General features: G+C 33.1%; 5 protein-coding genes and 2 long non-coding RNA genes across 15 annotated transcripts in view; 4 read left to right on the forward strand and 3 right to left on the reverse strand.

The window, feature by feature from the left end:
* Window positions 1-21683, reverse strand: part of Graf (GTPase regulator associated with FAK) — a 365913-nt gene extending 344230 nt beyond the window's left edge. For 2 of the 4 annotated variants that reach the window (XM_075302146.1, XM_075302143.1), the window contains exons 1-2: window positions 16992-17289; window positions 15477-16681 (exon numbers count right to left, since the gene is read on the reverse strand). In XM_075302146.1, coding sequence (XP_075158261.1) covers window positions 15477-15933 — 457 coding nt within the window. In that variant the 5' untranslated portion in view covers window positions 15934-16681; window positions 16992-17289. Of the gene's footprint in view, window positions 1-15476; window positions 16682-16991; window positions 17290-21562 lie in introns of those variants that run through there. The other 2 variants (XM_075302144.1, XM_075302145.1) reach the window with 2 other exon arrangements.
* Window positions 21684-38838: 17155 nt separating this feature from the next.
* LOC142229105 (acidic phospholipase A2 PA4-like) lies at window positions 38839-170168 on the reverse strand. The gene is made up of 6 exons (XM_075299647.1): window positions 169852-170168; window positions 44959-45120; window positions 44732-44901; window positions 44477-44671; window positions 44323-44410; window positions 38839-39459 (listed from the first exon to the last, which is right to left on the reverse strand). Exons 2-6 carry the CDS (start codon window positions 45117-45119, stop codon window positions 39363-39365), a joined length of 711 nt encoding a protein of 236 aa, XP_075155762.1. The 5' UTR covers window position 45120; window positions 169852-170168; the 3' UTR covers window positions 38839-39362.
* LOC142229640 (uncharacterized) lies at window positions 56112-57468 on the forward strand. 3 transcript variants are annotated; one of them, XM_075300221.1, is made up of 3 exons: window positions 56112-56231; window positions 56284-57084; window positions 57132-57468. In XM_075300221.1, the coding sequence occupies exons 1-3, from the start codon at window positions 56146-56148 to the stop codon at window positions 57187-57189; spliced, it is 945 nt and encodes a 314-aa protein (XP_075156336.1). In that variant the 5' UTR covers window positions 56112-56145; the 3' UTR covers window positions 57190-57468. The 3 variants fall into 3 exon arrangements, with proteins under 3 accessions (XP_075156336.1, XP_075156337.1, XP_075156338.1); XM_075300222.1 differs by having other exon boundaries at window positions 57140-57468; XM_075300223.1 differs by having other exon boundaries at window positions 57146-57468.
* On the forward strand, window positions 72734-73855 carry LOC142231837 (uncharacterized). Its single transcript, XR_012720937.1, has 4 exons — window positions 72734-72810; window positions 73178-73243; window positions 73372-73448; window positions 73543-73855. It is a non-coding gene; the product is annotated as an uncharacterized LOC142231837 (long non-coding RNA).
* LOC142229391 (uncharacterized) lies at window positions 166154-166503 on the forward strand. Its single transcript, XR_012720396.1, has 2 exons — window positions 166154-166225; window positions 166320-166503. It is a non-coding gene; the product is annotated as an uncharacterized LOC142229391 (long non-coding RNA).
* Window positions 170169-199767: 29599 nt separating the features above from the next.
* The window catches only part of Smr (nuclear receptor corepressor smrter), a 240298-nt gene continuing 151707 nt past the window's right edge, over window positions 199768-288358 (reverse strand). For 3 of the 4 annotated variants that reach the window (XM_075302317.1, XM_075302319.1, XM_075302318.1), the window contains 6 exons: window positions 254415-258278; window positions 253998-254350; window positions 204815-207635; window positions 203880-204755; window positions 203674-203827; window positions 199768-203585 (listed from right to left, as the gene is read on the reverse strand). In XM_075302317.1, coding sequence (XP_075158432.1) covers window positions 202152-203585; window positions 203674-203827; window positions 203880-204755; window positions 204815-207635; window positions 253998-254350; window positions 254415-258278 — 9502 coding nt within the window. In that variant the 3' untranslated portion in view covers window positions 199768-202151. The remainder of the gene's footprint in view (window positions 203586-203673; window positions 203828-203879; window positions 204756-204814; window positions 207636-253997; window positions 254351-254414; window positions 258279-288358) is intronic. The other variant, XM_075302321.1, reaches the window with a different exon arrangement.
* On the forward strand, window positions 235446-238378 carry LOC142231696 (uncharacterized). Its single transcript, XM_075302322.1, has 2 exons — window positions 235446-236011; window positions 236619-238378. Exons 1-2 carry the CDS (start codon window positions 235533-235535, stop codon window positions 238207-238209), a joined length of 2070 nt encoding a protein of 689 aa, XP_075158437.1. The 5' UTR covers window positions 235446-235532; the 3' UTR covers window positions 238210-238378.

The following is a 288358-nucleotide window of genomic DNA, read 5'->3' on the forward strand; positions in this document are numbered from 1 at the left end:
CAGGTTTTCTGTGTTCCTTTTCAAATGCGTATTCAGTGAAACGCCTTAAAAGTGTGCACCCACCGTCGGGTGGGATGTGTCCTCCGAAAAGAGGTTAATTTCCGGAGAAGCCTGAATTGCGCATACCAATTCACGTTTATTGTCTTTAATTGATATTCGGTACAGTTTCCCCGAAATCAAGCAATCGTTAATTTTTGACGAAAAACTCACAAAGAACCTAGAACCTACAAAAATCGCATTTTCGCCACAAAAATTTCTAATTAAGCACATCTCTTAAAAATTATTTAATAAAAAATACGACGCTTTTGAGATTTAAATCTGCGATATTTAACCTTTTTCCATAGTAATAACAACATCTCGAGAAGCTGTTAGAATGTTCGACCTTGTTACCAACGTATTCAGGTCCTGGTCGGAGCGAAAAAACTGCAAAACAGGAAAATAATTAATGAAATTTGCAGAGAAAAAGAAATAAAGAAAATCATGAAAATAAGAAGTAAAATAAAAAAGAAAATTACATATTACGACAAGTATGCGAAAATGGCATACTTCCTACCTATGACAGACCCTTGCACAATTTATTGGCGATCACCTCTTCATTGCAGCCAAATTTTTTCCCTGCGAGCATCCTTTTGAGGTCTGAGAACAAGAAAAAGGCCCTGGGGCCAGATCTGGAGAATACGGAGGGTGGGGAAGCAATTCGAAGCCCAATTCATGAATTTTTACCATCGTTCTCAATGACTTGTGGCACGGTGCGTTGTCTTGGTGGAACAACACTTTTTTCTTCTTCATATGGGGCCGGCTTGCCGCGATTTCGACCTTCAAACGCTCCAATAGCGCCATATAATAGTCACTGTTGATGGTTTTTGCCTTCTCAAGATAATCGATAAAAACTATTCCATGCGCATACCAAAAAACAGAGGCCATTACTTTGCCAGCGGACTTTTGAGTCGCTGTCCACTCAGCCGACTGTCGATTGGACTCAGGAGTGTAGTGATGGAGCCATGTTTCATCCATTGTCACATATCGACGAAAAAACTCGGGTTATTACGAGTTAAATGCTGCAAACACCGCTCAGAATCATCAACACGTTGTTGTTTTTGGTCAAATGTGAGCTCGCGCGGCACCCATTTTGCACAGAGCTTCCGCATATCCAAACATTGATGAATGATATGACCATCTTGATATCTTTAAGGCCTCTGCTATATCGATCAACTTCATTTTACGGTCATTGAAAATCATTTTGTGGATTTTTTTGATGTTTTCGTCGGTAACCACCTCTTTCGGGCGTCCACTGCGATCACCGTCCTCCGTGCTCATTTCACCACGCTTGAATTTTGCATACCAATCAATTATTGTTGATTTCCCTGGGCCAGAGTCCGGAAACTCATTATCAAGCAAAGTTTTTGCTTCCACCGTATTTTTATCAAAACACGAAATTCTCTTTTTTCCATTTTTTTCACAATAACAAAAGTTGCTTCACGAAAGACGCTCTATCTCACAAACTAATTGACTTACAGACGTCAAATTTTGACACGAATCATTTAAAGGTTGGTAATATATAAAAATAAAATGCATTTAATACTAGCGACGCCATCTATGTGTCAGACCGGGGACTTATCGGCCAACCTGTTATTTTGAAATTGTTTGCATGAAATGGCTTAGTACAACCTTCCTTAATAGAATTTCATGGCTGTAATTTAGTAATTATATTTTACATATGGTTGCCACAGCCGAATGTAAATTGAATATATATATTTTTTTTTTGAGCGACCGTGGTGCAATGGTTAGCATGCCCGCCTTGCATACACAAGGTCGTGGGTTCGATTCCTGCTTCGACCGAACACCAAAAATTTTTTCAGCGGTGGATTATCCCACCACAGTAATGCTGGTGAAATTTCTGAGGGTTTCGAAGCTTCTCTAAGTGGTTTCACTGCAATGTGGAACGCCGTTCGGACTCGGATATAAAAAGGAGGTCCCTTGTCATTGAGCATAACATGGAATCGGGCAGCACTCAGTGATAAGAGAGAAGTTCACAAATGTGCTATCACAATGGACTGAATAGTCTAAGTGAGCCTGATACATCGGGCTGCCACCTAACCTAACCTAAATTGAATATTTTCAAACGTCGATATTAAAATTTCTTAAGTCGAGAAAAGACATACATATGTTTATAAATAGAAAAATATAACGAGAATTTTCTGCCAGGCCTTATTTTTTCGGCATTTACTATGTATCTCATTAAAAAAATATTTCTAATAATCCCAGGAATTTGCTTATATTTTGTCAAAATGATTAATATAATGTAATACACAAAATTTCATGGATCCGGCGAAGAACACAAAAGTGAACTTCAGTATCTAATTTTATGAGGACCTAATGAAAAATCCACCCTAATGAATGTATAGAACAGAGCTTCCCAACCCAATTTGCTTGACTTTATGTATAAAAGTGACGATGTGTGAGTAAAATGTGTGAATACAAAAGTGTGTACTGGTTCTGATATTTTAGCAAGAAATTTAGCGGTTGCAAATAAAGTGAACGACTAATAATGGAAAACCTACAACAAATTATAGAATTGCATGTAACTTCTATTATTTTCTCACTGTGGTTATAAATGAACATTTCGAAATGTACGAATTGTATGCATTTTTGTAGTATATTATAGATGTTTTGTTGAACTTAACAATTAGTTTTTTTTAACAAATTTAATGATACAAAACCTGCTCAACCAAAAATGACGCTGCGCTCCCCCTGAAAACTCGTGGAGACCCCCAAAGTGGCGCGCCCCCTCTTTAGGGAAGCTCTGGTATAGAAGAACTTGCAAGGAATTAACAGTGGAAGAAAGTTGTTTAATTTGTTTTTATGTATTTGTACATTTTAATGCAATGCACCAGTTTTGGTCAGAGTATAAACACTTTTATTCTCAATAAAATCTGGCTACACGAAGTATCGTTTCTGACATGTTGAGATAGATTCTCTAGCGATCTAGCTCTTCCTACCATTTATTCCTTTGGGAAGATCCTGCTAATCTTGAATGGAAACTTTGGTTCCCACTTATGTATATCACACAGATTTCAGATTACGATTAATTTACTTATATCCCAGCAAAAAATACTTCAGCAGTAAGAGTTTAGTTTGGCATACAATAAAAGTAGTTTATGATCATTCGTTTACGTTATTACAACAAAGTCATGCAGTATAGATGCATGAAAGGTAGTGCTATTTTCCTTCACGCCATCAATGCTATACTCAATATTTTATATCATTTCTGACCAATATTTCTATTAAAATGAGCAATTATATCAGCGCTATGTAGAAGCTACTCTAAATCGGGACATTGCCCACAAAAATCAGCGCCGATTCAGTTGTTTTGTAATCCTGCTGAAATAGTGCTCCATTTTTTGCTGGGCTGGCATAATAATTGTCTAATATTTCACCATTTTATTCCAGATTAAAGTTTTTCCTCAATGTATACATACTACGTTTTTTTTTTTATTTTAGAAAAATTATCTGCGGAGATGCTGATGACTCCTATCTCTGATGGGTGGTATATATGGTACACTTTCTCAATAACAATTTTAATTTAGATTTTAACAGATGCAAAATATTACATAATAGTATAAAATATGTGTATATTTATTTATATTCTAAAATAAATATATTTAAACTAGGTGTAATAATTTAATAAAATAAAATATAATATTTAACTGGGACAAAATTGGTTTTTAATTTGGTAACGAGCACTATTAAAGTCGGGCAGCACAATCGAATGATGAAGGTTAGGTTAGGTTAAAGTGGCAGCCCGATTAAATTTCAGGCTCACTTAGACTATTCAGTCCATTGTGATACCACATTTAACTAAAAGTACCTATTACATATGGGCACTTCTAGTCTTAACCACTGAACCTTCTCTATTATTAACTTTTGTGGAACCAACCAGATTGCTCCAAAAACATTAACAAACGGTATGTTCCTATGACCAGGCACCCATATTAGGTGAATATTGTACTGCTCAGCCATCTCGTTGAGAGATTTGCGGCAGTCTATGGCCGTTTTTGAGTTAAGGAACACAGAGTCCAAGGATTTTATTGCAGGTTGACTGTCTGAGTATATATTAATGCCAATATTTGTTGGAACATTACTTCTCAGCCAATTCACCACCTCTCTTATTGCCAATATTTCAGCCTGAAAAACACTACAGTGATTAGGTAATCTTTTCGCTATTCGAATTTCCAGATCTTTAGAATATGCTCCGAACCCCACTTGTCCATTCAATTTGGAGCCATCAGTATAGAAATCTATATATCTTTTATTCCCCGGGGTCTGTGTACACCACGCCTCACTGTTGGGAATTAGAGTTTCAAACTTTTTGTCGAAAAGTGGTTTTGCCAGGGTGTAATCCACTACGTTAGGCACATCTGGCATTACTTTGAGGACCGAACTATGATCGTACATTTTTTCCGACCACAGCGATAGCTCGCGCAACCGCACAGCCGTTGTTGCAGCTGACTGTTTGGCCAAAATGTCTAAAGGCAATAGATGTAGCATGACATTAAGGGAGTCTGTTCCTGCCTTACTAAATGCGCCTGAGATACATAAGCTCGCCATACGCTGAACTTTATCTAAACAAGTCGGTTTCTGAAGTGCCGGCCACCAGACTACAACACCATATAGCATTATAGGTCTAACCACTGCCGTGTATAGCCAATGCACAATTTTTGGTCTTAGTCCCCACTTTTTCCCTATTGCCTTTTTGCACGAGTACAAAGCTACCGTGGCTTTTCTCGCCCTCTCTTCAATATTAAGCCTAAAATTCAGCTTCCTGTCCAAAATAACGCCAAGGTATTTTGCACACTCACCAAAGGGAATTTCAGTACCCCCTAAGGAAATGGGCCTAACCGTGGGAGTTTTGCGATCTTTGCAGTACATGACTATTTCTGTCTTTGCTGGATTTACACCAAGACCATTATCTTTCGCCCATTTCTCAGTCATCCGGAGAGCTCTCTGTATAATATCTCTGATTGTGGATGGGAATTTTCCCCTGACTGCTAGCGCCACATCATCTGCGTATACCACAACTTTTATCCTTTCTTTTTCTAGAGAAACCAGAAGGTTGTTTATAGCAACATTCCAAAGAAGAGGTGATAGAACTCCTCCTTGGGGAGTGCCTCTGTTCACATACCTTTGTATGTTTGCTTGCCCTAGTGTGGCTGAAATACGTCTCTTCATTAGAAGTTCGTCTAACAGCCTAAGAATACCTGGATCAACATTCAGAGTTGTCAGTCCATTTAATATCGAGCTCGGATGGATATTATTGAACGCCCCTTCGATGTCTAGAAACGCCACGATTGTGTATTCTTTGACAGATAGTGAGCTTTCAATAAAGCTGACCAGTTCATGCAATGCGGTCTCAGTAGACCTGCCTTTCGAGTATGCATGCTGTCATTTCGAGAGCAAACCTGAATCCACGGTAGTTCTAAGATACATGTCTATCATCCTCTCCAGGGTCTTAAGTAGGAATGAGGATATGCTGATTGGTCGGAAATCCTTCGCACTCGAGTGAGAGGCTTTTCCTGCTTTAGGTATGAAGACGACTTTTGTTTCCCTCCACTTTTCTGGAATATATGCTAAGTTTACACATTGTTTATATATCACCGTCAACCAGGGGATAATTCTTCCAGCCACTGCCTGTAACTCCGCCGGAGTAATTCCATCAGGTCCGGGGGATTTGAATGGTCCAAAGCTATTTAAAGCCCATTTTATTCTAGATTCCGACACAATTTCCTCGATAGGAAATGATCGCTGAGCCTCTGTTACACCGCCGGAACATGGTTCAACCGTCTGATTTCCAGGGAAGTGTGTGTCCAAAAGTACCTCCAACGTCTCCTCACTGGACGTTGTCCAATTTCTCTCCGATGTTTTAATGAAACCTGGAGCGGTGTTAGTGGATGCTAGTACCTTCCGTAGTCTGGAAGCCTCTGACGTATTCTCAATACTGCTACAGTAATCATCCCAAGAGTTTTGTTGAGACCTTCTCAGTTCTCGTTTATATTCTCTCAGATTCATCTTGTAAGTGTCCCAATCCTCCGAATGATGAAGGTAGCAACAACCGATATCGTCGGCATACCCAACCAAAACCATATGAGATATTGGTTGAGTCGACCGAATCAGTCGGGTGGCACAACTGCTAAGTGGTAGTTGCTACAACTGCCAACAGGAGGTTGGCAATAAATTCGATTGTCACAACCAATCTGTATTCTCTGTGCAATTTTTAAGCATCTATGCAATTTATAATCCATGATTCAATGTCTATCCCAATATGATTAAATATTGGGATATACTCTATATTTTCTTATGTGTGGATGAATCAGTCTCCAGGAAAATATGTAAGTACTTCGTCTTAATACGAACATTAGTCTCCGATCTCACAAAAGAAACACCAAAAAAATCTTGGCAATGATTATTCGATACTACTCTACGCAGTCTTATCAATTAATACCCCCTCTTTATCAAAACGAAATACACAAATATTACTCACGTCGGTTCCGATACTACAACCACTTTTACATGTCGACTCACAAATCCTATCAAAAAATGTACGTTCTCTTACTCCACATGCGTTTGCTTCGATTTATTCGTGTGACATTCGTGCATTCGACTTGTGTTTTGAGCGGGGCGATGTCTGTAGGCCCCATTCAGCTTTCGTATCTCAATGCCAACCACTTGTTGTTTGGTCGGGTGTGCGTTGCTTCGTCGCTACTGTCTGGCTCTCATTATTTTGCTGCTATTGGTGCGATGGTATTGCCCAGCAACTGCAATTGAACCATGCAAGTGCGTCATGAATGTATGTTTGTTGTTGTCGATGCTTATAAATATTACTTTAAAGAAAGAACTAATACATTTGATGTATTATAAAAAAGTTGTTTTAGCTGATGGCCTCTGTAGCCAATGCTACTATTGTAATATTATTCTTATATTATACTATAAGTCTAATTTTGTAAATAAATAAATAAATAAAAAAGTTGTCTAATTTATTCCGCCGTTGGTTATATTGTATAAGATTTTGTAAGCCACAGGCAATTTGTTTATCTTATATTTGTACAGCAAGTACCCTCATTAACTCAATTTAGATCAATATGAAATGGATATTATGTACTTTTATCTTTTATTGTCGTTTTTGTCGAATATCAAGCCAAAAATATAGAAGTCAATTCTTCTTTGGACAAAGCTATATAATTCTCTACAATCAGTTTTTCTTAAATGCAAAATGATTAATTTCTAGAATATTACCGCGGACAACTATTATAGTCATGTATAGTCATGCTGAAAATTTGAGCCATTACACCATTTTAATTTTAAAAATATATATATGTTTTCATTAAAAATAATATATTTGATTAACGTTTTCTTCCTCCATATCGGATCGACCGTTCGCGTGTAATATGCGCGAATATTTCGATGTAGTTATTGTGGCAAAAAGTCCGGCATAAGAGGTTGAAAAAACAACTTTTGCAATACCACATTTCAATATATTTTATTTATTTGTAGTAGAATATTGTTAAATCGATAGACTTTGACCTGTTATGCGTCTTCAATTTGATTATATATTAGTATTTTTTCTTTCTAATCTGTTACAAAAGCATAGAATTATTGAACTGATTTTATAAAAACTAAATACTACAATATATTAATAAATTTAATGTAAAAAGTTTTCCAAAGAAATTGATAGCAGAACCAGCAGAAATAAAGTATTTTTTAGTCTTAGAATATTCAAAAATATTAAAAAAATGAAAATTGAATAAACTCACTCAGTTTATACTTTAATTTTTTAAAGATATGCTGAGTTTCAATTGTAATTCATTAACTTTCTGAATTTAAAAGCTGATTCAATGTTGCAGATTTTATAGTCATTGTAATTTATTTTTTCTATGATGAGTATGTCTTTAACCGTATGAGTTATTTAACCCTTATACTACGTTGAGTATTAGGTCGTATTTTTCATCATCGAATTTCTTACTTTTGGATTATAATTAAAAGTTCTTACTACTCAGCATGAATTCAGCATATGTTACCAATTAATGCACTGAGTGATACAAATTGTTAATTATATTCGAACAGTAAGATATACGGTGTTGAAAAATACGATATGGGTCATCAAATGACCCCAACGTAGTATAAGGGTTAAATAAAATAAATAGTTTATTTCAGCAGCGATGTTTGCAAAAAAAATTAACAAACCCGTTTGCTAATTCAGCAGCCTTTGTTTGATGTTTCAGCAGGATGTTTTGCCGTGACATAAACAAATTTTATTATATTTGCAATGGGATTGTCTTCAAACTATTACAAGTTTATTTCTTATAAACTTATGTCGTACTACCAAAATAAAACACCAAAATGGCATAGTTTTTTAAGTTCCTTATATGCTATATCCTGAGCTTTTATTTTAGGGGAGGAATATACACCCATTATTTTTGGTACTTAATACTCACTTAGGCTACGTTTTAAAGCCTAAATTTATTGTACTATTTATTATTCGCTATGCTATGAACTAAACTAATTAATTTTAATCCATTTTTCGGCCATCATTAAAGTCGATTTTTGTCAATATCAAAAGTCGAATTTGAGGAATACAAAAAATTGTCTTCGATGCAGCGTTTTGTTTTTAAGTTAAAATGTCCTCAGAAGTTAAATTATAAATACTCCAATTTCCTAAAATATGAATTGTCATAACATTCGGAGAAAGTATCAATACGGGTCAATCCATCATATATTCTAAAAAGATCCACATTAATTCACACAAGTTTTAAAACGTTAATTAAATATGATTTCAAAAACATTATTTGTTTTAATTGAATGAATTAAAAAATTAATTGATTTCCTGACAATGGTCTAGTAAAGTTATGTAAATTTCGAACCTCGCTGTCAACAACTGAAAATTTAAGACTACCTTGTAAATTAATCGTGCCATGTACGAAAAGATTTTCAACTACCAGTAAAGTAGAGTTTTTGTTTTCCTTAGAAGATCTAACCTTGAACCAATAAATATGATTTTCAGTATACATTACGAATAAGTGAAATATAAAAAAACGTTTCTGATAAAAGATGTTTTATTCCTTCTGCTGGCTCTTGTAGCAAGTAATTCATCCTTTGATCATGTCCGTGAAGTTAAAGTTAACTTTATCTTAGCGGAGACAAAAACCGAGCTATGTTCAGTTGGTACAACAGTTCAGCTAAATAATGAACATAGCTCAATTACGTAGGAAGAAAAAATGAATATTAAATAAAATTATTAATTTTTAATGCGAAACATCCTGTAGGTAAACGAAGCTAAAGCAATTTAATAGAAATATGTATAAAGTGCTGGAAAAAATACAAAGATTTATTGAAAATCCCACATAGTCAGCGAAAATTGGACTATAAAACTGAAAGCTAAAATTTAGAATTTAGGTCACTGTGCCAAAAATCGGCATGGGGGGGATATACCAAGTAGGGGTGGAGACAGCTCTCCCCGAGTAGAATACGAATCTGAAATCAGATTATTCAATTGGTTAACAGTTTTTGAGAAATTTCGGTCTTAAGTTGAAATTCAGATTTTGGGCCGATTTTAGTATTTGGGCCACTGTGCCAAAAATCGGCATGGGGGGGATATACCAAGTAGTGATGGAGACAGCTCCCCCCGAGTAGAATACGAATCTGAAAACAGATTATTCAATTGGTTAACAGTTTTTGAGAAATTTCGGTCTTAAGTTGAAATTCAGATTTTGGGCCGATTTTAGTATTTGGGCCACTGTGCCAAAAATCGGCATGGGGGGATATACCAAGTAGTGGTGGAGACAGCTCTCGGCCCAAAAAATCGGCCCAAAATCTGAATTTCAACTTAAGACCGAAATTTCTCAAAAACTGTTAACCAATTGAATAATCTGATTTCAGATTCGTATTCTACTCGGGGAGAGCTGTCTCCACCACTACTTGGTATATCCCCCCCATGCCGATTTTTGGCACAGTGGCCCAAATACTAAAATCGGCGCAAAATCTGAATTTCAACTTAAGACCGAAATTTCTCAAAAACTGTTAACCAATTGAATAATCTGATTTCAGATTCGTATTCTACTCGGGGAGAGCTGTCTCCATCACTACTTGGTATATCCCCCCATGCCGATTTTTGGCACAGTGGCCCAAATACTAAAATCGGCCCAAAATCTGAATTTCAACTTAAGACCGAAATTTCTCAAAAACTGTTAACCAATTGAATAATCTGATTTCAGATTCGTATTCTACTCGGGGAGAGCTGTCTCCACCACTACTTGGTATACCCCCCCATGCCGATTTTTGGCACAGTGGCCCAAATACTAAAATCGGCCCAAAATCTGAATTTCAAATTAAGACCGAAATTTCTCAAAAACTGTTAACCAATTGAATAATCTGATTTCAGATTCGTATTCTACTCGGGGAGAGCTGTCTCCACCACTACTTGGTATATCCCCCCATGCCGATTTTTGGCACAGTGGCCCAAATACTAAAATCGGCCCAAAATTTAAATTTCAAATTAAGACCGAAATTTCTCAAAAACTGTTAACCAATTGAATAATCTGATTTCAGATTCGTATTCTACTCGGGGAGAGCTGTCTCCACCACTACTTGGTATATCCCCCCATGCCGATTTTTGGCACAGTGGCCCAAATACTAAAATCGGCCCAAAATCTGAATTTCAACTTAAGACCGAAATTTCTCAAAAACTGTTAACCAATTGAATAATCTGATTTCAGATTCGTATTCTACTCGGGGAGAGCTGTCTCCACCACTACTTGGTATATCCCCCCCATGTCGATTTTTGGCACAGTGGCCCAAATACTAAAATCGGCCCAAAATCTGAATTTCAACTTAAGACCGAAATTTCTCAAAAACTGTTAACCAATTGAATAATCTGATTTCAGATTCATATTCTACTCGAGGAGAGCTGTCTCCACCACTACTTGGTATATCCCCCCATGCCGATTTTTGGCACAGTGACCTAAATTCTAAATTTTAGCTTTCAGTTTTATAGTCCAATTTTCGCTGACTATGTGGGATTTTCAATAAATCTTTGTATTTTTTCCAGCACTTTATACATATTTCTATTAAATTGCTTTAGCTTCGTTTACCTACAGGATGCTTCGCATTAAAAATTAATAATTTTATTTAATATTCATTTTTTCTTCCTACGTAATTGAGCTATGTTCATTATTTAGCCGAACTTTTGTACAAAGTGAACATAGCTCGGTTTTTTTCTCCGCTAAGATAAAGTTAACTTTAACTTCACGGACATCCTTTGATCTCATTTACAAAAAAAGAACATAAATAAACAAACAAGACTTTTGAGTATATGTTGCGGTTGCGTGATATGATTTCTTAGACTATCAAGGTACCAAAAAGTGTTGGATAAATTAAAATATCACAATTAAATATTTTTATAGTAATTAAAACTTGTCTGAAAGTGTGTTAGCATTGATGATTCAGTGCAATCGTCGACTTTTAAATCAAATTTTACGTTTTAATTTAATCACATTTTTTCAGTGAGATAAACGCCTTGGATATTTCAAAATATCGTGTTTGTCCAGTGCAATCTAGTTAAGATGCAATTACTGCTTGCATTTTCTAGGGTTAATTATTATGTATGAAAAGAATAAAACAAGAGATTTGTAACTGCATGAAGTTATTGGCCTTGAATACATTTATGTCTATATAATATAGTTATAGTTAATGGACTGAATAGTCTAAGTGAGCCTGAATAAAATCGGGCTGCCACTTTAACTTAACCTAACCTAGGAATGTTAAGGAAGAATTATTATCTCATAATTTTATATGATTTTATTCTTGATTGTATTTTCTTTAACGAATCGATTTATTTACTACAAGAAAGTCTACCGGATTGATCTATAAATGCTGCTCGTCGGCTAGCGTCTGGAGCCATCAGGGAAACAACCCGTGACTTTCTTTTTTTACTAAACGATGTTCAGTTTTTGGTTATGTATAACATTTCTTAAGTTGAAAGTGTTTCCAGTTTGTTAGACTATGTCAGTGCAAAACTTTATCAGAAGCGAAATTACCATAAAAGTTCTAGTGACGTATCTGAACTTCCTTGAGTTGTACAAAGGAAAGAACGGAAGATCAATCATCGTTAAAATCAAAGCGTCCACATTATTTACATATAATGCTGATAAGACTACATACAGACACAATTACATTCAGTGCCGTTAACTCTCTGAACTGGCTATCGTAAATTTTTTCTCTATTTTTGCTGTTATTACAAACGAACGCCCACCCACCATCAATGGACACAGAAAAGAAACCCTTATCGGATATGTAATGTCTAGTAATATCATATTCAATCATTTTCACATATTAAAAAAATGTTTAAAATAAAACGTCCTACATGAAACGATCGCTAGTCAGGCAATGTTTAGAATTGTGTCTAATGCGCCGTTCATAATATGAGTTTATCCTGACTGAATATGTGTTTGTAAATAATCTTAGTGTGGCCGAACGCTATTAATTGTCCGAGATAAGAAAAAAATATCGATGTGTTATCGATCCCAGAAACAAGCTGCAGTATCAATGTCTTTGAACATAACTTATAGTGTGCCCAATATCTGGAATATGTTTGATACGAGCACTGTCGTCCTGATAAACTTATAGTCTGGACGGCGCATAAATTGAGTAATTTGAGAAATCCACTTGAATAAGGTATATCTAGATGCTGATTGAATGGTAATATGTGTTTGCAAGCAGTCACATGCTAATTAGACGCCTCGTACATAGTCATCGAATATGCGATATTTGGTATTCCATTGTTATTAGCAAATAACTCTATTAAAGGGAGAATGCAATAGGGAAAATAGTATATGGTATATTTCAATTTTTTCCAAACAATAAAAATACAAGAAACTTTAATACAAGTTTAGGCTTCCCTTCAAACATTTGCAATCACATTTGACTCACAAAAGATTCTTCCAACTGATTAAATCAATCATATAAGATATCACTTTGGAGTCAAATATGAGTATTTTGCATAAAGAAGGTGTACCCTCAAAACGATTTGTCTCAGTGAGTCTTTAAATAATCATTTTTATGATTGATTTAGCACTCTTTCCAAATATACGATTAGGAGTCAAATATGAGTATTCTGTATTAAGAAAGTGTGTCCTCGAAATGATTAGCTTCAATGACTCATTAAATAAAAATTTTTGTGATTGATTTTACAGTCCGCAGAAATATTCGCTTATGAGCATTTACATGTAATGTTTTCTTTTTTTAATTTTTTATATTATCTAATATTTTGTAGTATTGCATATAAAATATGAAAAAAAACTTATAGAAAAATATGGTAATTATTGTTTTGTTTCATGTCCGTAAAATGCACTATAAATTATATGGTCTTTTTGTGTTAGCATATTTTATTCAACTGAAAAAACCCTGTATGAATGTCTCGAACTCACTCAAAATCAAACTAACTTTTTACTAACTAATTTGAGGCGACTTTAAGCTAACTCATTATTTATGCAGTCTTGAGTCAGTTGAATTTTTCCCAAACTCACTTTTTCCCGATCAGCAATGAGTTACCTTTTTACTCACTCTAAGCTGATGCCTATTTAAGTGAAGTAAAGTCATGGAAACAATTCAAATAAACAAACATAAAATATGTATTGACGTCTATAACTGTCAATTTGGATTTGGCTTTTTATATTTGTTTCAATTTAGCTTTTATTTTCAGAGAACGTTTGTAATTTTTTGTCACGGTTAGCGGTAAGTAGCATAGAAATGCATAATTCAAACGCAATTTAATAATTAAACTTTCCTTATTTCCACTAGAACCCATCATTATCAGTGAAGGAATAAATGGAAACTTCGAATAAAAGTGTTAAATGGCTGTTTGAGGACGAAGATATTGGGAAATACACTTAAGCCTTTTGGACTTCCCTGACGAATGCCACTTCCATTCAGTGTGCGTCATTAAAAAAGTATTTAGGTACAACTCCCTCTGAGTTAAACGAGAAAATTAACACAACACTCAAACTCAAGACAAGATGAACTCAACTAATATTATCCGAATTTTTACTTACGTTATATTTTATTTATTGTAAAATAATTTAAAAAAAAATCTGAATTGTTATTATTTTTTAATTAATTCAAAATAAAATGAATCAAAAATAATAAAACAAAATATTTTATTATCCACAAAGAGCTCACCATAAACTAATCAGTTAAGAGCTAACTCATAGTATGCTCATATATTATCAGCCTAAAGCTAACTCTCTTTGAGCTAACTTTTGGTTAGCTGAAGCTTATGCAGGTTTGAGTGAGGACTGACTCGTTCCAATGACAACACGTGTTAAAACTGAATAGGATTTTACATGGGAAATGAGTTAGGATTTGAGTCACCTGTGACTCAGTTATGACTAACAATTTATTAACTTAAAGTCACCTCAATTTCCTACAGGGAATATGTATTCTATTTCTCAGACATTCAAATTGTCAAACCAAAGCAAACAACAAACGATGATTTATCAATTACATGTATGCTTGTTTGGTGAGCATTAGCTTTTTTCTACTGTCGTCGCGTATGTTAGTCATTAATGACTTCTATGTGTGATTGTTTGACGATCGCTTTTTATAAACTAACTCGGAAATAAAATCAATTATAAATATGACTTTTTAATATTTCTTTTATGCGTCGCATATATGAAAACCAGCAAATTGAAACAAAAATTATAAGAATATACTCTTTAACGAGTTTCATCACACAATCTTGAGTGATTAAGAAAATATTCTACAAAATGAGTTATAAAAGTGAGAACGTTAAATTTTAGAATAACTAAAGAGTAAAAAATTACTCATGATTATAATTAATCCATAATTGAACATCACTCGGAGTCATATAATAGTCATTCCAATGATCAATCATCCTAAGACTCTCAGAATGTTTGGAGGGTTAAGTACCATAAGCAGAGACAGGCGAATTGAAAGTTTGTATTGGTTGGTATCATTTGTATGACAATACATCGATGAAAATGAAAATGAGTAATTTCAAATTTTTGGCCTGAAAATTCATTCAAATGTTAACAGTGTTTTTACGTTTTTCTTGACACAAACAAAATATGAAGTGTCTTGCCTTTCGAAAAAGGAACCGAAATCAATTTTTTTCGTTTGGAATACGAAAGAAATCTTTTGTTCGATATAAAGGAACAGGGCATTAATATTTTAATTAGTTTGGTCATTGCCATTTTCGTGAGTGAGTCTGTTTTGCAACTAAAGGCAAATTTGTTTTTCTTCCATTATATGCGCCACCTGCATATTTCTCGAATGAATTAGAGAGTGTCCATACATGAAGAAATATTGCTCTGAATCGATTTCAAGAAATTTTTACTCGGGAAAATTTGTTGAAAATATTCTTTTGTATTCCTATTTGTAATTGAATTATACACTACTAGAAGACTTACCTTTTGCAGCACTCATTAGATCCTTGACTTCCTTAATGATACGTTTTATTTGATGACTAGTATGATCCAGCTCTTTTTCATGCCGATTTAGATTATCGCGAAATTCGGGACTATCCACAATGCATTCCTCGAACTCAAGAGGTTCTAAGCCGCGACGGGCATCTTTTGTGCCCCCGCCCATTTTGCCACCACGGTTGTTGTTGGTGTTTTTGCTGTTGTTATTGTTGTAGTTGTTGCCGTTACTGGAAGAGCGTCCAACTAAGCGATGTGATTTAGACTTTGATTTTAATCCACTTTTTTTATTCGTTATAGGTGGTGGGGGAGAAATGAGGTGGTTGGGCGATGAAGCGGATTTGGTTAGTTTGTAGCCGCCGTTGCTGTTGTTGTTAGTGTTTACGTTAAGAAATTTTAAGTTGTTGTTATTGTTGTTTGAATTTTTCGTTTGATTATTCTTCATAATTTTCAAATATTTTTATTTTGTATTGATTGGAGATGACGAGTTAAAGAATCACGTTGGGAGGAAAGAGAGTTCGAAGAAAGGAAACGAAAACGAGATATGAGAATGAACTTGGGCAAATGCGCTACTTTAATGAATATCCATAAAACTCAAAGATCGATCACATATTTTCCCAAAAAATAAACAACAAAATTTAAAAGAACCAAAGAAAATTAAAAACTTAAAACTCTTCTTTATATCACACAGTTTCATACACTGGTATTTAACTCATTTTGGTAAATACATTTTTGACGTAGAGCATTGGAGATTGGAGAAACATGACCTATTGCCGGTTAATCCAGGTACTATTTGTAATTTGTTAAATTATCGGTACTTTTGTTTTTTATATTTTTGGTACATTACATTTCAGGCATTCTTTAAGTTGCGAACAATCTGTATTTTTTGATGGTTCAACTGGAATTCCATTGCACCGAAAAGATTTCCTTTTTATCGTTTTTATGTTATGATTTGCACCTTTGTTATTGTTCACTCTTCCTTTTATTTTTCACGTTATACTTCGTTATTTCGATTCACATACACAACTCTTCCATATATGTAGATATGTTTCTCTCCTGAAATTATTTCTCTTCACTAATTTTATGGCATATTTTGCTCCCTTCTTCTTTTTCTTCGGGTAGGTGACATTTGTTTTATCAATAATAACCTTTTATTTATAATTTTTTTTTTGCACTGGTAGGCATATAATAAACTGAAAAAAAACAAACAAAATAATTACAAAAAAATAAAAATCTATGATAGACACAAACAAAGTGATCGTGGTTATGGATATTATAGATCTCAACTCTAATTGCCATGACAGAGTTAGCAAATCTGAGTTTTGTTTTCGCTTTATTGTTTACTTCGTTCATTATTCATCGGAAAGAGATAGCTATAGTATGGATATTTGCCTCTTTTTACATTCGCACGCACACACACACACTCAATCGAAATAAATTCCATTCTTTATCCGATAGAAACTGCAAAATACAATCGTATACACAATAAATCTTTTCCATTACCAAATCGTGTTTTTTTATTCATTAGCAAGCCACCTCACGATGGTTGCTCGAAGACATATATTGTAGTGGCAATACGATGTTACCCAACTTCGTTGCATTCTTTCGCTCATTGTTAACACCAAAATACGTAGCCATTCTATTAAATTTCGCGTCAGAGAAATCCACTCGATGATGTATGAAAAAAATAAATAAAAATAAGCAACAACAAACACAAAATGAACTTGGTGAGTTTTTGGCGTTTGCTTTTCTGTTCAAGTTCCCGTTTCGTTGATCGTCTTTCACCTTTCGATCTTAGTTTCGAACTGTTGGTTGGCTTAGTCATTAGAGTTGAAGTTGGATTCAGTTGGATTGCCAATGGCAGTGAATCAGGCATGGAAAATGCAGTGCTATAGTACTTTTTTCAATACTTTTCCACCATGGTCAGTACCGTAGTACCCCCGCGAATGATTTAGTACCTTTTGTGTAGACAATAGTTTTGACAAAATATTTTAATATTTTGAGAAACTCTTTAACAAACTTGTTAATTAATAATCTTTTACAAATTTGGCAAAACAGACAAGTTCATGCGGGAATAAAATCTCGATTTTGTAAAAGCCATAGTTAAAAACACCAATTTATTGAATTTCAAGAATGATTTAGGCGAAAAATTCACGCGTTTCCATATTACGCTTCCACACGAACATTTTCTAGATGATAAGTTATCGATCGCTTACTAAAATAATGCGAACCAAAAACTACCAAAAAATATTATTTTGCAAAAATGTACGAGGGCGGTTCGGAAACTTCTTAGCCTATCAATGAAAGAGAATAGTTAGTTTTTCAAAAATATTTTTGTTTTTCAATATAATCTCCTGAAACTTCAATACACTTAGTCCAACGCTTTTATAGCAATTCTATCCCTTGATTAAGATAGTTTTCCTCAAGGTCTTCAAAATAGTGGTTTACAACTTTAATTCGTTGAGCCATTGTTAAAACACTCTTGTGCGCTGGTGCGTTGTCTTGATGAAAAATTATTTTTTTGTGTTGTAGGCCAGGACGTTTTTCTCGAATTTGTACATTTAATTGATCCAAAAGGTTGCAATAGCACTCTGAATTTATTGTTTTACCCTTTTGCAGATAGTCCAGACGATTGAATTGTTTTTACCTTCTTTGGGGCACTTCCTCCAGCTTCAGTCTATTGGTTGGATTGTTCTTTTGTCTCTGGAGTATAGTGGTGGATCCATGTCTCATCAACAGTTATGAAACGACGCTTAATATCCATTTTATTTCGCTTAAAAGGATCCAAACAAGCTTGAGAAATGTTCATTCTTGTGCGTTTTTGATCGACTGTTAACAAATGCGGCACCCATCTTGCAGAAAGCTTTTTCATCTGTAGTTCTTCATGCAAAATTAAATGGATGCCCATGATATTAGCAATTTCACGCACTTTTATTCGTCGATCATTTAATACCATATCATGCACTTCGGCTACAATTTCTGTTGTTATTGCAGTTTTTGGGCGTCCACTACGTGGTTCATCTTCAATGCTTGTACGACCACGTTTAAATTCAGCAACCCAATTTTTTACTGTTGCATATGAAGGAGAACTTTCATCTAACACATTCACCATATCATTATGAATTTCTTGTCCCGATAAACCTTTTTTATGTAAATATTTAATGACAGCATTTCTAATTTTCCCATTGTAAAACAAGTAAGGAAAGTCTAAAGTCGGGCGGAGCCGACTATATTATACCCTGCACCACTTTGTAGATCTAAATTTTTGATACCTTTTCACATCCGTCAAATGTGTTGGGTGCTATATATACAGGTATGTCCCAAATACATACATTTAAATATGACTCGATCTGGACAGAATTTGATAGACTTCTACAAAATCTATAGACTCAAACTTTAAGTCGGCTAATGCACTAGGGTGGAACACAATGTAAGAAGAAAATATGGGAAACATTTCAATCTGAAGCAATTTTAAGGAAACTTCGCAAAAGTTTATTTATGATTTATCGCTCGATATATATGTATTAGAAATTTAGGAAAGTTAGTCATTTTTACAACTTTTCGACTAAGGAGTGGCGATTTTACAAGGAAAATGTTGGTATTTTGACCATTTTTGTCGAAATCAGAAAAACATATATATGGGAGCTATATCTAAATCTGAACCGATTTCAACCAAATTGGGCACGCATAGCTACAATGCTAATTCTACTTCCTGTGCAAAATTTCAACGAAATCGGAGTAAAAAATTGGCCTCTGTGGCCATATGAACCGATTTCAATAAAATTTGGCACACTTGACTACACTACTAATTGTACTCCTAGTGCAAAATTTCAACCAAACTGGGGTAAAACTGTGGCTTCTGGGACCATATTAGTTCATATCGGGCGAAAGAAATATATGGGAGCTATATCTAAATCGGAACCGATTTCAATAAAATTTGGCACACTTGACTATAGTACTAATTGTTCTTCTTGTGAAAAATTTTAAGCAAATTACATATATATGGGAGCTATATCTAAATCTGAACAATGCTAATTCTACTCCCTGTGCAAAATTTCAACGAAATCGGAGTAAAAAATTGGCCTCTGTGGTCATATGAGTGGAAATCGGGCGAACAATATATATGGGAGCTATATCTAAATCTGAACCGATTTCAATAAAATTTGGCACACTTGACTACACTACTAATTGTACTCCTAGTGCAATATTTCAACCAAACTGGGGTAAGTCCATATCGGGCGGAAGATATATATGGGAGCTATATCTATATCTGAACCGATTTCTTCCAAAATCAATAGGGTTCTATTCTGAGCCAAAACACATACTTGCGCCAAATTTGAAGTCGATTGGACTAAAACTGCGACCTAGACTTTGATTAAAAAAATGTGTTCACAGACAGACGGACATAGCTATATCGACTCAGGAGCCCACCCTGAGCATTTTTGCCAAAGACACCATGTGTATATCTCGTCTCCTTCTGGGTGTTGCAAACATATGCACTAATAATAATATGCACTAATAACATATGCACTAATAATATATATAAAAATATAAAAATTGCGGATGCGTCTTTTTTGAACACCTGTTTCTGTATGAAGGAGTTGCCAGATCGAAACAAAATTTAACATGTGTTCATAACAGAGATGGAAGTTTCCAAAACACTTAACTTTGTTCTGTTTATACCGCGCTTTTTGTGCTAGGCTAAGAAGTTTCCGAACTGCCCTCGTATGCAAAATCAAGCGAAAAAGAGAAAACAAAACTTGAAAATAAAACTGGATTTGCCTTTCCTTAAACTTTAGCACAACCAACAGGCATCACAACAAAGCTTAACTTTAGAACTCTCAGCTAAACTTGAATCTGAAGTAAACGTACACACACATCCAACTATATATTCAAATCCACTTTGCCCTGTACATTCGTTGTTGCTACTATTGGGTGCAAAGGAATTTTTCAGAGCACTGTTGCTTTAGGCTGAAGATATTTTTGCAGATTTTTTTTCACTTTACACAATACGCAAACACACTCAAATACACATATACATGCACTCTAGACACACAGCTGTACAAACTATATTGGACATTCATGAAAACATATCCTGTGTATTCTTATTGGCACTATATATCTTGTTGTTTTTTTTTTGGTGTACACCGGAAAAAATCATATATACACGTAAGGGCACATTCTCTTCAAATGAAATCTGAATCTTCATTGAGATGTTAATTACATTATTGCAGTGGATGTCGTATAAATGTTATGATATCGACGTAGCTGCTTCCCTGCTTCTCGTTTTTTTTTTGCTTTTTAATATTTTCACTTCATTAATTCATTTAATATTACATACTATTATTTTAATATTTTTTTCCTCAGTAAAAATACACTTCACTATACCCATAGCTTTGTTTTTTTTTTTTGTTTGCACTGCTTCCAATGTAACATTTACAGTGGTATGGGTGTTGCTAATTTAGATTCATTTCTTTAAATTCACAATAACTTGTTTTCTGGTTTTAGCTCCCCTTTTCACTTTTTTTGTTTTACAGCAAAATGGTTGAACTGAGGTTATTTTATGACCGCCTGTCTACATTACCCGGCAATGGCAAAATTAGTTGTCGTGGCTTTATTGTTTTTGTTATGTGTGGTATTTACTACGATTGTTTGTAACTAACTTTTGTTGTAGTGTTTTTTTTTTATTATTTTCTTGTGTATTTGTTGAATGTCACGAGAGGCAACGGTTGTAGGTTTGTTGTAGATACGAAAATACACATATTTCAACTATACAGGTCTGAAACGCACACACAAATGCAACCATTGACGACTTGTTGTAATCGGAGATATTGCACTTAATTAAAAAGTAAACAATTTTTGGTAATATAAATGCACGTAAGGAACTCTGATGCTATTTTTCTTTGGAGCTGAGTTAGAAATCTAAAGAGCTTTCGTTTAGTATTTGATGTTGTTCTGCACCACATCACTATATATGTACACAAGAATTTCAAATATTCACGTTTGTTTACTTTCAAAAAAAAATCGAATATGCAAAACATATTTATTTAAAAATAAAAAATATATTCAATTACATTTTCCCTTATAATTAATATTATTTTTTGTCGTGTTTTTGTTATTCCGTTTTATTGTTTTATTTAAACCCATCCGCAATAAACCAACCGCAACGAATATGTACGAATGAATGAAATTCTCTGGGGCTATCCGTTCTCTTCTTTCCTTTTTAGTTTCTCTTACTATCAAAATACGAGAGAATAGAGGGTAAAATTTCGATTCTGGAAATTATGATTGAAAACTATTATTATCGTGTAAAACGATTACGATTAGTTTAAAATATCGAAAAATGTATATACGTAACGTAAAGTGAGCTACTGTTTGGAAATGTCTTGAATTCTATTGTTAAGAGTTACATATCATTTACCCATTTGAAAATGATGTGAATATGACGGCATTCATATCCAATCCAATCCAATTGGGAATTGGATTGGATTGGATTCGTGAAAGTCAAACTTCCAGCCTTTAATCGGGGAATTATGTTCACTTTTCCCACTAAAATTTTGGTTTAAATCTACAAAAGGAGAAATGGTAATATTTTTATACCCTTCACCACTACTGTGGTACAGGTTATAATAAGTTTTTTTATTATTCAAAGCTCTTTCAAAACAAAACGAAAAAAGCAAGCCAATGAAGCAATAATAAATATTACCCTGCCAACATATTTGAATTTGACAGCACTTCTGAGAATCCCCACCACGCCGAAAACAGTCGTATACGATATCCAAAATTTATTGGAAAAGCGCCGTCACTATAGAGAATTTGTACCATAAGAAAAAAATGTATATAAGAAAGTTTTTTCGAAACAACATCCATGCCAACATTATTTGAATGTGGCGGCACTCCTGAGAATCCCGACCACCTCGAAAACAGTCGTATATGATATCCAAAACTCTTCGCAAAATGCATTCACTATTGAGAAGTTCTACCACGCCAATTGCATCGCATGAGTGCAATTATTAGGTGCCTTTTTAGATAAATTTAGAACGAAGCCAATAAGAGCCCAAACTGTCAGACAAAGTGAATTTTAAAAGAATTGTAAAAGCATCATTACCCTCAGAAAAAAGTGAGCGAATTTTTTAGTCGATTTATTTTTATTTTAGTCCATGAAATTAGTTGATTTTGGTGAAATTTTGCCAGATGTGAGAAAATTTTGCTTACTTTAATTATTTTTTGTTTACATGAACTAAAAGAGAGAAAAAATGTTGCATACAAATGAAGTACACAATTTTACGAATTTCGCAAATAGTTAATATTTTCCTAAAATGGGAGAAGTTTACTTAAATTGCGTTTCTGAAATGAGTAAATTTTCTTAAATTATGTTTGTTTTGAACTTCATATAGCGCTAAATACATTTTAACAATTCTTTTTTTTTTTTGTTATTGTTGGTTTCTCTTCAATCGTTATTGTTGTTTTTTGATATCAGCCTAAAACCATGGATTGACTAAACTACAAGTGTAGCTTAACCAACAGAGGAAAGTATGCTTGTCAAATTTATTTGGGCAAAGTCCTATAGACTGCAAGATGGTTGGATGTACAGCTGTTTCAGAATTACCACATTCCTCATCAGCATCCTCTACTTGCAGCAAAACTATCAACCAATTATCAGAATAAATTTGGGTAATTCACGCAACCCAAAGTGAACCACACTTAGGGATGCCAGACGTGCTCTTTTAAAGAGCACATGTGCTCTTTTTTACAAAATGTGCTTTTAAAACAAGACAGGCCAAAAGAGCACGCAAAAGTGCTCTATTTTTAGTTAGTTAAAAAATTTAAAAAAATAGCTAGAAAAAAAGCTAAATATTTTTGTATCAAAAGTCACGTTTTTGATTGAAATTTAACAAACTTAAATGCTTTATTTCATTTAAAATGCATATTATTTTAATTGTATTCATTTTAGTTCCATTTCTGTGAGACTGTAAGAAAATCTAAGTCATATAAGCTCTGTTGGCGTACTAGATACAGTAAACTTGCAGTTGTCATCTGGTTAATCATCAACAAGTCCAATGTGCGATATATTGCACAATGTCACATAGAGCTACATAAGAAAATATCAATATATTTCGTTTTAACTGAATTAATGATAAATTCGTGAACGTGTACACTTCTCCTAATTTAACCCAAGATACTAAAACCCATTCTAACTGTCTTGCAAGTTTATACTGAATAACTTTTATTCGAAAATTTCCCATACAAACCTATTGTTGTCCAATTTTCGTAAATGTAAATCCATTCCATTAATAAATAACAGATTTGTTTTGATCCTGTCACTGCTTTTTGTTGCATTTTTTTGATGTTAAAAAATAATACCACATTCAAAACTTTATTTCCTTAATTTTTTCTATGTTCGGTTCCAAAAATTTTGTACACTAATGATTTTGGTATTGATTCAGAGTCAAATTTGAATTTATTCGTTTTTTCAGCTTTTTCTTCATGAGCTATTACAGTGCTTTAAAAACGTGCTAACGACAACTTAAATTTCCAAATTCAGACTCGACTTTAAATAGAAATTATTTTATGTATACGTTTTTAAAATAAAATGTTGAAAAACCTCTTTTATTTTTGAACGCTATTTTGGTTTGTGGTCAAGATACAAAAACTACACAAATTTAAAGACGATTTCATTAATTTTAAGAATTTTTTTAGAATTGACCCTAGCCTTTTTTCATGAAAAGATACCCATTTTTAAGTAGAATCACTTAACAATAAGGACAAAACGACTTTATCGGTTTTGGACAAGGAAAACAGTTTATATAAGAGAAATTCACGAATGCTATTATAACCAAAATTCGGACATGAAATCTTTGGCCTCATGACAATATTTTTTCAATGTACAAAGCAATTCAAATCTACTATTTTAATTTAGTAATATCACAATAACTTTAGAATATTATAATAACATAAAAAGGATAAACGAGTCAAATGCTAATATTCCTAATAATTTACTGACAGTTTATATAAGGAATTTGTATGGTAATAGTAGATTTAAAGTTTAAGATAACTTTACAACAAGGTGTATTTGCTGCAAAAATGCCGGCATAATGACTGGAATAATTATTAATGTTTCAATTGAGCTTTGAAACATGTGGAAAACCTTATTCTGGCAGCAAGGTTTAGATAAAAATGAAGTTTTATCCATATTTCAATAGTAACTTGTCGAAAATAAAAAAGCCAAAAATAGCTAAAAGGGTCATGAAAAAAAGCCAGAAAAAAAGCTAAAAGCTAAATGCATTTTTTTCCCGCTAAACGTCTTCAAAAATAGCCAAATTTAGCGGGAAAATAGCTAAATTGGCAACGCTGCATCACAACAAATATTACTCCATATCGATTCAATAAATGGTAAAAGTAAACTGAAAATACGTAAATGTTACACTAAGAGATTTTCCTAGCCGTTATTTTCTAATTAAATAGTGTTTTCAAAGATTATCTGATTTAACAACATGTCTATATGCTTCCTCTTTTTTCCAATAGGCTCATGAGTTTAGCTCCATACATGTATGAGAGAGTTGGAAAAAAAACAGGTATGATCAAGAACAAGAGGCAATTTGGACATCTTGTTATAATTACAAAGTCTTTGAGTGTTTTACTTTATATATCAGAGCACGCCGATATTGCTTCTTCACTTTGTACTCTGTTCTAAATGTAAATGACTTTCAAAGTATTGTAAGAAAATAAGCTTGAGTTGAAAGTGGGTTATTTATGTTTATTGTATGAACCTTTTTGTTATATAATGAATTATATTTCAATAAATTGGAATTAAATGTTTTTCTTTTATTTGAAAAAGTGTGCTCTATTTTTTTCTTATGTGCTCTTTTTATAAGCTGAATGTGCTCTTTTTGCCTCTTCAAAATCTGGCATCCCTAACCACACTTGAATCTTCCGAAAAAAGGTTTGATAGTCGGTTACTGCCTAAACAAATTTGCAAGCATATCTCTTTTCATTTGCCAAACTCAAATCATCGATTTGAATTTATTTGGCTGGGTTTGTGGTTGAGCGTGCTTCCTCTGTTGGTTTATCTTATTGTTGTTTTCTCTTCAATCATTATTATTGTTTTTTTTTTATCTCGGCTTAAAACCATGCATTGACTAAACTAGTGTAGCTTAACCAACAGAGGAAAAGTATGCTTGTCAAATTTATTTGGGCAAAGCCCTATAGACTGCAAGCATAGACCAAGGAAGGTATAGACATCTGAAGTGAATTCACAGCGCTGTAGTTTGTCTGCACACCGTAGATGGCTCTTTTTCGTCTGCAATTGAGTGATTTTTTTAATTTGGCTTTAAATTGTTTTCATTCCTTTGTTCTTTTGATGAAACACCAAATATTGAAAAAGCTTATAAAATTCTATACATCCACATCTTTTTGTAATGCAAATTGACTGATTTGTACGGTAATTCTCGTTTTCCAAAAATAAATTGAGTCACTTGACTGCGCAATTGAGTGGAGTGACTGCGCACTGCAAATAAACAAAACCATGGTGAATTATCAAGGTATGTCTCTATTTTAATTGGTCTATGCTGCAAGATGGTTGGATGTTCAGCTGTTTCGGAATTACCACCATAGACCAATTAAAATAGAGACATACCTTGATAATTCACCATGGTTTTGTTTATTTGCAGTGCGCAGTCACTCCACTCAATTGCGCAGTCAAGTGACTCAATTTATTTTTGGAAAACGAGAATTACCGTACAAATCAGTCAATTTGCATTACAAAAAGATGTGGATGTATAGAATTTTATAAGCTTTTTCAATATTTGGTGTTTCATCAAAAGAACAAAGGAATGAAAACAATTTAAAGCCAAATTAAAAAAATCACTCAATTGCAGACGAAAAAGAGCCATCTACGGTGTGCAGACAAACTACAGCGCTGTGAATTCACTTCAGATGTCTATACCTTCCTTGGTCTATGATTACCACATTCCTCATCAGCATCCTCTACTACTCCACTTCTAACTTGTTTTTCGAATAAAGTGATTGAAATTGTAGCACTGCGCCTCCTTTGTTCATTTTGTACCATCTACATGTGAAAAAGTTCATAAGCAAATACTTACACCTACGAAAACATTTTGCTAAATCTGTGTTGTTATTTGGACGATTGCAAAGATTTTCATTGTAAAGACGAGGCAAATTCATTTTTCCCGTAGGGATATTTTTGGCCACATAGATGTCGCTCACAATTGGATGAACAATGTTCATTTCGTTCCAATATATACAATTGTGTGAAAGATGACTGTAGAGCAAAGACAATAAACTTGAGGAAGATAGGAAATTGGCTTGCGTCATACCAAATGTTGCATTTAACATATTAGTTCAATACATGTTTTTAATCTTTTAGTTGTTTTTCGTTTTTATTTTTTAAATGAAAAGTTTAATTTTCTTAATGAAACAATGTTAAATTTTAGGCAACAACAAAAAAATTACATGTTCCCCTTTATGGAAATTTATTTCGTGCACTTAATTTCTTTTTATTTGCATTTTAATGCTATGTCAATACTTGTCGTATACGCGTTTGGTTCGAGTATTAAACTAATCTGGTAAATGGTTCGATCTCCTCAGTAGCTAATTTCCTATCTTTCTACAATTTATAATCTTTGTGAAAGATGACTGTAGAGCAAAGACAATAAACTTGAGGAAGATAGGAAATTGGCTTGCGTCATACCAAATGTTGCATTTAACATGTTAGTTCAATACATGTTTGTAATTTTTTATTGCTTTTCGTTTTTATTTTTTAAATGAAAAATTTAATTTTCTTAATGAAACAATATTAAATTTTACGCAACAACAAAAAAATTACATTTTCCCCTTTATGGAAATTTATTTCGTTCACTTAATTTCTTTTTATTTGCATTTTAGTGCTATATCAATACTTGTCGTATACGCATTTGGTTCGAGTATTAAACTAATCTGGTAAATGGTTCGATCTCCTCAGTAGCTAGTTTCCTATCTTCCTGAATCTATAATCTTTGGTTTGATCAATGTGGTCTGGTAGTTTGTGTGTTGAAACCAAATACAATAGAGAGAAGAAAATGGGAGATTGGCTGCTAAGCACATCAAACCATTTACGGTGCTAGGTCCATACTTTTCGTTTACCGTGTCAAACTCGTATACGACAAGTATAGAGATAGCATTAAAATGCAAATATTTAAAAAGAAATTAAGTGCAGGAAATAAATTTCCATAAATTTTATTTTTTTGTTGTTGCTTAGACTTTAACATTGTTTCATTAAGAAAATTAAGTTTTTCATTTAAAAAATAAACGAAAACGAAAAACAAATAAAAAAATTACAAACATGTATGGAACTAGCATCGTCAATGCAACATTTGGTGTGACGTAGGCCAATTTCCCATCTTCTAAAGTGTATTATCTTTGGTGGAAACTACAAAAGTAATATAACATACACACAAAAAACAGTGTCTCGTAAATTTAAGCAGATTTTTACTATAATTTATTACAAGAATTTTCCAAAATTTTAGTTCAGTTTTCATATCTTCAACGAAAATTAACTACTCGAAACGAAATTTTATAAATTTTAAGAAGCAATTGTTTAGTTCATGGTCTACAAAATAAGATGGAAATTTTCTTAAAAATTTTCTTAATTGGTAGTTAAAAATTCTTTTGTCATACTATAAAAACAAAAATAAGTGCAATTTACTATAAGATTTTTGTTTGTGAGAAAATATTTTTTTTACGAAAATTTAACTTGAAAGCGGATAGCAATTTCTTACTGGCAATTCCCATAGTTAATAATAGTGGGTAGAAAATTTCTCAATGAAATATTTTTAGTTCACATTTGATTAAATTTATTGACATTTTCGTCAAAAATGGGTAGATAATATTTTCTGAAGATTTTGCTAATTTTAAGTTAAACATTTCATCGTTCATAAACTGATGTGCCTTCACGAATATTATTCTTAGAGTAAATTTTCAGTCGATGCGATGAACTAATGCATATTACAGAGATCTTTCTCGGCAAAGTGGAATGTGGTTAATGTAAAAATGATGTTACTTGAATTTTGTTTGAGAGTGAGACCATGCATTGAGAACAATGCAATAATGAGAAATGGTATCGAGTGCTGGACATGTATGGAAAATGAAGTACTATAGTATTTGTTTCAATACTTTTCCCCCTTGGTCAATACCGTAGTACATCACAATGGACTGAATAGTCTAAGTGAGCCTGAAACATAATCGGGGTGCCACTTTATACGTTCAGAGCAGGAGAGAAGTGAACTGGAACAATTCACGAGACTGACAATTTTTCCAAAGTTCGAGTAACAAAGACTTAGATAGAATTATAACAAAGTTTCATGGCAAACCTTAAAGTGGTGATCGATGCTGGGCGACGTGTAGCAAAACCCGTTTAACAGTATGTATGGGATCACACCCTCATAAAAAATCGCTTCTTTAACATATGTTTCAAACATATTTTGCAGGAAGCACATATATTATTGGATACTGCCGAAACATTAATATGTTTGTTTTATGTGAACATATTATATGTTTGGAAGCATTTTGAGCCCAAAAATATTATATGCTTGGAAGAATTTTTCCCAAAGACTATTGTGCTCATTGCCTAACATACTCGTAATTTTCACTTCCACGAAATATTTTAGTTCTTGGCACCTTTTTCTGTAATACAAATAATGTTGAAGAAATTATTCACTTTTATAATTTTTTTTAAATTTTACCTTTCGCCTGCACGGAGAATCGAACCGAGGACCATACAGTTTGTAAGCCAACACACTATCCACTGGACTACGTAGCTGTTATAGTCACCAGTATATAATTATCGTTATAAGTTACATTTATATAGCATAGTTTGCAGCGCCCACGAGCCCATGCAAACATAACATTATTTAACAGAAACATACATTTGTTTGCCACGTGGAGCAGTGGTTAGCATGTCTGCCTTGCATGCAAAGGGTCGTGGGTTCAATCCCTGCTCCGACCGAACACTTTTTTTTTTAATTTACACATTTACATTTATACTATATTAAATTTTTATAATGAAACTTCGAAATGTGGGTTATTAAAGATTTATGATATAAACGAAATTGACTGAATTTTGGATAAAATATTTTTTTTTATTGCAAAAATAACAATTTTGTAACAAAAAACTGTTTTTGGTACAAAACTTTATAATTTGGAAGGAATTCAAAAACTCTAACAAAAGAAGAACGTGGAGTCGAGTATAAACACACATAAATAATTTTATATTATAAACATAAATTTAGTTAGGCGTGAACAGTTTTTTACTAGGATTTTACAGCATCGCTCTAAAATGCCTTTTATTTTTCTTTAATAATTCATTTTAAAGAAAATAAACTTTTAAATTGTTTTAACAGCAAAGCTCGAACTTAATGCCCAATTTTATATTTGAAGGTGTCCGTCAACTCCTCGTGGACTACTTATTAATAAAGAGGAACTAAACTTTGTTTTTATACATTTTACTGTGTAATTTTTCACTATTTCCTCCTTATCTCATGTTACTGTCCCAACTCTAAATAGAGTATAGTGTCCTTTCGTTATTTTTATGAAGACCCCTGATTTCTTTTAACGAACCAAGAAAAAATTGTGCCCATAATGTCAAAATGATAAACAAAACACATGTCCACACATACATAAAATGCTGCTCTCAAGGCGAAAAAATACGCTGTTTGTTTTTCAAATGTCTATTCTCTTGGTTCCTGTTGGATAATAAATTGCTGACATACAATAATTGTTAACAAACTACCATTGAAATAATTTTCACTATATACCTTAGGTATTTGAATTGGATTCCCATAGTTACTTTGAATAATAAAGAACTATATTGAATTATCATACAAAAGCTTTTTAAGAAATTAATAAAATCATCATCTGGCGACGAGGATATAAGCAAATATGGATCTAAACGTACTTACGCAGATTTTGGGTCAGATGCATGAAGCCAATCAACGATCTACGAGGAGCAGCAAGGGAGTGCAGTTTTGTATGCGATAATGAAAATTGCAAACAGTCCTATGTCGATAGTAAAATAAGGGACATGATCGTGTTATACACTCCACATGAAAAAGTCCGATCAGCTTGCCTCCAAAAATCAAATCCAACGCTAGAAGAAGTTTTACAAATCTGCTCTATTTTTGAAGCAACGGTAAAAGCTTCCAGTGAGATTAACAATACCATGGATTCAGTAAACGAAGTCAATGCTATTCGGCGGTATTCAAATTCTCACTATAAAACACAGGGTAAGGTCCAGATAAATAGTTTCCAGTCTTGTCCAGACTGTGGTAAGTCACACAAAAGAACGGATTGCTATCATTTCAAGAACAAAACCAAATGCCACAAATGCTCAAAAGTCGGTCACATTGCAAAGGTATGTAACTTTCAAGTTAGTTCTGAAAAAGTTCGTCAAATTCAAGAAATATTATTAGAGGAATCAGACATAAGTCAAATACAAACAGTCGAAAATATTAATAATATCAGGTAAATAATGAAGAGTTGGATTTTCAATGTGACACAGGGGCTTCATGTTCTTTGATTGGTTTGGAGGTCTACAGAAAATTAAATCAACCTATGTGTATCGTAAGTAATAAAACTTTAAAATCGTATGGTGGAACTATATTACCCATAAAAGGTGTGGTGACGGTATGGGTCGAAATGGGCAAACAAAAGCGAAAATTAAGTATTTATGTAGTAAACATAGAACATGTTACTAATATATTTGGATTAGATTGGTTCAAGGAATTTGGATTTGAAATAAAAGGTCCCTGTAATGAAATTGTTGACAGTTGCCTAAAAATAGAAAGTGAGTCTGTAGAAGATTTAGAAATGGATACTAAGAACGTTTTGAAGGATTTTAATGGAGTATTTTCCGAGGGGTTGGGTCACTGTAGGACATTTAAAGCTAAAGTTAACTTGAAGTCTAAATCAATTCCAAAATTTATGAAACCATACAATATACCATTTGCCTTACACGACAAAGTAAAACAAGAAATTTAACGCCTCGTTCAAAATGAAGTCATAGAGCCGGTGAATTCAAGTGAATGGGCCTCACCAATTGTAATTGTTCAAAAACCTAATGGCGCCATAAGAATATGTGCCGATTTTAAAACAACACTCAATCCACAGATTGAGATTGACAAGTACCCAATACCTCGAATTGAGGACATTTTCCACAAACTTCAGGGGGGTCAGTATTTCTCCAAAATAGACCTAAGCGATGCCTATTTGCAGATCGAATTATGTGAAGAATCAAAAAGGATAATGGTTATTAATACACCATTTGGATTATATCGATACAAGCGTATGCCGTTCGGTATTGCAAGTGCACCTTCCAACGACTCATGGAGGGAATATTAAGGGTTATTGCGGGGTGCGCAGTCTACCTCGACGACGTGATTATAACAGGTAGAACAAATGAGGAACATATTAAAAACGTGTCAAATATATTTAAAATGCTGGAGACTCACGGGCTTAAATGTAAAGCAGAAAAATGCGTATTTGCCAAAAAATCGGTAGAATACGTTGGACACATGATCGATTGTGATGGAATCAAACCTTCTGAAAAGCGGTTAGTAGCGATTCAAAATATGCCAAGATCATCGAGCTAGAAGCATTTATAGGCAAAGTCAATTATTACAATAAATTTATTCCAAATTTTTCCAAGAAAGCAGCTCCGTTAAACGAACTTCGAAAGACTAATGTAAAATTTATCTGGGGTGATGAACAGGAATCAGCTTTTAAGGCGTTACAACAAGATATTATGAACGTTACAAAATTAGTACATTATGATGATAATTACCCTATTATTCTTGCAACAGACGCATCCAGCCGCGGAATTGGGGCTGTTTTGTCTCATAGACTACCCGATGGCACTGAAAAGCCAATATGCTTCGCAACAAAAACTCTGAATGATTCCCAAAAGAACTATTCTCAGGTAGAGAAGGAAGCCCTAGCTATTATCTTCGGGGTGACAAAATTTCACCAATACCTCTATGGAAGACATTTTGGACTCGTATCGGATCATCAAGCGCTAACCACAATATTTCACCCATTTAAGAAACTTCCAGTTATGACCCTCCATCGGCTTCAACGATGGGCAATTACACTACAAGCATATAACTATTCAATAAAATATAAAGCAACTGCTCACCATGCAAATGCTGACGCATTGTCGAGGTTACCATCAGGTAGTGACATTGAATTTGATCAAACTGAAGCAGATGTATTATATATTGATGAAGTATATAACACAGTACTGCAGGACTGTCCTTTGGACGCTGAAATGATTTCATCACACACAAAACAAGATACTTTATTAAAATTGGTGGAAAATATGTAATGAATGGCTGGCCAGAGAAGAACAAATCAAATGAATCACTGGCACCATATTTTACAAGAAAACATTCAATTTCAATTGAAAAGGGGGTAACCCTTCTGCATAGTGACTACACGCGAGTCATTGTCCCAAGTTCACTCTATTCAAAAGTTTTGAATATGCTCCATGAGGGGCATTGGGGGGCAGCCAGAATGAAACAACTTGCTAGAAGATATGTATGGTTTCCAGATATAGATAAAGAAATTGTGAGGGTTGCGAAATGTTGTCCTATATGTCAAGAAAACGGAGTAAGCCCAAAACAAGTATTTTCATCATGGCCCGAGGCAAAAATGCCATGGGAAAGGATACATATTGATTTTGCAGGACCCTTCCTTGGAAAAATATGGCTAGTTGTAGTCGACTCGTACTCCAAATTTCCATTCGTAAGACAAGTCTCGGCAGCGACCTCATCATCAACTATATTAGCCCTACAAAACATCTTTGCAATTGAAGGCTTACCTCGTACCATTGTAAGTGACAATGGTACACAATTTACATCATCCGAATTTAAAAGATTTTGTGAAGTAAACACAATTGAGCATTTGACAACTGCCCCTTTTCATCCAGCATCAAACAACAAGATAACAAAGGAACAAACTAATCAAGAGCAGGCCTTATACACATACTTGGTAACATACAGATCAACACCAGATCCCAAAACAGGAAAATCACCAGCGGAATTATTACACGGTCGACAGCCTCGCACTATTTTGTCAGCAATGTTTCCAGTTCGAAACAACACAACAAGTTCTCCTCCAAAATTCTCTATTGGCCAAAAAGTGAATGTAAAAAATTTCTCCGGGTATAGACAGTGGATGGAAGGTGAAGTGGTGGGAAAAATTGGTAACTTAATGTATTTAGTAAAAACAGTACAAGGGGTAATGAGAAGGCATCAAAATCAAATAAAGATCAGACACGAAAGAATTCCTGAAAGCCAAATTTACAAAGAGAGGCAACCAGTGAGAAAGGCAGATGATTTTGATATATCGATTCCTGATAACCAATTAAATCAGGAGCCTATACAAGAGGAGAATCCACAAAATTTAGCACATAATGTACCAAATATTACTACAAGGAGACAAACATCAGAAGCTATAGAAACAACCGGAGTACCAGAAACCAACAATTCAGGAATACCTTCACCAGCTAAACAGATACCAAAAACCCCCATATCTTTGGGTAGTAACAGCACTACCCTTGACACTGATGATCACATTGGAGGACAACGTAGAGGGAAACGTCGGCAACATTTTACACCAAGACGTTCAGAGAGAATTCAAAAAAAATTTAGAGGAAAAGAAAATTAAGTGTGGGGGAATGTTGGATAATAAATTGCTGACATACAATAATTGTTAACAAACTACCATTGAAATAATTTTCACTATATACCTTAGGTATTTGAATTGGATTCCCATAGTTACTTTGAATAATAAAGAACTATATTGAATTATCATACAAAAGCTTTTTAAGAAATTAATAAAATCAACACTTCCGAATGTTATTCTCTTTATTGAAATTAAATAATATTTAGACTTAAGCATATCAAATTTTTGGCCTTATCATAAAACAGTTTTCCGAAACAACATACAAGCGGTTTCACAGAAATTGTTCTCTTTTGATTCTTTCGCTGTGTTATGTTGATATCTTTCGTCAACTCTCCCGGTTTCCATCTCTATTTCTTTCTCTATACTCTCTCGCTTTGAACAAAAAATATCACAACATATGTATGTTTAGTCGAAATTTGTAAATTTATATATGTTTGCATTCACACATATGATTTTTATGAAACATTCATGCCCCAAACATAATATATTCTAACATATTAACATAGATGTCCCAAACATTTAGTGTTAGTTTAGGAACATTGCATGTTTGCACTTAAATATATTGTGTTTTAAAATTGTGCCCGAAACACATCGGAACATATGAAAAACATATTTTTCCAACAGTGCAGATAAATTAAATACGTTGCTAAATTTATTATAACGTTTACAGAGCCGATAAAAGGAACTGTGTTCCTGGTAATTATTTGTACAGACGGGTAGTCCTAATGGAAAATATTGTCGTGTGATACGTGAAGGCACTTAATGTCAAGTTTACTAATTAATTGGTGTGAGTTAGTTTCACCTTTCAAGAGTCTAATAATGAAAACCACATCAAACACTATACGTCTCTGCTCTAGTGTCCGTAAATCTATCAATTTCAAGCGATTGACATAAGGAGGGAGATCCAAAGGATGAGGTCAACCTAAACCACGTAACGGAAAAAGTAGAAATCTCCTCTGCACGGATTCTACTCTATCAACATAACATTGATAACTGGGAGACCAAACGACAGACGCATATTCCAGGATTGGACGGACAAGTGAAGTGTAGATACGTTTCGATAGGTTAGGTTATGTGGCAGCCCGATGTATCAGGCTCACTTAGACTATTCAGTCCATTGTGATACCACAGCAGGGATGGAAAATGCAGTACTATAGTACTTTTTACAATACTTTTTCACACTGGTCAGTACCGTAGTACCCCCGCGAATGATTTAGTACCTTTTGTGTAGCCATTTTTGAGCCGATATCAGATATATAGTACAACAGTTTTGACAAAATATTTTAATATTTTAAGAAAGTCTTTAACAAACTTATTTGCTAATAGTCTTTTACAAATTTTTGTCAAAATTTTATTTCTATAGGAAATTTTGTCAAAATTTTATTTCTATAGAAATTTTTGTCAAAATTTTATTTCTATAGAAAATTTTGTTAAAATTTTATTTCTATAAGAAATTTTGTCAAAATTTTATTTCTATAGGAAATTTTGTCAAAATTTTATTTCTATAGAAAATTTTGTTAAAATTTTATTTGTATAGGAAATTTTGTCAAAATTTTATTTCTATAGGAAATTTTGTTAAAATTTTCTTTCTATAGGAAATTTTGTCAAAATTTTATTTCTATATGAAATTTTGTCAAAATTTTATTTCTATAGGAAATTTTGTTAAAATTTTATTTCTATAGGAAATTTTGTCAAAATTTTATTTCTATATGAAATTTTGTCAAAATTTTATTTCTATAGGAAATTTTGTCAAAATTTTATTTCTATAGGAAATTTTGTCGACATTTTATTTCTATAGAAAATTTTGTCAACATTTTTTTCTATAGAAAATTTTGTCAAAATTTTATTTCTATAGGAAATTTTGTCAAAATTTTATTTCTATAGAAAATTTTGTCAAAATTTTATTTCTATAGAAAATTTTGTTAAAATTTTATTTCTATAAGAAATTTTGTCAAAATTTTATTTCTATAGGAAATTTTGTCAAAATTTTATTTCTATAGAAAATTTTGTTAAAATTTTATTTCTATAGGAAATTTTGTCAAAATTTTATTTCTATAGGAAATTTTGTCAAAATTTTCTTTCTATAGGAAATTTGGTCAAAATTTTATTTGTATAGGAAATTTTGTCGACATTTTATTTCTATAGAAAATTTTGTCAACATTTTTTTCTATAGAAAATTTTGTCAAAATTTTATTTCTATAGGAAATTTGTCAAAATTTTATTTCTATAGGAAATTTTGTCAACATTTTATTTCTATAGAAAAATTTTGTAAAAATTTTATTTCTATAGAAAATTTTGTTAAAATTTTATTTCTATAGAAAATTGTGTCAAAATTTTATTTCTATAGGAAATTTTGTCAAAATTTTATTTCTATAGGAAATTTTGTCAAAATTTTATTTCTATAGAAAATTTTGTCAAAAATTTATTTTTATTTATCCAGAGAAAATTTATGTAGTACCATAAAGTACAGCTGTGACAGTCGCGATTACAATACTACGGTAGTCTTTGTGAGCGAATATAAGACTAAAAAAAGAAAATATTTAAAATTTAGGAGTTGGCAAACAAAATTTTATTTTCTTTAAAATTCAATTTAAGGGAGCTCTTGACAATAATCTTCCAATGGAATTTTTATTAAAATTTAGTGAAAAATACTTTTTCGCTCAAAAAAGTACCTTTTTTGTACTTTCTTAAAAATTGTATTTTCCATCCCTGTACCACAGTGGTGAACTTCTCTCTTATCACTGAGCAGTGCTGCCGCTACTACTTCAATCGAAGTATTTTGCTTCATTTTCACAAAATTTACTTCTTCACTCCTTCTTCCAAAAATCTGCTTCACTTTTTGTTCTGTTTCAAATTTTAAAATTTTTCCCCACATTACCTAATTGTTTGTCCTATTCCTTTAATTACGATGAACATAGCGGTTTTAATCATTGAATTATTAACCAATGTGGACCAATTTTTGCATAGTTGTTAGAGACCATATACTTACACCATGTACCAAATTTCAGGATGAAATTTGGTTCTCTTAGAGGCTCCGCAAGCCAAATCGGGGGATCAGTTTATATGGGGGCTATATATAATTATGGACCGATGTGGACCAATTTTTGCATGGTTTTTAGAGATCATATGCTGAAACCATGTACCAAATTTCAGCTGGATCGGATGAAATTTGCTTCTCTTAGAGTCCCCGCAAGCCAAATTTGGGGGTCCGTTTATATGGGGGCTATACGTAAAAGTGGACCGATATGGCCCATTTGCAATACCATCCGACCTACATCAATAAAAAATACTTGTGCCAAGTTTCAAGTCGATAGCTTGTTTCGTTCGGAAGTTAGCGTGATTTCAACAGGCGGACGGACGTGCTCAGATCGACTCAGAATTTCACCACGACCCAGAATATATATACTTTATGGGGTCTTAGAGCAATATTTCGATGTGTTGCAAACGGAATGACAAAGTTAATATACCCCCTCCTATGGTGGAGGGTTTAATAAAATGAATTCTATTGTTTTGTTTTCAAAAATGTATGCTACTTCAATTTTATTCAATCTACTCCACTTTTTTCCAAAATCTACTTCACTCAATTTTTCACTTGCGGCAGCACTGTCACTGAGTGCTGCCCGCTTCCATGTTAAGCTCAATGACAAGAGACCTCCTTTTTATAGCCGAGTCCGAACGGCGGCCCACATTCCAGTGAAACCACTTATGTTATGTTAGAGAAGCTTTGAAACACTCAGAAATGTCCCAGCATTACTGAGGTGGGATAATCCACCGCTGAAAATCTTTTTGGTGTTCGGTCGTAGCAGGAATCGAACCCACGAACTTGTGTATGCAAGGCGGGCATGCTAACCCTTGCACCACGGTGACTCCCTTCGATAGGTAAGGATCATTAAATTCCTTCGACCATCTCTTAATGAAACCCAGTGTGGACATAGCCCTCGAAACACTTGACTCAACATGAGAATCGAACTTCAGTCTGCGATCAAATAACACACCTAAATCAATAAAGTGTTGACCGTCCTCTAATTTAACGTTGTCATTATAGTATTCCCTCAATAAAGCATTGGACCTGAAGAAGGCCATCTTCTTGCATTTGCGAAAGTTGAGACATATTCCATTAATGCCACACCAGCGGACAACCTCGTCTAAATCGCCCTGTAATCGACAAGAATCAACCGTCGCACCAATCGACGAAAATAATTGCACATCATCCGCATACATTAATATACTTGAGTGATGGATAACCGATGGCAAATCGTCGAGATAAAGAGCGAAGAGTACTGGTCCGATATGGCTTCCCTGGGGAACACCAGATGTAACCGATATCTTACGAGATGGTTGGCCCTTAAACATTATGCCATACACCTTATCTATCCTAAGTACACATATCGCAGATAATACATGTTTAGAAATCTAAATTCATACAATAATCTCCGTATTGGGACGTTGCTTTGTAATTGCAGCCAAATCATTTCATTATCGCTGAGGAATCGCAATTGCTTTATTTCACGACTTCGTAATTTGATTGAATTTAAATTTACGTAAATATTTCTTTTGTTGTATTCAAAAATATTAAATTTTGGTTTGCTCCGGAGTCGCTGTAATCTCACAAATATAACAATTGAAATTAGATTTTATTTGTACATTGCAAGAAATACATTGATTTTTTTATTAATATAATAATTTGATATTCGTTTTCAAGAATTCTTATATGATTATTGTGTAAGTTTTCTACGTTAATCTACTTGATTTCCAAGTGAAACCTTCTACTCCAACTCTGTAAGAGATCATTCTTCAATGGTTCGACCAGTGGGCATCTTCGTTTCATATTTTGAGTTGGCTATATGGAGTATAGACTAAAGAAGATCTGATTTCTTGTTTTCTACAACTAGAATGATATCACGTGGTCGGAGGTTATCATTATCAACGGATCGGAGTACTTGTTTTATCATTAGGTTTTAAAGCTCAATAAAACTAAATGCTATCATTGACGTAGGTTTGTGTGTCGGTAGATTATTTCCAGTATAAAGATATTGTAGTTCCATATGCAGGTATTCCGAATGAGATCCATGTATCATTGTACAACAGTTGTTTGCATTCTTTCACAATGGAAGCTTATGAGTTTGCTATTATATTGATTTAAGTACGTCCTGGAGCACTGGGTACGTACTTTTCGGAAGGTTGATATTGCCATTGAGCACAAATTTCCTCCTGTTCAGTTTCATTGTATCCAGCTCTGAAAGATTCAAATTTATATATGTCATAGCACATGCGATATTTGGAAATGTTCAATAATGGTTGCAAAGAAAAAGGCCAAATAAAACAAAAAAACGTGTATACATTTACATCTTTATTTAAAATATAAGAATACTGATAAAACTTAAAAATAATGAACTATGTCTAATAGAAAATATGACAATACTGACAAAACAATGGTAGTCATAGCTAAATGGAAATTTCAGAAAAGTATTAAAATTATTTTAATGGCACAACGTCCTTCCATGCAGGACTTCCAATCGTACATACTATAATAATAATAATAAAACTAAAACAATATTAGATGAATGGAAACAATATTGTCTGGTATGGTTTAATGAATTTTATATTTTTTTTAAATATAACTCCTTTCCTTTCATCGTATCTAAATTCAAGTGATTTGTTTTTGAAATTTCAGCGCTTCGAATAGTATGCAGTATATAATGATATATAGATTTTATATCGCTTGTGTAGCCGATTTATGGTTAGTAAGCAAGCCCAAATGGTATGATTTTTGTCTTTTTATCTATAAGGCCGGTATACACCTCTAGCGAAAAATTTCATTCCCATAAGAAATTCATTGCTATTTATGCTAACGAAATTTTCGGTACAGTTCAATTTCGTGAGCTGGTACGCACCTCTAATGAAAATAACAGGGTTGTCGAAAGCATATTTTGGCAGCAAACATTTAATTTATTACAATCATTGTGTGCGTAAAAATTTTTAAAAGGTCTGTAAATAATAAACAATTTATTTGAGGAATATTTGGAACATATATTAACAATTTTTAAAAGCGATTAGCTGGTTTAAAATTTGTGTACACAGCCCTGTTTTTTTGTTGTAGACTTAAATAAATTTTTGCTACCGAAAATTTCGCTAGAGGTGCATACCGGCCTATAAATGAAAAATGTTTATTACTTTCTGCTAAAACAGCAGAAATTCAGATGGACATTGTCTGCTATTTATACCCTGCGCCACACTGTGGACCAAGGTACTATAGGTTAGTACATATGTTTGCAACACCCAGAAGGAGACGAGATAGACATATTGTGTATTTGATGATAATGCTCAGGGTCGGCCCCTGAGTCTATCTAGACGTATATCTGTGAACATATTTTTGTGATTAAACTCGCGGGTTTGCAGGGTTGGTAAAAATCAGTTCCTATTTAGATATATGTGTATGGTAATCAGGGTTGTCAGAAGTAGTGGAAATTCCCTGCATGCGTAGCATTTTGCACACGCATTTTTGCATTTTAAAAGGGATTGTAGTAGAGTGATAAAAAACGGGTTTTTTTGAAAGTCGGTTCCTGTCGGTTCTAAAAAACCGAACCATTTCCATAACCGGCATAACCGGTTCAACCGGTTTTTTCTCCAAAAGTACAAAAACGCTTAATGATGGAAAAACGCCTCAATGTTTTAACATTGAGGCGTTTACAACGAGTACGAGTAGATAAACATTGAGGTGGTAACAACGAGTACGAGTAGATAAACATTAAAATATTGGATTTTTTATTTATTGGTTCCATTTTCTTTTTGTGAATATTTCTGAAATGTTATATTCAATACGGTTTTAAAGAGTCTCGACAACTAAAAATCGGTTTTATACAAAACCGACAATCGGTGCAAAACGAAAAACCGGTCCACCGGTTTTCACCGACCGGTCTTGATCACTCTAGATTGTAGGCGGTTGGTAAAATCAGAAGTAGGAGAAATTCTCTACATGTAGTTTTTATACCCTTCACCACTACTGTGGTACAGGTTATAATAAGTTTGTGCATTTGTATGTAACACCAAGTATACCGATCGGCTTAGAATTAAATTCAGAGTCGATTTAGCGATGTTCGTCCGTCCGTTGATGTATTTTTGTGTACAAAGTCCAGCTCGCAGTTTCAGTCCGATCGTCCTCAAATTTGTCATAGGGTCCGTTTTCGGCTCAAAGACGATCCCTATTGATTTTGGAATAAATCGGTTCAGATTGAGATATAGCTGTCATATATAATTATAACCGATCTGGTCCGAAATGACGTATTTATCAACCTATCTTCTTCAAATTTTGTATAATCGAATATTTTATGAGTTTCTTAAATTTTGCAAAATATCAGTCAAATCGGTTCAGATTCAGATATAGCTCTATAGCTTTCGCCCGATTTACTTTCCTATGGCCTCATAGGCCAATCTTTTGTTCCGATTTACGTGAAATTTTGCACCGGGAGTAGAATTAACATTATAAACATCCACACCGGATTTGGTTGAAATCGGTTCAGATTTAGATATAGCTCGCATATATAGCTTTCGTCCGATTTAAACTCCTACGTGCCCAGATGCCAATCTTTTGTTCCGATTTATGTGAAATTTTGCATTATAAATATGCACATCGAATTTCATTGTAATCGGTTCAGATTTAGATATAGCTCCCATATATAGCTTTCGCTATGGCTTATGGCATCAGAGGCCAAAGTTTTACCCCGAGTTACGTAAAATTTTGCATTATAAATATGCACACCGAATTTGGTTGAAATCGGCTCAGATTTAGATATAGCTCCCATATTTATCTGTCTTCCGATTTACAGATATGACCACCGTATATCAAAATTTTCCTCCGATTTACTTAAAATTGTGAACAGGGAGTGGAAATAACATTTTTACTATACATGCCAAATTTAGTTGAAATTGGTTCTGATTTAGATATATCTACCGTGCCACCGTGGTGCAATGGTTAGCATGCCCGCCTTGCATACACAAGGTCGTGGGATCGATTCCTGCTTCGACCGAACACCAAAAAGTTTTTCAGCGGTGGATTATCCCACCTCAGTAATGCTGGTGACATTTCTGAGGGTTTCAAAGCTTCTCTAAGTGGTTTCACTGCAATGTGGAACGCCGTTCGGACTCGGCTATAAAAAGGAGGTCCCTTATCATTGAGCTTAACATGGAATCGGGCAGCACTCAGTGATAAGAGAGAAGTTCACCAATGTGGTATCACAATGGACTGAATAGTCTAAGTGAGCCTGATACATCGGGCTGCCACATAACCTAACCTAACCTAACCGTGTATCTACCAGAGATCAAAATTTCACACCGATTTACTTTAAGTTTTGCACAGACAGTAGAACTAACATTCTTGCAATACATGCCAAATTTGGTTAAAATCGGTTCAGATTTAGATATAACTCTTATATATATCTTTCGCCCGATTTAGATTCATATGGCAACGGAGGCCCAAGTTTCATTTCGAAAATTTTGATGTTAAGCACTGAGATTTCAATTAAAATTTTAGCAATGTGTGCCAAATTTTATCAAAATCGGCTCAGAATTAGACAAAGCCCACATATATATGTTATGTTCTTCCGATTTTAACAAATATGGCCAAAATAACATACTCATATGTTCATTGTAAAATCGTCACTGTTAAGTCGAAAACTCGCAAAAGTAATTGAAATTTCCATATACTCTAATTCGTATATATCGACCTATAAATCATAAATGAAGATTTGCGAAATTTTATGTAATTTAAATATTTCCAATATTTTTTTACTAACATTGTGGTCCGTCCCCGTCATTAACCAATTTGAATTTTGAGTCTAGACATTTTGTAAAAGTTTAAAAAAATTCTCAAAATCGGTTCATATTAAAATATTTATATATAGGAAAATAAACCTTTATATAGCTCCTAACAAATTTGAAGGTGTTGAGATGTTGGTATACATAGTGGTGAAGGGTATAATATAGTCGGCCCGAAGAGTATAATATAGTCCGCCCGACTTTCTACCTTGGTAACTATGTCAACAAGTAAAATTGTCGCATCAGCGACAGAGAAAATGCAAATTTCTAGTACGATTCGTTTCGTAATAACATAAAAATATAATAAAAAACGCGGTGATATATATTATATTAACGAGGTTAAGTAATTAAATTTCTCTCTCTCCCTCTCTGGGAAATAAGTAACTCAGTAACATACTTTTAAAATTACTACCAGAGTTTCTGTAAACATTTCAATAAATTCATTAACTAGACCTCAACAATATTTCCATTCATACCAAAGATCATAGGGTAAAGAAAATGGAAAATCAAACGATTTACTTGTCGTTTATGCGTTTAGTCCGACAAATTAAAATACAAATAAAAATAAATTAAGAGCAGGAAATAACTTGGGACAAGCGGTTTTATAATTAAATTTATAATTACAAATAAACCCATCTTCTTTACTCTATAGCCTTTGATCCATAGGTTTACATTTGTGTTATGCCATTAAATAATACTGAAAACAATGAGGATGTTCCCCCTATTTCGATAAGTCAATATATGTAAATGAAAATATGAATCAAAATGGCAACGCCATATCTATGATATAAGATATCAGTCTTGAAGTACTCCAAATCCAACCCTGTTTTGGTACTCCTAGTACCAAAAATTGTTATTCGGAGTAAATTGTTGATATTTTGGTGTCGGCCGATTGTATGAGCCGTAGTAATAATTTGAATTGGCTGGTAAATCTCGGCTAACGGGCGAATACAAACTCTCCCATACAACCCTAGGCCTTCGGACAATTTCTCGAAACAAGTTTCGAGCTGCTAACCCCACTGAAGCCAATTTGACACCAACACGTCGTGAAACATTTTTCACATGCAGTTTCGCATTGTAAAAGGGATTGTAGGCAGGTGATGATTGACGAACGGAACGTCCCATTGCATAGGGATTCTCATTATAGGAAGGTATTTGGTTAATAAGCCCATAGGGTCGAGAAAGTATTCTTTGTATTAGATTGCCAGCTCTAGGCGGCACATACAAATCGGCCGAATGAAATTCAATATCACATTGATTCGTTCTGTAATGGAAATCGTCAAACCTTTGATGGATCGAACAAGGGCTACGTTCTTGGAAGCAAGTGACCTGGACAACATTGTAGAAGATTGCACCTAAGGTATTTGCTGTTTCTGAAGTGAAAACATCGAAAACAAGGAAAATTAGGCAATGGATTAACAAAATTTTGAATTGAATACCTGTGTTGAGAGATTGCAAGCATCGACGCAAACGAGCATCACAATCGCAATGAGATCGTGTAAATGTTCCAGTATTACATAATCCACGACGGCACTCGCCCACATTTAGGACATTGGGACAATGATCATGCTCACGACAACATCGATCCTCATCCTCATGTGCGCCTAAATCGTTGAAGTCCGTTGCTGTGTTACCTGTAAATAAAATCGAATTTCAGAGGGCAATTCATAGCATTGGAGGCTTGCTATACCTACCCGGTCCACACCATTTGGTCCCTGGATATATGAAACCTAAACCGCCACGAAATTCTCTACCATGGGATCCAGAGTCCTTGCACACGTCTTCCAATTCCATGACTGATTCCCTGGGAACTTGACGGATTCTCCTCTGGTCAGCTTGCAGTAACATTCGCTGAATGTCGCCTCTATAAAAATTGTATAAGTATTCGTTTTTTATAAACTCTTGGACGGGTTTAAATTACCGATCAGTATGCATTTTACAAAAGGGATAGCGTGACGATAACTCCACCATTACAGTCATTGTCATATCGGATATAAGAACTGCTGACCCAGCTACCGGGCTTAAGGGCATCGTCACAAATAAAGCCACCGTCAATACCAGAGGGAAAATTTTAATGGACATTCTGCAAAAAAAAGAAGAAGAATTTTTACTTATTTATTAGTAATCCTAGAATTACAAGAAATACTTCTTATAATTTAAAGAGCTAGTTATGTATGCTTGACAAAAACGTTTGGTAGTTAGGTAAGATTAGGTAAGTGGTAGCCGGATACTTCAGGCTCACTCAGACTATTCAGTCCATTGTGATACCACAGTCTTATCTCTTATCACCGAGTGCTGTCCGATTCGATGTTTATCTCAATGACAAGGGACCTCTGTTCTATAGCCGAGTCCGAACGGCGTTCCACATAGTTCCCAAGATTAATCATAAAACAATTTTTTTGTGAAGAGCCTGAGATGGAACTAAAGGTTCTATTAAACAGCAGCATACCAATCAATAATTTAATATACATGCCCGCAAAAATGAATGAATTTGCAAATAGCTACTGTCAAACAAAAGTCAAAAAATCAAACTGCGATCCGCGGAACGATCGAGCGCAAATTGAAAATATAGATGGAACTAATGACAATCGTTCCTTTTAGTGAACCGTTCATTGGATCTAGTTCGTTCCGAAACGATACAAGACTAGTGAGCATGAGACTTTAAAAGTAGTTCGTGCGTGAGTACTGGTTTTCATTTCGTGAATGTGCCTGAGTGTGAGTGGCTACGTTTTGATTCGTAAATGTGTGTAAGTGTGAGTGAAATTTCGCCCACGAGCACACCTCTATTAAATACCCTTCAGTTTTTTTGGTGCCAATTGAACCCTTTTTCCAAGCAATTGGAATTTTATACCGGTCATGGGACTGGTTGTATTTAGCCAATTGGTAGCCACTTCATGAATTTGTCTCTAGACCACAATGAACCTATCCCCTAACCGGTTCAAATGTCTCTATCACAGGGTTAATTAACACATTTCTGGCCCTTTTGCATCTATAACAGGGACAGTTCTATTTTTAGATTTTTTTCAGTTATATTTTCCCTACATTTGTTCATTTTCTACCAATATCACAAACATTTAAATTGACGTTTCAACGCTGGGTGTTCAATGGCGTTTGTGGCTGAATGCGTTAAGGCGTTTTGTTATGCTGCCAGTAAACCCAGGTTCAAAACCTGGCCGGAGCGAAAAAGTTTTTCAAATTGTAAAAATTAGATAAAATAACATAAGACAAATAAAAAAACATTGATAGAAATAAGAAGCAAAATTGGTGGAAAATTTTGTTTTTTTAGAACTGTCTCTCTAACATGTCTATTTGAACTGGTTAATTGGTGGGTTGAAAACAACCGGTTAAAGGATTGGTTTGTGGGGGTCAATTGACCCTTCCTATGACAACCCCATGTTAATTTCACCGGTCACCTAACCAGTTAAAGGACCTGTACCGGCTATAAAGGACAGGTGAATCGACCTGTTTGGGACCAGTCCCAAGAACTGAAGGGATACCCTTTAACATGGGGTTGTCAAAGGAAGGGTCAATTGACCCGGTTGTTTTCAACCCACCAATTAACCAGTTCAAATAGACATGTTAGAGAGACAGTTCTAAAAAACAAATTTTTCCACCAATTTTGCTTCTTATTTCTATCAATGTTTTTTTTTATTTGTCTTATGTTATTTTATCTAATTTTTACAATTTGAAAAACTTTTTCGCTCCGGCCAGGTTTTGAACCTGGGTTTACTGGCAGCATAACAGAACGCCTTAACGCATTCAGCCACATACGCCATTGAACGCCCAGCGTTGAAACGTCAATTTAAATGTTTGTGATATTGGTAGAAAATGAACAAATGTAGGGAAAATATAACTGAAAAAAAAATCTAAAAATAGAACTGTCCCTGTTATAGATGCAAAAGGGCCAGAAATGTGTTAATTAACCATGTGATAAAGACATTTGAACCGGTTAGGGGATGGGTTCATTGTGGTCTAGAGACAAATTCATGAAGTGGCTACCAATTGGCTAAATACAACCAGTCCCATGACCGGTATAAAATTCCAATTGCTTGGAAAAAGGGGTCAATTGGCACCAAAAAAACTGAAGGGATAACACCCAAGTTCTTCGATGTCTTAACTTGGTAAATATTGGTTTTGTTAATCCTTAGTACGATTTCATTTTCCAATACGAATTTTGACTTTGCTATAACAAGAAATTTCGATTTTTTGGGGTCGAGGATGAAAAACTTCATGAAGTACTTCTTTAGTCGATTCAACGGTAACCGAAGGAAGATTCTGAATATCACGAATAGTCGAAATTAAATTGAGCGATGAAATCAAAAGCAAAAGGTCGACTTTAAAAATTACTTTTTGAAGTTTGATGATTGAATTGTAATCCGAATCGACTTTCGACTTATACCAAGGCAATGATTGAAATTCGACATTTTGCCATTTTACTATACAGAAAAAAATTGTTTTCTGATTCAATCACGGTATTAATTGATCCAATTAATTTTTTAATTGAAATGTCTTCAAGAACGAAAATGATAATATCAATCACAGCTTTAATTGAGCATAAAAAAACTTGATTAAAAAATTAATAATTTCATTAGACCTTTATTGATAGGTCGAAAACCTTTGTTGTTAGTACCTATCTCATTTAATATCATAATTTATTATGGTTTTAAATTCTATAATAATTAACTAATTTGAATTAAGTTTTTAATTGTTGACGGCAAAACTCAGTTAACTTTTTAATTTAAAAAGTAACTATTTTCAATAACTTTCTTAACTGACTTAGGGTTTTTAGTTGGATTAAAAAATCATAGTTTCAAATAAATTTTTAATTAAAAACTAATAAAATTCTATTATTTTTTACGGTCACACTGGGCAAATATTTGTTAATAAATAACAGGGCTATGGAGTGGGAGTCGGAGTCATAAAAAGTTTGCTCGACCCCGAATCCGGAATCGTAACTTATGAAATATTTACACAAATTTGATTTCATTGAATCCTTTCATCTATCAATGATTTTAATTGCGCTACAATTTCAATGTTTCTAGAGGGTTAGACTAGAAGAAGGGCTGAATCGATCAACACCATAAAAAATATCGATTAAAATTGTCAATTAAATGTTTTCAATTTTAATTTATTTTCACTAACACCTTGGGTTATTTTATAATATTTAATTTAAATAAATTAAACTTAAATTTAATAAGTTATTTTCTTCTGCATTTGACTTCCCCAGTTTTCACGAAAAGAGTTTATCTATGTGTCGGTACCGCTATACTTAACGCTGATTAAGCATGCAAAACCTTTGGCAAAACACATCATAGGTTTATCGCGTAAAAAGAGATAAAAACAAGTAAGGAAAGTCTAAAGTCGGGCGGGGCCGACTATATTATACCCTGCACCACTTTGTAGATCTAAATTTTTGATACCATATCACATCCGTCAAATGTATACAAAATCTATAGACTCAAATTTAAGTTGACTAATGCACTAGGGTGGAACACAATTTTAGTAAAAAAATATTGGAAACATTTAACTCTGAAGCAATTTGAAGGAAACTTCGCAAAAGTTTATTTACGATTTATCGCTCGTATATATGTATTAGAAGTTTAGGAAAATTAGAGTCATTTTTACAACTTTTGGACTAAGCAGTGGCGATTTAACAAGGAAAATGTTGGTATTTTGGCCATTTTTGTCGAAATCAGAAAAAACATATATATGGGAGCTATATATAATCTGAACCGATTTCAATCAAATTTGGCACACATGACTATATTACTAATTGTACTCCTAGTGCAAAATTTCAACCAAATTGGGCCAAAACTCTGGCTTTTGGGGCCATAAAAGTCCATATCGGGCGAAAAATATGTATGGAAGCTATATCTAAATCTGAACCGATTTCAATCAAATTTGGCACACATGACTATACTACCAATTGTACTCCTTGTGCAAAATTTCAAGCTAATCGGGATAAAACTCTGGCTTCTGGGTCCATATAAGTGCATATCGGATAAAAGATATATATGAGAGCTATATCGAAATCTGAATCGATTTTAACCAAATTTGGCACGCATAGCTACAATGCTAAATCTACTCCCTGTGCAAAATTTCAACCAAATTGGGCCAAAACTCTGGCTTTTAGGACCATATTAGTCCATATCGGGCGAAAGATATATATGGGAGCTATATCTAAATCTGAACCGATTTCAATAAAATTTTGCACACTCGACTATACTACTAATTGTACTCCTAGTGCAAAATTTAAACCAAATTCGGCCAAAAATCTGGCTTCTGGGGCCATATAAGTCCATATCGGGCGAAAGATATATATGGGAGCTATATCTAAATCTGAACCGATTTCAATAAAATTTTGCACACTTGACTATACGACTAAGTGTTATGTTTGTACAAAATTTCAAGCAAATCGGTATAAAACTCTGGCTGCTGGGTCCATATTAGTGCATATCGGGCGAAAGATATATATGGGAGCTATATCTAAATCTGAACCGATTTCTTCCAAAATCAATAGGGTTCTATTCTGACCCAAATTAGGAGCATGCGCCAAATTTGAAGGCGATTGGACTTAAATTGCGACCTAGACTTTGATCACAAAAATGTATTCACAGACAGACGGACGGACGGACAGACGGAAATGGTTATATCGACTCAGGGACCCACTCTGATCGTTATTGCCAAAGACACCATGTGTCTATCTCATCTCCTTCTGGGTGTTACAAACATATGCACTAACTTATAATACCCTGTTCCACAGTGTGGCGCAGGGTATAATTAGAAATATTCATTTACTTTTTTAACTTTATTTTTTAAATAACTTGAGGCACGTTACTTGACATATTTGTAAACGATCAATCCAAAATTCTGTTATACGATCAACTTTCAGCTCCTTGTTTATCGAAACACGACCTGATTTTTATCACCTACAACGTTCAAGTAAACTCTCCTAAATCACAATATACATATCAGGACTTAAAAAACATAAACTACGAAAAATTTGAGGATGAGATTTTCAAAATTGAATTGGATTATATATACTATGACCTCAGTAGATGGACAAGCAATTTTCCTAGAGAATAATATTGAACAATTATATAAAAGTACTGTGAAGCTAAACATCAAAACTATTAAAAACTGCAATAGCCCGTGGTTCAGACCGTACAAAACAGTTGAATACAGAACAAGATCTTGCTTATCAACGATGAAAACGATTTAAACTGGATGACATGAAAGAACATTTTCGAAGTAAACGAAAAAAAGTGAATGAATCATTTCAACAATGCAGTCAGTGAAAAAAAAAAAAACAATACGAGAAATTGGTATTGGGAGGTCAGAAAACACTATTCAAGTGAACGTGGATGTAGATGAAATTAACATACCTATACCTATGACACAATTCATCCCAAGCCATTACAATTTTCTTTATGACAAGAATATGGATTCTTTTGATAAACATGAATTTAACCAAATTACAGAGCTGGAATAGCTGGAAAAATTTAAAAATAATTCCTATATCAAAACCCAATGGAGAACTACGACCTATAGCAATTCTATCCTTCTTATCAAATGTTTTAGAAATATTACTGCATCGCCAAATAAGTTCTTTTATACATAAACACAAATTATTGACACCAAGCAAATATGGATTTCGAGCTCAACGTAGCTGTACTAAAGCGCTACTAGATGTCAGCTAGATCATTCAAAGGCGTTCGATCCAATCTTATTTGACCAACAGATATCAATCAGCCTTTGTAATGAATTCCCGATCAGAACCACTTTGAGGTACTCGGGGTGTACCTCAAGGATTTGCAAAGAGTCCATCAATGGTCATGCGCAAATGACTTAAGCTTAAATCCATCGAAGTCAAAGTGCATTTTAATAAAAAAAGTCACCGAAAATCAGTGTTGACATAATTCGAACGAAAGAATCGACATTGTTGAAAATGCCAAAAACCTCGTTATATTTTTCAATTCGTCGCTTACATGGTCCACTCATATTGGGAATATAATTGAATCAGCTTACAATAACCTGCGCGTTCTTTGGAATACACAATATTATACACCACAAAAAACTCGAACCTTGATTGTGAAGTCTTACATAATGCCTACCATACTGTATGGATGCGAGCTTTTTATCAAACGCTGACGCAAACAACAAGCAAAAACTCAATCTTGTGTTTAATAACATAACGTGGTATGTCTATGACTTGAGGAAATGTGATCACATATCTGCTTTCAAAACTAAAATATATGGTGTGTCCTTAGAAACCCTTTAAAAAGTAAAGCCTTATGTTCAGGGCTGCCAATTTTGCCGATTTTTTACTCAAAAAATAGCAAATGCCGATTTTCCGATTTTTGCCCCAAAATGAAGATATTAACTCCGTTCAAGAACTTTTACTGTAAGTCTTCGAAATTGCAAGTTTTTGCTAGAAATGGAGCTATACAGGAGCTATACTTCATTTCACACCTAAATTATTACTGCTAAAATTAAGTCCATTATTAAAAAAAGGATACCGCTCAAATAGTGTAGGTAAATAGCCAAATTTGTAAAAATAAGACAATATTTATATATGTATGAGCTATATCTAAATTTTAGTTAGATCGAGTTATACTTTAAAATTAGAGTAAGGTTGGCTAATAATAAGGATATTATGGTCAAATTTGAGCAAACTGGGCTATACATATATATGGGAGTTATATCCAAATCTGAATCTATTTCGATAAAATGTTGCGTACTTTAGGGTGCTTAAAAATTACATTGTGTTCACTTTGAAAACCATCGGTTAGTAAATAAATTTCCAGAAATCGGGTGGTATATATACCCGGGGCTATATCTAAATTTGCACGCACAGAAAAAACATGTTTAGACATGGTTGCCGCATCCATTTATTGCTTATCTAGAGTATATAATTGTCGCGAAAACCATGTATTTTGTATTTTTAAAAATAATTTTTGAGTGAAGAAAAATATATGTTGGCAATAAGCATTTAAATGGTTCTCAAATGCCGCAAACATTTTCTATTATTTAAATGATAGAATTTGAGACCATTACATGGTCGGGAAAATCACGTACCTGACCATTCAATTTTTTTTACTTTTTTGCAGAGCAAAAAGTATGTCTAGAACCATAAAGACCATGTACATTGTTTTCGTGAACATTTAATTTTTTAATTTTTTTTTGCAGCGAAAAGAATTTTAGAAAAACACACGATTTTTATTTTGCGCATCAGTCGTGTGTTGATTGCTTGGAATAGACGGAGAATACGGAATTATTGTGTTTTGTGTTAATTTATTTATTCAGATGTGAACACAAAAAAGGGAAGTGTAATTGAAAAAATGTACCTGTTTTTGTTCTGCATTTTGCTATATGGTATAATTTATTTTTATTTGCAGTTACATGATGTCTGTGTTTGTACATTTGATGGGCACGAAGCAATTACAACTGTAATTGCATCTTCATTTGAGGTAAAACGCTTACCAGCAAGGATTTTTTTAGATTTGGGAACAAGTAAAAGTCACTGGGAGCTAAATCAGGAGAATAAGGTGGGTGGTCAAGCAACTCGTACTTTAATTCGTTGATTTTAGACATTGTTAAAACACTATTGTGCGCTGGTGCGTTGTATTGGTGAAAAATTATTTTTATACCCTCCATCATAGGATGGGGGTATATTAACTTTGTCATTCCGTTTGTAACACATCGAAATATTGCTCTAAGACCCCATAAAGTATATATATTCTGGGTCGTGGTGAAATTCTGAGTCGATCTGAGCCTGTCCGTCCGTCCGTCTGTTGAAATCACGCTAACTTCCGAACGAAACAAGCTATCGACTTGAAACTTGGCACAAGTAGTTGTTATCGATGTAGGTCGGATGGTATTGAAAATAGGCCATATCGGTCCACTTTTACGTATAACCCCCATATAAAGGGACCCTCAGATTTGGCTTGTGGAGCCTCTAACAGAAGCATATTTAATCCGATCCGGCTGAAATTTGGTATATGGTGTTGGTATATGGTATCTAACAACCGTGCAAAAATTGGTCCACATTGGTCCATAATTATATATAGTCCCCATATAAACCGATCTCCAGATTTGGCTTGCGGAGCCTAAAAGAGAAGCAAATTTCATCCGATCCGGCTGAAATTTGGTACATGGTCTTGGTATATGGTCTCTAATAGTCATGCAAAAATTGGTCCACATCGGTCCATAATTATATATAGACCCCATATAAACCGATCTCCAGATTTGGCTTGCGAAGCCTCAAAGAGGAGCAAATTGCATCCGATCCGGCTGAAATTTAGTACATGGTATTGGTATGTAGTCTCTAACAACCGTGCAAAAATTGGTCCACATCGGTCCATAATTATATATGGCGCCCATATAAACCGATCCCCAGATTTGGTTTGCGGAGCCTCAAAGAGAAGCAAATTTCATCCGATCCGGCTGAAATTTGGTACATGATGTTGGTATATGGTCTCTAACAACCATCCACATCGGTCCACATCGGTTCATAATTATATATAGCCCCCATATAAACCGATCCCCAGATTTGGCTTGCGAAGTCTCCAAGAGAAGCAAATTTCATCCAATCCGGTTGTAATTTGGAACATGGTGTTAGTATATGATCTTTAACAACCGTGCCAGAATTGGTCCATATCGGTCCATAATTATATATAGCCCCCATATAAAACATTCTCCAGATTTGACCTCCGGAGCCTCTTAGAGGAGCAAAATTCATCCGATCCGGTTCAAATTAGGCACGTGGTGTTAGTATATGGTCGCTAACAACCATACCAAAATTGGTCCAATCACACAAAAATTGGTCCATATCGGTTCATAATCATGGTTGCCACTAGAGCCAAAAATAATCTACCAAAATTTTATTTCTATAGAAAATTTTGTCAAAATTTTATTTCTATAGAAAATTTTGTCAAAATTTTATTTCTATAGAAAATTTTGTTCAAATTTTATTCGGTTCATAATCATGGTTGCCACTCGAGCCAAAAATAATCTACCAAGATTTTATTTCTATAGAAAATTTTGTCAAAAGTTTATTTCTATAGAAAATTTTGTTAAAATTTTATTTCTGTAGAAATTTTTGTCAAAATTTTCTTTCTATAGAAAATTTTGTCAAAATTTTTATTTCTATAAAAAATTTTGTGAAAATATTATTTCTATAGAAAATTTCGTTAAATTTTATTTCTGTAGAAAATTTTGTCAAAATTTTATGTCTACTTTGTCAAACTGAATTATATACGTTCTTTTTTGATTTAATATATACCACGTATGGACTTACATACAATTTAGAAGATGGTGTTAGGAGGTTTTAAGATACCTTGCCATCGGCAAGCGTTACCGCAACTTAAGTAATTCGATTGTGGATGGCAGTGTTTAGATGAAGTTTCTACGCAATCCATGATGGAGGGTACATAAGCTTCGGCCTGGCCGAACTTACGGCCGTATATACTTGTTTTGTGTTGTAAGCCAGGACGTTTTTCTCGAATTTAAACATTTAATTGATCCAAAAGATTGCAATAGTACTCTGAATTTATTGTTTTACCCTTTTGCAGATAGTCAATCAATAAAAGACCTTTGAAGTCCCAAAAAACCGTTGCCATTGGGGCACTTCCTCCAGCTTCAGTCCATTGTTTGGATTGTTCTTTTGCCTCTGGAGTATAGTGGTGGATCCATGTCTCATCAACAGTTATGAAACAACGCTTAAAATCTGTTTTATTTCGCTTAAAGCGATCCAAACAAGCTTGAGAAATGTTCATTCTTATGCGTTTTTGATCGACTGTTAACAAATGCGGCACCCATCTTGCAGAAAGTAGTTCTTCATGCAAAATTAAATGAACTCGATCATTTGAGATGTCCATGATATTAGCAATTTCACGCACTTTTATTCGTCGATCATTTAATACCATATCATGCAATTTGGCTACAATTTCTGTTGTTGTTGTTGCTGTTTTTGGACGTCCACCACGTGGCTCATCTTGTACGACCACGTTTAAATTCAGCAACCCAATTTTTTACTGTTGCATATGAAGGAGCACTTTCACCTAACACATTCACCATATCATTATGGTCCCGATAAACCTTTTTTATGTAAATATTTAATGACAGCACGCATTTATAATTTTTCCATTGAAAAAAAATTGCGGATGCGTCTGTTTTGAACACCTTTTTCTATATGAAGGAGTTGCCAGTTCGAAACAAAATTTAACATGTGTTCATAACAGTGATGGAAGTTTCCAAAACACTTAACTTTTTTCTGTTTATATCGCGCTTTTTGTGCTAGGCTAAGAAGTTTCCGAACTTCCCTCGTATGTTAGGTAGGATATGGTATCATATGCACTGAAAAAAATATTGTCGTGAGGTCAAAGATTTCATGTCTTTAAAATACGAATGCAAATTTTGCTTAGCATAGAAGACGCATTCCTCGGATACAAAGTTTTTTCCTTGTCCAAAAGTCGAAAAACTTTTCAATGCAGTCGTATTGTCCTTATAATTAAGTGATTTCACTTAAAAATGGGTATCATAACATGAAAGAAAAAATGTTTGGGCTTAGGTCAACTTGACTTTAGTCATTCAGAAAAATTCTTTAAATTTAATGAAATTGTCTTTAAATTTGTTGACTTTTTTCATCTTGACTACAAAGCAAAAAATCGTTCAAAAATAGGACATGTTTTCAACACTTTATTTTAAAGACGTTTTTACTTGAAACATAGCATTATTTATATTGGAAGTAGAGTCTGAACTTTTTTCATCTTGACTACAAAGCAAAAAAACGAAAAACGAAAAAATAAAATTTGCTTCCTAGGAGCAAGTACACAAAACCCAAATTTAAAAGAGAATTGTGTCTTAAAAGTATCCTTACTTGTATTCTCCGCTTCTTTCGCTCGGAATCAATATCAAAATTTTTAAAGTAAAGACAAAATCTTTGGAACCGGGCATGCGTAGTCGGATGCGCCCTAATTTAGTTCATCTTACTTGTTTTCTTTTATTTTTACGACAAAGAAGCCTAATATAAATATCTCAAATTGTAATAATAAATCAAAAAACACCATCCGGGTGTTATTTTCATAAATTTAATATACTTTTACAAATGAATATCAAAGATCTATTGCTGAAAGGAATTTCTTCCGCTAAACCTATAATTGGTTGTCAACGGTTTTATTGCGGAAATTGGTGGTAAGTTATGAAAAATTCGAATACAAGGCGAATTATGTGGAATTTTCGAAAGTTTCTCAATTCATTTTGAATTAAGAGGAAAGTTCTTGCGTGTTACAAGGATCAAGAAGAGGAGATCACATGGAAGAGTGATTCAAAAGCAACAGCGACGAATTAAAACGCCGCAACGTTTAATTAGAAGTCAAAGAGAAAATTTTCTGAAAGACTGTGATCCGGAGGAAAGCAATCTAAAAAAATCATTGGAGCAATTTATATTCAACTCAGGCGACCAGATACGAAAGATCTATTTGGAAAGAAGCCCGACTGAGGCAATGTTTACTGGAAAACGTACTGAGAAAATAGATCAAGAAGTGCAAACAATCGAGATGGCATCGAAGAAATCTAAATTGAAAAGTTCTCTTACACAAACAGAGTGTGCAACTCTTCAATCTGCCGGGAATCAAATATTGAAACCAAGTCCATGTCCGAGAAGTGCTAAACTAAGTATTGATTCTATTAACGTACTTCCATCTGCAGCTAAGAGTTGGTTATCCACATCATGTCAGACCGAAAATAATTCCCATTCAGTGACAACACAATGCATATACTTTTCGGACTCGAAATATAGCCAAACTAAAGGATTGATGATGACTTCAATTGGATTACAAGTTGAGAATGATATTCGTGGGAGTGGCCAATTCGAATGGGATACGAAACAAAATTTCGATGACGGTGCATTGATATTTATGTTGAATGAAATCGGAGAACTCGTTGTCAATCAAAATAGATTATTGACAGATAATGTCACGCGTTTGAATCAAATATATCATTTGACAAATTTACCTAAATCTGAGATTTCTAAAGGAATTGGGAGGTAAGAACAGATTAGGTATAGCGTGATTGAGAGTAATCCTTTGTCAGCCTTTCAGGATCAGATTTAAATGGGGAAGTACTAAAAAAAGACCAAAGTGTTGTATGATTATGTAATGGCCTGTGAAAGAAGTTGTGTTGTCTTATATTTTAAGACAATGATCATTTAAAGAATATCCGATAATGTTTGGTGTATTACGAGCTGACTATTCTATAAATTTTATCCCCATAATTCCATAATTTTCACAAAATTTCGAATGTCTTATTGGCTTCGAAGTAAATATGTGAAATTGTAACATATCTAGTTCGAAATCTCAAAATGCGCATTATTCATATCAGTGATTGATATAATGAAAACTACTGTGGTTTTGGAAATGTTTTTATAAAATAGGACAAAAATAACATATTTAAAAAATTTTAAAGATTATATTGTTTCATTTTCAATGGTATTATCATGATACTATGACCCTTGGTATGTATAGAATTTTCTAGATTTTCCAATGAACCTACGCTGAAAAAATATTGACTTAAAATGAAAGATTATGCAACCTAAATTTTAGGACATACAATTTGCACAATACTGCACAAATTTCTTTAAAACAAAGAAACTATAATTAAAAGAAAGAGCTTTAAACATTTTCTTCTATAATTTTAGGCCACGATCTTTGAAATTCGCGTCCGTTCGTCGTCAGTTTTGAAGAAAGGTAAACTTTTCTTAATGTAAAGAAAAACTTTTTAAAGAAATAATCTTAAATTAGCTGAGATATTGAATATTAGAATTAAAAATAAAACAGCTTCAAATATAGTCTAATAGTTGTTTTGAGAATTTTGCATCTTTGGTTAATTTGTTTTATGAAATTAAGAAATTATTTTTACTTTATCTGTCATAATTTGCATTTTTGCTGGCGTTTATTTATAAATGAATACCTTTGTTAATATATCGAAAAAAAAAAAACAAAAAAAAAAAACAAATGAAATCTGTATACCAGTTTTAATTTTATCAATACCAAAACCCTTAAGCTAAGGTGAACATCTTATCACAATGGGGGTTAGTATTTTTAGTTTTAGTATTATTATAGTTAAGTCGGTTACCATCTGTAATAGCTACATATGTTTTACTGTGATATTAGTTTAAGTTAATTATTTTTGCAATTACTAAGTATGTGTTTTATGTCGAATTATAGTAATTTCGTAATAATTGACGTATTTGTTTGCAAATGTATTTGACGATAAATTGAATGTAAGTGAAACTTATACGGAAATCAATAGAATGTATGTGAAAATGTACTGTATTTCCTTATTATATTGTTGCCAGATCCAATAAAAAAATCATCCCTGATGAAGCTGGAAGAAATCCCAGCGAAACGTTGGATGAAAATAATGGAATAATTCAATATTTGTTTTATTCGCATTCAAAAATGACCTTGAAAGCCCAGAGAAAATACATACAGAGAAAACAATAATTAGAAAAAGGTCGATAAACAAAATAATCTTGTAAAACAAATTAATTGTTTGAAATACTTTTTTTTTAATAGACATAGTCTTAGTCTTAATTTATCAATTAATTTTTAATTAAAATTTTTAAATTTTTCAATCATTGACTTACTTAATGTTTCTATCTTGATTAAAAAGTTAACTATGTCAATTAATTTATTAATTGAAAAATTTTCAACAATTTATTGAATTTTTGGTATATTCATAATGCCAAAGGTCTTATAAAATTATACCCAATTTTGAAGGAAACTTTTTAACAACAATTTGTAAGATTGAACCCCATGTATCCAAATAATAAAGGCGAAATGAAGCTAGCATATTTTAAACGAATAAAAATGTATTTAGACCTATATAAAGCAAAATTTCTTCTTTTTGATGTAAGCAAGTGTCCAGCAAAACAATTTGGAGTTTTCTCATGCCATTACTTTTAAAGTACATCCAAAAATGCTCTTCTGGAGATGGACTTAATTTACAATACACAAGAAGTTATTTTGATGTGATACATAAATTTTTTTGCTTTTGACAGTCTTAGGAAACTTCCAAAAATATTTGGAAGTTTACCGATCCCTCTCTCGCCAGACTTAGTATTTACGATAAAATATTGGATAGTATTATTCAAAAAAGCTTTACATAGAGATAAAAGTCGAAAATGTTAAAAAGAATTTTAACATTTTCAAGAAGTCCTTCCCAATTTTTTTAAATTAAATCCGAAATACTAAAATAGCACCACGTCTGAAGAACTAATTTGAAACCCATGCAGTGGATGCTTAAAAAGATTACTTAAAAAATTAATTGATACTATTATTTTTGTAATTGATTTCAATTTAAAAATTTGTTGAATTAAATTTGTTAAATTAAATTACTAATTGAATATTTTTTAAAACTTAATTCAAATTTTAATTGGAAAAAATTTCGTGAAAAATTTTTATGTGTAGTAGCAATCACAGTTCTAATTTGACATAAGAAAGGCTTTATTAAAAAATTAATTGATCGCATTAGCAAATTGATTAATTGATTCAATTAAAAATTTTATTGATGTTGATTGCAAAACAAAAAACTTTTTTTAAGCGTAACTATTTTCAATTACATTCTTAACTGACTTAGTGTTTTTAGTTTGATTAAAACATTGATTGTTTGAAATAAATTTTTAATTAAAAATTAAAAAAAAAAAATCCAACACTTTTTAACTTACTTAGTCTTCCGAGATTGATTGAGTTAATTGTATCAATTATTTTTTTAATTAAAGATTTAAAAATGTTCAATCATTGACTTAATTAAGATAATGTTTCTACCTTGATTAAAAAGACAATTGTATCAATAAATTTTTTAATTGATATTGTTGTTTTTGATCTCAGCTTAAAGCCATGCATTGACTAAACTACAAGTGTAGCTTAACCAACAGAGGAAAAGTATGCTTGTCAAATTTATTTGGGCAAAGCCCTATAGACTGCAATATGGTTGGATGTACAGCTGTTTCGGAATTACCACATTCCTCATCAGCATCCTCTACTTGCAGCAAAACTATCAACCAATTATCAGAATAAATTCGGGTAATTCACTCAACCCAAAGTGAACTACACTTGAACCTCCCGAAAAAAGGGTTTGATACACACAAAAATTTTTTTCTCTGATTCAATCACCAAATTAATTGATCCAATTAATTTTTTAATTGAAATGTCTTCAATCACGAAAATGATAGTATCAATCACAGTTTTAATTGGGCATAGAAAAAATTCTTGATTAAAAAATTAATTGATTTTTTTCAGCAAAATTCAATTAATTTTTTAATTGATTCAATTAAAAATTTAATTGATGTTGATTGCAAAATGCAATTAATTTATTAATTAAAAAAGGTAACTATTTTTAATTACTTAGTTAGATTGGCTTAGAGTTTCTATTTGGATTAACAAATGATTGTTTGAAATACATTTTTAATTAAAAAAGTAAAAAAAATCAGCACTTTTTTTAACTGAATTAGTCTTCCGAATTTGATTAAAAAGTTAATTGTATCAATTAATTTTTTAATTAAACATTTTAAAAATTTCAATCATTGACTTAATTAACTCAATGTTTCTATCATGATTAAAAAGTTTATTGTATCAATTAATTTATTAATTGAAAAAATTTTCAACTTCAATTAACTTTTTAATTGGAAATATTTTGGTGATATTTTTTTCTGTGTAGTCGGCTACTGCCTAAACAAATTTGCCAGCATATCTCTTTTCCTTTGCCAAACTCAAATCATCGATTTGAATGTATTTGGCTGGCTTTGTTTTTGAGCGTGCTTCCTCTATATTCGTTTTGTTTGTTATTGTTGGCTTCTCTTCAATCGTTATTGTTGTTTTTGATCTCAGCTTAAAGCCATGCATTGACTAAAAAAAAAATTTTTAATTGAAAAATATTCAGCTTTTTAATTGAAATATTTTGGTGGTACTTCTTTGTGTAGATCTATTTGTGTCTGTTTGGGCTGTAAATTAAGGATGTCCCCAAATTTCATGCATAAACATCTAAGAACATTGGATGAAGTTTTCTCGTGAGCATAGAAACTTTTGTCCCTATGAATGTATGGCTACCAGAGAATTGATTTCACAACTTCAGTCGGTCCATCCGTTTCCTGTTCGCGTAATAGAGTTCGAAAATATTGTCAGATTTGTACAAAGAAACTTAATATCGACCGACCGATATTAAGTTTCTTTGTGTATTCAAAATAACATAAAATTTCTAATTTCTTGCAAACCTTATGGAAATTGCAGCTTGTAAAGAGTGGGGTGTCTATATAGGTGCTATATTAAAACCTGAACTTATTTGAATGATATCCGATACACTGGTCGCTGTAGAGTCAAATCGTGAGGTCAAATAAACGGGAAATCCGTTTAGAGTGTAGGCACGTTATTACATGCTGCACTCTAAACGAATTGCTCATTTTCGCATGGAGGTAACTTAGATTATATGGTTATGTTAGGTTAAGTTAGGTTAGACTATTCAGTCCATTGTGATACCACATTAACTAAAAGTACCTATTACATATGGGCATTTTTAGTTTTAACCGCTGAACCTTCTCGATTATTTTCTTCTGGTGAACCAACCAGAGTTTTACTATTTGTTATAAGGAGTAGGCAATTTCAAATCAAGTAAAACATAAATGGTTCTATACTGTATAAATGGTTCTATACTATACTGTACAAAAAATACTTACATTACAAAAAAAAACGAAGGTTAGCATTTACTTTTAACGAAAAGGCACTCGTAAATACAAAAATTGTAAAAAAGAAATACGAAATAAACCGTTCTAAAACAAGTGTACAGTACAAATTCTATATTGTCAAAAACTAAGTATTTTCAGTAGGTTTACAACGTTTCTGACGTATGGTAAAATACGTCGTAAATGTATGTCACAGAAAAGAGAGTGGTTGGAATTATGTTGTAGTATGAACATTCTACATTTAGACATAAATATAGGTTGTTTACACCAATTTTCTGTATTCACATGTATTTGGTGGGATTTTCAACAGATTTTCAGTCGTGCCACAAGATAAATGGTTGTGACAATCAAATCTACCTCTTTCGAATAATTTTCAGTCAAATTGGTTGATACGACTAACCGTTGGGAAATTTCTTAATTATCATTTAGTAGCCACCATTATCACATAGAATTCACAGCCGAATGGCATTTGATTTTTAAATGTCATTTGTGTCAATAAAATTAATTGAATTAAAAAGTGTATTTTTTCGAACTTTTAAATCGAAGCAACAAATTGGGCCAACACTGTCGATTATTATCAACTATTCACCATGAATGGGACAGCAACACATTATAATTGATTTAAGAAGAGGATGTTTCATGCGAATAATGGTTGGATTCGAAATATTTCCGAATTTCTAGCATATAAACTTGAAGGTTGTGTTTCAGCTTGGATCCGAACGTTTGTAAGAATTAAAATCGCAGACAAGTTGAGATAAAAAGAAAGGCAAGTCAAGATATTTGATGAATTGTTGGTTTTTGAACAACATTTGGGTAAAATGTTTATTCTTTCTTGACATTTGACGTTTCCCCATCGAACCAACATATATATTGGGGCTATATTTAAATTTGGATCCAATTTGCCACACATTTCGAAACTATGGCATCTGTGACGATTCGTTTTAAAAATTGGCATGCATACCTATAACGCTAAGTCTACTCTTTGTGCAAAATTTCACGTAAACCGGAGTAAAACTTTGGCGTCTGTGTTCATATGGGTGTAAACCTGTCGAAAGGTATATTTGGGAGCTATATCTAGATCTGAACCGATTTCAGTGAGATCTTTTTACTAAGCTATGAGGTATAATTATCGTACGTGTCATTGTCACCTAATGGGAATGAATTTGTTATATGGGACTACCAATATCATATATCGATATTTTTCGTTTATATACATGTATTCTATAATTATAAGTTTTATTACATGTATGACATCATTTAACAAAATGGCATAACAATAAAATATTTGATCTATATAAAATCTGAACTTCTTTCATTAAAAGTTTGGATGTGATTAGCGTTATTTAAATAGCAGGACCATTTTTTCATAACTGCTAACTGATAGTAGCTGCAACTGCCATATGCAGGTTGGCAATGAATTCGATTCATTGCCAATCTGTATTCTTTGTGTGGCAATAAAATTTGCTGCGGCTAAAACTCGGACACTTGTGAGGTTTGATTTGAAAGAAAACATTTTTCTTCTTTGGGTAATAATAATAGATGTGACATTTGGGAAATATTTCAAATGACATTCGGTTGTGAATACTGTTACGAAAATTATTTAAGTTGGTCTTGTCAATAGAATTCAAACCAAATATTTTAGAATAGATATATTTTCTTGGTTCAACTAATTGTCTTGTATCACAAACGAAATTCTATTGAAATTGTCGCCAAATGATAATAAGCATGAAAACACGAATCCATTTAAAGGAAATAGATTGACACAACTATCAGAATCACAGCCGATTTCCAACTAATTTGTTCTCTGTGTGTAGTGAACGCAACTATAGTTATGATCTCACCAAAAATGTTATAATCTCGTACAAATCGAATCGAAAACTCCATAAATATACATTTCGCATGCAAAAAAAGCATGCATTACTAATGAGTAGCAACTATTTCGCCTGAGCTGCATATCGCGTTTAAAATCGAAATTTTACAGTTTAGTCAAATATGCGAAACACTCATCTACCCAGATAGCGTATCGTTGAATAAGAAAAACACCTCAATACGTCATCACATTATGGTCAAAAATTATTCGTAAAACCCGCTTACCGGCACGCACGCATTTCAAAATGAAAGCGAAATTAAAAACAAAATAAAAAACTATTCAAATTAATTCCACTCAATGCCAGATTGTGCTGATGCCGGTGGGGGAGAGGTTTAAAATAACAGTCTTTTGACGAATATATCGACAGATAACGCAGATCAATGGTACATTGACCATTTATGGAGATTTGTTTTGATTTTTTTTCATGCATATATTCGGAAGGTTTTGTTGTTGTATATATAGTTTTTTTTTTTTGATTATTTGTTTTGTTTTCGCATTCATTGAAATTTGCTTCAGTCATAGCGTAAGACGCCATGCTTAGGTCATTTGTAATGGGGTTAATGTATGGATTAAATTAAACTAAATAAATAATGGAAATAACGAAGAGATGCGGAATTGTTTATTAATACGATTATCAGTTATTGTTTATGGAACTCTGATGTTATTCATTTATTTCTCTTGACTTGCATTCCATAGATTTCATTTCCGGCAACCGAGTTTTGTACGAGGTAACTATATGGTCAGATGAAACAAAAATAAACCGCTTTCCATCCGATGCAAAAGAACATTACTGCACTGAAAAAACAGTGAACCCTTTTCCATTGCAAAATGAACTAAACTGTAGTAATATTGACCATGTTTTAGCCCTTAAGATTTTTTTCAACTTGTCTAGTTTATAATTCTCTTTAATTTTAGTTCATCTATAACATTGTATTTTAGTTCATTTTTACAACACCATAAGATTTATATACCCCTATCAAGTTAAAAAGTTAGTATTATTTTGGTTTACTTGCTTATTTTTTGGGAAACCCGATAATAAAAATTGGTTGACAGTCTCTTTAAAATGTCGACGACTAAACTATTTTTAAATCAATCATTCCACAGTACAGAGAAATTAAATAATTAAAGGAACAAACATACATTAAAATTAAACTTTCTTTAAGCAAAAGTACTTTATTATAAAAACTTATGATGAAAGTTCTTAATACAATGTTTTTTGTGAATAAATATTATGACCACGTGGAACAGAGAGTAGTTCATTTGTTTGGACATTTTGACTTATCCTTTTTTATTCATCGTAGGTATTTTTTTCACATATCTTGCTGGAAAAAAATGGAAGCAATGAAAATTGTTAAAAATTAACACCATGTATTGAAATATAATTTTTTAATTCTTTATTTTAGCTTGTAACTTACTTGGGGGCATTTTATCAAATGGTGTAAGGAATTCAACTTTTCTTTGGAAAACGTATCTCATAAAATGTGTACCTGAAACAATTAGAGAAATAATGAACTATTCTATATAAACTCATAAAACTGTGTTGTTATCGATGTGAAGGGTATAATAAAATAAATATTCTAGTTGAAAGAAAGCCAAAGTTTTAATATAAAACTTTCCAATTCTCTATTAAATTGTACGCTGAGGGGAAATATAAAAAGTTGTCCAAATTTATTTGGGTTACTCTGAAATTAAATATTTATTTTTTACATTAAATAAAATTATTAAATAGGTTTCCAAAAAATCTAATGAAAAACATGATAATATGCATAAAAAACCAAATATTCTGTTAAAAGAAAGTTAAAGAATCCTTACCAATTCACTATTAAATTACAAGCAAAGGAGTACTAAAAATTTTTCCAAATTTTGAAGGGGTTATTCTGAAATTAAATATATGTTTTTACATTCAAAATATTACATTGGTTTCCAAAAAAAAAAATAATTATAGAAATACTAAAATAAGGTATTAATAACCTGTAATTTTGATGATAAAAAGGTCATAAAAACGTAAATATTCTACTTGAAAGAAAGCCAATTTTTAAAAGAAAACTTACCAATTCTCTATTTTTTTAAATTTGTTCGAGTCAATCTGGAGTTGCTCTGAAATTAAATATTGCTTTTACAATAAAGAAAAACATTAAACTGGTTTCCAAAAAAAAAAAATTAATTAACAAATAATAATAATATACATAAAAAATATTATTTTTAAAAGAACGCCATATTAAAAATATACTTACCAATTTATGACTAAACTATACGCTGAGATATAACAAAAATTTTCAAAATTCATCTGGAATTGAATATTAATTTTTTACATTGAATAATAAAAATTTCAACACACATTCAATTTCAACATATTTTCATAAATATTCTTAATAACTTTTTTCTAAACTACTCTCCAAACATTCTGCGAGTGTTAGGATGATTGATCATTGGAATGATTATTTTATGACTCCGTCTGATGTTCAGTTATGGATTAATTATAACCATGAGTAATTATTGACTCTTTTGTTATGCCAAAATATGATGTTCTGATTTTTATTACTCATTTTGGAGAATAATTTCTTAATCATTAATGATTGCGTGATGAGACTCATTAAATGATATATTCTTAATCATTTTTGTTTAAATTTGCTGATTTTCATATGAACGATGCCTAAAAGAATTATTAAAAAGTCATACATATGATTGTTTCTTTTTTCCAGTTAGTTTGAAAAAGCGATCGTCAAACAATCACCCACAGAACTCTTTAATGATTAACATATGCGACAACAACAGAGAAAGGGCTAACACTCATCAAACAAGCACACTTGTAATTAAAAAATGATTGTTTGTTGTTTGATTTTGTTGTAAAAAGAATGTAAGAAACGTGAATTTGAATCAACGCAGTACGTTATAGATTGTCAATTTTTAGGTTTGAGAAATAAAATACATATTTTTCAGTTGAATAAAATATTTTCACACTATAAGACCAACGCAAATTAATTAATTTTTTTGAGTTACAATATCGGTTGTATTATCGGAGTGCCATTTTCAACCTCAACCGCCTTAAAAGAATTCAACGTTGAGTTACAGACTAACCCTGATTTGAATGACGAGCTGGTAAGTTACAGTAGGTCACATTTCGCAAATATTTGACCAAGTGTCACGCCAAAAGACATTTCTGAGACATTTTGGTTACATACTAGGTATATATCGAAAACTTTCATAATTCGTTAATTCGAAAATGTTTCAAGAAAAATATTTGGTCAAAATTTTGTATAGTGTGACAATGTCCTTAGATTAAAATTTGTTTGATACTCAAATCGGTATACCGATAAAATATTAATAACTTTCATTTAAAAGGTTTAATAAACAAACACCAATATATGTCTCAAAAATCCAAAATATTCCATGCCTTTATATTCCCAACTATACAACTGAAGCATGCCAAACAAAACCAAGCAAAGCCAAAACATTCCTACAACAAAAACACATGTGCCTTTATTGAAAACAACACCTCATCCAGCCAAATAAACCATCCGCGAATAACAAACACACACAAAAACCACTAAATGAACAAAAATAAAAACAACCCCACGCTCATGTATACACAACATACCCAGCCCTCATTAATGCATTACTCTCACTCAAACAAACCCAGCAAAAAATATTGGAAGTTGTTCCACAAACATTTCTTTTAAAGCCCATCCCAGAATCCCCCATCGTATTTTTTTCAACTTCTGATGCAGTCCTTTTGGACAAGTCCACAAACATTTCTTCTAAAGCGCATCGTGGGATCCCCCAATGATTTTTTCCGATGCAGTCCTTTTGGACAAGTGCACAAACACTTCTCCCAAAGCGCATCTTGGGATCCCCCCAATGATTTTTTCTACTTCCGATGCAGTCCTTGTGGACAAGTTTTAGAAAGAACGAAATCAGGCTATTTTAAGTGCAAATGTTGGACAATTAAATTAAAAAAAAAATAAATAGGAAACTAATAAAAAAATTGAAAATTAACAAAAAAGTAAAAAAAAATTAAAAAAATCTTCCCTGCTGGGATTTGAAAGGATTTCCAAGGAAGTTCTATTGAGAAGGTTTTGCACATTACTAGAATTTTTAATTTTTTTTGTTGATTTTTAATGGAAAAAAATATATTTATACGAAAATATATGCCGAAAATAAAAAATAAAAAGATGCATAACATAAAAAAATATTTTTTTTGAAAAACATTTGATAAAAAAATTGCCGTTGGTGAAATTTGAACCTGCGTTTTTTATTTTTTCGTTCATACTAATAAAGAACACATCGAGAAGCAATTATAAAGTTATTCCTTGGTGTCGTATTACGATCATATCACAAACATTTGAATTAACCTTTCGACGCTTTATCTTCAATGGCGTTTGTGGCTGAGTGTGCTAAGGTGTTCCGTTATGGTGCCAGCAAACCCAGGTTCAACCCCTGGTCGGAACGAAAAAGTTTTTCAAATTGAAAAAAATAGATAATAAGAAAATAATAGTGTAATAAAACATACGGATGAAAAAAAAGTGAAACTGGTTGAAATTTTTTTTTCTCTTTTTAAATTTCTTCATTCAAATTAACTTCCATGGCACAACTTCTAAAGCAATACAAAGGATCTAAAAAGGGAGTACTTCCGTCCTATGACAAGCCCATGTAAAACTCATTGGAGATGATCCAAGTTTGCACCACTTCCGGATCACAGATTGGGGATCCAAACTACTTTTTTGGAAGCTCTTTTTTTGCTGGGAAACTCAAGTAACATCATCTTTACATTAATCACATCTCACTATGCCAATAAAGATCTCTGTACTATGCATTAGTTCATCGCATCTGCTGACAATTTACTCCAGTGCTGCCGCTAGTGAAAAATTGAGTGAAGTAGATTTTGGAAAAAAGTGGAGTAGATTGAATAAAATTGAAGTAGCATACATTTTTGAAAACAAAACAATAGAATTCATTTTATTATACCCTCCACCATAGGATGGGGGGTATATTAACTTTGTCATTCCGTTTGTAACACATCGAAATATTGCTCTAAGACCCCATAAAGTATATATATTCTGGGTCGTGGTGAAATTCTGAGCATGTCCGTCCGTCTGTTGAAATCACGCTAACTTCCGAACGACAGAAGCTATCGACTTGAAACTTGGCACAAGTAGTTGCTATTGATGTAGGTCGGATGGTATTGCAAATGAGCCATATCGGTCCACTTTTACGTATAGCCCCCATATAAACGGACCCCCAAATTTGGCTTGCGGTACTTTACATTTCACAATTTTTTTAAGGAAATTTCCATCGTATTTTGTAGGCCATTAACTAAACGATTGCTACTTAGAATTTGTAAAATTTCTTTTCGAGTAGTTAATTTTCGTTGAAGATACGAAAAATGAACAAAAATTCTGGAAAATTCTTGTAATACATTATTGTAAAACTCTTCTTAAATTTATGAGACATTTTTTTCTGTGTGGTAACCATTGGCTTTCCAAACAAAAAGTCGCTTATCCCAGCCGAAAGTACTCGATGAGAGGAGAAAATATAATATACGTGGGTTGTGAGTCGATATATGCGAATATGCTCAAAAAATAAAATTTATATGATGTCGTCATTTGAACCATACAAGAACGGACTGAAATATACTATCGAAACATGTATCTTTCAGACTCAAAAACAAAAAAAAATTGGATGATAATAGCAACCTATAGAACGGAAGTAATGGAAAAAATATTACAACGGCTAAATTTATATGTGTATTTCTGTTCTAGACTTAAGGCCTGTATTAAGTATGTATCGGGCGAACATAGTAATTTGTTTTGTTAATATTACAAGAAACCAATTTTTTGAATTGATACATCATTTCCCTTTCAAGTTATAATAAAATATGCCAAATATATTTATTCTGTTTTTACTGATTCATTTTTTTAGTTTAGCTGCCAGGGAGGATGAAATCGGCGTTTTCTTTTAATGGCCGAAAACTCCAGGTTAAGTAAGTTCATTTAGACTATTTAGTTCGTTGCGGTACCACAGGAGGTGAGCTTCGCTCTTATCTATAAGTGCTACAAGATTTATGTTCAATGACAAGGGAATCCTTTTTATAGTGGAGTCTGATCGACTTTGGTATTTGGCCGTAAGTGGGATTAAACTCATGGACCATTGTACGTATGGCGGGTATGCTAACTACAAAACAACTACATTCTGAAAATTATTAAAAATATTATTTAACATTATTATTGTTTTAATTTCACACAGAAAAAAATTTCAGGAAAATTTTTCCAATTAAAATCTTAATTGAGTTTTAAAAAATATTCAATTAAAAATTTAATTGAAACAACAAATTTTTTAATTGAAATAAAAATCAATCACACAAATTAATAGTACCAATTAATTTTTTAATTGGATCAATTAATTTTTTAATTGACTGTCAATTAATTTTTTAATTGATACTATCATTTCTGTGATTGAAGACATTTCAATTAAAAAATTAATTGGATCAATTAATTTCGTGATTGAATCAGAAAGATTTTTTTTTGTGTGCAACTTAAAACCACTAAACTACAAGAGCAGCTGAACTTTTTTTTTGGGAGATTCAGGTGTAATTCACGTTGGGTTTAGTGAATTATCCGAATTTATTGTGATGCAAATAGAGGATGCTGATGAGGAATGTGGTAATTCCGAAAAAGTTGTCCATTCAACCATATTGCAGTCTAAAGTCTAAATAAATTTGACAAAAATACTTTTCCTCTGTTGGTTAAGCTGCACTTGTAGATTAGTGAAGGCATGGTTTTAAACTGAAATTAAAAAAAAAAAAATATTTAAAATTTTAAAATTCCATACTAAAGTAAAGAGCTGACACTATGCCTAACATACATATCAAATAAAACAGAAAAAATCGAGAAAACTATATTTTCTCGATTGTTCACCAATAAACCTCTAAAAATAAATTTCTACAGTAAAAACACGAAATAAATATAAGAGTAACGGATTTGTAGTTATATGAAGAGATGAAGCACAGTGCGAGTACAGATGACTCGATTTCTAAGGGGATAATTCCAATATGTTTTACCCGTTACGGTATACGGTCCAAATTGAGTTGTTTATTACAATTACAATTGAGTCCTACTCATCTAGTAATTTTTTGATAACATATATGTTGTAATCTTATACTAGAAATGGTAACCTAGTAGCTATATTTGTTGAGTACAGTACAATTACTAAGCTCAAGTTATGAATTTTAATTTATATTTGAAAGAACTACGTCGGGCACAATTTTTAAATACGATATATTTAAGTGCAAACATGTAATATTCCTAAACTAACACTAAATGTTTGGGACACACATGAATATATTATGTTTGGGGCATGAATGTTTCATAAAAATAATATGTGTGAACAGTGTTGCCAGTATTTTCCGAGCTCTTGTCCCCAAAATGGATCGCTTTTATCCCCAAAAATCTTCAATTTAATTTAAAATTCCCCAAGAAATTTTTGGCAAGTTTTTTGAAAAAAAAAGTAAACGAATAGACTCTGCTGTAGAAAATCCGTACAAAATTAAAAAAAAAAAAAAAAACATTTTAAATAAAATAAAAATGTGCTATTTTTCTTATACCAGTTTGCGAGTTACAAAAAGATGAAGATTTCAAAACACAAAACCAGGAGACGGGTGCTCAAAATATCATCCGATACCAACCCCCTATGAGAGTTAATTATTGGTATAAAGAGTCATCTTATGCAAATCCTCGCTCGAGAAATAAAAATGGGAGTTCGGTCAACATATAGTCCACTCTCTGTATGTGAGGGATATGGGATACATTTTCAAAATCAGTGATGTACGCATATGAGTCCTTACGAAATAATTTCACAATAGTAAAAAATTTCTTACACAGAAAAAAAAGTGTCTCGTAAATTTAAGAAGATTTTTACAATAATTTATTACACGAATTTTCCAGAATTTTAGTTCATATTTCGTATCTTCAACGAAAATTAACTACTCGAAAGGAAATTTTACAAATTCTAAGTAGCAATCGTTTAGTTCATGGCCTACAAAATACGATGGAAATTTCCTTAAAAAATTTCTTAACTGGTAGTTAAAAATTCGTTTGTTATGCTATAAAACTACTTGTGAAATGTAAAGTATTTTCTAAATAAGTGCAATTTACTATAAGATTTTTTTGTATGAGAAAATACTTTTTTAAGAAAAATGAACTTGAAAGTGGATAGCAATTTCTTACTGACAATTCCTATAGTTAATAATTGTTGGTAAAAAATTACCCAATGAAATATTTTTAGTTCACATGTAATTAAATTTATAGACATTTTCGTCAAAAATGGTGGATAACATTTCATGAAAATTTTGCAAATTTTAAGTTAAACGTTTCATCGTTCATAAACTGGTGTGCCTTTACGAATATTATTCTCAGAGTAAATTGTCAGCAGATACGATGAACTAATGCATAGTACAGAGATCTTTATCGGCATAGTGGAATGTGATTAATGTAAAGATGATGTTACTTGAGTTTTGTTGTGTATACATGAGCGTGGGGTTGTTTTTATTTTGGTTCATTTAGTGGTTTGTGTGTGTGTTTGTTATTCTTGGATGGTTTATTGGCTGGATGAGGTGTTGTTTTCAATAAAGGCACATGTGTTTTTGTTGTTGTAGGAATGCTTTGGCTTTGCTTGGTTTTGTTTGGCATGCTTCAGTTGTATAGTTGGCGTTGGCGTGGGCTGTTGCATCTTTTAATATGCAACAAGGGAATATAAAGGCATGGAATATTTTGGAATTTTGAGACATATATTGGTGTTTGTTTATTAAACATTTTAAATGAAAGTTATTAATATTTTATCGGTAGTTTCGAGAAAAGTTATTAAGAATATTTTGGAAAATATGTTGAAATTGAAAGTGTATTGAAATTTTTATTATTCAATGTAAAAAATTAATATTCAATTCCATGATAAATTTGGACAATTTTTGTTATATCTCAGCGTATAGTTTAGCCATAAATTGGTAAGTATTGTTTTTTTAATATGGCTTTCTTTTAAAAATAATATTTTGTATGTATATTATTATTTGTTAATTATTTTTTTTTTTGGAAACCAGTTTAATGTTTTTCTTTGTTGTAAAAGCAATATTTAATTTCAGAGCAACTCCAGATGGGTTCGAAAATAGAGAATTGGTAAGTTTTCTTTTAAAATTTGGCTTTCTTTCAACTAGAATATTTACATTTTTATGACCTTTTTATCATCAAAATTATAGGTTTTTAATACCTTATTTTAGTATTTCTTTAATCAATTTTTTGGAAACCAATGTAATATTTCAATGTAAAAAAACAAATATTTAATTTCAGAATAACCCCTTAAAAATTTGAAAAAATTTTGGTACTCCTTTGCTTGTAATTTAATAGTGAATTGGTAAGGATTTTTTAACTTTCTTTTAACCAGAATATTTGTGTTTTTTATGCATAATATTATTTTTTTTATTCGATTTTTTGGAAACCTATTTAATAATTTTATTTAATGTAAAAAATAAATATTTAATTTCAGAATAGCCCAAATAAATTTGGACAACTTTTTATATTTCCCCTCAGCGTACAATTTAATAGAGAATTGGTAAGTTTTATATTAAAACTCTGGCTTTCTTTCAACTAGAATATTTATTTTATTATATCCTTCACATCGATAACAACACAGTTTTATGAGTTTATATAGAATACTTCATTATTTCCTAATTGTTTCAGGTACCAATTTTATGAGATACGTTTTCCAAAGAAAAGTTGAATTCCTTACACCATTCGATAAAATGCCCCCAAATATGGTAAGTTACAAGCTAAAATGAAGAATTAAAATTATATTTCATTACATGGTGTTAATTTTTAACAATTTTCATTATTGTTTCCATTTTTTTCCAGCAAGATATGTGAAAAAATTACCTACGATGAATAAAAAAAGGATAAGTCAAAATGTCCAAACAGCGGGTTCAAATGAACTACTCTCTGTTCCACGTGGTCATAATTTTTATTCACAAAAACATTGTATTAAGAACTTTCATCATAAGTTTTTATAATAAAATACTTTTGCTTAAAGAAAGTTTAATTTTAATGTATGAAAATTTTCATAATAGTAAAACGGTTTGTTGTTCCTTTAATTATTTAATTTCTCTGTACTGTGGAATGATTGATTTAAAAATAGTTTAGTCGTCGACATTTTAAAGAGACTGTTAACCAATTTTTATTATCGGGTTTCCCACAAAATAAGCAAGTAAAACAAAATAATACTGACTTTTTAACTTGGTAGGGGTATATAAATCTCATGGTGTTGTAAAAATGAACTAAACTACAATGTTATAGATGAACTAAAATTTAAGAAAATTATAAACTAGACAAGTTGAAAAAAATCTTAAGGGCTAAATCATGGTCAATATTACTACAGTTTAGTTCATTTTGCAATGGAAAAGGGTTCACTGTTTTTTCAGTGTGATAAGGCAAAAAATTTGATATAGTTAAGTCTAAATATTATTTAATTTGAATATTAGAATGAGTATTCGGAGTAAAGAGAATACACATTCGGAACTAAGAGAATATACATTTGAAAAAAAAAAACAGCATATGTTTTCGCCTTCAGAGCAGCATTTGATGTATGTGTGGATATGTGTTTTGTTTATCATTTTGGCATTATGGGTACAATCTTTTTTTTGGTTCGTTAAAAGAAATCGGAACGTACGAGGAGTAAGTCAAAATTCAGGCAAAGGAAATTAAAAAAACGGTGGAAAAAAAGGGCACTATAATCTTTTTAGAGTTGGAACAGTAAAATGAAAAATGGGAAATAGTGAAAAATTCAACAGTAAAATGTATAAAAACAAATTTTAGCTCCTATTTATTAATAAGTAGTCCAAGAGGAGTTGACGGCTACCTTCAAATATAAAAGCGGGCACTAAGTTCGAGTTTTGCAGCTAAGACAATTTATAAAGTTTATTTTCTTTAAAATGAATTATTAAAGAAAAGTAAAAGGCAAAACAGGATTATTTTAGAGCGATAATGCCAACTTAATCCGGCCTTAAAGGTAAAAATTAAATTAAGTACAAAACACGATAAGTTTTAAATGCATTTAAAATGGTGTTAAATGCTAGTAAAAAACTGTTCACGCCTAAATAAATTTATGTGTGTATTATAAAATTATTTATGTATGTTTATTCTTCATTTTTTTCACGTTCTTCTTAGAGTTTTTGAATCCCTTCCAAAATATCAAACTTTTATACCAAAAACAGTTTTTTGTAACAAAATTAAAAAAATAATATTTTATCCAAAAGCTCAGTCCATTTCGTTTATATCAAGCACTTTTTCAGACTGTAAATTGAATAACCCACATTTCGAAGTTGCATTATAAAAATTTAATATAGTATAAATATAAATATGTAAATTAAAAATAAAAATAAAAAAATAGGTGTTCGGTCGGAGCAGGGATCGAACCCACGACCCTTTGCATGCAAGGCAGACATGCTAACCACTGTTCCACGTGGCTAAAAAATGTATGCTTCTGTTAAATAATGTTATGTTTGCATGGGCTCGTGGGCGCTGCAAACTATGCTATATAAATGTAACTTATAACGATAATTTTCTACTGGTGACTATAACAGCTACGTAGCCAGTGGATAGTATGTTGGCTTACAAACTGGGTGATCCTCGGTTCAATTCTCTGTCCGGACGAAAGGTAAAATTTAAAAAATTTATAAAATTGAATTTCTTCAACATTAATTGCATTACAGAAAAAGGTACCACGAACTAAAAAATTTCGTGGAAGTGAAAATTATGTGAGGGAATGAGCACAATCTTTTTTGGGGAAACTTCTTCCAAGCATATATTTTTGGGCTCAAAATGCTTCCAAACATATAATATGTTCACATAAAACAAACATAATAATGTTTCGGCAGTATCCAATAATGTATGTGCTTCCTGCAAAATATGTTTGGAACATATGTTAGAGTGCGATTTTTTTGAGGGTGTGCATAAGCAGGCGTGTATAGATTTGTATCTGGTGTTTTCTTCAATTCCTCAAGCTCCTTAATCTTCCTTCTCCATACACCCAAAGAAAATATACTTTTCTCTGGAAAGAAATTCGTACACTGTTAGAAAAATATGTTTTTCATATGTTCCGATATAAACAAAATGTGTTTCGGGCACAATTTTTAAACACAATATATTTAAGTGCAAACATGTAATGTTCCTAAACTAACACAAAATGTTTGGGACACATATGTTAATATGTTAGAATATATTATGTTTGGGGCATGAATGTTTCATAAAAATAATATGCGTGAATGTAAACATATATAAATTTACAAATTTCGAGTAAACATATATATGTTGTGGTACTTTATTCAGAGAGCGACATAGAGAGAGAGAGAGAGAGAGAGAGAGTTAGTATAGAGAAAGAAATAGAGATGGAAACCGGGAGGGTTAAATAAAAAGATATCAACATAACATATCGAGAGAAGGAACTGAGAGCAACGTCTGTGAAACCGCTTGTATTTGGTATGCTTAAGTCTAAATATTATTTAATTTGAATAGTAGATTGAGTATTCGGAATAAAGAGAATAGACATTCGGAACCAAGAAAATAGACATTTGAAAAAAAAACAACATATTTGTATTACAGAAAAAGATGCGAAGAACTCAAAAATTTCGTGGAAGTTAAAAATATGTGGGGGAATGAACACAATCTTCTTTGGGGAATTCTTCCAAGCATATACTATTTTTCGACTCAAAATGCTTCCAAACATATAATATGCTCACATAAAACAAACATATTAATGTTTCGGCGGTATCCAATAATATAGGTGCTTCCTGCAAAATATGTTTGGAACATATGTTAGAGAAACGATTTTTTTGAGGGTGTATAAAGTATGTTCGTTTAGAGCAAATTAAACTGAATTTATTATAAGCTATTCAACGATTGTCTTTAAAACTTTTAATTTAATTGAAAGAAAAATATTTAGCGCCAAAAGAAAACTTTGCTTATCTAAAATTTCGTTCATCAGAAATGAAAACTTTCTTTCAGTGTATAGCTAGTATAATAATTCTATATAGCAAAAAATTCAATTTGCAAAATTATTTTTCGATTTTTTAAGAATAAAATGGGATAAATTTGGAAGAACACTGTAACAAAATAACGACCTTTGGTACATACGTTCTTGCAACGTTACACATATTTATTAGAAACTCTATCTAAATCTGAATAACATACACGAATACACATATGGGACTAAAAGAACCGAAGGAATTGAGGCCTTTGATTGGCATCATAACAGGACATAACACACTTGGGAAACTCATGGTAAGAATAGGCCTTAAAGATGATGACATCTGTAGATGGTGTCTGGACCCGGAAGTTAGGAAGACTCGTACCACTTACTGTGTCAGTTTCCAGCATTATCCTTTAGAAGAAACAAGATACTGGGCTCCTTTTTCTTTCAGGCTCTCATTGATCTGCGGGAGTGCAGCTTAAGGAACATACATACCTTCATCAGGGCCTCTGGCTGCACGCTCACAAAAAATCGCTTCTGTAACATATACTCCCAAACATATTTTGCTTCAAGCATATATATTTTTGGGTATTGCCTAAACATTTATATGTTTGATCTCTTCCAATATATAATATATTTGAAAGCATATTGGTCTAAACAATATATGTTTGGGTAGTCTAAGTTCCAAACATTTTGTATTTTTGCATCCAAATTCAATAATATTGTCTTCCAAAAAACAATATGTTATTATGTGAACATATAATATGTTTGGAAGCATTTTGCACCCAAAAATATTATATGCTTAACAAAAATTCTCCCAAACAATATTGTGCTCAAAATTTTATTTATTTATTTATATATTTACAATCATAATGAATTATGAAAATAAACAGGTAATATAGGTGCTAACAACATAGGTTTTCGACCTGAATGCTCAAAATTTTGTTTCTGCCCAATTGTATATTCCCCGACATCTTTCTCACTTCCACGAGATTTTTTAGTTCTTAGCACCTTTTTCTGTAATACAAACATTGTAGAAGAAATTATTCAATTGTATGATTTTTTTATTTTAATTTTACCTTTTGCCGGACCGGGATTCGAACAGCGGACCACACAGTTTGTAAGGATCAAAGAAGTAGCTGATCAATTGCCCAAGGAAAAATAAAATGTTAATTTTGTAATAACAAGCAACAACCACCAACTTAATTCAATATCGCTCCCTGTTAAATAGCGCTCCAAGCTACTAAACACATATATGTTTATAGGCAATTTCTAAATTAATATATGTTTGCATCCAAGCATATTATATTTACAAACATTTTATGTCCCAAACATAATATGTTCTAACATATTAACATATATGTCCCAAACATGTTATGCTAGTTTATGAACATTATATGCTTGCACTCAAAAATATTGTGTTTAAAAATTTGTGTTCCAAACATATAATGTTTATAGCCAAACATATGAAAAACAGTCTTTTTCATCCGTGTGGTTATTCTAAGATTTCTTTTAACCCTTATACTACGTTGGGGTCATTTGATGACCCATGTCGTATTTTTCATCACCGCATTTCTTACTGTTCGAATATAATTAAAAATGTCTATCACTCAGTGCATGAATTGGTGACATATGCTGAATTCATGCTGAGTAGTTAGAACTTTTAATTATAATCCAACAGTAAAAAATTCGGTGAAAAATACGACCTAATACCCAACGTAGTATAAGGGTTAAAGAAGACGGACAAGTGGAAGTTCTGAGACTATTTCACTATTTTCAGGGGACCTTATCGAAAGGAAGAAGCTGGGAAGATTACATCGAGGAATCACAATGGACCTATATTGGTCTAAGTGGACATCAATTCAACACAACATTAAAAAGTCATCCGAAAATCATCATTTACTTTCAAGCCTACCGAGTATTTTGGGCAGTTTATTTTTACTTTATTAAGTGTATACATTCAATCATTTTGGGCCATTCATCAATTTTGATTAGGAAGTGTAATCATGAACTTGACTTTTGTTGAGATAAGTTAACAAATTGTCATTTTATGCAGATTTTATGATGATGTTAATATTTTACCAGAAGCTCAAACAACCAACTAGTTTTTAAATGATAAAGAAGTATTGGTTTTGAGATGACAGCAGTTTGCAGTCCAGTGGCTGACTACACAAATGATTACAATAAATCACTCGACGAACATCAATTTGAAATGAAGATCACCGACGAAATCAAAGATGAAATGAAAAAAATGTCGAATACCATCCAACAAATTACACGGAGCAGTACTCCAATACTAAAAGGCTTTTCTACAATCGACGATGGAAACCAACGATTGGATACAATTGTGTTTTCGAAGAAAATTATTCTCGACCATCAGTTTGGGTTGAAAGAAAAACACTCGAGTAGACATTTGGCAAAACTCTTCTTAGACATTACAGAAGACTTCGATCAAAAAAACCATGTCTGACTTATTCGAAAATTTAATATAAAACAATTCTATCATACTTTGAATATAGATATTTTAGAGTGAGCCACAAATAACATCTGACATGCCTCAGCCGGAGAACTATACATACACGACCTTCCGATTACAGATAACAGTTTCATCGGCACCATTTTGGATAACGCCGTCATCATATCGAGTGGAGCAGACACTTATATAAGTGGACAACATATTCGTACTTATAACTAAATGGTAATAAGTTACCCTCAGATATTTCAGGCTCACTTAGACTATTCAGTCAATTGTGATGCCACATTTAGATGTATCTCCCATATATGTGATGCAACATTTAAATGTATCTCCCATATATATGTAGCGACCATAGTGGCCATAGTGACAAGGTAACCTTCTGTGGTATCAACCAAACCTGCAAAATAATATCCAACTTTGTTCAGATTTAGATATAGCTCCCATATACAAATATGGATCGCTCGATTTTCCCAAATTTGGCCATAATACTCTTATTCACTAACCAATGTTACTCAAATTTCAATTTGTGATATATTGACCCACCGTATTTAGACTTACATGTAGCTCTTACATAAATATATTACCCGATTGTGTCAAATATATCTACATTAGACCCTATTCTTTGAGCGATTTCGTCTTTTTTAATAACAGGCTAAAGGTTAAAGTGGCAGCCCGATTTGGTTCAGGCTCACTTAGACTATTCAGTGCATTGTGATTGATTCAATATTAGTGGCCTACTAACCAATTTTGTTGGTGTAAAATCCAGTATAGCTCCTAATATCAAGGTTTTGTGTTCAGATTGATATAAGACTACATTACACCTCCTTAAATAAGAAAATAAGTTTTTCCCGAAACCTATTTCGATGATCCCCCTCAAATGCTTATGTTTACTAATTCGGTAGGGGTGGTTTAGGGTATGATATAATCGGACCCGCCCGACTTTCTACTTTTTTTACTTGTTATATTTATAATTTTGATCAAATGGAGAAAATTTATCAAAATTAAACATTTTTTTTCTAGTGTTTAGCAAAATTTCTTATTTTGAAGGAAAAAATTGGATTTACAAAATGTCTTAAGTTCACGACAGACACATTTTAAGGAAAATTTACTCATTTCAGAAGTTTATGAACGTAATTTAAGTAAACTTCATCTATTTTAGGAAAATGGGAACTATTTAATAAAATTGTGTATTTCTTTTGTCTACAACTTGTTTCCTATTTTTAGATCACGACAGTGAAGTAGGCGATAAATATCTACTTAAAATGAAGAATATTTTCGTTCACTTTTTTCTGAGGGCATAAAACAAACTTTCACTAATTTAAAACAAAAACTATTTAATATACTTTTGTTGTATTTTTAAAATCATACAGGCACAGAAAAAACATATTTGAACAGGGTTGTCGCATACATGTAATGCTTAACTAGAGCACGTAATTGTCGCGAAAATCATGTATTTTGTTTGTGATAAGCATAAATGCTTATGTTGGCAATAAGTATTTAAATTGTTCTCAAATGGCGCAAACATGTTATATTATTTAAATGATAGAATTTGAGACCATAGCATGGTCGGGAAAATCATGTACCTGACGATTAAATTTTTCGACATCTTTGCATGGAAAAAGTATTTTATAGGTTGCGTAGCCACCGTGGTACAATGGTTAGCATGCCAGCCTTGCATACACAAGGTCGTGGGTTCGATTCCTGCTTCGACCGAACACCAAAAAGTTTTTAGCTGTGAATTATCCCACCTCAGTAATGCTGGTGACATTTCCGAGAGTTTCAAAGCTTCAAAGCTTAACTAAACAGTATTACAAATGCTGACATCACACTGAAATCACAAAAATAAGTAAATAGTTTTCGACAAATTCAAGAAAATTTATTGGACATAATTAATTTTTTTCAGTTGCTAAAGAAAATTGTGTAGTTAAAAATCAAAAAATGTCTTTAGTGCCATACGAAGTTCAAGCTGTTCGTATTTGTAGTAAAATTTGCAAATTTAAAGAAATTATGAACTATTTTGTGGGAAGAACAAATTTAGTAAATCTTTATGTTTCATTTGTTTATAATTTTTCCCGTGTTTTAGTTCATTTAACTAACGAACACAAAAAAATTATTACACACAAACATTATCACCAACATTTTTCAATTTAACACTTAATTGAATTTGGAAGCGGATTCAATTAATATGTTAATTGATTCAATTAATTATTTAATCAAATCCGAGTAAAAACCAATTAAAAAAATGATTGATATTTGTTACGTTTCCAATTAAAATATTAATTGATTCAATCAATTCGGAAGTAATTTTCAATTAAAAACGTGATTGAAAATTTTTCCGTTACCAATTACATATGTGATTGATCCAATCACCTTTGTGATTGATATTGAATAGTTTTGAGCTATGGAAAGAGCGAAAAGAGAACAAGAGAATGGGTATTTATCCAACAACCAGGGCTGCCAATATAATTTCAAAAAAAATCGTCACTTTTTTCGATAAAAATCTTCATAATCGGCACTTGCATTTCAAAAATCGTCAAAAAATCGGCAATATAAATAATATTAAAATTAAACAATTTTTTGGAAAAAAATAAAAGTATTTATTTCACATATAAAACAGAAAATTAATGTACACAACTATGCATTTCAATTAAATAAAATGTAAAGAAATCAGTTTTGTATGCAAATAACATTAACGCCCATTTTCTTGTAGCTCCGTTAGGCTTTAACTGCCAGTTAATAGAAATTAAATTGCAAATATCTTCTCTCCGGTTAACTTTAACTGAAAAAATTTCAGCAGTTAAATTTCTAAATATATATTAAATTTCTATATATATACGCAAGACGACAGATATATCCATGGTACGGTTTAAAAGTTCGTTAACTAACGGAGCACTAACGGAGTTTCATGAAAATGGGGGTAACATAAAAATAATTTTCTAGTTAAACAAAAATATTTCATAATTTTTGTATAAAAAATCTATTTTCCTAAAATATTGTTATTAATTGAGTAACATTTTTATTCAAAAATTAAATATTTTGAAACTCAAGAAAAAGTCCCGTGTTTTCAAAAATATGTGATTTTTTATGGTATTTCCGATAGATATGTCTATATGTGGTTATTTGTTTATACTGTACTAGAATTTTATAATAACCCAGCAAAAAATTTGGAAGTTCTTCCAAAGGCACAACTTTAAAAGCAATTTCAGGAGATGCACTCCCAATGATGTTCTTTATTTTAACTACCCAGGAAGTTCTTTTAATTCAGTTTTTTATAACTTGGGTTTTTCATACTTTTAACGGGTAATTTTAACTTGTTTTGTTTCAAGTAGGTTAAAAACAGAGTAAGAATTCATAAAATGGGACAAATCATTTAAATTTTGTAAAAAAAATGCTAAATCCAATATGGAAAAAATGTGAATTTTTGAAAATATTTGAGGTCACACGTTTCCGACAAGCGTTAGAATCCATTAAAAATTATAAAATATTATATTTCATGTTAGCCTGATACCAAAGCAGGCAATTAACGTCCAAATGCATTATATCTAATTTTACAATAATTAATCGAGCTTTATGGATAGATTTAGATTAAGAAACACGATTAATAGAGTCACTGAAAAGAAAACGCCAGATACAAATCTATACACGCCTGGACTGTACATGTTTCGATTCGGGCGAATGAATCTTTCCACAGCCTTTAGTATAGATCTGGCTGGGAGAGATAACTCACTTTTTGTGCTCTTTATGCTAATTTCTTATGGAGAAAACATTTGGGAATTTTCCTCTTACAAATTGAATCATCTTTTCTCCCACTGTACATAATCTTTTCATATAACTACAAGTCCCTTAATCTTATTTTTATTTCGTTTTGTTACACAATAATGCAACAACACGAAATTTATTTTAAGAAAGATAATTTGTTTGAATTCACCTAAGTGGTGAACAATCGAACAATGCTTTTTATCTCTCCCAGCCAGATCTATACTAAAGGCTGTGGAAAGATTCATTCGCCCGAATCGAAACATGTACAGTCCAGGCGTGTATAGATTTGTATCTGGCGTTTTCTTTTCAATGACTCTATTAATCATGTTCCTTAATATAAATCTGTCCATAAAGCTCGATTAATAATTGTAAAAAAAAATATATATAAATTATTTATTTGACAAAATATCACAGAATTTTTTAATTTCCCTCCAAAACATTGAATTCGGATCACACCTAAAGAAGTGATGTAAATTCAGTGCAACGGCTGTTGAAATGGAGGACTTCCGTCCTATGACAAGCCCATGTTAAATTCATCGCTTCTGCGTCAATTTTGCATTACCATGTTCCTTTAACTGGGACGAATACCATAACATTTTAGATCGTGGCCCTTGTCTTTCAATTCAAATAAAATTCTTTTTATCAATATAATACCATTTTAGATGATATTTCTTAGAACTATGTTCACTGAGCCAACATGGTTGCCAGTGAAAGTTAACTCCTATCATATTATTTTGCTCTTCGACAATCATGTTTCTTCTCTGAGTGTAGACACAGAGATTTTTTTAAGTGAGTGTGTTTCGTAAATTTTGAAATGATGGAATAGTTGGTAGTAAGAGTCGAAAACTTTTTTTCTATGCTAAGTCTTATTCATACACTAAAAAAAGCATGCCCTGTTCCAAAGGTTTTGTCTTTACACTAATGATTTTGGTAGGGAGCCACCGTGGTGCAATGGTTAGCATGCCCGCCTTGCATATAGAAGGTCGTGGGTTCGATTCCTGCTTCGATCGAACACCAAAATGTTTTTCAGCGGTGGATTGTCCCACCCCAGTAATGCTGGTGACATTTCTGAGGGTTTCAAAGCTTCTCTAAGTGGTTTCACTGCAATGTGGAATGCCGTTCGGTTTCGGCTATAAACAGGAGTTCCCTTGTCATTGAGCTTAACATGGAATCGGCCAGCACTCAGTGATAAGTTCAGCAATGTGGTATCACAATGAACTGAATAGTCTAAGTGAGCCTGATACATCGGGCTGCCACCTAACCTAACCTATCACAATGGACTGAATAGTCTAAGTGAGCCTGAATCTTAATCGGGCTGCCACTTTAACCTAACCTTAACCTAACCTAACCTATGATTTTGGTATTGATTCCGAACCAATTCAAGCATGGATACATTTAAGACACAATTCTATTTTAAATTTGAGTTTCGTTTACTTAAAGAAGGAAAAAAATTAAAAGGTTAAGGAAAAATTTGAATTTATTCATTTTGTCTTTCATGTGCTATCAAAGTCCTTTAAAAACGTGTTAAAGACAACTTAAATTTCCAAATTCAGACTCATGTTCAACCAGTTTCAATTAGTTATCACTGTAATTGTTGTTGACTAAAAACCAACAACGATCACACAGTGTGATCGTTCACCAATCAGGTGTAATTAGCAATGCCTCTAAAAATAGATTTCGATTTGTTGTTGCAGTAATGTAGTAACAAACCGAAATCGAAAAATTAGATTAGGGGATTGTTGCTATATGAAAATATGATGTACTGTGGTGGTGAAAAAATGACTCAACTTGAAAGAAATGATTCTCGTACACACAAAAAAAATTTTTCTGATTCAATCACGAAATTAATTGATCCAATTAATTTTTAATTGAAATGTCTTCAATCACAGAAATGATAGTATCAATTAAAAATTAATTGAAGGTCAATTAAAAAGTTAATTGATCCAATTCAAAAGTTAATTGATACTATTATTTTTGTGATTGATTTTTGTTTCAATTAAAAAATTTGTTGACTCAATTAAATATTTAATTGAATATTTTTTAAAACTCAATTAAAATTTTAATTGGAAAAATGTTCGTGAAATTTTTTTGTGTGTATGTAATTTTCATAGGAAATTAACATATAAAACCCAAATCGAATAATCTCACCCAGCTTACTACACACAAAAAAATATTTTTTGTCAAAAATCACAAAATTAATTGATACAATTAATTTTTAATTGAAATGCCTTCAATCACAGAAATGATAGTATCAATTAAAAAATTAATTGGCCCAATTAAATGATATTATTAATTTTTGTGATTGACTTTTTTGTTTCAATTAAAAACTAAAAAAATTTTGAATCAATTAAATTTTTAATTGAATATTTTTTAAAACTAAATTATGAGTTTAATAGGAAAATTTTCGTTGTTGTTGTTTTTTTCGTGAAATCTTTTTCTGTGTACAGGCTATGTGTATTAGCCAACACTGCAACATATGTATAGTCAGGCTTGTACGATACAAGCCTGACTATACATAATAATAATACAAATTCCTTAATCTTCATGTCAAATTAGATCGTATTAGAATTCTAAAAATGTGTGAAGTAATTGATTTGGACAAAATACCAGCCTGCGTTGATATCAGGCTAACATCAAAGTATAAAGACAAATTCATTAATTTAAAAAAAAAAAATCGAAATTATTAAAACTTAGCCAAACAAAATTTTCATTCATATAACGATACCAATTTTTAAATCGAATCACTTAATTATAAGGACAAATTGACGTTATTGGAAAGTTTATCGAAATCAAAATTCGCATTCGTGAATAACAATTTCTTCATTATTTGCAAATTCTTGCTCCCCGAGAAGAAATCAGTGTTAGTAAAATTCAACAACTTACCTTAGTTACGTCCATTTTCATGTAGTTCCGTTAGGCTTTAACTGTCAGTTAACAGAAATAAAATTGCATATATCTTCTTTCCGTTCACTTTAACTGAACAATTTTCAACTGTTAAGTTTCTAACTAGCATATGGAATATATAGGGCAGATGACTGATATATTCATAGAGTGGTTTAGAAGTTCGTTAGCTAACGTAGCACTAACGGAGCTTCATGAAAATGGGTGTTAAAGAACTGTTTCTGACTCCATTCAGTTTAGAAAAATTTTTACTGAATGAAGTAAATTTTATTATTTTAAACAAAAATTTAACTTAATACAAACAAAATGTTTATACAAAATTGATTAAATTTGTTTCCTTTATTTTCGATGGCATCTTTTTCTGCGTATATATCTATTGTCAATTGTGGCATTTACATTTGTTTTCGAAATTGTTGACCAAAATAAGTTGTTGGTGCCGATACAACTAAACTTTTTAGTCCAATCGACTATTCAGTCCATTGTGATACCACATTAACTAAAAGTACCTATTACATATGGACCCTTCTAGCTTTAACCGCTGAACCTTCTCGATTTTTTTTCTTCTGTTGAACCAACCAGATTGTTCCAAAAACATTAGCAGACTGTTTAAGTTAACGTTTTCCAGGTCCGCCAGTAATCTGAAGCTATATGCCCCTAAAATTCGCTTACGCCTTACACAAAATGCAGCACACTCACACAAGAGGTGTTTAATTGATTCCTTTTCCTCCGCATTATGACAGCTCATACAGTAGTCATTTTTTCGCGCCAATAGTTTTTGCAAAATCGCCTATCAGGCAGCAACCCGTTATAGTAGATATCAGGAGTGAAATCTGACGTCTTGAGAACACTAGCATATTAGTTTGGTGCCGTTATAACCCTTACAATTCTCTCAACTAACATTTGTCATCATAACAGCCTTCTCACTCAGTAAGAGCTTGCAGGTAGCCAGAGGCATACCAACAGGTTCTAGTTCCCCTGGAATATATAAGGTAGTTCTTAGCCTTGATAACTCATCCGCTTCGCAGTTCCCCGGTATGTTCCTATGGCCAGGCACCAATATTAGGTGAATATTGTACTGCTCAGTCATCTCGTTGAGAGATTTGCGGCAGTCAATGGCGTTTTCGAGTTAAGGAACACAGAATCCAAGGATTTTATTGCAGATTGACTGTCTGAGTATATATTAACGCCAATATTGCTTGGAACATTACTTCTCAGCCAATTCGCCACATCTCTTATTGCTAGTATTTCTGCTCGAAAAACACTACAGTGATTGGGTAATCGTTTCGCTATTCGAAGTTCCAGGTCTTTAGAATATACTCCGAAACCCACTAGTCCATCCAATTTGGAGTTTATTCTCCGGGGCCTGTGTGCATCGCGGGAATTAGAAAAAAATTTTGGTCGAAAAGTGGTCTCGCCAAAGAGTAATCCACTACGTTAGGCACATCTGGCATTATTTTGAGGACCGAACTGTGATCGTAACATTTTTCCGACCACAGCGATAGCTCGCGCAACCGCACAGCCGTTGTTTGCAGCTGACTGTTTGGCCAAAATGTCTAAAGGCTATAGATGCAGCATGACATTAAGGGAGTCTGTTCCTGTCTTACTAAATGCGCCTGAGATACATAAGCTCGCCATACGCTGAACTTTATCTAAACAAGTCGGTGCTGGCCACCAGACTACAACACCATAACGCATTATAGGTCTAACTACTGCCGTGTATAGCCAATGCACAATTTTTTCTTTTAGTCCCCACTTTTCCTATTGCATTTTTGCACGAGTACAAAGCTATCGTGGCTTTTCTCGCCCTTTCTTCAATATTAATCTTAAAGTTCAGCTTCCTGTCCAAAATAATGCCAAGGTATTTTGCACACTCACCAAAGGGAATTTCAATACCCCTAAGGATATGCGCTTAACCGTGGGAGTTTTGCGATCTTTGCAGTACATGACTACCCAGCAAAAAAAATTGCAAGTTCTTCCAAAGGCACAACTTTAAAAGCACTTTCAGAAGATGCACTCCCAATGATGTTCTTTATTTTAACTACCCAAGAAGTTATTTTAATTCAGTTTTTAATAACTTGGTTTTTTGATGCTTTTAATGGCTAATTTTCACTTTTTATACCCTTCACCACTACTGTGGTACAGGGTATAATAAGTTTGTGCATTTGTATGTAACGCCTAGAAATATTGCTCATAGACCCATCTTTTAGTATACCGATCGGCTTAGAATTAAATTCTGAGTCGATTTAGCGATGTCTGTCTTTCTGTCCGTCCGTCCGTCTGTCTGTATATGTAATTTTGTGCACAAAGTACAGCTCGCAATTTAAGTCCGATCGTCCTCAAATTTGGCATAGGGCTGTTTCTTGGGACAGAGACAATCGCTATTGGTTTTGGAAAAAATCGGTTCAGATTTAGACATAGCTGCCATATATATTTATCCCCGAATTGGTCATAGTTAGCGTGTTTATCAACCGATTTTCTTGAAATATCGTACATCCAAATATTTTATGGAAAATACAATTTTTAAGAAGGTACAAAAAAGGTATTTTTTGAGCGGAAAGGTACTTTTTACTAAATTTCAACAAAAATTTCACTGGAAGATTATTGTCAAGAGACTGAATTTTACAGAAAATAAAATTTTGAAAACATTTTCTATATAAATAAAATTTTGCAAAAATTTTCTATAGCCGGCTTTCATACAAAAACCTTTTTTTTCGGAAGGTTCAAGTATGGTTTATTGTTGGGTTTAATGAACTGCCTGAATTTATTCTTATAATTGGTTGATAGTTTTGCTGCAAGTAGGGGATGCTGATGAGGAATGTGGTAATTCCGAAACGTGCGTCCATCCAACCATCTTGCAGTCTATAGGGCTTCGCCCAAATAAATTTGACAAACATTCTATTCCTCTGTTGGTTAAGCTACACTTGTAGTTTAGTCAATGTATGGTTTTAACCTGCAATAAAAAACAACAACAATGCTTAAAGAACAAAACCAACAATAACAAAACAAAACGAAGGGAAATAACATTTTGCAAAAAAAAATCTATAGAAAAAAAATTTGCAAAATTTTTTCTATAGAAATAAAGTTTTGCAAAAATTTCCTATAGAAATATCATTTTTACAAAATTATCTATAAAAATAAAATTTTGCAAAAATTCTATATAGAAATAAAATTTAGACAACATTTTCTACCGAAATAAAAAATTGATAATATAGAATCGCATTCTTTTTTCGACTAAAACATTCTTGAAGTTCAATAAAATCCTGTTTTTGACTATATCTTTTACAAAATCGAGATTTTCTTCCCACATGAACATGTCTGTTTTGCATTTTTGTAAAAGACTAATAGCAAATAAGGTTGATAAAGACTTTCTCAAAATATTAAAATATTTTGTCAAAGCTATTGTACCATAAATCTGATATCGACTCAAAAATGTCTACACAAAAGGTACTAAATCATTCGCGGGGTACTACGGTACTGACCGGGGTGAAAAAGTATTGAAAAAAGTACTTTAGTACTGCATTTTCCATCCCTGCAGTTACTACGTGCTCATCCGAACGTTCATTTTCAAAAATGAAGAGATTAAAGACGTATCTTAGAAATTCGACTGGCGAGAGTAGACTCAATGGATTGGCATTAATGTCGGTTCATCGCCGAATAAATGTGCCGACTGAAGAAGTCATTGATTTATTTGCTGCCCAAAAAGCCCGTCGGCTCAATTTAATATTATAAAAATATTGTATACATACCTTTGCATAAATAAAATTTTCTACACATGAGATTATATGAATATTTTTTTAAAGTTGAACCCCCCCCCCCCCCCCCTCGAATTAAAATCCTGGCCTTGCTCCTATTTACGTGAAATTTCGCTTAGATAGCAGAATTATTATTCTAACTATATGTTATATGTCAAATTTAGTCAAAATCGGTTCAGATTATATATAGCTCCCATATATATATAGCATCCCACTTTTATACATTTGAGACCCATTTTCAATGGAAGTTTCCTCCAATTAAGTGGATAGCGTTAGCCTATTTAAATTTTAATTCTAGAGATTTTGTAGAAGTAAAAAAATTGTCCTCTTTATGTAGCTTCCAGCAAATGTGAAGTAGTTGAGGTGGTAACACAAATTTTGGCCTACATATGGGTGAAGGGTATAATATAGTCGGCCCCGCCCGACTTTAGACTTTACTTACTTGTTTTGTTCCAAATAGGTTAAGAACAGAGTAAGAATTCATAAAATGTACAAATCATTTAAATTTTGTCGAAAAAATGCTAAATCCAATTTAAAATATTGTGAATTTTTAAAATATTTGAGGTCAAACGTTTCCGACAAGCGTTAGAATCCATTAAAAATTATTTATTTGACAAAATATCACAGAAGTTTTTAATTTACATCCAAAACATTGAATTCGGATTACACCTAAAGAAGTGATGCAAATTCAGTGCAACGGCTGTAGAAATGGAGGACTTCCGTCCTATGACAAGCCCATGTTAAATTCATCGCTTCTGCGTCAATTTTGCACCACTTCCGGATTCAAAAAGAACATTTTCATTACTTTTTTCCGGAGGGCTCTCTGTATAATATCTCTGATTGTGGATGAGAATTTTCACCTGACTGCTAGCGCTACATCATCTGCGTATGCCACCACTTTTATCCTTTCTTTTTCTAGGGAACCCAGAAGGTTGTTTATAGCAACATTCCAAAGTAGAGGTGATAGAACTCCTCCTTGGGGAGTGCCTCTGTTCACCTTTGTATGTTTTCTTGTCCTAGTGTGGCTGAAATACGTCTCTTCGTCTAACAGTTTAAGTATACCTGGATCAACATTCAGGGTTGTTAGTCCATTTAATATCGAGCTGTGGTGGACGTTATTGAACGCCCCTTCGATGTCTAGAAACGCCACGAATGTGTATTCATTGACAAATAGTGATCTTTCAATAAAACTGCCCTTCGTGTATGCATGTAATTCTGTCAGTCACTGCTTGTAACTCCGCCGGAGTAATTCCATCAGGTCCGGGGGATTTGAATGGCCCAAAGCTATTTAACGCCCATTTTATTCTAGATTCCGATAAAATTTCCTCGATAGGAAATGACCGCTGAGCCACTATGGCACCGCAAGAACATGGTTCAACCGTCTGATTTCCAGGAAAATGTGTGTCCAATAGTATCTCCAGCGACCCCTCACAGGACGTTGTCCAATTGCCCTCCGATGTTTTAACGAAACCTGGAGCGGAGATAGTGGATGATAGTACCTTCTGTAGTCTGGAAGTCTCGGACGTATTCTCAATACTGCTGCAGTAATCATTCCAAGAGTTGTGCTGAGCCTTTCTCAGTTCTCGCTTGTATCCTCTCGGATTCTTCTTGTGAGCGTCCCAATCCTCAGGAGCTTTGGTGGACTTTGCTTTTTTAAAGAGCTTTCTGCAGGATTTCCTTATATTACTTAACTCCGTAGACCACCATGGTCGTCGATTTTCCGCCCTTGGCTTCCCTCTAGGGCATGCAGCTTTCAGTGGGATGTTGAAGGCCTTAGTAATCCGCTCCACTGCGTGTTCGATATCTTGCACAGTGCTCATATTTGTCTCTGGTATTTCCGGTACCATCATATTGAACGATTCCCTATACCTATTCCAATCAGCTTTCCTAACATTTGGCGGATATATGGTCTTGGTGGTATGAACATCAAATTTGAAACTGATGTAGCGATGATCTGAGAAGCTTTGTTCACTTAAAGGGTGATACGGTCAAAATTTGGTCAATATAAACTTGACGTATTTCTTTCAATTTTGCATTTTAAAAACCTGAACACCCCTCATTTTGAAGGTGTGTGTGGAGAATGTTGCTCCTATTTTGATTTTGGAATTCACTTTTCAGTTGTCAAAATGCCGTCCAAGCAAGAAGAGCAGCGTATCAAAATTTTGCTCGCGCATCGAAAATCCGAGCTACTCGCAAGCAAAGCTGGCAAAATCGCTAAAATTTGCCAAATCAACCGTTACAAATGTAATTAAAGTGTTTGGGGAACGTTTGTCGACAGCCAGGAAGTCTGGATCGGGGGTAAATCGAAAACCGCAAGCCGCTGAGACGACAAAGAGAGTTGCCGGTAGTTTCAAGCGAAACCCTAACCTCTCTCTCCGAGATGCCGCAAATAAGCTGGGTGTATCGTCTACAACCGTGCATCGAGCCAAAAAACGAGCCGGACTATCGACTTACAAGAAGGTAGTGTCTCCAAATCGCGATGATAAACAAAATACGACGGCCAAAGCGCGATCCCGGAGGCTGTACACGACGATGCTGACGAAGTTTGACTGCGTGGTAATGGACGACGAAACCTACGTCAAAGCCGACTACAAGCAGCTTCCGGGACAGTAGTTTTATACGGCAAAAGGAACGGGAAAGGTAGCAGATATTTTCAAGCACATAAAACTGTCAAAGTTCGCAAAGAAATATCTGGTTTGGCAAGCCATCTGTACCTGTGGCTTGAAAAGCAGCATTTTCATAGCTCCCGGGACTGTCAACCAAGAAATTTACGTGAAAGAGTGTTTGAATAAACGTCTGCTGCCTTTCCTGAAGAAACACGGTTGTTCCGTACTGTTTTGGCCGGATTTGGCATCTTGCCATTACGGTAAAAAGGCTATGGAGTGGTACGCCGCCAACAACGTGCAGGTGGTTCCCAAGGACAAGAACGCTCCCAACACGCCAGAGCTCCGCCCAATTGAGAAATACTGGGCTATTGTCAAGCGGAACCTAAAGAAGACCAAAAAACTGCTAAGGACGAGCAGCAGTTCAAGGCAAACTGGCTTTCTGCGGCGAAGAAGGTGGACAAGGTGGCTGTACAAAATCTGATGGCAGGTGTCAAGCGTGAGGCCCGGCAACATATATGTGTTTAGAAAGAGAGGCATAAAGTGTGTGCTGGAAGTAGAATAATGAAAGTAACCAATCGGCGCCTTAAAAATATATATACACAAAGAAAATTTCTTTAAAGATTGGAAAAATACTATGTGTGAATATAAACAAGCATAAATTTACAAATTTGGAGTAAACACAGATATGTTGTGATATAAGACTTCGCCAAAATTTTTATCGAATCGGTAAAACCAGAATAACATTATAACTTTTTTCGGCAAATTGTATTAAAACTTGGTGGGGAATGATCCATAGCAACAATTGAATAAGTTTTTTTTTAATAAATTATTAAAGAAAAGTAAAAGGGCCATTTTAACGCGATAAGGCCAACTTTATACCGGCTTTAAGAATTAAATTAAGTACAAAATTATTCGTTAATAAAAATTCATATTTATTTAGATTTCTAAATTAATGGTGCTACATGCTAGCAACCAATTGTTCACACCAAAATAAATGTATGTGCTGGTTGTAAAATTACTGCACCCTCAAAAAAAATCGCCTCTCTAACATATGTTCCAAACATATTTTGCAGGAAGCACATATATTATTGGATACTGCCGAAACATTAATATGTTTGTTTTATGTGAACATATTCTGTTTTTGGAAGCATTTTGAGCCAAAAATATTATATGCTTGGAAGAATTTTCCCCAAAGAAGATTGTGCTCATTCCCTAATATAATTTTCACTTCCACGAAATTTTTTAGTTCTTGTCACCTTTTTCTGTAATACAAATAATGTTGAAGAAATTATTCAATTTTATAATTTTTTTAAATTTTACCTTTCGCCTGGACGGAGAATCGAACCGAGGACCATACAGTTTGTAAGCCAACACACTACCACTGAGCAGGGTTGGCCTGTCACAAACTGTGACTTTTGCGACACACATTTCCGACGGTATAATACGTATGTCGCAAAAGTCGTAAACCTACTGTAGAAAACCAAATTTTGAATAGAAGAAATCCTGAACATTTTTAATTTAGTTTGACAGCATTCGCTGTGAGTTTCTGCATAAATTTGTGAATGTTTTCCCATGGTCAAGCCTATTTTCTTAGGTGGTATCGAAATTCCCGTTAGTGAGTGTGCAAAATACCTTGGGGTTATATTGGACAGGAGACTGAACTTGAAAGCTAAGAAAGGACGAGAAAATCCACGGTTACCCTGTACTCGTGCAAAAGGCAATAGGGGAAATGTGGGGACTAAAACCGAAAATTGTGAACATTCCTAAGAATTTAAACTTCTTCGCACATATCATCGTCTTGGATATCATCGCATTCGCTGCCTAGCTGACGCGACTAAAGTATTTTCAGTTTGCGACTTTTGTTACTTTTTCTGCATTTACGACGCGTATGTGACGTTTACGACGTTTACAACTTTTCGACAGTCGCAAACCTAAAAAAGTTTGATACATACCATCTCTGCCACTGAGCTACGTAGCTGTTATAGTCACCAGAAGACAATTATGGTTATAAGTTACATTTATATAGCATAGTTTGCAGCGCCCACGAGCCCATGCAAACATAACGTTATTTAACAGAAACATACATGTGTTGGCAACGTGGAGGAGTGGTTACCATGTCTGCCGTACATGCAAAGGATCGTGGGTTCAATCCCTGCTCCGACCAAAGACCAATTGTTTTTTTTTAATTTACGCATTTATATTTATACTATATTAAATTTTTATAATGAAACTTCGAAATGTGGGTTATTAAAGATTTACAGTCAGAAACAGTGCTTGATATAAACGAAATGGAGTGAGCTTTTGGATAAAATATTATTTTTTTATTGCAAAAATAACAATTTTGTAATAAAAAACTGGTTTTGGTATAAAAGTTTGATATTGTGGAAGGAATTCAAAAACTCTAACAAAGGAAGAACGTAAATAATTTTATAATATACACAAATTAAATAATATTTAGACTTAAATTAAATAATATTTAGACTTAAGCGTATACAATTTTTGGCCTTATCATAAAGCAGTTTCCGAAACAACATATAAGCGGTTTCACAAAAATTGCTCTCTTTCGATTCTCTCGCTGTGTTAATTTGATATCTTTCGTCAACCCTCCCGGTTTTTATCTCTATTTCTTTCTCTATACTCTCTCTCTCTCTCTCTCTCTCTCTTTCGCTCTCTGAATAAAATATCACAACATATATATGTTTAATCGAAATTTGTAAATTTATATATGTTTACATTCACACATATAATTTTTATGAAACATGCATGCCCCAAACATAATATATTCTAACATATTAACATATGTGTTCCAAACATTTAGTGTTAGTTTGAGAACATTACATGTTGGCACTCAAAAATATATTGTGTTTAAAAATTGTGCCCGAAACACATTTTGTTTATATCGAAACATATGAAAAACATATTTTTCTAACAGTGTGTTTAGAATTTAAATATAATGTGCTTTTGAATGGTTATCGTTAATCTTAGGATTCGATGGAAACATATTTGTATATATACTCGACTTCACGTTCTTCTTTTGTAAGAGTTTTTGAATTTCTTCGAAAATTTCAAACTAGTATACAAAAACCTTTTTTTGTTACAAAATTTTTATTTTTGCAATAAAAAATAATATATGATTTGAACTCAGTCCATTTCGTTTATACCAAGCACTGTTCTTTTCTGACTTCAAGTCTTTTATAAGACACACTTTACAGTTTCGTAGTAAAAATTTAATATAGTAGTATGGAATATATGTAAAAAAAAAATAACAAAAAAATTGGTGTCAGTCGAAGCAGGCATCGAACCCAGGACCCTTGGTATGCAAGGCTGACGTACCAACCACTGCTCCACGTCGCCAACAAATGTATGTTTAACAATGTTATGTTGTTAAACAATGTTATGTTTGCATCGGCTCGTGGGCGCCGCAAGCGATGCTATATAAATATAACTTATAACGATAGTGTGCTGGCTTACAAACTGTGTGGTCCGCTGTTCGAATCCCCGTCCGGCAAAAGGTATAAATTTAAAAAATTATAAAATTAAATAATTTCTTCTACACGCTCACAAAAAATCGCTTCTGTAACATATACTCCCAAACATATTTTGCTTCAAGCATATATATTTTTGGGTATTGCCCAAACATTTATATGTTTGATCTCTTCCAATATATAATATGTTTGAAAGCATATTGGTCTAAACAATATATGTTTGGGTAGTCTAAGTTCCAAACATTTTGTATTTTTGCATCCAAATTCAATAATGTTGTCTTCCAAAAAACAGTATGTTATTATGTGAACATATAATATGTTTGGAAGCATTTTGCACCCAAAAATATTATATGCTTAAAAAAAATTCTCCCAAACAATATTGTGCTCAAAATTTTATTTATTTATTTATATATTTACAATCATAATGAATTATGAAAATAAACAGGTAATATAGGTGCTAACAACATAGGTTTTCGACCTGAATGCTCAAAATTTTGTTTCTGCCCAATTGTATATTCCCCCACATCTTTCTCACTTCCACGAGATTTTTTAGTTCTTAGCACCTTTTTCTGTGATACAAACATTGTAGAAGAAATTATTCAATTGTATGTTTTTTTTATTTTAATTTTACCTTTTGCCGGACGGGGATTCGAACAGCGGACCACACAGTTTGTAAGGATCAAAGAAGTAGCTGATCAATTGCCCAAGGAAAAATAAAATGTTAATTTTGTAATAACAAGCAACAACCACCAACTTAATTCAATATCGCTCCCTGTTAAATAGCGCTCCAAGCTACTAAACACATATATGTTTATAGGCAATTTCTAAATTAATATATGTTTGCATCCAAGCATATTATATTTACAAACATTTTATGTCCCAAACATAATATGTTCTAACATATTAACATATATGTCACAAACATGTTATGCTAGTTTATGAACATTATATGCTTGCACTCAAAAATATTGTGTTTAAAAATTTGTGTTCCAAACATATAATGTTTATAGCCAAACATATGAAAAACAGTCTTTTTCATCCGTGTACAATGTTTGTATTACAGAAAAAGGTGCTAAGAACTAAAAAAACTCGTGGAAGTGAGAAAAATGTAAGGGAATATACAATTAGGCAGAAAAAAATTTTTGAGCACAATCTTCTTTGGGAGATTCTTTCTTTCTTCTAAGCATATAATATTTTTGGAAGACAACATTGTTGAATTTGGATGGAAAAATACATAATGTTTGGAACTTAGACTACCCAAATATATTATATTGTTTAGACCAATATGCTTTCAAACATATTATATATTGGAAGAAATCAAATATATAAATGTTTGGGCAATACCCAAAAATTTATATGCTTGAAGCAAAATGTATTTGGGAGTATATGTTACAGTAGCGATTTTTTTGAGGATGTGCAATGCACACTGTGCATTGCACATTGAAGGAAGCAGAAACAAGTTAAACTCGTTTTTAGCAATTATACAGGCTCGATTTACATCATTACCAGTAACTGCAATAGTTTGGATTGCATTGTTTCAGTCTATTTAAAATAGATTCAGGGTCAGGAGGGTTTGCAGGTACCACGCATGTGCTCTAGGTCTAGCCGGAATGTCATTCTTCTCGACTAACTCTATAGCAGCTCCTTCCCAAACTTAACCAATTAGTATCAAAGTCCTCAAATGCGATTAGCTTAAATCGTCCTTGATACCAACTAGCCTCTTCGTGTCGAGGATTTGGGCCGGGAAACTTTTCCAGCACCTGTGAGTAGACGCCAGACAAAACATTCTCAATTTCCCCCACTTTGCTTTGGAACAATACCGTCCACTGCTCCCCTATTAACAATCGCCATCACAAGACTGTTTTTTGCCACTGAGGCAAACGATCTTTGATCCCTTTTGGAAGATGGCAGTTCATCTGGTGATCCTTTCCCTCTTTCCAGCTTCAAGAATTCCTTGCGTCCATTTTAAGGAATTGCTTTGCTTAGTCGACAATGTGTTTGGGTCGACTGATCCTAATTTCTTAAGGATAAACATGGCATTTCTGCGTTCCTTAAATCTCTTTTTTGAGGGATACTCTTGGTCATTGCCCAAATTTATAACTTCAGTCGATACCCGTCCACTGGCCCTGAAGTTTAACCCATTACCGCCCTCTGTCCCCATATGAGGACACCTGTTTAAAGTCAAACAACTATGAGCTACCCGTTATTTTTGTAATTTTAAATACACGTTTGGCAGCTTTATACTGCATCTGATCTATAAACAAAGACACTTGGTCGCATTTGATAAACAAGGATCATATTCAGTGCGTTATGTTCTTGTTATTATTCGGATAACTTTCATATAGTTTTCTTTCATATAGTTTTCTTAAAATACACACAGAGAAGAGAGTGGTTGGAATTCCGTTGTAGTAATAAACATTTTACATTTAGAAATAAATATAGGTTGTTTATACCAATTTTCTGCATTTATATGTATTTGTTCGTAACTGTAACCATTTGGTGAGACTTTCAACAGAATTTATGTCATGCTACAAAATAAATGGTTGTAGCAACCAAATCTACCTCCTTTGAAAAATTTTGAGTAAAATTAGTTGATACGACCAACCGTAAGGAAATTTTTTAACTATCATTTATTTGCCAACATTTTCATATAGCATTCACAGCCGAATGGCGTTTGAAATTTTTAAATGTCATTTGCGTTAATAAAAATTAATTGAAGTACAAAAATGTATTTTATTTTAAACTTTTAAATCGAAGCAACAAAATGGGTCAAAAATGTCGATGCTTCTCATATCTTCACCATGGATGGGACCGCAACACCTTATGGATAATCTAAGGAGAGGACAATGGTTTGTACTCAATATATTTTTTAGATAATTCAAAATAACTCCACGTATCCCATTTCTAGCATGTAAATTTGGAGATTGTGATTCAGCTTGGATCCTGGATCCTGTTTGATCCGAATGTTTGTAGGTGTTAAAATGGCGGACTAGTTGAGACCCGACAATATTATACCCTGCACCATTCGAGAATTGTGGGTTTTTGGACAATATGTGGCCAAATCAGAAGCCGAAGGCTTAACTAACAGACTCTGTAGAAAGTATGCAATTGCGATGTGTAGACTACATATCTACAATATGGGTAAAGCAAATTGTGTGTAAAATGTTGGAATTCTGGCCATATTTCATCAAATCGGAAGAACATATATATGGAGGATTTATCTAAATCTGAACCGATTTGGATTTGGAGAATGTGAAATCTACTCTCTGTGTAAAATATCAAGTCAAGTATTGTTTAGTCTCGTGGGTAAAATATGTATGTATATTATTGTCGTATTTGCCCCTTCAAACCAACATATAAATAATATACTTAATAAAAAACTGAAATTCTCTCATTAAAACATTTGGGTAGCGTTATTTAGATAGCGGGACCAATTTTTTTTATAATTCGGTTATATGTACTTCGATGGTTGATCAACACAACCGAATGATGAAGGTGACAGCAGAATTTATTGGTTGACAAAATCAACTCTTTATGTCATGTAAGCCCTCCTTGCCATCGTTCGATTGGCAGGACCGAATTATTTGGGAGACACAACTGTCAAGTGATAGTAGCTGCAACTACCAAAAGGAGGTTGGCAATAAATTCGATCGTCCCAACCAATCTGTATTCTCTGTGTACTTTCAATAGTTTTCTATTGAAATAATAATTCTTCTCATAACATATCTCGATTGTGTGTAGATAAAACTGTTAAGTTTATTGTAATAAAAAGTTTAAAATGTTACTACCAGGTAATGGAGATTTTTGGAGGATTCCATACTTAATCTATCCACATGGGGAAACCTTTTTATTTAGTTGTTACTGAGCTAATAAAAACCCAAAAAACTAATTTTTGTCCCGCAGTTTTAATTTGGGCGTTAATGAGTTAAAAAATTTTCTATTAATTATGTTATACGACCGTTAGATTGCACCAAGTACAATGACCGCTTAAGTATTTAATTATCATATTTTCAACGACAAACATCCAAGCAGTAGCCGTTATCGATCTACACGTTATGACATCGTCTGGGCCTTACAAAGTTTATTATATTTTGGCATAAAATTACGTGTTTATTGGTGCGTTTGGGGCCTGGTTCCGGTTTTTATGGAATTACGTATAATAACTTACTTATCTTACGTTGTGATCCACTTTAAAATATGATTGGCGTTTTTGTTGTTGTCCACCTTCGTCTTCGTCTTCTTCCTCATTCAAATTTTTGTTTAATTTTGTTTTATTTCTATCATCGTTGATGAATAACTAAATAGTGTGGCCAGACTTGTCCGTCTTTAACGCTTGGGGGAATGCTTGGCGGTTATAAATGAGGAAAATATATTCGAAAGCATTCAATATCTGTCAAAATCGATTAATTATTATTACTCATTGGTTTTAGCAAACCGTTATCTTCAGCCTTGAACATCGAAAAACATATGCACCCTATACCAGCGTCCAGTTTTGAGCAGCTCCTTTTCCATTAGTCCATATTATTATCATAGAACAAGAAACACACATATAATTCAGGCCTCCCTTAACCCTTTAATGTTAAAAACTTTAATTTTAATTTTGAGGGCCTACCTCAATTAGATAAAATGCTATATGAGTTTATTCTGAAAACATAATTCTTGCATTGTGAGCAAATTATCTTACGAAAATAAACTCTGTTTGGCCTATAGTGCCTGTCGAATTGTTTGGAAAAATACTTTACAGTAATGATAATGAATTGAAGTAAGATTACTATTAAATTTAGGAAACAAATTTGAATATTTTCGTTTTTTCTGCTACTTTATTCATGTGCAATCAAACTCCTCTACAAACATGTTAACGACAGGGGACCTTAAGTTTGAAAATTTATACTGGATTTCAAATAGAAAATATGCTTTCAAGTAAAATAACGTGTTGAAAGACATCTCCTACTTTTTAATGCTGTTTAGTAGTATTGGAATCAAGATACAAAAATTCAACAAATTTAAAGACAATTTAATTAATTTTGAAGATTTTTTCAGAATTATTAAAGCTACACGCTCACAAAAAATCGCTTCTGTAACATATACTCCCAAACATATTTTGCTTCAAGCATATATATTTTTGGGTATTGCCCAAACATTTATATGTTTTATCTCTTCCAATATATAATATGTTTGAAAGCATATTGGTCTAAACAATATATGTTTGGGTAGTCTAAGTTCCAAACATTTTGTATTTTTGCATCCAAATTCAATAATGTTGTCTTCCAAAAAACAATATGTTATTATGTGAACATATAATATGTTTGGAAGCATTTTGCACCCAAAAATATTATATGCTTAAAAAAATTCTCCCAAACAATATTGTGCTCAAAATTTTATTTATTTATTTATATATTTACAATCATAATGAATTATGAAAAGAAACAGGTAATATAGGTGCTAACAACATAGGTTTTCGACCTGAATGCTCAAAATTTTGTTTCTGCCCAATTGTATATTCCCCCACATCTATCTCACTTCCACGAGATTTTTTAGTTCTTAGCACCTTTTTCTGTAATACAAACATTGTAGAAGAAATTATTCAATTGTATGATTTTTTTTATTTTAATTTTACCTTTTGCCGGACGGGGATTCGAACAGCGGACCACACAGTTTGTAAGGATCAAAGAAGTAGCTGATCAATTGCCCAAGGAAAAATAAAATGTTAATTTTGTAATAACAAGCAACGACCATCAACTTAATTCAATATCGCTCCCTGTTAAATAGCGCTCCAAGCTACTAAACACATATATGTTTATAGGCTATTTCTAAATTAATATATGTTTGCATCCAAGCATATTATATTTACAAACATTTTATGTCCCAAACATAATATGTTCTAACATATTAACATATATGTCCCAAACATGTTATGCTAGTTTATGAACATTATATGCTTGCACTCAAAAATATTGTGTTTAAAAATTTGTGTTCCAAACATATAATGTTTATAGCCAAACATATGAAAAACAATCTTTTTCATCCGTGTACGTTCACTTTAGTACATCAAAATTTTCATTTATCTAACGATACCCTTTATTAAGTCGAATAAGGACAACTTTATTGAAAAGTTTATCTATACTGTTAGAAAAATATGTTTTTCATATGTTCCGATATCAACAAAATGTGTTTCGGGCACAATTTTTAAACACAATATATTTAAGTGCAAACCTGTAATGTTCCTAAACTAAAACTAAATGTTTGGGACACGTATGTTAACATGTTAGAATATATTATGTTTGGGGCATGAATGTTTCATAAAAATAATATGTGTGAATGTAAACATATATAAATTTACAAATTTCGAGTAAACATATATATGTTATGATATTTTTTTCAGAGAGCGACAGAGAGAGAGAGTATAGAGAAAGAAATAGAGATGGAAGCCGGGAAGGTTGACGAAAGATATCAACATAACACAGCGAGAGAATGAATAGAGAGCAATTTCTGTGAAACCGCTTCTATGTTGTTTTCCGAAACAACATAGAAGCGGTTTCACAGATAATTTGATGTGTTGATGTGCTTAAGTCTAAATATTATTTAATTTGAATATTAGAATGAGTATTCCGAGTAAAGAGAATAGACATTCGGAACCAAGAGAATAGACCTTGGAAAAAACAGCATATGCTGTTTATGTATGTGTTTTGTTTATCATTTTGACATTATGGGCACAATTTTTTCTTTGTTCGTTAAAAGAAATCGGAACGGACGGGGAGTAAGTCAAAATATTCAGGCAAAGGAAATTAAAAAACGGCGGAAAATATACAAAAATTACAAAGGAATCTTCATAAAAATAACGAAAGGGGGCTATACTCTTTTTAGAGTTGGGACAGTAAAATGAAAAAAGGAGGAAATAGTGAAAAATCAGTAAAATGTATAAAAACAATGTTTAGTTCCTCTTTATTAATAAGTAGTCCAAGAGGAGTTGACGGACACCTTCAAATATAAAGGCGAAGTTTGCAACTAAAACAATTGAAAAAGTTTATTTTCTTTAAAATGAATTATTACAGAAAAGTAAGAGGCAAAACAGAGTCATTTTAGAGCGATAATGCCAACTTAATACCGGCCTTAAAGGTAAAAATTAAATTAAGAACAAAACACGATAAGTTTTAAATGCATTTAAAATGGTGTTAAATGCTAGTAAAAAACTGTTCACGTCTAAATAAATGTATGTGTATATTATAAAATTATTTATGTATGCTTATACTCGACTCCACGTTCTTCTTTTGTTAGAGTTTTTAAATTCCTTCCAAAATTTCAAACTTTTATACAGTTTTTTGTTACAAAATTGTTATTTTTGCAATAAAAAAATAATATTTTTTTCCAAAAGCTCAGTTCATTTCGATTATATCAAGTACTGTTTCTGACTGTAAATCTTTAATAACCCACATTTCGAAGTTTCATTATAAAAATTTAATATAGTATAAATATAAATGTGTAAATTAAAAACAAACAAAAATAAATTGGTGTTTGGTCGGAGCAGGGATTGAACCCACGACCCTTTGCATGCAAGGCAGACATGCTAACCACTGCTCCACGTGGCCAACAAATGTATGTTTCTGTTAAATAATGTTATGTTTGCCTGGGCTCGTGGGCGCTGCAAACTATGCTATATAAATGTAACTTATAACGATAATTGTCTACTGGTGACTAGAACAGCTACGTAGCCCAGTGGATAGTGTGTTGGCTTAAAAACTGTATGGTCCTCGGATCGATTCTCCGTCCAGGCGGAAGGTACAATTTAAACATTTATAAAATTGAATAATTTCTTCAACATTATTTGTATTACAGAAAAAGGTGCCAAGAACTAAAAAATTTCGTGGAAGTGAATATTATGTGAGGGAATGAGCACAATCTTCTTTGGGGAAAATTCTTCCAAGCTTATAATATTTTTGGGCTTAAAATGCTTCCAAACATATAATATGTTCACATAAAACAAACATGTTAATGTTTCGGCAGTATCCAACATATGTTAGAGAAGCAATTTTTTTGGAGGGTATACTTTTGGGCAAGAAAAAAATTTATATCAGAGAAATGCGCCTTCTATGCTAATCAAAATTCGCATTCATATTATAAGGACACGAAATCTTTGGCCCCACGACAATATTTTTTGCAGTGTACAGACACACCCTTTGCAGGTAGCACATATATTATTGGATATTGTCGAAAGATTGTTATGTTTGTTTTATGTGAACATATTATATGTTTGGAAGCATTTTGAGCCAAAATATATAATATGCTTGCAATAATTTTCATCCAAAGAAGATTGTGCTCAAAAAAATTTATTTCTGCCTAATTCCATATTACCTCATATCTTTCTCATTTTCACGAGATTTTTTTAGTTTTTAGGATCTTTGTCTGTAATACAAACAATGGTGGAGAAATTATTCAATTTTATAAATTTGTAAAATTTTACCTTTCGCCTGGACGGAGAATCGAACCGAGGACCATACAGTTTGTAAGTCAACACACATCCACTGGGCTACATAGCTGTTATAGTCACCTATAGACAATTATCGTTATAAGTTACATTTATATAGCATAGTTTAAAATTTATCGTATTTAGAAATACAAATAAATATTAAATTTTATTAACGAATAATTTTGTACTTAATTTCATTTTTACCTTCAGTTCAAGTTTGCATATCGCTCTAAAATGGCCATGTTTTCACGTTTTATTTTCTTTAATAATTCATTTAAAAGAAAATAAACATTTTCAATTGTTGCTTTGGATCATTCCCCACCAAGTTATAATACAATTTGCCAAAAAAGTAATTTATTATGCTTTTAGAGATTAATGCCCGCTTTTATTTTTGAAAGTGTCCGTCAACTCCTCTTGGACTACTTATTAATAAAGAGTACCTAAACTTATTTTTTTTTCTGAAGATCTCATTTTAATTTTTATATATTTTCCAGTTTTTTTATTTCCTTTCTTCCTAAATATTTTGACTTACTCGTCGTACGTTCCGATATCTTTTGACGAACCCAGAAAAAAAATTGTGGCCATAATGCCAAAATGATAAACAAAATACATACATAAAATGCTGCTCTCAAGCCAAAGACACATGCTGTTTTTAAATGTCTATTCTATTGGTTCCGAATGTCTATACTCATTACTTCGTACACGCAATTTAATATTACCCATTAAAAGTATGAAAAAAATTGAATGAAAAGAACTTCCTGTATAGTTGAAATAAAGAACATCATTGGGAGTACATCTTCTGGAAGTGCTTTTAAAGTTGTGCCTTGGGAAGAACTTCCACGTTTTTTTGCTGGGATATTAACATATGTGTCCCAAACATTTAATTCTAGTTTAGGTACATTCCATTTTTGCACTTAAATATATTGTGTTCAAAAAATTGTGCCCGAAACACATTTTGTTTATATCGGAACATATGAAACACATATTTTTCTAACAGTGAAAGGACCTACTTTTTATAGCCAATCTAAAAGAAGTTTGTTACACTCAGAAATGTCACCAGCATTACTGTAATGTCACCATTGAACCACGGTGACTCCTAATCTAATCTGAAGGCATCACGATTTTTTGCCAACTTCATTCTTCGTTGAGAATTTTATTCGATTGTGCTGATTACCAAAGCCGTTTTAAAATTAGGACTGAATTCAATTTATTCACACTTAAGCACTAAGGTTTTGCAAAATTATTGGTTTGTTCCACTGTTCCAATAAACGCAAAAATAAAGAAAAGCTGACCTTTACCACTAAAATTCAAAAACATGTAGGTCTTCTTAACCAATCTTTCCAACCATCCAGGGCTGTATGAACAACCACCACAATTTAGTCACAACAACGTCAAAGAAGTGAGACAATATGGGTACAAATACGAGAAGAGAAATAACCAGAAACATACACCCAGAAAAAAGTGCCTTCGAAACTAAAGGAAAAAATTTTCATCAATATAGTTTATCCGTTTTATTTCCATTAAGGTAAATTTTTGTGAAAAATAATAAAATTTACTCGTTTCAGTAAAAAATCCTAAACTGTAAGCAGTTAGGAATAGTTCATTAACTAGAATAAGGCATGGAATTTTACTCATACTATTTTCTTCGCTGGGTATAAGAATTTACTACTGAAAAAGAAAATTTTATTCACCGATAACAAAGCATTCGTAAAAATAAACAAAAACCGAACTAAAACCAAGTTTCCTCAAAATTAGTAAAATTCCTTATAAAATGATAATTGCGACTTCCTTTATAATAGAAAGTTTTTCATACATACGAACAACACTTGGCATAGAAAAATATTTTAGTTCATTCGTACTAAGAAGTATGCAATCCTTTCAAAACTTAAGGAAACACACTTGTTAGAATATAGAAAATTTTCCTAAATTTCTATTGTCTACCTGTAATCGATACCTGTCATCGTAATCGATGTGTTTGCGCGTGGGTGTAATCGATATATTTGCGCGTCGGTTGTTTTTTAGTTGGAATCGCGTTGTTTTGGTATACGGAGAGATTGTTAAAAAATAATATGGTAAAATAATATAATAAATAACAAATAAAATATATAAAATATTTGTTATTTTAAATTAGTGAGAAAAATTTTCGTTTTTTTAAATAAATCTATCAATGTTCGTGATAGTGTATAAAGAAAGAAAACACCAGCAGAATAACGACCCTTTCATTTGTCTTCATTTTGGAATCTTCAATTATCAGGTAATATTCAGTGACGCTAACCTTTTGCAACAAAAATGTTTTATGATTTTTTATATTTGTAGGTATTGAAATTGTAAAAGGAGGACAAAATCGTTAGGCAGCAACTTATTAAAAGTGAAAAGTACAAGAAGAAGAAAAAGTGCGTTTTACAGTTGATAATATCACACGGAAATTGGAAATAGTGGAATAATAAACTAATATTTCAAAGAGATTCGATTCTGTTGATTCTTAATAAATATATTCAATATATTAATAAAACATGTCTTTTATTGAAGATAAAATTGCTTATAGAAATAAATAAAATTGTATTTAAAAACGAAGGTAAGCAGTTCTAATTATGAAGTAAAAGTTTTACCACAAATGTGTAAGATTTGTCGAAATGAATGAAAAAATTTCAATAAAATCATTCCATATATGAATTCAAATTAGTTAAATTTTTTCATTCTGTAGTATAGTGGTATATAAATATAGGAAAATGTTAACTAATATATGGAATGCATTATTCCTAATTTCTACGAAAATCACATCGTTCAAACAAATAAAAATGTCTTTGGCGCTATACGAAGTTCAACTTTCTTCACAATGAGTTCATTTTAACTTAAAGAAGGGGTCACTTTTTTCTGGGTGTATGTAGCCCTCACTCATTCAGACTATGTATTGAACCTTCTTGAATAGAATATGGACACAATATAACGCATTAACTTTTCACTTCATATGAGTAATATATAAGGGTGGCAATACTTTCGTTGTCCATCAAGACGATCAATTTACGATGCTAAATTTTTGTTTGACAGTTAATAAAATAATCAATAAACTATAACCAGAAGCGTGACAGTTTTTTGTATTTGTCGTCAGCTGTCAGTATTTTATATAAATTGAATAAAATATAAATTTAATGTATTGTATCTACTTTATTTTAACTTAATATAACTTCATTTAGACTTGCACTCAAAAATAATAACGTGAACATTCCAGGCTATACATTATTTTAGTTAATGGAAATAATTATGTTTTAGGTAAAATTTCTCTAATATGAGAAAGTTTCCTTGACTTTAATAATTTTTTTTTAAATGAACTGAAAATGGGAAAAACCATGCACAAATACAGCATAAATATTAATGCGCGTGAGTGAACATTCACTCACACTCATGCACATTCACGAAATGAAAACCAGTACTCACTCACCCTCACGCACGAATTACTTTCAAAGACTCACGCTCGTTCACGATTCACGACAATTCACATGACTCACGACAAATTCACTTACTTTTTCATTTTTCCAACCAACAAAATTAAAAAATAGAATCTAGCTGTCGATTTAATTGCATACGAGTAAGAATTAATGCCCTGTTCCTGTATATCGAACGAAAACCAGTTCGAAAGAAAAACAGTCACTCGAATTCGAATGAATTTGGGTTTTTCTATTTTTGAAAGTTCGATTCGTTTGTATGAGAATACATTGATTATTAAAAATGAGTATTTGAAATGTTAACAATGCTTTTACTTTTTTCTTGACACTTATTGTAAAGGGTGATTCTTTTGAGGTTAGGATTTTCATGCATTAGTATTTGACAGATCACGTGGGATTTCAGACATGGTGTCAAAGAGAAAGATGCTCAGTATGCTTTGACATTTCATCATGAATAGACTTACTAACGAGCAACGCTTGCAAATCATTGAATTTTATTACCAAAATCAGTGTTCGGTTCGAAATGTGTTTCGCGCTTTACGTCCGATTTATGGTCTACATAATCGACCAAGTGAGCAAACAATTAATGCGATTGTGACCAAGTTTCGCACTCAGTTTACTTAATTGGACATTAAACCAACCACACGAATGCGTACAGTGCGTACAGAAGAGAATATTGCGTCTGTTTCTGAGAGTGTTGCTGAAGACCGTGAAATGTCGATTCGTCGCCGTTCGCAGCAATTGGGTTTGTGTTATTCGACCACATGGAAGATTTTACGCAAAGATCTTGGTGTAAAACCGTATAAAATACAGCTCGTGCAAGAACTGAAGCCGAACGATCTGCCACAACGTCGAATTTTCAGTGAATGGGCCCTAGAAAAGTTGGCAGAAAATCCGCTTTTTTATCGACAAATTTTGTTCAGCGATGAGGCTCATTTCTGGTTGAATGGCTACGTAAATAAGCAAAATTGCCGCATTTGGAGTGAAGAGCAACCAGAAGCCGTTCAAGAACTGCCCATGCATCCCGAAAAATGCACTGTTTGGTGTGGTTTGTACGCTGGTGGAATCATTGGACCGTATTTTTTCAAAGATGCTGTTGGACGCAACGTTACGGTGAATGGCGATCGCTATCGTTCGATGCTAACAAACTTTTTGTTGCCAAAAATGGAAGAACTGAACTTGGTTGACATGTGGTTTCAACAAGATGGCGCTACATGCCACACAGCTCGCGATTCTATGGCCATTTTGAGGGAAAACTTCGGAGAACAATTCATCTCAAGAAATGGACCGGTAAAGTTGCCCAAAATTGGACTTTCCGAATGGACCACCTAAGACGCAGCCGCGGTCAACATTTAAATGAAATTATCTTCAAAAAGTAAATGTCATGGACCAATCTAACGTTTCAAATAAAGAACCGATGAGTTTTTTTTATGCGTTTTTTTTTTGATATGTTCGTTTATTACTCGACAACAAAATATGAAGTGACTTGCCTTTCGAAATAAAATAACAAAAATCAATTTTCTTTCGTTTGGAATACGAAACAAAGCTTTCGTTCGATATACAGGAACAGGCCATAAATCTTGATTTCTTTTCGTGAGCGAGATTTTGCGGAAATTTTATTCACGCACACGACCCAATTTTATTTCTCACGCACGCCCAAGCTCGATATGTTTGTTTTTCACGCATTTGTAAATTTTACCACGAAGCACCCACCTTGAACTTCTTATGGCGCTAACGACATTTTTGCAATTTTGAACTCAAATTTGTTGCCTCAAACAACGAAATGTTCTATTTTCTTTTCAAGTTAAGGGTGGATATTAAGTTCGAGTTTAACCGCTAAACTCGCCATTTTTCACGATTACTTTTCTCTAATAATCTATTATATTATCTTTGACAAAAGTTGCTTTGGGGTATTCCCCATCAAGTTTTAATAAAATTTGAATGAATGTGGTAAAATATTAATACTGTAAAGACAAAAACTCTTCAAATATAGGATACGACTTATTTTGAGGATTTTTCAACTTTGATTTAAAGTTTTTTATGGAATTAAGAAAACAGTTTTTACTTTTACTTTTACTTTCACTTTCACATTTTTTTTTTCTTTTTGGCCATCTACCACCAATATGAGGACTTGTAACAAACAATTATATCTCTGAACTTCATTACTGTCTTCGATTTTGTTTTATATTTGTTGTTAGCTTTCCAATCAGAAAATAAAACTTTGCAAATTTTTAAAAGGTAACGTTATTTTTGTATGTTCACATTTGCGGAATAATTGATTTTGTACTGGATCAGCCGGTGAGCGACCGTTACCTATTCAAAATTTACGTCTAAGCCGCCGCTGATAAAAACGGATGGGCTTTATTCCCAGATAAAAAGCAAGGTTGAACTTCTTCCATATCAGTTGTTGCATAATTTAAAGTTAGGTTGGATTTAGTGGCAGCCCTTAATTAAAGCCTCACTTAGATCATTCAGGCTATTGTGCTACCACAAGTGGTGAACTTCTCTTTTATCAATGAGGGCTGCCCTATGCTATGTTTAGCTCAATGACAAAGGACCTCCTCTTGTACTCCATTTCGAACGGCATTTCTAAAAACTTTTTGGTGGTTTGGTCGAAACTGCACTGAAAAAACAGTGAACCCACCAGGAAGAAAACTTTCGGTTAATTTTAGAAAATTTTGAATATTTTTAGAAAATTTTAACTAATCAGTATTACAAACGCTGGCATCACGCCGATATCATTAAAGTAAGTAAATATTTTTCGACAAATTCAAAAAAATTTATTAGATTAGAAAAATTTTTAGTTTAAATGCAAAAAATGGAGTTCAAAATTGCAAGAATGTCTTTAGTGACATACGATGTTCATGATGAACGCATTTGTAGTAAAATTTGCAAATTTAAAGAAATGCTGAACTATTTTGTGTTTTTAGTTAATCTTTATGCTTCATTTGTGTATATTTTTTTCCTCGGTTTTAGTTAATTTAACAAACATACGCAAAAAATTGTTAGAGTAAAGGAAACTTTCTCCAAACATAATAATTCCACGAACTAAAATAAAGTTAAATTGGCTTTAACGGTAATTTGTTTTAACATAATTTAATTCAATTTAATATAAATATAATAATAATTTAATATAAATATATAATTTAGTTAGATTAATCTATTTTTTTAAAAATTAATTACGCATGCACATACTTTATTCAACAACAACAAAATTAATATGAAAAGATAATATTATTGATATAACAAATTTAAATTTAATTTAATTTTATACAAGGTAATATATGTAATTAAATATACTTTTTCATTTCATTTAATTTGATTTAAATTCTTAATTGCCACTACACAGAAAAAAGTGTCTCGTAAATTTAAGCAGATTTTTACAATAATTTATTAAAAGAATTTTCCAGAATTTTAGTTCATTTTTCGTATATTCAACGAAAATTAACTACTCGAAAGGAAATTTTACAAATTTTAAGTAGCAATGATTTAGTTCATGGTCTACAAAATACGATGGAAATTTTCTTAACTGGTAGCTAAAAATTATTTCGTCGTACTATAAAACTACTTATGAAATGTAAAATACTTTCTAAATAATAAGTGCAATTTACTATAACGAGTTTTTGTATGAGAAAATATTTTTTACGCAAATTGAACTTGAAAGCGGATAGCAATTTTTTTACGAGCAATTCCTATAGTTAATAATAGATGGTACAACATTTCTCAAAGAAATATTTTTAGTTCACATGTTATTAAATTTATAGACATTTTCATCAAAAATGGGTAGAAGTTTTTGCTAATTTTAAGTTAAACGTTTCATCGTTCTTATACTGATATGCATTTAAGAGTATTGTTTTTAGAGTAAATTGTGGACAGATGCGATGAACTAATGCATAGTACAGAGATCTTTCTCGGTAAAGTGGAATATGTTTAATGTAAAGATGATGCTACTTGAATTTTTTTTTTGAGAGTGAGAACATGCAATGCAATAATGAGAAATGGTAGCGAATGATAGGCAGTGCTGCCGCTAGTGAAAAATTGAGTGAAGTAGATTTTGGAAAAAAGTGGAGTAGATTGGATAAAATTGAAGTAGTCCGTCTGTTGAAATTACGCTAACATCCGAACGAAAGAAGCTATCGACTTGAAACTTGGCACAAGTAGTTGTTATTGATGTAGGTCGGATGGTATTACAAATGGGCCATATCGGTCCACTTTTACGTATAGCCCCCATATAAACGGACCCACAAATTTGGCTTGCAAATTTCATCCGATCCAGCTGAAATTTGGTACATGGTTTCAGCATACGATCTCTAACAACCATGCAAAAATTGGTCCACATCGGTCCACATCGGTCCATAATTACATATAGCCCCCATATAAACTGATCCCCCGATTTGGCTTGCGGAGCCTCTAAGAGAACCAAATTTCATCCGATCCGGCTGAAATTTGGTACATGGTGTAAGTATATGGTCTCTAACAACTATGCAAAAATTGGTCCACATCGGTTAATAATTCAATGATTAAAACCGCTATGTTCATCGTAATTAAAGGAATAGGAAAAACAATTATGTAATATGGGGAAAAATTTAAAAATTTGAAGCAGAACAAAAAGTGAAGCAGATTTTTGGAAGAAGGAGTGACGAAGTAAATTTTGTGAAAATGAAGCAAAATACTTCGATTGAAGTAGTAGCGGTAGCACTGGTGATGGGGATGTTGTGTATATCTGAGCGTGGGGTTGTTTTTATTTTTGTTATTTCAGTGGTTTGTGTGTGTGTTTGTTATTCGCGAATGGTTTATTTGTCTGGATGAGGCGTTGTTTTCAATGAAGGCACATGTGTTTTTGTTGTTGTAGGAATGTTTTGGTTTTGTTTGGCATGCTTCTGTTGTATAGTTGGTGTTGGCGTGGGCTGTTGCATCTTTTTAACAGGTATGTAACAAGGGAATATAAAGGTAAGGAATATTTTGGTTTTTTGAGACATATATTGGTGTTTGTTTATTAAACCTTAAAAGTTATTAAGAATGTTCAATATTTAGGAAAAATGTTGAAATGGAAAGTTTATTATATTTGTTTTATCTAATTTAATTTGTATTATTCAATGTAAAAAAATATTCAATTTCAGAGTAACTCCAGATGAATTTTTTAAATTTTTTGTTACACCTCAGCGTATCGTTTAATCATAAATTGGTAAGTATTCTTTTTAAAATATGGGTTTCTTTTAAAAAGAATATTTTTTATGTATATTTTTTTTTTTTGAAATCTGTTTACTGTTTTTCTTTAATTTCAGAGCAACCCCAGATGGATTCGGGCAAATTTTTTATATTTCTCCTCAGCGTATAATTTAATAGAGAAGTGGTAAGTTTTCGTTTAAAAATTTACTTTCTTTTCACTAGAATATTTACGTTTTTATGGCCTTTTTACAAAATACCTTTTTAATACCTTATTTTAGTATTACTTTAATCAAATATTTTTGGAAACCAATTTAATATTTTTAATGTAAAAAACAAATATTTAATTTCAGAATAACAATTTGGAAACATTTTTATGAATTGGTAAGCTTTCTTTAATATTCTTTAATATTCTTTTAACCCGAATATTTAGTTTTTTATGCATATTATTATTTCTTCCATTAGATTTTTGGAAACCAATTTAATGTTTTTATTTAATGTAAAAAATAAATATTTAATTTCAGAGTAACCCCAAATGAATTTGGATAACTTTTTATATTGCCCCTCAGCATACAATTTAATAGAGAATTGGTAAGTTTTATATTAAAACTTTGACTTTTGACTAACAACACAGTTTTATTAGTTAATATATTACTTAATTCATTATTTCTCTAATTGTTTCAGGTACAAACGTACGTTTATCTAGGTTAGGTTAGGTTAAAGTGGCAGCCCGATTAAGATTCAGGCTCACTTAGACTTTCAGTCCATTGTGATACCACATTAACTAAAAGTACCTATTACATATGGGCACTTCTAGTTTAACCGCTGAACCTTCTTGATTATTTTTCTTTGTTGAACCAACCAGATTGTTCCAAAACATTAACGAACGGCTTAAGTTAACGTTTTCCAGATCTAAAGCTATATGCTCCTAAAAGTTGCTTGCGCTTTACACAAAGTGCAGGACACTCACACAAGAGGTGTTTAATTGATTCCTTTTCCTCCGCATCATGACAGCTCATACAATAGTCATTATACTTCGCGCCAATAGTTTTTCAAAATCGCCTATCAGGCAGCGACCCGTTATAGCAGATACCAGAGTGATATCTAACGTTTCGAGAACACTAGCATCTCTAGTGTGCGGTTTAAGTTTAAATGGGGCCATATTTGCTTGGTGTCGTTACAGCCATTACAATTCTCCCATCGAACATTTGCCATCATAACAGCCTTCTCACGCAGCATGAGCTTGCGGGTAGCCAGGGGCATACCAACAGATTCTAGTTCCCCTGGAATATGTAAGGTAGTCCCTAGCCTTGCCAACTCATCCGCTTCGCAGTTCCCCGGTATGTTCCTATGGCCAGGCACCCATATTAGGTGAATATTGTACTGCTCAGCCATCTCATTGAGAGATTTGCGGCAGTCGATGACCGTTTTCGAGTTGAGGAACACAGAGTCCAAGGATTTTATTGCAGGTTGACTGTCTGAGTATATATTAATGCCCACATTTTTGGAACATTACTTCTCAGCCAGAGAGGTGGCGACTCTTATTGTACGTTTATCTAAGAAAAGTTGAATTCCTTACACCATTTATAAAATGCCCCCAAATATGGTAAGTTACAAGCTAATATAAAGAGCTAAAAAATATATTTTATTACATGTTAATTTTTAACAATTTTGATTATTCCTTCCATTTTTTTCAGCAAGATATGTGAAAAATATACTTACGATGAATAAAAAATTAAGTATAAGTCAAAATATCCAAACAGCGAGTTAATATAAACTACTTTCTTGTTCCATGTGGTCGTAATTGTTATACACAAAAACCATTGTATTAAGAACTTCCATCATAAGTTTTTATAATAAAATACTTTTGCTTAAAGAAAGTTTAATTTTACGTCCATTTTCATGAATCCCCGTTAGTGCTCCGTTAGCTAACGAACTTGTAAACCGTACTACGGACATATCTGACATCTTGCTTATATATTCCATATGTCAGTTAGGATCTTAACTGCTGAAAAATTCTCAGTTAAAGTTAACCAGAGAGAAGATATTTCGATTTTACTTTCTGTTAACTGTTGTTTGATATAAATGTAATTTAGTATATTTAAGATTATCTAATGATTTAATCTCATTGCTTATATACTTAGTAATTGAACTTTATCTGCAGCATTAAGCCATTTCCAGCCACAAACGTATAAAACTCTTTTTTGTGTCTTGTAAATTTAAGGACCATTTTAACTTTCACATAGTTCAACAAATTTACTGTAATATAGTTCATTTTTCGTAACCACAACGAAAATTAACTTAGCTAAAGGAAAACTTATAAAAATTCAGTAAATGTTTTTTAGTTCACTAACTACGAAATGGGAAGCATTTTTCCTTAAATAAATTTCCAACACAGTAGTTAATGCATCGTTGGTTCTATTATAAAAATACATGGGCAATATAAAAATCTTACTACGAAATGTGAACAATTTACTAAGAAAAAATTTTGTATGAAAAAAAATTTTATTATACAGTGGCTCACAGCTTATTTCAACCACCTTTAATTCGTGAATATAAGTCATTAAAACTGTGGCGTGGAGTAAAATAAACAGCTTTTTATCCTCAAATGACCTTAGCCCTGTTTAAAGAAATTGGGTAAAAAATGAAACAAAAAATCGTGCCCACTGCGAGAGAGAGAGAGAGCGTAAAAAGTCTTTGCCAGTGTAATATCTACACCACTGCTTATTTCAACCAGCAAATTTGTAATGAATTTTATGTTGTATAACGGTACTTTTTGTGCGTGTGTGTACATTGTAGTTTTTGCAATGATCTACATAAGTTAATTAGTATGATTTCATCATCCAAGTGATACGGCTGCAATTTTTTTTATATGGGACGACGTACCACCATAGAACAACGAGAATTGGTTCTGCAGCATTATAAAAAAGGCCATTCTCGACGAAAAATTGCAGAAATGGTCTGCTTAAGTGACTCAACTATCCAAAGTATAATAACACGATTTGTTCGTGAAAATAGAATTCATGATAAGAGCGGAAATGGTTGATTTGGAACTGTCCTCATCTGATGGCGCCACCTCCCCAATCGCCGGATCTCAATGTCATTGAAAATTTGTGGGCTATTTTGGACCAAAATGTGCGTAAACATCAAATTTCGAACAAAAAGGATCTCAAAAACGCTCTCCGGGAGGAATGGCATAAAATAACAACCAATACTACTCGGAAATTAGTAGAATCCATGCAGAAGAGACTCAAAGCTGTTATTAATAAAATATGAGGTCATACAAAGTTCTAATATTAATAACGAACCCATATAATTTCGCTTTTATTATCTTTTTGTAAGGTGGTTGAAATAAGCTGTGACAACTAAAGTTCCTTTATTTTAAATTTTTATCAAATTAGATTCCGTTTCATTTTTATGAGAATTGAATAAAAATAATTTTCTGTTTATTTTGACATAGTCTCTAAAATGACAATAAAATTTGTTTGATATGTGTTTTTATTTGAATGTCATATTCGTTTTTATTTCCGAAAAGGCAGTGGTTGAAATAAGCTGTGAACCACTAAATATTGGAGTGTTTTTCCTCACATTGAAAATTTTAGATAAAGTAGAATAAAAAGTAGTTAATATAATCCTTGACGGGTGTATATCATTTTTTATAGATTCCTCATAAATTTGGTATATATTTTACCTTAACTTATAGATAGAATTCCAACTAATCAATAAACGTGCTACTGGAAAAAGAAGTGAGAAGAGAGTAATGACATCATTGCATCATGTGAGGGAGTTTTTAGAGACATTTTGTGTATATCTCGTATGATTGTTTGTGTTTGTTATTGCGTCATTTATGCTGTTGTTGGTTGTTTTGATTCTAGAGACAATGGAATGTTCCTTGTGTGTTCACTCAAAAAAAGTGAACTCTCTATTTCACTAAAGACAATTTAACTTTATTTTAGTTCATGGAATTATTATGTTTGGAGAAAGTTTCCTTTACTCCAATATTTTTTGTGTACGTTAGTTAAATTAACTAAAACCGAGGAAGAAAATATACTCAAATGAAGCATAAAGATTAACTAAATTCGTGTCTTCAAAAAAAATAGTTCAGAATTTCTTTAAATTTGTAAATTTTACCAAAAATGCGTCCGTCATTAACTTCGTATGTCACTAAAGACATTCTTGCAATTTTCCAAGGTTTTCTTTGAAATTACAAATTTTTCTTTAACAAGTGAAAAAACTTAATTATGGCTAGTAAATTTTCTTGAATTTGTCGAAAAATATTTACTTATTTTTATGACATCGGCGTGATGCCATCGTTTGTAATACTGTTTAGTTAAAATTTTCTAAAAATGTTCAAAATTTTCTAAAATTAACCGAAAGATTTCGTCCTGGTGGGTTCACTGTTTTTCAGTGTTGTTGGTACCTTTTGTGGTGAGAGTTGTTTTCTTGCAATAGCGAGATCAGAAAGGGATCGTGTGTGTGTGGAGTTGTTTTTCTTTATTTTGAAACATTTTAGAAATTAGTGCGAATTTTTAATTGATTTACATAAAAAATATACAACATGAGTGGTAATAGGATGATCTATATTTATTCTATATCTGGATCACATGTTGGAGACGCAACCGTTTTTCTGAATCTATATTTTTTATGTTACAGCAATTCCTACTAAGTTCGAGTTTAGCCGCTAAAATTAAAAATAAATCACTAAGAAAAGTATAAAATTTACGTCTTCGATACAAATTTAAATATAACTTGATGGAGAATAGCCCAAACCAAGTTTTTTATAAAGGCCATTTTTTTAATGGATTATTAAATAAAACTTATCATGAAAATTGCGATTTTAGCCTCTAAACTCGAGCTTAATATCCTGCTTAAATACTAAATGCTATACTGACAAGTGGAAATTATGTGTAATTTTACAATATTTTTTATTTCAAATATATTCTGAGAATAATTTCAAAAACGTCCCATTAGTCCATGGATATGATTCCAATAATGTACCTACTGGATGGATTTTTCAATGTGGTAAGTTTTTCTATATACGATAATTTGTCCGTTTTTAATAAAACCAAAATTTCAATTTATTAAAAATAATTATTTTCACTTGCAGGTAGAATATTCTTACTGTTTAATGCTAACTAAGCTGATATCCTTATTGGCTCTAGGAAATACTCTTGAAAACCGTAAGTTAAAAATCAATATGAACGATAGAATTTGATAATATTTTTCTTATATTTTGTATAACTTAGCAATTTCAGATGCTTATCCGCCCAACAAAAGTTAGCCAAAATCGATGAAATTGAACAACAATTCAATGAATATAGCAACTTATGCCACTTATATCTTTCATATGGATAGAATGCATGGAAATTTAAATTAATTGGTTTAGTCCTAATAACATAGAATATTACTCTTTTGAAGAAGCAATTACTAACTACCGACAAGTAACTGCATCCAACGTACGAATAAAAATATTTCCTTTATTGTATATCATAAGCCATAGTTTTGTGTTATATAATAATAATACTGGTGGTTATATTTGAAATAAAATACTGGTGGTTATAGAAAATTGGCTTGTTTTGTACGAAAAATTTCTTAGTTGTATATAGGCTTGCTGTACCTTTGATTCCTCAATTTCTCTACTTTTTTTAAAATTGTACTAACAAAAAGTTTATTTCAAACCAATTTCTCAATACAGGTTTCCCAAAAAATCGTTCCTTTTTCCGGATAGCAGGAATATTTTGAATGAGTTTAAGTATCCCACAGCATAGTAATAATGAACTAAAAATTCGATGCAATACATGAACTAATTTATAAGAAAATCATGAACTTATCTAGATGAAAAAAATCTTTGGCGCCAAATCATGGTCACTCTTATTATGGGTTAGTTCATTTTTCAAAAAAAAAATAGTAAACTTTTTTTTCGGTGTAGTCACATAAATAAGAATAATCATAATGGTTCAATTTGTATTAATGTTTGCTTATGTTTTTTTTTTGTTTTAGTATACGATTCGGAGGAGCAAGGATTTTTATTGGTTGCCTAAGCCAGTTCAATACTTTTGATTCGTAATTTCGCAATTAATCATAATGCCGTCATAGTTTTTTGACAAAACTATGACGGCATTATAGTTTTGTCAGGAGCTTACATTTTTGACCTCTACACGCAAAAAAATAATTCTTTCCTCCCAAACGAAATTTTAGACAAACAAAGTTCGTTTCTCATTTGCTTTTCGCTGTAAGGAAGTGTATTTGGAAGAAAAGTATATACTTTTTGTGATAAACGTTTATTCTTTTCCAGGATGTAAAAACAATTTCATAAAGACTAGCTCAACAAAAAAAAAAAACATTATTTTCTTGCTAATTGCATTGTCCCTCACATCTTTCTCACATCCACGAGGATTTTTAGTTCTTAACACCTTTTCCTGTAATACCAACAATGTAGAAGAAATTATACGATTTTATAAATTTTTAAATTTTTTTTACCTTTCGCCTGGACGGAGAATCGAACCGCGGACCATGCACATTGTAAGCCAACACACTAACCACTGAGCTATGTACCTGTTATGGTCATCAATAGATAAATATCCATATAAGTTATATTTATATAGCATAGCTTGCGGCGCCCACGAACCGAATAAACAAAGTTTATTTAACAGAAACAAACATTTAGTTTGGCACCGTGGAGCAGTGGTAGCTACGTCCGACTCTCATGCCAAGGGTCGTGGGTTCGATCCCTGCTTCGACCAAAGTTTTTTTTTTTGTCTTCCGAACATATATTCTAGATATGTTCGGAAGATTCCGAAAAAATGTTCAACATTACATTGTACTATATTAAATTTTGAACTGTAAAATGTGTCTTTTTAAAGACCTAAAGTCAGAAAAGAACAGTGTTTGATATAAACGAAATGGACTGTGTTGTTATTTCAAAAATAACTTTTTTTATTGAAAAAATAAAAATTTTGTAACAAACGAATTTTTTTGGTGATAAAAGTTTAAAATTTTCGAAGCAATTCAAAAAACTCTAACAAAAGAAAAACGTTTTCGGTACACGTTTTCCAAACGTTTTTTTTCTTTGCGTGTATTATAAAACCTCCCATATACATACATAAATCACATGAATAATGATTGTTTTATAAACGTGAAACATTCGTTTTGTAGAAAAAATCAAAATAAAAACAAACTTAAAAAAATTAAGATAAAAAATATAAAAAAGAAGTTCATCTGCCCGGCCGACTTAATTGTATTAATAATTGTTTCAGAAACTGGTTTGAGTATGGGTTAAGATCAAATCAAATCAACTAAAAAATATTAAAAAGTCAACCAAGTGTAGAAGTTGTTTCAATGTCAGATCTTTGCAATATTTCAGTGTGTAATTTTCGTTTCATTTTGCAGATCGAAGAAGCTGTCCACTCACTTGAACTACCACATGAATTTATAATCGAAAATGAAGTTCATAGCAACGGATATTCTATGTTATGAAACTTGATAGTATTCTGATCATGGTTTGCCGCTGGTTTAATTCTCGTTTTATTTCAGAAAGGTCTTAACCCATTTTAAATTGCATATCGGAATTTTATACAGTAGAGTTCATATATAAAGAATTTGAAGGAATGTCGATTCAAATACACCCAGAAAAAGTGTCTTCGAAACTAAAGGAAAAAGTTCATCGATTTAGTTTAGCCATTTTATTTCTATTAAGTTAAATTTTTGTGTGAAATAATAAAATTTACTTGTTTGAATAAAAAAAAAAAAAAAAAACAAGTAAGGAAAGTCTAAAGTCGGGCGGGGCCGACTATATTATACCCTGTACCACCTTGTAGATCTAAATTTTCGATACCATATCACATCCGTCAAATGTGTTGGGTGCTATATATAAAGGTTTGTCCCAAATACATAAATTTAAATATCACTCGATTTGGACAGAATTTGATAGACTTTTACAAAATCTATAGACTCAAAATTTAAGTTGGCTAATGCACTAGGGTGGAACACAATTTTAGTAAAAAAATATGGGAAACATTTAAATCTGAAGCAATTTTAAGGAAACTTCGCAAAAGTTTATTTATGATTTATCGCTCGAATATATGTATTAAAAGTTTAGGAAAATTAGAGTCATTTTCACAACTTTTCGACTAAGCAGTGGCGATTTAACAAGGAAAAAGTTGGTATTTTGACCATTTTTGTCGAAATCAGAAAAACATATATATGGGAGCTATATCTAAATTTGGCACGCATAGTATCAATGCTAAATCTACTCCCTGTGCAAAATTTCAACCAAATTGGGCCAAAACTCTGGCTTTTAGGACCATATTAGTCCATATCCGGCGAAAGATATATATGGGAGCTATATCTAAATCTGAACCGATTTCAATCAAATTTTGGACACTTGGCTATACTACTAATTGTACTCCTAGTGCAAAATTTCAACCAAATTCGGCCAAAAATCTGGCTTCTGGGGCCATATAAGTCCATATCGGGCGGAAGATATATATGAAATCTGAACCGATTTCTTCCAAAATCAATAGAGTTCTATTCTGACCCAAATTAGGATCATGTGCCAAATTTGAAGGCGATTGGACTTAAATTGCAACCTAGACTTTGATCACAAAAATGTGTTCACAGACAGACGGACGGAAGGACGGACATGGTTACATCGACCCAGGGACCCACCCTAAGCATTATTACCAAAGACACCATGTGTCTATCTCGTCTCCTTCTGGGTGTTACAAACATATGCACTAACTTATAATACCCTGTTCCACAGTGTAGCGCAGGGTATAAAAATCTTAAACTGAAAGCACACGCAGAGAAGAAACATGATTGTCACAATCATATTCGAAGAGCAAAATAATATTATAGGAGCTATTTTTGCGGCGACCATGTAACATTTTCACCTGCAGCCATGTTTGCTCAGTGAACATGGTTCTAAGAAAAATAAAATTGTCCTCATATAAAATGTTATTATATTGATAAAAAGAATTTATTTTGAATCAAAGGACAATGGTCACGATCTAAAATATTATGGTATTCGTCAAAAATGGGTTTCTTCCATTTAAAACAACATGGTCACAACCTAATGATCTTTATGAAAAAACTTTTTTCGTCTTCGAAAAAAGGACGCCACTTGAGAAAAGAAAACACAAAATTAACTTTATTTATTTATAAATTAAATCATTGTTTACTTGTATTTATAATGTCGTGCAAATCACATATTTGTACACACTCTATTTTGGTTAAATTTCAACAATAAGTAATGATTCCACATTTACGTTGTGCCCATCAAATGTACAAAATAAATTATACCATAAGCAAAATGCAGAACAAAAACCAGATAAATTTTTTTCATTACACTTTCCTTTTTTGTGTCCACATAAAACCACGTGCCACTTCTGAATAAATAAATTAACACAAAACACAGTAATTCCGTCCATTCCACACTGGTAGAAAGATGGTTCGTACTATTAACGAACGGGCTTCGATGATTATTTTTCGTTAATATTACGAAATTTTTCGTTATAAGAACGAAAGTGATCGTTAATACAACGAAGACAATTTTGTGTTTTGGTTTTTCGTTATGTTAATGAAACACGTTTCGTTAATATTACGAATATTGACTTTGTAATTTTTTCAAGAATTAGAATAAAAAAATTTTCCAAAATGAAATTATTACAATCATTTGCACATAGAGAGTAACTTTTGGAAACTTTTAGCCCTTAAAACAGTCGTTCTATATACTTCGAAACTGGAATTGAAAATTTCATTTATAAAACGAAAGCGATCGTTAATATAATAATATGGATCGTTAAAAAATAAATTTTAAATTGTTATATTTCGTCATATTAATGAAATATGTTCATTAATAATACGAATGGGAGTTTGAGTATTTCTGCCTACTCTCTCTAAAACGTCTCTCCATACTCTCTCTAATACGTCTGTAGGGTCTATGTAATTTGTACATACACTGTTAGAAAAATATGTTTTTCATATGTTCCGATATAAACAAAATGTGTTTCGGGCACGATTTTAAACCACAATATATTTAAGTGCGAACATGTAATGTTCCTAAACTAACACTAAATGTTTGGGACATCTATGTTAATATGTTAGAAAATATTATGTTTGGGGCATGAATGTTTCATAAAAATCATATGTGTGAATACAAACATATATAAATTTACAAATTTCGACTAAACATACATATGTTGTGATATTTTATTCAAAGCGACAGAGAGAGAGTATAGAGAGAAATAGAGATGGAAACCGGGAGAGTTGACGAAAGATATCAATATAACACAGCAAAAGAGTCAAAAAAGAACAATTTCTGTGAAACCGCTTGTATGTTGTTTCGGAAAACTGTGTTATGATAAGGCCAAAAATTTGATATGTTTAAGTCTAAATATTATTTAATTTGAATAAAGAGAATATACATTCTGAACCAAGAGAATAGACATTTGAAAAACAAACAGCTTATGTTTTCGCCTTGAGAGCAGCATTTTATGTATGTGTGGACATGTGTTTTGTTTATCATTTTGGCATTATGGACACAATTTTTTTTCTTGGTTCTTTAAAAGAAATCAGGGGTCTTCATAAAAATAACGAAAGGGCACTATACTCTTTTTAGAGTTGGGACAGTAAAATGAAATAAGGAGGAAATAGTGAAAAATTACTCAGTAAAGGTGGGTACTATGTTTGTTGGCACGAAAAAAACTTCACTTAACCATTCTTTCGCGTTGAAAAATGAGAGTGTTGACAATACATTTCGAACGAAGAAAACAGCTATTTTGGAGCTATTCCACGTTTATTTCTCCGCAATTTAATTGACAACATCGCCAAATGTCATACTATTTTTACTTATACATACGCAGCAGCTGATTGTTTACATACACGCATTCATGATAATTGTTTTGAAAAGTGTTTTTCTACCAGTTTTTGGATTGTTTTGCAAAAAAATCTCATACAGCACTGGACACTAATAATTATTAAGAATAAAGCTCCAGCCGCTCTACCCCTGGTGTCTTACCACATTCTGCAACAGCTTTTACAACATGTGGTACATTGTCTTCTTCAGCTTTTCCAAATGGATACCGTCAATTTGTAACGCACATCAAAAAAACATATAATTCCGGTGTTATGCTAACTTTTACATCATGAGCAGCAATGGACTCATTCATCAACAAACTTAATTCGTTGGTGTCCACAATATCTACACAATCGCATTGCAATACCATGCTGTTGCCGCCTCACTAGCAATTTCAAATCCAGTGGTCACCACCACGGTTCCCACAAAGGATAATAATGCCATTTCATTTGCCAATGTTGTTACATCGGGGGGAACAACCAACTTAAGCCCATAGCTCAAGTTCAAGGGTAGTTCCTAAGCCAAAGTCACTGTTCCCGACTTATATTTCGTCACAAAGGGATGTTAGTGTTCTATACCAGACTCTCCGTTGACTGAAATTAATACATTGAGAAGCAATTGGCTGGTTTACTGAAGGATGTTATACTCTCCCAATGTATAAGTTCCAATAACTATTTCAGTCACGTTATGAAATTCAACCAGTGTTTTGAATTGATAAAATGCAAGAATGCCGCTAACTGAAATTTAAAAGCCACAACGAAATTAAATCGTTTCATTCCAGCCTATCGCAATCATATTGGACAAATGATGAATACATCATTGCTACTTAAATAAATATTATTTAATTATTTGCTATAAACATTTATTTTGGATATAACTTTGTTCAGAAAAATTTACTAATTTTATATTAAAAAGTATAAAACGTATAAGACCACCCAATTACCTATACCCCGGTATATAAAAATAAAACAAGTTCGATTATAATTTTATTATTATTTTTTTTTTTAATTTGTACATTTATACACTAATTAAAGACACTAGAACACAATGTTTTCTTTTCTGGATTATCAGCTTTCTTTCATTAATATTGTTATATTTAAAAATTTTTAATTATCATTTCTCATATTTAGCTTTCATGTTGTTTCCATTAAAAATTAAAGTTGCATTAACATTTCTTTTGTTCAGTTCTCATTCATTTACGCCTCTTACACACAAAAAACGAGCTCGCTTAACAAATGGAAAAGGGAGCAATTACGAGGAGCGGTAAAATAATAAAAAAAAAAATACAATTCATTTCTTTGTAAAAAATGGATGTTGAATGTAGAAGCACTGGGTTTACAGAGATAAGACGAAATCGTTTTTAAGCATATTTTAAAAAAGAAATCTTCATCGATTACATCTGCAGTATTATGACAATTAGCTTCTTCCACTTCTTCGTGTTCTGTGCAAACATTATGTTGCATAACATTAGTCAATTCTAAATTAGCAGGGGATGATGATAAATGGTGGCCTGTTGTATCTCTACAATATGACGCTGATGGAATGCTATTGTTGCTGATGGCTGAAGCGATGATGGTACTGTTGTAATAGGCGGAGTTTCCAACGGGCACCGGTCGCCGATTGGAAACTCCTAGAAGACATTCCTTAGGGGTAAAATTTCACCCAGCCACTTCTTCGCCAGCAAAATCCAATTTAACAACATCACCTGGTAAACATTCCTCCACATCAACTTCATTCTCTGCCGTATTTATACGGTTCAATGTCATTGTAATATCTGGACCAGACTTAAGTCCCACGGTAGCTCCTGCTAAAGCCATTGTAGTGGTGGGAACAACAACATTCGATCTAGCTGCTGGTGATACTATTGTGGATGATTGTGAAACCTCCATTGCATTAGTATTGCATTTGTATTACTAACGGCAGCAACAGTCGATATTGCATTTGAAGAATTAGTAATAGTGGCTAATGTTGGAGTAGTATTTGCTGCCACCCCAATGGGACCACTCACTACTTGGGCGGCCGTTGTATTTGGTTGTTGCAATACAATATTTGCGGTCACAGCCACTGTGGTCGTGGCAGGTGTTGAGGGTGCTATGTTGGAGTTGTTCACTGTAGCTGATGTAGTGGCTGCAATTGTGGGTGTCAGGGATGTGAGGGCAGATGCTACTGTGGCAGAAACGGCTACAGAACCAGATGCTGTTATATATGTTATATACATATAGCACTCCGTTATTTTTATTTCGTCAATCGAATTGCATTTTTAAATAACAACGCGAACCACTTTTGTATTCTAATTTAACACAAATCATTTGAATAAATCAATTATTTCTTAATTCACATTACAAATGGCGCCATGTTTTGAAACTAACTAATCTCAACATATGGAAGGATTTAAAGCCGACCTAATTAGGGACTATGCACTTTATGTCAGTTTTTCAACTCGAAAAAAAAACAAAGTACCACAAATGAAAAAATATTTCGGTAGTTTTTCGCATTTTTGGTTTTGTATGGGATTTCGCTTCGGAAACCGAACATAGTACCTACCTTAAAATGTATAAAAACAATGTTTAGTTCCTCCTTATTAATAAGTAGTCCACGAGGGGTTGACGGACACCTTCAAATATAATAGCGGGCATTAAGTTCGAGTTTTACAGCTAAAACAATTTAAAAAGTTTATTTTCTTTAAAATGAATTATTAAAGAAAAATAAAAGGAATTTTAGAGCGATGGTGTTAAATGCTAGTAAAAAACTGTTCACTCCTAAATAAATTTATGTTTATATTATAAAATTATGTATGTATGTTTATACTCGACTCCACGTTCTTCTTTTGTTAGTTTTTGAATTCCTTCCAAATTTTAAAGTTTTGTACAAAAACAGTTTTTTATTACAAGATTGTTATTTTTGCAAAAAAAATAATATTTTATCCAAAAATCAGTCAATTTCGTTTATATCAAGCACTGTTACAGACTATAAATCTTTAATAACGCACATTTCGAAGTTTCATTAAAAAAAAAAAAAATAATATAGTATAAATATAAATGTTAAATTAAAAAAAAAAAAAAAAATGTTCGGTCGGAGCAGGGATTGAACCCACGACCCTTTGCATGCAAGGCAGACATGCTAACCACTGCTCCACGTGGCAAACAAATGTATGTTTCTGTTAAATAATGTTATGTTTGAATAGGCTCGTGGGCGCTGCAAACTATGCTATATAAATGTAACTTAAAACGATAATTATCTACTGGTGACTATAACAGCTACGTAGCCCAGTGGATAGTGTGTTGGCTTACAAACTGTATGGTCCTCGGTTCGATTCTCCGTGCAGGCGAAAGGTAAAATTTAAAAAATTTATAAAAGTGAATAATTTCTTCAACATTATTTGTATTACAGAGAAAGGTGCCAATAACTAAAAAATTTCGTGGAAGTGAAAATTACGAGTATGTTAGGGAATGAGCACAATCGTGTTTGGGAAAAAGTCTTCCAAGCATATAATATTTTTGGCTCAAAATGCTTCCAAACATATAATATGTTCACATAAAACAAACATATTAATGTTTCGGCAGTATGCAATAATATATGTGCTTCCTGCAAAATATGTTTGGAACATATGTTAAAGAAGCGATTTTTTTTGAGGGTGTACCTACCTTACCACAACGTTCGTTGTAGTATTCGATATAGAAATATTCTCGGTTTCTCGAAGAAAACTATTGAAAACGATATCGAGAATGGTTCGAAAAAATTTCGAAAAACGTTCATCTGTCGTGCTGTTACTGCCAGCAAACTCTTCGTTTTCGAAGGCTTGCTAGTGATTCGTTAAAGAAGGTTTCGCGATATCTATAATTGATCGTTAACGAATCTATTTCGAATTCGTTTTCGTATTCGATATCATTCCGCTTTCGAAGGTTTTCTATACTGTTTTATTCCCATTATAAGTTGTGTAGTAAAAGAAAATTTTCAAGTTTGTTTTTATTTTATTACAACACAATATAGACAATTATAATACAAAATAATATAGATATTTGTGTTGCGAAAAAAATACTTAAAATATTTACATTTAGGACTATATATTTAAAGTGATTTAAGGCACTGCATTGACTTCTTTGCGCGGAATTTCTTATTAAGCCGGTCGTGGCTGTGCCATTGAAAAGGAGTATAATCAATGAGTAAAATTTTCTGGATACATCTGTAAATTAAACAAGAAAGAAAATTGGTAGTTTTTTCAAAGATATATAAATAAATTAGTTACCTCTTTTAGATTCACTAAGACACTTCACCCGCACTTAACAATTTCTTAAACTGAAATGACTTTTTAATTTCTGTCTTTGTCAAAAACAAACATGGCGGAACACCAACAAATAAACCGAAACAACGAACGTTCGAAATTTTTCTATTATCGAACTTTTCTCGAATAATGTGCGCGTTAATTTATTTCGAAAAATGTTCGCTTTAGCGAACCTTCGCCATTTCTCGGCACTTTGGTCGGGTGGGTACCAAACCTCTGCAACCAGTGTTGCTAATTTGGTGCTTTTAGCACCAAATTTAGTGCTTTTTGATTTCTAAAAAGCACCAAATTGCATTTTTAGTGCCTTTTCAAAAAAAGCACCAACTTGGTGCTTTCTGGCATTTTCATTTAGTGCGTTTGGTGCTTTTTTTATTTTGAACAGTATTAAGTTTAATTGATACAAAAATTTTGACTAGACTTTCAAGAGCCGAAGAAACTCAAATTTATTGCCAAATATAGAATTTGATTGTTATGAAGTTGGTATTGATTATTTTTTAATTAATATTGTTATTTAGGGTATTCTGTAGGAAAGTAGAGCGATGAGTGTCGAATTTTTGAATTTGGTAAAGATGTCATTAAAAACGTTTGTATTAAATTCACAAAAGCACGCACAACTGAAATAAGCAATAGACTCCTTCCATATATTAATATTTTGAAAGTTGAAAAACATCACTGATCAAAATGAATTGGACGAAAGCATTAAAACTGATCAAGGTGTATACTTGAATAGCGGTTCATAATGGTGAGTACTAAGTTTGAGTTTTGCCGCTAAAAAATTGTCTCAGTAAAAATGGCCATAAAATTATGCATATTTGCTGCAAATTTTATTATAACTTGATGGGGAATAGCCAAAAGCAAATTTTCACAAAGTTTGTATTCCTTAAAATGATTTATTAAAGAAAAGTAATTGTGAAAAAAATGACTATTTTATATTTTAGCGGCTAAACTCGATCTTAATACCCACCTTAACTTCTTGAAATTCAATTCACAAAAGTTCTATAATACATCTTCAGAAGTTTTTTTTTTTTTTTTTTTTTTTTTTTTTTAGTAGTAGAGCATTTAATTTTCGATTTTGTGGTGGAAGGTGGTATGTTAGAATTTTTTGGTGCTTTTTGGGCTTGGGGAGTTGGCAACACTGTCTGCAACGAATACACAAGCGAATACTTCAAGCACACGCCACACAATTCGAGTAGTATCTTCATTGTCCATTTCTCAAACGAGTGAAATATAAACCTTGCACATTGTGAACCAAAACAAATAGAACCCAGTAAAGCAAGCACCATGGATTCACAATATCAAATGTAAATTTACCAAAACTTTTATTCTTAGGTATTATAATGTTATTATTTTATATTAAATGGATAATTGTAACATGTAATTATAAGAATCTAACATTCTTGTTGTACATGTCATAAATAAAACAATCAATCAAAAAAAAAAAGCAAGCACCAAACAATGTTTTGAAGTATTCGAATGTAATCGGAATTCCAAACAAAGACCATTAATAAAGAAGACGTGAATTGGGCTTTGATAGTGTTAGTAATAGAAAACAGAGAATAATATCACACTTGTTGGAAAAGCGCTCCGAACTTACTGGTTTGATGCAGACAATTTTTATTTAGCTTTTTTCTCCAACATTTCACGCAAATTTCTGTGTCGGTTGCACTAAATTATTAATAAAATGTTTCACAAAGTGTTTTTGTTCGTTTAAGAGTTAAAAAAAATGCTAAAATAAGCGAATTAAGTTTTGTTACGAATGCAAAATGAAAAGAGAAACCGAAAAAAAGTTGCAACGTCTCATGGAACATGTATGATATTAATCTCTGTTTTTTCAAGAAAAAGAGGAAGAGCAAGCTTATCTCACGTCTTCTTTATTAATGGTCTTTGATTCCAAATCCATTCGTTTTATAATTTCCATTTCTGTGTAGATGAAGTTATTTCGTTTTCTCAACTATAAGAGTATGATACACACCAAAGACAATTAAAGAGGAAGATGTGAATTGGGCATGTTGTTATTCTTTTTTCTCAAGAACCAGAGATTAGCCCCATACATGTTCGATGAGAAGTTGCAAATTTTTTTCGGTTTCTCTTTTCATTTTGCATTCGTAACAAAACCCAATTCACTTATTTGAGCAATTTTTTTTAACTTTTAAAAGAACAAAAACACTTCATGAAACATTTAATTAATAATTTAGTGCAATCGACACAGAAATTTGCGGGAACTTTTGAGAAAATAGCAAAATAAAAACTGTCTGCATCAAACCAGTAAGTGCGAAGCGCCTTTCCTACAAGTATGGGGCTAATCTCTGGTTCTTAACACTAACACTATCAAAGCCCATTTCATATCTTCCTCTTTAATTGTCTTTGGCAAAGATTATAGAACAGGAAGATGTGAGATTGGCTACTGAGCACATCAAACCATTTACCACATTAGTTTAATACTCGAACCAAACGCGTATACGACAAGTATTCACATGTTTGCGTGTGCGTCTTGAAAAACAAACGGCAAAAAGTTCAACAGAAAACTTGTCTGATGGGCAAACCTTAACAACAGTTACGTTCTTTTCGCTGAAGAGTGCACAGGCTCATTACAGTTTCGTTGTAAATAATAGATGGTGGGTGAGTTAAATTGGTTTATCATTTTATCATTTTTTGGTCTTAGACATTAGAGGCTTTTTTTTCTTAAATGAAAATCACACTATATGATTATTAAATTACTTAATTTATCAATAAATATCATTTCCTACTGTACGAGTATATAAATCATATTTTAAAGATCTTAACAAAAAATAATACACTACCAATGCAATAATTGGTTGGGTTTCATTAATATAACATTTGTGTTCATTTATACAACGTTCGCCTTTCATTCATACAATGAAAAAACTGGGTTCATACAATGAATGATTTTCGTTCATACAACGTATAAGCTGCATCGATACAATGAATAAATTTCATTCCTACAACGAATAATATTCGTTAATACAACGAAAAGGCTACGTAATAGCAACGTAATTATTCGTTAATACTACGAAATATATTCCATAAAGGGTTTCGTAAATATATATTACATTGTTATAACGAAATGCAAAAGAGTTAAAAAATTAAATGATCACGAAAACAATGTACATGGTCTTTATGGCCATGTACTGGTTCTATACATATCTATACGTAACCTATAAAAATACTTTTTTCTCTGCAAAAAAAAATTAAATAGTCAGGTACATGATTTTCCCGACCATGCAATGGTCTCAAATTCTGTCATTTAAATAATAGAACATGTTTGCGGCATTTGAGAACCATTTAAATGCTTATTGCCAGCATAAATTTTTCTCGGCTCGAAAATTATTTTTACAAAGACAAAATACATGGAGGTAATTCTGCTACTTTCTGTTAAAGTCTAATGGAGCTACATGAAAGTGGCCGTTAATCAAATTAAAGAAAGCCTTTTAAAATTATTTAATTAAATTTCGTATTGTGAGAGCAAATAGAGTTTTAGTCTTAGCGTTTTCCATTTTCAGTTCAAGATGGACATGAATTTAAGGCGTAGTAACATTGTTTAAATAATTTGTGTATAACTTTATTTTTCTCATTTTAAGTTTATTGGGCTAGAAAAAGTAAACCATTATTAATATCAAGAAAAATTTTTCCCATTTGGGTCCTTAACTAAATTTTTATGAAATAAATAAAATTGGCGATAGAAATTTCCGTTGACTTTTTTTTTGCAACTAATCGACTTTTGTGTTAGCAAAAGTGATGAATCGACCTTTAGCTGAAAAGTGGTCCTTGGATTAAAAGGGAATATGATACAATTATTTCTATGATGACTCTGAGAGTATTTGTAGATAACATTATTTATTTAAAAAGGGAAAATATATACGCTGAATATGAATGTTTGAAATGCAATAACCGACTTTTTGACTCTGATTACAATCCATTGTTTCCAATTTTCCAATGTTATCCTAAAGCGAAATATGCCACACTGTTTCTATAGGTAGGTCTTTGTCCATGAAAGGCAAAATGCGTCTACATAGCATTTGTCAAAAACCACCTTTTGTTAAAGGAGATTTATGTCGAGTTCTACACATCACACCCGTCTGTTAATTTTGTTTGAGGTGTTAAAACATTATAATCACTCATTATTTTTGTTAAGTATTTTTTTAATTGCTAAAGTTAATTAATTTGCGACGTATTTAACGTATTTAATGTGTGACACCCTGTATAGTGGTAACTATACGAACAGTTTAAGTACTTCATGGCCGTTTTACTAACTTACTTACTATAACCACAACTTAATACATTTTTATGGTAGTGTTATATCGTGACTGGGTTTGAGAGATGACAAAAAAGGTTTTGCATACATATAACATAAAGTAACGAATTCTTTTAAATAATGGACAAATTTTTTGTTATGCTAACTCACGTTACCTTTTGTTCGATATTTTAACCTTTTGGTCGTCTTACTTTGACTTTGAATGGAAATGGCGCGAAATATCTAAAAAAAACTCCCACAAAATAAGCTGTCAATTTAAAAACAAATATGAACGGATTGTGTCAAAGTTATTAGCTCGTTATATATAAACTAGAGTGGCAATATGAGGATAATGTTGCGGTTGAATTTTTAATTAATATCAAATTCATGTATCAGCTGTTTCGCATTATCATTCAAATATTGTGCTTTTTTAATTATGTGTATATAAACATAGCTACACTCAAAAAAAAATGAACTCTCTATTTCACTAAAGCCAATTTAACTTTCGTTTAGTTCATGGAATTATTATGTTTGGCGAAAGTTTCCTCCACAAAATAGTTAATATTTCTTTAAATTTGTAAATTTTACTACAAATGCGTTCATCATGAACTTCGTATGTCACTAAAGACATTCTTGCAATTTTGAACTCCAATTTTTTCCTTCAAACTACAAAATTTTCTTTAACAAGTAAAAAAACTTAATTAGGTCTAATAAATTTTCTTGAATTTGTCGAAAAATATTTAATTATTTTTATGACACCTGCGTGATGCCAGCGTTTGTTATACTGTTTAGTTAAAATTTTCTAAAAATATTCAAAATTTTCTAAAATTAACCGAAATTTTTCTTCCTGGTGGGTTCACTGTTTTTTCAGTGTACCTATCGTGCCACACTGTAAGAAAAGTTTACAGAGATCATTGATGCTAGGTTAGGTCAGGTGGCAGCCCGATGTATCAGGCTCACTTAGACTATTCAGTCCATTGTGATGCCACATTGGTGAACTTCTCTCTTATCACTGAGTGCTGCCCGATTCCATGTTAAGCTCAATGACAAGGGACCTCCTTTTTATAGCCGAGTCCGAACGGCGTACCACGGTGTATCTCAGAAATGCATTACTGAGGTGGGATAATCCACCGCTGAAAAACTTTTTGGTGTTCGGTCGAAGCAGGAATCGATCCCACGACCTTGTGTATGCAAGGCGGGCATTGCACCACGGTAGCTCCCATCATTGATGCTAGAGAATGTATCATTTGCGATGTATAGAATTTATAACATTTCATGCCAGTTTTGCTATAAAGATAAACTTTACATTGAAGGTGTTTTGTTTTAACTTCTTGAGAGCATACAAGCCGCAATTTTCATATATTACAAAAATCTAATTTTACAAATTTCAACTTTAACATTAGAAACCGTACAATTTCAACCAATTCAATTGAAATTCTAATGTTAAATCTATGCCCTCAAATGTCCCTAACAAAGTCACTAAATATCTAAAATTTACTACAGTTTTGATATTAACCAAAGTTCTGTCACATTTTATTCCCTCCAAAAGTCTGTACTATATATGATAATCCATTGATTTCAGAGAAAATTATTTTATGCGGTCCATGGGGGTGGTGGGTACTTACGTTTCGGCCTGTATGTACTTACTTAATTTTATTTAACTTAGGTTTTAAGTTTATTTAATTTTGTTACCTCATATAACCTTCACCACTACTGTGGTATAATTACAATAAGGTTTAGCCGATTTAGCGAATATGACTCTTTGAGAATATGCACAGAAAAAGATCAGTTGTTAAACTAATGCTAAAATTAACTTACGTTCGCTTCTGGAACATACACGCAAAAAAATAATTCTTTCCTCCCAAACGAAATTTTAGACAAACAAAGATCGTTTCTCATTCCTCGGTCTCCTTTTCTAAATATGTTTATAGGAACTTTCTAAATTAATATATATTTGCATATTTAAAACATGTTATGTTAACATATTAACATATATGTCGCAAAACATGTTATGCTAGTTTATATGCTTACAGTAAAAAATAATGTGCTAATAATGTCATTTTCTTCCGTGCAATCTTTTAAGAAAATTTCCCCGGCCCAATAAAATTGTCTTTATTTCAATTACGTCTCACACATTTTATTAACTAAATATGTTCAATGCTAACTAAAGCAGAAGAAACTTTTTCTACACTTCTCAAAAATAGTAAAAATTAATTACGGCGTGGTTAATGTTGTTATAATTTGGCACCAATGATTTTCTTCTTTAATCATTTTTGCTTTTATGAGAAAGAAGAATTTCGGAAGTTTTAGTTAAAAATTCAAAAATCTTAGCAAATTCTCATTATTTTAACAATGCATTATGGAAATCTCGAAGAATGGAATACAATTTAATTCACTTTTAAGTGAATTATGAAACTTTTCACTTTTTATACCCTCCACCATAGGATGGGGCTATATTAACTTTGTAACACATCGAAATATTGGTCTAAGACCCCATCAATTATATATTTTCTGGGTCGTAGTGAAATTCTATGTCGATCTAGCGATGTCCGTCAGCCCTCCATCTGTTGAAATTACGCCAACTTACGAACGAAGCAAGCTATCGACTTGAATCTTGGCACAAGTAGTTGTTATTGATGTAGGTCGGATGGTATTGCAAATAGGCCATATCGGACCACTTTTACGTATATCCCCCATATTAACCGACCCCAGATTTGGCTTACGGAGCCTCTTAGAGAAGCAAATTTCATCTAAAATTTGGTCCATGGTGTTAGTATATGGTCTCTAATATCATGCAAAAATTTGGTCAATATAAACAACGGTCAAAGCAACGGTCAAAATCTGGTCAATATAAACTTGACGTATTTCTTTCAATTTTGCATTTAAAAAACCTGAACACCCCTCATTTTGAAGGTGTCTGTGTGTGTAGAATGTTGCTCCTATTTTGATTTTGGAATTCACTCTTCAGTTGTCAAAATGCCGTCCAAGCAAGAAGAGCAGCGTATCAAAATTTTGCTCGCGCATCGCGAAAATCCAAGCTACTCGCACGCAAAGCTGGCAAAATCGCTAAAAGTTGCCAAATCAACCGTTACAAATGTAATTAAAGTGTTTGGGGGAACGTTTGTCGACAGCCAGAAAGTCTGGATCGGGGGGGAAATCGAAAACCGGAAGCCGCTGAGACGACAAAGAGAGATGCCGGTAGTTTCAAGCGAAACCCTAACCTCTCTCTCCGAGATGCCGCAAAAAAGCTGGGTGTATCGTCTACAACCGTGCATCGAGCCAAAAAACGAACCGGACTATCGACTTACAAGAAGGTAGTGACTCCAAATCGCGATGATAAACAAAATACGACGGCCAAAGCGCGATCCCGGAGGCTGTACACGACGATGCTGACGAAGTTTGACTGCGTGGTAATGGACGACGAAACCTACGTCAAAGCCGACTACAAGCAGCTTCCGGGACAGGAGTTTTATACGGCAAAAGGAAGGGGAAAGGTAGCAGATATTTTCAAGCACATAAAACTGTCAAAGTTCGCAAAGAAATATCTGGTTTGGCAAGCCATCTGTACCTGTGGCTTGAAAAGCAGCAATTTCATAGCTTCCGGGACTGTCAACCAAGAAAATTTACGTGAAAGAGTGTTTGTTTCCTGAAGAAACACGGTTGTTCCGTACTGTTTTGGCCGGATTTGGCATCTTGTCACTACGGTAAAAAGGCCATGGAGTGGTACGTCGCCAACAACGTGCAGGTGGTTCCCAAGGACAAGAACCCTCCCAACACGCCAGAGCTCCGCCCAATTGAGAAATACTGGGCTATTGTCAAGCGGAACCTAAAGAAGACCAAAAAACTGCTAAGGACGAGCAGCAGTTCAAGGCAAACTGGCTTTCTGCGGCGAAGAAGGTGGCTGTCTCTGATGGCAGGTGTCAAGCGTGAGGCCCGGCAATTCGGATTTGGACAAGCGAAATCCTAACTGAATATTTTTCCTGAATTTTATATTAATTGAACTTGAAAAAGAAATTTAATTTGATTTTTTAAATAAACGATTTCACCAATTTACACGCGTTTTCCCTTGACCAAATTTTGACCGTATCACCCTTTATAACATATATAGGCCATATATAGGCCATATAAACCGATCCCCAGAGTTTGCTTGGGAATCATTTTAGGGGAACAAATTTCATCCGATAAGGTTGAAATTTGATCTGATGTATAAGTACACAGAAAAAAATATCACCAAAATATTTTCAATTAAAAAGTTAATTGAAGTTGAATTTTTTTTCAATTAATAAATTAATTGATACAATTGACTTTTTAATCAAATTGGGAAGACTAAGTCAATTAAACAAAGTGATGAACATTGTTTTAATTTTTAATTAAAAATGTATTTCAAAAAATCAACTGTTCATCCAAATAAAAACTCTAAGCCAATTCAAAAAGTAATAGAAAATAGTTACTTTTTTAATTTGAAAATTAATTGAATATTGCAATCAACATCAATTAAATTTTTAATTGAATCAATTAAAAAATTAATTGAAATTTGATAATAATTTTTTTTAATGAAGAAATTTTTCTATGCTCAATTAAATCTGTGATTGATACTATCATTTTCGTGATTGAAGTCATTTCAATTAAATAATTAATTGGATCAATTAATTTCGTGATTGAATCAGAAATTTTTTTTGTGTGTATATGGGCTATAAAAACCATGCAAAAATTCGTCCATATCGGTCCATAATTATTTATACATACAAATCAATCCCCAAATTTGGCTTTCTGAATGTCTTGGAGAAGCATATTTCATCCGATCAGGTTGTTACTAATCATGCAAAAATTGGTCCATATCGGTTCATAATTACAAATAGCCCTAACCACCGTGGTGCAATGGTGAGCATGACCGCCTTGTGTGTACACAGGGTCGTGGGTTCAAACCCAGTTTCGACAAAACACCAAAACGTTTTTCAGCTGTGGATCATACCACCTCAGTAATGCTGGTGACATTTCTGAGTGTTTCAAAGCTTTTCTAAGTGGTTTCACAGCAATGTGGAACACCGTTCGGACTTGGATATAAAAAGGAGGCCTCTTTTCATTGAGCTTAACATGGAATCGGCAGCACTCAGTGATAAGAGAGAAGTTCACCACTGTGGTATCACAATGGAATAAATAGTGTGAGTCTGGAATATATGGCTGCCACTATACCTAACCTAGCCTAGCCCTCATATAAACCAACCCCCATATTTCACTTCTGGCTCTCTAATTACCGCGCAAAAATTGGTTCGTATCGGTTCGTAATTATTTATAGATTCCCCTATATATACTGGTCATGAACTGAATTATATAGGTATTTAATCTACTATTTTGTCTAACATATACTCCATAGAAGACAGTGATAAGAAGTTTTACGACACATTGCAAACGTTACCACAACCAAAGTAATTTGATTAGTACATTGTTGGAAAAATATTTTTTCATATGTTCCCATATAAACAAAATGTGTTTCGGGCAGAATTTTTAAACACAATATATTTAAGAGCAAACATGTAATGTTCCTAAACTAACACTAAATGTTTGGGACACATATGTCAATATGTTAGAATATATTATATTTGTGGCATGAATGTTTCATAAAAATAATATGTGTGAATGTAAACATATATAAATTTACAAATTTCGAGTAAACATATATATGTTGAGATATTTTATTTAGAGAGCGAGATGGGAGGGTTGACGAAAGATATCAACATAACACAGCGAGAGAATGAAAAGAGAGCAATTTTTGTGAAACCGCTTGTATGTTGTTTCGGAAAACCGTTTTATGATAAGGCCAAAAATTTGATATGCTTAAGACTAAATATTATTTAATTTGGATATTAGCATGAGTATTCGGAGTAAAGAGAATAGACATTCAGAACCAAGAGAATAGATATTTGAAAAAAAAACAGCACGTGTTTTCGCCTTGAGAGCAGCATTTAATGTATGTGTGGACATGTGTTTTGTTTATCATTTTGGCATTATGGGCACAATTTTTTTTTCTTGGTTCGTTAAAAGAAATCGGAACGTATGAGGAGTAAGTCAAAATATTCAGGCAAAGGAAATTAACGTTAAGAAAAGGAAAATATACAAAAATTACAAAGGGATCTTCATAAAAATAACGAAATGGCACTATACTCTTTTTAGAGTTGGGACAGTAAAATGAAAAAAGGAGGAAACAGTAAAATGTATAAAAACAAAGTTTAGTTCCTCTTTATTAATAAGTAGTCCAAGAGAAGTTGACGGACACCTTCAAATATAAAATCGGGCATTAAGTTCGAGTTACGCAGCTAAAACAATTGAAAAAGTTTATTTTCATTAAATGAATTATTAAAGAAAATTTAAAGGCAAACCAGGGTCATTTTAGAGCGATAATGCCAACTTAATACCGGCCTTAAAGGTAAAAATAAAATTAAGTACAAAACACAATAAGTTTTAAATGCATTTAAAATAAATGTATGTGTATATTGTAAAATTATTTATGTATGTTAATACTCGACTCCACGTTCTTCTTTTGTTAGAGTTTTTGAATTCCTTCCAAAATTTCAAACTTTTATACCAAACTTTATAAAAATAATATTTTATCCAAAAGCTCAGTCCATTTCGTTAATATCAAGAACATTTTCTGACTGTAAATCTTAAAAAACCCACATTTCGAAGTTTCATTACAAAAATTTAATATAGTATAAATTTAAATGTGTAAATTAAAAAAAATTGTGTTCGGTCGGAGCAGGGATTGAACCCACGACCCTTTGAATGCAAGGCAGACATGCTAACCACTGCTGCACGTTGCCAACAAATGTATGTTTTTGTTAAATAATGTTATGTTTGCATGGACTAGTGGGCGCTGCAAACTATGCTATATAAATGTAACTTATAACGATAATTGTCTACTGGTGACTATAACAGCTACGTAGCCCAGTGAATAGTGTGTTGGCTTACAAACTGTATGGTCCTCGGTTCGATTCTCCGTCCAGGCGAAAGGTAAAATTTATAAAATTGAATAGTTTCTTCAACATTATTTGTATTACAGCAAAAGGTGCAAAGAACTAAAAAATTTCGTGGAAGTGAAAATTATGTGAGGGAATGAGCACAATCTTCTTTGGGGAAAATTGTTCCAAGCATATAATATGTTTGGGCTCAAAATGCTTCCAAACATATAAACAAACATATTAATGTTTCGGCAGTATCCAATAATATATGTGCTTCCTGCAAAATATGTTTGGAACATATGTTAGAGAAGCGATTTTTTTGAGGGTGTAGATGTTTCTACGTCCTGGCCATATATACCTGTTTTTGTGTATTTTAGTATTCGAAGTACAGCTTGGAATTTGAGTCCTCAAACTTCACACAGATTCTTAGTTTGCCACAGTGCTTCGATCCCATACAACGAATGGACAAAAATAGAAGGAGGCATAGTAGCAAAGCGAAACTTTGAAGGGTCTTGTTGATGAACAACACTAAGATATATGCGAATATTAGTCCGATCAGACCACTTCTTCACGTACCTCACATGGTTAGGTTAGGTTGGGTGGCCATTTTTTCCTTTTTCGCCATCTTGGCGGCATTTTGAAGATTTGTAACAAAAAATTATATCTCTGAAATTCATTTAATTTTTTTGTTTTGATTTTGTATTTGTTGTTGACTTTACATAAAAACATATAAAAGTTTGCTATTATTGAAAATAGTTTATAAAACATGTAAAAATTTTACAATACAAAAATATTATAATATATTAATGTTATATATTACAAAAGCAAACCAACACTTTGTTTTTTTCACAATTATCAAAATTTTACTTTTTGAATTGAAAACTAACATCAAATGCAAAACAAAATTTAAAAAATCAGGAAATGAAATTCAAAAATATATATTTTTTTACAAGTCTGCAATGAATCACCTATATGGACAAAAAGGACAAAAATGAAATTTTCACCTGTTTTACGAACTTTTGCAAAAAAACGTTACTTTTTCAAAATGAGCAAAATTTTATTTTTTGAATTGAATACTAACAACAAATACAAACCAAAATCAAGAGATGAAATTCAGAGATAAAATTTTTTGTTACAAGTCCTCAAAGTACCACCAAGATGGACAGGAAGGAAACAAATTGAAATTTTCACCTGTTTTGCCTGTTCGCCTTTTGCAAAAATAACGTTACTTTTTCACAATTAGCAAATTTTTATTTGTTGAATGGAAAAATTACAACAATTATAAACCAAAATCAGAAAAAGACATGAAATTCTGAAAAATTCTGAAATTTATTTACAAGTCCTCAAAATGACACTAAGATGGCCAATGGACTGAATAGTCTAAGTGAGCCTGATACATCGGGCTGCCACCTAACCTAACCTTGATCGAAATTCAACAGTGAGTAAAAACTAAGCAGATATAATTAGTCTCTTGACTCAATTTTATTTTTAAGATCAAGCTTATAATGTTTATAAACTATTACAAAATGTATGGGGCATAAATGGTAATACTTAAAAAAAGTTAACTTGATTCCAAAGATTTTGACCTTCCCTTAAGGATTTTGGATTTGGTATTGATTCCGAGCCAAAGATGCGACTTCTTTAAAATAAAGACATTTTTAGCGACCTATCTGGCTTTAACCATAGGATCAATAAAATTAAAATCAGGATACAGATCTAATTTATCGAATTTTCATTTTCTTTACGCGGTATATTAATAAAGCTATTCACGTACAAATAAAGGCCTGCTTAAAAAGCCAAGTTGTAACGGATGCTCAAATATAATCCTCAAATATTATAAATTTCATTTTAATTAAAAGTTCATTATTTTAAAGAAATTTGTCCTTCATATTTTGTAAATTGCGCATCCTACAATTTAGATCGCGTAAACTTTAATAGCACGTAAATATTTTTTTCAGTATATGTTAGAATATGTAGATGTAAAACGTACCAATTTAGAAATTTTGTATAAACATATGGTTGTTAAGAAATGCCGATGAGAGAGAGAGAGAGTACAATAGAGTATAGAGAAAGTTTTAGTTTTAGTGACTTAACATAGTCATCCGAGTTTGATTAGAAAGTTAATTGTATCACTTAATTTTTTTAAATAACAAATTTTAAGTTTTCATTGACTTAATTAACTTAAAGTTTTTATCTTGATTAAAAAGTTAATTGTATCAATTAATTTATTAATTGAAAAAAATTTCAACTTCAATCAACTTTTTAATTGGAAAAATTTGGTGATATTTTTTCTGTGCACAGGAAGTTCTTTTAATACAATTTTCTATAACTCGCATTTTTCAAATTTTTATAGGTAGTTTTATTTCACTTTTTTTTTTGTTTCAAATAGGTTAAAAACGGAGTAAGAATAAATAAAATGGTACAAATTATTCAAATTTTGTGGAAAAAAATGCTAAATCCATTGTAGAAAAATTGAATTGAGAATTTTTGAAAATATTTGATGTCAAACGTTTCAAAAAAGCTTTATGATGCATTAAAGATCATAAAATATTATAAAAATTATTTATTTGGCAAAATGTAACAAAAGTTTTTAATTCACATCCAAAACACAGAATTCGTATCACTCCTTAAAAAGTGATGCAAGTTCAGTGCAACGGCTGTTGAAGTGGTGGACATCCTTCCTATGACAAGCCCATGTTAAATTCATCGCTTCTGCGCTAATTTTGCACCACTTCCGGATCCAAAAAGAACATTTTCACTACTTTTTTGGCTAGGCTTTTTTGCTGGGATGGATTGGTATTTTGCAGTTCTATTTTTCTATTTTTTTTTCTACATCAGCATCAAATTGTGTCTACTGACATCAAAACAGACCAAGAAGTGCGATGAATAAGCCGTATTTTTAAACATAAAAGAATTAAAACAACGAAAAAATTAAAATTTCATAGGGGATCTATTTTTAAAAAGTGATCATGTGGTGAAAATAGGGTACCTCTTCTTTTGATATCTGGTGAGGGAGGGTGACCTCCCCCTTGTCCGACTCTTTCAAAATTGGACCAAAATTCTCCGATTTGGGTGAAATTTCCAAGGAAGATTAGGGATGATGTCTAGACAAAGACCCGCTACTTTATTTTTCGTCCGTGAAGTTATGAAATTAATACGGGGTATCTGATTTTTTAATATTTGGACGCCTCCTCCTTGTCCGACATTTTGAAAATTGGAACAAAATTATCCGGGAAGGTTGAAGGGGCGTCTAGACAAAGAACGCCTACATTATTTTTCGATATTTGCTCGGGAAGGGGAAACAATTAAACTTTTCCAGGTTTTGAAATTAATATGGGATACTTAATTTTGTTATATTTGAACGGGAGCAGTGGCCTCCCCTTGCTCTGCGTTTTGAAAATTGGGTTTATAATTTGCTTGACTTTTTTGGGACGTCTATATAACATGCGCTACATCATTTTTTCGATATTTGGTCGGGAGGGGACCTGCTCTAAAACTGAAAAAAACTAAAATTCTCAAGTTTACTTGAAATTTAAAAAGACCGTAGGGGAAGGTTATGAAATCAATATGACGTATCTGATTTTTGGGTATATGGACGAGGGGTGAACTTTCTCCTTGTCCCACACTTTGAAACTTGAAGGAAAGTTTCTAGATTTTCTTAGAATTTTCAGGGAAGGTTAAGGGTGCTATCCACTTCTGTATTCGTCGATACGTGACGTCCCTTAAAAAATAGAGCAAAATCTAACCTTCTCCGATTTACTTGAAATTTGCAGGGAGAAGGCGATTAAATTAATACATGGTGCCTGATTTCTCGATATCTGATTGGGGAAGTGGAATAATGAAATAAACGTCGTCGATTTACTTGGAATTTATAGGGACGTTGGGTAGTTTGTGAAATGAATATAGGGTACGTGATTTTCCTATATCTGCACGCACAGAAAAACCATGTTTGAACATGGTTGCCGCATCCATTTAATGCTTATCTCGAGCATGTAATTGCCGCGAAAACCATGTATTTTGTCTTTGTAAAAATAGTTTTCGAGCGGAGAAAAATATATGGTGGCAATAAGCATTTGAATGGTTCTGAAATACCACAAACATGATCTATCATTTAAATGGTAGAATTTGAGACCATTAAATGGCCGGGAAAATCATGTACCTGACCATTCAATTTTTTTACTTTTGTTGCAGAGAAAAAAGTATTTTTATAGGTTACGTATAGACATGTCTAGAACCATTACATGGCCATAAAGACCATTTACACTTTTTTCGAGACCATTTAATTTTTTAACTTTTTTGCAGCGAAAAGAATTTTATAAAAACATTGAGCAGGTACACACGATTTTCATTTTGCTCGTCAGTCGTGTGTTGATTGTTTCTTGGAATGGACGGAGAATTCGGATTTACTGTGTTTTGTGTTAATTTATTTATTCAGAACTGGCACGTGGTTTTATGTGAACACAAAAAAGGAAAGTGTAATTGAAAAAATGTACCTGTTTTTGTTCTGGATTTTGCTATATGGATCATTTATTTTTATTTGCAGTTACATGATGTCTGCGTTTGTACATTTGATGGGCACGATGTAAATATGGAATGATTACTTATTGTTGAAATTGAAATAAAATAGAGTGTGTAAAAATATATGATGTTTGTTTGAACGGCATTATAAATACAAATAAACAATGAATTAGTTTATAAATAAATAAAAACAAATAAATAAAGTTAATTTTGTATTTTCTTTTCTTAAGTGGCGTCCTTTTTTTCGACGAAAAAAAAGTTTTTTCATAAAGATCAAAACATTTTAGGTTGTGACCATGTTCTTTTAACTAGAAGAAAAACATTTTGAATGAATACCATAACATTTTAAATCGTGACCATTGTCTTTTCATTCAAACAAACTTCGTTTTATCAATATAATAACATTTTAGATGAGGTCAATTATATTTTTCTTAGAACCATGTTCACTGAGCAAACATGGTTGCAGGTGAACATGTTACATGGTCGCCGCAAAAATAGCTCCTATCATATTATTTTGCTCTTCAAATATGATTGTGACAATCATGTTTCTTCTCTGCATGTTTTAAGAAAGTTTCCATCACGTTAATATTTTTTTGCGTACCTTAGTTAACTTAACTAAAACAGAGGAAAAACTTATACACAAATGAAGCATAAAGATTCTACCAATAATGCGCCCATCTTGAACTTCTTATGGCACTAAAGACATTCTTGCAATTTTGAACTCCTATTTGTTCCTTCAAACTATAAAACTTTCCTTAACAAGTGAAAAAAAAAATAATTATGTCTAATAAATTTTCTTGAATTTGTCCAAAAATATTTATTTATTTTAATGATATCGGCATGATGTCAGCGTTTGAAATACTGTTTAGTTAAAATTTTCTAAAAATAATCGAATTTTTCTAAAAGTAACCAAATTTTTTCATCCTGGTGGGTTCACTGTTTTTCAGTGCATGCACGCAGAGAAGAAACATGATTGTCACAATCATATTCGAAGAGCAAAATAATATGATAGGAGCTATTTTTGCGGCGACCATGTAACATTTTCACCTGCAACCATGTTGGCTCAGTGAACATGGTTCTAAGAAAAATAAAATTGTCCTCATCTAAAATGTTTTTATATTGATAAAAAAATTTTGTTTCCATTAAAATACAATGGTCAGGATCTAAAATGTTATGGTATTCGTCAAAAAAGTGTTTCTTCCAGTTAAAAGAACATGGTCACAACCTAAAATGTTTTGATCTTTATAAAAAAACTTTTTTCGTCGTCGAGAAAAGGACGCCACTTGAGAAAAGAAAACACAAAATTAACTTTATTTATTTATAAACTAATTCATTGTTTATTTGTATTTATAGCGTCGTGCAAGCAAACATCACATATTTTTAAACACTCTATTTTTGTTCAATTTCAACAATAAGTAATCATTCCATATTTACTTCGTGCCCATCAAATCTACCAACGCAGACATCATGTAACTGCAAATAAAAATAAATTATACCATATATCAAAAAGCAGAACAAAAAACAGGTAAATTTTTTCAATTACACTTCGCTTTTTTGTGTTCATATAAAACAACGTGTCACTTCTGAATAAATAAATTAACACAAAACACAGTAAATCCGTATTCTCCGTCCATTCCAAGAAACAATCAACACACGACTGACGAGCAAAATGAAAATCGTGTGTACCTGCTCAATGCTTTTATAAAATTATTTTCGCTGCAAAAAAGTTAAAAAATTAAATGGTCACGAAAAAATTTACATGGTCTTTATGGCCATGTAATGGTTCTAGGCATGTCTATACGTAATCCATAAAAATACTTTTTTCCCTGCAAAAAAGTAAAAAAATTGGATGGTCAGGTACATGATTTTCCCTACCATGTAATGGTCTCAAATTCTATCATTTATATAATAGAACATGTTTGCGGCATTTGAGAACCATTTAAATGCTTATTGCCAACATATATTTTTCTTCGCTCGAAAATTATTTTTACAAAGAAAAATACATGGTTTTCGCGACAATTACACACTCTAGATAAGGGTTAAATGGATGCGGCAACCATGTCCAAACATGTTTTTTCTGTGCGTGTGGAATGAAAAATCAGTACTTCGGTTTTTGATCCAGACTGAACCACTTAACTTATCACAGGTCCATTTATAAACGATTATTCGACATCTTAATACCTTTCATTACCAACAACGATATAATCGGACATTTCTAACTCGATATAATTTGTTTATAGAAAAAAGAGCGAAAAACAATAATTTATTACAAGAATTTTCCAGAATTTTAGTTCATTTTTCGTATCTCCAACGAAAATTAACTACTCGAAAGGAAATTTTACAAATTCTAAGTAGAAATCGTTTAGTTCATGGCCTACAAAATACGATGGAAATTTCTTTAAAAAATTTCTTAACTGGTAGTTAAAAATTCGTTTGTCATGTTATAAAACTACTTGTGAAATGTACAGTATTTTCTAAATAATACGTGCAATTTACTATCAGATTTTTTTGTATGAGAAAATATTTTTTACAAAAAAAAGAACTTGAAAGTGGATAGCAATTTCTTACTGACAATTCCTATAGTTAATAATTGTTGGTAAAAAATTACTCAATGAAATATTTTTAGTTCACATGTAATTAAATTTATAGACATTTTCGTCAAAAATGGTAGGTAACATTTCATGAAAATTTTGGAAATTTTAAGTTAAACGTTTCATCGTTGATAAACTGGTGTGCCTTTACGAATATTATTCTTAGAGTAAATTGTCAGCAGATGCGATGAACTAATGCATAGTACAGAGATCTTTATCGGCATAGTGGAATGTGATTAATGTAAAGATGATGTTACTTGAGTTTTGTTGTGTATACATGAGCGTGGGGTTGTTTTTTATCAAAGATTATAGATTTGAGGAAGATGGGAGATTGGCATGCGTCATACCAAATGTTGCATTTACCAGATTAGTTTAAAACATGTTTGTAATCTTATAGTTGTTTTTCGTTTTTATTTTTTAAACGAAAAATGTAATTTTCTTAATGAAACAATGTTAAATTTTAGGCAACAACAAAAAAAATACATTTTCCCCTTTATGGAAATTTATTTCGTGCTCCTAATTTCTTTTTATTTGCATTTTAATGATATGTCAATACTTGTCGTATACGCGTTTGGTTCGAATATTAAACTAATGTGGTAAATGGTTTGATGCAGGGCTGCCAATAAAATTTCAAAAATAATCGTCACTTTTTTCCGAAAACATCGTTATAATCCTCACTTCCATTTTAAAAGTCGACAAAAAATCTGCAATGTTAATAATAGTAAAATCAAACTAATTTTTTGGTTAAAAACAAAAATATTTATTTCATATAAAGAACAGAAAATGAACACATTTGCATTTCAACTACAAAATCATAATTAATTCAGTCTTGTATTACAAAATCTTATAGAAATAAAATTTTAACAAAATTTTCTGTATAAATAAAATTTTGACAAAAAAAAAAAAAAAAAATATATATATATATATATATATATATATATATATATATATATATATATATATATATATATATATATATATATATGTCAAATGAGGAGGAGGATGTTGGAGATGAAATGTCTAGCAAAAACTACCAATTTCTATATCTGCTATTATCAAGTGTATTCTCTCTTTTGCTGGCTCTAAATGTGTAAACGAACGGCTTCTAGTCCAAATTTTTGGACCGAGCTAATATCGTCATTTTTGGGGCAAAAATCGGAAAATCGGCATTTGCTATTTTTTGAGTAAAAAATCGGCAAAATTGGCAGCCCTGGTTTGATGTGCTCAGTAGCCAATCTCACATCTTCCTCTTCTATAATCTTTGGTTTTTATTTTTGTTCATTTAGTGGTTTGTGTGTGTGTTTGTTATTCGTGGATGGTTTTTTTTTGGCTGGAAGAGGTGTTGTTTTCAATAAAGGCACATGTGTTTTTGTTGTGGTAGGCAAAGACAATTAAAGAGGAAGATGTGAATTGGGCATGTGTTATTCTTTTTTCTCAAGAACCAGAGATTAGCCCCATACATGTTCGATGAGAAGTTGCAACTTTTTTTCGGTTTCTCTTTTCAGTTTGCATTCGTAACAAAACCCAATTCACTTATTTGAGCTTTTGGCTGTGCTTGGTTTTGTTTGGCATGATTCAGTTGTATAGTTAGCGTTGGCGTGGGCTGTTGCATCTTTTAAGCAGGTATGCAACAAGGGAATATACATGTATGGAATATATTTGTATTTTGAGATATATTAGCGTTTGCTTATTAAACATTTTGAGTTGTTAATACTTTAGAAAAAAGTCATTAATAATGTTCAATATTTAAGAAAAAATGCTGAAATGGAAATAATATATTGAAATCGTTTTATAGAAATCTAATTTAATATTATTCCATGTAAAACTAAGTATTCGATTTCAGAGTAATTCGTGATGAATTTGGAAAGTTTTTTTTACACTTCAGCTTATAGATTAATTGTAAATTGGTAAGTATTCTTTTTAAAAATGTGGCTTTCTTTTAAAGAGATGTTTTATTCATATTATTATTAGTTAATTAATTTTTTTGGAAACCAGTCAAAATGTTTTTCTTGTAAATAAATATTAAATTTCCCAGATGGATTCGGATAATTTAATAGAGAATTGGTAAGTTTTCTTTTAAAAATTTTGCTTTTTTTAATTAAAATATTTACGTTATTATGACCTTTATATCGCCAAAAACACAGTTTTTAATACCTTATTTTATTATTTCTTTAATCAAATTTATTGGAAACCAATTTAATATTTTTAATGTAAAAAATAAATCTTTAATTTCAGAATAACCCTAGAACAATTGGAATAATTTTTATTAATCCTCTGCTTACAATTTAATAATGAATTGGTGAGGTTCTTTAACTTTCTTTAAACCACACAGAAAAAAAGTGTCTCGTAAATTTAAGAAGATTTTTACAATAATTTATTACAATAATTTTCTAGAATTTTAGTTCATTTTTCGTATCTTCAACGAAAATTAACTACTCGAAATGAAATTTTACAAATTCTAAGTAGCGTACAAAATACGATGGAAATTTCCTTAAAAAAATTCTTAACTGGTAGTTAAAAATTTGTTTGTCATGCTATAAAACTACTTGTGAAATGTAAAGTATTTTCTAAATAATAAGTGCAATTTACTATAAGATTTTTTTGTATGAGAAAATATTTTTTTACGAAAAATTAACTTGAAAGCGGATAGCAATTTCTTACTGACAATTCCTATAGTTAATAATTGTTGGTAAAAAATTACCCAATGAAATAGTTTTAGTTCACATGTAATTAAATTTATAGACATTTTCGTCAAAAATGGTAGATAACATTTCATGAAAATTTTGCAAATTTTATGTTAAACGTTTCATCGTTCATAAACTGGTGTGCCTTTACGAATATTATTCTTAGAGTAAATTGGCAGCAGATGCGATGAACTAATGCATAGTACAGAGATCTTTATCGGCATAGTAGAATGTGATTAATGTAAAGATGATGTTACTTGAGTTTTGTTGTGTATACATGAGCGTGGGGTTGTTTTTATTTTTGTTCATTTAGTGGTTTGTGTGTGTGTTTGTTATTCGCGGATGGTTTATTTGGCTGGATGAGGTGTTGTTTTCAATAAAGGCACATGTGTTTTTGTTGTTGTAGGAATTTCTTGGCTTTGCTTGGTTTTGTTTGGCATGTTTCAGTTGTATAATTGGCGTTGGCGTGGGCGGTTGCATCTTTTAAGAAGGTATGCAACAAGGGAATATAAAGGCATGGAATTTTTTGGAGTTTTGAGACATATATTGGTGTTTGTTTATTAAATTTTTTAAATGAAAGTTATTAATATTTTATCGGTAGTTTAGAAAAAAGTTATTAAGAATATTTATGAAAATATGTTCTAATTGAAAGCGTATTGAAATTGTTATTATTCAATGTAAAAAATTAATATTCAATTCAAGATGAATTTGGAAAATTGTTGTTATATCTCAGCGTATAGTTTAGTCATAAATTGGTAAGTATTTTTTTAATATGACTTTCTTTTAAAAAGAACATTTTTTATGTATATTTTTATTTGTAATTAATTTTTTTGGAAACAAGTTTAATGTTTTTCTTTGTTGTAAAAACAATATTTAATTTCAGAGCAACTCCAGATGGATTCGAACAAATTTAAAAAATAGAGAATTGGTAAGTTTTCTTTTAAAAACTGGCTTTATTTCAACTAGAATATTTACGTTTTTGTGACCTTTTTATCATCAAAATTACAGGTTTTTAATACCTTATTTTAGTATTTCTTTAATCAATTTTTTTGGAAACCAATGTAATATTTTTAATGTAAAAACAAATATTTAATTTCAGAATAACCCCTTAAAAATTTGGACAAATTTTTAGTACTCTTTTGCCTGTAATTTAATAGTGAATTGGTAAGGATTCTTTAACTTTCTTTTAACCCTCGACAGTTTTATGTACATTAACGTCATCCTTCCTCATTTTGACTACGGCTGATTTCAAGACGCTATAATTTTCATCGTGAGCGAAAAAGTGAATCAAACTTTAATTTATTTTCTTATTCAATTTGGTTTTAAGTAGTATAAAACAAAAAATCATAAAACGGTGGAATTAGTATAACTTAAATTCACCATTTCCCAATAGACTAAAATGCATTTTAAATCGAAAATGAAATTACGTGTCGTCATTTTGACGAAAAATTACTGTCTAGGGTTATCAAGAATATTTGGTTTTTTAAGCATATTATTATTTTTTTCATTACATTTTTTGAAAACTTATTTAATAATTTTATTTAATGTAAAAAATAAATATTTAATTTCAGAGTAACTTTTTACATTTCCCCTCAGCGTACAATTTAATAGAGAATTGGTAAGTTTTATATTAAAACTTTGGCTTTCTTTCAACTAGAATATTTATTTTATTATATCCTTCACGTCGATAACAACACAGTTTTATGAGTTTATTTAGAATATTTCATTATTTCTCTAATTGTTTCAGGTACAAATTTTATGAGATACGTTTTCCAAAGAAAAGTTGAATTCCTTACACCATTTGATAAAATGCCCCCAAATATGGTAAGTTACAAGCTCAAATGAAGAATTAAAAATTATATTTCATTACATGGTGTTAATTTTTAACAATTTTCATGTTTGTTTCCATTTTTTTAGCAAGATATGTGAAAAAATTACCTACGATGAATAAAAAAAGGATAAGTCAAAATGTCCAAACAGCGAGTTCAAATGAACTACTCTCTGTTCCACGTGGTCATAATTTTTATTCACAAAAAAACATTGTATTAAGAACTTTCATCATAAGTTTTTATAATAAAGTACTTTTGCTTAAAGAAAGTTTAATTTTAATGTATGAAAATTTTCATAATACACCCAGAAAAAAGTGCCTTCGAAACTAAAGGAAAAAATTTTCATCAATATAGTTTATCCATTTTATTTCCATTAAGGTAAATTTTTGTGAAAAATAATAAAATTTACTCGTTTCAGTAAAAAAATCCTAAACTTTAAGCAGTTAGGAATAGTTCATTAACTAGAATAAGGCATGGAATTTTACTCATACTATTTTCTTCGCTGGGTATAAGAATTTACTACTGAAAAAGAAAATTTTATTCACCGATAACAAAGCATTCGTAACAATAAACAAAAACCGAACTAAAACCAAATTTCCTCAAAATTAGTAAAATTTCTTATAAAATGATAATTGCGACTTCCTTTATAATAGAAAGTTTTTCATACATACGAAAAACACTTGGCATAGAAAAATATTTTAGTTCATTCGTACTAAGAAGTATGCAATCCTTTCAAAACTTAAGGAAACACACTTGTTAGAATATAGGAAATTTTCCTAAATTTCTATTGTCTACCTGTAATCGATACCTGTCATCGTAATCGATGTGTTTGCGCGTGGGTGAAATCGATATATTTGCGCGTCGGTTGTTTTTTTAGTTGGAATCGCGTTGTTTTGGTATACGGAGAGATTGTTAAAAAATAATATGGTAAAATAATATAATAAATAACAAATAAAATATATAAAATATTTGTTATTTTAAATTAGTGAGAAAAATGTTCGTTTTTTTAAATAAATCTATCAATGTTCGTGATAGTGCATAAAGAAAGAGAACACCAGCAGAATAACAACCTTTTCATTTGTCTTCATTTTGGAATCTTCAATTATCAGGTAATATTCAGTGACGCTAACCTTTTGCAACAAAAATGTTTTATGATTTTTTATATTTGTAGGCATTGAAATTGTAAAAGGAGGACAAAATCATTAGGCAGCAACTTATTAAAAGTGAAAAGTACAAGAAGAAGAAAAAGTGCGTTTTACAGTTGATAATATCACACGGAAATTGGAAATAGTGGAATAATAAACTAATATTTCAAAGAGATTCGATGCTGTTGATTCTTAATAAATATATTCAATATATTAATAAAACATGTCTTTTATTGAAGATAAAATTGCTTATAGAAATAAATAAAATTGTATTTAAAAACGAAGGTAAGCAGTTCTAATTATGAAGTAAAAGTTTTACCACAGATGTGTAAGATTTGTCGAAATGAATGAAAAAATTTCAATAAAATCATTCCATATATGAATTCAAATTAGTTAAATTTTTTCATTCTGTAGTATAGTGGTATATAAATATAGGAAAATGTTAACTAATATATGGAATGCATTATCCCTAATTTCTACGAAAATCACATCGTTCAAACAAATAAAAATGTCTTTGGCGCTATACGAAGTTCAACTTTCTTCACAATGAGTTCATTTTAACTTAAAGAAGGGGTCACTTTTTTCTGGGTGTAGTAAAACGGATTGATTTAAAAATAGTTTAGTTGTCGACATTTTAAAGAGACTGTTAACCAATTTTTATTATCGGGTTTCCCACAAAATAAGCAAGTAAACCAAAATAATACTGACTTTTTAACTTGGGAGGGGTATATAAATCTTATGGTGTTCTAAAAATGAACTAAAATACAATGTTATAGATGAACTAAAATTTAAGAGAATTATAAACTAGACAAGTTGAAAAAAATCTTAAGGGCTAAATCATGGTCAATATTACTACAGTTTAGTTCATTTTGCAATGGAAAAGGGTTCACTGTTTTTTCAATGTGATTTTTTTTGTAAAGTAGTGTAATTTATTGTATAAGTTAGTTAGAATTTAAAAAGGGAGAAAGAATTATTATTTCTTACATTTGTAAATTTTACCACAATTGCGCCCATCTTGAACTTCATATGGCACTAAAGATATTTTAGAAATTTTCAACTCGAATTTTCCCTTAATTTTCCTTCCTTAATCTTAATAATTAACCTTAATTTTCATTCCAGCTGTTTTTTGTTTTTCAGTAGAAAATAAAGTTAAATTAATTTTCGAAATTTTTAATTAATTTATGGTTATGGTTAGGGTATGGATTAATAATCTAAGTGAGTCCGGTCTACCCTTAGGACCGATTTGAAGAAGGAAATGAATTAACCGCAGTTTCATCTTTATTTATTCTTAGAGATTAAAGTTGGAAAATATATCCTTTCGGTAAAAATTAATCGCTCACGTGTTAATTGAACATCAAAGAATGATTATCAAATCCATTATTATTTATTTGGGACCCCATTTTTGATCAAAAGTATGCAGCAACACTGAATTTAAAGTTTGGTCCCTTAAAACATGGATACACTATTTTAAGGGATTGCATTAACCTGTTTCCCAAAATGAAAATCAATGCAAAGTATTCACAAATATTCCGTGTGAATCATTCTTAAATGCAATACAAATGATCTTAGTATTTACTATGACTTAAGATATAACTCAACCGTCGAACGGAACGGACGTGTTTTTTTAATAGCGGATAAAATCATCGTAATAAGTACCTACTACGAATTTCAAGTGTGGTGGGATATTAGGCCACCATGCAGAGAAATTCAAAGACATCCACTGGGTTGCTAACTTCAGGGCCCAGTGGACGGGTATCGACTGAAGTTATAAATTTGGGCAATGACCAAGAGTTAGGCCCAATTAGTCGACCTGTAGACGGGTCGACAGGTGGCGACAATTTGACAAGTCGGACCTTTTCCAAGGTAACGGCATCAAAAGGAGGTAATCCCTCACGAAAGAGATTCAAAGAACGCAGAAATGCTTTGTTTATCATAAAGAAATCAGGATCAGTCGACCCAAGCACGTTGTCGGCTAAACAAAGCGATTCCTTAAAATGGGCTCAAGGAATTCTTGAGGCTGGAAAAAGGGAACGATCACCGGATGAGCTGCCATCCTCCAAAAGGGATCAACGATCGTTTGCCTCAGTTGCTAAAGACAGCCTTGTGATGGCTATCATAAATAAAGGAGCATTGGACGGTATGGTTCCAAAGCAAAAATGGGGGGAAATTGAGAATGCTTTGTCTGGCGTCTACTCACAGGTGCTGGAAAAGTTTCCCGGCCCAGATCCTCGACACCAAGAGGCTGGTTGGTATCAAGGACGATTTAAGCTAGTCGCATTTGAGGACCAGAGGTCTATAGAATGTTTTAAAGCTGCTCTGATACTAATTGGTGAAGTTTGGGAAGGAGCTGCTCTAGAGTTAGTCGAGAAGAAAGACATACCGGCTAGACCAAGAGCACATGCGTGGATACCTGCAAACCCTCCTGACCCCGAATCTATTTTAAATAGACTGAAACAATGCAATCCAGATCTTCCAACAGCTGATTGGAAGGTTGGCCGTTTGGATGAAGTGGATGGGCCAAGACGGCATGCAGTGTTTATATTGAACACTCAGTCTTTGCCACATCTAGCAAAGTCCCAGGGCCGTGTATGTTATGGCTTTCATTATATCCAAATGAAGGTGTATAAAAACGATCAGCTAAAGGATTCAGAAATGGACAAGCCTCTGTCTGAATCAGAAGTAAGCGGATCCTCTTGCGAAGTCGAGGGGGATACCAAGACATTTGAAGACATGGATAGATACCGTATGCGTGAGGAGGCTTCTACTGCCTCAGAACTCACCAAAGTTGAACCTATGGTTATTGCGAGAGTCACCGATATCTCTGAAGAGGACATTCTTGATGACTCGATTGAAGCGGCTGATGTGACGGTTGTTGAAAATCTCGATGGTCCTACGGATCCTCCAGATAAATCTTCATCATTGTAAGGCTGCATGTGCTGCCTTAAAAGTTCTCCTGATGAAAGGGGACATAGATATAGTTCTTTTTCAAGAACCATATGTTTACAAAAACAAAATATGTGAATTAAGTACTCCGGGGTTCAAACTATTGCAGTATACTGGTAATGATGTAAATCGAGCCTGTATAATTGCTAAAAACGAGCTCAATTTGTTTCTGCTTCCCTCAATGTGCAATACAGACACTGTCGTTGCAAGTTTAGAAATAGCCAAATGCAAATATTGGGTATCTTCGGTCTACATGGGACATGACAGGGAGATGCCTCCATATGCCGTTAAGACCTTAGTGGAGGAGTCACTGAAAACAAAGGCGAAACTCATTATGGGATGCGATGCGAATGCACATCATAGTATATGGGGAAGTAGTGATACTAATGCAAGGGGAGAGTCGCTAATAGAGTTTATTTTGCGTACTAATCTGGTAGTTTGCAACAAGGGAGATGTCCCAACCTTTGTCACTAAAAACAGGCAAGAGGTTTTGGACATCACCTTGGCCTCGCAAGAACTAAATGAAATGATATCTGAGTGGCAGGTTTTAAGTGAACACAGCTTCTCAGATCATCGCTACATCAGTTTCAAATTTGATGTTCATATCACCAAGATCATATTTCCGCCAAATGTTAGGAAAGCTGACTGGAATAGGTATAGGGAATCGTTCAATATGATGATACCGGAAATAACAGAGACAAATATGAGAAATGTGCAAGATATCGAACACGCAGTGGAGCGGATTACTAAGGCCTTCAACATCTCACTGAAAGCTGCATGCCCTAGAGGAAAGCCAAGGGGGAAACATCGACCACCATGGTGGTCTACGGAATTAAGTAATATGAGGAAATCCTGCAGGAAGCTCTTTAACAAGGCAAAGTCCACCAGAGCCCCTGAGGACTGGGATGCTTACAAGAAGAATCTGAGAGGATACAAGCGAGAACTGAGAAAGGCTCAGCATAACTCTTGGAATGCTTACTGCAGCAGTATTGAGAATACGTCCGAGGCTTCCAGACTACGGAAGGTTCTAGCATCCACCAACTCCGCTCCAGGTTTCATTAAAACATCGGAGGGCAATTGGACAACGTCCAGTAAGGAGACGCTGGAGGTACTATTGGACACACATTTTCCTGGAAATCAGACGGTTGAACCATGTACTGGCGGTGCCACAGTTGCTCAGCGGTCGTTTCCTGTCGAGGAAATTGTATCGGAAACTAGAATAAGATGGGCGCTAAATAGCTTTGGACCATTCAAATCCCCTGGACCTGATGGAATTACTCCGGCGAAGTTACAAGCTGTAACTGACAAAATTATCCCCTGGTTGTCGGTGATATATAAAGGATGTATCAACTTATCATATATCCCAGGAAAGTGGAGGGAAACAAAAGTCGTTTTCATACCTAAAGCCTCTCACTCGAGGGCGAAGGATTTCCGACCAATCAGCTTATCCTCATTCCTACTTAAGACTCTGGAGAGGATGATAGATATTTATCTTAGAACTAGCATCGATTCAAGTTTGTTCTCGAAACGACAGCATGCATACTCGAAGGGCAGGTCTACTGAGACCGCACTACATGAACTAGTCAGCTTTATTGAAAGCTCACTATCTGTCAAAGAATACACAATCGTGGCGTTTCTAGACATCGAAGGGGCGTTCAATAATGTCCATCCGAGCTCGATATTAAATGGACTGACAACTCTGAATGTTGATCCATGTATACTCAGGCTGTTAGACGAACTGCTAATGAAGAGACGTATTTCAGCCACACTAGGACAAGCAAACATACAAAGGTATGTGAACAGAGGCACTCCCCAAGGAGGAGTCCTATCACCTCTTCTTTGGAATGTTGCTATAAATAGCCTTCTGGTTACTCTAGAAAAAGAAAGGATAAAAGTGGTGGCATACGCAGATGATGTGGCTCTGGCAGTCAGGGGAAAATTCCCATCCACAATCAGAGATATTATTCAGAGGGCCCTCCGGATGACTGAGAAATGGGCGAAAGACAATGGTCTTGGGGTAAATCCTGCAAAGACAGAATTAGTCATGTACTGCAAAGATCGCAAAACTCCCACGGTTAGGCCCATTTCCTTAGGGGGTATTGAAATTCCCTTTAGGGAGTGTGCAAAATTCCTTGGCGTTATTTTGGACAGGAAGCTGAACTTTAAGCTTAATATTGAAGAAAGGGCGAGGAAAGCAACGGTAGCTTTATACTCGTGCAAAAAGGCAATAGGGAAAAAGTGGGGACTAAAACCAAAAATTGTACATTGGCTATACACGGCAGTGGTTAGACCTATAATGCTATATGGTGTTGTAGTCTGGTGGCCGGCACTTCACCAGCCGACAAGTTTAGACAAAGTTCAGCGTATGGCGTGCTTGTGTATCTCAGGTGCATTCAGCAAGACAGGAACAAACTCCCTTAATGTCATACTGCATCTATTGCCTTTAGACATTTTGGCCAAACAGTCAGCTGCAACAACGGCTGTGCGGTTGCGCGAGCTATCGCTGTGGTCGGAAAAAAGTTACGGTCACAGTTCGGTACTCAAAATAATGCCAGATGTGCCTAACGTAGTGGATTACACTTTGGCGAGTCCACTTTTCGACAAAAAGTTTGAGACTCTAATTCCCAACAGTGAGGCGTGGTGTACACGGACCCCGGGGAATAAAAGATATATAGATTTCTACACTGATGGCTCCAAATTGGATGGCCAAGTGGGTTTCGGAGTATATTCTAAAGATCTGGAACTTCGAATAGCGAAAAGATTACCTGATCACTGTAGTGTTTTTCAGGCTGAAATATTAGCAATAAGAGAGGTGGCGAATTGGCTGAGAAGTAATGTTCCAAAAAATGTGGGCATTAATATATACTCAGACAGTCAACCTGCAATAAAATCCCTGGACTCTGTGTTCCTCAACTCGAAAACGGCCATCGATTGCCGCAAATCTCTCAATGAGATGGCTGAGCAGTACAATATTCACCTAATATGGGTGCCTGGCCATAGGAACATACCGGGGAACTGCGAAGCGGATGAGTTGGCAAGGCTAGGGACTACCTTACATATTCCAGGGGAACTAGAATTTGTTGGTATGCCCCTAGCTACCTGCAAGCTCATGCTGCGTGAGAAGGCTGTTATGATGGCAAATGTTCGATGGGAGAATTGCAAGGGTTGTAACGATACCAAGCAAATATGGCCCCATTTCAACTTAAACCGCACACTAGATATGCTAATGTTCTCGAGACGTCAGATATCACTCCTGATATCTGCTATAACGGGTCGCTGCCTGATAGGAGATTTTGCAAAAACTATTGGCGCGAAGTATAATGACTATTGTATGCAAAGATTATAGATTACAGAAGATGGGAGATTGGCTACTGAGCACATCAAACCATTTACCACATTAGTTTAATACTCGAACCAAACGCGTATACGACAAGTATTGACATAGCATTAAAATGCAAATAAAAGGAAATTAAGAGCACGAAATAAATTTCCATAAAGGGGAAAATGTAATTTTTTTGTTGTTGCCTAATATTTAACATTGTTTCATTAAGAAAATTACATTTTTCATTTAAAAAATAAAAACGAAAAACAACTAAAAGATTACAAACATGTATTAAACTAATCTGGTAATTGCAACATTTGGTATGACGCAAGCCAATCTCCCATCTTCCGCAAATCTAAAATCTTTGATTGTATGAGCTGTCATGATGCGGAGGAAAAAGAATCAATTAAACACCTCTTGTGTGAGTGTCCTGCATTTTGTGTAAAGCGCAAGCAACTTTTAGGAGCATATAGCTTCAGATTACTGGCGGATCTGGAAAACGTTAACTTAAGCAGTCTGCTAATATTTTTGGAACAATCTGGTTGGTTCAACAAAGAAAAATAATCAAGAAGGTTCAGCGGTTAAAACTAGAAGTGCCCATATGTAATAGGTACTTTTAGTTAATGTGGTATCACAATGGACTGAATAGTCTAAGTGAGCCTGAATTTTAATCGGGCTGCCACTTTAACCTAACCTAACCTATGACTTAAGAAATCTATCCACCATTTCAATCGGAACAACAAGCTGCAATTTATAATAACTAATGGGTGGATGCGCGTCAATATTGAATTGAATGTAAATGAGATTTTCTCAAACTTATGCAGACATTTAAAAGATATCGTTGCGAACATATCAGCCGAAATGTCAATAGTCGTTGAAGTGTTAACTTCAAACGTTGTCAAAGCATCACGTCCAAAGTTCATTAACTTTTGTTGTTTACATTCATTGCTCCACAACTTAACATGTCCGTACTAAAGGTGTGAATGAACGACCACTCAAATATCTATGAAATATATTAGCGAGCATCCCCAAATATCGTTTCTTTCTATAATATGATATATCACATGTTGGCAAAACTTATCATAATAGATGACCTTGCGTATCAACCCCAACAGAACTCAATAACATATTGAAATTCTATTGGAGTTAATGGTGTACTTGGGATTTTAGTTGGTTACTAGTATATATAATTTTATTAACGATCGATTAAAAATAAAATTCTACAGTGGAAATCACAAAGCTCTACACAATTCTTATTGGTTACCACATAAATAAGACAAAATACATGGTTGTCTTTCAGAGAATGAGCACGACCCATTTTTGTCGGCAGCGGCTGACACTAAATTTTTGCCTCCGGCGGTGGCGCCTTGACGGTAAGCGCATATAAATTTGTCCATTCTGCGGCGGACAATTATCCATTATAAAATCAATTTGAAGTTATTCGAAAGGTATTGAGATTGTCGTACAACCAATCTTACAATCAAATTTACATTTCGTTAAATAATTTGCTGAACAAAATTTTTGCAAAATTGTTGTATCAGTTTGAAATTGATTGATTGTGGGTCGAAGGTTCAAAATTTTGGCAAAATACGACAATTATTAATACATTTTTCTTTCATTTTTTTTTATCAATTGGCGGCTAAATTTTAGTCGAGATGAGTCGACATATTCAGCGGCGGCGTCGACTGGCAACAGATGGTCGGCGGCGACTAAAATCAGCGGCGCGACTCGGCGGCTTCATTCTCTGTTGTCATTATCATATCCGAAGAAAAAAATAATATGATTTTAGCTTTTTTATGGAGTCAATGTAACATTTTCACCGCAAAAATTTTCACTTACTAATAAAAATAATATGGTTAACATCTGAAAATATTAACGAAATAATATCTGAAATGTTATGCCCTTTTTTGGAAATATATTTCTTAACTACACCCAGAGAAGCAATACGATCACCAAAAACATATTTCAAGAGCAAAATGTTATTTTTGGATGAGGAATATATGGGACGTTCTTCGAAATAATGTATCTAATTTCGGCAAGCATTTTATGTTTGGCAAGCAAACAAAATTTTTGTGGCAAAACTGTTCCATGTTCTTCATCCAAAAATAACATTTTACTCTTGAAACATATTTGACGTGATCATATTCCTCCTCAGCATGTATGTACTTCTCCGCACACATACATGTTACTGCAAACTGTATTGCCAACTATTGACTATTGCAAATATAGCTAGATCAAACTAAATTTATAGGAAACCAGCTAAATTATAAAAAATTGCCAAATGAATTTTATTTAAATAAATTTAGTAGTAGTATCATAATATCTAATTCAAGCAAGTGTAGATTGGGCGTATTGCTATAAAAATCTTTGATTTCACTATTTTTAAGGTAGTACTTGTATACAGTTTAGTTACACAAAAGTCGAATATCGATTTATCGACCGATCAAATCTTTTTTGATAAAAGTCGAAGTCGCCTTTGCATATATCTTCATATTCATACAGCATACATCGATACCTTTTCAGATTTTCTCTATTTTAAATTTCCCACTTGTTCAACACATTGATCAAATTTAAATCAAATTGACTGACAATCGAATTTTCAATATGGCGACTTACATTTTTGTTTTTTTTTTAATGCTAAAACTACCTTATTAAATATGCCTTGCAAGTGACTATCAACAATAAAATATACTTGACATTTCATGGAGTCTTTTCTACTATTTGAGCTTCTATGTTACATTCACACTTTTACTGAATTTTTCAAACTCAAACGCAACTAAATTTTTAAACTAAAAATCTATCGCGATATTTCCCGTCAAAAATCCAAACAAATAATGTTTAATTCGAGGCTATTGTGCAGTCCTTGCGTCCTTCTATTGCTATTGAAGAATTGGGATATTTTCAAAGTATTGTGGGAACCAGTTGCGGTCGTTACAATTTATTTCCCTTTTAGGGGGTTTATATCGCTCCCTTGACAAAATATACACGAATATTTTGTGGTGTCGAAGAAAGTGGCATTAATTCAAACACTTTTGAAACATTCTTGTTTTTGGAATATAGCTCGCAGAAAAAATGTGACTGAATGGAAAACTAAATAAAATTGCTTTTGATTTTATTATAGTATAAGAAAAGTTACCTTTTAGCTCGTAAAGGTACAGTGGTACTTTGGTATGTTAAAATGTACTGAAGAAGTTACCAAAATACTTGATTGTTCATCTCTGCTCTATACCCAAAAAAAAAACTGTAAACACACCAAAAAAGAAAAATATTGTTAATTTTATGGTGTTTTCTTTTCTAAAAAAAGGGATTTGCCGTCATTTTGTCTGTACAGAATGCGCATTTTTAAAATGTTACCACCAACCTAAAAAAATGCTATCATTTCAACGGGCAGAAAAGAATTCAAAGAAGGAAACAGGGCAATCGCAGCACTCTCGTTTGTTGGCAGTGCTGAAAATGCCCGTAATTTGTCTATATGCGTGGCGCTATTTTCACAACAGTATTCGAAGCCTTTTCGCACTTTTGCCTGTTTTTTTAGAAAAGAACCTAAAAAGTACATTTTCCGGGCAAAATGCAAAAAAAGTGTACATTTTTTACAAGAAAAGAAAACGCAATTAGAAACATGAGATTAATTTCAGAACATTTTAACTAAACTTTATAACAAACACCGATTACAAGTCGAAATCACAAAAATAAGTAAACATTTTTCAAGCATGTCTCACACATTTTATGAAGTAAACGTGGGTATAAAGTTCAATGACCGTACACATAAGTTCAATATGAACTAACGCAAAAGAACATTTTCGTACGATTCCCAAAAATAGTAAGAATGAACTACAGTATGGTTAAAATGAGCATGATTTGGCGCCAATGATTTTGTTCTTTATTTTTAGTTCATTTTTTCTTTTATGAGAGGATGTAATTTCGTAAAGTACAGTTGAAAAATTCAACAGGGCATTAAATTTTCCTGGTTTTAACAACGCTTTGTAAAAATTTCAAAATGTGGGGTATAATTTAGTTCAATTTTCGCCTGAGGTAGTTCATTCTTGCTATAAAACAGTTTACTTTTTTTCTGTGTAATAAATATTTGTAGGTAATATGGTATCACAATGAACTGAATAGTCTAAGTGAGCGTGATATAAAGCGGGCCGCTAATCAAACCTAACCTAACCACATTATCCTCCAGCATAGCTTATTTGACCTTACGATGGATACTATGTTCATGTTAAACGAAAAAAAATAATCTTTTCTTTCTGTGTGCCGGTCCTTAAAGAAAATATCATAATGACAAATGAGAAATATGTTCTGTTTTGCCGTTTCATACAATTTATTTCAGTCTATAACAAAGGCAATTCGACTTTGATATGATTTCTTCTGACTTCAGTATATCTGAAAATATAATTCATTATTATTAAAATCATCCTTATATTTGATAATTTTTTAAAATTTGTAAGTATTCAACAATAGAAGACATTAATTTCACTTAAACCAAATTTTAACATAAAAGCCGGTACTTGAAATTTTCGCGATGTTGAAATAGTTCGATTTAACGAATATAATTCAACACAATTGATGTGTAATTCAATTAAAATTTTGTGATTTTCAAATAGAAAAGCAAACATAGTATCGGACTTAAGTTGAAAAATCAAATAAATGAATATAATATTATTATGTCTTAAACTAACCAATTGGATCTGAGCGTTTGTTTCAGACAGACTACGCCTCAATAAGTTAACCAATAACAATAAACATATTTTATTTGACAAATGAATAAATATTTTTTGCAGCATAGTGATGGTTTCATAACTAAAATTTCAAGTGTATCTTATTTTTCTTAACTAAAAATGTACACAACAAATGTACTTTTGATTTTCTGTCATGGTACCATGTTCTTAGTGTAGTGATGGTAATGATTAGAAGTGATTGTTAACATTTGAGTAAAATATTTAAATAATGTTGTGTTTGCTTAAAAACTTAAATCATTCGTACGTGTGGGGTACACATTGTTCTTGATTTTTAAGCAGATTGTCGGGTAGCTGTCTTCAAATCGAAGCTCATGTGATGAGTATGGTACAACACAAAGATGCTAGGAAGTATTCAATAAATGTGGCTAATATTGATTTTCATATTGTCGCGCCAAAGATTGAAGAGGCTACAGTAGTCAAAGGTGGCTATTATTTCGTTTTTGTTTCTTTCCATGGGATCGAACCTTTCAAGTGCTAACATATTTTTAAATAAGCCATCTTCAGTAGCGAAGAACTCATTGAGTATGGTTGGGTGAAAAATTATTCAAAACTATGCTCGAAGAATGTGTAGAGATGTGGTTTTATTTTGAGACGTAAAAATCATATTCAAAACCAATATTCTATAAGGAGCACCAACTGTTGATAATGGATTTCCATAGTTATGTATTCTCTTCAGTGTAAAATTATGGGATATACATATTTACACTTCCTAGAATAATCTATTGTTCAACTTATTCCAAAAGATGTTGCTTTCTATTGCAATTCGGATGCCCAAAATGAAACAGAAGTTGTCCAAGATTGGGTCATTAGAACCTGTCTATGGAGTGGTCCTATTAAACTTCCCAAGACGAGTCCTTAGCAATGAGTCCACGTCGTGTTCGTCCTTAAAATGACCAGTTCTTTCATATGTTTTGACCAGAACAGAAACTGGTCCATACACACCAGGGACTAGTTATGTATCGGTCCTGGGCTTGATCTATTTCCCGTAGGGATAGTACAAGAAATAAAGACAATACCAAAGAAGAGGAACTAAACTTTCACAACAATTGTACGCGCAAATACTTCCACATCGAAATCTCGCAAAATTATTATATCGGTTTAATTTTTATTTTTAAGGTGTGAGAGATATACACAGAAAAAAAAGTGTCTCGTAAATTTAAGAAAATTTTTACAATAATTTATTACAAGAATTTTCCAGAATTTTAGTTAATTTTTCGCATCTTCAACGAAAATTAACTACTCGGAAGGAAATTTTACAAATTCTAAGTAGCAATCGTTTGGTTCCTGGCCTACAAAATACGATGGAAATTTCCTTAAAAAATTTCTTAACTGGTAGTTAAAAATCGTTTGTCATGCTATAAAACTACTTGTGAAATGTAAATTATTTTGTAAATAATAAGTGCTTTACTATAAGATTTTTTTGTATGAGAAAATATTTTTTTACGAAAAATGAACTTGAAAGTGGATAGCAATTTCTTACTGACAATTCCTATAGTTAATAATTGTTGGTAAAAAATTACCCAATGAAATATTTTTAGTTCACATGTAATTAAATTTATAGACATTTTCGTCAAAAATGGTAGATAAAATTTCTTGAAAATTTTGCAAATTTTAAGTTAAACGTTTCATTGTTCGTAAACTGGTGTGCCTTTACGAATATTATTCTTAGAGTAAATTGTCAGCTGATGCGATGAACTAATGCATAGTACAGAGATCTTTATTGGCATAGTGGAATGTGATTAATGTAAAGATGATGTTACTTGAGTTTTGTTGTGTATACATGAGCGTGGGGTGGTTTTTAATTTTGTTCATTGAGTGGTTTGCGTGTGTGTGTGTTTGTTATTCGCGGATGCTTTATTTGGCTGGATGAGGTGTTGTTTTCAATAAAGGCACATGTGTTTTTGTTGTTGTAGGAATGTTTTGGCTTTGCTTGGTTTTGTTTTGCATGCTTCAGTTGTATACTTGGCGTTGGCGTGGGCTGTTGCATCTTTTAAGTAGGTATGCAACAAGGGAATATAAAGGCATGGAATATTTTGGATTTTTGAGATATATATTTGTGTTTGTTTATTAAACCTTTTAAATGAAAGTTATTAATATTTTATCGGTAGTTTAGAAAACAGTTATTACGAATATTTAGGAAACTATGTTGAAATTGAAAGTGTATTGAAAGTTATTACGAATATTTAGGAAACTATGTTGAAATTGAAAGTGTATTGAAATTAAAAATTAAAAAATTAATATTCAATTCCAGATGAATGTGGAAAATTTTTGATATATCTCAGCGTATAGTTTATTCATAAATTGGTAAGAATTTTTTTAATATGACTTTCTTTTAAAAAGAATATTTCTTATGTATATTATTATTTGTTAATTAATTTTTTGGAAACCAGTTTAATGTTTTTCTTTGTTGTAAAAATAATATTTAATTTCAGAGCAACTCCAGATGGATTCGAACAAATAAAAAATAGAGAATTGGTAAGTTTTCTTTTAAAAATTGGCTTTATTTTAACTAGAATATTTACGTTTTTGTGACCTTTTTATCATCAAAATTACAGGTTTTTAATGCCTTATTTTAGTATTTCTTTAATCAAATTTTTTGAAAACCAATGTAATATTTTTAATGTAAAAACAAATATTTAATTTCAGAATAACCCCTTAAACATTTGGACAAATTTTTAGTACTCCTTTGCCTGTAATTTAATAGTGAATTGGTAAGGATTCTTTAACTTTCTTTTAGCCCTGGACAGTCATCCTTATTTTTTGTACAGTAAAGTCAGCCTTCGTCATTTTGACTACGGCTCATTTCAAGACGCTAAAATTTTCATCGTGAGCGAAAAAGTGAACCAAACTTGAGTTTATTGTCTTATTCAATTTGGTTTTAAGTTGTATAAAACAAAAATTCATAAAACGGTCGAATTAGTATAACTTAAATTCACCATTTCCCAATAGACTAAAATGCATTTTAAATCGAAAATGAAATTACGTGTCGTCATTTTGACGAATGATGACTGTCTAGGGTTATCAAGAATATTTGGTTTTTAATGCATATTATTATTTTTTTCATTAGATTTTTTGAAAACTTATTTAATAATTTTATTTAATATTTAATTTCAGAGTAACCCAAATAAATTTGGACAACTTTTTATATTTCCCCTCAGCGTACAATTTAATAGAGAATAGAGAGTTTTAATATAAAACTTACCAATTATATTAAAACTTTGGCTTTCTTTCAACTAGAATATTTATTTTATTATATCCTTCACATCGATAACAACACAGTTTTATAAGTTTATTTAGAATACTTCATTATTTCTCTAATTGTTTCAGGTACAAATTGTATGAGATACGTTTTCCAAAGAAAAGTTGAATTCTTTACACCATTTGATAAAATGCCCCAAATATGGTAAGTTACAAGCTAAAATGAAGAATTAAAAATTATATTTCATTACATGGTGTTAATTTTTAACAATTTTCATTTTTGTTTCCATTTTTTCCAGCAAAATATGTGAAAAAACTACCTACGATGAATAAAAAAAGGATAAGTCAAAATGTCCAAACAGCGGGTTCAAATGAACTACTCTCTGTTCCACGTGGTCATAATTTTTATTCACAAAAAACATTGTATTAAGAACTTTCATCATAAGTTTTTATAATAAAGTACTTAGCTTAAAGAAAGTTTAATTTTAATGTATGAAATTTGTCATAATAGTAAAACGGTTTGTTGTTCCTTTAATTATTTAATTTCTCTGTACTGTGGAATGATTGATTTAAAAATAGTTTAGTCGTCGACATTTTAAAGAGACTGTTAACCAATTTTTATTATCGGGTTTCCCACAAAATAAGCAAGTAAACCAAAATAATACTGACTTTTTAACTTGGTAGGGGTATATAAATCTTATGGTGTTGTAAAAATGAACTAAACTACAATGTTATAGATGAACTAAAATTTAAGAAAATTATAAACTAGACAAGTTGAAAAAAAATCTTAAGGGCTAAATCATGGTCAATATTACTACAGTTTAGTTCATTTTGCAATGGAAAAGGGTTCACTGTTTTTTCAGTGTATCTTCACTCGTCAAAGATCATTAATTTGATTGGCAGTGGACATCCTTACGATGTGATTGAAACCAAGCACAATTAAAACATTGGGTTTCTTTTTTGAAAATAATTAGATTGCAAATTTTAAGTCTATTCTGAAATCAATAGTATGTTCATAATAAAAATTTTCCAAAATATTGTGTAATTCTTGTGTAATGTTTAACAACAATGACAGATTGGTCTCGTCACAGATTAAAAATTAATACTTGTAACATTTGAAGCAATCCGTTGTCAACGCCAATTACAATAAAGAAATCCAATTAAAGATATAATTAAAACCATTAATTTCTTTGATTGATTTTTTAACTAAATTAAAATTTTAATTGAAAAACTATTGGTGATATTTGTCTGTGTGCAAAAAGGATTGTAATACACCCCAAGCCATTGGCCTAGCTAGAGGGGCTAAGTCTCCTAGAAAAATGTTAGCCCCCAGAATATTTAACATTATAAAGGGTGATTTGTTAAGAGCTTGATAACTTTTTTAAAAAAAAAAACGCATAAAATTTGCAAAATCTCATCGGTTCTTTATTTGAAACGTTAGATTGGTCCATGACATTTACTTTTTGAAGATAATTTCATTTAAATGTTGACCGCGGCTGCGTCTTAGGTGGTCCATTCGGAAAGTCCAATTTTGGGCAACTTTTTCGAGCATTTCGGCCGGAATAGCCCGAATTTCTTCGGAAATGTTGTCTTCCAAAGCTGGAATAGTTGCTGGCTTATTTCTGTAGACTTTAGACTTGACGTAGCCCCACAAAAAATAGTCTAAAGGCGTCAAATCGCATGATCTTGGTGGCCAACTTACCGGTCCATTTCTTGAGATGAATTGTTCTCCGAAGTTTTCCCTCAAAATGGCCATAGAATCGCGAGCTGTGTGGCATGTAGCGCCATCTTGTTGAAACCACATGTCAACCAAGTTCAGTTCTTCCATTTTTGGCAACAAAAAGTTTGTTAGCATCGAACGATAGCGATCGCCATTCACCGTAACGTTGCGTCCAACAGCATCTTTGAAAAAATACGGTCCAATGATTCCACCAGCGTACAAACCACACCAAACAGTGCATTTTTCGGGATGCATGGGCAGTTCTTGAACGGCTTCTGGTTGCTCTTCACTCCAAATGCGGCAATTTTGCTTATTTACGTAGCCATTCAACCAGAAATGAGCCTCATCGCTGAACAAAATTTGTCGATAAAAAAGCGGATTTTCTGCCAACTTTTCTAGGGCCCATTCACTGAAAATTCGACGTTGTGGCAGATCGTTCGGCTTCAGTTCTTGCACGAGCTGTATTTTATACGGTTTTACACCAAGATCTTTGCGTAAAATCTTCCATGTGGTCGAATAACACAAACCCAATTGCTGCGAACGGCGACGAATCGACATTTCACGGTCTTCAGCAACACTCTCAGAAACAGACGCAATATTCTCTTCTGTACGCACTGTACGCATTCGTGTGGTTGGTTTAATGTCCAATTAAGTAAACTGAGTGCGAAACTTGGTCACAATCGCATTAATTGTTTGCTCACTTGGTCGATTATGTAGACCATAAATCGGACGTAAAGCGCGAAACACATTTCGAACCGAACACTGATTTTGGTAATAAAATTCAATGATTTGCAAGCGTTGCTCGTTAGTAAGTCTATTCATGATGAAATGTCAAAGCATACTGAGCATCTTTCTCTTTGACACCATGTCTGAAATCCCACGTGATCTGTCAAATACTAATGCATGAAAATCCTAACCTCAAAAGAATCACCCTTTATATGTGAAATCCTTTATTTATATTATTTATACAGTACAAAATCTAAAATTTTTATAGAATAGAAAAGTGGGTTTGTGAGTCGAATTAAGATCCAGAAAATCGTCAAAATTTCTATTTATGTAGCTTAAAGGACATCAGGCGAAGATGATAAAAAAATAAAACTGAACCGAATTTTTCTTATCATGTCATTTTCAATCAAAAATTTCTACGTTTTACTTAATTTAAGTTTATTAAGTTTCCTTGACTTTAATAATTTTTTGTACATCTTCGTTAAATGAATTAAAAAAGGTTATAAAGATTTACAAAATTCGTATTTCCGACAAAATAGTTCAGAATTTCTTAAAATTTTCAAATTTGATCACAAATACGCCCATTTTGAACTTCGTATGGGGTTAAAGACATTTTTGCAACTTTGAACTGCTATTATTTCCTCCTTTAACTGTGAAAAAAAAATAATTATAAATATTTTTGAATTTTTCGAAAAATATTTAGTTATTTTTGTGATAACGGCGTTTATAATTCTAAAATTAACCAACATTGGTTCACTTTTTTAATGTAGGTCTATATTCTGGCAGGGCTCCCATATAGGGCGGTTTATTTTCTTGACAACATAGAAGCTGCAATTTTCATCTGATTCGCCTAACCATTAGATGGTCATATAAGCCATTTATTTTTAACCACGTCCATTAATTAATGGGGTGATTTTTTATATTTTAAGTATAGACACAAAATTTATACCACTTAGAGAATATTTGAAGAACTTCCACCTTCCACCACGGTGTCTACCAACAAAAATGAACTTAATCGTATTAAAATCATTAGTCTAAATTGTGAAAGTTATTGCTTTTAGACTTTTTTCTAAGTGTAATTTATCTTTTGAGCGAAACTACTACACCACATCTTTCGTTAAGTGCAAATCAATGGGAATTAAATGCAGATATTACATATGTATCCATGTAAAAAGGGTCCATTTAACTCAAGCACAGGAACAGAACAAAAAAAACAACACAAGTATATTGCAATGTGTTTGTATTCATTGACCTTCAAAACATGTTCCCGTGTACTCTCAGTGGATAGCATAAAAAGGACAAAAAATAGAAGGAAAACAACATGCACTTGAACTATATGTTGTTGAAATGAATCAGTGGTTAAAAATTAATAAAATAAGACTTACATGAGGTAGATTCACCAATGATAAAAAGAAATCAAAAATTACGCTTTATTTAATATTATATTCTTTCAACTTTACTTTTATATCGAAAACGAATTCTTTGAATTATTTTCACTTTCTCACCACTTGTCACTTTTTATTTGCTATGCTTTTTTAACGATATCACTGAGAATAGAATAATTATAAAAAAAAGAAAAACTTTTTTGCTATGCCCCTTGACGGAGATTTTGGATTTTTATGTAACAATGTGTAGGTACTTTATTGGAGCTAGAGAGCGCCAAATAGACTTTTTAGCGCGACGACAAACTTGTCTGTGTCCGCACACCGCTGTGGTAAAACTGAACTTGATTCTTAAGCATATTTAAACTTGGACTTGGCCCAATAGCGGTGTGGTGTGTATGTGTACATACGTCTGTGTGGCTATGCGTTTATGATAAGGTATGTTAACATCATCCCAGCGGCGGAAATCGCTCTTCATAAGGCCTTTTAAAAGGCATTAAATTGCAGACACAAGGCATTGACTTCCCATTACATATTCATTGTATTTTTACACAGGGTGTCATAGCCGACCAAGGGCTCCGACTTCAACTTACAGCATAAGGGCTAATATAAGGTCATTATTTTAAGGCCTTTTAGGAATAGCCTCACATAAGTTCTTTATAATGTGTGATAAAATAAGGCCTTTTATAATGTATACATCAAAAGGATTTATGAAGCATATATAAATAGAGGCCTCTTAATAGGAGTTTAAAATAATGCCACTTTAATGCCTTTTTATGAAGGCTGTTTAAAAGGCCTTGTTTACATACCTTATAAAGGACCTACTCCAAATTTCATATATAAACAAGAAACCAAAAATTTGTGCAGAATTCTTTTTATTTTATTTTGTACTATATAAAATTGTACTATAAAAAATAAATCACCTTCTTCATAGGAACTGATTTCGTATTGGACGTCTGATTTCCACATATTGAACAGAACATTGGCTTTCATGGTAGAAGTTGCCGCTAAATAAATAAGTAAAATTATTATAAAATTATTATTATAATGTAATTCAATATAGTAAAGAAATATATATATATACCGCATATTTGACACTTCAGTTAAAAACAAAAAAAACAAACACCGCGACTTGCTCCAACGAAATCACAAACCCGAATGAAGAAACACGTGTTGCTTTAAATTGTGCAAAATTATTTTTATTCTTAACTTTCGGTTACTTATAAACTTACGGCATAAGGGCTTATCAAAGGTCTCTTAGATTAAAGAAGTGCGCATATGAGAACATGACTTGTTTTTTTTAAGCCGTTATATTGTTTGTGACTCATTTCGAAAAACTTATAAATTGGCTTACGGCATAAGGGCTTTTCAAAGGTCTCGTAAATTATAAGAGCTTGCTATGAGAATATGATTTGCTTTTTAAAAATCGTTTTATTTTGCCTCGTTGCAAGAACACATTGTAATTCACAATACCAAACAAGGCCTATTAGGAGTTCTTTAAAATGTGTCTTTAAACACATGTCCCTGATAAGTCATTTCAAAAGGCCTCGACAAGTACACTGAAAAAAATATTGTCGTGAGGTCAAAGATTTCATGTCTTTTAAATACGAATGCAAATTTTGCTTAGCATACAAGGCGCATTTCTCTAATATAAAGATTTTTTCCTTGTCCAAAAGTCGATAAACTTTTCAATGAAGTCGTATTGTCCTTACAATTAAGTGATTTCACTTAAAAATGGGTATCATAACATGAAAGAAAAAATGTTTGGGCTTAGGTCAACTTGACATTAATAATGCAGAAAAATTCTTTAAATTTAATGAAATTGTCTTTACATTTGTTGTCTTTTTGCATCTTGAATACAAAGCAAAAAATCGTTCAAATATAGGACATGTTTTTCAACACTTTATTTTAAAGACGTCTTTTACTTGAAACATAGCATAATTTCTACTGGAAGTCGAGTCTTAATTTGGAAAATAAAGTTATCGTTAACTCGTTTTTAAAGGATTTTGATAGCATATGAAGAAAAAAGGTGAATAAGCGAAAAATTAAAATTTGCTTCCTAGAAGCAAGTACATAAAACCTAAATTTAAAAGAGAATTGTGTCTTAAAAGTATCCTTACTTGTATACTCCGCTTCTTTGGCTCGGAATCAATACCAAAATTTTTAAATTAAAGACAAAATCTTTGGAACCGGGCATGCTTTTTTTTCAGTGTATGCTATGAGAAAAGGGATAGCGATCTTAGTAAATAAAGACCTTTTTTAAGGCCTGGTTTTTGCAATGAATGATGAATGAGTATCAACCTTTTTTGTAAAGAAGGAAGAGATCTTACAAAAGGGATTATTTTATAAGACCTAATCGTATGAGTATTGCCTCTAAAATAAGGGCTCCGTGAATGCTTTGAATCGAAAGCGCTCTCGATTTACGCCGCTGGGATGCTTCTATGGATGGCTATGACTGGGTGTCTGCGTAAAAATCATCATCATTGTGTTCGGCTTCGTCATCATCATCGATGAAGAACAACTGGCAAAAGTCATATGTGCTAGCTATGTACAGCAGCAGAATCGGACATTTGGTTCACGACTATGTTAACGCTAAAACATTATTGACCGTTCTTTTGCTCTGTTTCCTGCTAAAGCTTTCCGTTTTGGCGCCAAATACTGTATCTCGCACTTGTTTGTATGTGCTTTAATAATTAAGCGAATAAGGCAAACTCACACAACCACACGCCCCAATTGAACGGGTCTATGGAAAGCTCCTATGTGTGCTGTTACCGTTAGTATTTTTTAGCGGAAATAAAAATTTCACGGTCAAAGCTTTTTACTTGCTTACAAACACACTCTTCCATGGATGACATGGGAGAGTATGTGTGCAGCTGAAAACGTCATCAGATGTCATGAATGAAAGTTTTTTTTTTTCACTTAGCTTTACTCTACAACAATGAAAGTGCAAAAAGGTGTGACGTCAAATTTTGGATGCACTGAAAGACATTTTTAAGTAGAATAATTTAGAAATGTGAATGCTAGTTTTACTCTACAACAACGACAGAGCAAAAAGATGTGACGTCAAACATAAGATCAACGATCAGTTAATAATCGATGATCTTATATTTACGGTAATTATCCGGAGAATTTTTCTTAGATCATGTCTAAATTTGATGTAAATATTGTTTGCAATAATCACATATGTGGCACAATTCTTTTATTTCTAAGTATGTGGCAAAATGTTAAGGAAATACGAAGAATCTCATGTTCTGCAATCTAAAGAAAAACTACTGAATTGTAAAATACTTATAAAAAGCATCAAAACGTTCTTACATTTTTTGCCAATTACACAGGGGAACAAAATTTAACTTTTTTGTGTTGATTTGAAATTTATAGCAAATTTTTAGTAATTTGAGGTGGTGAATACAAATCTGCACTTTGATTTTTTCTATCAGCTCGATTTTTCGAGATATACCGTTATGTTCAAGAGGTACTTCCGCTACATATATTGGAATAACTTGAAAACGGTTCAAAATATAAAAAAATATCAGAAAATCCCTAACAATATTCTCTTTAAGCCGTCTTTACATCGTTTTTCAATTTTCCAAGTAGTTTTAGAGATATAGTTGAAATTTTGAAAAAAAATTAAATAAAAATGGGACAGTTTTTTTTCAGAAACAGTTAGTTAAATATATTTCGAATAAAATGAACTTTATTTCATTACAATCGTTGCACAACTTATGATTTTATTCACGATTTACTGAATTGATATAAATCGCGATTTCCGTACAAAAATGACGTTTTCTAATGGGTAAGTGTTTGTATGTAAAAGTTAGTTTTTCATGGTTCTGTTGATTAAGAATGTGTTTAAGGCTATTTGAGACGCTGAATCCAAATCTGCACTTGGTTTTCTTCTATCAGCTAGACTTTTCTTAATATACCGTTATGTTCAAAATTAAAGCACTTGAAAACGGTTCACCATATTAAATTTAAAAAAATCCGAAACTCCCAAACAATATTGCCTTTAAGCCGTGCTTACATGTTTTAAAATTTCCCAAGTCGTTTAAGAGATATCATGTCATTTGGATCATACTTCGATAGATATCATGTCATTTGGATCATATCGATGTCATTTGGATCATACTTCTCTTATCCCATCGCTGTTACTAAACCAGGAACATCTGAACAATAAACAAATTCATCGTCTTCGGAAAAGAATGGAAGTTAGTTTTTTTAGAGGAAGAATAAAATTTATTGGCGTTATGAGTTTTCTACCGCAACCATAAACATAAACTATATTCAGTTCTTAATCATCACAACCACTGTTCCCCTGTGTTATCTTTTGTTTACTATTGTAAGAGTTCAGAACCAAGATTCAAATTTGAGGAACTAAGACTGCGCGCAAAATATTTAACGCCTTTAGAAAAAAATATTGATATGAAAATGTAATTTATGAATTTTCATCGTCTTCAAAATTTTAAATTAATTTGTCTTATCTGGTTCAAAATTGTGTTCGTTTTTATTTAAATTTAAGCATATTCATATTCATACATATTTCGTTGTAATCTAATAAGCATTAACACTTCCCGCTCACACATTACCAACAAAAATGAGTAAAATAAAAAGAAAACTCAGTTGAACCTGTTCAAGAGCCTTTGCAGCCTACACGCTCACAAAAATTCGCTTCTGTAACATATACTCCCAAACATATTTTGCTTCAAGCATATACATTTTTGGGTATTGCCCAAACATTTATATGTTTGATCTCTTCCAATATATAATATGTTTGAAAGCATATTGATCTAAACAATATATGTTTGGGTAGTCTAAGTTCCAAACATTTTGTATTTTTGCATCCAAATTCAATAATGTTGTCTTCCAAAAAACAATATGTTATTATGTGAACATATAATATGTTTGGAAGCATTTTGCACCCAAAAATATTATATGCTTAAAAAAAAATTCTCCCAAACAATATTGTGCTCAAAATTTTATTTATTTATTTATATATTTACAATCATAATGAATTATGAAAATAAACAGGTAATATAGGTGCTAACAACATAGGTTTTCGACCTGAATGCTCAAAATTTTGTTTCTGCCCAATTGTACATTCCCCCACATCTTTCTCACTTCCACGAGATTTTTTAGTTCTTAGCACCTTTTTCTGTAATACAAACATTGTAGAAGAAATTATTCAATTGTATGATTTTTTTTTATTTTAATTTTACCTTTTGCCGGACGGGGATTCGAACAGCGGACCACACAGTTTGTAAGGATCAAAGAAGTAGCTGATCAATTGCCCAAGGAAAAATAAAATGTTAATTTTGTAATAACAAGCAACAACCACCAACTTAATTTAATATCGCTCCCTGTTAAATAGCGCTCCAAGCTACTAAACACATATATGTTTATAGGCTATTTCTAAATTAATATATGTTTGCATCCAAGCATATTATATTTACAAACATTTTATGTCCCAAACATAATATGTTCTAACATATTAACATATATGTCCCAAACATGTTATGCTAGTTTATGAACATTATATGCTTGCACTCAAAAATATTGTGTTTAAAAATTTGTGTTCCAAACATATACGTGTCTGTTCTGGTACACACATGTACAAGTTACGTATAGTGTCACACTTAAAAGGTGTTCTGGCCAACACTATACACCGTCATAGACCTGAAAAATGTACACGAACATTTCTTTTGTGTAGGCTTAGTGTACAGCCATCGTATGCAAAGTTAGAAGTTTTTATAACAAATAAATAACAGATTCTGAAACTTTAATATGTTTTTTTATAAATATTTGCAAATTTTATTGGGAAAGTCACTTATATATGTCAGAAACCACGATTTTAAAAATCCATCTAAAATTTGAACCGAAATTTCCTCTGATTGGTGTATAAATTTTGGGGTTGTTTTAATCAGCTGATTTTCAGTGTGTTCGAAAGTATAATGTTGCCACAATTTTTAAAAGTTAACACAAAAAAGTTTTAAGCAAAATTATCTATGATTTTTGTGAATACTATCCGCTTTCCTAAACAAATCAAAGGTCTTTTTGAAAATATAAGGTAATTAAATTATAACTTTTACAAAATCAATGGGCTAAGAATAGTGAATTTTACCAAATTTATTGCATGAAAAATATGGCATCTTCAATTCTGCAAAGTGTTCTTGGTGCACAAATCACTGAGCAAATTAAAAAAAACTAACGCCGCCAATATCTTTCTGCACATGGAGGCCGTCACGATAGAAAATTTGTTTGCAATATTATTGTAAATATTTAAGCAATACAAATGAGAAAAACCTTAACAGAATAGTTAATTATGCCCACTATAATTAAATTTCCTTTAATGTATGGATGTTAAAAACTGTTTGACCAAAACCAAAATAAAAACTTCTCCGCCGTCAAAAACAAAAACGAGACGAAACGTCGATCGTTTGTTCATGAGTAACATTGAGGAGATAGAAAAAAACAAATCAAAACAGATTTGAAGCATCACGCAATTGTCTCCTTTTTCTTGATAAATTGCTCTTGTCCTTACAATATTCACTGCTAACATAAAATCCGGCAGGCATTTTATGGCTTTGAGTTACGCACTTACTTTTAATTTTTTATGTTTATACCGGCAAAATATGTTTTGTTTATAATTTCTGTCTGCAAATAATATGGCTTGCAGAAAAAATCAGCTGTCACATTTTTCGATTAAAAGTCCGAAAAAAGTTTTCACACGTGTGACTCAGAACAACTAACTTTGTGTGTGGTGTGTAGAAAGTGTATAATGTGGTGCACAATGCGGTGTGACCCAGAACAGACATGATAATGTTTATAGCCAAACATATGAAAAACAGTCTTTTTCATCCGTGTATACGAAGTTTTGCCGTATACATTTTTCTTGATTAGTTTTCTTGCTTTTGTGTCGTTAACATTGAATCATAGACCAAGAAAATATAGAGACATACCTTGATAATTCACCATGGTTTTGTTTATTTGCAGTGCGCAGTCATTCCACTCAATTGCGCAGTCAAGTGACTCAATTTATTTTTGGAAAACGAGAATAACCGTATAAATTGGTCAATCTGCATTACAAAAAAGGTGTGGATGTATAGTATTTTATAAACTTTCACAATATTTGGTGTTTCAACGAGAGAATAAAGGAAAGAAAACTAATTAAAGCCAAATTAAAAAATCACTCAATTGCAGACGAAAAAGAGCCATCTACGGTGTGCAGACAAACTACAGCGCTGCAAAGTCAATTGAGATGTCTTTATAAATTAATTGGTCTATGATTGAATATTTAATCAGCTGGCAAAAAAATTGGGGCATTAGAGGGTTAAGCAACCGTCATTTTTTGCAACTGTGGAAAGGGGAATCTAGGACAATTTGTGGTATATTTTTAAATCATGTTTTAATGGGTTTTCATGCTATTTTATCACCCAAAATATACGAAAAGTTGAAAATAAAGATTTAGAACATCGACCGAAAAATGACACAGTTATAAGCAATTAAGTGAATAAATCCGATGCCAAATCATGTAAATATGAGCCACATACCCACACAAAAATGCAATGCTGAGTGGCTCATATTTATATGATTTGGCATCGCAATTGCAAAACTTTGATATTTTTCGGTCGATTTTCTTCTGGGTGGTCTTATTTCTTACTTTCTTTTTTTATATAGTTTAAACCACTTAACTTATCATAGATCCAATTATACGCGTTTATTTGTCATCTCAATACTTTTCATTCAAGTATCAACAACGATATACTCGGACATTTCTAGCTGGAGATAGGAGTTTTTAGCGCAAAAAGGCCGAACCAGTGTTGCCAATTTGGTGCTTTTAGCACCAAATTTAGTGCTTTTTGATTTCTAAAAAGCACCAAATTGCCTTTTTGGTGCCTTTTCAAAAAAAGCACCAACTTGGTGCTTTCTGGCATTTTCATTTAGTGCTTTTGGTGCTTTTTTTTATTTTGAACAGTATTAAGTTTAATTGATACAAAATTTTTGATTAGACTTTCAAGAGCCGAAGAAACTCAAATTTATTGCCAAATATAGAATTTGATTGTTATGAAGTTGGTATTGATTATTTTTTAATTAATATTGTTATTTAGGGTATTCTGTAGGAAAGTCGAGCGATGAGTGTCGAATTTTTTAATTTGGTAAAGATGTCATTAAAAACGTTTGTATTAAATCCACAAAAGCACGCACAACTGAAATAAGCAATAGACTCCTTCCATATATTAATATTTTGAAAGTTGAACAATATCACCGATCAAAATTAATTGGACGAAAGCATTAAAACTGATCAAGGTGTATACTTGAATAGCGGTTCATAATGGTGAGTACTAAGTTAGAGTTTTGCCGCTAAAGTGAAAACTATATCAGTAAAAATGGGCATAAAATTATGCATATTTGCTGCAAAGTTTATTATAACTTGATGGGGAATAGCCAAAAGCTAATTTTCACAAAAGTTTGTATTCCTTAAAATGATTAAGTAATGAAAAGTAATTGTGAAAAAAATGACTATTTTAGCGGCTATACTCGAAATTCATTCATTTAAATTCAATTCACAAAAGTTCTATAATCCATCTTCGGAAGTTTTTTTTTTTTAGTAGAGCATTTAATTTTCGATTTTGTGGTGGAAGGTGGTATGTTGGAATTTATAATATTTTTTTGGTGCTTTTTGGCCTTGGAGAGTTGGCAACACTGGGCCGAACAACTAAAAATAACGGGATATCTCAAAAACTGTTTCATAAAACAATATTCTATTCAACCGTCGAACGGAACGGACGTGTTTTTTAATAGCGGATAAACTCATCGTAATAGGTACCTTCTAAGAATTTCAAGTGTGGTGGGATATTAAGCCACCATGCAGCGAAATTCAAAGTCATCAACTGGGTTGCTAACTTCAGGGCCCAGTGGACGGGTATCGACTGGAGTTATAAATCTGGGCAATGACCAAGAGTTAGGCCCAACTAGTCGACCTGTAGACGGGTCGACAGGTGGCGACACTCTGACAAGTCGAACTTTTTCTAAGGTAACGACATCAAAAGGAGGTAATCCCTCACGAAAGAGATTCAAGGAACGCAGAAACGCTTTGTTTATCCTAAAGAAGTTAGGATCAGTCGTCCCAAGCACGCTGTCGGCTAAACAAAGCGATTCGTTAAAATGGGCTCAACGAATTCTTGAGACTGGAAAAAGAGGACGATCGGTGGATGAGCTGCCATCCTCCAAAAGGGATCAAAGATCGTTTGCCTCAGTTGCGAAAGACAGCCTTGTGATGGCTATCATTAATAAAGGAGAATTGGACGGTATGGTTCCAAAGCAAAAATGGGGGGAAATTGAGAATGCTCTGTCTGTCGTCTACTCACAGGTGCTGGAAAATTTTCCCGGCCCAGATCCTCGACACCAAGAGGCTGGTTGGTATCAAGGACGATTTAATCTAGTCGCATTTGCGGACCAGAGGTCTATAGAATGTTTTAAAGCTGCTCTGATACTAATTAGTGAAGTTTGGGAAGGAGCAGCTCTAGAGTTAGTCGAGAAGAAAGAAATACCGGCTAGACCTAGAGCACATGCGTGGATACCTGCAAACCTTTCTGACCCTGAATCTATTTTAAATAGGCTGAAACGATGCAATCCAGATCTTCCAACAGCTGATTGGAAGGTTGGCCGTTTGGATGAAGTGGATGGACCAAGACGGCATGCAGTGTTTATATTGAACACTCAGTCTTTGCCACATCTAGCAAAGTCTCAGGGCCGTGTATGTTATGGCTTTCATTATATCCAAATGAATGTATATAAAAACCATCAGCTAAAGGATTTAGAAATGGACAAGCCTCTGTCTGAATCAGAAGTAAGCGGATCCTTTTGCGAAGTCGAGGGAGATACCAAAGTTGAAGACATGGATAGATACCGTATGCGTGAGGAGGTTTCTACTGCCTCAGAACTCACTGCGTACTACTCTGGTAGATTGCAACAAGGGAGATGTCCCAACCTTTGTCACTAAAAACAGGCAAGAGGTTTTGGACATCACATTGGCCTCGCAAGAACTGAATGAAATGATATCTGAGTGGCAGGTTTTAAGTGAACACAGCGTCTCAAATCATCGCTACATCCGTTTCAAATTTGATGTTCATACCACCAAGACCATATTTCCGCCAAATGTTAGGAAAACTGACTGGAATAGGTATAAGAAATCGTTCAATATGATGATACCGGAAATAACAGAGACAAATATGAGAAATGTGCAAGATATCGAACACGCAGTGGAGCGGATCACTAAGGCATTCAACATCTCACTGAAAGCTGTATGCCCTAGAGGGAAGCCAAGGGGGAAAAATCGACCACCATGGTGGTCTACGGAATTAAGTAATATGAGGAAATCCTGCAGGAAGCTTTTTAGCAAGGCAAAGTCCACTAGAGCCCCTGAGGATTGGGACGCTTACAAGAAGAATCTGCGAGGATACAAGCGAGAACTGAGAAATTACCCAGCATAACTCTTGGAATAATTACTGCAGCAGTATTGAGAATACGTCCGAGGATTCCAGACTACGGAAGGTTCTAGCATATACCAACTCCGCTCCAGGTTTCATTACAACATCGGAGGGCAATTAGGTACTATTGGACACACATTTTCCTGAAAATCAGACGGTTGAACCAGGTTCTGGCGGTGCCACAGTGGCTCAGCGGTCATTTCCTATCGAGGAAATTGTATCGGAATCTAGAATAAGATGGGCGTTAAATAGCTTTGGACCATTCAAATCCCCCGGACCTGATGGAATTACTCCGGCGGAGTTACAAGCAGTGACTGATGAAATTATCCCCTGGTTGTCGACGATATATAAAGGATGTATCCACTTATCATATATCCCAGGAAAGTGGAGGGCAACAAAAGTCGTTTTCATACCTAAAGCGGGAAAAGCCTCTCACTCGAGGGCGAAGGATTTCCGACCAATCAGCTTATCCTCATTCCTACTTAAGACTCTGGAGAGGATGATAGATATTTATCTTAGAACTAGCATCGATTCAAGTTTGTTCGCGAAACGACAGCATGGATACTCGAAGGGCGGGTCTACTGAGACAGCATTCATTAACAAGTCAGCTTTATTGAAAGCTCACTATCTGTCAAAGAATACACAATCGTGGCGTTTCTAGACATCGAAGGGGCGTTCAATAATGTCCATCCGAGCTCGATATTAATTGGACTGACAACTTTGAATGTTGATCCATGTATACTTAGGCTGTTAGACGAACTTCTAATGAAGAGACGTATGTCAGCCACACTAGGTTAGGTTAGGTTAGGTTAAAGTGGCAGCCCGATTAAATTTCAGGCTCACTTAGACTATTCAGTCCATTGTGATACCACATTTAACTAAAAGTACCAATTACATATGGGCACTTCTAGTCTTAACCACTGAACCTTCACTATTATTTACTTTTGTGGAACCAACCAGATTGCTCCAAAAACATTAACAAACTGCTTAAGTTAACGTTTTCCAGGTCAGCCAGTAATCTAAAGCTATATGTTCCTAAAATTTGCTTACGTCTTACACAAAAAGCAGGACACTCACACAAGAGGTGTTTAATTGATTCCTTTTCCTCCACATCATGACAGCTTATACAATAGTCATTATACTTCGCACCTATAGTTTTTGCAAATTCGTCTATCAGGCAGCGACCCGTTATATCAGATATCAGGAGTGGTATCTGACGCCTTGAGAACACTGGCATATCTAGTGTGCGGTTTAAGTTTAAATGGGGCCATATTTGCTTGGTGTCGTTACAACCCTTGCAATTTTCCCATCGAATATTGGCCATCATAACAGCCTTCTCACGCAGTAAGAGCTTGCAGGTGGCCAGAGGCATACCAACAGATTCTAGTTCCCCTGGAATATGTAAGGTAGTTCCTAGCCTTGCTAACATATCTGCTTCGCAGTTCCCCGGTATGTTCCTATGGCCAGGCACCCATATTAGATGAATATCTAGGACAAGCAAACATACAAAGGTATGTGAACAGAGGCACTCCCCAAGGAGGAGTTCTATCACCTCTTCTTTGGAATGTTGCTATAAATAACCTTCTGGTTACCCTAGAAAAACAAAGGATAAAATTATAGCATACGCAGATGATGAATATTGGCCATCATAACAGCCTTCTCACGCAGTAAGAGCTTGCAGGTGGCCAGAGGCAAACCAACAGATCCTAGTTCCCCTGGAATATGTAAGGTAGTTCCTAGCCTTGCTAACATATCTGCTTCGCAGTTCCCCGGTATGTTCCTATGGCCAGGCACCCATATTAGGTGAATATCTAGAACAAGCAAACATACAAAGGTATGTGAACAGAGGCACTCCCCAAGGAGGAGTTCTATCACCTCTTCTTTGGAATGTTGCTATAAATAACCTTCTGGTTACTCTAGAAAAACAAAGGATAAAAGTATAGCATACGCAGATGATGTGGCTCTAGCAGTCAGGGGAAAATTCCCATCCACAATCAGAGATATTATTCAGAGGGCCCTCCGGATGACTGAGAAATGGGCGAAAGACAATTGTCTTGGGGTAAATCCTGCAAAGACAGAACTAGTCATGTACTGAAAAGATGGCAAAACTCCCACGGTTAGGCCCATTTCCTTATGGGGTATTGAAATTCCCTTTGGCGAGTCTTAAATATACTAAATTACATTTATATCAAACAATTGGAATAAAAAGTAATTAAAATATACACTGAAATAACAGTGAACCCTTTTCCATTGCAAAATGAACTAAACTGTTTATAATCCTCTTAAATTTTAGTTCATCTATGGCATTGTATTTTAGTTCAATTTTACAAAACCATTAGATTATAAATCCCCTACCAAGTTAAAAAGTCAGTATTATTTTGGTTAACTTGATTATTTTTGGGAAACCCGTTAATAAAATTTAGTTAGGTTAGGTTAACTTTAACTGAGTTAACTTTAACTTTAACTGAGAATTTTTCAGCAGTTCAGATCCTAACTGACATATGGAATATATAAGCAAGATGTCAGATATGTTTTTAGTACGGATTACAAGTTCGTTAGCTAACGGAGCACTAATTCATGAGAATGGACGTAAAAGTAAACTTTCTTTAATTTTAAAAACGTATAAAAAAAACTTATGATGGAAGTTCTTAATACAATGGTTTTTGTGTATAACAAATACGACCACATGGAACAAGAAAGTAGTTTATTTTAACTCGCTGTTTGGACATTTTGACTTATCCTTAATTTTTTATTCATTGTAAGTATATTTTTCACATATCTTGCTGAAAAAAATGGAAGGAATAATCAAAATTGTTAAAAATTAACATGTAATAAAATATATTTTTTTAGCTCTTTATATTAGCTTGTAACTTACCATATTCGGGGGCATTTTATCAAATGGTGTAAGGAATTCAACTTTTCTTAGATAAACGTACAATAAGAGAGGTGGCGAATTGGCTGAGAAGTAATGTTCCAAAAAATGTGGGTATTAATATATACTCAGACAGTCAACCTGCAATAAAATCCTTGGACTCTGTGTTCCTCAACTCGAAAACGGCCATCGACTGCCGCAAATCTCTCAATGAGATGGCTGAGCAGTACAATATTCACCTAATATGGGTGCCTGGCCATAGGAACATACCGGGGAACTGCGAAGCGGATGAGTTGGCAATGCTAGGGACTACCTTACAAATTCCAGGGGAACTAGAATCTGTTGGTATGCCCCTGGCTACCTTCAAGCTCCTGCTGCGTGAGAAGGCTGTTATAATGGCAAATGTTCGATGGGAGAATTGCAAGGGCTGTAACGACACCAAGCAAATATGGCCCCATTTAAACTTAAACCGCACACTAGATATGCTAGTGTTCTCGAGACGTCAGATATCACTCCTGATATCTGCTATAACGGGTCGCTGCCTGATAGGCGATTTTGCAAAAACTATAGGCGCGAAGTATAATGACTATTGTATGAGCTGTCATGATGCGGAGGAAAAGGAATCAATTAAACACCTCTTGTGTGAGTGTCCTGCATTTTGTGTACAGCGCAAGCAACTTTTAGGAGCATATAGCTTCAGATTACTGGCGGATCTGGAAAACTTTAACTTAAGCAGTATGCTAATGTTTTTGGAACAATCTGGTTGGTTCAACAAAGAAAAATAATCAAGAAAGTTCAGCGGTTAAAACTAGAAGTGCCCATATGTAATAGGTACTTTTAGTTAATGTGGTATCACAATGGACTGAATAGTCTAAGTGAGCCTGAATCTTAATCGGGCTGCCACTTTAAACTAACCTAACAATTTTAACCTACATTTTGGCAGATACATAAGAAATATCGCCTTTAATCAAATGTATATTTTCAGTGTAAACTAGTGATATTATCCGACGAGAACCGTCAAATTTCTATATACATATGTTTCTGCGAAACGAAATTTTAGACCAAAGAAGTTTTCATTTATTGTTAGAATTATTCTTTGAAGCTAAACAAAGTTTATTGAGGGTAAACGGGTGCCATAAACAAAGATGTGCGTGTATGCAAATCAAGATGATTAAAAGAAATAAAATTTGTACGATGTCTTCATTACGATCATACAAAATAGTTCTGATATAACCGGTATAGCTCAAAAAATTATTAAAAAAAAATCGAGTGATAAGATAAACTTCTAGAACAAACTTCCCCTCATTTAATGTAATTTATTTTATAGAAAATAACCATTTTGAATTGGTACTATGGATCACTCCCTTTTCAAGTTATAATGTGCCAAAAATATATATCCTTAATTTAGTTGAACTTTAGTTTCCTTTTTATTTCTTATTTCGGCTTGAGATCCTTTTCTAATTGACAATTTACTTTCTTTAGGAACACAGAAAAAATATCACCAAAATATTTCCAATTAAATTAATTAGAAATATTTTTATTAATATTATTAAAATATCACCAAAATATTTCCAATTAAATTAATTGGAAATATTTTGGTGATATTTTTTCTGTGTTCCTAAAGAAAGTAAATTGTCAATTAGAAAAGGATCTCGAGCCGAAATAAAAAAGTCTTGCCTTCTTGTAAGACTCCAAATCGCGATGATAAACAAAATACGACGGCCAAAGCGCGATCCCGGAGGCTGTACACGACGATGCTGACGAAGTTTGACTGCGTGGTAATGGACGACGAAACCTACGTCAAAGCCGACTACAAGCAGCTTCCGGGACTGGAGTTTTATACGGCAAAAGGAAGGGGAAAGGTAGCAGATATTTTTAAGCACATAAAACTGTCAAAGTTCGCAAAGAAATATCTGGTTCGGCAAGCCACCTGTACCTGTGGCTTGAAAAGCAGCATTTTCATAGCTTCAGGGACTGTCAACCAAGAAATTTACGTGAAAGAGTGTTTGAATAAACGTCTGCTGCCTTTCCTGAAGAAACACGGTTGTTCCGTACTATTTGGCCGGATTTGGCCAAACAAACTGCTAAGGACGAGCAGCAGTTCAAGGCAAACTGGCTTTCTGCGGCGAAGAAGGTGGACAAGCGAAATCCTAACTGAATATTTTTCCTGAATTTTATATTAATTGAACTTGAAAAAGAAATTTAATTTGATTTTTTAAATAAACGATTTCACCAATTTACACGCGTTTTCCCTTGACCAAATTTTGACCGTATCACCCTTTATAACATATATAGGCCCCATATAAACCGATCCCCAGAGTTTGTATGTAATATATATAGGGAAAATGACAGATATGTTCATAGAGCGGTTTAAAAGTTCGTTACCTAACGTAGCACTAACGGAGCTTCATGAAAATGGGGGTAAGTCAGTTAAGAAAGTAATTGAAAATCTTCAAGCCGAAATAAGAAATAAATAAACTAAACTAAACAATTTTATACTGCTTTTCATTTTAGTGGCTAAGCTCGAATTTAGTATCCATCTTTAAGGAAAACTACTACATTGAACGAATAGTTTTCTTTTCTGAGGAACAAAATTTCAGACTTTAAAAACAAATAGAGCAGTTTAGAGGCAATTGTTGTATCACTTATCATAAATTTTGACATATTTTCTCTAAAAGGAAATACTTCATAAGAAAGGGGAATTTTTTCATTTGGGTCTAGATACGGCAATCCTATTGCCCACGCACAAAAATAAATTTTTCTGATTCAATAACCAAATTAATTGATAATTTTTTAATTGAAATGTCTCACAAATCACAGAAATGATAATATCAGTCAACAAATTAATTGAAGGTCAATAAAAAAATTGATACTATTAATTTTTGTGATTGAGTTTTGTTTCAATTTAAAAATTTGTTGAATCAATTAAAATTTTAATTGAATATTTTTTAAAACTCAAGACTTTAATTGGAAAAATTTTCGTGAAATTTTTTTGTGCATATGTCGCTGTGCCTCGGTCGCGGATTCCTTTTATTTTCTTTTTCCGTTAATTATTCTCACATTTTTGCCTGAAAATAAAGTCCAATGCAGAAATATCCTTACAGTTAAATGATTCGAGTTAAAATGGGTATATTTACATGAAAACGAAATCTATTGGACTAAGGTTAACCTAACTTACCACCATTTTCATGAAGCTCCGTTAGTGCTACGTTAGCTAACGAACTTTTAAACCGTATTATCTACATATCTGTCACCTTGCGTATGTATTCCATATGCCAGTTAGAAACTTAACTGCTGAAAATTTTTCAGTTAAAGTTAACCGGAGAAAAGATATTTCCATTTTTCTTTCTGTCAACTGGCAGTTAAAGCCTAACGGAGCTACATGAAAATGACCGTTAACCTAATAATTCTCAAAAATCTTCACAATTAATGAAATCGTCTTTATTTATTTGTTGAGTTTTTGTGTCTTGACCACAAAGCTAAAAATCGTTCAAAAATAGGAATTATCTTTAACACGGTCTTAAAGACTCTGATGACACTTGAAGAAAAAAATCAGAAAAAAAACAAACTCCTCCTTTGAACAATGAGTTCATGTGAAATGGAATTCTTGCCACATAAAATAAAAACCAATGATAAAATGTCCGTCGACAATATGACAAGATCGCGTTTATCTGATAAAAATTTGGATGCCTTGATATTTTTAAGAAGTTACTTAAAACGATGAAGTACCAAAGTATTAACACAAGAGTACGAAAATATACCTAATCTAATCAAATTCCTTAAAATTTTTTACTGAGTAAGATAGCGATATGAAATTGCTTTTTAATTTATTTTTATCATAATTTTTTGTTATTCTTTTTTCATGTTGTTCAGTTGGACTAAGTGTTCGTTAAATGTGATAGCAATTTGAAATGGCTTTTTAATTCTTTTGTTAATAAAATTGAATTAAACTAAATTGGCTTAATTTACAACAATTTTTTGGCGCTGTAGATTGTTACAACTTAAAATATTTAAAGAATCCCGAAAAAATCCCGAAAAATCCCGGGTTTCTATATTTTGAAATCCCGAATCCCGGGATTTATAAAAATCGATCCCGAATGAATTTGGTTCTACAAAATTTTAAAATGCAATAGATTGAGTTGTTTTTCTTTTTTGCCCTCCATGAATAAACATCCTAGCCAAAAAAGTAGTAAAAATGTTCTTTTTGGATCCGGAAGTGGTGCAAAATTGCCGCGATGAAGCGATGAATTTAACATGGGCTTGTCATAGGACGGATGTCCACCATTTCAACAGCCGTTGCACTGGATTTGCATCACTTTTTAAGGTGTAATGCGAATTCAGTGTTTTGGATTTGTATTAAGAAATTTTGCGATATTTTGAAAAAAAAAATATATTTTAAAATTTTTTTGGTGATTTTTAATGCAGTCTAACGCTTGTCTGGGACTTTTGACAACAAATATTTTCAAAAATTTGAAATTTTTCTTTTTTTTGAGTTCCAAACACATAATTTTTACACCCAAACATATGAAAAATAGTCGTGTATATAAGGTGTGTTTATTCACTATTTTAACAAATCAAATAAATTAAATAAATACAGTTAACAAAGTGAAGCGAAAATTAACAACGTATAGTATAAACATTAATAAAATAACATAAATATTTAATTTTAATAAAAATCACAAAAATATGAAATTACAAAATTACACGATTTACATGTTTTATGAAGGGACATAATATTTATACGAAATGCCTTCAACAACAGATTGATACCGATGCAAGGCATGCAAAATACATTGCAATTGTTATCAATTAAACAACGATTGGCCCTAAATGCGCTGTAATTAATAAATAAAATAAAAAATGGGTATGCACCGGATTACAAGTATCCACTCACTGCCAAATATAATGAATAATGAGACAAATAAAATTTGTTTTTATAAACAAATTATAATGTATGTAAGAAACAACTTTTGAGAAGAAGATATAAGATTTTGTTAAACCTGTTAAAGTTTTGTAAATAAGATTGTAATAATATGCTAATAAAAAGGAATATATTAAATTTTCATAATATGTGTCATCCACACAAATACTAATTTAGAGCCCAGCTAGCATTTGGGTGATTGTTTTAACAAAAATCATGTAAATGAGTCATATTCGAGTACTTTAGGAGATCAAAAACTGCTATGTCCGTTATGTGATTATAATACGATACGAAAATGACTCGCGCTAATGGGCGTAAAGTGAGTTCGTTATAAAATACAACAAAAAATAACAAAAATCTAACAAAAACCGTCTAGAGGAGTCATCTTCGAGTACTTTTGGTAATCAAAAACTGCTTAAACAGTTACGGGACCACAAATGGCACGAAAATGACTCGCGCTAATGGGCATAAAATGTGTTCGATTTAAAATCGTCTAAAGGAGTCATCTTCGAGTACTTTTGGTGATCAAGTAATGATCTTACAGAGTTATTGCAAGTGTTTTTTTATTTAAATCACAATTTTAACGGGGCAATCTCTATAATATTGTCAGAAACTTCCATTTAATAATAAAAACGATTTAAATGAATTTGAGAATTTGCTACAGGAAAATGAAGAAAAGCTGAAACAAATTGTAAGTTTGAAAGACGACGAAACAAACTAACAAATAAAATTGATAATTTATAATTTTTCTTAACACTGTTTACATTTTTTAGAAAGAGGTTACAGCAAAAACAGGCGGAGAAGGACACGCACAATTTTTAAGATATTCAGTTCGGAAAGTATATTCCGATGAACTGGCTACATTATATGGCTAGAAGGGGACTAGCACTAAGCCCAGTGCTGAAAAATCTTTCATAATAACTTTAATTAAAAGTAAGTAAATATTTATAATACAAATAATAATTAAATTTTATTACAAGAAAATCACTTATATATTTTTAGATATATGTCATCTTAAATACGAAACGACAGACAGGGAAATGAATGTCGTATTACAAAAACATTTTGTTCATGCTAAGGATCGTTTGACAAAAACGAAAAGAAGTGATTAAGTATATATATTTTTTTATTTAATTTTATTAAAATTAATTGTTTTTTTTTTCATTTAAAGAAATATTAACAAATGATTGTTATTTATAATTTTGTTATTAAATACTAAGTATTTTAATTAAAATAATTATAATACAAATATTTATATTAATAAAAAAACACGTATTATTAATTAAAGGGAAAGGGTTCAGAAAACCGACTCAAAAATGCACTTAGAAGAGTCATTTGCGATTAGAAATATGACTATTAAATGACTCATAAGTGACTCATAAATAGAGTAATATGTGATAAATTAAAGACTCGTAAGGGATTATAATCATAATTGAAAAACGACTAGGAAAAGAATCGCAGATGAGGTATATTAAGACTAAAACTGATCAAAAAACGATTCAAAAAAGACTTTAATGCTACTAAAATATGAGTCGAAAAAGACTCTAAAATATTATAGAAGAAGACTCATAAATGATTTATAAAGAAGAGTCGCGGGTAGTCACGTTTTTCTCCCGACAAAAGAGTCTTTTATGTTCATAAAATGAGCTCATATTCTGCCTTTTTAATCGCCAAGTAGACTCGAAAAAGACTCGAAAGTGCTTAAAAAACGACAAAAATGCTAGCTGGGAGTAAACATATATATGTTGTGATATCTTATTCAGAGAGTGAGAGGGTGAGTATAGAGAAATAGAGATGGGAACCGAAACAGTTGACCTTAATAAATTTATATGTGTGTTAAAACCGTTATTGTTCAGGATTTGAAATTTAGAAATTTAAGTTGTCGTTAATACGCTTTTAAAGGACTTTGCCATCAAAATTCTTTAAAAGAAAAAGATGAAAAAACGAAACAAATTAAAATTTGTTTCCTAGTGTCAAGTACGTAAAACTTAAATTTAAAAATAGGAATCAATACTAAAACCATTAGTGTAAAGACAAAATCTTTGGAACAGGGGCCAAATCACCGCAGTCGAAATCGAGTACTTCGTCATCGTAATGTGGTTTACACGGATCACCGCAGTCGTTATCGAATTGTTTCTACTCGAAGTTGAACACGATAGGTAGCATACTATCGAAAACAAAGCATGTAGTGATTTTTGAGCAGAAAAAAGGTAAACAAAAAGAAAAAAGTTGGTGAACATGTAATAATTATTCTATTTTGGCAAAATACATTTAAGAAAATATAATATTACTTGCATTTAGGGAAACGGATCAAAGAAAGGAATGCTCTGTAGCCGCTTCAAAAAAACTTATTTTTTCTTTTGACAGATGAAAACGTCTTTTAAATCTATGGATGTTAAAAACACAATTAGTTAAAAGCACTCACTTCAAAATAGAATCCCTTACCCTACTTCAGACAATGCTATACGCACAGAAAAAAACATGTTTGGACATGGTTACCGCATTCATTTAATGCTTATCTAGAGCATGTACTTGCCGCGACAACCATGTATTTTGTCTTTGTAAAAATAGTTTTCGAGCGGAGAAAAATGTATGGTGGCAATAAGCATTTGAATGGTTCTCAAATACCACAAACATGTTCTATCATTTAAATTATAGAATTTGAGACCATTAAATGGTCGGGAAAATCATGTACCTGACCATTCAATTTTTTTACTTTTTACAGGGAAAAAGGTATTTTTATAGGTTAAGTATAGACATGTCTAGAACCTTTACATGGCCATAAAGACCATGTACATTATTTTCGTGACCATTTAATTTTTTGCAGCGAAAATAATTTTATAAAAACATTGAGCAGGTTCAAACGATTTTCATTTTGCGCGTCAGTCTTGTGTTTATTGTTTCTTGGAATGGACGGAGAATACGGATTTACTGTGTTTTGTGTTAATTTATTTATTCAGAAGTGGCACGTGGTTTTATGTAAACACAAAAGTGTAATTGAAAAATTTACCTGTTTTTTGTTCTGCATTTTGCTATATGGTTCATTAATTTTTATTTGCAGTTACGTGATGTCTGCGTTTGTAAATTTTATGGGCACGATGTAAATATGGAGTAATTACTTATTGTTGAAATTGAAATAAAATAGAGTGTGTAAAAATATATGATGTTTGCTTCAACGGCATTATAAATACAAATAACCAATGAATTAGTTTATAAATAAAAAAAAAAACAAATAAATAAAGTTAATTTTGTGTTTTCTTTTCTCAAGTGGCGTCCTTTTTTCAACGATGAAAAAAGTTTTTCATAAAGATCAAAATATTTTAGGTTGTGACCATGTTCTTTTAACTAGAAGAAAACATTTGTAATGAATACCATAACATTTTAAATCGTGATCATTGTCTTTTCATTCAAACAAAATTCTTTTTATCAATATGATAACATTTTCGATGAGGACAATTATATTTTTCTTAGAACCATGTTCACTGAGCCAACATGGTTGCAGGTTCAAATGTTACATGGTCGCCGCAAAAATAGCTCCTATCATATTATTTTGCTCTTCGAAAATGATTGTGACAATCATGTTTCTTCTCTGCGTGTAAAGGACTGATTTTGTCACGAATATTTTTCCTTATTAATGCCACTTTGTAATCATCCTCTGAATCCGAAGACGAGGAAAAGAAACGACAAAAAACACTTGGATCCATAATATATTTTTACACATATATTTTAACACACAAAAACAATATAAATATCTCAGAAATAACATAATTTGATAACAAAACATTATTTTGAAATTCTACTCTCTTTCAATTTCTTATTACCATATGTTTACAGCAATGTAAAAAAAGTAGTAGACAAAATAAATTACGATCGAATGCGGTGATCCAAAATCGATTCATCGATTTGGTCCCAGGGCATGTTTTTTCCGGTAAGAACCGTTAGAATTTCTATTTATGTAGCTTAAAGGACATCAGGCGAACATTACACTTAAAAACTTAATTTTTTCTGGCAAACGAAATTTTAGGCCGGAGATGTTTTCATTTATTGTTATAAATGTTTCTTTTTAGCCAAAACAAAGTTCGTTAAGGGCTACCGTAGACAAGGATTAATTTGCTGTCAAAGAAACATCTTTACCGATAGGTCTAAAAATTCGTTTTGGAAGAAATAATTATTTGTATTTGTGTGCGGGCAAATCAAGATGTTTGCTTCAAGGCTACCTATATACACGGATGAAAAAGACTGTTTTTCATATGTTTGGCTATAAACATTATATGTTTGGAACACAATATTTTTGAGTGCAAGCAAATAATGTTCATAAACTAGCATAACATGTGTGGGACATATATGTTAATATGTTAGAACATATTATGTTTGGGACATAAAATGTTTGTAAATATAATATGCTTGGATGCAAACATATATTAATTTAGAAATAGCTACTTCTTTGATCCTTACAAATTGTGTGGTCCGCTGTTCGAATCCCCGTCCGGCAAAAGGTAAAATTAAAATAAAAAAAAATCATAAAATTTAATAATTTCTTCTACAATGTTTGTATTACAGAAAAAGGTGCTAAGAACTAAAAAATATCGTGGAAGTGAGAAAGATGTCGGGGAATATAAAATTTTTTGTGAGGGTGTAGCAGTGATTGGCATCAGGGAAGTGAGATGGAATGCTACTCTTTTTATACCCTCCACCATAGGATGGGGGTATATTAACTTTTTCATTCCGTTTGTAACACATCGAAATATTGCTCTAAGACCCCATAAAGTATATATATTCTGGGTCGTGGTGAAATTCTGAGTCGATCTGAGCATGTCCCTCCGTCCGTCCGTCTGTTGAAATCACGCTAACTTCCGAACGAAACAAGCTATCGACTTGAAACTTGGCACAAGTAGTTGTTATTGATGTAGGTCGGATGGTATTGTAAATGGGCCATATCGGTCCACTTTTACGTATAGCCCCCATATAAACGGACGCCCAAATTTGGCTTGCGAGGCCTCTAAGAGAAGCAAATTTCATCCGATCCGATGAAATTTGGTACATGGTGTTAGTATATGGTCTCTAACAACCATGAAAAATTGGTCCACATCGGTCCATAATTATATATAGCCCCCATATAAACCGATCCCCAGATTTGGCTTGCGAGGCCTCTAAGAGAAGCAAATTTCATCCGATCCAGCTGAAATTTGGTACATGGTGTTAGTATATGGTCTCTAACAACCATGCAAAAATTGGTCCACATCGGTCCATAATTATATATAGCCCCCATATAAACCGATCCCCCGATTTGGCTTGCGAGGCCTCTAAGAGAAGCAAATTTCATCCGATCCGGCTGAAATTTGGTACATGCAGTTAGTATATGGTCTCTAACAACCATGCAAAAATTGGTCCACATCGGTCCATAATTATATATAGCCCCCATATAAACCGATCCCCCGATTTGGCATGCGAGGCCTCTAAGAGAACCAAATTTCATCCGATCCGGCTGAAATTTGGTACATGGTGTTAGTATATGGTCTCTAACAACCATGCAAAAATTAATCCACATCGGTCAATAATTATATATAGCCCCCATATAAATCGATCACCAGATTTGACCTCCGGAGCCTCTTGGAAGACCAAAATTCATCTGATTCAGTTGAAATTTGGTACGTGGTGTTAATATATGGCCTCAAACTCCCATGCAAAAATTGGTCGATATCGGTCCATAATTATATATAGGCCCCATATGAATCGATCCCCAGATTTGACCTCCAGAGCCCCTTGGAAGAGCAAAATTCTTCCCATTCGGTTGAAATTTGGTATGTGATGTTAGTATATGGTATCCAACAACCATGCATGAATTGGTTCCTATCGGTCCATAATTATATATAGCTCCCATATAAACCGATCCCCAGATTTGACCTCCGATGCCTTTTGGAGAAGCAAAATTCATCCGATCTGCTTGAAATTTGGTACGTGGTGGTAGTATATGATATTTAACAACCAATGCAAAAGTGGTCCATATCAGTCCATAATCATACATAGCCCCATATAAACCGATCCCGAGATTTGGTTTTGGAGCCTTTTGGAGGAGCAAATTTCATCTGAGTGAGTTGAAATTTGGTACATTGTGCTAGTATATGGTCGTTAACAACCATGCCTAACTAGGTCCATATCGGTCTATAGTTATATATGGCCCTCAGATAAATCGATCCCTAATCACACAAAAATTGGTCCATATCAAGTTCATAATTGTATATAGCCCCATATAAGCGACCCCCATATTTCAATGCTGGATTCCTTGCCACCGGTATCCATGGTGGAGGGTACATAAGATTCGGCCTGGCCGAACTTACGGCCGTATATACTTGTTTATTTTGGCTCCAAATTTGACGATTTTAGACTTCCCCAATTAATGTAACTAAATTGAAATGCCCAATCAAAAAAAAAAAAAAACAAGTATATACGGCCGTAAGTTCGGCCAGGCCGAAGCTTATGTACCCTCCATCATGGATTGCGTAGAAACTTCTAAACACTGCCATCCACAATCGAATTACTTAAGTTGCGGCAACGCTTGCCGATGGCAAGGTATCTTAAAACCTCCTAGCACCATCTTCTAAATTGTATGTAAGTCCATACGTGGTATATATTAAATCAAAAAAGATCGATCAAATACGTATATAACTCAGTTTGACAAAGTAGACATAAAATTTTGACAAATTTTTCTACAGAAATAAAATTTTAACAAAATTTTCTATAGAAATAAAATTTTCACAAAATTTTCTATAGAAATAAAAATTAGAATTTCAGATGCTTTTTTAGAGAGTCCAAGGTCTCTCACTAAATCACTAAGCTCATCCTGATTAAATTGTTCGCGTTCATAAGAAATATCTAAATGGATTCCATCTGATCCAGATTCAGAAATTGATGAAGGAACATTTAGTTGTAGGTCGTGAAAATTGTCTGTAGATGTATATGGTTGTAGTTCTGAATCCTTACTAGAATGCAGGACTGGTTGGGTAATAGACAACACGTTAGGATAAATCTTTTAGACCGGATTCTTTTATTAATGCCTGTTATGTTGACTGCGCAAAAATAACAGTCGTCATAATGATTCAAAGGTTCCCGCCAGATCATTGGTGTTTTATACTTGAAGTGGGTCCTTTGCTTCTCTGCCCATAACCTTAAATACTCTACACAGAGAGGAAAACCGGAAGCCGCTAAGACGACAAAGATAGTTGCCGGTAGTTTCAAGCGAAACCCTAACCTCTCTCTCCGAGATGCCGCAAATAAGCTGGGTGTATCGTCTACAACCGTGCATCGAGCCAAAAAACGAGCCGGACTATCGACTTACAAATAGGTAGTGACTCCAAATCGCGATGATAAACAAAATACGACGGCCAAAGCGCGATCCCGGAGGCTGTACACGACGATGCTGACGAAGTTTGACTGCGTGGTAATGGACGACGAAACCTACGTCAAAGCCGACTACAAGCAGCTTCCGGGACAGGAGTTTTATACGGCAGAAGGAAGGGGAAAGGTAGCAGATATTTTCAAGCACATAAAACTGCCAAAGTTCGCAAAGAAATATCTGGTTTGGCAAGCCATCTGTACCTGTGGCTTGAAAAGCAGCATTTTCATAGCTTCCGGGACTGTCAACCAAATTTTACGTGAAAGAGTGTTTGAATAAACGTCTGCTGCCTTTCCTGAAGAAACACGGTTGTTCCGTACTGTTTTGGCCGGATTTGGCATCTTGCCATTACGGTAAAAAGGCCATGGAGTGGTACGCCGCCAACAACGTACAGGTGGTTCCCAAGGACAAGAACCCTCCCAACACGCCAGAGCTCCGCCCAATTGAGAAATACTGGGCTATTGTCAAGCGGAACCTAAAGAAGTCCAAAAAACTGCTAAGGACGAGCAGCAGTTCAAGGCAAACTGGCTTTCTGCGGCGAAGAAGGTGGACAAGGTGGCTGTACAAAATCTGATGGCAGGTGTCAAGCGTGAGGCCCGGCAATTCGGATTTGGAAAAGCGAAATCCTAACTGAATATTTTTCCTGATTTTTATATTAGTTGAACTTGAAAAAGAAATTTAATTTGATTTTTTAAATAAATGATTTCACCGATTTACACGCGTTTTCCCTTGACCAAATTTTGACCGTATCACCCTTTAGGAACCCAGTACTTGTCACGGATTTCCATGGCAAATCCAAAGTATTCAAAATAAGCTTTTTTAATAAAATCTGACACACTTTTTCTATTTTTATAAAAGTGTATTCACCACATATGTGACAAAAATAGTTGGGATTGATTTTACAGCTGTCTCTTGACGTAGTCATATTTATTGTCGTTATACTTTTCACTTTCGTAAACACTTGTTGAATGACAAAAATTGGTTGAATACTTCATAGTTTTTTACTAAAGTACCTAGATAAAATTATATCCACAATTTTATTGACGGTCACTTATGAATAAACACATATGTTAAGGGGAATTTCCTTAAAAATTATCCGTTACCTACGGTAAACCACACATCGATAAAAAGAAGTGCATTTTTTTTTTTCTTTAATTGACTGTGAACTGACTTGGTGTCACAAAGGAATAATAAAATGTATAGGCGTTTTGAGTTTGCTACCTACTTTTTTTATTACCAAATTTTTTTAATTCGTAGAATCATAAAAAACTTACCAATTAGAAAATGTTTATTTTTTACGGAAATCGCGATGTATACCAATTCAGTAAATTGTGTAAGAACGACTTAAAGAGAACATTGTTTGGGATTTTTTTTTCTAAATTTATTTGTTGAACCGTTTTCAAGTTATTCCAATATATGTAGCGGAAGTGACTTAATTTTGAACATAACTGTATATCTCGAAATGTCGAGCTGATAGAAAAAAATCAATTGCAGATTTGGATTCAGCGTCCCCAATAACCTTAAAAACGATATTCCATTCTTAATCAACAGAACCGTTACAAAAATAAACTTATTACATACAAACACTTACCCATTAGAAAATGTTTTTTATGTATGGAAATCGCGATTTATATCAATTCAGTAAATCGTGAATAAAATCAAAAGTTGTGCACCGATTGTAATGAAATAAAGCTCATTTTATTGGAAATTTATTTAACTGTTTCTAGAATAAAACTGTGATGTTTGTACCATTTCGATTTTTTAGAATTTTTTAAAGATAAAAAAAATTGTCAAAAAATTCTTTTTTTTTTGCAAAACTTGAACGATATCTCTAAAACTACTTGGAAAATTGAAAAACAATGTAAAGACAGCTTAAAGAGAATATTGTAAAGGATTTTGAACCGTTTTCAAGTTATTCCAATATATATGGCGGAAGTGCCTTAATTTTGAACATAACGGTATATTTCGAGCTGATAGAAAAAAAACCGAGAGCAGATTTGGATTCAGCGTCCCAAATAACCTTAGAAATGATATTCAGTTCTTAATCAACAAAATCACTGTTCCCCTGTGTTATCCATATCAAACAAATCGTTTGCAAATAATCACTGTAAATAAGAATAAATAAAAAAACATTTTTTTTTTTTAATTTTCACTTTGAATTTATTTTCTAATAATTTCCTTTTTCATTACTTTCAGTTTATTTTTTTAATTATTTCATTTTTTCATCTTCAATGTATGTTGATGTGGCTGTTGACGATTATACCCAACACATATTTCTCTTCATATTTGTAATCGTTATACTCTTCTATCTGTTTTAATTTTATGATTTTTTATACCAATAAATTGTTTATGTGGTAGTAAGTGTAATTTCTTGTTGTTATTCAATAATTTATATAATATAAATAATATATTTATTATGTATATTTTTTCTTTTTAAGTTTATTTTCATAATTGCAAAATGCAAAAAAGTTTTTCTTTTAATGTTTGAATGCTTCGTTCGTTTGCATTTGCTTTTCTTTAAAAAAAGTTACGAAATTGTATGAAAAACTTACGAAAATGGAAAATGCTAAATGTGTGTTGGTACATGGTGATGGTAAAGGACAGATGGTGTTACTACATACATGTTTACTGTGGGATATCTGTTTAAGGGCCAAGAAAAAAATAAAACTTAAGAAAATTAACAAGTATTTCTGGTTTTATTGAAATGTTAGAGCTACAAAAAATGTGTTTATGTATAAGAAAAGTCAAAAAAAATCATAAATCAGACACAACATTCTACTTAGATAGTAGGTAAAAAAGAGAAATACATTATAATATAAACTAAAAATACATTTCCTTAAAAAACACATGAATCAATGATTATTTTATATTATGTGTTTAAAGTTATAAGAGGGGAAGGATATTTATTATTTAGATCATATTAAATATAATTACAAAACACAGTTTAATTTATATTACTTTTTATAGTTTTTTCTTTTTTATATTATTACGATTTTTAATGGATTATTATAAAAAAAATCGAAGGAAACAATTTTGTTTTATTTATTAAAAAAAAAATGAATATTTTTAAGAGTAAAAATAATAAAATTATATTAAGCTAATATGCTGTTTTATGTTTTTTTTTTATAGTTTTTGCAATAAATTTTATTTATAAACTAAATAACTATTCAGATTTTTTATACATTTTCCTTAGATTTTCGACAGCTATTAGTTTTGTTTTACATATTTTTACTTTAGCTTATTGTTTTTATGTTTATGTTTTTTTTTGTAATATTTTTCCATTAGAGGTTAAGCTTAGAACTTAAGGCAAAATTACAAACTAAATTTCTGTTTATAATAAGGTTTTCATCAGTTTTCCATTTTGTTTTTTGCTTCAATTTTTTCATACTTTTCTTTTTAACATTAAATGAAGAACTTAAAAAAGATATATATGTGTAATGCAAAGATCATTTTTGTTTCTTATTGTTTTTGTTGTTTATATTAAATAACTATTCATATATATGTATAAGGATATTATATTTATATATGTATATATCATATAATAATTATATTTTTTCTTCAACTTATAAAAGAAATATTTTGACTTTAGAAAAGAAAAAGTGTAGCATTTTTCGTTTTTTTTTTCATTTATAAGTGGCATAAACTCATTTATTTTTAATTGTACAAGTTGTATAGCTATTATTTATATGTATATTTTTCTTGCAAATATTTTACTTTTGTTTTAACACATAAGTTAAGAATATATTTCCTCATTTTTTCTTTTCTTATTATAAATTAGTTGTTAATTATGAAAATCTATATATGTATATTTATTTATATAGTTGTATGTATATATATATATATAGTTATTGTGGTTTTATGTGTAAATATTGTACATTATATAAGAGTGTAGCTTATAACTTTCATTTTATTTCTAGTATTCTTTTATGGGGGTAATGTATTAGTCTTAGCGTTGTTTATATATATATATATATATATATATATATATATATATATATATATATATATATATATATATATATATATATATATATATATATATATATATGTATGTATATATATATATATATATATATATATATATATATATATATATATATATATATATATATATATATATATATATATATATATATATATATATATATATATATATATATATATATATATATATATATATATATATATATATATATATATATATATATATATATATATATATATATATACATAATTTGTTTCTTCTCTCTTTGCTTTTAAATTATAGCCGATATTTTGTGTGTAGTAGTTTTGTATATTATGTGTACCTAATGTATGCTTCTTCAATGATAATATAATTTTCTCCACATCGCTTTAATTACTTTTAAATACGATTAATTTCAAAAGACAAAAACCAAAATAAACAGCCAACCGATTATTTCCAACTTTTTATTTAATTTTCTATACATAATATTTATGTGGCACAACATAAACTGAATGAATTGAATGTGAAGTTACTACGAATTCACTATATGAGAATCTAAAGTTAAACGAAAAGAAAAATATTCCAAGCGTTACTTTGGTTATACATTATACCATAAGAAGCTGGCTGATCAAAACTCAATATAAGACTTGAAATCAATGTACATTGTAAATAAATTGAAAAAACGAAGGCAAGTTATCGAACACATGAATGTTTTAAAGCTTATATAGAAATTCTTACACAGATTCTACACATGAAAGTGGATATTTATAGTGAAGAGTCTATTATATTTAATGAGAAAAATCTATTCTAATGTTAAAATCGATTAAATCGTCCAAGTTCTATGAGAACCATCTGTATAGATGTTCGCTTTGTTCTCAATTCTATTACCAAATGCAAAATATAATCTCTCAATAAAAATATTAAAGTCAGTAAAACTCACAAAATTCTAGTTTTCAATCAGATCGGCCGACTAATATATTACTCTGAAAATGACAAAGTCCGTAAAATTGAGAACCTGAATATATATCTCTATGATGGGAGGTACCTTTCGCGGTCTGATGAATTATAGGCTCTGAGTATACCTATTACCTTTCCCAATTTTATGTCGTTATTGAAATTTGATTACATTCAGTCCCATAGCACTTATTTGAATGTGCTTAAATCCGAACATATCAACATGGATATTCAAATATTTACGCAGGTATTTTACAAAATTGACATGTGTTTTCGTTTCAAATTAGTTTCTAATAATAGTTTTAAAATATTTTTGACTATTAAATTTATTCTAATCAAATTACTAATTTCTTCAAAAGTTTTTACTTCGATTTAGAAGACCTTAGACTGTTGACGTCGAAACGGCAATGTTATGTTTATGAAGAAACAAATACACATTTTAATTTATTCACATTTCCCATCAATGATTGCAAGTAAAAATGCACAAAAATGAAATCTTCCATTAATTCTGCGACGGGTATTGATTAAGCAATGATTTAAAATGTGAATTTTACATTATGTTTGTTTATTATTTATATTATTTATTATAAATATTTATATTGATTTCCTATATTCATTGTATTATCGTTATACATACATGTTTATAGTGTATACAAGTGTGTGTGTGTATTTGTATTATGTGACTTTAGACCAAACGTGAAAATTATAATATAGTCCTAATAATTTATTTTGTACTTAAAAATGATGAGGATGTACTCCAAAACAAACAAACAAAAAAGAAAATCCAAATAGATGGAAGGAAATTGCAAAATATTTGTAGTTTTTGAAAAAAAAAAATGTACAATTCTGTTGCATGATAAGCGTCTGGATCTTGTCATTAGTAAATAGCTAAATATACAGGGTAGGATCGAACTAAAAATAGCAGAAATCCTGCATTTTGCTTTAATACATTCATTGAGTTTTTGGATTTGATGTTTAAATATGTTTGTTCATAATTCCAAATCTTTCTGCATGTGATTATGGTTAAGGTATTTCAATTTTGTTTCTATATTCTCATATAAGACTCTAGCTGACTTTACATGTCCTATTTCTTGGAGAAGATTCCTCGCTATGTGAATTGGGGTGAATTTTTGTGAATAATGGAGGGAACACCAGGAAAGGATGTTGTGTGTGTAACCCCGTCTTTTTTATATTAAAATTGATTAAATTTGTAACTTATTTATTACTTAGAAATAACGATTGTTATTGTTGTTTGCATTCAGGTTGTTGCTATTTTTTATGTTACCATTAAATGAAAGAGGTTGCGTTTGATGATGATGATGGTGATGATGTGGTTGTTGCATCGTTGGCTGCTGCTGCTGCTGTTGCATGTTGTGGTGATGATAATGTGCTTGAGGTTTTTGTGTTTGCACTTGAGGACTTTGTTGTTCGATTGTTAAATCAGTGTTTTTATAGACAGTACGATAATAATGTTGTTGTAGTGCATTTGACGATTGTTGCTGTGTAGATGGTGGTTGGTATTGGGACAATTGGTGCAGTTGTTTTTGACTTCGTATACGAGATTGTTCATCACCACCTCCATATCTATTGTTGCCCCTGCCAACGGACGAGTGATAAATTTGATGTGGCGCATGCTGATGTTGTGTGGGCTTAGTATGATGCGTCTGCTGGGCCGTATGATATCTTACATTGGCCCCAGACGCTTGAAGTCACAACTAATCTTCATCACTCAGTGCCTCATACTGAGCTGATAGCAAAGGTTTTGGCTCATTAGCGGCACCTCCCTGCACACTACCACCACCTCCACTGCTACCACTACCACTAACTGACGTTGTGCTTACCACAGAATTGGGAACACCAGATTCATGAACACTACCGCCATGTAATATATGAGATGGTTGTTTGTGGCCGCTAGAGGGTCCAGAACTGCTTTGCATTTGGTGGGCGGCATTTAGAGATATCTGTTGGGGTGGGGGTAAACCACTCGCAGAACTTGGTACATTCAAAGCACTATAAGGATAAGCGTATGTAGTGGCAGCAAAAGTCGTTACTGGAGTTTGTTGGTAGGTAACACCTCCGGCAACAACCATACCCGAGGTGTGTGATGTATCGCTATTAGCCGAACGTCTTCCACCATCTCGATCATCGTATTGATTTGGAGTCTTGCGCGGTTCATGACTGTCCTTCATGCGGTGATCGTTGTGGTGATGATCGTGATCGTTGACTGACGATACGGCAGAGGCACCAGCATTAGCTACCCGATCACCCTCGGTTCTCATGGCCTCCGCTATCCGATTTTGCACATATTTCATTGTATCGAAAGGGTGATTTTGAACAACTTGAGGTCCTCCGGAAGATGAAGAACCAGCCGTTGATCCTGCAGGTCCCGAATCATAGGGAGGCTGTCTCATTATACTTGAACTACCATGGCTGGATCCTTGTGGTGGTGGAGCTCCATGTTGTTGTTGTTGCTGTTGTTGGAAATGATAATCGTGGGTTTGCATCATATACTCTTGCATATATTTGCGGGGACTTATTGACTGCGGCATGCGAATGATATTCCGATCATCGCCAGGAGTATTAGATCGTCCAGATGTATTTGTTGGGGTACCAGGACCAGAACTCGAATTCACATTTGACTGAGAATTAGAGGGACCCTTCGATGCTGCAGCTGCCGCAGCTTCGGCCTCTTTTTGGACCCGTCTGTTCGTTTTCCACACTTCTGGAGTCACAATAGTTTGAGCATCCTGCATGTATGTCATAAAATTTGGTGGATGGGGCGCCCGAAGGTGCATTGGATTTGGGCCATAATCGTTAGCAATAATGGTATCGGTCAATTCTCCAAATGTAATATTCTTCGTACGCATCTGTGACGACGATTGCGATGAAGGTGGCTGCTGTGAAGTCGGTGGCAGTGGGCCGCTATTGCGTGCATTACGCCCAGATTGACCTGTTGGCTCGTGTTGACCTCCCGGCCCGCTTCCACTTCCAGAAGATGATGATGCTACACTAGTCCGGTCGTTGTCCAAGTCAATGTTTATGACGTTGGGCGATGCAGATTTGCCATTATTCTCGGAGGCTTGCAAAGCGGATATAGTGACATTTGATGGATGTCGGGGTGGTGGAGCGCCAATATCTCGTGAATTATACTACAAATATAGAATAAATTCATGTCATTCATGCCAAAACATGGAAACAGTACCAAATTACAACATTATTTTAATTCGATTAACTTACAAAGCCACTTCTTGGCATTTCACGGCCAACTGTCAATGTATTGGGTTCCGTACTACTCTGGCTGATCTGATGTTTTATAATCGCATCAATTAGAGTTTGGGCGGAAAAAGTTCCCTCTGTAGGTTGTTGACCAGGATGACTACCCCTGTGGTACCTATTAATACTCCAATTATGAAAGCAACAATGATAAAAGCAATATTACTTACGTATCTCTTTCGCGATCAGGGATAGAACGAGGAGGCCCAGAATCTGGTGGGCCACGTATGTAGTGCGGCGCTGCACCAGTAGCAGCAGCAACAGCTGCAGCAGTCGCAGCATTTCCTGCATAAATTCGTTCCATGCGTCTGCCATCGCGTTCTCGTTCTTCAGCAGCACGTTCTTGTTCTCTTCTCTCTCTGTCCCTTTCTCGATCACGTTCACGCTCTCGCTCTCGTTCACGTTCGCGTTGCTCACGTTCACGATCTAAACGATCTTGGCGCTTTTGCAAATCCCGATCACGTTCTATAGCCGCGTTCTGCATACGTTGATCACGTTTAGCCTGTTCCATACGGCGTTGCATATCGGCCTGATGTTGTCTATACTGATGTTGTTGTTGAGCGACAGCGGCGGCCTGCTGTTGTTGTACCACAGCAGCGGCCATTGCTTGTTGATGATGAAAAGCGGCCATGTGTTCACGATTCATTTGGTAACGAATGGCATCGTGATGTGTGGGTGGAGGAGGTTGTTGTGGTTGAGCAGATGATTGCGGCGGTGGACCAGATGATCCAGAAGTGGACGATGATGTTTTATCATCTTTCTGAGAGGGCACTGGCAATTGTGGTTGCTGTACCGCCAGATCTACGAATGACGAAAACGCATCGTGACCGGCTAAAGAAATAAAAGGATCCAAATGAACTTTCCGGCCACCTGATTCTCTTTCTATTTGTTCAGCGGTCTTACCTGGCGGATAATTGTGCGACATCACAACATGCATCCGACCTTGGGGTGGTGCTGCAGGTGATGGTGGTTTAGAGCCGCCCGTATTGTGGCGTTGGATAACACCTTGTCTAGGCGGTGGCGGGGTACGATGTGGGCTAGGTGTACTAGGAATGATGGACAAATGCTTTACAATCAATTTGACATGTTAATGTTACGCACTTACCTGTTGCTATGCTCTGCAGGAGAAGCTCGACTGGAATACTCTGACCGTCCTCTTTCCTTGTCGTAATAAACTAAACCACTGCTGCTATTTCGTGGCGATGGTGATTCCTTGCCAGAACCAGGCGCACCCGTCGAATTCGCACTACCGCTTCGGGGCACATTGCGTTGTTGTTGACCTTGCATTTGCTGAGAAGTTATATAGTCATGCATGACAATTTGGCGTGTACTTAATACCGGAGATTGTTCCACAGGGTACGGGCCCCTCGAATAATTGCCGACACCGTATGCGTTTTGCGGCGGTGCCTGTGGCGACGACGACTGCTGCGATGGCGGTGGATGATGCTGTTGAGCAGGACTTTGACGTTGTGATGATTTATAACCATATTCATATGTCCGTTTATTTTCTAAATGAGATGGCAGATGTATTGGGGTTCCCTGGGTGATTGAACCTAATTTGTTGCTCTCCGTCTGACCCGAACTTGAAGGAGGAGTTTGTCGAAGCAAATTATCGAATTTTGAACTAAGAGTAGCGCCTGCAGTGGCCGAATGCACTATTATTTGCTGAGCTGCATTATTGACTGGGGTTCCATGAGTAATTGATCCCTTTGGACCAACCATAAGTTGCTGCTGTTGCTGCTGAGATGGCGATGGAGCCTGACCATGAGAACTTGATGGATGTATTAGCTGTGGACTGAGTTTGGGTGGTATCTTGTTGACGCCACCCATGCCTTTATTGTGCTGGCCCGAAATCTGCATATGAGATGGAGGTGGTTGTGAAGAAGGTGCTTGAGATGATTGATTTCCTCGTCCAGAACTGCCGCTACTAACCGGTACACCAGGTGGCGGTTGTGTTATAGACATGGGGACAGGTACTTGTGACACATAAAGAGATCCTGGCGGTGGTACTTTGACGACTCCCACACTCGATGGATGAGGATGATAAACATACGCGTGATTGGTCGGAGCTCCAATGAGTGGAGTGGGTTCCGAGCCCCGATAAATGCTGGGAGCATTACTCACATGCTTCACCGCCGAGCTGGGGGGTGGCTGCTGATGACGAGATACACCACCACTATCGCCAACAGACGACGACGATGTATTCATCGAAGATGAGTTATGTGGGGAAGGACCGTCACGAGAAGGTTTCTTTATAGACAAATCCAATGTTTGTGGCTCCGGTTCAGTGTTGCGAGAAGTGGAATAGATTATTGTTTCAGGTGGAGGAGGAGCATTCACATGTGGAGGCGTTGTTGTTGTTGTTTTTCCTGACTTCATTACGGGTGTAATTGTGGCCTTAATATCGTTTTGTTGTTGATGATGCATTAACCCAGCACCGGACATCAAATGCTGTCCCGGTATATAAGAATTGACTACCGATAAAGTAGCCAGATTATCTGGGTGTCCCGATCCAACAGATGCATTTGAACTTACTTGCGATTGAGGAGGTTGTGATTGACGGGCGTTTAGATTTTGTACAGAATTAAGCGACGACATACCACTACTCGCATTGCCTCCGCCGGACACAATAGGTTGTCCATGAGCCTGAGGTTGATGTTTAATGGAACCATCATTACGATATTCTCTTACTAGCATTACATCATTGTTGGAATTGTTATTATTGTTGGAGCTGTTGTTACTACTATTATTGGTACTACTACCTATTATATCATTGCGCCTACTATTGCTGGGAGAGGAGTCAACCGACAAACGCATTGGCGGTTGTTGGCTTTGCTGTTGCTGAAGCGATTGTTGATGCTGTGTCTGTGACTGTTGTTGCTTAGACCCCGCATTATGCTGTTGGTTAGATGGTTTTGTCGGAGGCGGTCCCTTCTGTTTAAGCGAACGCTCAATTACAGTAAATAAGAAGTCTTGTAGATGAGCTGCCGGCGCGGAGGGGGGCACAGGGCCGTTTACTGCACTTGGTGGAGGTCCGAGACCACTTGCTGTGGATACAACTACTGAACTGCTGCTACTACTATTCGTACTATTCAATATCACTTTGGGACTTTGACGGTTGGCTGGAGAATTTTCATTCTCTTCATCGGCGGTTTCAGTGGCCGAGGAGTCATATTCCTCGGAAGTCTTTTGTTTTTTGGGCGCATGGCCCAATGGAGGCAGCAAACGTTCATCCGATTTGATAATTGCCGTAGATGGTACACTACCACTAATACCGACACCACTCGCAACGCCTGCATTTGACGTCGATGTGCTATCTGAAGCATTAGTGCTATTGGAACTACCAGCAGCCGTGCCAGACACCGTCACACCTGTCGTTTGCATACTTGCTATCATTTGAGCCGAAGCTTTTTGTGCCGCTAGATCCTTGGTGAGAGAATTGTGACGTTGAGGATTTTCTGGACTCTCCACTGAAGCAGTATCACTACCACCTGGTTCGCGTTCATCACACGACGATGTACTGACATCTGATTCGTCACCATCCGTCCGACGCTCTTCGTCTGTGAAATTAACATGAGGATCCAATTTCCGGCGAATACGCATAAGACAAGCAGAACAACATCGTGTCGCCTGGGCAGGTATTTGAAATTCTTGTATAATGGGATCACGCACATCCGGAGCCAGTTCATAGAGTCGTGCTGGTATGTTATGCAAACGTTTAGCACGATCTTTCGGATTTGGACATGTTGGCAAAGGACAGTTTGGATACCGAGTACGTACAGATTTGCATTGGCATGTATTGCAGACTCGGGCCCCAACGGGAATAGTTTCATCCGCAATGCCATATTGTTGACCACGGCCCTTTTTAAGTGGTCGTGTTCGTGGACAATTTTCGGATTTGCAAACAAAACATGCTGCAAGTTTATCTGGAAATAACACAAAACAGAATATAAATTATTAGTTTTTTTCAATTTTAATCTTTTTGGTTTCGTAACTTATGCAATGACTGCCTATCTAGTTGTACTTCGCAAGATACAAGGACGAATGCTATTGAATCGGATCAGATTTAGATATAGCCAATTTTCATGGTATACCTTTCATGAATTTAAAGAATCTATAGCCATAAAATGTCACTTCAATAGTAAATACATCCAGAATATATAACAAAGTCTTATTTTTCTTTTGTAACTATCTAATATACTAATTTAACTTAATTTAAGTGTTTATTTGGTCGGCTTCTTACTTGTATTTTCTATGTCTACTATTGTATTAAATGACGGTTATTTTTATTGTTTCCAATACCCAATCGTTATTTCACATTGCTACCAAATTGGAGATTACTGAGCTAATTCATTGAACCATTTTGTGGGATTTACAAACAAAACTCCTTAGAGAATCAATTCAATTGGCTTTGATCTTTTTGAGGGATATTTTACGGACATCGACCATCATTTCTTTAAAGTGAAATTCTGATTTGTTAGAAACATAGCGATTACATGAATATGAGCTATCCAATGAAATTAATTTAATTATAATGGAATATTACAAATGAATCAAAACCTGCCAACTGGATTCCACAGTGGACCATTTGCTTCAAACAACTACCACCACATTTGGTATATTTTGTCTGTCTTCCCATGCTTTTCCTATTATTCTGAATTTCAGCAGAAATACTTTTATATAGTGTGATGTGTCGGTGGTAACAGTATCATAGTCACCCCCCACCTAGCATTCAAAATGAAAATTGCAAATAATTGTAAGTGGTTTATTAAAAATTAAAACATTTAACATTTTTCGTTTATTCTTTTTTTCTCTTCTTCTTGTAATGGCTATTTTTGTGAAAGTACCCCCCAATATCAGATAAAACGAAATATTATATGATAGCCAGAGAAGACAAGCTGGAGATATGGCAGAAGGAGATTCAATGCCCAGTCATCAACCAATAAGGATTTATACAGTGACGATAAAAAGAAACACAGGATGAGAGAAAAATGTATTTATGTTCATGCATTCCATGGTTTGCAAATGAATATGAGGAAACGAAGATAGAAAAGTGGGGATGATTTTATATTACCGCAAGTTACGTAGTGACTTCATGAGGCCCATTGCCGTGCAATATGTATGCAATTGTTTTTAATCTCATCTCTGATTTTTTAATTACATATAAAAGGTGTAAAATGCTGGTGGATTTTGAGAAGGCATACTTTCATGATTGCTATTTTACGAGGGCTGTCCAGGGAAATGTGATTGAAACTCGAAACTTGTTTTGGAAATTTAAAGCAATGCCAAGTTTTGTATTTGTGATTACATAAGAGGTACAAATCGACTCCCAACTTTTACAAAATCCGGCTTACGAATTTTTCAAATTTTTAAGCCGGATTAAGATGTATTACACAAAAATTTTAAAAATAAAATCTTTACAATTGACGGCGGTGACTGATGATCATTTTCATGATTTAAGCAACTTCAATTAAAGCTTAATTGGACCAATTAATTTCGTGATCGTATGAATAATTCCGAGCATAGGAAAAGAGATTGAAATGTCCCAAAGCTGAGTTTCAATAATATAAGGAACAAGTTCGATAAATGGGTTTATCGTAAAAAAATGGATTTTGTTCCCATAGCTGTTCTCGAAATCTAAAATTCTTTTGAATAAATTTTTAAATGATAAAATTAAATAATTGTCAGGCCAGTACACTGAAAGAAGAGTTTTCTTTTCTGAAAAAACGAAATATTAGACGACGAAGATTTCTTTTAGCTCTAAAAAATCTTCTTTAAAAGCAAATAAAAAAGATTAGAGACAACTATTGTAACTCTTGTCATACATTCGGGTTTGTTTACTTCAAAACAAAGGAGATTTTCGTTTGTCTAAAATTTCGTTCCGGAGGAATGTATTTTTTCTTTGGGTGTATCAATCTATTACCTTTTGTTTTGTGTCTTTGACTTAGTTTACACACAGATATTGAAATAATAATTTTTTTAACAAATTTAACAAAACAATGGTCTGAGATTTTTTACTCTAATATTATTTTTGCATTACTGCTGGAACCACCTTCCTTAAACACTTATCTTACGTATGTGTACAACGAAGGTGGCTGTTTAAAGCTAATTTAAATACGTTTTTGTAAGTGTATTTACATTTTAGTTCATGCATTTATCTTAATTGGGTTACTTTTCCCTGTAACGTCATGCGACTCCTTTTTATCCTGATGCTCGCTATTGCTGAAGTTTCTTTTGTGCTCTGGCGGTTATTAGTAATTCATCATTATTTTTAATTTCTTACCATTATCACTTAACTTTGTTTGTTTTTCGTTTTTTGTTCTGTTTTGATTTGATTGCCCGCATTTTTTTAAAGCGGCATTTATTCTTCCGTCTGCTTTGGTAGGTCCAGTGAACGATTTCATTCCAGTTTTTTATTTGAATATCATTAAAATTTTAATAAAACCCAAATACACAAACTGTGATTTCAATCAAAATTAAAAGCGTTGATATAACCCACCACCAAATGAAGGTAAATGAGTGGGGGTGACTTTAACGACTTTGTTTCCGAGGATGTTTCTTTTTTGTGGATTCTCAGGGATAGACTAATACAACATTCAACTGTTGCGTGTGGTTGATAACTCAAGTGGCTTCATGGTTAAGATAAAACCTTTTAAAAATGACTTATATAGTAAACTGCTTTAATTTTTGTAAGGCGTGTCCTACCGCACTCCAAACATGTTCACTGACTTGAATTCAAAAATTTAGTTTATAAAGGTGAACATATCAATATTTATGAACACCATTAGAAAATTAATTAAGAAATACATATGACATCACCAATTCCAATTTGAGCCAAAAACATTACCACATAATTCTTCTGTCATCTATGAAAGGGTCACATCATTGATTTGGAATCAATCAAAATCTTGGAAGAAGATCAAACCTTTTTGAGTTTCATAAAAAAGAGTAAAAATCAAGTGAAACAAACCATATACTTTCCATAATAGAACAATTTTAGAACTTGGATTAAACACCACCAATTTGACATAAAAACACCTAATTAATTTCTTCTGTAATTCAATTTTTCATACTGTCCTTGCCATTCAATGCTTCGTCATTCTCAATCATAGGGTTTTTTTTATTTAGGTTTTATTTTTTTAATGATTATGAACGTAAGATAAGTCGTATACAACGTAACATTAACACCCCTAATCAACATATGAGGAGCAATAATATCTATGATATGAAATATTTGTATGTTCCCACTTAAAAGAATGCCATGAAATGGCCGATCCGACCAATGACCCAATCTCATATATCGTATGTACATTTTGATGTGTGATTAAAATCTCTGTGTGACAAATGGCCAAATAAACAAATTGAATTGACATTAACATGACACAAACAAATAAAATAAAACATTTTTGTTCCATCGATTTACAAACGCACATGCAAACACTGTCCAGAGTTGGACTCTATCCTGTTGAAGGGCCTTTCACAAACAAAACAAATAATCAATCCCAGTTGTGAAATGTGTCAGTCGACATTTCACATTAAAATTCCATTTGATGTATAATGTCATACTCCAGCAGCAAATCGTATGAAATCCCAACCGATTTCCCCTATCTCATTCGAAAGTTTGAAGTCATAAATTGTAAAATTGAATCTGCAATGACTTATAATACACTGAAAATAGTATTATCATGGGCACAAAGATTTCTTGTCTTTTTTTTTAATTTAAATTTTTTGTGCTAACATATTGGAAACAAATCCTCAATTTTGTAGAAAACCTAGACAGCTTATCTGAGAGACGTATGCGTTTTAGTTTTTCGCTCTCCCACATGAAAATGAGTACCGAAAACTATCAACCAATTATCAGAATAAATTCGGGTAATTCACTGTTTAGACAGTAGCCGACTATCAAACCCTTTTTCGGGAGGTTCAAGTGTAGTTCACTTTGGGTTGAGTGAATTACCCGAATTTATTCTGATAATTGGCTTGGGCTTTGCCCAAATAAATTTGACAAGCATACTTTTCCTCTGTTGGTTAAGCTACACTTGTAGTTTAGTCAATGCATGGCTTTAAGCTGAGATCAAAAAAACAACAATAACGATGTGTGTAAGTATAAAAATTTAAAACAAAAATCCACAAATTTTGTCCACATGATGACAAACTATGATACGTCCCACAGATGTATGTTTACCTTACCCTAGGGTTAAATTCTATGATTATGATGTTCATCAAGATTTAAAAGATTTAAAAGACGCTTTTTACACCCAGAAAAAAGTGCCTTCGAAACTAAAGGAAAAAATTTTCATCAATATAGTTTATCCATTTTATTTCCATTAAGGTAAATTTTTGTGAAAAATAATAAAATTTACTCGTTTCAGTAAAAAAATCCTAAACTGTAAGCAGTTAGGAATAGTTCATTAACTAGAATAAGGCATGAAATTTTACTCATGCTATTTTCTTCGCTGGGTATAAGAATTTACTACTGAAAAAGAAAATTTTATTCACCGATAACAAAGCATTCGTAAAAATAAACAAAAACCGAACTAAAACCAAATTTCCTCAAAATTAGTAAAATTTCTTATAAAATGATAATTGCGACTTCCTTTATAATAGAAAGTTTTTCATACATATGAACAACACTTGGCATAGAAAAATATTTTAGTTCATTCGTACTAAGAAGTATGCAATCCTTTCAAAACTTAAGGAAACACACTTGTTAGAATATAGGAAATTTTCCTAAATTTCTATTGTCTACCTGTAATCGATACCTGTCATCGTAATCGATGTGTTTGCGCGTGGGTGTAATCGATATATTTGCGCGTCGGTTGTTTTTTAGTTGGAATCGCGTTGTTTTGGTATACGGAGAGATTGTTAAAAAATAATATGGTAAAATAATATAATAAATAACAAATAAAATATATAAAATATTTGTTATTTTAAATTAGTGAGAAAAATTTTCGTTTTTTTTTTAAATAAATCTATCAATGTTCGTGATAGTGTATAAAGAAAGAAAACACCAGCAGAATAACAACCCTTTCATTTGTCTTCATTTTGGAATCTTCAATTATCAGGTAATATTCAGTGACGCTAACCTTTTGCAACAAAAATGTTTTATGATTTTTTATATTTGTAGGCATTGAAATTGTAAAAGGAGGACAAAATCATTAGGCAGCAACTTATTAAAAGTGAAAAGTACAAGAAGAAGAAAAAGTGCGTTTTACAGTTGATAATATCACACGGAAATTGGAAATAGTGGAATAATAAACTAATATTTCAAAGAGATTCGATGCTGTTGATTCTTAATAAATATATTCAATATATTAATAAAACATGTCTTTTATTGAAGATAAAATTGCTTATAGAAATAAATAAAATTGTATTTAAAAACGAAGGTAAGCAGTTCTAATTATGAAGTAAAAGTTTTACCACAGATGTGTAAGATTTGTCGAAATGAATGAAAAAATTTCAATAAAATCATTCCATATATGAATTCAAATTAGTTAAATTTTTTCATTCTGTAGTATAGTGGTATATAAATATAGGAAAATGTTAACTAATATATGGAATGCATTATCCCTAATTTCTACGAAAATCACATCGTTCAAACAAATAAAAATGTCTTTGGCGCTATACGAAGTTCAACTTTCTTCACAATGAGTTCATTTTAACTTAAAGAAGGGGTCACTTTTTTCTGGGTGTACTTGAACCATTACAGTCTGAATAAGGAAATTTCATTTTTTTTATTTACACATTTTTGAAGTAACCCATCAAGTAAGCAAAACTCAAATCCTTAGTGCAATTCTCCGCTTCTTTAGCTCGGAACCATTAGTAAAAAGACAAAATCTTTAAAACTGGATAAACTTTGTTTTTTTGAATGATTTTTAGTATTATAGTCACGTTACAAAAAAACAACTTCCAATTTAATGTCGATTTCAAGAACAGTTTCTGATTTATTAGACCCCGTTTCACCAAAAGTTTCTGTTACGTAATGCTACCCATTTTAAAGTGGAATCGCCTGACTTTAAGGACAAGTCGACTTCAATGAAATATTTATCGGCAGTCGTATTTGAAGGATATGAAATCGATATGGTTTTCAGTGTAACGCTTACAAATGTTATATACAGTACTAAAGGAAAAAATACCTCTTAAAGGCCCCTTTTATTCAACTCAAATCTCATTTGCAGCACTGTAAATCTATCTGTTTTTCTTTCGTTATATGTGTGTGTTTATATATCTGCATGACGTTTTATTTACACCTGAAATGTTTGTTATAAATTGTATCTGTTCGGGGCCTCACACTCTCCCTTATTTTATATCGAACTTTGGGGTTCTGCAATCAATCGCCCATTTTCGATATTACGTATTTACACAATTGTCAATAAAGGATGTGATGGCTGGTCGGCAGAAAACAATATGAAAATTGATTAACTCAAAAAGAATAAAAAATCAAACAAAAACCTGGTAAATCACACAAACTGAGGCCAAATGGGAGAGGATTTGGATAACAATCAGAGAGTAAAATTGTAATTAATTACTATTTATGTATGTATGAAACGAATTCTTCTTACTCTTCAATAAAAATTTTTAATTATTTTCATCGCTAGGAAGCAAGAGTAGAAAAAAACGAGTCTATATCATAGTTGCATTTTTGTGCTGTGGTTGTCACTTTAAATATCATTTAATTAACACGATTTTCCATTAATTCACATTATTTACGCACGAACAAATTCTGTTGTCATCTCGTTTATGTGATTGTGAGATGACTCTCTCGTCGTATCGCTCTACCACGAATTTACCATTAAAGGTAGCGACAGGTAGACATCAGTTATGTTCAGGGCTCAGCACTTGATGGACTTCTTTGTGTGGTGAATGTTTTCTGCGTGTGATGTGATATTTGTGGGATGGTTGGTTATATGACTGTAGCATTGGTTGGCGCCGATGTTGGTCGGGGTTCAATACAATCAATTGCAGAATAATTGGCACTATCAGCAATTTATGTCACCTGTGTTTCAGTAAAAAGAGAGGAAGTGGACCAAGGGATGGAAGAACAGCAAAAACAAACTAACAATGATATAGACGACTGACAGATACAACTGATGATATATTCTTAGATTGACGAAATGTAAATAAATATAAATCAGAAAATTAATTTTTTAATCATATAATTTTTAATCATACAAAACTAAACGTTTTACTCTTAAAACAATGAAAGAGAATTTCCCAATTTTTATTTTCGAATTATATGTGATATTATTATATAATAAGGAGTTGATATTGTTAGTATGGATTTTATTATGTACTACACTTGGCATCTCTATGCCATGACGAAGAACAATCTAAGTAATCCGATAAACTTTGATTTGTTCTTAGGGTCTATACTAAATTAAAAAGCGAATTGCTTTTGACAAACTTTACAAATGTTTATTTGGAAGAAAACCATAACATTTTTGTTATGTTTTTACATGATGTGAAACAATTTAATAAAATAAAGTCTGACACATTTTTTTTAATTTTCTGAATTTGGAAAAAAATGTTTGAACTTCTCAAAGAAATTCGAAAACTATAACCAAAGAATAACGTTTGCGACACCGAGAAAAGCATATCCGGTTCCGAGCCAAAGAAGCTGAGAATTCAAGTAGGGATACTTTTAAGACACAATTTCCACCTTTTTTTCTTCATATGCTATCAAACGAAAGAAAACGTATTTAAAACAAAGTGTTAAAAACATGACATAGTTTTAAACACTTCATTGCTTTGTGGTCAAGATGCAAAAAAAAAAAACAACAAGTTTAAAGACAATTTCGTTCATTTTAAAGATTTTTTTTTCTGAAATAGTAAAGTCAACCTTAGTCCAAAAGAAATTTTCTTTCATATAATGATGCCCATTTTTAAGACGAATCAGTTAAGTATAAGGACAAACCGATTTCGTTGAAAAGTTTATCGATATTTGGACAAGAAAAAAAACTGTTTATAAGAGAAATGTGTGAAAGCTAAGCAAAATTCGAATTCGTATTTTAAGGACATGAAATCTTTGGCCTCACGACAATATTTTTTTCAGTGTACATTTAATTTTCATTTTAAGATAATAAAGCACATAGAACCACATTTTTTTGTATATATATTTTTTTTAATTTAACGAAAAATATTGTAGGGAAAATTTTTTGGGAATGTAGAGGAAAAATAAGGAACTTGTTTGGCCTTGTAGGGTAAGCCGAAAAATTTCCCTGGAAACACTGAATTGCATATAACGTAAGCACGCATGACCGCATGGTAGTAATTCCACATTAATTACCATGTCGAATTGTTTCAGTCGTTATTTAATCTTACAAATTTATCGAAAATGTACAAATTTCTTAATAAAGGAGCAATATCAACTATAGAGTACCATTCCACAAACTGTTTACAAAAACTCAGATTCATGCCAAAACACAAAGTGCATGGAACAACCACAAGTCAAAACAATAGGATTTATCGACAGGAAATCTGGTAGCTTGGAAACAAGACAAATGCAATGCAATCAAACGAGATATGCCTGCTGTTTATTGTCCCATTTGTTTGCATTGCAACAATGTTTGTATTTAATATTTTTATATTGCATGTTTCCATAACATTTTGGGCCACAAATGAAGTTATTGTTTTTTGAAAAATGTACATGGCAAATCTATAAAAATATTAGAAATTCATCATCAGTTAAATATATTTCCAATGTTGTATACATATATGTATGATTCAAATTCCAATGGAAATTAAAAAAAATCCCTATCTCAATGAATGTGTAATCTGTAATTATAGAAAATATATTCTCTTTAACTTTGATCAGAGATATTTTTATAATTAATTAATAAAATATATTATATATACACCTTGCACGCGGGTACAATTATATGAAAACCCACAACTGACCTATACCGCAAGAGAATGGTCCCTTTTTAATGTATTTTAATGGTTGATTTTTTCTGTGGGGATTCCATGGCCTTATTCACCCTCCAACCTCCATACGCGTGAGTGAAATATTTATGTCAACATCATGGCGTCGTCAATGCAATGAATTGAAATGACTATATGGTGGAGGGTGGGCTATGGTGTTCATCATCATCGTTGTTCATTCGATAAGCATCATCTCATAGCGCTTAATTCAATTTCATATCTCAATCTGCTGATTACATTGTATTGTTATTTGTTTTATTGATGAATTACATTTTAATGTGATATTAAGTATAAACAGACTGATGGACTCGTAGAACTCATAATCCATGAACTCCAGCATACAGATAATAATAAAGGTGGACAGACAGTGAGTAATGAATGTTAGGTGTATGTTTATACAAACCGCTTTCATTTTTAAAATGTGATGGACAATTTTTCCCATTTAGAGATATATTGTACTTTAACATATCTATTCGATTAGAAAATTGTATAATGTAAATGTACTGAAAAAAGGCTTGTCCGGTTCCAAAGATGTTGTCTTTTCATTAATGATTTTGGTAATGAATATTTAAGACGCAATACCGTACTTATTTCATTGGTTCTTCCGTGTATTTTCTTTATGTTTTAAAATAAACATTAAATTCTAAATTCCTCGGCTTTAAGTCCAAATTACACAATGTTTCAAGTTAAAAGTGTTTCAAATAAATAATTAAAATTTGTTGTTCATCATCGATAGTTTATTAGAAAAAAAAACGTTCCGTGATATCGTAACATACATAAAAGCAAAATCGTGATTATGCGATTATTTAATAAGATCATGTGTCCTACATATTAGGACATAAAATTGTATCGTTATTAAGTACAAGTTTCCCTATAATTGATAATAATTTGTTCCATAAACTTTTGGACTCATTTAGTGTCCTAAATTTTATGGTGTTCAATTTTCCGTATTAGGACAAGAATTTTTTGTGTCGGTATTAATACTCAAATCCTTAAGTGAAAGTCAAAATCTTTAGATCCATGTAAACTTTTGTTGAGTGTAGATATAAGAAATTCGACTTCAAAACATATCCCAGCAAAAATGTTTGAAGTTGTTCTAAAGGCACAACTTTAAAAGCACTTCCACTAATTTCCTCCCAAATATGTTATTAATTTTAACTACACAGGGAGTCATTTTAATTCAATTTGTTTTTTTGTTTTTCAGATTTTTAATAAGTAATTTTAACTTTTTTGTTTCCAAAAGGTTAAAAACAAAATTAATAAATGTTTAAATTTTTCTCGAAAAAATGCTAAAATTGCGAATTTTTGAAAATATTTGAGATCAAAAGTTTCAGGAAAGCATTAGAATGCATTAAAAATCATAAAAATATAACAATTATTTATTTGCAAAAATATCATTAATAACTTAAATATTAAAAATATATAACATACTGTCGTATCCCAGCCCGCTTCACTGCGCCTTCCGAAGCATACACTGTTTCCCGTCCAAGAAATCAGAAAAAGCAAAAGTAATAAAAAAAATTACCACATTAACATTTGTTAAAATTTTGGACACGGAGAACATGCTTTTCCCGAAAGTGATGCACCCTCTACGATACTTAACTTAAAAAAGTCTGGCAGAAGCCTGTCCAAAATCAAAGAATTATGTATCGAGTTCCCATTTACGGACAACCATCTACTTTCAGTTTTCAAAAAATCAGACAAAAGGGAACCCTCTCCCCACCTTCGCTCCACCCCGACCAGATATCGGAAAATCACGTACCCTATATTAATTTCACAAACTACCCAATGGTACCTATTAATTCCAAGTAAATCGCCAAAGTTTATTTCACTATCTCCCTTCCCCAACCAGATATCGAAAAACCACATACCCTGTATTAGTTTAATCACCTCCTCCTACTTTCCGTGGAAATTTCAAGTAGATCGGAGAAGGTTACATTTTGCTCTATTTTTTAATGGGACCTCACTTTCCCTGATAAAATATCGATAAACACAGAAGTGCACGGTTGAAAAAGACTGTTTTTCATATGTTTGGCTATAAACATTATATGTTTGGAACACAAATTTTTAAACACAATATTTTTGAGTGCAAGCATATAATGTTCATAAACTAGCATAACATGTTTGGGACAGATATGTTAATATGTTAGAACATATTATGTTTGGGACATAAAATGTTTGTAAATATAATATGCTTGGATGCAAACATATATTAATTTAGAAATAGCCTATAAACATATATGTGTTTGGTAGCTTGGAGCGCTATTTAACAGGGAGCGATATTGAATTAAGTTGGTGGTTGTTGCTTGTTATTACAAAATTAACATTTTATTTTTCCTTGGGCAATTGATCAGCTACTTCTTTGATCCTTACAAACTGTGTGGCCCGCTGTTCGAATCCCCGTCCGGCAAAAGGTAAAATTAAAATAAAAAAAAATCATACAATTGAATAATTTCTTCTACAATGTTTGTATTACAGAAAAAGGTGCTAAGAACTAAAAAATCTCGTGGAAGTGAGAAAGATGTGGGGGAATATACAATTAGGCAGAAACAAAATTTTGAGCATTCAGGTCGAAAACCTATGTTGTTAGCACCTATATTACCTGTTTATTTTCATAATTTATTTATTTATTTATTTTATTTTCATTATGTAATTTGAAGCCACATAGCGGCCAATTTATGTAAATTACAATTATGATTGTAAATATATAAATAAATAAATAAAATTTTGAGCACAATATTGTTTGGGAGAATTTTTTTAAGCATATAATATTTTTGGGTGCAAAATGCTTCCAAACATTATATGTTCACATAATAACATATTGTGTTTTGGAAGACAACATTATTGAATTTGGATGCAAAAATACAAAATGTTTGGAACTTAGACTACCCAAACATATATTGTTTAGACCAATATGCTTTCAAACATATTATATATTGGAAGAGATCAAACATATAAATGTTTGGGCAATACCCAAAAATATATATGCTTGAAGCAAAATATGTTTGGGAGTATATGTTACAGAAGCGATTTTTTGTGAGCGTGTGGATAGCACTCAAACCTACACTGAAAATTCCAAGAAAATCTAGAAACTCCTTCAAGTGTGGAATATGGTGAAGGTTCCCTTCCCGTCCAAATACCCAACAAAAGGTACACCATATTTCATAACCTTCCCCCACGGCCTTTGTAAATTTCAAGAATACTTGAGAATTTTAATTTTTCAGTTTTGGAGGAGGTTCCCCTCCCCGACCAAATATCGAAAAGTGATGTAGCGCATCTTGTGTAGACGTCCCAGAAATTGTCAAGCAAATTATAAACCTAATTTTCAAAAAGCAGGCCAAGGGGGGCCCTCATCCCGTCCAAATATCACAAAATCAGGTATCCAATATTAATTTCATAACATCTCCCCAGGTCCTCTGTAAATTTCAAGGTAATTGGAAAAGTTTAATTTAACATACTTTGAATTTTATATATATATATATATATATATATATATATATATATATATATATATATATATATATATATATATATATATATATATATATATATATATATATATATATATATATATATATATATATATATATATATATATATATATATATATATATATATATATATATATATATATAGATCAAAGACCATAGAAAAAGAAGATGTGAATTGGGCTTTGATAACATAGAGAGATTAATATCATCCTTGTAGGAAAGGCGCTCCGAACTTACTGGTTTGATGCAGACAATTTTTATTTTGCTATTTTCTCAAAAGTTCCCGCAAATTTCTGCGTCGATTGCACTAAATTATTAATTAAATTTTTCATGAAAAGTTTTTGTTCTTTTAAAAGTTTAAAAAAATTGCTAAAATAAGCGAATTAGGTTTTGTTACGAATGCAAAATGAATAGAGAAACCGAAAAAAATTGCTACTTCTCATTAAACATGTATGGGACTAATCTCTTCTTTCTCGAGAAAAAAGAATAACAATAGGCCCAATTCACATCTTCCTTTTCTATGGTCTTTGATATAGATATTTAATTGTAAATGTAATTTTCTAAAATTTGTTTTATTCTTTGTCAACTTTTAGAAACATACATTTACCGACACCCAATAGTAGAGAACCAATTTTAATTGTAGTTCCGAATTAAAAATTGCCAATGTAGGCGCAAACATTTTCATATGGTATTTATAGATGTTCAATTTAATGATTTAATTAGATTTTTGTAAATTGTGTTATTATAGTAAATATCAAAATATTAGCGGAAAAACTCTCTAATGCAATTTAAATACAATTCAAAAGTGGAGGAATGTTCCCACATTTTCTACATATGCACCCCTATGTGATTTTAATTCAATTCAAAAATATTCAACTCATTCTCTCTCCATTCATAAATGAGGTAAATCGAAACGTAGGTGTGGTTCTTTAAGTTGCTCATTGATTACACAGGGGAACAGTGATTTTGTTGATTAAGAACTGAATATAATTTTTAAGGTTATTTGGAACGCTGAATCCAAATCTGCTCTCGGTTTTTTTTCTATTAGCTCGATTTTTCGAAATATACCGTTATGTTCAAAATTATGGCACTACCGTCACATATATTGGAATAACTTGAAAACGATTCAACTTATTAAATTAAAAAAAAAAAATAAGAAAATCCCTTACAACATTCTCTTTAAGCTGTCTTTACATTGTTTTTTCCAAGTAGTTTTAGAGATATCGTTCAAGTTTTGCAAAAAAAAAAGAATTTTTTGACAAAAAAAAATTTTGTGATCTTTAAAAAATCCTAAAAAAAATAGTTAGTTAAATATATTTCCAATAAAATGAGCTTTATTTCATTACAATCGGTGCACAACTTTTGATTTTATTCACGATTAACTGAATTGATATAAATCGCGATTTCCATACATAAAAAACATTTTCTAATGGGTAAGTGTTTGTATGTAATAAGTTTATTTTTGTAACGGTTCTGTTGATTAAGAATGGAATATCGTTTTTAAGGTTATTTGGGACGCTGAATCCAAATCTGCAATTGCTTTTTTTCTATCAGCTCGACTTTTCGAGATATACAGTTATGTTCAAAATTAAGTCACTTCCGCTACATATATTGGAATAACTTGAAAACGGTTCAACAAATAAATTTAGAAAAAAAATCCCAAACAATGTTCTCTTTAAGTCGTTCTTACACAATTTACTGAATTGGTATACATCGCGATTTCCGTAAAAAATAAACATTTTCTAATGGGTAAGTTTTTTATGATTCTACGAATTAAAAAAATTAGGTAATAAAAAAAGTAGGTAGCAAACTCAAAACGCCTATACATTTTATTGTTCCTTTGTGACACCTAGTCAGTTCACAGTCAATTAAAAAAAAAAAAAGAAAAGTGCACTTGTTTTTATCGATGTGTGGTTTACCGTAGGTAACGGATAATTTTTTAAGGAAATTCCCCTTAACATATGTGTTTATTCATAAGTGACCGTCAATAAAATTGTGGATATAATTTTGTCTAGGTACTTTAGTAAAAAACTATGAAGTATTCAACCAATTTTTGCCATTCAACAAGTGTTTACGAAAGTGAAAAGTATAACGACAATAAATATGACTACGTCAAGAGACAGCTGTAAAATCAATCCCAACTATTTTTGTCACATATGTGGCGAATACACTTTTATAAAAAATAGAAAAAGTGTGTCAGATTTTATTAAAAGAGTTTATTTTGAAAACTTTGGATTTGCCATGGAAATCCGTGACAAGTACTGGATTCCTAATACGGTATGTAGCAACTGTGTAGAGTATTTAAGGTTATGGGCAAAGAAGCAAAGGACCCACTTCAAGTATAAAACACCAATGATCTGGCGGGAACCTTCGAATCATTATAACGACTGTTATTTTTGCGCAGTCAACATAACAGGCATTAATAAAAGAAACCGGTCTAAAAGATTTATCCTAACGTGTTGTCTATTACCCAACCAGTCCTGCATTCTAGTAAGGATTCAGAACTACAACCATATACATCTACAGACAATTTTCACGACCTACAACTAAATGTTCCTTCATCAATTTCTGAATCTGGATCAGATGGCATCCATTTAGATATTTCTTATGAACGCGAACAATTTAATCAGGATGAGCTTAGTGATTTAGTGAGAGACCTTGGACTCTCTAAAAAAGCATCTGAAATTCTGGCTTCTCGATTAAAGCAAAAAAATCTGTTAACCCAAGGAACAACAATTTCATACTACCGTAACAGAGAAAAAACTTACTTCCATTTTTTTCCGAAGACGATGAATTTGTTTATTGTTCAGATTTTCCTGGTTTAGAAACTGCGATGGGATTAGAGAGGTATAGTCCAAATGACTGGCGACTATTTATAGATTCTTCTAAACGCAGCCTAAAATGTGTACTTCTGCATAACGGAAATAAATTGGGTTCGTTGCCGATTGCACATTCAACCAAAGCTAAAGCTAACAAGGTGGCTACACAAAATATCCGTGTTTTATTTGTTTATGGAATAGCAGAGCCAGATCTGAACACTGGAGTAAGAAAATCTGGCCTTCGAGGGAAGCTATGGCTCTAGGAAAACACAATATAGTTAATCAACCACTTGTGTCCAGGGATCGCATAATACTGCCACCTCTCCATATCAAGCTAGGACTTATGAAACAATTTGTCAAAGCTCTCAACAAGGACGGTGATAGTTTTAGATATATCAGTAGAAAGTTCACCAATTTGAGTTCGGAGAAACTGAAAGCTGGCATTTTTGATGGCCCTCAAATCAGAATATTAATCAATGATGAAAATTTTGCTACTTCAATGACAGATATTGAAAGAAATGCTTGGAATGAGTTTGTTTAGATTGTTTCCCTGCAAATCTTGGAGACTTCAGTGAAGAACAAGGTGAACGTTTCCATCAAGATATCCGCACTATAGAGAGCGGTACCAGGGTCACTGGGATAAACATATGATGGCGGACTATTGCTGGAGCATTAAAAATAATCCCTCTAAACAAGATTATTTAAGAAAATCTTATAAAAGAAAAAAATTTCGATGAGTTGTTACTACATTATAATATTTGTGTATTAAAAGTTTTTATTTTTCTTAAATGAAATGAACAAAATCAATAGTTGTGGACCGATTATAATGAAATAAAACTAATTTTATTCGAAATATATTTAACTAACTTTTTTTTGCAATATATGTAGCGGAAGTGCCTTAATTTTGAACCGTTATATATTTTGAAAAGTCGAGCTGATTTGGATTCAGCGTCCCAAATAAACTTAAAAACGATATTCCATTCTTAATCAACAGAACCGTAACAAAAATAAACTTATTACATACAAACACTTACCCATTAGAAAATGTTATTTATGTATGGAAATCGCGATTTATATCAATTCAGTAAATCGTGAATAAAATCGAAAGTTGTGCGCCGATTGTAATGAAATAAAGCTCATTTTATTGGAAATATATTTAACTAACTGTTTCTGGAATAAAACTGTGATTTTTGTACCATTTTGATATTTTAGGATTTTTTAAAGATAAAAAAAAATCATTTTTTTTTTGCAAAACGAACGATATCTCTAAAACTACTTGGAAACTTGAAAAACAATGTAAAGACAGCTTAAAGAGAATATTGTAAGGGATTTTCTTAAAATTTTTTAATTTAATAAGTTGAACCGTTTTCAAGTTATTCCAATATATGTGGCGGAAGTGTCTTAATTTTGAACATAACGGTACATCTCAAAAAATCGAGCTGATAGAAAAAAACCAAGAGCAGATTTGGATTCAGCGACCCCTAATTACTAATAATTTGGTACAAATTTCAAATCAACACGAAAAAAGTTCAATTTTATTCCCCTGTGTTACATTAAATTTATACAATTTTAAGGATCTAGTCGGATCAATAAGCACTAAAGAAAGAAGTGGATGTGACTTTAAACCGTCAGTAAATGCACAATTTCATGTACTTGTTCTTCGATTAATTATGTAGATTTAATTTATATCAAAAATTCAAGACATTTTCCTCCCGCTTTATATCGCCTTTTTATATTGCAAGCTCTTTTGTAAATGCCTTTTTCCATTATAGGGCCCTGATGTGTTCTTATTGCTATTGGTCTTACAGAAAATATCAATTTTCTTTTATTAATAATTCAATCAAGAAAATTTGTTTGATTTCAGTTTCGCCCTTGGAAATGGCTAACTTCCACCAAAGACAAATTTTGAAAATATTTTCTTCATTTAACTTTGATTTGTTTTTCTTTTTCTCTCCTTCTTTACTGTTTGAAGACTGGGTACCAGGACAATCCTAACCACCGTTTAGGAGCAACCCAGTGAATGATTGAAATACGAGTAATATACAAAAAATAATTCAGAGAATAAAATGGGTCTCCCCAGCGTAAGACCCAAACATAACACTGGAAAAATGCGGGCCTACTCAGTTTAAGAAGGAAAAATATTATATAATTCCATTAGCTAGAAATTTCCTTGGCAAGAACAAATAAAAAAGAAGAGTACACACAAAGAACCCAAAAATATATATGTGTATTTCCAATACCATTAAAAGACGAAAAAAGTAGCAAAACTACTTAACGTAAAACTTTTAAATCACATACAAAATTTAAATCACATACAAATAAATAATAATATAATCACAAAGAAAATAAATGATTATAAATTTTAGCAAGTTGCTTTGAAACAAATTATGTTTAAAAACTTATTTAAACATTTATCGTCAATTTTATTACAATATGTATTTGTAAATAATTGGCTACTCACTGCTGTGAGTTAGTGAGGTTGGCGAAAAACAGCTGATCTGTTAAAAATGGCTGTTTGTGTGTGAGAGTGCAGATGCATACCAAACACTAATTAGTACCTTGGGGAAATGCGAAAAGTAAGCACAGTTCATAAGAACATGATTTTTCACGTTGTTAGAATAGAGAAGTCAAGGAAAATGATACATATTCTTCATTCTCTTCGTTTGCATGGAAGTTAGAAAGTAATAAAAAGAAAAAAATATATACACATGCAAACTTTTTGTGGCCATAAGATGAAGCCCAAGAAGAAAAGCTCCCAAAACGCAAGAAGTGCTTTGAGATTTTTATTTAATTTACAAAATGGTGTTGATTTTTCATCACATTAAACGAAGCTTGATTAAAACATAAACATTGGCCATCATCAATCTCCACCAACGATCCCACAATGCCGGAATGGATGCTGGGAATTAACAAGAAATCATATTTCATTAGCTATGCGAATAAAACAAAAAAGACCAATAGTTATCATGATAATTGCTTCAAAATCTGTTGATGTTCTTCTCGATGTGAAGCATGCCCTTTCTTGCCGTGGCGGCAGTAGCTAATGTTCTTGTTGCTTTTGCGATAATCAAACGAGTGTGCAATTTTAATTGGTAACAATTTAATTACAAATGTAAGCAAACCCGGATCCAAGCACTCTCGTGCACATATCAGCAAACCCACACACACTTTCAAGTTGAGCTGAGCCAAGAGTGCATGTAATGCGAGAATTACAAGTTGTTTTTTAGCATAGACAGCATTTTAGCAGGCAAATAGTCCAACAGATACACTTCTGTGCTCTCTTGTTATCATTGAACCGACTTCCATTCACAAAAACACACACTCACTCGCAGCACGAATGGTATTACGAATGAAAAGTAAACATCGACACACAATCGCACAGGAATAACATGACATGTAACATGATTATGACATACGAGAGAACTAACATGCGACCAAAGTTAATGAAGGAGGAGAGCTCAAATGGAAAACCATAAAATGGATTTTGCAATTGTTGAAGGAATAATAGGGATTTGTATAAATGAAAAGATATATTGCAAACGGATCGTGATATGGCATTTTACATTTCGACCTCTTCAATGTTTTTTTGAATGTTCTTTTTTATTATTTTTGAAGACTTACATCACTAAGAGAACTAATATCTGAAGATATAATCTCCAGGCCGTTGTTAAACAATGAAAGCTTCATAAATATTTTTACAAACAAAATTGAACTCAGTGAGTCATCTTTGAGATTTTTGTCAACCATGGTTTTTATTTTAGGAAAGGTATCCTTTTGAATTCCCTATCGAGATGAACTTAGCAATGATGATATATTGTTTGATTCTCTTCGTGGCGATAATTGGTAGTCAGAGTTGCAAAGTTATAAAGCTTAGCATTATTATTGTTTACCCTTTATGATGGTACACCCAGAAAAAAGGGGCTCTAATGCCAACTGAACTTTATTTTAGTTCATGAAGATTACTTGATTTTAGTTAAATTTTGCCCAATATGAGTAAATGTTCCTTATTTGAATAATTTTTTGCTAACTTTAATGACGTGAACTAAAATTAAGAAAACAAGTTGCACAATTTTACTAAAAATTAAAATAGTTCATATGTTCTTAAAATAGTAGAAGTTTGCTTAAATTGAGTTCATAAGTCTCTCAAATGAGTAAATTTTACTAAAATTGTACCTGTCATGAACTTCGTACAGCGCTAAAGACATTTTAACAATTTTTAAATCCATTCTTTTCTTTCAACATATGAAATTTTCTTAAACAACAGAAAAAAATTAATTATTTTTAAAAAATTTTCTTCAATTTGATCAAAAGTATTAACTTATTTGTAGCATGTTGCAATTAGAAAACTATTTTAGTTAAAATTTTCTAAAAAAAAAAACCTACATTTTCTTCCACGGTGGGTTCACTTTTTTTTGGTGTATACACATAGCTTTAGCGCACGGAGTTATGAACAACTCACTGTATACATTGAGCAGGCAGGAGGCATTGGAATCAGATTGTGCAAGAGCAATAAAAACCATTTTATAATTAGTTAAAATGTTTTCTCTGAAAATGTTTATTTATGTGTCACCCCATCATCACCATAACGTATTTATGCACCAAGATTCGGAGGCAGAAACAGAATGATCAAACAATCATTAACCAAGTTTTGCTAAACGTTATAGCAAATTTGTAAATAATTTTCAAGAGAGATTATCTCAAAGTATATTTGTTTATATAATTGATGATAGTGAATCTGTGTGGATGAAAAATTATGTAAACGGTGTTTCTTAGTAAGGCAAAGGTTATCCCAGATATATAGATAGATTGTTAATATTAATTGAGTCTCATAGGAGTAATTCTAATTTACAATAAAGATTAATTATACAATAACTAACAAAAGTGATTCATTTTATAAAAAAATTCTTGCAATTGGTGTTGGCTCCTTGGACTTCACTGATATTACTTTCCAAACAAAATAATGGCATAGATTGTTCATTGAAGTTTACAACTCTTCTTCATAAATAACGCCTTAACATCTGCTTTCTTTCATTTTATCGAACAATATGGCAAACTCATTATGAGCAAAATTGAGCAATAGAAATAAAAAACTATATAAGGAATTATAGATTGCCTCAATACTTTCATATTCGCAACTTTAATTATATTTCCATAATATATACCAGATCTTCACCATATATAGAAACATATATTGTCAGATCAATATCTATTGAATCGTTTTCGTCTCAATTGTGAAAGTCACCATCGCCACGTTGGCTCTTCTCTACCGAGATCTAGAGACCTAGCGCTGTTGATAAAAGAATTCAGTTCGGTGAATTTAGCAATATCCTCTAAAACTAAATTTAGTGTTATTTATTCCATTCCTGCAGTAACAAAAACGGAATAAATATAGGATTAGGGAATGTATAGTTATATGAAGAGATGGTGTACTGTGGGAATATAACTGATTCGTTTTGCAAGGGAATAATTCCTATATGTTTTCTGCATCAAACGTTAGCATATTGGGCCCTAATTAAGTTATCTACCCTAGCCAGATCTATACTAATGACTATAGAAAAGTTCATTCTCCTGAACGGAAACATTGACTATACATGTGTCCGTTCAGGCGAATAGATTTGTAGACTCAATTGATCATGTTCCTTAATCTTCCTTGTCCACAAAGCTCGAATAATAATTACAAATAAAATCATGCATTTTTACGTTAATCTCTTGTCTCGATATTATTAGGTTAACATGAATATGAAAAAATCTAACCCAGTCATTACTCATCTTAAGGACCATCTACCGTTCATATAAGTTTACGACCATAACCTCACAAGGCAGATTAGGGGAGTTTTGGCATGTATAAAAGATGATGCAGGTGGATGTGCCTCAATGCCAAATGACTTGGTTTTGGTCACATTCTAGATATAATCAAGTTTTAGTGTTTCCCGATCATATTAAAAAATTATCTGGATATAAAATAAATGACTTCTTGTGAATACGTTTCGAACTCCGAAAAGATATGGAAATTCTCCATATATTTCAATTTGAAAAAGAAAAACTAAAGATATCAATATTTTGTTTACTTCTCCGATGTGGTTGACTTTAAGGTTCGTAATCTTTGATTTACCATTTTATTCTATTTTTCTGCGTATTCTTTTGATTAAATTGGTTTAAATGGTCAAGTCAGAAGGGGATAACCAAAGAATTGGTCAGTCTTTTAAGCTCAACGTTTCTAACAAATTCTACATTCTTCTATAGGTAACCAAATAAATCTGCCCAAATAAATTGGAAACTATTTAATTGAAGGATTGTGGTTTGTTGCCATCAAACACTAAAATACATATGTTAAAATGAAAGGGAATGTCATTTTAATTTTTATAATAAAACTAATTGCATTCAAAACAACAACAGAAAGCCAGTGATACTTCCACAGAGACATTTTTCAAAGGGGAAATGGGAAGGAAATTTGTACGAAGGAGCTCAGGATATAGAAATATGATTGTGTTTTTCAATTAAAAGGATTTCCTCACAAATTCAATTCGGTATTACTCACAAATAGGGAACATCATTCGCACGCTTCACAGCATTTTAAAAGCACACGTTACATTTCATTTGACCAACCATGGGATTTGTGTACTCTCTCATGGTACTCGTGATGCTACCTACATTGAACATAAAGGGGGTGAGGAAATGCTCGTTTTTGGTGGGGACAATTAGCGTAATTTGAATTCTGTTAAAAATTTTATGAAATTACGGACAATGGTAGCGGAAAAATTACCTGTATCTACACACAGTAGTGCAAAATACATTGTAGAACGAAGTAAGATTTTTTTAGAGGTTGGCACTTTGCATAAGATAAATTAATCAAATGACCACGCATCAATCGATAATTCATGAATCAATTTGTGGTCTGTAATTTGCAGATAAACTGGCGTCAAAAAATATTTAATATTCCTGGCTGATTTTGCAATATTTCATGACACAATATATGTTTGTGAAAAATTAACATTATACTCTTGAAACATGTTTGGGGTGTTCATATTCCTGTTTTCGGCGTGAAGTAATTTGTTCATAATATTATATGAATTTTTTGCCCTAAAACGTAGTTCCAGTGCACTGTCAGTATCAGAAAAACATAGCAACAGTAAGAAATACCAATTTCCCTCTGGTTGTCCAATCAATTTCGGGTCTTTTATAACGACATATTCATTAATTCTGCCTTAGTACCAGACCATTTAAGGCCCACTGTTACAAAAAACACGTGAACTAACCGTATCCACAACAATTAGTATAGGAGTGCAGGCACACGATTAGTGGTATTTATACCATTTTGTGTTATTCCTGCTATCGTATAGCAGGTCCTTGTGTCATTGTTTTGTTATTACAAAACGCCACCATCGTTTGTGGCGGATTTTCGCGAATATCCCTGCAAAAACGAAAACCTTTACACGAAAGTATGGAAACCAGAGGAATGGTTGTGTACGAATTGAAAAAAATTTTGCTGGAGTGGTCTATAGAGCACGATTGCTGCCACTCGCCACCAACATGATTGTTTTGTTCCGACTTGTTACTACATAATACCATTGATATTTCAATCACTTAACACAAGTTAGCAATACAACAGGATTTGTTTGGTGTCAGCAATAATAGCTTGAGTGGTGGGTGCCCGCCGCCAATATAGCTCAACAAAAATATGGAAACAGCATCTCACAACAGCCCTTGTTTTTACAGTGATACCAAAAATTCCGCGCTCTTTTAATGGTGTTTACCAAAAATCCCGGATATTTGAATTTTTCGTTCATTACTTTTGGCGTTGATTGTTTGTGTAATTTTGTCTAATTGCTTCGGAAAGAAAAAGTTTATGAACAAAACTTGGAACTCACACATTTGAACTCTTTTTGGGTGCTGACTTTTTTTTTATGTCGTCGACAACGATGACACAAAAACCCCAACAGTATCGGCCGTATCATCATCAAAAAGAATTGTTAACTATGTAATAACGATTTTGTTTTAATTGGAGCTTTGTTAAAGAACGACTGCAATGACTGATTGAATTTTTAGTTAAATTTTGGACAATTTTTCGGTGGAATTGGTTTTATTCGAAATGGGGTGGCAAGACATCGTTTTCTTTCAATTCAAAGCAAAACAACAAAAAGTCATGATCGATTTTTCATATTTATATATTTTATAACATTTCATTGGATGAAATAATGAATATTTTCAAAAATGATGACTTGGTTTAAAAAAAAATACTATTTCATCAAAGAACTGTGTCCTTAATACACAGTAAAATTCGTATAAACTGAACTGACTTTGTTTTTTTTTTATGTATTTTGATTTGCTGAATTCGAAAAAAAAAATGTTACAAATTTTTTTATGAAACAGTTTTTGAGATATCCCGTTGTTTTTAGTTCTTCGCTCTTTTTTCACTAAACAAATTATATCTCGAGTTAAAAGTGTCCGATTATATCGTTGTTGGTACCTAAAAGAAAGGTATGACGAATAATCGTGTGCAATTGGATCTATGATAAGTTAAGTGGTTCAAAAACTATCGAAGCAAGAAGGGCAAATTTTCGAAAGAATCATGTTTCAAACTCGAGATATAATTTGTTTAGTGAAAAAAGAGCGAAAAACTAAAAATAACGTGATATCTCAAAAACTGTTCCATAGAAAATTAAACATTTTTTTTTAATTCAGCAGATCAAAATACATAAGAAAAGTCGCATCTCATCAAATGTAATTTTTTTTTATTTATTTAAGCAAATATGATGCTTTACTTATACTACAACTAGTCTCTATCAAATGTTCATGATTTTTTTTGTAAACTAGTGTAATTAAATTTCGCCTAAAAGCCATTAGTACGATTCCCTGAATCTTTAGTTTGTTTTAAAACATCTTGAAGAAATTGTGAGATAATTTTATATTATTGACTTTAAAAAATTCTATCTATATGTATATCAAAGGCGAAAAAGACTAAGTAATTGAACTTAATTTTCGAGGTAAATCTTCGTTTAATTCGTTTAACCTTAGTTTGGTAGGAGATTATACTCATAGCTGTATAACTATTTGCAAAATTTCTAGGAAATATTTCGCATTATAAAGTATGAACAAACTTTCAATAATTGGCTCTATTTATTAAATTATATCGTTCCACTCAAACCTCGATAAAAACATCATTGCTTGTTTGACATACAATTATCAAATCAAAGTTACAATACCGACAATGCCCCAGAGAGAAATTTCTCCATTTCTTTTTGTTGCATTCAAGCTCACTTCCTTTCATCTTAAAACACACAGATAGAAATCAAAAGGGAAAACTCGATGTTTTAATAATAATGTTTTCACAATCATTTTAAAAGGAGTGAAGAATTCGACTTCAAACCTTATTAAATAACTCGCTGCAACCGATGACTTCGGCGCTCATCGGCGAGTGAAATGGAAATGTAAATAAAACCACACGTACATTCAAAGAGGCACAAGAAAAAGGTATTGAAAAAAACAGACATTGTTCATATACTAAGAGTATTATCCTTAAGAGAACAAGAAACATGTATAACTAGAGAATGTGATAGAGGGTGGCATTGAGAAAGCTGGTGGTTAGCAGGACAACTCAACTACCCATACAAAGTAAAAAGCACGTGTTTTTATTTTATAAAGAGAACATGAGGAAGAAATGCGAGTTTACCTCTTTAAAAAAACATCCGGTGGCACTGGCAAAAATAATTTGCGTACTTTGGTGAATTATTATTAAGTTCATCACTTTTTGGAGTGTTTGCTGTTACAGGTAAAAACAGTCTATTTATACCCTTCACCACTACTGTGGGTATAATAAGTTTGTACATTTGTATGTAATGCCAAGAAATAATTGTCATAGACCCATCTTTTAGTATACCGATAGGCTTAGAATTAAATTCTGAGTCGATTTAGTGATGTCCGTTTGTCTGTCCGTCCGTCTGTCTGTATATGTAATTTTGTGTACAAAGTACAGGTCGCAGTTTAAGCCCGATTGTCCTCAAATTTGGCATAACGTCTTTCTTCGGGTCGAAGACAACCGCTATTGATTTTGGAAAAAATCGGTTCAGATTTAGATATATCTGCCATATATATTTATCACCGATTTGATCATAATTCACGTATTTATAAACCGATGTTCTTCAAATTTAGTACATCTGAATGTTTTGACAGTCCCGTAAAATATGCAAAATATCAGCTAAATCTTTTCAGATTTATATATAGCTCCCATATATATCTTTCGTCCGATTTGGACTTATATGGTCCCAAAAGCTAGAGTTTTGCCCTGATTTGCTTCAAATTTTGCACAAGGAGTACGTTTAATAGTATCGTTAATTGTGCCAAATTTAGTTGAAATCGGTTCAGATTTAGATATAGCTCCCATATATATCTTTCGTCCGATTTTGACTTATATGGCTTCAAAAGCCAGAGTTTTGCCCTGATTTGGTTGAAATTTTGCACAAGGAGTACGTTTAATAGTATCGTTAATTGTGCCAAATTTAGTTGAAATCGGTTCAGATTTAGATATAGCTCCCATATATATCATCGCCCGATTTGGACTAATATGACCACAGAGGCAAAAGTGTTACTCTGATTTACGTGAAATTTTGCAGAGGGAGTAGAATTGAACTTGAAACTTTGCACAGTAAGTAGAATTAAGGTTTGGTTGAAATCGGTTCAGATTTTGATATAGCTCCCATATATATCTTTCGCCCGATTTTGCGTCATATGACCACAGAGGTCAAAGTTGTAATCTGATTTACGTGAAATTTTGCACAGGGAGTAGAATCAACATAGTAACTATGCATGTGAAATTTCATTGAAATCGGTTCAGATTTCGATATAGATTCCATATATATGTTTTTTCTATTTAGGCAAAACTGGCCGAAATACACACATTTTCTAAAACTTATCAAAATGACTCAAATTTTCCTATTACTCTAATACACATCTATCGACCGATAAATCATAAATAACTTTTACGAAGTTGCCTCAAAATTGGTTTATATTTAAACGTTTCCTATATTTTTTTTTACTTTTTTGTGTTCCACCTCAGTGCGTTAGCCGACTTAAATGTAAGATCTATAAGTATTGTAGAACTCTGTCCAGATCTGGTCAGATATACAGAATTTATGTGTATGGGTGCATATAGCATCCAACACATTGGACGGATTTGATATGGTATCGAAAATGTGGATTTACAAATTGGTGAAGGGTATAATATAGTCGGCCCCGCCCGACTTTAGACTTTCCTTACTTGTTTTAAATAGACAAGACTAAAAAAAGGGAGGGGATACACAACTTACCAAAGCCATGAATAATAAAATGCACAGCAGAGCTTCTAGCGGAAACAGTGAAAATTCAAATGAGGTTAACATAAAAAGTGATGGGAAAACCTCCACTCTAATTGGATGAATTGAAGCCGGAGCGAAGACAAAATAGACTTCAGAATTTCACCACAGCTTCTCCAAAATTAACTTTTATTCGTTTGTCTATTAAATGAGTGAAAAATCGGATGAAATTAACAGGTTAAGTATTCCATATAGGCAGAGTCGTCGTAAACAGTAAGATATTTTACATGCATTTACGACGTATTTTACCATAGTCGTACAACTTTGTGAAATGCTTAGCTTTTGTTTTGTTTTTTTTTTTTACAATTTTTTTTATTTACGAATGATTATTTCCAAATTTAAATCGACGTGGTGGGTATTTTGCATGGAGCCACCGTGGTGCAATGGCCGCCTAGTGGGTTCGAACCCAGTTTCGACCAAAAAGTTTTTCAGCGGTGTATTATCCCAACTCAGTAAAGCTGGCAGCACTCAGTGACAAGAGAGAAGTTCACTACTGTGGTATCACAATGGACTGTATAGTCTAAGTGAGCCTGATATATCGGGCTACCTAACGTAACCTATGCCCACACGTTGTAGCTAAATCCGCCACAACAATTTTCACAATTTGAAAACATTTTGACGTTAGTTATATGCCTGAAAATTATGCGATTTGCTTTTGAGTAAAATGTTCAAAATATTAATATAAAAATTCCCAAGGATATTGGGATATTAAAAATAGTTTTTAAAATCAAATCTAAAATCTCATTCGCATTACCCTTCCAAAATCAAATTCTATTAGATTTGTATTTGATAAAAAAAAAAAATGGACAAATATTTTGCTGAAGTAAAATACTAATGTTACAGACAAATGTTATTTACAAAAGAGCAAGGCACCCACCCAACATCCAGCAAATAAGAGAGTACAACGTAATATAAACTCTGGAGAGATGCAAGCAAAGAGCAAACGCAATGCGAACTAAAGAGAGAAGGAGTCAAGCCAATTGAGACAATTGTGCTTTTTTACAATTAGCCATGCACATTACAACCGCCAAGGCAAATGAAATATAAAAACGCTAAATAACTGAATTGTACGGAAAGTCCTGTGACATGTGTATAAATAGGCACGTTAAGTGATGGACTGCTAACAGTTATAAACGAATTACCAACAGTACCACACACCGTACAGGTCACCAATCGGGAAATAATTAAAGCGAACATAGAATTAGGAATATAAACATATCAATGAGTTTTGTGAATTAGTAAAAATGTTTACAAACTGGTTAACTGGAACAACGGGAAGTTCCTCTTCTAGTTCTGGCGGAACAAATCGATCGCTCGAAGCAACTTCGCACAATGCAAATGGATTAACATTAGTTGGAGTTACTGGGTTAACGAATTTAAACTCCAATCTCATATCAACATCTCCTGATGTAATTTTAGAAGTGGGACCAGGTCCAACAACTATGCGATTTATGGCTCATAGTATTGTGTTGGGAATGCATAGCGGCTATTTACGTTCGGCCATAAGATTGGATGACCACGCTACCCCTCATTCTCAACCGCATCATCACACGTCACACGAATCAGATTTTATGGTCTATTTGAGTAATGTAACACCTGATCAGTTTGCACCGCTGTTATCCTATATGTATACGGGATATCTTGATTTAAATGTGGAGAATATTTTTAGCGTTTTATTGGCAACGCATGTTCTGCATATGCCAAGAGCCTTAGAAATTTGTAGGTGTGTTGATATTTTTTTAAACATTGAGAAATCTCTGTCACCAGCAAAACACTAGATAGTACAGTAATCCCTCGATTTACGTCATGATTGGTTCCGGAATTTGACGACGTTAGTCGAAACGACGTAAACCGAATTAACAATTGCTCATACTTACTCCTAAGTCCATTTATGTATGTATGTGAGTGTACATAATAAAAAACTTCAAAAAGGTAGTTCAGTAATTTCGGTAAGAATTTCAAAAAAAAAAGGTTTCGATGTCATCATCGTTGATATTTATTTTACGTATGGAAGGCGTTTCTGATAAAGTGGGTAAAAAAATTGACGACGTAAATCGAAGTTTGATGGAACAAACAATTTGACGACGTAAATCGAAACAACGTAAAACGAGACGACGTAAATCGAGGGATTACTGTAATGAATTCGAATTTAGCCTTTGGTATTTTAAATAATTTGTAGTTTTTAAACAATGGACTTTAAAACTTTCGACATGTCGCTTAAAACTCTTTAGTGTAATTCATTAAGAATAGCTTGCTATATTAGAATAGCAAATAGTTTGGGTTACCTCCAACAGTAATAGAAAACCAATATTATTATTATTATATTTCAGATCATACTTGGCAAGAGCCCAAGCTGAGGGATATTTTGGTACCAATAGTGGTTCATTGTCGTCCAACGCACACAGCAGTCACCAGAGTTCGAGTAAAATTATACGTCCCATTGCTAGTAAGCCACACTTGCCTAATTTTGGATTCTTACCCTTGACTTCAACTTTCCAAGCGCCCCAGTCTACATCCCCATTAGTAAATCGCTCAACCACTACAATTACCAATGTTGCAATGCCAAAAATTAATGAAACTGATTCAAATAACGACGAAGAAGTCGACATAGATGTTGATGAATTAGATAAACTATCGACGACGCCAAATGAACGTATATCACTTACACTTGGAGAGTTTGCCAGTACTCAACACAATGACGACGATGATGAGGATATCGAAGTCTTCATAGATACCACATCAGAAGACGCGGAAGTAGTGACTGAAGTCAGTGAAACGAAAATACCTTTAAAAAAATCTCACTCGGACTCCAATTACAAAAATAATCGCAATAAAGATTCTGTTATGGCGACGCCGCCAAATAACAAATCTAGACATGAGAAGACTCACAAAAAATCGAATAAATCAGATAGGCGTCGAAAATCCGGCCCATCTTCTTCAGGACTACAAGTGGCCAAAGCCCCAATACCAGCATCGCAATTGGATACTTCGGATGCAAATAAAGTAATAATAGATGTCGCCAGCTGTGATGGTCCGGTGCGCTTTAAACGTATTTTAAATACCGCTTATGGTCACAAGCCGGATCCATGTTCTATGACGGCATCTTGCCAAACAGCAAGTGGTTCTATCTCTGGTCCAGAACGTTCACCGCAGAGTGTTTCCTTGTCATTCCATCAACAAATGGCCAAAACCATAAGTCAACAACAACAGAAACAGCAAATGCATCACGGAGAAGAATCGGAAAATAGTGAAACATCGAACGGGAGTATAGGTGCTTTGGGTTCTAACAACAACGGTGTTAGTGGATCGAGCATTGGTGGCAATAAAGTTGGCCGTAAAGTGCAAAATGAAATTTTTGTATGCGTATATTGCAAGCATACATTCAAATCTCAATACTGCTACCAGAAGCATGCCAAACGCCATTTAAATCCACTAACTTTACAGGCCACATGTATATCGTCCGGGGAGAAACAAACCACTTCATCTGATGTTGCGATTCACCTTTCATCACCTGTATCCGATCAGACAACAGTGATCAAAGGACCAAATTTACAAAATATTCGCCCATTTGCGGTAAGGAATACAACATCGACATCAGGCCATCAACCTCTAAGCCAGGTGTGCTCCACTCTAACTGCACCATCGACAACGGATTTTCTAAGACGTGAAGTACGACCCTTGGACATGAATGTACAATATTATCCATGCAAGACATGTGGTTGTAAGTTTCCCAGTTATTATTTTGTCCACAAACATCGGAAAATGTGTCATGCTGATGAAGAGGCGTCATCACAACAAAGCAATAGCGTCATCAACAGCGCTTCATTATCATCAGCGCCTACTACTCCCGCTAACAATGTCAACGATAATGAAATTCCGGAAGAAGACGATATGATGGGTAATGCAAGAAATCTAGTTTAAAATGAAGACTCGTATCGATGTCTCTAAATAATAAATCCCTTTTTGTCCGTCACAAATCACAATCCCAAAACAAAAACATATCGAGCTTTAGCATTTAATGTAAACAAAAAAAAAATGATCTAAGAAACGCACGAATTTAGTTAAACCAATAAATATTAAAAAAAATAAATTTTGGCTATTCAAAATTATTTATCAGTGTCGATCATACCAGGAAAGTGAATAAAATGTTATAATCATAGTTGATTATAAATATTCATCTAAAAATGTAAGAAAAACCATAACAATGGAGATTTCTTCGATAAATTCCCTATTAAATATTTTGAGATTACAAAATTATAGATGAAATCGAGCAAATTTATGAAGGTATTTCAATAACGATTTAGTTTTATAAAGTTCAGTTGTATAACTGGAAGTGAGGAAATAGCAGATTTTACAAAATTCAGACAAATATTAAGTATACTTGCAGAAATCAAATATTAATTGCACAAATACTGAAACAGAAAATTGAATGAAGACATTTCAATTAAAAAATTAATTGGATCAATTAATTTTGAAATTGAATCTGAAAAAAAAATTTGTGTGAGGTGAGACAAATTCACAAGTCCAATCGAATAGAAATGGATATTTAGTAAGTTTCACAAGTATTATTACCTATTCTGTATCCCAAGTCTATACAATTTTTTGACAACTTTTATGATGTCCTTTAAAACCAATATATCAAAAATTTAAGTGGAAAAAATGAAAATGGGCAAAGCGTTTCAAAATTACGTCATCAACGTTTCCGTCGCGTCGCCTTTTAATTGAGAAAGGGAGCCTGGCACAGACAATTAAATAGTTACTTCAAATAAGTGTGATATTGATTCAGAAGATACAAATGAGGAAGATTTCGAAGAAAAATGTTTAGTTGTCTTAAAACTTGATATGGTTACAATCTAAATTTTATAATCCCTCTAAAAGGTTATCTAGTGTTTGTATAAATAAAAATTTGTATACTTGAGCTTTTTGGTGCTTTCAAGATATTGGAAAGAAAATGCCAGGTACCAATGTACACAAGCCCGACTATACACACAAAAATTTTTTTTTTTATTTCAATCACGAAAATCGCGGATTCAATCATTTTTTTAATTGAAATGTCTTTAATCACGAAAATGATAGTATCAATCACCCATTTTGATTGAAAATCAACACGATTTTCAATTAAAAATTTAATTGACTTTTGTCACGGAATCAATTAATTGTGTGATTGAATCAATTAAAAACGTGATTGATTTTTAACATAAAATTCAATCACAGTTTTTATTGAATCAATTGAAATTTTAATTAATTTCGCGACAAAAATCAATCAACTATTTGATTCATTCAATTAAATAATTAATTGAAATTGGCTATAAATTTCAATCAAAAAATTTATATATTGCACCCCCAAAATAGTATTTAGTTTTATTTGAAATAAAAGAAAATGTGTTTCTTATAAAACATATTCAATATTTTATTATTTTTTTTTAATTATGCAATAGACAAATAAATTTGGTTCTTGTGTATTTTGTTCTAACATAACTTACACATACAATTACTATCAATAACAACTATAGGGTGAAAAAAATAAACTATATAAATCATTATCTTCCTTATCATAATAACCATGTCAGCATGTTCCTTCTAATTGTAGATGCGCCTAGATTTCCAGCAGCCTGTAAGCTAAGTTAGTTTTTCTGAAAGTAAACAGAATAAATAGAATTTAATTTTGTTCAATTAAAAGTTAATTTTGGTAAACATTACCTGCATAGAATATCAAGTTCAGTTCTTAGTTCCAGGTTGCATATTTATAATCTTCTTTTGCAATTGGAGTCTTTTAGCATAAAAAGGTGTATTAGGAGCTCGGTAATTTAATTTTAGTAACAATTCCTTTGCAGAATTTCCACACATTGAAATCGTCTATTAAACGATCAAAGACAAAAATAATGGGAAAGCAATGTAATATTTGGTATCTTTTGCAAGTTCTGGAAATAGAAAAAAATATTAATGGAAAGAAAGAACTTTTTACCATTACATAATTCAGCTCATTAGTATATATATCAGATATACTGCTCTCTACTTGGGTTCAAACTGAAAAAGGCCATACCGCTCTTGGTTGTAAGAAAATTAGGAGTGAAAAAATTTATAATTTTAAAAGATCAATACGGTACCCACCTTTTGATTGCAAACCTATTCTTATATTCTTATATATTTGATAAAATGATGGAGTTGATTGGTCAATTTCACGAAATAAAATTGGTCACTAAAAGAAATGAATAAAAAATATGAATATGAAATATGAAATGAATAAAAAATACCTTCAATAAACGTAGACTGTTTTCCATTTTTACAATAACACAAAACACAAACACAGGTAATTTCAAATGCGTTCTGTCATATATTTTTTTAACCCTTTACCACGTGGCCATTTGTTCTTGCACACTTTATTTATTTCAACCCTTTGCTATGATTTGTTGTTGCGTTCAAAATATTTATGCACACATTTTGAATGCAGCAGACAGAATGTTGCCAATCATGTTTTTCAATTTACGCGAAAAACAAAAACCCGACCGTTTCACAGACTGATCTCTCCATCATACATTGTTGAATAAATACCCGTTTCTCTTGTTTTCTTTTCGCTCTTTCCATCGCTCAAAATTATTCAATTGCAATCACAAAGGTGATTGGATCAATCACATATAATTATAATTGAAAATTATTTCCGAATTGATTAACACATTGATTGAATCAATTAATATTTTAATTGGAAACGTAACAAATATCAATCATTTTTTTAATTGGTTTTTATTCGGATTTGATTAAATAATTAATTGAATCAATTAAAATATTGGTTGAATTCGTTTCCAAATTCAATGAAGTGTTTAATTGAAAATGTTGGTGATAATTTTTTGTGTGTACACACGTTTCATCGCTAATTCGAATTTCCAAAAAAATATATATAATTTTATTTATTTTTTTACACAGCATAATTAGCAGCTGGTTACAATAAAATAAAATAAAAATATAACAGTAACAATAATAATATTATTAATAATAATAATTAATAATAATAATAACAATAAAAATAATAACAATAATAATAATGACAGCTGACGTCTCGAGAACACTAGCATATCTAGTGTGCGGTTTAAGTTTAAATGGGGCCATATTTGCTTGGTGTCATTACAGCCCTTGCAATCCTCCCATCGAACATTTGCCATCATAACAGCCTTCTCACGCAGCATGAGCTTGCAGGTAGCCAGGGGCATACCAACAGATTCCTATGGCCAGGCACCCATATTAGGTGAATATTGTACTGCTCAGCCATCTCATTGAGAGATTTGCGGCTGTCGATGGCCGTTTTCGAGTTGAGGAACACAGATTCCAAGGATTTTATTGCAGGTTGACTGTCTGAGTATATATTAATGCCCACATATTTTGGAACATTACTTCTCAGCCAATTCGCCACCTCTCTTATTGCTAATATTTCAGCCTGAAAAACACTACAGTGAGTAGGTAATCTTTTCGCTATTCAAAGTTCCAGATCATTAGAATATACTCCGAAACCCAATTGTCCATCCAATTTGGAGCCATCAGTGTAGAAATCTATATATTCTTTATTCCCCGGTGTCTGTGTGCACCACGCCCCACTGTTGGGAATTAGAGTTTCAAACATTTTGTCGAAAAGTGGACTCGCCAAAGTGTAATCCACTACGTTAGGCACATCTGGCATTATTTTGAGGACCGAACTGTGACCGTAGCTTTTTTCCGACCACAGCGATAGCTCGCGCAACCGCACAGCCGTTGTTGCAGCTGACTGTTTGGCCAAAATGTCTAAAGGCAATAGATGCAGCATGACATTAAGGGAACTTGTTCCTGTCTTGCTGAATGCGCCTGAGATACACAAACACGCCATACGCTGAACTTTGTCTAAACTTGTCGGCTGGTGAAGTGCCGGCCACCAGACTACAACACCATATATCATTATGGGTCTAACCACTGCCGTGTATAGCCAATGCACAATTTTTGGTTTTGTCCCCACTTTTTTCCTATTGCCTTTTCTCGCCCTTTCTTCAATATTAAGCTTAAAGTTCAGCTTTCTGACCAAAATAACGCCAAGGTATTTTGCACACTCACCAAAGGGAATTTCAATACCCCCTAAGGAAATGGGCCTAACCATGGAAGTTTTGCCATCTTTGCAGTACATGACCAGTTCTGTCTTTGCAGGATTTACCCTAAGAGCATTGTCTTTCGCCCATTTCTCAGTCATCCGGAGGGCCCTCTGAATAATAATGATAATAAGCAAACAAAAATAAATATATGACAATTAGGATCAAGAGGAAAAATCTGAAAAATACATTTTAGAATTAGGACGGAGAATATTGGAACTAAAAATGTGATAAAAAAAACGCTACAATAAGATAAAACAGAAACAATTTAACAACATAAATCAGGATAACAGGAACAGAATCAATGAATGTGAAGATGAGGCTGGAGTAATTTGATAACACGACCAGGATTCCAGGAACAGAATGGGTGTAGTGTTTATACGAGACAGATTACCATGAGAAACTTTCGTAAAACACAAAGTAAATACCGAAAGTTCTTCCAATCCGAATCTTATGTACCAATTGCTCAAAAAATGCTAACATAGACTGTTGTCAGCAATCGAATTATTTTATGTGGACACTATAGCTACATAAATCGCATATTACAATAGTGAATACGTCATCATACACAAACTGAATGTCTGGAGCATTTTAGAAGTCATATCTTGATATGTTGGCTATATACATTAAAATGCCTCTTCATCAGCATGTCCTATTTTATACGTATAGAAATGCATAAGAATCTGAAAAATCTATATACGGTTAGCATATGGACCGCCGAGAAGTGTAATCAAGAGATTAATATGGAGGCTATGTTAGCTATGAACTATGAATTTATAATTATGTTACGGATATGGACCAAGTTTTGTGTGGTATTTATATGTCATCAAATCAATGACCAAATGACCAATTTATGTATGATACCTCCAGAGAAAGTATACAGGCGTCACATTTGGAGTTTCAACCAGATCGAGTAAAATTTGCAGCCTCAGGACACTCAAATAGTAAAATCTGGGGATGGGATTATATGGGGACTATATATAATTATTTTACCGATATGGGCCAAGTTTTGTGTGGTAATTAGAAGACATACATTGGCTTCAAATGTCGAATATCAACCAGATCGAGTGAAAATTGCGTCTTCAGGAAGCTCAAGAAGTCTAATAAACAAAGGTTTAGTGTGTAAATATAACCATAGCGATAGGCGGTAGGCGAACACTTATTTACGTGTATTTCTTATGGGAAGCCCAAAATCCGCGACGGAATACCGTGACGGCTAGCGGCGTGTCGCTAAATTAAAACTTATTCTAACTCCTTGGCGAAAACTGGTATAGTGTTGCCATCGCTTATCAATTTTTTTAACTCACCACTAGGAATTGCTGTTGCTTGGAGACGTGTAGATTATTTTTTCTTGAAATAACTCAACAAATAACAAGCCATTGTATGTTTTTATTCAACTTCATTGTTTAATATTGTCAAAGCGTGCTGTATTGACAACAAAAACGCTAGGAAACGTGAACAAGGGAATTATTCGCCGTCAAGCTTATTGTATTTGCCGTTGCGGCAAAAATGTTTCGCCTACCGCCTACCGCCTATCGCGATGGTTATATTTACACACTTAATTTATTAAGTTGAAGAAGCTTTAAAATCACCAAAAATGTCATCAACAGGAGTTAAACCACCACTGAAAAACTTGTTTGTTTAGCTTGTAGCTTGCAATGAAAATTATTCATATTGTCCACTGATACCTGGCATAGTAATCTGAATTTATCAATTGGTGTGTTCCAATATTTCAAAATTTCCATTTGGCAATATTTTCTTAACTCTAAAACATACAAATTTAAATTTTGGGAACATAGTTCTCTTTCATAAGAAGTTCAAATACAAATTGAATTTAAGTCCGATAGTACCTCAATTTTTTCTTTAAAAGAAAACAAAATTCTTGCGATTCCGAATATCGGAATATATATATATATATATATATATATATATATATATATATATATATATATATATATATATATATATATATATATATATATATATATATATATATATATATATATATATATATATATATATATATATATATATATATATATATATATATATATATATATATATATATATATATATATATATATATATATATATATATATATATATATATATATATATATATATATATATATATATATTATATATATATATATATATATATATATATATATATATTTATATATATGAATGAATGAATAATGAATTTATTTATCACATTAATTAAGAAAAAGGTTGGTATATGCCATTTTAGTAGTTTCGGTGCACGTTGTTTCAAGAAATTTAATTAATTAAATATGTATATTCTATAAAACCATTCTTATTGAATTTTAATTAAATTGCATAGATTTTTTTATTATTTCATACCATATAAAACGTTAAGTAGGTATATATATATATATATATATATATATATATATATATATATATATATATATATATATATATATATATATATAGGTATATATATATATATATATATTATATATATATATATATATATATATATATATATATATATATATATATATATATATATATATATATATATATATATATATATATATATATATATATATATATATATATATATATATAGGTATATATATATATATATATATATATATATATATATATATACCTACTTAACGTTTTATATGGTATGAAATAATAAAAAAATCTATGCAATTTAATTAAAATTCAATAAGAATGGTTTTATAGAATATACATATTTAATTAATTAAATTTCCTTGAAACAACGTGCACCGAAACTACTAAAATGGCATATACCAACCTTTTTCTTAATTAATGTGATAAATAAATTCATTACAATTACCTTCAATTGTCCCATCATCGCCGCCCGAGAGTATATATAAACATTTATTGTTTTACTACACACTTTTTCCCATAATAGTATGGTGTAAAATGTTTATTTTTCATAAATTAAAATATTAAAAAAATCAAATCAAAACAACACAATAACAAAACAAAAAATTCGCACATACGGCATAGTGAACAAGTGGAGAGTTGAAACTCTCAAAGCCACAGACAAAAAGTAAAAAATAACATCAACTAAATGACAGCCATCATATAACGGACAAAACATTGGTGAAAAAAAAAAACTTCACAAAAAAATTAATTTAATTGAGTTTAATTAACTCACGAGGGAGTCAAATGAACGAATGTACGCTGAAACACAGTTTTAAATTGAAAATGGAGTCGTATCAACGCATTGCACCAGCTTACGGTTGGGAGGCCAAGGCGAACCATTTTTAACTGCAAACAATTTAACCATAACACCAAACATTTTTGCCACAACAACAAAACAAAAGAATCGCACCCTCGCATGAAGAAAGAAATGCAAACATAAACAAAGTCCAATGTATGGGCAAAATGTACCATAAAGGATAGCTTTAAAAGATTCCTCCCTCTCATCATCTCACTTAGCGGCGAACACTGCTCATTTGCTAGGAAAGGGGTATGCAAAAGCATATTTTTGTGATGATTGTTTTTTACGCCATCAATTATTCATTTAGACATTCAAAAGATGACAGGCATACAGAGGCCATCCAACCGACCGATGGACAAACCGACCAACAATCATCTCGTCATAGCACCGGGGAAACTTTTGATTTTTTTACGTATACACACATACATATATAAAAATTACATTAAATATAAATCGTTGGTTACATACGTCCTGCCTACCAAGCGCACGTACAACAGCATATAGACAGCTTTATATCAGGCTTCCGCTGTTCAAAAATATATGCACTTGTATTTAATTTTTAAAGTGTATTTATTCGTTGGTTTGCGGAACTCGCAAAGGCTGACGGCGATATCAATAGCATGCAGCAGAGGTAGAAGACAGAAAAGTAAGCAAAGAGATATCTTGCATAATTTAAGTCATTTTAACGTATATTTTGTTTTACTCACTTTTTAATGAAAATTCCATTTATTAAGATAATTGCTTGGATATTTTTTGGGCCCCTTTATTGAAATTCAAGTGGTTCTGCATGACGAATCTTTAAAGGACAATTCGAAAGTATTTTTCTCAAGGATTTAGCGATGTGAAAGTAAAATGATAATTTGGGCGACCAAGCAAATTATCTTCATATTGCACTGTATATTGACATTTTCGTTTAAAGAAATGTGTCACGATGTGTCTCATACGATGAGGTGGTTATTAGCTTCTCCAAAGTGATGTCTAACGCCATCGGTCTTGATGGTATTGATCCAAAATTTATTAGGATCATACTTCCAATGATTTTGCCATTTTTTACGCATTTTTTAATACGATTTTAACCACAAGTACGTACCCCTCTATACGGAAACATTCCCAAATCTAATTTGGTTTTTCGTCCCATATCTATCATTTGCTACTTGTCTAAGGTTTTTGAGAAGATATTGCACTCTCAGATGTCAGAATATCTTCACCGGGAGTTACTGTTGTCTGGTAGGCAGTCTGGGTTTCGCCGGACCATAGTTGCATCACTGCCCTGGCTGAGGTTTCAGAATCGATTAGAAGAGATATTGATGACAACAAAATTGGATTTCTTTCTTTCTGGCCATGAAATTGAGGCGTTTCTTTAAATTCTCATCAACTGCATTGGACCTGACTTGTCGTACCTTAAGGACAGGATTCAATCAGTTTATAGTGGAGGCGATACATCGGGACCATTACCTGTATATAAGGGTGTGCCGCAGGGGTCCATTTTTGGTCCCCTATTATTCTCCCTATATGCCAACGATCTCCCCTTCAGTTAGAGTATTGCCAGACTGTCATGTACGCTGATGACGTCCAGGTTTTGTTGAGCGACCATGTTGGCAGTATCATTGACACTGTAGACAAGCTTAACTATGATCTTGACCGTGTATTTAATTGGGCATGCTAACGGAATATTGCTGAACCCTACGAAATCGAAATGCCTTATAATACACAGGAACAAACATTTCCACCCACATGCGCCGGATATTCTTATAAATGATCAGAAGGTAGATGTTGTCGCCAGAGCGACGAGTGATTTTCAATAGTTCACTTAGTTGGACAGATCATGTCAATTCTGCTGCGGGCCAGACATATCCTAGGTTAAGAGCGCTGTGGTTTAGCCATTCCTATACGCCACTAAACATACGAATTCTCTTGGCGAAAACTTTACTTGTACCACGACTGATTTTTGTCTGTGAACTTTTTGCTAATTGTGACTCGGCGAGACTACGGAGGTTAAATGTTGCCTTCAATAGCATCATCCGTTATGTGTATGGACTGAATAGGCGACAACGGGTCACACATCTAGCGAATTCTCTTTATGGATTTAGTTTTCAGAACTTCCTCAATTCAAGAGCTTTGATATTTTTGCAGAAACTTATTGTAAAACGGACATCGGATAACTTGTATTACAAATTGAGATTCACAAGATCAAGCAGAGAAAGAAAAATAATACCATTTAGGCGCCGATGTCTTGTTTCCGAATGGCATTTCTTTATCAGTACAATACGTCTTTGGAACACATAACCGGGCAACATACAAAGCATCAGCAACCCCTTTATTTTTAAAAAACGAATACTTCAATTACATCGGAATTAATTTACATCTATCTTGTCCTTAATAAAACTTCTTTTTTAACACGTTGACTGCCAAGGCCATTTTCAGAAAACTGGCCAAAAATGACATTTTGATTTTTTCACACTATTTTTTCAGTTGGCTTCCTGGAAGGGAAATGGCCTTACGAGTTATCTCGTAGTTGACAGTCAACGTGTTAAATACTATCGCGTCTTTGCATTTATATGCTAAACTTTCTACGATAGTATTAGAAATACTAATAACATATTACATTTAAAATATCCTTAATTACTTAAATTATTACTATTTAAAAAAAAATGTTTTTTTCTCAAATTTTTATAAAAATTAATGTAATTAATGTAACCCTAATTAAGATGGATATTATTTGAACCATTGAAATCTGCACAATAATTATAAGACATTGTCTTGCTGTGTAGAAATATACAAATAAATAAATAAATAGTTTGTCTCGTGTAAAAAATCAAGAAGCAGATTAATATTTGTTAGATTCAAATCACAATTATAGAGAGCAAGATCCCGGACAGATTCGTAAGGGGTTACATTTGAATGTCATATACATTTATGATATTTTTTACTTATTTATTATTATTACAATATAAAAGAAGTCTCTGCGCCATGTATGTTCATATAAAGTCATAACTCTTGTGACTATTAAGCGAATTACAATGAACTACTCTAACGGATATTACAATCTTATGCGAAAATTGAATCGTATAAATTGCAGCAATTTTAAATCATATTGTAAGATAAATAACAATACAGTGCACTCGCGGTAACGTGCATACGGCCTAACGTGAACACGCATTTTCTACTCCGTAACGCTGAAAAACATGATTTTTGAAATTAAAGGCAGATTCAAATGCCAAATACAATTACGGAATTTTTTAGTGATCTAGATGGCTTTTTTCGTGAATTTTAGTTATTAATTTAAATTGCTTTATAACTACATACCCATTGATATTTTTCATGAAAATTAAATTAAGTTTTTTATATAAGGTTAGGTTAGGTTAAGTGGCAGCCCGATGTATCAGGCTCACTTAGACTATTCAGTCCATTGTGATACCACATTGGTGAACTTCTCTCTTATCACTGAGTGCTGCCCGATTAAATGTTAAGGAACCTCCTTTTTATAGCTGAGTCCGAACGGCGTTCCACATTGCAGTGAAATCACTTAGAGAAGCTTTGAAACCAGATGATAAATGATGTTGACGAAAAAGTACTAAAAATGTATTCGAAATTTACTTTTCGAAGCCAAAAGATGCTAAAATGACATAAAATCAAATTTAAAGACTATTGTAAAAGTATACTTATGTTTAAATCTAGACCGATTTAAACATTTTTTTTTAGTTTTTCTAAGAAAATCTTATTTTGCAAAAATTTTTTCTAAAGAAAATTTTGTCAAAATTGTATTTCTGCAGAAAATTTTGTAAACATTTTATTTCAGCGAAAATTTTGTAAAAATTTTATTTCTATAAAAAAAATTATCAAAATTGTTTGTTTCGAATTTATTTCGGCATAAGCCGGCTATCAATGTAAAACCTTTTTTCGGAGGGTTCAAGTGCGGTTTTTGTTGGGTTTACTAAACTGCCTGAATTTATTCTGATAATTGGTTGATAGTTTTGCTGCAAGTAGAGGATGCTGATGAGGAATGTGGTAATTCCGAAACGTGCGTCCATCCAACCATCTTGCAGTCTATAGGGCTTTGCCCAAATAAATTTGACAAACATTCTAGAAAATTTTGTGCAATTTTTATTCTATAGGAAATTTTGCCAAAATTTTATTTCTATAGGAAAAATTTTATTCTTATCAACAATTTATATGTATACAAAATTTTGTATTCATATAGAAAATTTTGTCAACATTTTATTTCTATAGAAAATTTTGACAAAATTTTATATAAAAATTCTATATAAAATTTTGTCAAAAGTTTATTTTAATAGAAAATATGTGAAGGAGTAACAGGTTGGCTGATAAGTCCCCGGTCTGACACGTAGATGGCGTCGCTAGTATTAAATGCATATTATTTTTATATAGTACCAACCTTCAAATGATTCGTGTCAAAATTTGACGTCTGTAAGTAAATTAGTTTGTGAGATAGAGCGTCTTTTGTGAAGCAACTTTTGTTATTGTGAAAAAAAATGGAAAAAAGGAATTTCGTGTTTTGATAAAATACTGTTTTCTGAAGTGAAAAAAATACGGTGGAAGCAAAAACTTGGCTTGATAATGAGTTTCCGGACTCTGCCCCAGGGATATCAATAATAATTGATTGGTATGCAAAATGCAAGCGTGGTGAAATGAGCACGGAGGACGGTGAACGCAGTGGACGCCCGAAAGAGGAGGTTACCGACGAAAACATCAAAAAAATCCACAAAATGATTTTGAATGACCGTAAAATGAAGTTGATCGAGATAGGAGAGGCCTTAAAGATATCAAAGAAACGTGTTGGTCATATCATTCATCAATATTTGGATATGCGGAAGCTCTGTGCAAAATGGGTGCTGCGCGAGCTCACATTTGACCAAAAACAACAACGTGTTGATGATTCTGAGCGGTGTTTGCAGCTGTTAACTCGTAATACAACCGAGTTTTTCCGTCGATATGTGACAATGGATGAAACATGGCTCCATCACTACATTCCTGAGTCCAATCGACAGTCGGCTGAGTGGACAGCGACCAGTGAACCGTCTCCGAAGCGTGGAAAGACTCAAAAGTCCTCTGGCAAAGTAATGGCCTCTGTTTTTTGGTATGCGCATGGAATAATTTTTATCGATTATCTTGAGAAGGGAGCGTTTGAAGGTCGTTATTGGAGCTTTTGAAGGTCGAAGTCGCGGCAAAACGGCCCCATATGAAGAAGAAAAAAGTGTTGTTCCACCAAGACAACGCACCGTGCCACAAGTCATTGAGAACGATGGCAAAAATGCATGAATTGGGCTTCGAATTGCTTCCCCACCCACCGTATTCTCCGGATCTGGCCCCCAGCGACTTTTTCTTGTTCTGAGACCTCAAAAGGATGCTCACAGGGAGTACTACCAAAATGGTATCAAAAAATTGGAAGGTCGTTATAATCGTTGTATCGCTCTTGAAGGGAACTATGTTGAATAATAACAACAAATTTTGACAAAAAAAATGTGTTTTTCTTTGTTAGACCGGGGACTTATATGCCAACCTGTTACCTCTTTACAAAATCTACCAAAATCAAGAATACTACCAATTTACAAAATAGTAAAAAATATACAATTTTTTGTAGATTTCTACCAACTGTGTCAACCGGCTCAGGGGCCAGCTCTAAGCATTATTGCTAAAGACACCATGTGTCTAGTTCGTCTCCTTTTGGGCGTTTCAAATATATACTCTATCTTATAATACTCTGTCCCTCAAAAATGTTGAGATCCTGTAAGAAAAGCTAAAATATCCTCATTTTGGAAAATATTTATTTCTTCAATGTCCGCTATTTATAACTTTTAGAGTTGAGTGCATATCTGAGAAACGTTCACATTTAGGGCAGAATAACTCTATATAGAGTAATTGTGATGAAAAAGTACCAAATGGCTCGCGGCCGTGCCACGGTGCTTTTGGCAGTCGAATGTATCAATAAAAGCACAAAAATGTCAACTTTATCAACCCTGTTTGAAACCCTCAGAAATGTCACCAGCATTACTGAGGTGGTATAATCCACCGCTGAAAAACTTTTTGGTGTTCGGTCGAAGCAGGAATCGAACCCACGACCTTATGTATGCAAGGCTGGCATAACTAATAACAAAAATAAAAGACTATCACGCTAGAACGTGTAAAACTCCCGAATATGGCTATGTTTTGTTCTGAAATTCTCTGAAGTTCGCTAACGTAAACTCTCTTGATTTTAATTATTTCACGTTACCGCGAGTGCAATGTATATGTAAGATTATTTTGTATTAATATATGTTCGCAAGTTTGAAATTTAGTAGTATTCTTAGATCCCATTCAAGATAAAATATATTTTTTTCGTGAGAGATATATGAAACACTCAGAAATGTCACCAACATTATTGAGAGGGTATAATCACCGCTGAAAAATTTTTTAGTGTTCGATCGAAACTGAGATTGAACGCAGGACCCTTTGTAGAACCATCAAACATTGGACACGATTAATGTTAAGGGTTTTTGAAATCGTAATTGAAATCGGGCATGATTTTATGTATATATTTCCATAAAGGCCGCGCTAGGAGTAAGGTCCTTGCTTGACGGCACCACTTGCGGTTCGTACAGAGAAACCTTGTTGACTATATATATAAGGCAATTGACCGGTCAGTGGTACAGTGTGGACACCTCAGACAAGTGACGCGCAGTGGAATAACATATGTAACTGTCAGAACGCTGCCCTTAGAACTGCCTGGTTCATCTTAATACGGAGACCAAGATCATCGTTCTGATTAGACAAAAGTACATGTTATCAAAGCATTATCTCCTGGGTTGTTATCTCAGAAACCATCCAAATCAGCGTTTTGCGGATAGGCAATCACCCCATGACTGTAAGGGTTGGTCTAGAGCGCGAGATGCAACGTTACAAAATAGATCCTCTATATTAGGCAGCATACCAGGCAGGTTTGAAAGCTACTACGTTAATTCTGTTCTCGGGGTTCCACCACCGCCCATAGGATTAGAGGATAGCTTTGCCCCATCGAAGATCAAGCAAGTGCACCCGCCTCAATCCCATCTATCAGTGATTGATAGCATCGTAACTGTCGTGTGTCCCATCTGCAACAACGGGCCACATGACACCCCCTGCCAAACCTACCTACATAACACCAGATCACTCTGGACGCATCCCATCTTAGTCGCGATTCCCTTATCTGGATACAAACTGATGTGAGAAAGAGCATCACAAAAATTGATAATAAACATAATACATTAATATAACAACTTGCTTTGTAAGGTTAATAAGCACACAGAGAAATTTGCTAAAAAAAAACAACACAAATCCCTACTAAAACAATAGAAAGTCTGCTGAAAAAGGGGAGCAGTTAATAGACTCGCTATCATTTAATTCGGGATAATCAAGCCTTGAGAGACTAAAAGAGTACTCGTTTATCCATAACATGTACAAAATAGTGTTGCGCAACTCTGGTTTCCGCTTTTTAAATACGAAGACTGTTTTTAGGTGAAATTCTACATTTTTAATGCATACATCTTTGAAATGGTAACATATATTTGCTAGTGCGACAAATTGGGTTTAATTTAAATGTCATGCGGGCTTCCCGCAAAAAATAATCACAATTAGTTAAATTTGTGGCTTTTTAGGATCGTTAATAAATAAATTGCAGTCTTCATTCAGTGCAAACGACCCGACATATTGAGTTAGTAAAAATTTATGGTACACCTTGAGAATGAGAATTTATTCTCATTTAATCAAAATTTAATTTAATCAAAAATTTAAAAATTGAAATGGAATTCGTGCCACATAAATTAATAAGCAATGATAAAAGATCCATCGACAATATGAAAAGAATGCGTTTGTCTGGTTAAAATTAAAACTGAATTTTACCGTATACATTTTTCTTGATTAGTTTTCTTGCTTTTGTGTCGTTAACATTGAATATTTAATTTGTATAAATCCCGTATCCCGGGATTTATACAAATCGATCCCGAATGACAGCCTTAGTTTAATTACAACACAATACTATTGTGAATCAAAAAAGTCCACTTTACGGCACTACTGAATAGATTTCCGTGAACAGAACAGACATAATGTTTTCTAAAATAATAGGAAAAAGACTTCTACGCTTTCTCTATTAAAAGTATGTTTATAACTCCCTAATAAGTCATCAAACATATTTAAATTTAGCGAAACTTACAAAAATAGAAGAAAATTAAAAGATATACACATTTTTGGAATAGGTCTAACATTTACTGAAATATCTGTTTTTTCTTTTCTCACTGTACCAAGAATTATAAAAGGTTGTTCCATTACTGATGAAGATTTTCCTACTTGGACTCTTTCGTACAATATTTTATCATTTATTTATTTCATACATAAAACAAACTTACCTTTGTTATCAGTTACGTTGGAATCAGACACTAATGATATCGTGGTAGTTGTTGTAGTTGTGGAAGAGGATGTGTTCGATGATACAACGGAAGATGTCAGAGTGGTATTACCCTGCATGGCGACACTGACGTTTGTTTTTGTGGTTGGTGCTGCCAAATTAGATGTAGCAGCAGCTCCCGCTGAACTTTCATTCGTATTATTAACATTGCAACTATTATTGGCAGGATTACTACTTGTTGCAGTATTATTAGAAGTAGAAAGATTCTGTTGCAGTTGTTGACTAATGGAGGAGTTGCTAGAGATGGATATACTTGTGGGAGCATCTATATCAAGACGTTTCTTTTTGGGATCACTGAATAATTGAGAGATATTAGAATAAAACCAAAAGCATTACAACCGAACAAAAAAGTACTAACCTAACATCTGAGTTGCAGTCATTGTTTGTTGTTGCAGTAGCGATGGGTGTAACACTCATAAGACTATCGACCTGTGCTACTTTCAGCTTTTGGCCTAAAAAGTTGCCAGCTGTTGTTGAGGTAGTCGGCGTTGTAACACTACTGGATGTGGTGCACACTTTATTACTACTAGTCTCCGTCGAAGAAGCTCCTACAGCTGCAGACGTGTTAGCTGAAGCAGCACCAATATTGTCACTCGCCCCTGGACATTTTTCCTCTGTATCCGCCGAGCTTGGCATTGGTGATGTTTCTGTTGCGGCAGTTGAAGAAGATGTTGTAGTCGATACAGGGGTAGAGGTTGAAATTTGTGCCGCAATGGCAGCCGCATACGAAGCTTTGACGCCATTTGGCGTAGATGGTGGCGGATGGTTTGAGTTTGTATTTGTCACAGCAGTTGCAGAAGAGGACGAGGGCATCAAAGTATTTGCCACAGTAGCGAAATCGGAACTACTCTCCGGTTTGCCGGTATTTGTACTACTGCTATTTGTTGTGTTTTTGGCGGTGGTATCTCCAGAAGGAAGTTCACTGCTGGTTTCTGTGTTATTGGAATTATTGGATTTCTTTTCCTCATGGAGATCCGATACCTCAGATGGCTTTGACTCATCATCTTTGTTCGACAATTCTCCCAAAGATTTCGTTTTGACAGCAGTTCCCGCAGATGCCTTATCCGTTGTAGCCTCGTCGGAAGTAGTTTTGTCTGTTGAGGATATCCTACTAACATCCGAAGTGTCAGCGGAACTTGAAGTCGTTGTCGTTGCAGATAAAGAGGAAATCGTTGTAGTTGTTGTAGTAGTAGTCTTACTACTACTATTTTGGCTTTTTGACGACTCTAAATTGGAGGTGGTTGATGTGGTTGTGGTATCGCCAATGGACGTTGAAATAGTTTCAGCATTTGTAGCAGAAGCGTCGACTTTGGCTGACGTTGTTTTAGTCGCTGTGGGTCTCGAGGAATCTGCTGCGGCTTTTTCAGCTGCCTTTTCTCTTTCAGCACGTTCACGCTCTCTTTCGGCTGCCGCAGAACGACCACCGGTCTTTTGTTGTTGCTCCCTCTGCAAACGAGTCGTAACTCCCGTCGTCAGGGAATCTATAATACACTGAGTCTGCTGTTGTTGCGTCTTCTGCAAGGTCTTTGATGCTCTTGTTCTCTGGCGTGATTTTCGCAAAAGTTGTTTATAGTTTTCCGTTTTCTTGCTGAGGTAGTAATATCGTACACAATCCTGCGCTGACTTCCTATCTAGGCTTGCGGCAATCGCTCCAAAATTTTTTGGATGCTGGAGAAATTTTTCTTTGAAAATCTCTTTTTCTCCAGCTGTCCAAACGTTCAGAGCGCCACGTTCTTTATGCACAGCCACCATATCTTCGATAAGTCCATTCTCGTTGTGGTACACATATTTGCGCTGATGAGCGTCGTGCATTATTGGTGGTATGATCGCGTACGATCTCATTTTTCTCACCTCCATAGCTTGTTCTTGTAGACCATCCATGATTTCCTCATAGTCTGCTTCGGATTTGATACGCGACCCCACACGATTAAATCGTTCCTTATCCTCGCGTTGTTTACGCAATTCCGTAAAGACTTTTTCGAAGAATTCTCGATTCTTAGCTTCTCGAGCTTTGCGCTTAGCGCTCGCTTCCGATTTGTCCACACGTTTTTGCCACTCAGCTGACATTTGAGCGTACGTCTCCACTATTTTTGTGTTATGCAGCCATCTATCAGTTTTGATCTTACGAACGTGTTCTAAAAGTGGCCCCTTGATAGTTGTTTGGTGTCGTTGTAGCAAAATCGCTAGATGTTCCACATCTACGGGCTGATTATACAACGGCAAAAAATTGCGTTCACCGCAGCTGTCAAGTATGGAATGTTGGGCAGCGGCCGTCTTACGGTTCGCCATATATATCTTTTGGGCCAACGTTTGGGAACGCCAAGAATTTGCGGCATCTTCCTCGGCCTCTGCAAGGGCCTTCTTTCTGGCTGCTTCAGTTCTCTCCTTTTGTTGTTTGGCGGCAGCAGCCACATCTAGTAAACTCTTCTCTTTTTTCCTTAGCGAATCCAAAGAACTATTTGCACCGGTGATCTCTATATCGACCTTCTGTATTTGCATCATGAGTTCTTCTTTGGCAGTGCGTCGCCTTTCCTCAGCATTGTCCGCCGGTAGGGTAGGAGATATAGCTTCAACTTGGGGATGATACGCTTCGGTCGAAGACGACGATGTGACCGGAACATTAGTTGTCGTTGGTGTTACACTTGTCGTGCCAACCAATGATGTCGCAGGTGCAGGATTCGTTGAAACTGAGCCTGATGAGGAAGTGGATGACGTCGACGATTTCCCCACCAATGTGGACGATGAGTTCGTTATAACATTTAAAGCACTATTTAACGCCAGTGAAGTAGGTGTTACTCTATTAATAGGCGGCGTAGCTGCAGTAGGTGGAGGCAGTTGCTGAGTTTCTACTTTCAACTGTTGCATCGTTACTGATGAAGATGATCTCGGCTGGGATTGTAATTGTGATTGCGTCTGCGGTTGTGACGGCCCCTGCTGCTGTTGTTGCGCGGTCTGGGACGGTGGTTGCTGTTGCGGTGGTAAATGTGAGGGTGGCAGCACCGATAAATGCGTATGAGGAGGTGGTGGCAGCGAAGAATGTCCAACATGAGCAGATGCATGTATTCGGATAGCGTTTGCTGCAGCAGCAGCTTCAGCGGCGAGGAGCCCAATAGCCGGTGACGGTTGGCGCTGCTGTTGTTGACTAGGCGGAGGTTGTTGGACATTCTGTACTTGATGTGTTGTAGGTGGCAGGTGATTTGACGAGTTAGTGACACTGTTAGCATCACTCAGTCTCAGCTTTTTGTAGGGCTGTTGCCCACCAGGATCTGGTGGGGCCGCTTGGGGTTGCCCATGGCGGTTCGCTATCATCGAATTTGCAGCAGCGACACCCGCAGCCTCAATACCTGCAGCAGCGACAGCTGCAGCCACAGCTACTGACGACACGGAGACAGGATTGCCCAGCAAGTACTCATTGGAATATTGTTGCTGCTGTCGATGTGTGGTCAAAAGCATGCGCTTTCCGCCACTTGCAATAACGTTGCCGCCGCCACTACTACTGACCGGGGGAGGTGGTTGTTGAGATGGAACATTGTTGGCATTATGAGGGGAACTAGTGCCGGATAGACCAGTATTCGCTCCTGTCGCAGAGATGGGCGCATTGCTAAGCAATTGCGTTGACCCTGTCGATACAGTTTGATGAGTCGCAGGTGCGTGGGCAAAATGCAATGTATCCAATCCATGAGGTGCACTAATGCTAACAGTAGGAGGCGGAGGCCCTTGAACCACTCCAGCACTGCCGGGTGGTGGTACTACGGCAGCAGCGGCCAATGCCGCTGCCACGCGATAGTCCTGATGAACTGATTGCAGGGTCGGAATCCTTGAATAGGGACTTTCGCGATACTGTGTGCCGGGTCCAATGCCATAAGGGCTTTGCAAAATGAAACGTTGTGGCGCCTCTCGTACTGCATTGACGTCGTTGAATTTGTTAGCGTAAGCATTGGCAGCCGCTTGTGATCCAGGACCTGGGCGTGGTGGAGACAATGGACTAGCTGCCGACCGCGAGGATTGTTGTTGCTGATGGGCGGCCGCTGCATTGGCATTGATTTGTTGCTGATGCTGTTGCTGCAGATGCTGCTGATGTAATTGCTGCTGATGATGGTGATGTTGCATTTGTTGCGCGTGTAGTTGTTGCTGTTGCTGTTGTATACTTTGGGGATGTGGTGGCCCCAGGCCGCCACTAATCCCCTTCGTATACGACGACGTCGTTGTGTCGGCGATTGGCCTGTAAAATCAAAAGAAGAAGAATAACATCCGATTATTAGATTTGGTTGTAAACAAAAAGTAATATGAATATACAATATATATAAAACGTCAAAATCACGCGACCATTCATATCTGAATTTATTTACCTATTTACAATTTATTAGAAAATATACGGTAACCCCCTAATTCCTTGTATTGTAAATTAAACTAAATATAAATTATGTGAGATTCATGATAGTCCCACATAAAGGTATGTACTATGTTCGCTTTTCGCGTTGAAATTTTCTTGGTTAAAAAATTTCAATATAAAGCAATTAATTCAATTGATGCACAGTTTCTTGTTCCTTTAGATTTCGGCAAGACTTTACAGGAATATGTTTGTTTTCAGGAAAAGTAAACGCGAAAAAATGTGCTTTTAAACACGAAAACCGAACATTGTACCCACCTTAAGTAAACACAAAGTAAAAAATACGAAAATATGCTTCTTCCAACTGATCAAGGATGACATATGGTCTAATAAAATGTACCAAAACCACCTATGATATCCCAATAAACACAGGATGAGCGTTTTTCAAATGCAACAACTTTTCAGTTTGAGGGTAAATATAATTTTCAACATAAATTCAACTTGACTTGAAATAGCTCATCTTCAATACATCTTCAAATTGTTTGCGAATTACTTCCAATTTGCCAAAATGTTGACGAAATCTTTGAAAAGGTGTTGAAGATAATATGAGAAAACTTTGACAAAACACTACCCTAAAATGCAACGAAAAAACCATGAGGTTTTCAATACTTATTTTTGCAACGAAGTTCGTGGTCAATTGCAAGAAATTAAAAAAATGGAAAATTTTAGACAAATAAACAAATAGTTTATAAAAATAGGTAAGTGAAAATAAAAAATGAAATAAAACTTTAAGGAAGTCACTAAATGTATATCTCTTTGCAGAAAACTAAAATTGTGGATTCTACGTTCTTGAAAACATTAAAAAGCTGACCAATGAAAAATGGTGGACAATTAACTGGAACTGCTTCAAATAGTTTATAATAATTGGTAAGTCAATATGAAAAATTAAATCAACACTTTAAAGAAGTCACTAAATTTAAATCTCTTTGCAGAAAACTAAAATCTTTGGATGCTACATTCTTGCAAACAATAAGAAGCTGACCAATGAAAAATGAGTGGCTTATCGAAAAGAAAAAGTTTCCAGAAACATTACAAGTGCAACCAATTAAAATTGTTAAAAACAACAAATTGTTGAAATCAACAACTTCTGGATGAAAATGTGCATCACATCGTCAGTTTAATTCGTATGCTATTATCAGTTTAAAATGGATATTTTGTGAATTCCTTCTGCTGGAAATCAATTCTAACACGCGGTCCAGTACGTTCCTAATTTCAAATTGCCCGCATGTCAATAAATTTTAATGCTGTTTTATGACACCAAAAGGAAGGAAATCGAATTATCAATGCAATTTATCAATTGGTATTGTAGTGTATTATGTAGTGTAGTGTATTATTATATATTTTATTTTGATAAAAATGAATAAATTATACAAAATTCATAGAATTTTGGCTTTGACTTTCAATTTGAAGTGGGGATATCATTCATACAAATTTAGGTTGAAAAGTATTTGCAACGATGTTAATTTTGATTTTGACTCGCATCGAAAATTGTTGGATAAATTATTGAGTAGCGATGCATTTCAATTTGAGGATAACACTTGAAATATTATTGCTAATGTGTTGAATTTCACTGTTGAGGGTAATGTCTGTTTTTTGTTGAGAACGCGATTTTCTCAACAATTTCTCAACTTGAATATTACCCTAATCCTTTGAAAAAATGTTTGAAAAATTGTTGAAATTTAGCATTTTTCAAACGTTTGCGTTTATTGGGATGTACTGTTTTAGATCAATTTGTACGACATATGTATTTGCTATTACTGCGCCAATATGGTAACACCATAGATAATATAACATATAGATGAGCCATGCGTGTCAAACTATGTTTGACAGTTCCGAAGATTAAGAATAAACGAGAAAAATAAGAGCATGCTTACAATCTCTTTCGTTTTCCTTTTTGAAGTTTGCCAATTTTACACAAAATTAGAATTAGGCTCATCTATATGTTATATTATCTATGGTTTATGATGCACCAGAGGATTAATAAATAAATTAATATATTAGAAGTTCATATTTGAACAAAAAATTGTCACCAAAACCGCGAAAATACGAAATTGAATTTTGAGCAGCATTGCTGTTTACGAACAACACAAAAGCAAATGCGCGAAAATTAATGTTTGGGACTGACTCTTTACGAAAAAATCAAAACGAAATATCAGAAAATTAATTTTTGGAACAGACACATTTTTTTTAAGAGAATAGTGAATCATCTATGTATTATAATGTCTATGGATACACCCAGAAGAAAGTGCTTCGAAACTAAAGGAAAAAATGTTTATCAATTTAATTTAGCCATTTTATTTCCATTAAGCTAAATTTTTGTGTGAAATAATAAAATTTACTTGTTTCAGTAAAAAAATCCTAAAATGAAAGCAGTTAGGAATAGTTCATTAACTAGAATAAGGCATGGAGTTTTACTAATACTGTTTTCTTCGCTGGGTGTAAGAATTTACTACTGAACAAGAAAATGTCATTCATTGATAAAGAAGCATTCGTAAAAAAAAAAAAAAACAAAAACCGAACTAAAACCAAGTTTCCTCAAATTTAGTCAAATTTCTTATAAAACGATAACACTGACTTTCTTTATTATAGAAAGCTTATCATACATACGAATAATGCGCTTTACAGACTATCAGTTATTCCGGACGACAGTGCTCGTGTCGAATATATCCCATATATTGTGCACAATATAAGTTAAGTCCGAAGGCATAATCGATACTGCTGCATGTTTATGGGATCGATAACACATTTACCGGAATAATTGATAGTCTGTAAAGCGCATAACACTTGGCATAGAAAAATATTTTAGTTCATTCGTACTAAAAAGTATTCAATCCTTTCAAAACTTAAGGAAACACACTTGTTAGAATATAGGAAATTTTCCTATATTTCTTTTATCTACCTGTAATCGATACCTGTCATCGATGTAATCGATATGTTTGCGCGTGAGTTGTTTTTTTAGTTGGAATCGCGTTGTTATGGTATACGGAGAGATTGTTAAAAATAATATAATAAAATAATATAATAAATAACAAATAAAATATTTGCTATTTTAAATTAGTGAGAAAATTTTTCGTTTTTTCAAAATTATTGAAATAACAAACAATAAGTCTATAAATAAATCTATCAATGTTCGTGATGGTGTATAATGCGCTTTACAGACTATCAGTTATTCCGGACGACAGTGTTCGTGACGAACATATCCCATATATTGTGCAAATTATAAGTTAAGTCCGAAGGCATAATCGATACTGCTGCATGTTTATGGGATCGATAACACATTTACCGATTATTTAGTCATCGCCGACAAGTCGTATCGACCCGACACGCTGTAAGATTCTTTACAAACACCAACATTCCATCCGGAATAACTGATAGTCTGTAAAAATGCAGAATTATCGATTATGCCTTCGGACTTAACTTATAATGTGCACAATATATGGGATATGTTCGACACGAGCACTGTCGTCCGGAAAAACTGATAGTCTGTAAAGCGCATAAAAAGTGAACGGAACAAGAAGAAGAAAAGCATTACGTTTTACAGTTGGTGACTTTACATGGAAATTGGAAATAGTGGAATAATAAACATATATTTCAAGGCCAGTCGATGCTGTTAATTTTTAATAAATATATTTAATATATTAATAAGACATGTCTTTCATTGAAGAAAAAATGCCTATATAAATAAATAAAACTGTATTTAAAAACGAAGGTAAGCAGTTCTAATTTCTACGAACATCACATCATTCAAACAAATAAAAATGTCTTTGGCGCTATACGAAGTTCAACTTTCTTCACAATGAGTTCATTTTAACTTAAAGAACACCCAGGAAAAAGTATCCACTTCTTTAAGTTAAAATGAACTCATTGTGAAGAAAGTTGAACTTCGTATAGCGCCAAAGACATTTTTATTTGTTTGAATGATGTGTTTTTCGTAGAAATTAGGTAGAATGCATTCCGTATATTAGTTAACATTTTCCTATATTTATGTACCACTATACTACAGAATGAAAAAAATTAACTAAATTGAATTCATATATGGAATAATTTTATTGAACTTTTTTCATTCATTTGGACAAATCTTACATATTTGTGGTAAACCTTTTCTTACACCCAGCGAAGAAAACAGTATTAGTAAAATTCCATGCCTTATTCTAGTTAATGAACTATTCCTAACTGCTTTCATTTTAAGATTTTTTTACTGAAACAAGTAAATTTTTTTTATTTCACACAAAAATTTAACTTAATGGAAATAAAATGGCTAAACTAAATTGATAAACATTTTTTCCTTTAGTTTCGTAGGCACTTTTTCTGAGTGAAGTGGTTACTTTTTTCTGGGTGTGATTGAAGAGTTGAAATCAAAAGCTCGAATAGTCTGCCGCAAAAAAATCAACCCTTCCATCAACGCACGGATTGACGCATGGTGTGTAATTCAACCTTTACCGACGTTGAGGTCGAAGCGCTGTTATTTTCTTTATAAAGGCATCTGCAGTTATAATTTCAAATTGTCTGCCAAAAATTTAAAATGAAAAGATTTACATAAAAGAACATTTGTTACTACAAAGTTGGTTCTAAAACCTATTTTCCTTACGTTTCGTAAAGCCGGCAGAGAACTGAACTGGGTGACGCCGACGCAAACTGTATGATATTTGAGATAAGCGCCTACAAAAACTGCATGATATTAGAAAAATTTTCCTCATAACTGCCACCAACTGAAGCAGTTTCGCTTCACAGTTTCGCCCTCTTGTCTTTTTATTTTCTCTGTATAAAATATGAGAGTTAGTGTCATTTCTACAAAAATGAAGGTATCGTAGTACCCCAATAAAAATATTGATGAGCGTTTTTCATATAAAGGGTGATTCTTTTGAGGTTAGGATTTTCATGCATTAGTATTTGACAGATCACGTGGGATTTCAGACATGGTGTCAAAGAGAAAGATGCTCAGTATGCTTTGACATTTCATCATGAATAGCCGAACGATCTGCCACAACGTCGAATTTTCAGTGAATGGGCCCTAGAAAAGTTGGCAGAAAATCCGCTTTTTTATCGACAAATTTTGTTCAGCGATGAGGCTCATTTCTGGTTGAATGGCTACGTAAATAAGCAAAATTGCCGCATTTGGAGTGAAGAGCAACCAGAAGCCGTTCAAGAACTGCCCATGCATCCCGAAAAATGCACTGTTTGGTGTGGTTTGTACGCTGGTGGAATCATTGGACCGTATTTTTTCAAAGATGCTGTTGGACGCAACGTTACGGTGAATGGCGATCGCTATCGTTCGATGCTAACAAACTTTTTGTTGCCAAAAATGGAAGAACTGAACTTGGTTGACATGTGGTTTCAACAAGATGGCGCTACATGCCACACAGCTCGCGATTCTATGGCCATTTTGAGGGAAAACTTCGGAGAACAATTCATCTCAAGAAATGGACCGGTAAGTTGGCCACCAAGATCATGCGATTTGACGCCTTTAGACTATTTTTTGTGGGGCTACGTCAAGTCTAAAGTCTACAGAAATAAGCCAGCAACTATTCCAGCTTTGGAAGACAACATTTCCGAAGAAATTCGGGCTATTCCGGCCGAAATGCTCGAAAAAGTTGCCCAAAATTGGACTTTCCGAATGGACCACCTAAGACGCAGCCGCGGTCAACATTTAAATGAAATTATCTTCAAAAAGTAAATGTCATGGACCAATCTAACGTTTCAAATAAAGAACCGATGAGATTTTGCAAATTTTATGCGTTTTTTTTTTAAAAAAAGTTATCAAGCTCTTAACAAATCACCCTTTATAACACCATATAAATTAACCCTCTAATGCCCCAATTTTTTGTCACCTGATTAAATTTTCAATGTCAATGACACAAAAGCAAGAAAACTAAACAAGATAAATTTATACAGTAAAATTCAGTATATGCTACAAAGCCTCTTGAGCAGTTTAAACTAAGGTTTCTCTTTATTTTACCCATCTTTGTTGTCTTAAGGTGTGTTTTACAAAAAGCCTCCTTATTAAATGAAACCCGCCTAAATGCGGGATTGGGCATTAGAGGGTTAGGTAATGTGGCAGCCCGATTTATCAGGCTCACTTAGACTATTCAGTCCATTGTGATACCGCATTGGTGAACTTCTCTCTTATCACAAGGGACCTCCTTTTTATAGCCGAGTCCGAACGGCGTTCCACATTACAGTGAAACCACTTAGAGAAGCTTTGAAACCCTCAGAAATGTCACCAGCATTACCTAGGAGGGATAATCCACCGCTGAAAAAATTTTTGGTGTTCGGTCGAAGCAGGAATCGAACCCACGACCGGGTTTGTTTAGATGTTTTTTAATTTGATTAAACATTTATAAATTCTTATAAATATAACATTTATGCTACTATCACATCACATTTAACATAATTTTTCACATTAATAAAAGAATGATGTTGAGTTACAAGTAGCAAGTTATATCCCTGCCGGCGTTTCAAAGTTCCATTTCATCATCATCGCTACCACAGACTCGTAAGTGACACTGCAACAATCGCCAGCTGTGATGGGGGGAAGCGTATGAAAAAGTATGAGATGTACATGAAAGTATTTTGCCATCACTATTGTTACAAGAGCCATTTTATATTTTATGAAACACCAAGCGCAACTAACTTCTTATAATTTATGTAAACAAAATCGATAATGAAGCGCTGAAAACATAGTTATTTCGCTTAAAATTTTAAAAGGTATATTGGTGAACAATTTTTGACTTTCCAAAAGGAATAAAGTGATTGTTTTCAGATATTTTACAGACACGCTGCCGCCAGCGAGAATAAAAACACTGACTGATAGACGCCGTACTATTAACGAACGGGCTTCGTTGATTATTTTTCGTTAATATTACGAAATTTTTCGTTATAAGAATGAAAGTGATCATTAATACAATGAAATCAATCGTTAAAAGACAATTTTGTGTTTTGGTTTTTCGTTATATTAACATGTTTCGTTAATATTACGAATATTAACTTTGTATTTTTTTTTTCAAGAATTAGAATAAAAAAATTTTCCAAGAAGTTATTACAATCATTTGCACATAGAGAGTAACTTTTGGAAACTTTTAACCACTAAAACAGTCGTTTTATATACTCCAAACTGGAATTGAACATTTCATTTATAAAACGAAAGCGATCGTTAATATCATGATATGGATCGTTAAAAAATAAATTTTAAATTGATATATTTCGTAATATTAATGAAATATGTTCGTTAATAATACGAATGGGAGTTTGAGTATTTCTGCATCTCCTTACTCTCTCTCTCTCTCTCTCTCTGTCTCTCTCTCTCTCTCTAATACGTCTGTAGCGTCTATGTAATTTGTACATACACATGTAAACATGGCAATAAGCACATGTTTGCGTGTTCATCTTGAAAAACAAATGGTAAAAAGTTCAACTGAAAACTTCCCAATAAACACAAGCATTGGAAAAATGCTTATATTCAATACGCTTTCAAACATTTTTTCAAAGAATTAGATTAGAATTCAATTTGAGAAATTGTTGAGATAATCACGTTCTCAACAAAAAACAGACATTACCCTCAACAGTAGAGTTCAACACGTTAGCAACAATTTCTCAACGTATTAGCTACAACTTTTCAAACTATATCTCATTTTAATGCTTCAAACCTATTGGAAAATTTGTTGAAAGCAAGCAATTTGCAAGGCCATTTAATTTAATGTTGAGGATGGGATTCACTATCAAATTGATATGGCGTTACCTATGAAAAATGCTCATCCTTGTGTTTGTTGGGTTGTCTGATGGGCAAACCTTAACAACATTTACGTTTCTTTCGCTGAAGAGTGCACAGGCTCATTACAGTTCCGTTGTGAATAATAAACATAGATGGTAGGTGATTTATATTTGTGTTTTTTGTATATTCGCAAGAAATTTAGTGTACATTTTTAATCTTTAGTGAAAATGCCCCGGGGAAGTGAACATTCAGATGAAGAAGGCGGAACAATTACCGTAATGAACCTTGGTTGCAAAAATATTGGATAAATTGACACGGCGATACGATTATCATTTTTTGGTCTTAGAACTAAGAGGATTATTTTTTTAAGTGAAAGTCACAATATATGATTATTAAATTACTTAATTTATCAATAAATATTATTTCCTACTGTATATAAAACATATTTCAAAGATTTTAACAAAAAATAATACACTACCAATGACTACTCTCAAATGCAATAATTGGTTGGGTTTTTTATTTTCACTTACCTATTATTATAAACTATTTGGAGTAAAATCATTTATTTGTCTAAAAATTTTCAATTTTTATTTCTTCCAATTGACCACGAACTTCGTTGCACAAAAAAAGTATTAAAAAACACATGGTTTTTTCGTTGCATTTTAGGGTAGTATTTTGTCAAAGTTTTCTCATATTATCTTCAACACCTTTTCTAAGATTTCGTCAACGTTTTGGCGAATTGGAAGTAATTCGGAAACAATTTGAAAATGTATTGACTGTTTCAAGTCAATTTGAATTTATTTTGAAAATTACATTTACCCTCAAACTGAAAAGTTGTTGCATTTGAAAAAGGCTCATCCTGTGTTTATTCTCGATGGAGCCAGCGTGTCTGGAGAAATATCTGAAAAACTATCACTTTATTCCATTTGGAAAGTCAAAACTTTCAACTGTCATTTACCTTATAAAAAAGGGATTTAAAATCTACTTTTAGTAGATTTCGAGCGTAATGAGAATGAGATATAAATAAGTTATTTGCGTTTGGTTTTTCCCAAAATATAAAATGGCTCTTGTAACAATAGTGATGGCAAAACATTTTCTTGTACATATCATACTTTTTGATAGCCTTCCCCCATCACATTTGCCGATTGTTGTACTGTCACTTACGAGTCTGTGATAGCGATGAGGATGAAATGGAACTTTGAAATGCTGACAGGGATGAGACTGAATACAATAAATGTAAGCTTGGCGCCGAAGCATCAAAAAAAGTTTACAATATTTCAACTTTTTGGGCGTTATGCGTCCTCCAGGCTATACATTTTTACGGACGAAATGTCTGTCTTTGTAAATATATGGGATATGTTCGACACGAGTACTGTCATCCGGATAAACTTATAGTCTGCACGGCGCATTAGTAGGCTGCTTTGTTTTGACAACTTTCATTTTGTTTACAAACAGAATTTTCAAAACAATCGGAAATAAAACATTTTCAAAAAGTTTGAGGAGGCACTAATAAATAACATTCAAAAATACGAGTGCCTTTTTAATAAAAGGAATTTTAACTTTCGATATGAACTGGCAAAAGAAAAGGCTTGGACAAATGTCGCAAGTGCTGTTGGAAAGACTGGTAAACTTGGGAATACTGGTAACTATTGTTGAAATATTTCATTGTAATTTCCCTACGAATTCCCTAAGAATCTCGGTCCCTGCCAGCATTTCAAAGTTCCATTTCATCCTCATCGCTGCCACAGACTCGTAAGTGACACTGCAACAATCGCCAACTGTGATAGTATTTTGCCATCACTATTCGCATGAAAATATTTTGCCATCACTATTGTTACAAGAGATATATTTTTTTATTCTTATAATTTATTTATTTTTTGCCTTTATATAAATGATCTTCCGAGCTGTCTAAAGTTTTCAAAAATTCATATATATGCTGATGATGTGCAAATCTACTTGAGTTGTAAAAAATCTGAGTTAACAGATGGAATCGACAAATTAAATTTGGATCTGCTGAACATACATGAATGGGCTACAGAAAACAGTCTACATATTAATCCAAATAAATCAAAACTATTAATCATGAGGAATCGAATAGAATTTTCGCAACTATTAAGCATCAGAATGTTAATTTTGCTGCAAAAGATTATCTATACCAAAGAACCAAAATATCTTTATGATAAATTACGCTTTGGGAGGTCCAACAGAAGAATTTTAATTATTCCACAACAACATCAGCTACTAGTATCTGAATGGCACTTCTTATTCAACGCCGTTCGCCTATGGAACTCTTTACCTGCATCGATTCAATTTATTGGCAATGCTAATACATTCAAGAATGCCCTATGCGCTTTACAGACTATCAGTTATTCCGGACGACAGTGCTCGTGTCGAACATGTCCCATATATTGTGCACATTATAAGTTAAATCGGAAGGCATAATCGATACTGCTACATGTTTATGGGATCGATAACACATTTACCGATTATTTAGTCATCGCCGACAAGTCGTATCAATCCGACACACTGTAAGATTCTTTACAAACACCGACATTCCGTCCGGAATAACTGATAGTCTGTAAAGCGCATTATATGGACATTTTTCTGCCTAACACTAATACTAACCTATACACACTATTTTCATTATACTATCTGTCGCTTTTGCTACATTTTTGTTTTCATTTTTTGTTTTTAATGATTATGATAAAATTTTTCTATATTTGCTGTGATTTGTAATTATAATTGTTGATTTGTAATTGTAACTTTAAATGATTCGAAATTGTAAATCGTACCAACATTAATCACATACTGTAATTTAAAAGATTTTGTATATCTTGTAGTATGTGAATGAATAAAATAAATAAATAAATAAATGAAATGTAATAAAATTAATAAACATCTAAACAATCTTGTTTTACTTGACCACAATGATTCTTTTACAACTATCTTAAAATTCACTTTCTCTGATTGTTTGAAGGGGCTCTTATTGGCGTCCTTCTAAATGTATCCAGAAGGGCATATAATTGCACTCATGCGATACTTTTTTGTAGTAACTTGGCGTGGCACAGCTTCTCAATAGTGACGGTGCTTTTCCGAGGAGTTTTGGATATCGTATACCACTGTTTTCGACGTAGTGGGGATTCTCAGAAGCGCCCCCAAATTCAAAAAATGTTGGCAGGGTTGGAAGAGTTTACGGAAGCTCAAGTCGGGTAGTGGTGCCCCAGAATACGAGGTAAGCTGTCCTTTTTGAAAGACTATTTGGAACCCAAACTGTAACGCAAATATCTTTGTTTATTAATGTTTTATCTGGATATCACCAATAACTTGTTTCAATTGCAGTACTGCAAGTAATTTTGATGAAACGTTCGCGAATGATTCCGAAAATCTTATTGAAGATGAGATTGAATTAGCCTATGAGGAACTGGACAATAGCTATATATCTTGCTCTTTAGACGAACAATCAATGCCAAATGTATGTGAGACACAAACTACTATAATTGAGGAGAAAGCATCAAACTCCCACACGCTAAAAAACGCAAAAAAGAACGACAGGAATACACCAAAAACCAAATTTGTGAGATATTTGGTAGTATCAATAATATAATGGAGAGATCGATGGAAAAGGAACAGAAAGACGACGGGGTCTACAAAATCATTGATTCACTTTTGTCAACTGTCGACATGAATTCACGCAAAAGAATAGAAGTAGAATTAATTAATTTTGTAGCGGAAAAAGTGCAACTGTTATCAAATTGATTAATATTGTACTTCAAATGAACCTTTTGTCCAAAGCAAAATAAATTAATCATGTCTGTTCTGGGTCACACCGCATTGTGCACCACACTATACACTTTCTACACACCACACACAAAGTTAGTTGTTCTGAGTCACACGTGTGAACACTTTTTTCGGACTTTTAATTGAAAAATGTGACAGCTGATTTTTTCTGCAAGCAATATTATTTGCAGACAGAAATTATAAACAAAACATATTTTGCCGGTATAAACATAAAAAATTAAAAGTAAGTGCGTAACTCAAAGCCATAAAATACCTGCCGGATTTTTGTTAGCAGTGAATAATATAAGGACAAGAGCAATTTATCAAGAAAAAGGAGACAATTGCGTGATGCTTCAAATCTGTTTTGATTTGTTTTTTTCTATCCCCCCTCAATGTTACTCATGAACAAACGATCGCCGTGTCGTTCACGTTTTTGTTTTTGACGGCCGAGAAGTTTTTATTTTGGTTTTGGTCAAACAGTTTTTAACATCCATACATTAAAGGAAATTTAATTATAGTGGGCATAATTAACTATTCTGTTAAGGTTTTTCTCATTTGTATTGCTTAAATATTTACAATAATATTGCAAACAAATTTTCTATAGTGGCGTCCTCCATGTGCAGAAAGATATTGGCGGCGTTAGTTTTTTTTTTTGTAATTTGCTCAGTGATTTGTGCACCAAGAACACTTTGCAGAATTGAAGATGCCATATTTTTCATGCAATAAATTTGGTAAAATTCACTTTTCTTAGCCCATTGATTTTGTAAAAGTTATAATTTAATTGCCTTATATTTTCAAAAAGACCTTTGATTTGTTTAGGAAAGCGGATAGTATTCACAAAAATCAAAGGTAATTTTGCTTAAAACTTTTTTGTGTTAACTTTTAAAAATTGTGGCAACATTATGCTTTCGAACACACCATAGACCAAGGAAGATATAAGGGCTGTTTTCTTTTAGCACTGGATGCAACATTTGTATGGGCTATCCAGAACATCGTTGCACTGGTGTTCTATCCAGAACAACTCATCAGTGCAAGTCGCGCCGATGTTGCCGGATTGTATTTTGATAAAGTGATTCACAATAGCAACTTATTGTGACTAATTTATCAAAAAACATGGAATTCAAAGTGGTACAGTGTCATAAATAATCGCAGCAGTAAATATTTATTACAAATTGGAGCATTTCATATATTAAAAATGCAAGATTTAACTTCTTTTCTGTGATTGTTTTTAAACAGCTGATGACAGTGTTGCATATTTTTGGAGATGTTCTGGATAAGCGAGTACTCTGTTTTCTTTTAGTCCTTCACGGCCAGGGTATCAAGTGCTAAAAGAAAACAGCCCTATAGACAACGATAGTGAATTCACAGCGCTGTAGTTTGTCTGCACACCGTAGATGGCTCTTTTTCGTCTGCAAATGAGTGATTTTTTAATTTGGCTTTATTTGTGATTTCTTTCTTTTGTTCTCTTGAGGAAACACCAAATATTGAAAAAGCATATAAAATTCTATCCATCCACACCTTTTTCGTAATGCAGATTGGCTGATTTGTACGGTAATTCTCGTTTTCCAAAAAGAAATTGAGTCACTTGACTGCGCAATTGAGTGGAATGACTGCGCTCTGCAAATAAACAAAACCATGGTGAATTATCAAGGTATGTCTCTATTTTAATTGGTCTATGAACACACTGAAAATCAGCTGATTAAAACAACCCCAAAATTTATACACCAACCAGAGGAAATTTCGGTTCAAATTTTAGATGGATTTTTAAAATCGTGGTTTCTGACATATATAAGTGACTTTCCCAATAAAATATTTATAAAAAACATATTAAAGTTTCAGAATCTGTTATTTATTTGTTATAAAAACTTCTAACTTTGCATACGATAGCTGTATACTAAGCCTACACAAAAGAAATGTTCTTGTACATTTTTCAGGTCTATGACGGTGTATAGTGTTGGCCAGAACACCTTTTAAGTGTGACACCATACGTATCTTGTACATGTGTGTACCAGAACAGACACGAATGACTTTGGCAGTAGTCGACTCATTGAAGCTTGAATTATATTTTATGTTCTATTAATTGTTATTAATTTGGTATTTATAATGAGTTGTATCTATATATTATCATACCCAAGTTAATGAAATTTAATATTTACATAAACATTCAGTTTGTTAATTTTATATTAATTTGACCAAACAAGTAAATCGAATATCGAATCAATAATTAATTAATTAAGAATTGGTATGTTTATTTCTAAACATAAATTCTTTGATTTCATCTCTGATTTTAAAAGATTCTTTGGTGGCATTGTTGGAATGACTGGAATTAATTTTCGATGTTTTTAAATTTCGATATCTACGCCTCCACTTTCCAAAGGCGTGTCTTGCGGAAGGTTTAGCTGATTTTTAAGCAATCTTCTACCGAACTCGGAATTTCCCAAAACACCGCAATCACTATATGAACCATATCCTCCCAAGTAAACGGCTGTGAATTTATAGGTAGCATCACAAACAGCCAACAACACAATTGAGTGCATTCCCGAAGAGAGCCAAATTTAAAAATCGTTTGGACATCTCAAGCAAGAAGCCAAACAATATAATCGTAATTGAATTGTAATTATAAGTAGATATTACAATCTTATTGTAATTTTAATTGCAATCCGGGTAAATTTGTCAGAATATTTGTGGTATGAAGAAAATCTACCTATATAATTATAAAACATTCTGACCAAAATCGTATACAGCGCATTCTTTCAAGGGAGTCTATAGTTTCCCACAGTAGCGTCAATAATAAAATTAGAGAAATTGTTTCCAAAAACTCTATATGCAATTTATGAAACAACTGGTGTTTATTTACAGTTGATTGCATTTCAAAGTTCGATTTTATCCCCATCGCTAAGTGCCACTATAGCAATCGACAACTGTGATGGGGAAATGTAGAAAGTAATAGACCATTCACATTGGGATCGAAATCTACTGGAAATGAATTTTATATCCAAATGACAGTTGAAATCTGGTTTAAGTGGATTTTGGAAGTGTATTCACATTACACTTCCAAAATCCATTCACGATTTGACAAGATTCGGTAAACAATAATCGTCGTCATGTATATTTTATCACTTATAATTAGGTATTTTAAACCCTTCAATGTTTAAAACACTTTGTTAAAAGCGAGGTTCATTTACCTACTACTATTTTCACTTCGAGTAAAGTAAAGGAACGAATAACTGAAAGAATTCTTACCATCAATCATGCACACAAAAAATTATCACCAACATTTTTTCAATTAAACACTTAATTGAATTTGGAAACGGATTCAATTAATATGTTAATTGATTCAATTAATTATTTAATCAAATCCGAATAAAACCCAATTAAAAAATGATTGATATTTGTTACGTTTCCAATTAAAATATTAATTGATTCAATCAATTTGTTAATCAATTCGGAAATAATTTTCAATTACAAACGTGATTGAAATTTTTTCCGTTTCCAATTACACATGTGATTGATCCAATAACCTTTGTGATTGAAATTGAATAATTTTGAGCAATGGAAAGAGCGAAACGAGAACAAGAGAATGGGTATTTATTCAACAATGTATGATGGAGAGATCAGTCTGTAGAAGTAACTTGTAACGAACGGTTGGGTTTTTGTTTTTCGCGTAAATAGAAAAACATGATTGGCGACATTCTGTCTGCTGCATTGAAAATGTGTACATAAATATTTTGAACGCAACAACAAATCATAGCAAACGGTTGAAATAAATAAAGTGTGCAACAACAAATGGCCACGTGGTAAAGGTTTGAAAAAATATATGAGAGAACGCATTTGAAATTACCTGTGTTTGTGTTTTGTGGTATTGTAAAAATGGAAAACAGTCTACGTTTATTGAAAGTAAGAAATTGTGAAATGTGAATACCGTTTTCCATTGAAACGGACTAAAATAATATATTTTTTATTCATTTCTTTTAGTAACCAATTTTATTTCGTGAAATTGACCAATCAATCCCATCAACTCCATCATTTTATCAAATATGTAAGAATATGTTTGCAACAAAAAAGTGGGTACCGTATTGATCTTTTAAAATTATAATTTTTTTCACTCCTAGTTTTCTTAAAACCAAGAGCGGTATGTGTTTGTTGGAAGATTCACCTTGAAGTTGTGAAGTGGCGTTGGCATTAAATTGTATTTTTGTTTTACCTGCCTTTTTCAGTTTGAACCCAAGTAGAGAGCAGTATATCTGATATATAAACTAATGAGCTGAATTATGTAATGGTAAAAAAGTTCTTTCTTTTGGATTTAAAAATATGAAAAATATCCGAAAATAATAAAAATATGTATTTCCCATTTATATATTTTTTCTATTTTTAGAATTTGCAAAGTATCATCAATATAATACCAAATATTACATGGCTTTCCCATTATTTCTGTCTATGATTGGTTCAAATTTTAATAGACGATTTCAATGTGCGGAAATTTTGGAAAGGAATTGTTACTAAAATTAAATTACCGAGCTCCTTAATACACCTTTTTATGCTAAAAGACTACAACTGCAAAAGAAGATTATAAATCTGCAACCTGGAACTAAGAATTGAACTCGATATTCTATGCAGGTAATGTTTAACAAAATTAACATTTAATTGAACAAAATTAAATTCGAATTATTCTGTTTACTTTCAGAAAAACTAATTTAGCTTACAGGCTACTGATTTATTGGAAATCTAGGCGCATCTACATATTAGAAGGACCATGCTAACATGGTTATTATTATAAGGAAGATAATGATTTATATAATTTATGTAATTGTATTTGTAAGTTATGTTAGAACAAACCACAAATGACAAGAACCAAATTTATTTGTCTATTGCATAATTCAAAAAATAATAAAATATTAAATATGTTTTATAAGAAACACATATTTTCTTTTATTTCAAATAAAATTAAATACGATTTTTGGGTCGCAATATATACATTTTTTGATTGAAATTTATAGCCAATTTCAATTAATTATTTAATTGAATGGATCAAATAGTTGATTGATTTTTGTCGCGAAATTAATTAAAATTTTAATTGATTCAATTACAACTGTGATTGAATTTTATGTTAAAAATCAATCACGTTTTTAATTGATTCAATCACACAATTAATTGATTCTGTGACAAAAGTCAATTAAATTTTTAATAATAGAATAGAATAGAAAATCGTGTTGATTTTCAATCAAAATGGGTGATTGATACTAAAGGGTGATTTGTTAAGAGCTTGATAACTTTTTTTTAAAAAAAAACGCATAAAATTTGCAAAATCTCATCGGTTCTTTATTTGAAACGTTAGATTGGTCCATGACATTTACTTTTTGAAGATAATTTCATTTAAATGTTGACCGCGGCTGCGTCTTAGGTGGTCCATTCGGAAAGTCCAATTTTGGGCAACTTTTTCGAGCATTTCGGCCGGAATAGCCCGAATTTCTTCGGAAATGTTGTCTTCCAAAGCTGGAATAGTTGCTGGCTTATTTCTGTAGACTTTAGACTTGACGTAGCCCCACAAAAAATAGTCTAAAGGCGTCAAATCGCATGATCTTGGTGGCCAACTTACCGGTCCATTTCTTGAGATGAATTGTTCTCCGAAGTTTTCCCTCAAAATGGCCATAGAATCGCGAGCTGTGTGGCATGTAGCGCCATCTTGTTGAAACCACATGTCAACCAAGTTCAGTTCTTCCATTTTTGGCAACAAAAAGTTTGTTAGCATCGAACGATAGCGATCGCCATTCACCGTAACGTTGCGTCCAACAGCATCTTTGAAAAAATACGGTCCAATGATTCCACCAGCGTACAAACCACACCAAACAGTGCATTTTTCGGGATGCATGGGCAGTTCTTGAACGGCTTCTGGTTGCTCTTCACTCCAAATGCGGCAATTTTGCTTATTTACGTAGCCATTCAACCAGAAATGAGCCTCATCGCTGAACAAAATTTGTCGATAAAAAAGCGGATTTTCTGCCACTGATTTTGGTAATAAAATTCAATGATTTGCAAGCGTTGCTCGTTAGTAAGTCTATTCATGATGAAATGTCAAAGCATACTGAGCATCTTTCTCTTTGACACCATGTCTGAAATCCCACGTGATCTGTCAAATACTAATGCATGAAAATCCTAACCTCAAAAGAATCACCCTTTATCATTTTCGTGATTGAAGACATTTCAATTAAAAAAATGATTGAATCCGCGATTTTTGTGATTGAAATTAAAAAAAAAAATTTTGTGTGTGGGGACCCATTTTCCCAACACTTTACTGTCATAATTTTAAAGTTATTTTAATTACCCTTATTCCTATTGTCGGCTTTCGCCGTCGCTTTTTAACGTCTGTCTCCTCCCCACTTATTTATTGTTTCTTTATAGAGGTAACAGCGACGACGACAATCTACGGCCAAGGGCGGACACATGGATTGTCCCAGTCAGGCGTCACAAGTCCCAATATGCAACAGAAGCCACAATATCTCAATTGATAAACCTCAAATGTCGACTTCAGAGAAAGGGGAATCCAAATTGCATTTCTACGAAAAACTGCCTACGTGAATCATTCGTTTTCCCAAAACGTTTCACAGTTCACATCGTGTTGAGATGTTTTAGTTTCAAAGCCTTCGTTTTTTTTTTCTATGAAATTTATTTCAATAATTTGACATATATAATTGAAAATCAACACGTTTACTTTAATTGCACAGTTGTCTATGATGTAAATGTGATGTTCGTATCTACTATAAAAAGATCTTTGTCAATTTAATATAAATAACGCATTTTGATATCAATAAATTTGTGATGATAAGATATAAATTCGGAACCTCAACTCTCGCCATGAATGGTCAGATTCTTGTTATTAAACAGAAGTTCGGCAAGGGAAGCGTAACTGGAAGCGGGAGTAAATACATAACCAAGATACGACACAATTTTCAAGTGTAAAATGCTTCTAGTTCTTCAACCTACATTGTTCGATTTACCGGAGTCGATATCGACTTTTATTGACCAAAATTCATTCGATTGATAAATTGCAATCGTGGAATAGTTTTTACTTTTGGTTTAGAACGCTTTCACCAGATAGGAGTAAAAATGTAAGTTTTAGCGCAATTTTTTATTATTACTCACAAAAACAAATTTTGATTCAATCATTTTATTAATTGAAATGTCTTCAATCACGAAAATGATAGTATCAATCACCTATTTTGATTGAAAACCAACACGATTTTCAATTAAAAATTTAATTGACTTTTGTCACGGAATCAATTAATTGTGTGTTGAATCAATTAAAAACGTGATTGATTTTTAACATAAAACTCAATCACAGTTTTAATTGAATCAATTAAAATTTTAATTAATTTCGCGACAAAAATCAATCAACTATTTGATTCATTCAATTAAATAATTAATTGAAATTGGCTATAAATTTCAATCAAAAAATTTATATATTGCGACCCCAAAATCGTATTTAGTTTTATTTGAAATAAAAGAGAATATTTGTTTCTTATAAAACTATTTTATTTGCAAAATATTTTATAAATAGATTTACAAAATATAGTTTAAAGGTGCCGTAAAGTTGTCGTAAATAAGAAGAAAGAGAAAAAAGAATAGGTAATAAAATATATTTAATATTTTATTATTTTTTGAATTATGCAATAAACAAATAAATTTGGTTCTTGTAATTTGTGTTCTGTTCTAACATAACTTAACAGGTTGGCTGATAAGTCCCCGGTCTAACAAAGAAAAACACATTTTTTGGCAAAATTCGTTTTTATTATTCAACATAGTTCCCTTCAAGAGCGATACAACGATTATAACGACCTTCCAATTTGTTGATACCATTTTGATAGTACTCCTTCGGTTTTGCCTCAAAATAGGCCTCAGTTTCGATCACCTCTTAATTGCAGCCAAATTTTTTCCCTGCGAGCATCCTTTTGAGGTCTGAGAACAAGAAAAGTCGCTGGGGCCAGATCTGGAGAATACGGTAGGTGGGGAAGCAATTCGAAGCCCAAATCATGAATTTTTGCCATCGTTCTCAATGACTTGTGGCACGGTGCGTTGTCTTGGTGGAACAACACTTTTTTCTTTTTCATATGGGGCCGTTTTGCCGCGATTTCGACCTTCAAACGCTCCAATAACGCCATATAATAGTCACCGTTTATGGCTTTTCCCTTCTCAAGATAATCGATAAAAATTATTCCATGCGCATCCCAAAAAACAGAGGCCATTACTTTGCCAGCGGACTTTTGAGTCTTTCCACGCTTCGGAGACGGTTCACCGGTCGTTGTCCACTCAGCCAACTGTCGATTGGACTCAGGAGTGTAGTGATGGAGCCATGTTTCATCCATTGTCACATATCGATGGAAAAACTCTGGTGTTACGAGTTAACAGCTTCAAACACCGCTCAGAATCACCAACACGTTATTCTTTTGGGTCAAATGTGAGCTCGCGCGGCACCCATTTTGCACAGAGCTTCCGCATATCCAAATATTGGTGAATGATATGACCAATACGTTCATTTGATATCTTTCAGGCCTCTGCTATCTCGATCAAATTCATTTTACGGTCATTCAAAATCATTTTGTGGATTTTTTGATGTTTTCGTCGGTAACCACCTCTTTCGGGCGTCCACTGTGTTCCTCCGTGCTCATTTCACCACGCTTGAATTTTGCATACCAATCAATTATTGTTGATTTCCCTTGGGCAGAGTCCGGAACCTCATTATCAAGCCAAGTTTTTGCTTCCACCGTAGTTTTTCCCTTCAGAAAACAGTATTTTATCAAAACACGAAATTCCTTTTTTTTCCATTTTTTTCACAATAACAAAAGTTGATTCGCAAAAGACGCTCTATCTCACAAACTAATTGACTTACAGACGTCAAATTTTGACACGAATCATTTGAAGGTTGGTACAATATAAAAATAATATGCATTTAATACTAGCGACGCCATCTATGTGTCAGACCGAGGACTTATCAGCCAAACTGTTACACATACAATTACTATCAATAACAACTATAGGGTGAAAAAATAAACTATATAAATCATTATCTTCCTTATAATAATAACCATGTCAGCATGCTCCTTCTAATATGTAGATGCGCCTAGATTTCCAATAAATCAGCAGCCTGTAAGCTAAATTAGTGTCAGAGCACAAGGGGCAGTCAGTGAGAGAGCGTTAACGAGTGAAGACGTGTAAACCTAAGTGCGGCCAGAATTGAATTGAAACATTGATTTTATTTGAAATACTTTTATTTTATTAATAAATAAACTAATTTAAAACCAAATTTTATGATTGTTTCGCGATCTTGACAAGTCAGAAGTGGGATGAAAACAGCCACTAAGTGAATGAATTCATTTTTTTTCCTAGCAATGAATTACGCGACTTTTACGAAAAGGACATATTCATTGACTCACACACGCAGAGCAACGAGTCAGCAATTCTCGACGTATGAGGGATTGTTCTCTTATGCTCAGAGCACACAATGTTAAGTGTGTTGTAAAAAAAGAGGGAAAAACGAAAACGAACTGTCAAAAAGGAGAGAGACAACGAATTCGCACAACGTTTAAAGGTGCAACGAGTTTGTGAATGTATGCGCGCCAACGCATAGTGCACAAAAAGGAAAAAAGAAGAAGAAGAACGAATTTCACAACGTTACGGAAAAAAGAAGGAAGTTGGTAAATTTGGTCAACGGGAAACGAAGATCAAGGTTTCGGAGAATAATGAAATTGGACAGACTACGCGTCACGCAATTGGATGCACTGTTAAACAAAAAATATAAGCTAAGTGCAACAGGCAACAAAGCAAGGAAAATTGTGGTTTTAATGGAGCATCTAAAGTCTGACGAAATTGATGACAACGAAGTTGAGATTGACTCTGAGTCATGGCAGGAACCGGTGGGCGAGTTAAGGGACGAAATGGCGTCATTAACGAGGTTGGTACAGGAAATGTGTGGTGCGATTACAAAAATGTGCGCGGAGGGCAACGGATCACCTCAAGGCACGTCGGCAATAGCCCCACAACAATTATCATGTGATCCAAGTCGGGATCCAGGACACGAAATGATACGCCAAAAACCCAACGTCAGCGACGTTATTGGAATTCTACCAGATTTTGATCCATTTAAATCAACAATGACGGCGGTACAATTTATCGGAAAAGTTAACCAACTACAAGAAACCTACCAATGGGATGACGAAATAGTTTTGTTTGCGGCTCAACACAAATTGAAGGGAATTGCAAAGGAGTGGTTAGACGCACAGCCCGTGTTTCTCTCGTGGGCAGCGTAGCCGAAAGGATATTGGCTATATCGTAAAACGACGACAATGATTGGATATTTTCCATGCAGCTCCAAGATGAACGATTGCGTGAAATCGTATTAATATCGACCGATAACGATTTATTAGACCCTAAACAGATTCGTAAGGACTATGAGATCAAGGATGGACGGCTGTATCGTCGAATCGAAGACCAGATTAAGCTTGTCGTGCCAAAGGGAATCAGATGGTGCATAACGAAGTCATGTCATGACGATGCTGGTCATTTTGCTTTGGAAAAGGCTTTGCAGCGCATATCGAAAGATTTTTGGTTTCAACATATGAGGCGATACATCAAATCATATATCGATGCATGCCCTGAATGTTGTTTGAACAAAGTGAAAAGCGGTAAACCGGAGGGTCAAATGCATTCAGTGGAAATATTACCGATACCGTTCAGAGCAGTGAATATGGATCACTTAGGACCCTTTATCAGAAGCAAAAAGGGCAACGTTCACATTATTGTGATGGTGTGTGCATTTAGCAAGTATACGGTATTAAAGGCTGTGAGAAATACGAAAACAACGCCAGTCATAAACATGTTGCTCGAGACAATGACTATATTTGGTCAACCTTTGAAGGTCACCACGGATCGTGGTACGGCATTCACCTCAAAGGAATTTGAAGGGTTTTTGAAGAGACACGGGATACAACACGTGAAAACTGCCGTACGAACCCCAAGGGCCAACGGTCAAGCAGAGCGGGTGAATAAGACCATTTTGGCATCACTAAAATGTACAACAACAAATCCGAAGGACTGGGATAGGAACTTGTTCAATATTCAATGGTGCATAAACTCTCAACCTAATTCGACTACTCGTTTGAGTCCCAATGAACTAGTTTTTTGTTTTAACCCACGTGACGTCAACGAGAATAGAATTGTGCAAGCACTCAACGACAACGATGGAGAAGAAGATGTTGACGAAAAGAAAAGATTAGCGCTGTCGAATATCGAAGAGGAGAAAAGGAAATCGAAACTACGTTTCGACCAGAAACACAGAAATCCGAGGAAGTACCAAGTGGGAGATTTGGTTGTTATCGACTATGTACCCACAGCAACCGGAGATACACACAAATTGGACCCAAAGTAAAAGGGGCCATATATTATTACTAGGGTGCTGGAATTTGACCGATATCTGGTGGAAGATTTGCCAGATGCACCCCGTGCTCGACGTCGTTACTGCAACGTTCTGTCTAGTGATCATGTCAAACCATGGTGCAGTCTAGTGCCCGATTTGGACTGTCATGATGATTCTGAGGGAGATTCGTCCGGGACGGACGAAGTGTCAGGAGAGGCCGAGCTGTCAGAGCACAAGGGGCAGTCAGTGAGAGAGCGTTAACGAGTGAAGACGTGTAAACCTAAGTGCGGCCAGAATTGAATTGAAACATTGATTTTATTTGAAATACTTTTATTTTATTAATAAATAAACTAATTTAAAACCAAATTTTAAGATTGTTTCGCGATCTTGACATTAGTTTTTCTGAAAGTAAACAGAATAATTCGAATTTAATTTTGTTCTATTAAAACTTGATTTTGTTAAACATTACCTGCATAGAGTATCAAGTTCAATTCTTAGTTCCAGAGGCCAGATTTATAATCTTCTTTTGCAGTTGTAGTCTTTTAGCATAAAAAGGTGTATTAAGGAGCTCGGTAATTTAATTTTAGTAACAATTCCTTTCCAAAATTTCCACACATTGAAATCGTCTATTAAAATTTGAACCAATCAAAGACAAAAATAATGGGAAAGCAATGTAATATTTAGTATTATATTGATGATACTTTGCAAATTCTGCAAAAATATAAATGGAAAATACATATTTTTATTATTTTCGGATATTTTTCATATTTTAAAATCCAAAAGAAAGAAATTTTTCTTGGTTTTAAGAAAAAATTATAATTTTAAAAGATCTATACTGTGCCCACTTTTTACTAAACGGACTAAAATAAAAATATTTTATTGTGTGGTAACAGCAACAGAAATGAGAGGACAACACCAGTGACATAGGTTTTAATTTTATGTATTTAATTTATTCCCGTCGATGATTTCCGAAGGAGATCGAAATATCGAAGTATAGAAATAAAACAGAAAATAAAACTCTGACCTCGAGCTTGAATTTACAAAAAGAAAACAGAAGGTAATAAAATTATTATTTTAGTCCGTTTAATGTAAGCAGGCTTCAATGGAAAACGGTATTCACATTTCACAATTTCTTACCTTTAATAAACGTAGATTGTTTTCCATTTTTACAATACCACAAAACACAAACACAGATAATTTCAAATGCGTTGTGTCATATATTTTTTTCAAACCTTTACCACGTGGCCATTTGTTGTTGCAAACTTTATTTATTTCAACCCTTCGCTATGATTTGTTGTTGCATTCAAAGTATTTATGCACACATTTTGAATGCAGCAGACAGAATGTCGCCAATCATGTTTTTCAATTTACGCGAAAAACAAAAACCCGACCGTTCGTTACGAGTTACTTCCACAGTCTGATCTCTCCACCATACATTATTGAATAAATACCCACTCCCTTGTTCTCTTTTTGCTCTTTCCATTGCTCAAAATTATTCAATTTCAATCACAAAGGTGATTGGATCAAATCACATGTGTAATTGGAAACGGAAAAATTTTCAATCACGTTTGTAATTGAAAATTATTTCCGAATTGATTAACAAATTGATTGAATCAATTAATATTTTAATTGGAAACGTAACAAATATCAATCATTTTTTAATTGGTTTTTATTCGGATTTGATTAAATAATTAATTGAATCAATTAACATATTAATTGAATCCGTTTCCAAATTCAATTAAGTGCTTAATTGAAAAAATTTTGATGATAATTTTTTGTGTGTATATATTACGTATATTATTTAATGTGAATATTTATCACTCGAATTCGAATTAATTTGCGTTTTTCTATTTTTGAAAGTTCATATCGTTTGTATGAGAATGCATTGATTGTCAAAAATGAGTATTTTAAAATCTTTGGCCTGATAATTCATTCTTGACACTTATTCTATATGTGCGTTTGCTACTCGACAACAAAATATGAAGTGACTTGCATGTCGACATAGATGAACCTGGGTTGGCCTGCCACAAACTGTGACTTTTGCGACATACATAATACGTATGACGCAAAAATCGTAATCCTAATGTAGAAAACCTAATTTTTAATAAAACAAATTATAAATATTTTCAATTTTGCTCTCCGATAAAATGGATGCAAAAACTGTGCTGTTACATTGTATTCACTGAAAACTCAACATCTCTCATTCGCAACTTCAAACTATTCTTGGTTTGCATAATCCACCATATTGTTCGTCCCACCTTTTGTTGCATCTGCAGAAATTTTTGGTGGGTTAATTATGAGCGTCGTCACGTTTACTGTCAACGATATTTGAAAAACGTTTATTAAAAAGACTGCAACCACTGTTAAACCATAGGTTACTGACCCCGGATCACCAATTTGGTTTCACTAACAAGCACTCCACAATACAACAAGTGCATCGAATAAGAGATGTTGCATATTTTTTTCGAATCCTGGAATCGTACTTGGACATTAGGCACATCAGAGTACGAATAGAAAATAAGTACTCGGGACTGAAACTAATTAGAGCTAGAGTTCCTAGAGTTCCTGAAACTAATTAGAGCTAGAGTAGCGTACTTGGACCAATACTGTATTGTCTGTATACTAGATATATACCTAACACGCCCGATGCCACTATTGCTACCTTTGCCACAATTACTACTGCTAGTTCTGATACAGAAGCTACGAATAAACTGCAAACTGTTCTTTCAAGCATTTCTAACTGGGTCAATATATGGAGAATGCACTTAAATGAAAGTAAGTCTGTACATATTTACTCTTCAAATAAGAAAACTGCCTATGTTCAACTGTATTTAAATGATCCAATAATACTTTACGCAAACACTGCGAAATATTTGGGGATGACTCTTGACACAAAAATCAAATAGAAGGAACATGTGAAGAAAAAGAATCAGGAAATGAAAATAAAATACTCCGAAATGTACTGGATGGTAGTAGATAATAGGATATCCATCAAAAACAAAGTGCTCCTATATAATCAAATAATTAAACCAATATGGACCTACGGTATCCAGCTTTGGGGCTTCGCTGCCAAACAAGAACTGTTAAAGATTCAAAAAACACAAAACCTCATACTGCATACCATAGCTAATGCTCTTTGATGCATACGGAACGCTGACTTGCACCGAGACTTGGTGAAGAAATAACCCTCAACTCACTGAAACATGCAGAGAAATTACAGAGTCATGTCAACCAAGACTTAAATAACATTGTCCGGAACTACCGATCCACAAGAAGGCTGCGAAGGACAGTACCGATGGATTTAAATCCATCGGAACATGCAGAGAAATTACAGAGTCATGTCAACCAAGACTTAAATAATATTGTCCGGAACTACCGATCCACAAGAAGGCTGCGAAGGACAGTACCGATGAATTTAAATCCAACTTTATACTGAAATCAAGAACTATGATGTAGTTATTGAACTATTTACCTATAAATCAACTTAACTAGGCCAAAAATTTCTAGTGTTAAGTATGTTGTATTAAACTATCAAGAAATTACTAGTCTAACTTACCCCCATTTTCACGAAGCTCCGTTAGTGCTACGTTAGCTAACGAACTTTTAACCCGTGATATCTACATATCTGCCATTTTGCGTATATATTCCATAGGCCAGTTAGGAACTTAACTGACGAAAATTTTTCATTCAAAGTTAACCGGAGAGAAAATATTTGCAATTTACTTTCTGTTAACTGGCAGTTATAGCCTAACGGAGCTACATGAAAATGGCCGTTAGTCGTAATAAAATCAGAATAAAAAAACGTTTACTGCACCATCGAGTAGAACATAGTAATTTTGGCTTGGAGTCTCCCATTGAAAATTGAATTCTATTCTTTAGTTCATTTGTTTTAAATCCGTTAATAATTTTATGAACATTCCTGTGAACTGAAACTTCTTCCAACATATCATCATCTTGGATTTCATTGAATTCGCTGCCCAGCAAACGCGACAGAAGTATTTTGCGATCGATGGAATGGACGATGACAGCAGAATAATGTAATGCTGGTGGCATTTCTGAGGTTTCAAAGCTTCTCTAAGTGGTTTCACTGCAATGTGGAACGCCGTTCGGACTCGGCTATAAAAATGAGGTCCCTTGTCATTGAGCTTAACATGGAATCGGGCAGCACTCAGTGATAAGAGAGAAGTTCACAAATGTGGTATCACAATGGACTTAAAGTCTAAGTGAGCCTGATACATCCGGCTGCCACCTTACCTAACCTAACCTAATGTATTTCTCCACGTATTTGAACCAGCCAATGGTGATTTTTTTAAACAGTCCATACAATTTCGAACCCGTGTACTTACTCTAAATCAGAAATGGGTTACTTTTATCCCATATTTGTCGCCATATTAATTTTATATTCATCGCATCATATAATGCAACAAAATTCACTCAAATCCTCAAGAATACAGATTTTCTACATGTTATTTTGTGCCGCTAACTTACAGCCTATTTCTGTTTTCGAAAAACAGAAATCGGCTGAAATGAACCCAAACAGCTGAATTTATAACCAAAAGCATAGGCGTGGGAAGGCCTCTGGGAAGGGGGCTTAGACCCCCAGACAATTTTTAGCAATTGTTTTTGCTGTGAAAAATTTTGGAACTAAGTTGCTTTATTAAAAATTATTTGTCTAGTTATTTTGATGTCTGATTTTTTATTTCATTTTTATAACATAAAACATTAATTGAAGCTATAAGCTCAGTCTATTAATTTTTAGCTAGGGGGATATAGCCCCCATGAAGATTTCTCTAGCTACGCTAACGAGTTATTTCTATGTATTTTAGTCGATCGATAGAGCTCGTTCGACATAGAGAAACAGGCTGTTAATTTTGTTATTTTTATGCATCAAATCGAAAACAAATCAGTAAAAACAGTACAAATTTTATTAAAACTTGATAGGAATATCCCAAATCAACTTTTCTCAAAGTTTATATTATTAGAGGAAAGTAATCGTGAACAAATGACGATTTTAGCGGCTAAAGGTCGGTACAAAGTACCTCGTACTTTGCCTCTAAAATCAAAACAGAATATGCAAAAATGGAATAAAATTATATCTTCTTTGCAATTTTTTTATAACTTAATGGGGAATGATCCAATGTAAAAATTGATGTTTATTTTCGGAGAAATATATTATTAAAGAAAAGTAACCGTGAAAATAGCTATTTTAGCGAGATAATGTGAACTTAATACCACCTTGAAGATTAAATTTCAATGCAACGTCGGAATGTCTTTTGAGTTCTTAATCATGCACACAGGCAGGCTTTGGAACCGTTTTTTTGGTATGTGTTTTTGTTTTGGAACGGTTTTTTTGTGTTGTGTTCTTGATATGAGTTTATGTTTCGGAACCGTTTTTATACCTTGCGCCACACTGTGGAACAGGGTATTATAAGTTAGTGCATATGTTTGTAACACCCAGAAGGAGACGAGATAGACACATGGTGTCTTTGGCAATAATGCTCAGGGTGGGTCCCTGAGTCGATATAACCATGTCCGTCTGTCCGTCCGTCCGTCTGTCTGTGAACACATTTTTGTGATCAAAGTCTAGGTCGCAATTTAAGTCCAATCGCTTTCAAATTTGGCACATGTTCCTAATTTGAGTCAGAATAGAATCGGTTCAGATTTAGATATAGCTCCCATATATATATTTCGCCCGATATGCACTAATATGGACCCAGCAGCCAGAGTTTTATACCGATTTGCTTGAAATTTTGTACAAACATAACACTTAGTCGTATAGTCAAGGGTGCTAAATTTGATTGAAATCGGTTCAGATTTAGATATAGCTCCCATATATATCTTTCGCCCGATATGGAAATATATGGCCCCAGAAGCCAGATTTTTGGCCTAATTTGGTTGAAATTTTGCACTAGGAGTACAATTAGTAGTATAGTCTAGTGTGCCAAATTTTATTGAAATCGGTTCAGATTTAGATGTAGCTCCCATATATATCTTTAGCCCGATATGGACTAATATGGTCCTAAAAGCCAAAGTTTTGTCCAATTTGGTTGAAATTTTGCACAGGGAGTAGATTTAGCATTGTAGCTATGCGTGCCAAATTTGGTTAAAATTGATTCAGACTTAGATATAGCTCCATATATATCTTTCGCCCGATTTACACTCATATGACCACAGAGGCCAATTTTATGCTCCGATTTAGTTGAAATTTTGCACAGGAAGTATAATTAACATTGTAGTTATTCGTGCCAAATTTCGGTTCAGATTTAGATATAGCACCCATATATATATGTTTTTCTGATTTCGACAAAAATGGTCAAAATACCAACATTTTCCTTGTAAAATCGCCACTGCTTAGTCGAAAAGTTGACTCTAATTTTCCTAAACTTCTAATACATATATATCGAGCGATAAATCATAAATAAACTTTTGCAAAGTTTCCTTAAAATTGCTTCAGATTTAAATGTTTCCCATATTTTTTACTAACATTGTGTTCCATCCTAGTGCATTAGCCGACTTAAATTTTGGGTCTATAGATTTTGTAGAAGTCTGTCAAATTCTGTCCAGATCGAGTGATATTTAAATGTATGCATTTGGGACAAACCTTTATATATAGCCCCCAACACATTTGACGGATGTGATATGGTACCGAAAATTTAGATCTACAAAGTGTTGCAGGGTATAATACAGTCGGCCCCGCCCGACTTTAGACTTTGCTTACTTGTTTGATATGCGTTTTTGTTTTGGAACCGTTTTTTTGGTATGTGTTTTTGATATGTGTTTTGTTTTTGTCTGTGTTGCATACATGAGCAGGGTGTGGATTGCACCACCACCACCGCTATCGCCTATATTGGTTCTATTGGTGTTCAAAAACTTTACAATTATACAGATCAAGATATATTGAGGAAGGTGGTTTCAAGCTATCAGCTTGATTACAATTTTTTTTAATTTGAGCAGAACTTTGATTGTCGGTATTTGCTTAATGGCATGGGCGTAGCTAAAGGGGTTTTATGCTAAAGGGGT

This window comes from Haematobia irritans, chromosome 3 (assembly GCF_050003625.1).
Source record: "Haematobia irritans isolate KBUSLIRL chromosome 3, ASM5000362v1, whole genome shotgun sequence".
NCBI lineage: Eukaryota > Metazoa > Arthropoda > Insecta > Diptera > Muscidae > Haematobia > Haematobia irritans.

Bases quoted from the DNA above. Each gene is read 5' to 3' on its own strand.
- LOC142229640 (XM_075300221.1), top strand. From the start codon at position 56,146: ATGAATATCAAAGATCTATTGCTGAAAGGAATTTCTTCCGCTAAACCT. The intron at 56,232-56,283 runs GTAAGTTATGAA...AATTTTCGAAAG, and splicing joins TTTTATTGCGGAAATTGGTG to TTTCTCAATTCATTTTGAAT. The intron at 57,085-57,131 runs GTAAGAACAGAT...ATCCTTTGTCAG, and splicing joins ATTTCTAAAGGAATTGGGAG to CCTTTCAGGATCAGATTTAA.
- LOC142229105 (XM_075299647.1), bottom strand. From the start codon at position 45,119: ATGTCCATTAAAATTTTCCCTCTGGTATTGACGGTGGCTTTATTTGTG. The intron at 44,672-44,731 runs GTAGGTATAGCA...TTTTATTTACAG, and splicing joins GACCAAATGGTGTGGACCGG to GTAACACAGCAACGGACTTC. The intron at 44,411-44,476 runs GTATTCAATTCA...TTTTCACTTCAG, and splicing joins CTTGCAATCTCTCAACACAG to AAACAGCAAATACCTTAGGT.
- LOC142231696 (XM_075302322.1), top strand. From the start codon at position 235,533: ATGTTTACAAACTGGTTAACTGGAACAACGGGAAGTTCCTCTTCTAGT. The intron at 236,012-236,618 runs GTGTGTTGATAT...ATTATATTTCAG, and splicing joins AGAGCCTTAGAAATTTGTAG to ATCATACTTGGCAAGAGCCC.